Here is a 288,358-nt window from a genome sequence, read left to right on the forward strand (position 1 = left end):
ACTACACTCATCCTAGCACAAAATATGCTGTGTGCAGTCATTCTAGTCAAGCATAGGCCTAGTTGAATAACAGGTGTGTAATTATTGCAGACACCTGATAGATGATAAATATGATGAATACATCATAGACAAATGGAAACAGCGGCAAAGGACAAAGTATAAAAAGTACTTTTGTGCTGGTAGGATCGAGCCAATTTACGGTAGGCTATTATGTAGCTATAAAGCACAAGAATTCACACAAGCACAATAACTCATTTAAAAAAAGACTCCAAAAGAACAAAGTATAATATCAATTAAAGTTTAATGTGGAGTTAGGTAGTTAGACACATACTATACTGTATATATAGTATATTTTTTCATCTGAGATTGTAAAACAGTGCAGTAAAAACATAATGTGCTGATACGAAATGACAGGAGAATCTACTTCAGAAGTAGACAGACATTATCTTCTTCAACTATGTCGGGTGTCATGGTATCATGCTTGTTTGCTCTTTAATTGAGATCACCAACTAACTTGATATGCAAGACTAGAAAAGTATGCTCCTCGGAGCAGAGGTCTCCGCCAGGAAGGCAGTCTTAGCCAATTGGAATGGGATCTGAAATATCTGACTTATGCAATCAGATAATACGTACTTATACATTCATGATTTGAGGCATTTTGTTCAAAATGTGCCACTCCTGCAAACTCAGGATGGAATATGAAAAATCTGACAGATCCATCTTGATCACATGAATATAGAGTTAATATGTAGCCTACTGATTTACGTGACAAAATCTGTAGGAGTAATATTAAAAAAAAATGTTTTTCAAAAGTCGCCCTCCTGGTGGCACTATGACAGGCCGATGTGAAAGATTTGGGGCAGAGGTTTTCACTCCAGGGAGTGTGCATGCACAGTTTCATGCTGATCGGTTATTTGGTGCCGGAGATTGGCTGCACAGGGACGGACGGACAGGGGCGAAAACATATTCTGCCACGCCTTTGGCCTGGCAGAATATATGAAATGAAATCTATATTTACCCAGGGTATCTGGGCTAAGCTCAAGAACTTGTTTCCAGCCAGGGCCTGCTCATAGAACACATTTCATCGTAGTGGTTCAATGCCTTGTTCAAGGGCACTTCAGCGGTGGTAATTTTAGCGTGTCGGACGGCTGATTCGAACTAGGAACCTTCCGGTATCAAGACCGCGCCGCTATCCGTTCGGCCACCGCTGCCACAAATATAAAATCACAAACTCCAGCCATGCATAATTAGATCCTCCTCATGGCTACTTGCTTACAGATTATTTTCATAATGCGGATATGAGACTAGAGTAACGCAGTTCCTGGCAGTTGTCATCACTAGTGCAGGGGTTCCCAAACCTTTTGGGACATACAGACAGGGCCTCAAGTCCCGGTGATCATTCCACTGATCTACTCACTCAAAATAAACAGCATAGACGTTTGCCACAGCAAAGAGGGAGCTGTTCTTGAAGGTGTGTGAGGTAAAAGTGTCGTTGGACGCGTCCCACAGGCAGCGACTTCCAAAGCGCATGTTCTGATTGCAGAGCTGGCCGATGTTAATCAGAACAATTATCTTGTAGCGAGGAATCATTAGGTCCTTCACACGGGCCTTTATCACCTTGTGGAATTGAAAGAAACAGATTTCATTACAGCTTGTTTGACAGGGTCACTGCATGCTTCCACAAATTACATTTAAGACGATTACATTTTACAATTTAGGCATTCAGCAGATGCTCTTATCCAGAGCAAATGACAAGTGCGAGATCAGAGTATAGTGTGTATAGTACACCTGTACATGCGCATTGTGGAATTTAGATATTCCTTCAACATGGACTCATGGGAGATAAGCTATATATTATCACTTAATCGCTTTTGAAAAACCCATTCCTTTCTGTTTTACCTCAGATATTGTCTTTGTCATCTGGCGACACAACTCTGCTTCATACTTCTCCTCTTGTAAGTAGCTGGTGAGCACATCCTTCAGTATGTCATTGACCAGAAGGACAGGGAAACGTTTAGAGGGTCCTTTTCAAAATGAGAAAGACAGTTGTCTGTTAGGCCTATTTACTGTGTAATTGCAATGATTGTTAATGTCATCTTGGTGTTTTTCATACAGATGACACCCGTTCTCGACTGATACAGACCATAAGCTGACCCTACCTAGGATGCTTACCCATGTGGTAGGTGTTCTCCATTTGCACGGCAGGCCGAGTGTTATCATCATGGTGACCCGGCTCATCGATGTAAGAAACAGTGCTTATAGAGCTGAAAAGCAGAGGAGTAATACATTAGTTACCTCATCATAATCAGCATATTATTACTAGCAGGTTGTTTGTTGAGGTCCAGACTCCAGGGTGTAGCTAACTATCAGTCTGGTTGGTAGCAATGATAATGTGTCTTGTTGTTGTTGTTGTTGTTGTTGTTGTTAGTATTTGGTGGTGGTCTTTGCTACAGTGCACATGCCAGCTCAGTGGCCTTGTGGTTAGAGTATCTACCCTGAGACTGGGAGGTCAGGGTTCAATCCCTGGCCATGTTATACCAAAAAGTATCAAATTAGTGTGAACTGTATTTACTGTGTAATATGTGTTGACAATGGAGTAATACCTATAGAGATTTATGATGGGGTTGGTTAGGTTGAAGGTTCTAAATAGCATATGTTCCATCTACCGATCAAACTCTTTCGGAAAGCCTATAGACTATACATGTTTAAAAGAGTGGATCTTGTACTCACTCCTTTGTCTTGGCCACAGTTTCCTTAGCTCTGACTTCATGGCTTCCGAGGGAAGAGACACTGCCTCTCTTCTTCAGAAGAAGACGAACTTTCTCCTTACTCAAATCAGACATGATTGGATTGCCTGGCTCACTCCTGATGTCACAGCCACAGGATGACAGATCACTTTAAACCAGCGATTCTCAACCGCTTTTTATTTCAAGGACCCCCAGTTTGATATAGGCTACATTAGGCCACATAATGTGTTTCACTTCATTATAGCATTTTTTAATGGGCATGGTTAGTGATCAGGGGCTGGAGCCAGGCTTCTAGGACCCCATACCAAATAGCAAAATCCTCAGTTTTAATTTAACTCTGACAGTGTATAAAAATGTAGCCTACATTTATTTGTACGGCTATATGCAGACCCACAAGGGTTCATTTGGACGGTGGACCCCATGGTCAGCCCTATTTAAAGTTTAAACAACAAGCATCATTATAGGCTATCATTATTAGCAAATATACTGCATAAAGCATATTCTACATAATAACAAAGTCCTGATCAATGTTACTGAAGAAATGCTTTAAAATAAATTACATTTTAAATAAACCATATCGAAAAGGAATAAATCTTATAAAAACGTATTTTGGTTGTGCTGTGCTTCTAATGATAAAGTTAGATTGTTGTGAAAGGAATGACTCATACAATTAGATTCCTTCATAATAATAATACAAAGTTAGACGATCTTCTTACCGATTTCAGGATCTCATGAATGAAACGAGAGATAAGCTATTTTGTAGCCATTCAGAGCATTGTGTAGTCCTAGCAACAACAGAAGCTACGTCAATTTATAGGGAGGAGTTTATTAGGCTACTATGCCAGCGTTAATTTAGAATCCTATAGCTGGGAAGGATAAAAGCATTACTGCTGTTGGCGTTGTCTAGCTGAGCAATCGTTGACGCTCTTCTGTGGCCGGCCGGCCCCTTGATCCATAGGGACCATGATCACTTCCTCACGTCGGCAGTTGCCCTGACAACGATTGACTCTCTCTCTCCAGACTATGGGATCTAGACACAACTTCGACCACACTCTCTCGAAAAGGTCCCTAGTTTATCCGTCGGCACCAGATGTGCCATTTTCCTGTCTCATAATCTCTCAACTCAGGCATCAAACTCCAGTAGGCTTACTAGGCTATTAATGTTTTTATATTCTGGATGATTATCTGTCCTGTTTTTCTAACATCAGGGACAATTTTATTCATTTTAAAGGGAACATGTTTTTGTTTAAAGAAAAGTTACATTTTCACCCATGGTTCAATTTTATAGTGTAGCCTTCACTTCCGCAATTTCACTTAAATTTAAATAAATCAACCAATCACTCAATCAATCAGTTGAAATAGCTATTATCCTATAACCTGTAAATCTTTACACAAAAAGAGAGATGCATGTCCAATATTTCTCCTTCTTTATTACCAAGTAAAACACATTATATTGACTTTTTTATATATTTACTCTCAAAATCTTTGGATGGGAAATTTACATGAAATGTTTGCATATTCTGTGTCCTTTATGCAGTGAATAGAATACAGAAGTTATTTTTATAGAAAAAATAAACGTACACAAAGTATCTAATATTGCTTGAAATATGCAAACAACACATAAGGCAAAATAAATAAAACAAACAAACCCATAAGCATCATCAACAGAAACACTTTGAGCTACAGCTTCTACTCGACTGAAGAACCGTTTTGTATTTTTCTTAAATTATTTTATTTCAAACATCAGTAAGGCTTTTAAAATAAAATGTTGCAACCAGGACCAAACAGTGAGTCAAGTCAACACTATATTTATATATAGTGCATTGTATAAAATGCAATGCTCACACATATCAAGTATTACTGATATGATATCACACAAAAGTGATAATGGTTGACATAAGGCTATGTTCAGACTGGCAGCCCAAATCCAATTGTTGGCCATACAGATTGGAATCAGATTGGTTTTATCAAGTCTGAACAGTGAAAAACCGTATGAAAACAGATTTATGCTAATCAGATTCCCAGGTGGTTTGAAACGGAATTCAAATCTGATTTCTAAAACTGTGTGAGCTTGTACTGTATATCTGCTTATATTTGGCCAGCGGCACCATTGTACGATGGAGCATAAATTAAGAATTAATATTCACACTTGTGTTGTAACATCATTACCACAGCAACCAATGCAGATAGCTCGACAATGTCTGAATACACAAATCTAATCTGATCACCTGCAAATATGATCTGATCACTTGCAAATGTGTGGACAGTCAGTCCTAAAGATCAGATTTGAGAAACGACTGGGATTTGCCTGCGGTCTGAACAAAGCCTAACTGATGCCTCCATGGGATGGTGTGACTCCAAGGTGAGGTGGGATGTGTGGATTTCAAACACAGGCTGTCAAACTGCTACGTATACAGTATTACAGAGTTGCAAAACAAATGAATGCATGCCAAAGTTATGGACGGACAATGATTTCACCAGTGAAGGTGCGACAACAGCACAACAGTGAGTCAACATAAAAGTGAAGGTCTGAATGCAATAATGCATGAACATTTCCAAATGATAACATTTGCATTGTACTGGGAAAAATGAGACTAATGGAGATTTCATGCGGTTCATTATGTTGTTATTTACCACGGCTGGTTAGATTTTCTTTCTTTTTTTTTTTGGGTTGAGAAATCCACACTGAAATAATAAACGGGATGAACTGAAATTTGAATGATTTTAAAACCTAATGCATTATGGGAGTTAGCATCAATAAATTAACAGACAATCACAGACAAGTCCAAAGAGATATTTGAAACATATTTGTATGTACAATTTTTACACTTAGTTTTTAAATATTGCTATTAGAAAATGATAAAACACCTATTTACTCCACATGGTGGAAAAAAACAAGAACATAAACGAGAGGGACGTGTAATAGTGCTTGATAGACATTGAATTTCCTTACTCTGCTATGTCCATAATGCTAATCCTGACAATGACCTCTGACAAAGTTCAGGCTCAATGGCCATATTAGTCAAAGGCAACTCTTTCACTTTGGCTCTATTTGCCCTGTCCCATAAAGTTGACTGCTTTTAAACACATGTGACATGCAAGTTATTTAGTGGAAGAGTGCTAATCTGAGACGAGTTTGTTAAGTCAGGATGAATTTTCATAGTACTGTACTACTATCTATTGAAGTTTGTTTACATGGGTCCTGAATATTCCATTGCTGTCTGAGCAGAAAAATGATTTAACTTCCTACTCGGGGAGCAATAAAAGATTAGATCTATGCCACAGAAAAGTATACTTGGGGTGGCAGTGTAACTTATGTCACATGTGATCAAGGCAAACAATACCCTGGTGTGTGTGTGTGCGTGCGTGCGTGCGTGCGTGCGTGCGTGCGTGTTTGAATGGTATGAGTTCACATCCTGACCTCACCTCTTCCAGCATGAAACCCTTGCAACTCAAGTTAAAGTTATGCAGGTATATGTCAATGAGTAGTCAGCTCTAGAAACAGGAACGGTCCACATATGGCCTTTTCCACGCAATGTACTGGCTCGACTTGCCTATTTTGTTAAAAGTATCACCTAGAATCTGGTACCTGGTATGTTTTTATCACCTCTGTGGAGGTTCCAAGCGTGATCAGGTGATACCAAAAGGTGATGAGAAAATACTGCATACTACTACTGATTGGTCAGAGAGAATCATTACTACTGTCATTACATCACAAGGGACTCCCCCCCCCTGAGTACTGTTAACTGAATACTTGTAACTAACTTTAAACTAGTCGTTGTAAATGTGAAATGAATCAATATTGAGCAACTGCTTCTGACCTAATGTTACCAGAAACAGACTTTGTTGGACTGTACAGATGAAACAGAGCAGCTGCATTGATGGGGTCCTATTTGTAGTGGAAAAGTAAGCGGGTCAAGTTGAGCCGGTACCATGCAGTGGAAAAGTGCCTACAGTCTTCAACACTGGTAGACACGGGATGGGTCCATAGTCTTCTCTTCAGACAGTCAAACGCCAATGATTCTCCTGGTTTCATTCATTTGGTTCATAACAGCGTTGGTCACTAATTGTCAGCCAAATATTTACCTATAGGGGTGAATCACAAACAAGAGATAAAGACAGTAATCTGTTTAGGAAGTAATAGACGACAACACATAAACCTCAACCCTAACACATGAAGTGATGTGTTTTCGGCAGTAATTGATATACGCTAAATATATTGTTAGTTACCACTATCGCTATAACATTACAATGATTTTCATGACATTGCTCCTTACATTATGATGAAGTTATTATTACATCATGAGTATAGCTCTGAGCCTCGATGCATAGTATAAGGAGGTTCTCAAAGTAGGGTCTGGGGTTTCCCTGGGGTCCTTGAGAGGGCTCCAGGGGGTCCCCAAATAAATTATTTACAGCTAGGAACCAAATGGACCTAGCCTGGCTCCAGCCCCTGAATCGCTAGCCACGCCCATTGAAAACAATATGTTCTGGCGATTCAGAATAAAGTATAACGAAATGAAAGGCAGAGTGTCAGGCTAAAATGGACCCTTAAAGTTCTGTAACTCAGGGAGTGTACATATGGAACCAAATGGACACCTGCGTGTACATTTGTACACTCAGAGAAATGGGCGTCCATGGCCTAATGCAGGGTTCCCCAATTATTTTTCCTCAAGGGCCATATTTTGACTAGGGTACCAGGCTGGGGGCCGAGTCCGCACGCACAAGGTCGAGGTCTTCCCATGAAAATTAATTTTCAGGGCAAGACCCCATTTGAAAAGGATGCCCAGTTTGACATGCATAGGCTACTGACCCCCATTTAATGCCATTTATATCTGGGACCCCCTCAAAAAAAATGGCCCGCAGGCGCCTATTGGGGAACCCTGGCCTAATGCATAACAAACTGGGGGGGTCCTTGAAATTAAATAAAAAATTGAGAACCTCTTGTATGAGGTGAAATACTGTAGCGGTCAGACATCAATCCTACTCAAACTCACCTGCAGTGAATCTTTTCTTCACCAGTGACAGCCTGTAGCCAGTGCCCACCAGCTGGATGTCACAGCCTGACAGAGTGGTCCCCTCACTGGTGAACTGAACCGCCAGCTGGGAAGGCCTACTGGGACCCTCTGTCAACTGGAAGCGGCCCAGCAGAGCCCCTACCCCTGCAGGAGGCAGAACACATGAGCACAGTGCTGAGCTGAACAACCACCACAGTTCAATCAACCATTATGCATACTGTACATCAGCTCTTTCTACTGTCTTGTCTGTTCTCATAATCCGTTAAACTGGGAAGATCCGTTAAACTGGGAAGATGATAAATTACTAAGAAAAATACTAATCTGTCGCTAGACTTGTTAATACAACATGTGCTCCCATTCCCAAACACTGGGTCCGGGACCCACACCCATTTTTATGGGTCACGAGTAAATATCTATATTATTTTCGTTTACTACAAAACATTTTGGGTCTCGAGCTAAAAGATTTGGGAACCAGATCTCAATTTATTACATTCTGAGCTGTGTCTGTGTGCCATTTACTCTATATCCTGCTGCATCAACTGGCTGTTTCTGAGACATTAAGGTGTCTCGACCAAAATAAGGGAGGGACAGGTATTATTTAAAAATGAGAGATGTAGGCCTACCTCCATTGTCAGACCTCTGAGACAGGCTCTGTATCTTCCACAGCATTGTCTGCTGTTCAGGGTTCCTTCATGCGAAAAGAACATATTACACCAAGACACTTTTATTGCATCATCCTGGGAGGAGGGGAAACTACTTTTCTACATTCACCCAGCAGATGGCTTGCTCAGATGAGCACTCGGTGGAGAGCTGTTAGGGGTTAAGTGCCTTGCTCAGGGACGCATAGTGTCAAACCAGTGACGTTCTGATTACAATTATTCTGTACCCACTCCGCTATGGAAGCTCCCCCATTTAGTTATTGGAAATTAGGGTAAAAATTGTTGAGTAGAGCTGCATAAGACCAAGAAAATATATTTTGGATCAACCAATATTCTTTCTCTAACATGCAAGTTGATTTGTCGGCCTGAGATTCTGCACAGCACCAGAATACTGTTTATATATTGTAGTTTTCCATGACATTTTTGACATTTTATGGTTATTGTATTAGTCAAATGCAATGCCTTAGAGACTGTTGCGAACAAACTGCGATTTGGTTCAATTCCAGATTAATGAAGGCATTCTTCTTACCAGGTGGCGGGAGGGATCATGGCTTGGAGTTTGGACACGCCCCCATCTACAGGGACCAGGAAGTGGATGTTGTGTAGAGGTGCGGGGGAGGCCATGGCCTCTGTGTTGTATTTGTAGTCTATCCTAAGATCTGTGCACGTCTCGTCACCTCGCCAGCTCACTGCCAGGTTCAGAGGAGTGGACTGGATGCCCTCTGCTGACACCTGAGGAGGAAGTACAGTACACACATGCTTAGGACTCGCACAAATACAATGTAGTCATTACTATGGTTTTGCATGCAAATACTTAAACTAGCTGAAAATATGATGTATTCATTACTGTAATTTTACATGCAAATACATTACAACTATAATGTATTCATTAGTGTGGTTTTACACACGTTTGATTTATTTCTGATTATAAAGGTCAAGTCAAGTGTACATTTTAAAGCAGTGGTTTTCAACCAGTACGGGTACCGCCAGTGGTCCTTGACGGGGTTCCAGGTGGTCCCCAGCTAAATGATGGAGCGTTGGTAACCAAATGGACCCTGATAGATCTTTAACTCTTGACAACGTAAAATGAAACCAAATGGACCCTTGCGGGTGTGTTTGGTTTTTTGTTTAGCTCTCAAGAGTTAGATTATTGTTAAACATCTGCATTACTTAATTTACAAGACGTCTACATAATATTAGAGAATGTAGAAGAAGAATTTTGCCTGAGACAACACAGATATATGGATGGATATTGCAGTTCACCTGATATTTAATCATATCAACATTGTAGTAGGTGGCCTGGGGCTTCTGCTCGGCCACACTCCTCAGATGGCTCATCAGGTTCGGCATATTCACCCAGAATTCCTTGGTGTCGACATTTTCCGTTGTCAGATCGCTAGGGTGTGTGCACAGGGTGTGAGAGCTTGAATGCTTGAATTTCATGTGAATGAACATTAAAAATCCATACTGTACATGGGCTGTATATAGTGTATACACAAACTGTTAACTATATACTAAGACTAATAGACAATCTACAATCTCACACAGAGACAACCAAAGAACACCAAAAGAACTTTCTTCTAAACGTTCTTTATTTTTTATGATTGTTTATATCACATCTGCAGCTTCCAACCAACCTGAATAGTGACACGCCAACTTTGGTTCTCACTTCAGGGAAAGACTATAAAGTATAATTATTTTGGTTCCAGTTTTGAACCAATGTTTATGGATCTGATAATAATTAATTTGGTTCAAAACCAGGCGGGAAAAAAGAACGGAACCGGTTCAACCCCGGTGGAAAAGAGTTTCAAGTGAGCCTGTAGAGCTTAATCATTCTTTGCTGGTTGCAAGTTTGCTGTGAGGTTGTAGATCTGCTTCTAGATTTCTAAATTATATACAGGTATATATCTATTCTAAATATTCACCGATAGTATAATGACATGCACAAAACAGGGACGCAAGGGTATAAGTGAAAAAAAGTTTCAGCAGTGTGTGTGTGTGTGTGTGTGTGTGTGTGTGTGTGTTGGTGCATGCATGCGTGCGTGCGTGCGTGCGTGCGTGCGTGCGTGCGTGCGTGCGTGCGTGCGTGCTATTCCTACCAGCACAGCAGTTGGGGGTTTGGGAGGACCTGCTCCAGTTGGCTGTAGTTGCTGATGCAGAACGTGAGGATGGGTTGTGTGGGGTGACTGGCAAAGTGCCTGGTTATGCCCGCAGGGAAGGACAGCACCATCTCCCCCGTAATCTTCACCACACACCTGGGAGGAAAAGGAGAAACGCAGCATAAGTTTAATGAAAACGGTAGTACCCACAAATGGTCCAAATGGACAATATTTAATGACCTGGTCATGAACAGTGAGGGCATGGGGGAACGAGGAACAATAGAACATGTCTAGGAATATGTAAAGTAATAAGCAAGGTTTGATACGCATTGTCGATTTTATTTCTTTTTCTTTTTCATTGTTTGTTCAAAAAATTAATAAAAATCTAAGTGATAAAAAAGAAAACGGTAGCACCCAGAACCCCTTGCGCAGTCAAAATAATTTAAAGGTATAATAGAAAAAAGCTGCGAAAATAGGTGATCTACAAGCTCACAACATGTCCCATTGTGAGGCATTGTGAGCTTGTAGATCTGTTATTTTCACTATCTTATAATGGTTAAAATATATCCACTTGCCCCAAATAGTTTTAAGTAGTTAATCTGTCTGTGGGCTTGTGACTAAATACTGATCCATTGGGTTCCATTTCCTGAATAGGATTTGGACATATGGTTTCCCCTGACAGTGACAATATTAATCTCCTTTCAGACGGGTATCGATTAACGCAGACATTGTCACCTGGATCAACGACAGGTCTGCTCCAGGTCTGAACAGGAGGGGCGCGACAACGTCAGAGATTAAAATAGGGTGCATTTTGCATCCCAAAACGCAGTTTATAGTTAAGGGACGCAATAAAACGACGACCTCTGCATCCACGGGATGCACTACTGTACAGTACTGTTTTTTATTCTACTTTATTTTGCTAGTTTTAGTTATAATAATAATTTCTTCTTCTGTTTTCTACATGAATATAACCACATTATTACCATATAAAATTACATGGGAGTTAAATGCTGCAATTTGTAAAAATGGCAAAATATGACTCCTAACGTCGTTGAAGTGCATGGGACTCATAAAATGTCCCTGGGACTCATCTAAAAGACCATCCCTGCATCCCGGGACTCATTACATTGAAAACCTATTTACATCACTGCAACGTACGTAAAAAAAAGCTCAACAGAATCCAGGTCTAGTCACTCACGGGCGTGTGCATTAAACAAGCACTCGCGTGACAATTTCACAGGACCACACTCACGTAACTAAGCTTGCGTTGTCGACCCTAGACTTCTCCGCACATACAGAAAAAAAACGCAGGTCTCATTGAAAATGAATTACTAGGTGCGTTAATTGTTGTCCATCTGAAAGGACCTTTAGTGTGAATATGTTGACTTTACTTGCTGGGATCGGCTCCTTTGAAATATGCGTTGATGGTCTCAGTGAAGGCAGCAGCCACTGGCAGAGTGTCCTGAGGTCCCATGGTGAGTGGACTGGGGCCCCTGGAACATCCTACGCACGCACGCGCACACGCACACACACACACACACACACACACACACACACACACACACACACACACACACACACACACACACACACACACACACGTCAAAAAATGCTCTGTGGTCTTCTAAGCACAGAGTGAAATGATCAGGCTTTACAAACAGAGTCAGGGGGTAGCCAACGCAACCAAATAGAAGCTAAACTCAATGTTTCTAAGAATAAACATGAAGGGTACTCCAAACAACCACAGGTGCTAATAGGGAGCCAGGAATTGAAAAGGGCAGGAAACACATTTGAATAAAATAATCACACTCATGTGAAGTGAAGGGTGCTCTTAATATCATACATCATCACATTCCGTGCTCGGCCAATCAAATAATCACATTCCGTGGTACAATCACACACACAACACAAAGCTGTGCATAGTAGGGGTTTGGGGTTAGGTACTTGTGTGTGGTTACAAGTTACAAGTAAATAACTAGAATGCAGCATAGAGACACAACTTGCACAGTGGATGGGATGGAACACTCGCTGAATGGATCTCTGCATCCACAGTACCACACTAGACAGGACTACACTGTAACATTATAGTGCTAAAGTGCCACTTTAAAGGGGTTAAGTGATGTACGTGTTAAATAGCTCCATTTTCTGACAGCAATCATTGCTTTATCGTGTTTGTTCATTGGAGCAGGAACACTATAACATTGTAGCTGATACATTATCTATTGGGGATTATTTCTCCTGTGACACCCTGGCTTTAGCCTTTTAACAGAAAAAAGCTTACAAACAAAACCAAAACTGTTTTAGTATTCATGCTTTTCATTGTATAATGTACTCTATTTTCTGTTTGTTTTTATTTGTTTTATTTTTTTGTGAGCATCTTTGCTAAATCCAATGTATTCACATTACATTGATATGTATTGTTCATCAATATGCAGTGTCCCGTCAACAAATACAGTAAAGTTAACCCCCTTTAACTCTGGAGTGGAGTGTATAGCATACAGGGCAGCCCATGCACTGTTGTTTACTAGGGAAGAAGTGGCAGCTGGCCTTGACTCACCTTCGAAGGCTAAATAAAACCTGCCATGATCAAACCACACCAGGGGCTGTGGGCCCTCTGAAGGTTATGAGGAGAATGAAGGAGGGGTGAAGAATGAGAGGAGGAGACAAGGGGAGAAGAGAAACACACGAGAATGAGAGGAGGAGACAGGGGGAGAAGAGAAACACAGGAGAATGAGAGACACGGAGAAGAAGACGCATCACAGTATGGATGGACACACACATAGGGATGGGGGGGACAACAGGCATGGATATGGAACATCCTGGGTGGTCATTTGAGCTCGTTCAACCTTGTGTCCCTACTTTCAAAATGTTTCCAAAATGTATTAAAGCATCAATGTAACTGTCCTGGGTGATACCTCCGGTACTTCCGGTTAGGGCATGTAGTTCTCAACCTTTTCAGGCCGTGCCCCCCCCCCCCCCCCCCCCCCCACCCCCCTCCCAAAATAATCACATTTGAACTGGGGACCCTCCACCTTGACAAGCACTTGGAATGTAGGAGGCATACCATTTTGTTTGACTCGGTTTCACAGATGTGAGCTTATAGATCTTCTATTTTCAAATGATTTTGACTTCTTTCTTATATTATTCCATTTTGGACTGAGGCCGATTCTAAAAACGCCTTCTAAATCCTGCCCTAAGTTGTCTGAAAAACTTCAAATATTTATATAGCAGCATATATATATATTTTTGAATACTATACTGTACAGAACCACAAAAGGGGTTCCTGTCCAGAAGGGTTAAAACATCAAAAGTGGTTCCCGCCTAGAATTTGAGTCTCCTACCGCAGGGGTTCTCAACCCGTGGGTCGCGACCCCCCGGGGGTCGCCAAATTATTTTGAAGAGTAAAAAAAAGAAAAAAAGAAATTTAAGGACTAAAAGTCCTTAAATTATCACCTGTCAAAAAACAGGTGGAAACCCCCGACCCACAGGTTGAGAACCACCAGTTTAGGGGACTCGTAGCAGAAGGTCTCGCCCAGCATGATTGTCCACCTGTGTTGGAGACGGCGAGTCCTAAGGTGGGCGTGGAGGCAGCGCTGTGCGAGGTGACGGAGGAGATGGAGGAGGAGCTCTCTGCCCGGGCCAAAGGGGCGAAGGGCGGGGGGCTGGCTGACACCGGCGGACTGAACGGCCGAGCCTGGACCAAAGAAAGACAAAATATAATAACAAATAATTAGACCTAGCCCATATCAGTGATAAGAAAAATAATTAAAAGTTTGGAAGATTATTTTTTTTTCTCAAACGTCTTCGTGTCAAGCGTCAACAACCCTCAAAATTATATGTATTTGGCCACGGACCCCCCTAACTGAAAATGGTTTTGTGTCAGGGACGCCCAGAAGAGAACATTTGTGTTAAAAAATTCAAAATTATTCTACATTTTTCAAACACAAAAATGTAAAAATTTTAAATAAAAAGCAGATTTACACAAGAGCTTGTATATCTGTTATGTTTGCGAACTACTGTTCTAAAGTGGTACGGTATAGAGAGAGAGCGCATGGGAATACATACCAGGTCAGATATAGGTTTCCCTGGTGGTAGTTTTGGTCGCGAGGAAGGTCTTGGGGGAGGAGGCGGGGGGACGGGGCTCCCTCCTGACTGAGGCGTGGCAGAGCGAGCAGGAGAAGAGGGACCTGTTGACAATCACATACGTCTTTAACAAGTCATTTTCATAGTTAAAAAAGTTTTCAGCTGAGAATATGTCAAATTCTTCAAGCGACATGGCAAAAGGGTGTCATGCAACCGAGTAAAAACTAGCCTTACGCATTGCATCACATATCAAGTCTGTCTGGGTTTAATACATACCGGTATTTAACCAATGAATAGTATTAATAACCACTTGTGACTACATTGAATGCATCATTTTGGACATACAGTACAAGGTTTCCATCCGACAACAATATGCCAAGTATGATCCTTATCTAGCATTGTCTATAGAGCGTCGCAGTCCCGCCTCCTACCCTGGACCAGGAAATGAAACCCAATGCATTATTCTCATAGACATTTCTTAAAGTATTTATTTAAAGACGGTTACGCCGCGGACAAAGCCAACTCGAGTCGTGACAACTCATGACAACACAAACAATATTTTGGACCAAACAAATAATTACAAAGAAGAAAAACAACAAAAAAAGTGTTGTAACCTGCCGTTTTTTTCTTCTTTCTAATTATTTGTTTGGTCCAAAATATTGTTTGTGTTGTCATGAGTTGTCACAACTCGAGTTGGCTTTGTCCGCGGCGTAACCGTCTTTAAATAAATACTTTAAGAAATGTCTATGAGAATAATGCATTGGGTTTCATTTCCTGGTCCAGGGTAGGAGGCGGGACTGCGACGCTCTATTGTCCATTTCCTGTTCAACAGGTGCCCTGACCAACCTGTAGGAGTCGCTAGTGCAGTGACAGAGACCAACCCACGCAACCCAGAGCGCCTGGCCAAGGTCTTATTTTCCAAATAATTCAATCTGGGAGCAAAATGTGCTCCCAGATTAAAGTGCTGCACAACCATGGTGTATGAAGTAGTATCAGTACTCTATGCTGCATGAGTACGGCAGCAGAGAGTAACTGTCCAGGGTCTTGTCCACAGACAGCATTGTTTAAGCTCCCATGCATCTATGGTAAAGGCGGGCAGAGCACTTAAAAGCAGAAAATAGTTAAAGTTTTGACGAGTGCTGCTCCTCAATGTCACGTTTGATCCAACCGGCTGTGCCACTGACAACTACAACCTGACATTGCATCGTTACCACAACCATGAGAAGTCCATGCATATTTACTGTTGTTTCAGCTAGGCTATTTGTGCTAAAAATGATAATAAATAGTGCTAAAGATGATAACATCTTTGAGCACAGCAACGGTTGAATATTGCGGGCGTCGATAAACGCTCCATGATATCCAAATGTCGACGCATTAAAAGCTTTCTGTAGACACGGCTCCTTATGGTGTATGAAGTTGTATCAGTACTCACTGCTGCATGAGTACGGTCCTGGGGAAGACATGATGGACCTGTAGGGGAGAGGAGGTGGCGTTCCCCTGAAGCTGGAGGTCAGCTCTCTGGGCAAACCCACACAGTCTGGGAGCTCATCCCTTAGGTACACCCCCTCTGGAGTTCTCTTCCCAGTGGGCCCCAGGACCAAAGGGGACGGGACGCCCGTCCGCGGCGACCTGCGATCCGCCGGGAGGGGGGGTGGGGGGCTGGTGGGGGCCGGGGACGAGCGGCACTCGGCACGAGCGGCACAGGTACGAGGAGGTACTGCGAAACGCAGTACCTCCTCGTCAAACGCCTCATCGTCGAGGTGGAGTGGCGGCGAGATGGAGACTGGGGAGAAATCAGGGGGTAGCGGCGGTGCCGGCTCGTCCGGAGGAGGCCCCAGGACGATGGACGGCGGCGAGTCCGGTGGGGAGAAAGGGGGCGGGGAGAAAGGGGGTGGGGATCCAGGGGAGAACGGCGGAGAAGAGAACGGTGGAGGGGAGGGTGGCGGCTCATCTGGAGGCGGGCCGGCAGAAACGGGCGAGACGCAAGGGCTGGAGGGAGTGGACGATGGCGTGTCCGGGGGCGGGGACTCGGGAGGCGGGGGAGGCGCAGGCTCATCCGGCGGAGGCGGCCTCTCAAAGGTGACCCATCTGGGGGACACCTCCTCGGTGGGCCGCGAGCTGTCAAACACGTCGTCCAGGTCGGGACCGGGGGAGCGTCGGTAGGAGGGCGAGTGGACGTTCAGGTAGATGGGGGCAGAACTTCGGCCGAGTCTTCCGTTGGGTAGATCAACTGTGTGAGGAAAATCAAATGAGTTTAATTGCATCCCAATCTTATTCGGCTTGGTTAGGCCTGCAGATAACCAATACCCCAACATTTAGCAATCATAAAATTCATGTAACACAACAACATGAACACCGGCTATATGAATATTGGATGAAACTGATATACGACCAATATATCGGCGCATCCCTATGTTTCATTACATGACAGGTCTGGTGTGATGCGATGGTTTAAAAGCTGAATTTACCGGAAGTGTCTGGAGGATAGCTGTAATGACTGGCCGACTGAATGTGTTTCGGAGGAAGAGGAGGAGGAGCTAAAACAAACACATTGGCAAACATGTTAATTGCTCAACAAGTGCAAGTCACACGGTATGAAGCTAAAAAGTTACGTAAAGCTCATAAGGGATGCCTCACCTCCTGTCGGAAAGCCTCTGTTCAAAGGAGACTCGGGCCGCGGTCCTGAATCTGCCCACGTGTCTGACTCTGCAGGAACCACTGTTCAGACCGAGAAACAATGAATGTCACCTCTGTAACTTGCTTGCTCAACATAAAACCATGCCAGTCAAATGACATATGAGCACTGTCTATCGCAACTTCGCAAGTAAGTTATAATAATATAATAATTGTGGATATACTGTATGAATTACTGAGCATTATGACAGACCATCATATCTGGAGTAGTTGGTGTCTTGAGGAGCTCCAAAGAAAGTTGGTACGTGCTGGTATAATCTGTCACTGCAAGAGATAAGAGAACCAAACATCCCCAAATTACTCCATAAAGCTGCAATCCCTAATCTTTTTAGTTTTCAGTGAATAAAATGGCCTTTTAAGTAATAGTTAAATACAACAAACACATCTGTGGTGATTGGAGGTGGTCTTCCTCCCTATAATCTTCTATTGAGCAATTTAGATCCTGTAGTATAGGGTAGGACCAATGTGGTTTGACAAGAGGTATTGCTTGAAGCTGTGTAGCATCTTCCCTGTCTAAACAAACCTTCTGTCTTTCAGAGCAGCAGAATGTTTGGTAGTTGAGTGGGAGACCCGGGTTCGGATCCCGGGTAGGACAGGCTTACGGACTGCAGCTTTAAGCTTCATAAATATGTGACGGTGTCACTTCCTAACAAGAATCGATCTTCAAGCTAAGGAAGCATCGATCAGTTCTTGTTGGCAAGCCAAGTGACATAAATTGAGATTTACACATCTCCATCACAATCTACAACAGTAGCTATCAAACTGAGGTCCGGGGACCACCAGGGATTAATTAACATATCATCAAAAATCTGTTTAACCACTTTAACCCACGGCTACTGTATATAAATAAATAAAAAAAAATCACACCCGTGTGAACTGAGTGGTGTAAGGTTTTATATAGCATGATCAGCTGTGGTCTGACGTAATGTCTGACGTAATGAAATCACACCCGGATGTGATTTCACAACTGGCTTTTTTTGTGCAGAAAAAATGAGCATGGTTGCTACGGTCATCCAGTTCACCCGGGTGTGATTTAATTACGTCAGAAATTATTTTGAACATAGCAACCATGCTCATTTTTTCTGCACAAAAAAGCCAGTTGTAGGAGTGGTTTACACCACTCAAAAATGGCTGATCTACAAGCCAGAAGCCAGTGAAGCCACACCGTTATAGGACCCAGTCTTGTTTGCATGATGATAAGATAAAATGTATTCATTTTTAATTGGAAAAAAGGTATGTATAAACTTAAACTAGGCCAGGGGTCTGCAACAGGCGGCTCTAGAGCACACCCCTAGTGGCTCCCTGTAGCATTACAAAAAAATCGATGGAAATGTATAATGTTTACCCTGTAGAAAAAGAAAGATAGCAGACGAAAAACAGAGGATTTAACAGTTTGTGGACAGAGGCTTTTGCCTTCACAGCCAAAGCAGATTGGCTGCCTGTATGTTTAATCTGCAGTGAGAAGCTATCAAACAACAAAAAAAGTAACGTTGAAAGACATTTCCAGGGAAAGCATGCTAAATTCTGCTAGTTTCGTTGCAACCCGGGAGATAATAAAGCTTGGCAAGCCGCATTATAATGCGTACATTTTCTTTGCGGCTCCAGATAGATTTTGAATTTATTTTTGGTCGAAAATGGCTCTTTCAACAACTTGGGTTGCCGACCCCTGAACTAGGCTATAAATGAGGCTAAGTAGTCAATGCAATCTGACCTTTGCGTCTCAGGGACAGGGCTTGGTGTGGGGGTGGAGCGTCGGGGTCTAGCGATCTCCTCACCTATGACAAAACAGCAAAAGAATCATCAGCTTAATTAATACATCTGCATTCCAACTTCAAATTCAGTTTGTTGCATGCAAGTGTACACCAAGTACAAAAGAGTGGATGAAATTATTTTGCACAAGCTTCCCACAAATAATAAGTGAAGTTGGATCATGGGATATACTTACAAGAAAGGTTTCTTTTCATCTGTCCCTGTAACAGAAACCAAACATGAGCATGGCAAAATGTGTGCAACATGCCTGACTCAAACTTTCAACAGCCTTTTGTAAATAGTAAAACTTAAAAGCAGTGTTGTACTCTGATTTTTGTAAAAGTATCAATTCCATGATGTAGAAATACTCTGTCCGCCTAAAGTACTTCAGAAAAATGTACTTAAATGTGCAAAATTATTTTTGAAAAATGTGTGATAATTCTCTCTGGAAAAGAGCAGATCTTCAAGTTCAAGCTCACAATGCATCACATTGAGACACGTTTTGATCTTATAGATCAGCTCTGTTCGAATAGCTGACGAATAGAACAGGGGTTTTGTATAAATAATAAAACTCTCTTTGCTAGTTACTAATAAAAGTAACTAGCAACTAAAGTTTTCAAATAATTGTAGTGGAATAAAAAGTACAATATTTTCCTCTGAGGTGTAGGCTATTGGAATAGAAGTTGAAAGTATTGAAAAATAGAAGCACTCAGGTCAAATAAAGTAAAAGTACCTCAAAGTTGTACTTAAGTACTGTGTTTGAGTAAATGTACTTAGTTACTTTCCACCAAGGCATCAAAGCAAACAAGGGGCATAGACTGGGAAACAACATTTGGGGGTCGGGCTGGGCTGCAGAGATGAAAATCGCCAGCAGGTGGTGCATAAAACTCACCGGGCTGCGTCTCTGAGACCAGCAAAAAGGAAGAGAGAACAGACCTGGTCAGAGAGTGAGTGACAAATCAGTCAAGTAGACACAAACTAAAATCACACACACACACACACACACACACACACACACACACACACACACACACACACACACACACACACACACACACACACACACACACACACACACACACACACACACACACACACACACACACACACACACACACACACACACACACACACACACACACACACACACACACACACACACACACACACACACACACACACACACACACACAAAAGCTCTATATTCCAATAGCAGTCATTCCAATGGCTACTCAGTGGAGGAGCATAGGGATATTTTGTGCTAATTCGTCTAAAAGCACCACATTTTGCATAGATGTAGCCCAGGGCATGCTCTAATGATTTAGCTAGGGTGCCCGATCCGTTTTGCACGAAAAATACTCCTTGGGCTAAAAACGGCATCACAAATGCATCACATTGGGCACATTTGGGCAAGTGGCTATGGCCGAATTTAGACCAAAAATAATCATGCAAAGATAATGCTTGGAATGGATTCAGAATCGTGAAAAAACCCTAGTTTGACATGTCAAATGCTACTTAAAGCATAATGACATTTTGAAAGTTTTGCTGGCGACCTGCGCCCTAGCTAAATCATTAGAGCAGGCTCTGGGCTACATCTGTGCAATGTGGCACTTTTAGACGAATTAGCACAAAATCACCCTTAAGCTCCTCCACTATAGGCCTACTAAGTGTTTGGTCAGTAACTGGGGTCTCCCCATCACAACAAAAAACCCCAGAAAAAACAGACCCCAACAAATATTCTTAGCAACAATCGGAATATAGAGCTTTAAGTTTTTAATAAAAACATATCACTTACACCCACATTTAACTGCAAAGCCTTCATAATGCAACCCAAGCCATAACACCACCACCATAGATAGTGTAGACTAGAGAATAAGTGCTATAGTGGTGGTATCAGACATTCACTGACATCCTGATTGAAATCGGTGACGCCAAGAGTCAAATGAATATACTTTATCTGATTTGTGTTTGAGGTTTCTTTATTATAATTTACAGTCAGGTGAAAATGGTTAGAAGGTCTTGCTCTTGAGCTGAAGTCACAGAATTTGATTGGTCACCAATTTCAGGCAGAAACGGCTGCACACATCTAGTTTGCTTATGTGACATATAGGAGACCAAATGAAATCACTAAGCTTAATGTGGGTGTTATGATTACTAGTCATTATGTAATACACACACTCTGCCACTGAGGTTTAAATAAAGTAGTGTGTGTGTGTGTGTGTGTGTGGGGGGGGGGGGGGTACGAAGTACGACGGTGTCGCAGAAATAAAAACTGACCTTCAAGATAACTGATAGCTTGACGATTAGTTCTCGTCAGCAAGCGAGTATAAATTAGGCTTAAAGCTGCAATCCAGAACTCATTTCAATTAATAAAACATTATTTTAATCCATCTGTATGTAGAAGTATGTTAATACAATTTATTACACGGCTTGGTTGAATGCTTGATTCTGATGGGTGAATTCAGTGGTGTGTTATTTCTTGATAATGACCGCTCCGCTCTATAACAGACCACTGTCTAATCAAAGCCTCAGAGCACCGGGCTGCGCTGATTGGATTTTATGCTGTATCCAACATGACAGCCATGTAAACAAACACACCATGTCATTTTACAACTAAACATTGTTCTCTAGAATGTTTTTGAAAACATTTGAAACGAGAACTAGACGATGCAGTAACCGAGAATTTGATCAGACATGGTCACATTGGTCAGACACATATGGAATACTTTCAAATCATTGCCGTAAGCAAGGAAATACTCGTTTTGTTGTTACTTTGAGGTCAATTTATTAATAAAGTAGCCGTGTAATAAGCGGGATAATGTACAGTATGTTCGTCTCTGTGTTTAAACATCCTGTCGGTCATTATTTTTCAACAACTACAGCCGCGTCATACATTATCCCTTGCCTACATGTAGCACGTTTGCAGTGGTTGGAGGTAATCTGCCTATATTACATTGAGAGATCTTGACCCTAGTGGTTCTCAACCTGTGGGTGGGGAGTTGCGACCCCATGATTTTGGGGGGTCCTCAGATGACAGTCAAATGACAATTTAAGGACTTTTAAGACCTTTTTAATACCTCAAAAAGTTGCCAAATTTTCAAAGAATATAAGAAAGAGGCAAATATTGTGAAAATAGCAGATCTACAAGCTCACAGCGCCTCACATTGTGTGGCGTTGTCAAACAAAATGTAATGCCTCAATGCCCCCAACTGTTGGGGGTCGTGGCCACTGAGGTAGGACACCTACTGGTTCACAAGTAGCCCTGCCTGAAGCTCATAGTGTACAGAATGTGTCACTCGCCACTGGCGAAGTTGAGGTTGCCTCTTGGATGAGTGGTAGAAAGTTGGGAGACCCTGGCTCGAACCCCGGATAAAACATAAAGGTTATGGATTGCAGCTTCAATGGGTGGTCTTTGTCAGAAAAGCATACGTTCTGTGGGAAGGGAGAGACATAACATGCAGAGAAAGGGCTACATCTAAATACTCTTTATGTATAAACTAGCACCGAAAGGCCAAACCATCAAACATGTATTCTACCAGGTGAATCCATGCAGTGACATGTGAATTTATACTCCATCCAGTGTCACACTCTGAAAATAGACGTTCTATAAACTCATAGAGCTTGTAGATCTGGTCTTTTTAGAGCATGCGACACAATCGTACAACGAAGTATAAAAGAATGTGATAGACTTACCGGGCTTCGCTTCTACAAGATGAACAACATAGAAAAGAACAAAGAAAAGATGTGAACAAGGAAGCAAAAGGCAGAGATAAAAGATATGTCTGAGAGGAAGTGAGAGAATGACAAAGAAATTACAGATTCAATATACATCAATTTAATGAATGAAGAAAAAAAAGAACATACTTAAGCTGAGGGGAGAGCATACATTGGTGTAAGTATTGCTTTCGTTTCTGTTTTATTTATTTGTAACACAACAGGAGGAGGAATGACTGAGAACACTCACCAGAGAGGGAGACAGAGCCAGGCCTCCTACCGAGGCCTTTAGCTCGTCCATGCTCGGGACGACACATTTGGTATTATCAGACACCAGCGGCTTGATTTTGATTTTAAACTTTTTCCTGCTGTCTTCGTCGTCCTCAGAGTCGCTGGAGGAGAAAAACTGTTTCCCTTTGGAAGCTGGTGAAGATTTGTCAAGGAGGACACATGGCCGTCGTGTTGAGATGATATGTTCAGAAAGGTAAGCGATAAGCGTGTGCCAGACAAACATACACAGGCAAGGAATAAGGTAATGATAATAATGTATTGACTTGGGGCCTTTGGACAAGACATGCATTTTGTGAGCTGTCAAACAACAACACTACATCTTACTAATCTAACTCATCTCTAGCACACCCAAGAAATACACCCAAGTGAGACCTTCGTTCTGTCTCAACCTACTGTGTCCCAGAACAAGACACACCGTTTCATCTCTGCCATATCTTCTTCCAGCTCAGGGTGGAGGAGCACTCTCAGATCACATTACGCTTCTGGTGTGGCATTTCTACTGTAGTTTCCTGGTAACTGCAGAATCAAAACTCAAAGAATGTGCAATCTCAAATGCTCCTGTTTATTGTCTTTCTACTATTACCAGAACATAATGTCCAGGAATCCCTCTTCAGTTCTTCAATATAATGATTTAATTTGTTTACTGTGTTTACTACTGTACTATGTACAGTAGGCTGTTGCGGGCCATGTAAACTGAATTCCAGAGAGTAAGGCTTGATTTGTAATGTGTTGCATTGTGACACATTGAGCTTGTAAATTGCCTATTTTTGTCTACACCAGTGATTCTCAAAGTGAAGTACCCCCAGGAGCAAATGGACCCTAAGGGTAAATCTCTGAGTTACTGACCCATATGGCCCGGGTCCATTTGGAGCCCTGGAGCTGACGGTGGTCCCCTGACCAGACATTGAGAAACAGTACCTTACAACAGCGACTTGTATAGGCGCCAACAATGGCCGGCCGGTGCAATGGTCACATGAGGCAAACACGTTTTGGCACATGTCAATGTCAGAACTTCATACAATTTTACCAAGGCGTTTACTCTTACAATAGTCATCCCAGAATGCAATGTGAGTCTGTCTTGCTGACCTTCACTTCCTGTCATGATCCTCTGCTCCCATGGCAGGAGTGCTCATGTGTAATGTGGTCAATGGAGGGGGTCGGGGGATTCTATTGATTTGCCCTATTTAATGAGAATCACTCGTATGATGTGTCGCTCAGCCAAACAGGCCAACAGCTTTACAGGCAGGGTCCTGAGACTAGACCAGTGGTTCTCAAACGTTTAGACTGCTGCCGCCGGTCTCACAGAAAAGGATATCATCGGCCTCTTCACCCCCGGGCCTGAGACTGAAGCCTTCCTCATCCACATCAGGAGAGGCCTGCAAAAAATGACCCCAAAACACACGTCAGAGGGTCTTCATTCATCTCTAGCCTATCACATATCCAGTGGTGGACAAGTTTAGGTCAAATACACCGGTCCATAGCTCAACTACTGGTAGAAAGTTGCTATGTCAAATGTGTAGCCTACTTGAAGTAGCTACTGGAGTTGCTTTTATATGTATGTAATGTAATGTATGTATTGTAATTTAAATAATAATGCAAAAAAAACCTCACAATGTATGTAGATCTATACTGTTTTTAAATGGATAATGTATTATTTGTGTACGTTTATTCATAATGTATTATTTGTGTACGTTTGGGTCCAAGGGTTGCTTCCTACTAGAAACATAGTCGAATAAAAAGCACAATATTTGTCCTTGTAGTGGAGTGAAAGTCACTCAAGTAAAGTACAGATATTCCAAAAATGTTACTTAAAGGGATAGTTCAGATTGTACTTAACTTAACTTAACTTAAGCTGTATGAAATACTTGCCATTAATATAGTGGTTGCAACTGTATTAATTGATTGCCCGAGTCCCGTGGTGGGAGTTCTGCTCTGGTTTTGGTGAAATATTAAGTAGTTCGGGTCATTTTGTGGGGGGCACAGGGAGCCACGCATTAAAAGTAAATAAATCCACAAAACTAACGTAATTTGTATTGTTGACCTATTTCTAAAATATTAGTGCAACTTTCATTCATTTTTTACCCCTCTATCACACGGAACTATGTTTTTTGTGTCCATATCACTACGCCCAAAAATAGTTCCATGTGATAGAGGGGTCAAAGTTGAACGAAAGTTGCGCTAATATTTTAGAAATAGGTCAACAATACAAATGACATTAGTTTTGTGGATTTATTTACTTTTAATGCGTGGCCCCCTGTGCCCCCCACAATATTTCACCAAAACCAGAGCAGAACTCCCACCACGGGACTCGGGCAATCAATTAATACAGTTGCAACCACTATATTAATGGCAAGTATTTCATACAGCTTAAGTTAAAAAAAAGTCTGAACTATCCCTTTAAGTACAGTACTCAAGTAAATTCGTCAGTGTCGGCCACTGTCTATCACATCACATGTTTCAAAATCACACCCGTGTGAACTGAGTGGTGCAAGGTCTTATATAGTCTGATCAGCTATGTCAGTGACGTCACACACTAACCATAGCAACCATGCTCACCTGTGCACGGACACGTATACAGGTACACAAACATACAGACAAAGCTGGTTGTTGGAGTGGTTTGCACCACTCAAAAACACACTTCACTGAACCCCCTTCTCATTTCTGCAAAATCTGCTTATAAAACACAGATCAAATTCCGCCCAGACATGTTGGATGAGAGGGTTAGCTTGCTGATTAAAAAAGCATGCTGACTCATAGCATATAATGTGCAACTGTCATTCGGTTCTCACAGATTGCCATTTTGAAGCCAGGTGGCGCATAATTCGGTCTCACATTCGGTCAGAAACACTAATAAAGGGAGGTATGTTGTGGATACTCACATATCTGTCCCAGTCGATCTCCCCGTAGAAGCCATTGGGTGCCCCGTTGGCCTTTTTCTGTCAAGACAGGATAGAGAGGCGTGGTTCTGAAACATTTCCATGTCAAATTGATATATGTATTTGGCCAACCGCAGACCCCCATTTGAAAAGATGTTATGCCAGAGACCCAAGAGAAGTTCTGTCGACATTTGTACAACATGTCACAAGGCGACAATTTGTGAGCTTGCAGCCAGAGTACCTATCCTGTCCTTTCTCTACTGTCTGCCAGAACAATTAAGTCGATTTTAAGATTTTCTCATTTGTTTATAAAGCTCAAACTGAGTTGGCCCCTTCTGGTATTTTAACCCCTCCTTCTATGTCCAGGTCCCTCAGGTCGTCCGAGTTGGGGGTCCAGTTGTCCCACGAATCCAACTCATTGGGTTCAGGCTCAGCAGCCTTTGCTGTCCCAGCCACTAGCCTGCAGAACAGCATTCACCTCCCTGGCATATCTGCCCCCTCCACTGAAAAGGACCAGACTCAAGACTCTCTTTTATTCACTAGCATTTGAATCCGCCTGATGTACTTACTTACTTACGCCTGACACCCCTACTGGGGTATAGGCCGTCGACAAGGGTCCTCCAGAGTTCTCGGTCACTGGCATTCTTTTCTATCTGCGACCAGGTGCATCCCAGCCTCTTGGTGTCTGCCTGGAGATCCCGCCGCCAGCTGTTTTTGGGCCGGCCTCTTTTTCTCTTTCCCTGAGGGTTCCAAGTCAGAGCCTGTCTGGTGGTGTTTGATACTGGCTTGCGCAGTGTGTGCCCGATCCATCTCCGTCCAATTTCCTCTGTTGCAGGGAGTTGTTTCGTTTTCCTCCAGAGATCGTTGTTACTTATCTTTTCCGGCCAGTGAATTTTCAGGATTCTCCTCAGACATCTGTTTATGAATGTTTGCACTTTGTTTATTGTGGTCTTTGTAATTCTCCATGTCTCTGCCCCATAGAGCAGGACGGATTTAACATTGGAGTTGAATATTCTGATTTGAGTTTTTTGCTGTATCTCCCTAGAGCGCCAGATGTTCTTGAGAAGTATAAACGCTGTTCTTGCCTTGCCTATTCTCGCCTGTACGTCTGCATCCGTACCACCCTGGTGGCTGATAATACTTCCCAAGTAGGTGAAGGACTCTACCTCTCCTATCGTGGTGTCGCCTAGTGTGATTGGTTCTGCACTGGTCGTATTTATCCTCATGTTTTTGGTTTTTCCTTGATGGATGTTAAGTCCTACTTGTGCGGAAGTCTCTGCAAGTGTTTTGGTCTTTTCTTGCATCTGATGGTGGGTATGTGACAGTAGTGCCAGGTCGTCTGCAAAATCTAAGTCATCCAGCTGTGTCCATAATGTCCACCTGATTCCATTCTTCCTGTTTTCTGTTGTTGTTCTCATAATCCAGTCAATGACTAGTAAAAACAGGAATGGGGATAAGAGACAACCCTGTCTGACCCCGGTCTTGATTTCAAACTGGTTTGTGAGCTGTCCGTCGTGTATTACTCTACAGGTCATTCCCGAATAACTGTTTTTAATGATCCGCCTGATGTGACAGATCTTTATAGTTTTTTGTTTTTATTGTTTTCTTTTTAGCTATGATTGTTTATTTGTGTTTTTATTGGTGATTGTTCATTTGAGCCTTTGAGCTGTATGTCTTTGTTGTTTATGTCTATGGCTTTTGTATTTGTGATTTTAGCTACATCCTGGTCTGACAGCACTTTGGTCTACCAGAGTTGTTTTTAAATGTGCTTTAAAAAGACATTTTACTTTACATGACTTGATAATCATCTTTAGGATTTCTACAAACAACATCTGCCCTTTCCACTACCATGAATTTCAATGTAAAATGTGTGCAACAAGTTTGTGAGAAATGTTTGAAAGGAGAAACTGAAAAATGTACGGTACATACGCTTCTTTTCTTTCCACTTCCAGACCCCTCTTTGTCAGGTGAGCTACTGTTTGTTGGGGGAAACAAAGAAAGTCAGTCAACGCCATCAAATTGTATTCAAATGTGTAAAAGACTTTTCTCACTGCCGGCTCAGGTCTTAATCCTGCAAATTTGATACAGTATGTCACATGCTGTTATCAAAGTTGCATAGCAGTTACATTTTGCATCACTGCTGATGGGCAGAAACCTTGTATGCCCAAACTTCTTGTTAATACTTTCATTGGCAAAATTGCTATTTTGTGCGACAAGCATACATTAGGGCGTTCATAAATGAAAAGACAAAAAAGTAGAAATAGGAAAAATGGTTTCTGCCCCACAATAACAATATGTAATGGCCATTGACAATGAATTGAGCATACTCACGTTGAATCCGTGTCCTTGTCTTTTCTCCGTAAACCCAAGGCCTTTCTGGTGCGGTTTTTCAGTCCTAGCACAGTAGGAGAGAGAGATACCGTATACAGTGGATGAGTAAACAGACAGAGAGAGAGAGAGACAGAGAAAGAGAGATACCGTATACAGTGGATGAGTAAACAGACAGAGAGAGAGAGAGACAGAGAGAGAGAGAGAGATACCGTATACAGTGGATGAGTAAACAGACAGAGAGAGAGAGAGACAGAGAGAGAGAGATACCGTATACAGTGGATGAGTAAACAGACAGACAGAGAGAGAGAGAGAGAGAGAGAGAGATACCGTATACAGTGGATGAGTAAACAGACAGAGAGAGAGAGAGAGAGATACCGTATACAGTGGATGAGTAAACAGACAGAGAGAGAGAGAGAGAGAGATACCGTATACAGTGGATGAGTAAACAGACAGAGAGAGAGAGAGAGAGATACCGTATACAGTGGATGAGTAAACAGACAGAGAGAGAGAGATACCGTATACAGTGGATGAGTAAACAGACAGAGAGAGAGAGACAGAGATATACAGTGGATGAATAAACAGACAGAGAGAGAGAGAGAGACAGAAACAAAATAAAGTGAGGTAAGAAAGGGATACAATTGTACAGTGGAGGGGTGAAAAGAGAGAGGGAGAGATGGAGAGAGATCAGCAGTTTTGGCGTTCAGTATGAGGTGGACTGTCTTGGCAGTGCGTAAAACGTAGTATTGACTGACTCCAGACCGCACAGCAGAGAGGGGACCTGAGGTCAACACTTCCTGGACGTAATACACTAATACTCATAACATCATCCACTACAAAATCTAACAGAGGTTTAAAAAAAACTGGATCACAAAGTACGTCATTTGCAAAGGCAATCTCCTAAAGTGTTGGAAGGATAAATGTACTAAATGGAGGGGGGGGGGGGGGGAGCCAAGGGTGATGAATATGCACACTTCATTAAACAGATTCTGGGAAGGGTGGGGAGTCCACGATGGCCCGGTCTGCCAAACCCCTACAGGGTCGACAGTTGGCACCATGCTGTGCGGTAATCAGGGCAACTGGAAAAACCAACAGTCAGACACTTTTGAGTCTTTTGCTCAGCACCGTGAGGCTTCCTGAGGCGTCCTGTGTTTAGCAAGCCTTGACTTCAGGAAGATTAAATGTAATTCTACGTCACTCCCCTCTAGCGCTGCTTTAAGGGTAGCAGTGGAGTGTATTGGCTCATAGTCTCTCAAGACAGAAAGAGGGCGCTGTTTTTCCTATGTTTTGACAATGGGTGACACAATCAATGGAGTAGCAGAATGCCTTAGTTAATGCAGGACACAGAAGCAGAGACTGTAGTTGAAACTGAGGCAACAAAAGTTTGATTAATTTCCTGTACCTTTGTCACATGGTTGCCTACCTGCCCCTTTAGGAGACAAGAAGCAGGTCATTCAAGTCCATTCATTCCAATGGAGAAGTGACCATTAGCAGCAGCACATATTATGAAGGACTATTTCGCCCCACAGTCACTGAAGTAAACATTGGACCCATTCTTCACTAGACACATATGTTCCTAATATTCTGACACAAATCTTTACAGATAGACAAATCAAGAAACAATGATCTTTGTTCGAAACCCGTCTCTGGGGGTGGCGGTGGCTCAGGGGTAGAGTGGCTAGATGGTAACCGCAAGGTCGCCAGTTCGAACCTGGGCTCCCCCAGAGTTGTCAAAGTGTCCTTGAGCAAGACACTGACCCTAATTGCTCCTGATGTGCTGGTTGGTGCCTTGCATGGTTTCTGCCGCCATCTGTGTATGAATGTGTGTGTGAATGGGTGAATGTAATGCACAATCTCTGTAAAGCGCCTTGGATAAAGGCGCTATATAAATGCACCATTTACCATTTGTAAGCAACACATTCTCACAAGATCTAGCAACACTGATCACAGGACAGTCACAAGATCTGACAAACGACATTCACGTGGGGTGACAGTAAATAGCCAGCAGCCTGCAGATTAAATCAGGGTTTCTAATCATTCACGCACCAATCACAGCCCATTCTCCCAACAAGGAGGGGGACAACATCTCTGCTGATACAGTATGTAAAGGGTTTTGAGACAATTTGAAAAAGGCTCCCTCCTACACTGATCCCTGCTAACAATGACATCTGATTCTGTCACACCAGCTGCAGCTGGCAAAAAGCCTCCTCCACCTTTCTAGTTTTGAGTCCCTTCATGAATCAAAGGAAGGGCTGGGTAAAACCGAAAAGAGTCATCTTGTCTACATGTACTGTAGGTTAATTGAATTATTCGAGAAGCTGTTATTTTTTTTAAATAATAAAAAAAATTATAACGAATCGACACAATTTGATTGATATAAGATCAGAACGAAAATACATCGCATGGATGCAACTGGGACGTATCCTCAGTGATGTATCCCAAGGTCATCTGGGTTTCGGGTCTCGCGAACATCATACCTCTCACTCGGGTGAACCAGCCGGGGTGATCAAGTCCCGACTTACGTCCCAGTAGCTACCTTCGATCAGACCCACTAGGGAAAGACCAGGGCCGCACAATCCGTTGTAACCACTCCGGAACTACTATGCCGGGACTGAGAGGTACTATTCTGGCATGTGGAGGGACTAGGCTCTGTGGGTTGACTCCTGTCCGGGCCCCTCCTACGTCTCACCAGGTCCACTCCTGCTCTCACCAGGAGTACAGCCAGGACCTGTGCGTTGCACCAGACTCCCAGCACCAGACACTTCATTCAGGACTCCTGAATCAGGAGTGGTTATATATTATCGATATCGATATCGATTATATATTGATCGGTATAACAGTTTCTTTTATAATCAACTAAATCGACAATTAGTCTAATTAAACATTATTGTTAATTCATTATTATGAAAACCTGCAAAACCTGTCAGTCAGTCAGTCAGTCCGTCCGTCCGTCCGTCACGCCACCATATATGGCCGTCAGTCTGTCACGCCTCGTGACACGCTCCATATATGGCCATCTCGATATATGAAGATCACAACACTGACCTCATCAAACCCTGGATATCCATACATCTGACCTCAAACCTCAAACCCTTATATCTCCATATATGGAGCTGACCTGTTCTGACATTCCATATGTTGATCCTTCATCACCCGTCCTTCCTCTTCAATGTCTCAATTTTGACTGATACCTGTCCATTCAAACTCTAGACGGGCCCACCCCAAAGTTATTAGCGCAGCCACGCCCGGCAGCCGGTGAAAACTAGAGTTCTTAACAGGCCCGAAAATTAAGGCCTGGCCCTAACTGGGCCCTAACTGGGCTGGCCCGAGGCCACGCCTGGCCTTACTAATTAGCACACATTAGTACATTAGAAAGAAATCAATAAAAAATAAAAAGGTCCATATATATGGGCAGTCTCAGACCTGTTGTCTCTTGCCCTCAGGGTGTTTTACTGGTATATTTGTTGTAGCCTGGGTACCAGCCTGATTTGCTGCGTTCCGCGGATCTGAAAATGTCACTTCGCAACTCACTGCTTCGAGTGACAATTCAGAATCACGGAACACATGCAGCGATTCAGGCTGGAACCCAGGCTATATTTGTTGTACAATTGTGGTGTGTATGAATTGTGTCAATAGCCGATCTACAAGCTCACAAGGTGTCTCTTCACGGCACATTGTGTGCTTGTAGATCTGTTATTAAACACCATTATCGAAATCAATATCACCCAGCCCTATTCAAAAGGTCCCCGGGAGTGTTCTGCATTGTGCGTGCCCCCTGTCAATTTATGATGTAGGCAGTTAGCAGACGCTCTTATCCAACCTACAGTAGCACCTGACTAAAGTAAACAACATTTAAAGCACTTGTGGTCAAGTAAATTGTGTATCTAAAATAAGACGGTGGTACTACTACTACTACTAACTAATATATAATAAGAGGGTTCTACTACTACTACTAATAATAATAATAAGCAGCGGGGGCAGTGTCTTGAATGTACAGGGTTAGGCACAATATATGGGGGCTTTCCCTATGTATGGGGATGATGATGTCATAGTGATGTCACGAGACCTGGGCACAATATATGGGGGCTTTCCCCATGTCTCGGGATTTTGAGTGACAAAAATGTATGGGGATTTTGAGTGACAAAGAACGCAATATTTCATAGTTAACATATGGGCTTAATCAAGGATCTCCATATATGGGCTTAATTGCGACAGCAAGTCGCATTTACTATGATATGATCCCTGATTTACTATAATCCCCGATGATGTCATAGTGATGTCACAAGACCTGGGTACAATATATTGGGCCCAGGATTGTGAGTGACAGATTGAGTGACGATTGTGAGTGACGTGACGCGACGTGACGTGCCTGATAGCTACAGTAAACTGTAGAGTAGATGGAGTTGATCCAGGGAGCCTTTTAATCAGCGCCAAGAATAACTGTATTTATTTCCCATTTGTTGCAATACATGGTTAAATCTATGACAAGTGTTCCTGACTGAGACTCTCTTGGGTGCTGAAGGACATGCCCAGGCTTGTTGTGATGTATTAGTTAGCTGGGCTGCTCAATGACAAAAGTTATCTGTGAACAGCTCTGCATCAGAAGAGGCCGTCGCCTGGTGCCAGCACCAGCTCTGCATCAGAAGAGGCCGTCGCCTGGTGCCAGCACTGATCTAACTTTTTCATATCAACGACCTCCAGAATGCACAGATGCACCTTTAACCACTTAAGACCTATTTTACACTTTGGAAATCTGGAAGCCCCACAAGGCATTGCATTTCGACGTGCTGAGGTTGTAGATAGCCTATGTGCCATTTTGATTTTGGAAAACATTGAAAAAATCTAAATCTCTTTTGAAATATGTTAAAATAAATAACATTTTCACAATTTTATTGTACCATCTATCAGTAGGCAGCGATTCTCAAAGTGTGGCACCGAGAAACCTCAGGGGAGTTCCAGGGGGTCCCCAACATAGCATAAAAATGTGTTTATACTGTATATATAACATTGGCTATTGGAATCCTAGGCATAAAATCTTTTCAGATACATATTAATTTGTTGGTCCCTGACATGGAAAAAGTCTGAGAACCACTGCTATAGAAACCCTATTTTGGTCATGTAACTATAGGTGAAAAGTTCAAAAAAGATACGTTGTGAGCTTGTAGTGTGCTATTTTTATCATTCTTGCACGACACTGCGATGAAGTATAAGATGATGCTTAAGTCGTTGATTGATTCAATTGATTCAACTGAATCCCTAGACTCCTTCAAAACCGCTCTCAAAGAGCAATTTGAAACTGGCCCCAGTAAAAAAGTAAAAGTCCCCCCCTCTATTTTTCTATACTGTACACATTTTCCCTTTTTTCTAACTGTGTATTTGATGATTTATTTTTTGCATAGATGTGTATATTTGTATTTTGATTAATTGAAAATGGGAGGACCCTGATGTAAACAAGTCTTAGTGCTATTTCTGGTTTTATCCTCTTTTGTTTTTGTATTGACCATGTACTTTCCTTGAACTGTACCCAATACCCATTCTGCAAAGTGTTTTCAAATCAACAACTTTCAATCAATCAATTAATCAAACCACAGAAAATGTTACCAAGAGAGACAGACAACACTCATATTTTCAGGTGGGACACCAATTTAATCCAATCAGGAGAGAAATCCAGCTTCAATTTTTACAGTATTCCAGTTCCAATTTTTATGTGTCATCATGTATCCAGTATGAGTTCCCTTTCTTGACTGGATGAAACGGGTATCCCGAACTGATTAAAGAGCTGGAGAGACAGGGAGATCCCCCCGTCTCTACAGAAGGTTAAAAGCTAAATACACGGTAAAGCTAAAACATAGAGACACCAGCAAAACCACACAGTAAAAAAAGAACACATAACAACGAAGCCAAAGAAACACACAGAACTCTCAAACGGAATTAAAAGCCAAGGTGTAAAGGTGGGTCTTAAGGCGAGATTTAAAAGTCTCAATGGTGGGGGCCAGTTTCACATGGGAGGGGAGCTCATTCCACAGTTTGGGGGCTATGACAGAAAAGGCTCGGTCACCTCTGGTCTTTAAATGTGCCTGTTTTTGTGACCTTGAGATTCACAGAGATACTGACGTGCAAGACCGTTCAGTGATTTAAAGACAAACAATAAAATCTTAAAATCAACTCTAAAACGAACGGGGAGCCAGTGAAGAGAGGCAAGGTGAGGCCAGAACAGGTAATATAGTCACGCCTACGGGTTCCAGTTAGGAGACGCGCCACAGAATGTTGGACCAGTTGTAGACGTGCCATGGAGGGGAGGCCTGGTTTAAGCCAACATACAAAGCATCACAGTAGTCCAAACAAGTGGAGATAAAAGCATGAATCGTGAAAAGAAAGCACAGACTTGATTTTGGCAAGCAGCCTCAGGTGATAAAAGCTGGAACTGACCAAAGCATTTACCTGTTTGTCCAGTTTGAGTGCATTATCCAATTTGACGCCTCTGTCAGTGAACAAACACCCAATAACAATGACTATAGTATATTGTGCGAATATGCTATATACTGTAGGTATAGGTAAATCATGGCCATTTAATGCCCAGATTCATATCGCTCTCTTCACAAAGAAATATGAATGGTTCCAATTTGAGAGCTTCTGAGCCTATGTTCATTCATATAATAGGAGGAAGTCATATTAGTGAATCATTATGGTTATCGTTATCTGGTGTAAAGTACCATATCTTTATTTTTTTTCAAAATGTCCTAATGGTTGGGGCTTAAATAAAGATAGGGTGACCCCTTTTACAAAACATTTGTTGCCTCAAACCTGGCATGCAACTATAATGTTTTCCCCTGGGAAACTACGCAGATGTTACATTATCGATAGTGTACATTCAAATGGGATCAATAATTGAGCCTGTACAGTACATGATGGAGGTTAGTAGTCTGCACAATGTGGATAGATTAGATTAGAGTGTCGGGGTTTGGAACTATGAAAATGGGATCCATTGTCTTTCTGCTTGGCACTCAGCATCAAGGGTTGGATTGGTGTAACTCCCTGGCTCCCTGCGACATACTAACAGCGCCATGTACTTGCCTCACGCTACAGAAACAGGAGATAGGCTCCTGCCCTATGGGCCACATGGCTCTGCAAGGCTTGCTTACTTACTTAGGTGCTGTCTAGACGAGGACGTATTCTGCATTAATCGCACAAGTATTTAGCCGATCTGCCCTTTCTGCCACACGGAGGAAGCGTTTAAAGGGGACCGGTCCTTTTTGAAACCGGCTCCCAGAGTGGCAAACTTCGGAGACGCTACTTTGTCGTCTCCATGTGTACAGCGAATGCCGCCTATTTGCTGAAACGGTGACGCCAAAGTCCCCTCTCCCCCTCCAAACTAACCTCACGTCAACAGGCTTTCCACCTCCAAAACAACTGATGCAGGTTTATGACGAGCCTTTCATAACCGCCAGCTCACGGTATCAATTGCTTAATTGTTATTTATTAATGTTTATATTGTATGTGAATGAATGGTGTTGTTTGACCTGTAAAGGGAAGCCTTTAATATTGTTTGTGCATTTGTTCATGAAGTGCTAATGGTTTATTTCACCATAACCACTTACATCACAGCTATTTTATATTTGTCTATAAATCTCTTCTCCGAAAATAGCCGATCTGCAGCCTGTGGGCTTGTAGATGAGACAGATTTAAATTATCGTCGGTTTAATAATAGTCGGTTTACACCCACACAGATGTATAATAAACGTAATAATAATAAACGTGGGCCATGAGATATGTCTGCAGATTTTCACTATGGAAGCATTACATGTATAATATTTTCTCTGACTCAACAAAGCCATTGATTCACCTTCAACTATACCATCGATCTCTGCTGCATATCAAGACAACTCCACTGTCATGTCATCTCCATTGTCTTTCATGTCATGTTGTGTGAAATGCATATTTTACAATATAGGCTACATCAACATTCCCCAGCAAGCAGGACCTGGACGAATTAGTGACGTCTCGATTGGGGCCAGATCAAGTCAAATCAAGACTAGTCAGATCTGGCCCAGAATTTCAACCAACAATTTCTGCCCACTAAGTTGGATGTCCCTGGATGAATCAGAGAGTGTCCGATCGAGGACAGATCAACTTAAGTCATATCATAACTAGTCAGATCTGGCCCAGAATAAGCTTTATTACTTCAACCGGTGAAGACGTCCTGGAAATGACGTAAAGATCATCCCCATATGGGCTGTGATCTGGCCTAGTCCTGAACGTCACCGGAGTCACCGGACGTCGTCGCCATAACGTCATCATGACGTCATTTGGCTTGCTGGGACATGTCTATTCTAATATAGCCTACACTACTACAGCTTTCTCTGATATCCGGAGTGCTACCCCTCTCGTCTGGACTACATAATTAACATAATAACCGCAATGTGGACGCTCAAAACTTTAATGCCGGCTACAAAACTTGTGCGGTTAACAGCCCGAGCCGTTTACAATCTTACTTACAATGTGGGTAGAGGTACCGCAGGACTGTCACGTTCATCACTTTGTCATACAAAAAACATAATTTGCGATTAACGATTTAATTGTTTTTGGCATTGAACATTTGAACATATAAAAAGCTTTTTAGGCTTTGTAAACAAAAGCCTAAAAAAACAAGGCACAGTATAACAAATAACTGAAATATACACAGAAATGACTGACAATGACTGGTAAGTACCAATAATACTATGGTCAAAACAGGACATGCATTTAATAATTGTATACTTTCAAATATTCCTGAAAATCGTTAAATAGCCAATCTACAACCAAACAACAGCGCCACTTTTGCCCCTACTGGTACTCATAGTGACACAGTCACAGTCACATAGGTTAACACGTTGCTGTTCCTTGGAGTGGTTGCACCACTCAAAAACGCCTGGCATCACAAAACATTGTAATCGTGTAGATTGGCTACTTTCCCTAGTTTAACAGATTCATACAGATGAATGGATACAATTCTGACGATTGTGCCAAATGAGATGAAGACTCAATTAATAAGTGATTACAATCAGACAATTATGTAATAACTGTGACAAGGCCTAGATTGAGGTTGTCTTGATGAGCATGGGTGTGCACCTGAGTGGATGTGTGCTGCTTCCAGTAGCTTCCTGGAATGGGTGAGGTTAAGTGTAATAGCAGGTCAAGCATGACTGTGGGGCCTTTTGCTAATAATAGCAGACTTCCATCGCCATGCTTGTCTTTAATGAATGGTTAAAGCCTTTAGTGTTCTTCTCAGAGAGTTGGTCTCTATGATACAGAGCATCTAACATCTTTCTTTGGCTGACGTTTTGGAAAGAAGCCATCTGATAATGGGTCCTAAACAATCTTGTCATTTATACTTAATTTCCTACTTCATCACCTACCATTACTGTGATGTTATGGCTCGGTTTTTGGGAGGTTTTCAAATGAATGCAATACAATGGGATATGGGTGCAAATTATAGCAAGACATGTGTGAATACTGTAAGCCTTATTTACAATTCCAGATGACAGTTTGACTGTAGTTTAAGGCTTTAACAAGGCTGCTGTTTGATTTAGATGAGATCACATTCCCCAGCTTTTCAAAACTCTCCACAACTACACATTTATAGGACACAGCCTCCGAATATAACCTTGAGACAGCACCAGAAACCACACACACACACACACACACACACACACACACACACACACACACACACACACACACACACACACACACACACACACACACACACACACACTCTCACAAAACAACAGCATGTCATTCTACACCATAGTGAGCATCAATCAATCTACATGACACGTTTAAAACAAGCTCTCTTTCTCTGTGACTCGTCATCTCTCTCTCTCTCTCTCACACACACACACACACACACACACACACACACACACACACACACACACACACACACACACACACACACACACACACACACACACACACACACACACACACACACACACACACACACACACACACACACACACACGACACGAACACATGATGAGAGCTTCGTCATCTCTTAATGCATGTATGCACCATGCTCTAATGTAGCCCACTACCCAGAAAAACACAGGGGCTCTGCTCCTCGCACATCACCAGATTCACTCCCACAAACAGCATCACAGAAGAGGGGGCTACTGGGGGTGGATGACAGAAAAGGAGTTCAAAGAAAGGCAACAGAGGAAAGCACCAATCATTTGCTACATTATTACCTTGCATCATGGCTGCAGCTTCTCATTCCTGTGTTTCCCCCACACGCACGGCAGGAGACAGACCGAAAGACAGACAGAAATCAACCAATCCACTTGGTTTCAGAGGATGCAGCTTGGGTAGGGCATAGCTAATTTCACACCGCTCCCCGGCGAAGCAGTGTCGATCCCCCCCTCCTCTACCCCTGCTTCCAGACACCGGCACAGGAGGTGAGGGGAGGGGTGCTGCAGGGAGCTGAGACGCGGTAGAAGGGAGAGATGGAGCCAAGAGAATCCCAAGGAGGACGAAGCACAATCGGGGGAAGGGCCCTCTCTCCGCCTGCTTTAGGCCCCGGACGCCCTCGCAGCACCGACACACGCCATCTCCTACAGAGGGATGCTGCTGAGAAAAGGAGAAAGAGGAGAGAGAGAGAGAGAGAGAGAGAGAGAGAGAGAGAGAGCGTGAGAGAGGGAGGGAGGGAGGGAGGGAGGGGAGGCTTGCTGATGTCACATCTGCACTAAACCAATCCCTGCAATCATAGTCACATGGCTGTCCCTTGATCCTTTAGCAGCCCTTGGCTTGCCTGCAGCAGCCAGACTCTCACAGCAAACAGTGATTCCCAATCTGTGGGCCGGGGCCCACTGGTGGGACGCAAGGGTGTTGCAAGTGGGTCCACATAAGGGTAAAACACTACGATTTCAATATTATGATAATATAACATTGATATTGATATAAAAGATACTGTTTCAACACCATGAAAATGTTTCATAGTGATACCAAGAAATAAGAGCTTATGTTGGTTCCATTGATCCAAGCTAAAACACAATCGATTGATTGATCATTAAAATAAACATGCTCTGAAAATGCACAGCCCACCCATCTGACCACCGTGTTAAGTGGTCAGTTAAGTGGTCAGATGCAATGTTTCACATGAAAAAAGGGACAAAGTATAGGCCTACTGAGAAATGCCATTTTAAATGTAATTGTAAAGAAAGAAATCATGAACATTCCTTGATTTCTATCCACTGGCTAGATTTGTGTTTGTATCTATACTTGTGTGCATGTGTAACATTTGTATTTAAATAATGAATGACATTTATCAAGATGACAATGTGGTCAGTACACCATGAGGGCATGCTGTCAACAACAATCATAACATACAGCTACTCGGGGGCTGTGCACACGTGCACGCACGCACACTAGGGCTTTAAGCAACTTAGTCGACTATTCAACTAGTCGACTAGTAAATCCACTAGTTTACCTTGTTGGTACTAGTTGACTAGTTGATAAGAAAAAAAGGGGGGGGGGGGGGTCCCATTTTTGTAGGCAGCTAGATTATAGTTATAGTCACCAATGTACACAGTTTTTAAATGTACAAATATTATTTAAAATAATAGTAATAATAATAATATTTTTTGACATAATATGTAGTTAAACAACTAGTCGACTAGTAAACTAGGCAACTATAGTCAACTAGTAAAAATCAGTAAAAGTGAAAGCCCGCCCGCCCGCACGCACGCACACACGCACGCACGCACGCACGCACGCACGCACGCACAATTTACAATTTAGGCATTTAGCAGACGCTCTTAATCCAGAGCGACTTACATTAAGCAATAACAAAAGCATGGCATACATCACATATATAAAAACTAAAAAGTAGTTATCATGAATCATGCGTAAACTAAGAACGTAACAGTGGAGTATCTATGTAAACTATACATACTATACTATATAATATATTATACATGTGTACTATAAAGTGCTACGCACGCACGCATGCACGCACACACGCACACACGCACACACACACACACACACGTGCATGTGCGCACACAGACATAGAAAAGACAGAAAGGGACAGAGGGTAGAGCAACAAACCTCAGAAGAAAAGATGAAAAGTTGAGATAAATTAGTTACACACTCCTTTATGCATGAAAGCAATATTATTCCACTGTCATCATGAATATTATATGGCATCTCTGCATTGTTAACACGCCGTAGACGTAGACAGATATAGAAGAGTGTATATTGTTTCCAGTCACTTCACGGTCAGATGATAACAACTTTTCTATCAATCTTTGTTCCACTAGACAGAGCTTCTGTCAAATACGCTAACAGACACGACCCGCACCTTTTTCTCGGCTGAGCAGGCATGACAGATGGCTGGCTTTACAGCAAATACAGAAGAAGGAACGACAGTATTGCTCAGACAGATTGAAGGCAGTCGTGATGGGAGATAGGTGGGGATGGAGCTTGCCTGGGACTCTGTGTGTGTGTGTGTGTGTGTGTGTGTGTGTGTGTGTGTGTGTGTGTGTGTGTGTGTGTGTGTGTGTGTGTGTGTGTGTGTGTGTGTGTGTGTGTGTGTGTGTGTGTGTGTGTGTGTGTGTCCGATTGTTTGTATTAGTTGTATTTTGTCGTATGGCAATAAAATAACGCATCACACCTTTTGCTTGAAAGTCTGTTATTTTGTGCAAGCAACACCGATCCGATAGTATAAAAACTAACATGACCCGCACAGTATTTTTAAGGTTTCATTTACATGGAATAGATTTTTAGAGTTAATGAATGCACCAATGAATGCATTAAATCTGTTTTTAACATTCCCTAAAGGGAATAAGTCAACTGTTTGCCAAACTCTGATGAAAGTGGACTGTTACCACTGATAACAGATCAAATGAGTAGTCTACTTGCCCGAATGTGAACCCGGACATTTTGAGTACCCTAAGGTTCTAATAGAAATGTTGAGTATGGGTTCCCCAGCATTTTGAAACTGCCGGATGCTATAACTTGCATAATTTATTTTCATAATTAGCATAATAAGCTATATAAGACAGCAATATTTTCAAAGTTTCATTATGCTTTAAGTAGCATGTGACGGGTCAAACTAGGGGTTTTCCATGATTCTGAATCCATTGCAAGCATTAGTTTTGCACAAAAGAACACTCCTTGGGCTAAATTCGGCCATAGCCACTTGCCCAGATGTGCTGACCTCGATCATCACATTTCTGATGATGGCTATGAAAATTGCCCAACATATGCAAGTAAGCATCCAGCAGTTTCTACATGCTGGGGACCCATACCCAAAATGTCCGGGTTCACAATGGGGCTCTATGGGCTGGCAAGACTAATGTCCAATAACTGGTACAAGCTTCATAGCAAAAGCCTCAAGTGTTCATTTATGCATGTGTACACTCAGTTAAAGGCAGCTCTGGAAAGTAACTAGGTACACTTACTTATACTGTACTTAACCCATTTTGACCTGAGATCAGATTCTAAAAATGTCTTCTACATCCTGACAGTTTTCTGAAAAAATAGCAGACCTACAAGCTCGTAGCGCGCCACTTGGTGGCGCGCTATGAGCTTGTAGATCTGCTATTTTTCAATAGCTAAAGCATAACATAATGCTAACACCAAAAGGGGTTCCCGCCCAAAATGGGTTAAGTACAATTTTGAGGTATTTTTTACTTTACTTGAGTATTTCCAATTTCCAGTACTTTTACTTCTGCTCCACTACTGAGAGGCAAATATTGTACGTTTACGCCACTACATTAAATTGAAAACTTACTTTGAAGATTGTGATTATTATTACAAAACAGACAGTAACCCCTTCAGCCCTATACATTTGGGCCATTTGAAAATAGGCGAATGAGACGCATTGTGTGCTTGTAGATCTGCTATTTTCATATTCGTGGCAGCGGTGGCCGAACGGATTGCGGAGCGGTCTTGATACCGGAAGGTCGCCAGTTCGAATCAGCGGTCCGACACGTTAAAATTACCACCGCTGAAGTGCCCTTGAACAAAGCATTGAACCACTTCGATGAAATGTTCTATGAGCAGGGCCTGGCTGGAAACAAGTTCTTGAGCTTAGCCCAGATACCCTGGGTAAATATAGTAATCATTTCATTTCATAATCATATTTTCAAGATTTTTATACATTTGAAAACTTCAAATGAAACATTCTGCATAATGAGTACTTTTATTTTTGGTACTTTAAGTACAGTATTTCCACAATGCTGTATTGATAGTAATTAAGTAAAACATTTGAGTACTTTTTCCACCACTGGTTAAAGGATCGCTGCAGGCTTTTACCGTGTGGGATTTGCACAAACTGAGACATGTCACCTGTTTACACCACACCATGCTCAGTCCACAGATTACAATGAGAGTTGTGTGTGTGTGTGTGTGTGTGTGCGTGTGCGTGTGCATGTGTGTGTGCGTGTGTGTGTGTGCAGTGTTTGTTTCACAGAGTGAAACTGTTAATAAGCTTACTTAATCTGACATAGGAGAACCCTGCGCTTTTCTTAACCAGCCAGTTACATAAGAGGCTATCCCCGGGTCACAGAGCAGAGCCACCTGGACAAGAAAGGACTCCGGTAGAGTAAAAACATATCAGAGAGAGAGAGAGAGAGAGAGAGAGAGAGAGAGAGAGGAGAGAGACTGTTGTTTAACCACTTTCAACCCGGTGTCCCTATTTCAGGCATATCAGCATTATCAACGTTCTTCATAATAATACAACTTTTGAAAATAGCCTATTTACAAGCCCCCAAAGCGTTGTGATGCGATGCATTGTGAGCCTGTAGATCTACCCAAATGGTTAAAGTATAAAATAGAGCGGAGTTAATTTGCGGCCTAAAGGTTAGAGGAGCGTGTTCGTGACCGAAAGGTTCCTGGTTCAATTTCCCAGAGTGGCAGTAAAGATTTTGATGGGTGCAGTTCCTGTGCTTTGTGTGTGAAGCAGGGCGTTGCTGAAAAAGAGCTCTTGTGCTCAGCATACCTACCCTGGGTAAATAATAGTAAAACAAAATAAAAAATAATACTGCCAATACAGTTTACCATTCCTTTTCAGTGGTAGATGAAAGAGGTTTTATTGATTAGATAGTTAAGAGACATTTCTTTAGATGTCATTCAAATACTGTGAGCTCAGCAGGCAACATTCCCAGGGGAGTAATACTGCAGAACTACAGTAAAGCCAAATTAGCTTTGACTAGTGTTGACTACTTGGCCTGTTAATTCTATTAAAGGCAAAAGCAGTAGCCTACACAAATATATACAAATATACTGGGTCTCACTGAAGACATTAAGGATTTCATCTTGTGGCAAACATTGGTTGCCACAGTGGCAACATTATATTCTGCAAATTGAATCTTTTTGCTTTAATTAGCACAACACTGCCATCTAGTGATTTAAGGGTAAATCAACACAGGTTTATGCAAATTTAGAAGGCTCTGTGAAAACTAGTTCCTAGTTATTTGAACCTGATCCAAGCTCATTTTTGGTAGACAGTTGGTAGACATAAACAGTTCCTGTTCCAGGTCAATTTCTCATACAGTAGCTTCATCTGATTGGCTTAGCAGCAGATATTTAACATTTGAACCAGAAACTCATATGAAGGTGTTGTTGTGTGTTTCCGGTGGGCAAGAGAATCAGCAACCGATTTGGTGTAGAGGTGGGGGAATGGACTGGGGCCAAGTACTGATCCCTGGAGGACTCACTCCAGTCATTGGAGTATATAGGTTTAAGTGGTTAATGTTGGACAATAAAGAGAGAAGCTGATAAACAGCCAAAAGACATGCACATCCCAGAACTAGGCTGGGTTCCTGGATCAAAAAACAGTAACAGTATTTGAGAATAAAATATCCACACCAATATTGCTGCTCCCAAATGCACTTTACTTGTGTAACGTTTGAGGTCCTGGCCTTCTGAGGTCTGAGTGAGGAGGAGCCTGGTGCTTGAAATGTTACACAAGTAAACATGCAATATTGGTGTCAGAGGCGTAATTTCAGAAAGAAATAGGGGGTGGCAAAAGAAGAAGTTACCACTTAAGCCCCAAATACTGGATCTACAACTCTCAACGTGTCACCAAGCAATGCCTTGAGACAAGAGCTTGTAGATCAACTATTTTTTGTTTGTCTCGTTAGAGCCTGCTGCAGTGGTACTGGTGTCCGATCCAAACTTAACCGAGATGCTGAAACCTCCAACACAATGCCATCTGGGTTGCCCAGCTAGATATCGCTGAGGACATTTGGGTTGTAAGGCCAAACATCCTGTCTCGTACGTAAGGTTAATGGAGTTTCTCGCGAGGAGCGTAGCAAATACTGCTAGCCCCAAAACTCTTCGGATTCTTCTTATATATGGTTCACTAGATGCATATCACCATGACCATGCCAGGCGTGCATATCCATATGTGAGGTTTCTACAGTAGTCTGATGTCAGCGCTGGATATCGCTGTTGTCTCCATACATGGAGCTAAAGGTTGTCTCCATATATGGAGCTCTAGGTGAAAGCCTTCGTAACAGGGGGCATCGGGCGAAAAGAGAAAATGTTTGAAAATGTTCGCCTATAATGATAATTCCCAAACTAGGGATGCCACGTTGCATACTGATAACCGGTAAGACGCCTGAGGACGAGAAGCGACCTCGCCCTTTAGGGCGTGCACGCATCCGCCTGGGTAACAGCAGACTGCTGGGCGAGCGCTGGCGCTTTTGCATGGGGGGTCAGATCAACATATGGAATGAATTATGTACTGGCCATATATGGAGTGTGTCTTGAGTGTACAGGGTTTTATGAGGTCAGATCAACATATGGAATGTCAGAACAGGTCAGCTCCATATATGGAGATCTAAGGGTGGCAGCGGGGGAAGTATCTTGAGTGTACAGGGTTTGATGAGGGCCCAGGTAGGGCCGGGCCTTAATTTTCGGGCCTGTTCACCGGCTGCCAGGCGAGGCTGCACTAATACCGTTGGGTCAAAAGGGAGACATCGAAGAGGAAGGATGGATGGGGAAGGATCAACATATGGAATCATGTCAGAACAGGTTCTGACATATATCCATATATGGAGATCTAAGGGTTTGAGGTTTGAGGTCAGATGTAGAGTTGCTGGCCAATATTGATGACATCAGGTATCTCCATATATGGGCTTAATTGCGACAGCAGGTCACAAACATTTGTGACAACATATTAACATTTACATCTGCTATTGTACTCACTGCGTTGTTTATATTGTTTGCACAGCTTTATCTAGATTCCGGATCGATTAATATAAGGCCCAGCCCTACTTGGGCCCTAACTGGGCTAATTTGCACACATTTTACGCCCTTCCCGGCCCGAAACGTCAATTAAAAAAGAAGAAAACAACAACAACAGGTCCATATATGGGCATTCCCAGACCTGTTGTTTCAGCGCAACCTCGCCCTCAGGGCGTCTTACTCGGGTTAGGGTTTAGAGTTCTGCATATCCTGCAGTTCATAAACCAAGAGGTTGTTTTGGTGGCTTAATTTTCCCAATTTCTGGTTGAAATAAATATATTGATAATATATAATATAATCACACCTGTTGGTGTGCTATCTAACACAGTTAGAATTTTACAAAGCAGCAATATGTAGTTTGGGTATCAGCTGTCACTTTGGACACAAATCTTGGGTAATGAAGCCAATGTCTCTGGCTTCATTACCCAAGAGTCTCTGCAAGCATGTCCGGCGAAGCCGTGCATGTTGAGAACCAATGGTACAAAATGAAAACACTATCTATATCAAACTATCATGAGAAATAAATAATTGTCTCACCATTGCCAGATTTCATTGAAGAGAAGGATCACAGGGCGATCTAAAAGTATCCCCATGGTCACCAAAACCTCCTTTAGGATGCTGTACACCGACACAATCACCAATTTACCTCCATCAAATTGAAGACTGAAAATGTTACCAAACTTCTCTGCCAGCGAAACAGAAACAATTGTAGAAAGGTAAGCATCTACTGGATAGCTACATTTGATTTGATATAACATGTAGACAGCTTTGTGAGCATATCAAATATCTAACTTAAAGCATGGGGATGCACAGCAGCGTACAGACTCATCTAACCATGACACATCCACTGAAGAGGTTCTATCACATTCAGAAGAAGAATGTATTGCTGCATGCCTCCTTTGCAAAAAAAAATACAGTTTTCATATAAATCACTTGTTCAAAACCTGTTACACTTGTTGCACCCATATGCTTGACTGTGTAGCATGAATTGTGTCACCGTACCTCGTTCATGGCATGATGATCAAACCCAGAAAACACATTCCCAAGGAAGGCCAAAGGTCAAGGCTGGTGTGGGAAGTTAGGAGGTCTCCTGTGCTTCCTTGCAGATCAAACAGATTAGGAGTGCAAATTAATCGAACCAATCAATTTAATCTATTATAAAATAAAAATAGATAATTTAATAAAATAACCAATTAATAATCAATCCAATATGTGGGCATGTCATTAGGCAAAAAGTAAAGAATAATTAGTTAAAATATCCGCTCTACAAGCTCACAACATGTCGCATCACAGCGCGTTGTGAGCTTGTAGATTGGCTAATTGAGTGACAAATAAAACACAATAAAAATGTATTTGTTGATATTACAAAATTACAAAAGATACGCACATCTCTAATATTCAATTAATTTAAAAAAAAGTAATCAATATAACAATTGCTAAGCCCTAAAACAGAATGAGGAAAACAACAAGAGAGTTTGACATGGAGCCAGAGATACAGTGCAGAGACGAGCAGCATGGCTGCACACGGACGTTGGATGAGATCATATGGACAACATCCCAAAGTTCAATTGCTGCCAAAATCATGTTCCTGTTCCAGCAGCAGTGTGTGCCAGGATTGTGACTGGGATGTATTCATTCATTCATTAATTTATTCCCATGCAGACATGTCTGAGGCATCTCCTAATGCCCATTTAGGCTCTGTCGTACAACGGTGTCGCAACGCCAATCCATAGCTTATAGCCAATCTAAATTATAATCTCCTTGCTTATACGGCACCGTTGTACAACAAAGTATAAAGCAGGCATAACCTGATATGTCCAAGCCTAGGCTAGAGATTGTTTTCACAACAGAAGTGACTCTGAGACCCTCCCACCCCCCTATCTATGCAGCAGTGCTGTGCCATAGCCGTACAATCCCCCTGGTTAGCTTCAAATCACTTGACTAGAGTCTGGTGAAACCGGACACCTAGTGGGATGGGCGCCAGCTATTCAGGAGTTCCACCTATTATGTAAGGGCCTCTAAACAAATGACCCAGGGAGACAAGAAGCAATAAGGCCAGAGGGGCCCCTGGGAGGGTTGCTCCAACTCAGCTGTTTTCCCGAGAAATCTATAAGAATATGACAAGTAAAGTAAAAGTAAAACAAAATGATATAAAGAGAAAAGATACATTTTTAGAAGAGACATAAGTAATCACAAACTATGGGTTTATTTTCAAGGCACACTTCCACTGTAGTCAGTTGAACTTGAATGCATGTTACTGAAACTCAATACCCTGCCCTTAACAATGTATTACAGCAGGGTATTCTGTTTGTTTTTATCGCCTTTTGTTAGTGTGTTTTAATTTTTGGCAAGATAACTTGCTGCCCTGAAGAGATAGTTCACATTTAGGTCAACAATGTCAAAGGTTACAAGCGAAGTCAAAGCCCAAACCGTATTTTCTGGGGGCGTATTTTCATCATAATTGAGGGAAATTATCTGTAGGCTTCCCCAAAGAGATAAAGTTTTGGGTCAAAATGGTTGGTGCGAAGATTGCCGTTGTGGCTTTATGATACAGGATAGCGAAACGTACATTGTAAACAATGTAAATCAGCTCGATGTTCTGCACTTTTTGTCACGATAGATGCCAGAGACCTTACAACCATCAGAGATCTGGATTGGTGAATGTAACTGCGGGTTAATTAAAACACCATGAAACATCCCCAGATCCTAACCACTAGATGGCATCAGTACATACAACATCCTATCTCCTCAAAGCCTGAACAGGGTGAAAATGAAAGCACAGCACTTTCTCATTATTATTGTCTGTGCATTTTCCCCAATGAATCACTTAAGCACTATTACTTTGTCACACGACAACAAGCAAAAATAGAGAGATCTATAGATCTAGATATGGCTTTTTCACAATGCATTTTAACATTAAATGTTTAACAAATTGTGAAAAAGGCATACATTTGATGCCTGTAATGATATGCCCAAAATATGTACAGGTTGGAAAATGTCATGCTTGATGAATACAGTAGGCCTACAGTAGGTGACGTGCAAGTCAATAATTAGCATTCTATGCCCAACAAAACTGGCATATAGATGGTATGCAAGCCGGCATTGCTTCAGAATGGTAGCGGACCTCAAGCAGAAGCTGCCATTGACAGAAAAACCTTCCATTATCAGATCTGGGAGACACAAAACTCTCTGATAGTAGCATCAATGTGGACCAGAAGGTGGCAGTGTGACACTCAAATGAATTATCCAATTGTCTCTGGGCAGAAAAAGCTGAACAGAGAAATGTGGTAAGAAGGAAGAAAAAAAAGAATCAGAGAATGAGGTAATTCTTTAAAGAGACAGTCACAGAATGTAATTTACAACAGACAGACTGCAGAGGCAGTGAGGTGACAACAATATAGACTGTGTGTGTGTGTGTGTGTGTGTGTGTGTGTGTGTGTGTGTGTGTGTGTGTGTGTGTGTGTGTGTGTGTGTGTGTGTGTGTGTGTGTGTGTGTGTGTGTGTGTGTGTGTGTGTGTGTGTGTGCGTGCGTGCGTGCGTGCGGGCGGGCGGGCGGGCGGGCGGGCGTGCGTGCGTGCGTGCGTGCGTGCGTGCGTTTTGCCGTCGATGTGTGGTAGCCCACATGCATGTGTTCAGATGTACTGTAGATCAGTGGTACTGGGTCCAGGACCCTCGATCTTTCCTTGAGGGGGTTCCAAATGGACCCTTGTTGGTCTGTAACCATTATAGGTCTGCACTCTGCACATATGGAACCAACCATCATTTGGTTCCATTTGAGCACTCCTTGAAATTTAAATGTCAGAGGACCTGAGTCTCTGGCTCTGGGGCGACTGTGGCTCAAGAGGTAGAGCAGGTTGTCCAATGATCCATGGGTCGGCGGTTCGAATCCCGGCTCCTCCTGTCTACATGTCGAAGTGTCCTTGGGCAAGACACTGAACCCCAAATTGCTCCCGATGTGCTGGTTGGTACCTTGCATGGCTTCCGCTGCAATCGGTGTATGAATGTGTGTTTGAATGGGTGAATGTAATGCACAATCTATGTAAAGCGCCTTGGATAAAGGCGCTATATAAATGCACCATTTACCATTTACCATTTACTGAAAACAGACGGAGAAAGAAATAGAGAGGCAACTCCTGCAGAATAACGACAGGGTGGCTGCTGTAGGTCAAGAATCAAACATCTTCTATAAGCCATGGCCTAGGAGGCTCTGCCTTGTTTGCATATGACCTCAGCTCCAACGCCTTAGGCTAAACAGAAACACCATCCATTATGAGGAGTGGTTAACCAGCTCTCTCCCAAATTACAGTGACTCTGGGCTCCCATTTTACTGATTTAGTGGTTGTGTGGTTCCCCCTCTCATGTTACTGACTGTTATAGTCAAAATGTACTCACGCAGGCTTTCCTGTGCTTGTAAAGAAAACTCGACACACAGCGTGTTTGCTGTCCCGCACTGGAACAGTGTGAAGGAATTGTTAAGAAAGCAGCGATTGCCATGCAGATGATGTTCATTAAGTGCTTTAGAACAGGGAGATAGAGTTTTCAACCTCTGCCAGCTGCACCAAAGCTGGAACACTGTATCTCTGTTTCTTCCCCCCTCTTTCTTTTTTCGCCCTAAATCATAGTGAAGCTTAATTATATATGAATTGACCAGTGACACAGCATCATTACCTCTGTGATGAGAAGCCTGGTGAATACACGCTCAGGCTCCTCTGTCAGGGTTAAATCATAGAGGGAGAGCTCTCATTCTGACTGAGAGACTAATTTGTTCTCCTGGAAGAGTTTAAGCCAGTGTTTCTCAAACATTTTCATGTCGAGGACGATTTGTCAACATTAATCAACATTTATCAAAACCTGCCAAGATTATTTTATTTATTATACTCACAACAAATTGCATCTCGATGAGCTGTGAACTTATAGATTTAAGTCTTTAAACTGTTCCTCATTTTGCTGTGGACCCCCTGGCTGAAACCCCTTCAAGGACCCCTGGGGGTCCCTAAATCCCACTGTTAAGAACCAGTGAGTTATGTTCAGATTGGCAGCCCAAATCAGTTTTTTGGCCTATCCAGATTGGAATCAGATCAAGCCTGAACAGTGAAAAAACACATTGAAACTGACTTTAGCTAATCCGATTTGAACCGCATTCAGATTTCTAAAGATGTTTCTCAGTCAGGATGCTCCGACACCGAAGCCTGATTTATACTTTGTCGTACAATGGTGTCGCTCACCGACAACAGTTTGATGAAAATACCTCAGTGAAAATAGCTAAACTAAATAGCAAATCAGCAAATCAGGCTCACAACAACATCACATTGTAATGAATTGTGAACTTGTACATCAGCCATTTTTGTTAGCGAATGACACATTCATTCTGTCATACAACAAAGCATAAATTAAGCATTACTCACGCCTATGTTGTTACATTGTCCCCACTGGCACAGCAACCAATGCAGATAGTTCAACGATGTCTGAATAAAAAAAGAAAAAATCACACCCGTGTGAAGTGAGGGGCGCTCTTATTACAACATCGAGGAGGGAATTCAATGATTCAATGATTAGGTGATGTAATGATGATGTAAAACAAACGGGTGTCAAAACAAACATTAAATTCTCTTTATTGTTAATGGCATTTAATGTTGTCAATGGCGTTTTTAAAACAAACATTGAACTAAACACAAACATTAAACCTGTATATAGGAGGGGCTACTGCCCCTCAAAAAAGGATCTGACCACTTGCAGCAGTGTGGATAGTCAGTCCCAAAGATCAGATTTGAGAAACGAATCAGATTTGCCTGCAGTCCGAACAAAGACCATTGTCTCCCTCTGTTTTGCCCTCTCGCTTTCTGTCTCCACCAGCTCCCTATTTAAAGCCGTCTCAGGGTCAAGGGTCCTGGCTGTGGCGGGATGGTGATTGATTGGCAGCTGTGCAGAGGTGTCCCGATAACCCTAACCCTAACCCTCAGTCCTAGTTCTGACCCCCCGCTGTTAACCTTGCCAGCACATCCGCTGTCTTCACCCCATGCCCCATCACTCTCCAGTCCAGCTCCAAGCCAACGCTCTTCACCCCATGCCCCATCACTCTCCAGTCCAGCTCCAAGCCAACGCTCTTCACCCCATGCCCCATCACTCTCCAGTCCAGCTCCAAGCCAACGCTCTTCACCCCATGCCCCATCACTCTCCCGTCCAGCTCCAAGCCAACGCTCCCAGCCTGACCATAACACAGCGTCTTGGTGGTAGTAGTAACTAAAGTAACTAAGTACCAGTGGTGGAAGAAGTAAAAGTATCAATACTGCAATGTAGAAATACTCTGTCGCAAGTAGTCCAGAATTCAAAATACAGTTAGTACAAAAGTAAAAGTACTCATTATGCAGAATGCCCAGTTTCACAAGTTTTCAAATGTATAAAATGTATGCAAATCTTTTGAATTTTTCACAATGAGTCGCATTGTGAGCTTGTCGATCGGCTATTTTTAAACGGCCGAAATGTATATGGCTTAAGTGGGAAATAAATCTACAAAGTAACTAGTAGTGACTAAAGTTTTCAAATAATTGTAGTGGAGTAAAAATGTTATATTTGCCTGAGATGTAGTGGAGTACAAGTAAAAGTACAGAAAATGGAGTACTTGATTAAATGTACTTTACACCACTGAAAGTACATTTATTCAAGTACATTTTTGAGTTATTTTTACTTTAGTCAATACTTCATAAATATACTCGCAAATATTTACTATTTAATCTACTACAGTTGTTTGCCAACTTTAGTTACAAGTTGCTTTGCAGATTTCGATTATTATTACAAAACATACATTAACCAATTAAGCCCGACATTATACTATTCGAATAAGCTCACAACATTGTGATTTTAATTTCAACTTTTTTAAACCTTGTTTAATTTTTTTGAAATGTTTGAAAACTGCAGAATGAGTACTATTACTTTAGGTACTTTATATGGATATTTCTTTTTAATGCCAATATCTTTGAACTTTTACTCTAGTAATATATTGAACACGTGACTTTTACTTGTAAAAAGAGTATTTCTACACTGGGATTTTACTACTTTTACTTTAGTAAAGAATCTGCGTACTTCTTCCAGAGGAGAGGCCTTGCATGCCTCTCCTCTGCTCCAAGATCCTCACAGACATCTGTCCCTCTTGTAAAAGTGACCCTTGACCCCTGCAGGCTAAAGATAAGTTAACCCCTAATGCCATGCCACCAAACCATCCAACACATGTGTCCATTTTGTCAACACAACCTCTCAGAGCACGTTAGACATCATAAATTAAAAAAGAGAAACTTTGGCATAAAGGTACAGTCGCTTTCTACACCGTTTTTCACGGTGTAGAAAACAGATTTTTCTGTTTAATAAAGAGCTGGAGAGACATGACTGAACAAACACTCTATATAGTCTGATATTACTCATTGCTATAGAGTCTATAGCAATGAGTAATATCAGACTATATAAGTTCCACAACAAAAATCACTTACTTTTAAGTGGCTAACAGACTTGTGAGGAACGGGATGGGTGAATTTAATGTATGTTTTGTTTTTCATTTTGGGGATCTGGAGTCGAGTGGTTTGCCGATTGGATATTTGGGTTCTGGTGAGGAGCAGCCAAGTTCTGAAGGGGGAATCAATAAGGCCCAGTGCAGAATCTCTACACCCACTGTGCTTTTTCTCTCTTGAAGGGTGGGTAGTGACAGGGTTTGGAGTGCATCTTGAAAATCAAAACAAGCTTGATTTAGACAGTGAGGTGCATGAAGGGTTTGTCAACATGCTGTCTTGGTTTAGGAAACATGTCTCTTCGTGTGGAGATGTCCTGGTCTGAAGTGCGGCCAGGTTATGACATTCGCTCTCCCACCCTCCTCCTCCACCTCCTCCCCCAGCACTAATCGAGGGATTTTCCTTCCCACCGTCTCCTGCTTGGAATCCTATTTCCGGATTGTGTCGTTCGTTTACTTGGTTTTTGCAAAGCAGCCGGGAATGAGAGGCCATGGAAAAGCGAGTGTGGCAATGTGGCTATGGTGGTAGAGAGGCCGAGAGAGAGAGAGAGAGAGAGAGAGAGAGAGAGAGAGAGAGAGAGAGAGTTTGGGGGAGAGAGAGAGTTAGTGATGGAGAGTGGAGACTGAGAGTGAGAGAGTTGGATCAAGTCCCTAACCGGTAGGGACAAGCCCAAGCGGCAGCCTTTACAGAAATAGCCCAGGCAAGCATCCTTGTGGGGAACATGAATTTGAGCGTGATGGGTGTAATCATACTGAAAGGGGTTAGACACGAAACATAAACTATCCTCATGAGCATGCAATGAGGTCGAGGATTCCTTCGTCACTACTGTTGTGTGTTGTCTGCCTCCCTGAGTGCCTGTCTGTCTCCCCGAGTGCCTGTCTGTCTCCCCGAGTGCCTGTCTGTCTCCCCGAGTGCCTGTCTGTCTCCCCGAGTGCCTGTCTGTCTCCCCGAGTGCCTGTCGGTCTCCCCGAGTGCCTGTCGGTCTCCCCGAGTGCCTCCCCGAGTGCCTGTCTGTCTGTCTGTCTGTCTGCTCATCAGCCTGCCAGTCTCTTTCATTCTCCGTCTCTCCCCCGTCTTGTCTCTTTCCGTCTCATGGATCAACCTATTACGTTACAACTTCCCAGCATTTACGGCAGACGTAGGCCGGCAAGCGTTTACCTGGGGACATATCCCGTGTTGACAAAGGCTAACGTTCTCTGACGCACATTGTGAAAGAAAGAGGTGGTCATACAGGCTTAACAAGCCGTTGACCTATAGCCACATAATGCACTCCATCGTCCAGGGTGGGGCGACTCATCAGGTGCCGGGAGGAAGGAATGAACATCTAGAATCTAGATCAGAGGTGCAGCAGTGCGCACACATATTCAGAAATTACTTCAAAATAGAGATCCATAATGTCTCATAAGCCAGTGATAATCAGTTGACAATAAATAAAGAAAATTGGGGTTGTGACTGTGATTAGTTGTTAATTCTTAAAAGCTAAGAAATAAAAAAGGGAAAAAGAATTTGGACAACTTAAGCCAAAAAAGGCTTAAAGGTACACGTAACATGTAAGGCATGTAACACATACCAATAAATAACATGCACTGTAATTCAGTCAGGACAACTCAAGAATGGATATATTAAATATAAATGATATGTTTATTATGGTTTGGCGATGAATTGGATCTGATTTTTAGGTACTAAGATCAAGCGCATCAGTCTCATAGGTAGATCAACAGTAGATCCAAAAATGACAGGTGGTAGCTGGGGTGGAGGAGGGTGAACAGCAAGATTTGTATACAGCAGCGCAGCAGATATAGCAGCAGCAGGCAAGCAAGCAGGAGGAAGAGTGCAAACCTTCCAGTTTATGTAGCCGGTATGAAGATGGAGTGTGTGTGTGTTTGGCGTGAATCATGTGGATGAGAGCGTGATGCTGAGGCGGCCCAATTAACGGCCGGCAGCGACTGCACTGAGGTTTCCTGACTGAACTTGTTCTGCGCATGTCTGTGACAGGCGCGATGCTCATTTATACAATTCTGTTTAAAAACATAGAAATGATCCATTGCAGTATGTTGTTTAATTGCATTGCCATTCTGATCTGCTGTAAAATATTCTGCGACCCAATACAGATCTCAAAGTCTGGGTCCCAACCCAGAGATTAATCGTGCACCAACGTGGGGTTCAGGGAACCCCCACGTTTCCTTGAGAGGGTTCAGGTGCATTTAGTTCCCTTTGAATCACTCCCAGCGATAAAATAACACTGAGGATTTTACCGTAGAGATTGGGGTCCCAAAGATGAACATCTTATCAGTCTGTGGCCCTAATAATGCAAACCAGTCCTTGAAATTAAAAAGGTTACACAACCGGTATCTAGATAACATTGATCAGAGGCTGCAGGAAAAAAGGGGGTAATTTTTGCCAAGTTCTCCAAATCTGGGATGATCGCCTTGATGAACGGATTAATGTGAGACTCTCATGCTACCCAAAAAGACATAAAACACTTCTTCCATGAAATAGCTACAGGCATAATGATTACCATAGGTCACGACGATCAAATGAGATACATTAGGTATGTCCATCATATTCTGGGGTCAATCTGACAGTTTCCATACATTTGCCATCAGCACTTTTATGATATACTAATCTCTCAAAAGAATTACTGGCACCCAAAATTGACGCCATAGTGAAATGGTAAAAGTGGTCTGTGGGGAAAAAGGCAGTTATTTTTGCTTCAGGCATTATGCCAATGGATGCAATCTCTATTTTGGAACATGCTGGATCAGTACAAGATATAATAATAAATGCCATGCAATTTTGCTGTCATAAATCACAGGCAATTTCATGCACACAATTGTGAAGGTTAGAGATTTCCACATACAGGGTAGAGCAGTGTGTCTCTTGATTATTTAAATTTATATTTAGCTCAGGAATGTCAGATAATGTTTGTTAGGTTTTCATAATCCGTTTAGAGTAACCTATATAGGGAGATAGGTAGGCAGGAACACCCTCAAAATAGCGACTAAGAGTATAATAATTTTGTAAAAGTATAATTACATACTAATTTATTATCAAAGTTGTGTCCCTTCAAAGTGGGTTCCGGGAACACGGGTCCTTGAGGAGATTCAAAATCAGTTAAGATAGCATCAAAATATGTTTAACCACTTTAACCCTATACATTGGATTTGTAAAATAGCTCACAACATCTATAGAATATGCAAACTCCACACAGAAAGGCCACACACACATTTTGACAACACAAATCTTGTGTGGTGGTCCCTGGCAGAACATTATTTTCAAATGCATATTCATTTGGGGGTCCTTGACATGAAAAGGTTTGAGGACCATTGTCCTAACCCAAGGCCAAGTTAATGCAACAAACTAAAGCTCACGTCATGGTGCAGATAATGCTCTCCAGACTGCTCAAGGTTGAATCACGAATCTCTTGATTGAACCTTGGCGGGTTTAGTTAGCATCATTATCTGCAGCATGACGTGAGCTTTACTTTGGTGTATTAAGGAGTAGATGTGGGTTGATGGATGGACAGTAACAGAGTACTGCACTTGGTTAAGTACAATTATTGAGTATTTTCAGGACTTTCACTCTATAACATTTCAAAGACAAATTGTACTTTTGACTCCACAACATTTCTAGTAAGGGAAAAAAGTAGATACATTTTTTTAACTATAATATTATGTAAATAATATATTAATATATATTTTGGGGAAATTTGTGTGAAAATAGTCACATTTCTCAATTTAGCAACGCATTGATATTAAAAGGAAAATGTACTTTGTAATTTGGACATTTGAATACTTTGTAAATCGCTCTGGATTAAGAGCGGCCTACAGTACGCCTACAGTAGGCCTAGGCCTACTACTGTAGGCCTACTGTAGGCCTACTGTAGGCCTACTCCAGACTAAGTACACATTTGAAAGAGCAACTTTCACTTGCAGTTGAGCAATATTTGACCAGGAGTATCTATACTTTGACTCAAGTACTGGGTTTGAGTACACTGGGGTTAGGAAGTGGCACAGGGAAGTCTGATAATAAATTAGTATGTAATTAGTATGTGATTATACATAATAGATCCTATCCGAACTGCCTAGGGTTCACCTAACCGCTCAGGATTGTCTTCACACAGGTCACCGAAGCCGCCATTGTTTGTGCTGGAGTTGTGTAATCCTAGATTCCTTTTGTGCAATCCTCTTATTGTTATGGCAGCTCGCTGGCTGCCTCACACATGCTGGACTAACTTCCTTAAGACCTCTGTAAGCAAATACCACTTATAGTATTTGTGTGTGTGTGTGTGTGTGTGTGTGTGTGTGTGTGTGTGTGTGTGTGTGTGTGTGTGTGTGTGTGTGTGTGTGTGTGTGTGTGTGTGTGTGTGTGCGTGTGTGGGTGAGGGTGTGTGTGCGGGAGGGGAGGGGGGGTGTGTGTGTGTGTGTGGGGGGGGGGGGGGGGGGGGGGCGGGGGTTCATGAGTGGTTTATTTTGTCAGCAAAATGTCAATCTGTCTTTGCAAGGTTATCCCACAGGATCTGCCTAAATGCACAGGGCTTGGTCCTCCATCTGGATGGCAGTTGAGCAGTCCCCTCCCCAGAAACCCCATCACACCACCCACTCTAATGTCTCCCACCTCCCACGGAGACGATATCCACGCTGTTGGACGGGAAACCTTGTATGTCCAAAACTGTTACTTTCCAGGAAATGGGGAAAGTGAATCAGTCAAGCTCTTGTTAATACTTTTTATTGATTGTTCAATATTTATATTTATAAAACCCACAGACAGACTTAACCACTTTCACTTTCACATATTTTTCACGTCGTGATGCGACAGGTTGTGAGCTTATAGATCGGCTATTTTTGCTACTTGTGTGAGACTGTGTATTATGTCCACAGGGCATTCATTTACGTAAGTTAAAATATGGAGATACAAGGTTTCTGCCCGACAGCGAGGATATGAAAAGACTAACACAGCTTTCCATTCTGTCTTTTACTGTTGAATCTCTGGATCAGAGTGTAATCCACAGTGGACAAAACACATGTACAGTATTTCAGTTGCGCCTCATTAGTCGCCCGTTTGACTCCCTAATAACTCTTCTCTAGTGCGATGGCTTTTATTGGGGAGGAGATTGCATGAGGATTTGGCGCATGAGAGTTAGAGAGCCGCAGTCTCATTATGTGCCTGCATATACAGTGCACATGCATGCATGTGCATTGTGCACACAGATGTATGTGCACATGGCTGCAGATTCACACATACTATATATGACACACACACACACACACACACACACACACACACACACACACACACACACACACACACACACACACACACACACACACACACACACACACACACACACACACACACACACACACACACACACACACACACACACACACACACACAACTAGGAAGCCTGCCAAGCAACCACCCAAGGTCCTCTAAAAGTCCATAAAGACGGATCCGTATCCTATCCAAACTGCCTTGGGTTCCCCTTAGCCATTCAGCGTGTGCAAATGAAAGATGTTTCTTGGAACAGCGCAAGCCTCTAGGCAGAGCAGAACCGACCCAAGCACACAGACACACACACAGCAGCCCTCTGGACAAGTTTGGCACCAGTGCCGGCAACTGTGGGCCAAAACTCATGTTGCGTGCTAAGTCTTTCCCTCCCCCCATCCCCTCATGCTATCCCGCTCTGCAATTATGTGCTGCGCTCCCACCCAAACATGCAAGAATAGGCCTTCTCAGTCAACAGACAAACCGTGTCATTCTGTCCTCAAACCATGACATCATGACCATTTGACTTCAGCGTGAAATTCAAGCTTAATTTAACTTTGTCAGGGGAAAACGGGTGCGTGTCACACTCGCAGGGTGATTCGATGGCGTGAAACGGTAACCCCATACAACGCAGAGGTGGCAAAAACCACATTTATCCTCTCGACTGTCATGATCACGAAAGAAAAAATGTCACATGCTGGACTGACTCATATCTGTGCTGTAAGAAAAGTAGAGAAAAATGGTGTAATTGGAGCTGTGCCTGTTGAGAAGAATGCCTCGGACCCTTGGTTAGTGGAAGTTTCAAAGGTGGTGGTGGCGGTGGTGGTGGTGGTGTGGGGGGGGGGGGGGGGGTATTGAGATGCATCTATCAAACTGCTGACAGCTATTGTGCGGAGCACACCTCATTTTCAAAATCTGCCTCGCAACAGAGTGCTCTTCACCGTCCTCCCAGCTCTGGGAAGGGTACTTAATAGTGTGTGTGCGTGCGTGTGCACGAATGCATGCGTGTATGCACACACACACACACACACACACACACACACAGGGGCACACACACACACACACACACACACACACACACACACACACACACACACACACACACACACACACACACACACACACACACACACACACACACACACACACACACACACACACACACACACACACACACACACACACACACACACACACACACACACACGTGTGCACACAAATGTACATAAAGTACACATATACATTACATACACACACAGAATAAAATGAGACAGAACCAAAACCTATGCCAGGCACCTCGGCCCAGCCTGGCTTGGCCTGGCCGTTCTCTGCTGAACAAAGCCTGGTGGGTTTCTCCCACACACTCATAAATAAGTGCACACAGTCTCTGGCCTGGCCAGGGGGGAGAAAGCAGAGAGAAAAGGCTCATTTAGGGAAGCTACACTCCTCTCATGCCTTCCAACTGACCTTTTCAAAGGGTCAGTCAGTCCAACCGCCCCTCACCGCCACCCCCCCACCCTCTCACCACCCCCCACCACCCTCACCCTCACCCTCCCTCTCTCGGTTTCCCAACACTAATCTGAATAAGGGTGCAACAGTTTTTGCACCCCGTCAGATTTATTAGATTTTTATTTTTAAGAAAACGATAATTTAATTGAATAACCTATTGACAATCAATGAACAGCACGATGCCCACAACACGTGTTGTGGGCTTGTAGATCTGCTATTGTCCTTGCGACAAATTAACGCATAGGGCTTAAGTTGATTCATATCCTATTACATTGCGACGTGTTGTGGGCTTATATGTACTTATATCTTCAGTTTTTCACAATGTATAAACAAAACAAAGTATGGCTTAAGTGCTTAATCGATTTGTTGCTATATGTATACGCAATTACGCATATACATACACTTTTTAACATGCTCCTTGATTATTCAATTCATCGAAAAAGTAATTGACAGAATAATCGCTAAGAAAATAATGGATAGTTGCAGCTGTAAACGTGACTCATCCCCACACACCGGCCAAGGCGGCAGAGAGAAGCCACTTAGCACCGCTCTCTGGGTCAGTGTAGAGGAGGGTTTAGGACCTGAAGGAAAAGACACAGAGCCTCGCATGTTTCCCCGGAGCGTGTGAGATGGCAGCCGGGGTCAGAGGTGAAGGTCACAACATGGGAGGAGGGGCATAAATCCTGTAGCATGGCCCACAAAGGCTGCTATCCTGGCTGACAATGGTGCCATTGTGGGATACGGGTTGCCTAGTGTGTCCTGGAGCTGTGCCTAATAGAGTTATAGTGCTGATGTGATAGCCGCGGAGCAACGCACACAGCATTGTGCCTTTATATTATGGACGGGTAAGAATTTAAGAAGGGGTCTTGGCTTCTCCATTTTTCTCTGTGTGAAAGCCTGGGATTGTGTGTGTGTGTGTGTGTGTGTGTGTGTGTGTGTGTGTGTGTGTGTGTGTGTGTGTGTGTGTGTGTCTGAGCAGATGTGCCTGTTGATTCACATTGCATGGGCATTTACTATATCAGTATCAGTGGTTCTCAAACATTTTCACGTTGTGGACCCCCAAAGGCCGCATGCCCCCCATATGCCAGGGACCCTCATAAAAGAGGTTCCACATTTATGCTTAAAAAATGGCAGATTTTTAATAGCATCGGCTGTAACACATTGTGAGATTGTAGATCAACTATTTTAGAATAAGTGAAGTATAAACAGGGTCAAAGTGGTTAAACTGTTCCTCATGTTGCTGTATGGGGACAGCCTGGAACAACCTCAAGGACCCCTGGGAGTCTCCGGACCCCAGTTTGAAAACCTGTACTACTATAGGATGAACAGACATGCAGTTAGTGGCTTAACCACTTTCCCTGGTGGGAACATTCGCCCAAAAATAGCAGATCCACAAGCTCACAGCGCATTGCATTGCCACGGTAGATCTGCTAGTTGGGGCAATTCTTTGGTGTGTGTAGAGTGATAAAAGAGCGTGCCAAGTACAGTTGCAACTCAGGTCCGTTTCACTGAGAATAAGAGGGTTTAAGTGGTTGAATCCACTGAACTGGGAGCCACACGGAGCCTTTGCCCCGTGCCTCACATGACTCCTCTCTGTAAAATACCCATAGTGCACCACCAGTTACATCACACAGTATCAGCTGATTCCGATGTGCAGGTTGGCTGCATGATTTCAACATGAGTGTGTTCACCTTTTCCATAATGTAAGCCTATTCGGTCATACCACCACCGAGAAGAACTATTAGCTCTCTCTACATTAATGCTCATGTTATTACGATTAAGTGAGCACATGAATATTCACTTGTGACTTGTTTCCATTTATGGGGGTTGGGTGAGGGGGGGATTTTTGGTGTTCAAATTACAGATAAATCATGAATGTGCTGAACAACTATACGATCTGAATATATCTAATAAATATACTGTATATAACATATCTCATATGTGCATACTGCATACATACAGTACTGATTATACTGCACATACTATAGAGGGTATGCGTGTGACATCATCATCAAACCCGGAAGTTATGCATCCAAACAGAAAAGTCCTATCTGATTGCATAAACAACATTAAACAATGTTAAACTTACTTTGCCTGTTGCTTTGCCACGCGATGTGCCATTCACTTGCCCTCTATACTGTACACAGGTATATCTTTTCAGCTTTACTCAGCGGAGAGCAGGGCAGGCCTCTTGAGAAACAGAGGCCATTGACACCACTGGATCATCCTCTTCAGCATAACTTAAGACACTCGTCTGGTAAATGTTATGGGGGCAGCATGCCACGACTGCCTCACTTGTCACCCCTGTAAAGTTAGATAAGGCCCCGGCAGGATGGGGTGACACACGATGAGTGCTGGACTGGGTGGGGGTGGGGGGGGGGGGGGGGGGGGGGGGGGGCTGCTGAGTGATGACCCGGGACAGAGAGACAGGGGTAGAAACCAAATAAGTATATTATTATAACTATATTTCTGAAGCACTTGTACACTTTACTTGAGTATGCCAATTTTTCAGTACTTTATGCTTACTACTCCACTACATCTCAGAGGGAAATTCTACTCCACTGCAATTATTTGACAACTTTAGTTACAAGTTACTTTGTGGATGTGGTTATTACAAAAAGCTACAAGCTCACAACGTGATGCTACTTTCAAAAGATTTTGATATTATCGAAAACCTTTGAAAAAACGTAAGGCCGTTACAGGGTTTGTTTGGAACTTAATTCTCCAATTAACAGATTGGAGAATTACAGTACATTTCAAGCACAACTCAATACAAAACTGTTAACTGTGGACGACATCATAAAGTATTACACTTGTTTACAATAGGGACCACCATGTTCAATTCATCATAACAATTAGAGACGTACAAATATACTCTTATATATAGCCAAAAACAGGAAATCATAAAAGGGGAAAAAAACTAACATTTACACTTACAGTGAGGGGAAAAAGGGGTGGGTGGGGGAACTCCCTAGACCCCACTTTGAAAACTACTGATCTAGATTACTGGTTCTTAAAGTGGGGTCTTGGGACCCCCAGGGGTCCTTGAGAGGGTTCCAGGGGGTCTCCTGGCTAAATGATTGATAGTGATGGATGGAGCCCTTATGGGTCTGTAACTCTGAGAGTACAAATGAGACTACAAATGGACCCTTACGGGTGGATTCGGTTCCATTTGTACACTCTTAGAGTTAAAATAACACAGAGAACCACGGGACTGAGGCAAGCGGAGAAAGTGGAGCATTTGCGTGAACGATATGTTGCTTTTGCTGATGTCTATAGTTACAGTAGCCTCCAATTTGACATTCCCTCCACCAAACATCGGTTTTCCGCTTTCTCCCTCTTTTTGGCTCCTCCGTGACCTCCTTAAAAGAACAAGCTATGTTTCCCAGGGCCCAGCTATTTGAAGCTCATAGTTTTGGTCATCCAAGGTTCTCTGTTCCAACTCAGGGCCGTTCAGACGCTGTCCCCACTTACATATCCACAATAGCAGGGTCCTGGGGGCCAGACCATAGCCGTCCTACACTCTGCCCGCAGTCGAGTTGCCTCTGGCAGGACCGTTGCATGCTTTGTGTGCTGGTTCTGGCCGCCGATCAGGGAAACCCCACAGTCTGTCTATGGTGAATGCTGGGTTCCCTGCCAAGACCATTATGCATCTCTTCAATGGCTGCGAATAGCAGCATGCTGCAGTACAGCAGATTTGAGAGACGTGAGTCTCCAACATAGCCCCCCACCTCCCCTCCCCTACCCCACCCCCCGGGCTTTAAGATGCAAGATGATGACACAGACACCAACGTTTAGTTGGCAAAGTCACCTAATCTCTGCCGCGATTTCACTATGTACGTCATTTTCTAATCAAATCTCTTCTTTCAAAAACAAAAACGGGCACTACACAGGCACAGGAAGAATTGGAGTACCGCCCAATTGATAAAAGCCGTTCCTTCACACTGATATCAAAGAAAGCCTAAGCAAATACTAGACCGGAACTTCAGAAGGAGATTTCTTTTTCTGCAGAATCAAATATTGATTGTCAGTATTTAGATCAACTACACTTAAGTCCTATTTAGAAAAATGTTCAAACCTGTTTGCAAACAGCCGGTCTACAAGCTCATTGTGACTCTTTGTGTGCTTGTAGAGTGACTATTTTTGAAAAAATATGTTCTAACATTTTTTTAAATGTTTTGGAAATTGACATTGTCCCAAAATAGGTACACAAGGGTTACAGTGGTTAAACAACAACAGGAAGACCAGTATAATTGTTTACAATGTAGTTGGAGCTGGGACTGTATTGCTGTACAGATTGCTCAAACCGATATTGCACAATATACAAATGCATCTGTATACATGGTTATGCCTTATTGCGCATTCTATAAATCCAGACACTAAGCTCCCCACCCACCCTTATTGCTGCTATAGAAATTCCTCATGGGGCTTATTTATCTTTGTCTTTTTATTATATCTTTATCTTTATTATTGTTATGTTGCTGACATTACCACACTTGCATGTTGCTGCTTAATTCTAGAAGAAAGGGAAAGTCCCACACTGTCTTCACTTACAAATATGTATTGGTAAAAATACAACGTTTCGGTCGAAACATCCCCTTTCTTCTACCAGTTCATTACCTGTCCTTCTCTGTAGGTGTGCAAAAGTACTTAATTCTTAATTCTAAAGGGTTTTACTTGGCAAATGTGTCTTTTTTAACAAGGACATAGGCCTACTAGACTTCACATGGAATAGTGACACCGATTGACTCATTTGAACCCGCTCAACTTATCTTGACACAGTAATCCATAGTGTAAACATTACCTAGTTTCAGCTGGGATCAACATGCCTGCGGATTTGAAATGTATACCCGCCAATTTTCACTGCTTGTCCTAACATACAGTGCAGCACTGTAGGGGTGCAACAGTTAATGGAACTACTCAAATTAACCGATTACACAAAATAATCTTTAATCAATAATGTAATACAATGACCTTTTAATAATCAAACCGTATTTTGGGAATGTCTTTTAAAAAAAGAAAATTGTTAAGGCAACCAATCTACAAGCTCTCAACTTGTAGCATAATATTTTTGCATGACACCGTTGTATGTCTAAGTATTTAATAACGCTTACATGTTTAATCACATGTGAGCTTGTGGATCTGCTATTTTGGGCGAATGTTCCCCCCCAGGGATTCAAGTGGTTAAGCTACTAACAGCATGTCTGTTTATCATATAGTAGTACATGGGGCTCTCAAAGTGGAACCCCACTAGAGGGGGTTCCAGGGGGTCAGCAGCAAAACAGTTTAACCACTTTAACCCTATTTTATGCTTCAGCTATAGTTAAAATAGTTAATGTGTTGCAACGGATGCAACTCATCGTGAGCCTGAAAAACGAGGGTGCCTGGCATAATGGGGGTCTCTGTGGCCTATAATACATATACATTTAGACGTCCACGCCATGAAAATGCTTGAGAACCACTGATATAGATGCTTATGACAATGTGGATCAACAGGCAAATCTGCGCACATGCTCCGACACACAAGCAAACACACACACGATCCCAGGATTTCATGAAAATGGAGAAGCCAAGACCCTGTTAAAAATGTTAACTTCACCCATTTTCAACCGTATCTTTATATAATTGGTCCTCACTAATGCTCATTTGAAGATGACACAATTTCCGTCTACTCACTGTCGTCTCGTTGGTGGGCTAAGTAAAGTTCTGAAACCTCCATAACAATGTTGCCACTACTGTTGGAGCAGCCATAAATTACACAGGTTCATCCCGATGTTCTGGCCATCTTTGTAAAGTTAGTGTTAGTAAAAACCAGGTAAAAGAGTAACGTTTGAGCAGACTAACATCAGTCACTCTACCATTCAATGTAGTAGAAGACCTGCAAGTTTACACCGCAGATATGTCGTCTCCGCCTACAGGAAATGCGTTCGCTGCGACCAGGAGACCCGTTTCTGAATCGGTCTATAGACGGAACTGGTGACATCTTATAATGGGCGTTAGTAAGGACCAATTATATGGAGATAGGTTGAAAATGTGTGAAGTGCTCATTTAATCGAAAACATAGTCTATGGAATAATCGCTAAGGAAATAATCGATAGTTGCAGCAGCCCTACAGAAGTGTGTGTGGTTCTTCTTGCAGTGGATATCGGGATGAGTCACGTCAGCTACTATAGCAGGCAGCTGGTGGGCTTGCAGTATCAGGCCATGCCATTAATCCCACGATTAGCCTTCGCTGATCCCATCAGGGCTGCCTCGATCTGGGGAGCAGAGCCTAAAGGTTTATCCTGCCAGTCAACCCTCTCACACCCTGACCATCACACACGCACTCACGCACGCACATGTCCGCACATACACACACACACACACACACGTGCAAATAACGGTGTAGTCAGGGTAGGAGGACACTGGTTGACAAAGTCAAGAATGTTATTTGAAACAGACGGCGCATTAGATGCACTATAATCTTTATTGTAGTTCAGACATCGTTGGATACCTCTCTCCTGCGGGTACATGCAACCCTGAGACTAAGGCCCATGCACATTACAACAAAAGGCTAGTTTATACCAGTGATTCTCAAACTTTTCAATATCAAGATCCCCAAGTGAGCTATGCATTAGGGCCTAATGCATGGCACAATTCGGGTCCCTATCAAATGGGGGACTGTCGCTTAGGCGACAGTCCCCCATTTGATAGGGACCCGAATCAATCCCTACAGGTCCATTTGGGTAAATTTTTACACTCTGAGAATTACAGACCCATAAGGGTCCATTTGGTTCGTCCTAAGAGCAACTCCATTCACTTCATGGGGCCAGTCCAATGGCGGCTCTTCTACATAGACTTCTATTGGCGAATAGGGGCACCGGAAGTTTACAGAATGTATTGGAGTCTATGGGCTTGTGAGAGTACACAACCACGTGACCGGGCTGTTTTCTGCCCCCTCAATGTCGCAACTCTGTCTATACTCTGTGGCTCTGCTCCTAACTATCAATCATTTACCTGAGGACTCCCTGGGATCCCCGCCATGACCCCTGGGGTCTCCTCACGTTGCAAACCAGTACTAAGAACGACGTATTTTCAACTCAGTCGTGCAACACCCACACTTAAAGAGTCCTGACACCGTTGTGTTGGCAGAGGGTGGTGGCAGTGAACAGTGTCCCAGGGGTCAGACACAGAGGTCAAGGGGGCACATTCTGTGCACTTACTGACACCATGGGGGATGGGCAGCAGCCAGTTGACATGCCCTGACAGGCTGGAAGGCTTCTACGAGCAGGAGCCCATTAAAAGCATGCAGGGGCTCATTCGCACATGGCATTACGTGCATTTGCCAGCATGTGTTCACAAGCGCGCGCGCGCGCGCGCGCGCGCGCGCGCACGCACGCACGCACGCACGCACGCACGCACGCACGCACGCACGCACACACACACACACACACACACACACACACACACACACACACACACACACACACACACACACACACACACACACACACACACACACACACACACACACACACACACACACACACACACACACACACACACACACACACACACACACACACACACACACACACACACACACACACACCTGTCTCATGCTCAGGCCACCATTTCCATGCCATTTATCCTTCCCTTGGTGAAGTTCCACAAGTTGGTGGTCATTTGCAGAAGAGATGAAGAACATTTAGTTCTATAGGAGAAAGAGAGCCACACTTCAACACTAAATGACAAAATGTGTGTCATCTGTGTGTGTCTGCAGACCTCATACTGACAAATCTGGGAAGAGGATAACCGCCTAACCCACATCATTGCTGATTCACACCTGACAAGTGACAGTAGATAGAAAAGAGTTGAGTGCTGAGAGTATAGGGATCGAGGACATGCAACTTTAGGTCCAGTCAGAATCGAGCCAGGGGCCTTGTGATTATGTGGTTGGTTGATGTCTGGTTGTTGTGTGCCCCATTTGTTTCTCCAACAATGCTAGACTCATACAAGTCTAAACGCTTCACTCACATAGAGAAACAGTACAATCTTCCAGCTGTTGTTTGTCAACTGTGTGGAAACAATTAAGAGTAAAAAGCAACTGTATTGCAGAACCAATCCAAAGTTTTTAGGCGGTCCTTCATATTGGGGTGGTGACAGGATTGGTTTCCAGAGCAGTGGGCATAATGGAGGCAGGATCAATAGGCCTATCTCACAGCCCGTTTTTCACGCCCACTTCCGGTAAATAGTGGTGACTTTAACATGAGCATTTACACGTTTTTTTCTCTGGAGAATCTAAGTACATTTTCTAATGTAAAAATGTGACAGACCAATATTATTATGAAGCAAACAATATGGTAAATCAGCTCGAACAGATAGAACAAACCTTACCTTGAGAAAACAAAAGTTGTAGACTTCTTAAATTACCTCTGTTAACATGAAGCGTCTATGGAGTGACGTCACGCTATCACCACTAACCCCGAAAGGGGGCGTATTAAGGGGGGTGGGGAAATTCTGTGAGATAGGCTTATTTGCTGGGGAAATGGGAGAAACTCCATGCCTCTGCTTACGATATCTCCCACTCTGCTCATTCACTTTTATCAGCCCCAGGAATGTTTTATTCCTTATTCTGGTCAGACTGAATTAATGATTTACATGCATTTCTTTATTTATGTTAGATAATATCACAATTTAAATAAAATGTTTTTATGTATACCACATTGGCATCCCTATTTTGTGAACATTTGTCAAAAGTTATTTTAAATTCAAAAACAGTAAAAATTGCAAAATAGCAACTACCTATTTTGATGTCCCGTGTGTATCGTAGGCAGAGATCGCAGTGTGTCTGCAAATGCAGGACAACCACAATGCCAATAGTTGCAAAGTAAGTAAGTACAGTAGAGTATTTTTAGACATTACGTTGGCCCATATTCTATTACAATTTAGGCATTTAGCAGACGCTCTTAATCCAGAGCGATTTACAGTAAGCAAGAACAGCACATCAAATGCATAGAAATAGTCATCTTGGATCAGTAAATCAAGAACCTATCAACCGTCTAACAGTAGAATATCCGTATATTGAAACTATAAATTATAATTATAAATGAATTCCAGATTAACAATGACCTGGCATCTGCCTACATAACATGCCATCTAATATTTTAGCCTTTGCATACGCCTGCAAGGTCGTCAAGGCTAGGGCTAAGGTGGAGTCTGAAGAGGTGAGTTCTATGTACTGCATACTGTAAATCAGGTTTTATGTATACTAAAATGCTAGATACATCCTTGAACATACTGTACGTACTGTACAAAGGATTGAACCTTGATCTCCCAGTCTCAGGGATGAACACTGGAACCACAAGGCCACTGAGCTTTTATACTATACTAGGTTGTTAACGTATTCATCCTTCTGTTGCATGAATGTACTGTATCTTTGGTCACTAATTTATTCAACTTTTATTTTCTGTATATTCAACCCTATTATAAACTTTTTTATTCACATCGTTTCTTTTCTCTGTATAGTCTGCATCATTTCCTAAAATATCCTGCCTCAGTAACAAGGGAGGCACAATTACAAATTGTATACGAGATGTGCATCTGATAGGCTTTTATAGACCCTTATGGGTCTATAACTCTAAGCAGTGATTCTTAAAGTGGGGTCCTGGTGTGGGGACCCTGCAGGGGTTCCATGCTCTGTTGAGACTGCCACTTCAGACAGTTCCTTTTTAGGCCCTGGCTGGACAGAGCGAAGAGTCATCTTACTGATGGGAAAAAGGAATGCTGGAGGCAATTATGTCCCTGCCTCGGCGTGCCTTGCTGTCCACGGGTCAAATGTATGTGTGTGTGTGTGTGTGTGTGTGTGTGTGTGTGTGTGTGTGTGTGTGGTGGGGGTGGTCCATAAACGCCTGGACACCAACAGAGAGGGACCTCTGACCATGCAGGCCTTGTTTCACTCTTCCCGCATGCAGACCCTAACCTCAGCTGGAGGAAGGGACCGTGGCTGTTTAAACTACAACACAATGCAGTTCTGTGTCTAGACTGGAAAACAGCATGTGCGTTAGTCCATCCCTATAAAAGCCTCGGTACCCAGGCTTTTATTTCAGCTCAAAGTCCATCCCTAACCGTATGAAGATAATTGTAATGGCTGTATGAGTAGGAGACTAAGGAGAGACATGATGACTCATCTTAGATTCAGCGTTTCGTTGTTCTCCTATATAACACACCTGCCGTTGACACTTGACAGAATCCTCAGGAGCAGTGGTTCTAAAAGTAGGGTCCAAGGACTGAGGTTTAACAATACCTATCTTATACTTATACTAGATTTGATTTGATTTATTTATTAGATCCCCATTAGCTTGCTGTACATGACAGCAGCTATACTCTTCCTGGTGTTAGCCCAGACTGCCTAGTGAGGTTTCATTCTCCCCATTGTAATCTCCCCACCTAATACAGAGAGTTGTAGAATTATGTTAACAAAAATATTCTCTTATGTCAGACTCTCTTAAAAAGTATTTTCAAATTGGGGTCCATGACACGTATCAAATGGTGGTCCTTGACAGGAAAATGTTTGAGAACCACTGCTCATGTGGGAGACGTCAGACCGAATCTGTGTGGCGCTCAATCAGGCATTTTTGCAGTTGAACATGTCTGACAAGCTCAACAAGAACAACACATGCTTGCCAAATACATGCCAAATATATGAGACTGTTCACACCCTGTCCACAGTGGCAAAACTCTAGAATCATTCTCTCAGCCTATATATTGTATCATTATTGTTACTTCAATTTTTGCCATATACTACCTTATTGCTACTATGTATTATGCTATTATAATTGTTACTGTATGGCACTTGGTTGCTTTACAAAAAAAAACACTACCTGCCATGGTATTTTAATGCTTTACTAGTGCCTGCACACTGTCGTCACTTACTGTATGCAAATGCTATTTATAGAACAATGTTTCGGTTAACAGACCTTCATCAGGTATCTATCTAGCTAGATAGACTACATTACAGATAGAACAGCTATATATGGATCTGCCTATCTAGTTGATTAAGATTATGTTATCTTATTGTGATATTCACAGCACAGTAATACAAGGCAGATATACAGTGGCAGAGAATACTTTGGCTACTTATTAGTAAGTATAGTAGCCTTGGAACCAACGGTTCCCCTGCAGCCTATGTTCCGTTTCTGTATAGCGTGAAGCAGCTTGATGTACAAGCACATCCCCTGGCCATGATGTGTAGAAGCACATCCCCTGGCCATGATGTGTAGAAGCACATCCCCTGGACATGATGTGATGTGTAGAAGTACACCCCCTGGACATGACGCAGACAGGGACCTATCCCCCGACCCCAATCCAACCCTTGATTCCATGCAAGCAGGAAGGCATTGGGTTGGGTACCTTTTTTATAGACTTTGGTGATATGACTCAGCCGGGGATTGAACCCTGGCCTCCACACAGTCTCAGAACGGACAATCTAACCACAATACTGAACAGGACACTGAACTATTCATGTAGGCCTGCATGGGTATCAGAAAAGCAATACTTTTAAACAAATAAAAAACACCCTTTCGTGCTATTCAGATTAGAATTACATATTCGACGTTTATAGATGATAATTTAGAAAGAAAGGTTGTTTTTATATTTGGCTTGAGTATTTCCATTCATACAATAGTTTCTTAGCAGTTACAGTGCAGTGTGAAGCTTGAGGAGAGAGCTGAATGAAACGACCTGGAATGTACCATTACATTTTAGGGGGGAGGACTACTAAAGTAACTAATACTCTAAGTAAGTATCTGTTAAATGGAAATGTATACCATACGACGTGTTGTACAGTACAGTTATTACATAAATGTGACGTTGCATTGTCATTTAAATGTTTAACCGCATCCTGACTCCTATACATATCTCAAGGGGAAAAGCCCCGTGTCTGACGGTAGGTTGGATCTGCCCCAGATCGGACAGCCCTTTAAAGTCTGTGTGCACTTCCTAGATGAAGTGAAGTAGAGCTTCGTCGCACGGGCCGTGCACAGTCTGACACGGCACGGCACGGCACGGGACGGCAAGGAACGGAATGACAATCTTTTCCACTTAGAACAATTTAGCCCCAAGTTATGTTGAGAGCACACGCTTGGAGTTTGGGACGTTTTCTCAAAGCCAAATCAATGCGTTTTTCTTGCCATCAAAGTCTATTGTTGTACTACTGGCGTATAGCCCACAGTACGTGGCGTCTCCGATCGTATTAAAATACGTCTATTCTTTTTTTCTCTTTTTGTGTGCAAAAGAACGACGGCTCTGCATCGAAACGCTGGAGGACAACGAATCTTGGGAATATTATCTTGTTTAGTTCTTTAGTTTTTATTTTATTTTTTTATAACGGAATGTTTAATCCTCCCGAAGTTTTATTCTCCTACGTCGAAATGGATCAAGCAGCCCCAGGTAGGACTATAGTCAGAGTCTGCAGCCATTGTCTGGTGAGCTGTGTGTGCACCGTGCAACAAGACAAAATAACTAAATGTGTGTTGTTGTTTTTGCTTTCAAACATTTCTTTTTCTTATTTTTGCATGATCACATTTAATGTAATGTGGTTGACACGTGCCATAATGTTGCACAGGTGTGTGTATAACGGGGTTATAACAGCCTGCCTTGGTCTTTTGCCGGTGGTGGCATTGCATTGCCCAGGCATGCATAGCGCAATTCACTTGCCGATTACGTAATACCCTTCAGGACGAAGGAAGGCGCAGTGGTCTTGAGAGCCGAATTTATACTCCAGCCGTACGGCGGTGTCGCTCGCCGAAAAAAAAGGAGGAAAAAAAAGAACAGATCTGCAAACTAACAACGCGTCGCATCGCGACGCGTTGTTAGCTTGTAGATCTGTTCTTTTTCCTCGCTTTTTTTCTCCCCTGGACGAGCGACACTCTTGTACGATCGGACTAAACCACACGATTCGATTCGAAGCTTTGCGCTGTTTCTTTGTGCCGTCATCATATCTGTGACTGTGTGAAACTTATGGGAAACAACACAGACAGTGCATCTTTTCTTTCTTACAAAACAATCGAGTCTAACATCATGACTTCGAGCTAGTATTCGAAATAACGCTGCTCTTTTGCGTAGACGGTTGTTAATTAGTGTTGGGGAGTTGCATTAATACGATGCCGCAATGAAACGACTGCTTTGTTCTCCGCTTGCCTGCAGCCGACCCGACCGTGGCTCATTTGCTTTGAAAGTAGGCTACAGGCAAAACTGGACCAGACAGCCCTGTGTCTCATGACTTAAATCTGATATTTTATCACATTTATGTGCAGTTGACATCGACAACTTCGCCATTTTCATACAACGTAAACGCAAGAGAAATATTAACAGGCCCATTATAATATAGCTATACCAACATGTCTTTACGAGGCATTCCTCTTTCTTCACCATTTTCATGCAACAATGTAGGCTGACACTGACACATGCATTTTATTATATATAACGTTAATGTGTCTTGACCATTTGCACCGTAGCCTAAATTTCTTCACAATTCTCATGCAACAAATAGCACAGTGCATGCACTTTAGATAGTGATGTCCCTTCACCATTCCTCTTCACACAGCAGTCAATGCATTGAGATATTATAACATCTCCATTCAGCACTTGGATAGGGGGCCCTGGACTGGTATTGTAGGCTAATGTCCAATATATTAGGATAGCCTAATTGTCCAATTTCGCCATATACCATTGGCCATATACCATTTATGATGAATTGAACATGGTGGACCCTATTGTAAACAAGTGTAATGCTTTATGGTGTCATCCACAGTTAACAGTTTTGTATTGAGTTGTGCTTGAAATGTACGTAGGCTACTGCAATCTGTTAATAAATCTTTCAATCAATCAAACCACCAGTCCAGGACCTATAGGCTATAGCTATTGGTCATTTGGCCATATGGCCTGCTGTATGTTCTTCAAAGCACCCACAGTAAAAGTGGACTAGGCCTACTGTAGGCCTACTGTACTGTATGATTGATCCTTTAGAAAAAAGTTGTGATCCCGACCCAGCCAGCCAGCCAGCAGTATTATGGCTCTTTTCTGTGTCCAGGTGCGAGCAGCTTTCATGTGCATGTGGGTTTTGGCCCCCGGTGTGGTTTTCTTTGGGCAGCACTCAGGAAGGATAGGTGTGCAGATGGAATTTTTTTGCTGAGTTTAGTAGTCCGCTGGCTTTCGTTTTATGCGCTTCCACGGTGCCGTTGCACCTGCCTTTTGTTTATTTTAAGGTCAGAAAAAAGGAAAGAGCGGACGGACGGAGAAACCCACATTTTCTCCTCTCTGAGGCTGCTCCTGTGTTCTGCTAACGGCCCCATGAAAGGCACTTTTGTCCTGCAGTGAAATATATCGGCCCGCTCACCTCCTCTTGATGCGGTTTGGCCTCTTTCATTTTTGGAAAACGCCAAAGCCCGATTCATCCCGCTTTATTATGCTTCCTCGTACGACGGTGTCGCGTACCCATAACAATATAGTTTGTAGATCAGATTTTTTTTTCTCGGCGCGTGACACCGTCATACATGGGAGCATAGGCCTACATTATAATACTGATACTCCGTGGTGGTACGACTGTGTCGCTTGCCGGCTAGAAGTGGTTTGCTTAGTGGTTGAAGCATATTCTAGGGCTAGGCTACGTCTTTTGGAGTCAGCACTTTTTGTTTTACTTGGAGTCAGCACTTTTAGTTTTGTTTTAAAGGTTAATCGAAAAACTATGAGGATTTTGGAATTGTGAGTTGAGTTATGACTGAGGATATATATTTTTTAAATGAGGGGTCTAAATGTGTTTTTCAAAAGCTTAGAGATAGGGATTTATAATGTGACATTTATATATTGAAATAGACTATTGCATATGAATTAGCTAGTTGATTCGGTGGCAAACATGCAAGAGTTACTTAGAGTTACTGTATAGGCCTACTGTCACAGCTAGCTGCACTTGACTGATACAGTACATACATGCATGATCTTGATAATGATTTGGTCAGTGACATCAGTTGGAGACATGCCCGGGCTTGTCAGGAGATTGTGACAAGCCTCATCAAGCAAGGGGTGTGTGTGTGTGTGTGTGTGTATATGCACATGGGCTCCTGAGAAAGCAAAGGGATGGAATAGAACACACACACACACACACACACACACACACACACACACACACACACACACACACACACACACACACACACGCACACACACAGTCCCAGCAAAGTAAGGGCTCATGCAGAACTTCACTTGAGCAATCTCAAGCAGATCAATATATTTCAGTTAAGGGTGGACCTCTTTCTTAGAAACGGCCATAATGATCCTTTTGCCTTTCTTTCCTTATCTCTCTTCCACCTCTCTCCTGCTTTCCCTATCTCTAAACCTCAGCTCTCCCTCCTCGGTCAACAAAGCCAGTGTCTTCCAACATGAACAACAACTGCCTTCCTCCACCCGTGTATTCACTGCAGGACGCCGAGTGGTACTGGGGAGATATAACCAGGTAAGGAATCTAACCACACCAGTCTTCCTCGACAAACAGTGGCGGCCGCTGCTGACTCAGTGTTTGCCTTTGTTTTGTTTCGTCGGGTTATCTCGCCAGTGGTCTGTGTTTGATTTGTAACAGCCTTTTGTTATTTTTACCTTTAAAGGGATGAAGTCAACGAGAAGCTCCGCGACACGCCTGATGGCTCATTCCTGGTACGTGAAGCCTCCACGAAGACGCAAGGGGACTTCACGCTGACATTACGGTAAGAACCGGGTCCTCTAGCTACCACACAGCTCAACCATTAACCAATTCATATATACTTATTCTTGTGTTAACGCATAATGTTAGATTATAATACTTTTCCGCCTATAATGACATGCCCAAAATAGGGACATCAGGTTGAAAGTTGTTAAGTGTCTATCTCACTTGCCGTTGCATGAACTCTCGTGTTTTTTCACCTTCTCAGGAAAGATGGCCACAACAAGCTCATTAAGATTTACCACCGCGAGACCAAGTATGGCTTCTCCGACCCCCTGACGTTTGGCTCTGTGGTGGAGCTCATCTGGCACTACCAGCATCATCCCTTGGTGGAGTACAACGCCACACTAGACCTGATGCTCACCCACCCTGTTTCACGCTTCCGACAGGTTAGTAAATATAAACCTGCAACAAACAAAATAAATAACATCAATATGAATTTAAGCAAAAAGAGGGACTAACACAATTTCGATAGGTGAGATTGAATGGGGTGTTTTTGTTTTTGTCAGGATGAACTGGTGAAGGAGGACAGTGTCGATGTCGCAGGACGTAAACTGAAGGAGTACCACTGTCAGTATCAAGATAAATCAAAGGAGTTTGACCGTCTTTATGAAGCCTTCACAAAGACCTCACAGGTAAACAAAAATAAAAGCTTCCATTAGCTCTGTTTTGGAGATGCCGAATCCTAGCATGTTAATCCAATCCAAGCTATCCACGAGGATCTTGAGGAAAGCTATTATTACCATCTGGGCCATCCACGAGAAACACGAGATTTGATTAAAAAATATTATTGGTACCTTTTTTCGCTTCCATTAGCTTCCGTTGCTAGCCTCCACAGGCCTCCCATTGTAGAAACAGCCTACATGATAATCCGCGGTACCCGTGCATGCGGTCATTAGTGTTTTTTCTGCTCAAAATGGGATGAAACATTAATCCGAGCTCGCGCTAAGGAAATTAATTTGGTGCACAGCCTAGAGTGAGGCTAGACTACAGATATGGAGGGCTATCACTTCCGGGTCGGGCGTTTGGGGCTCTTATTCTTTGCTTATGACACACATTTCACTGGCACTAGCCTCACAATTCCGCCTATGGTAACAGCATGGAATCGGTTAATTAGATATAAGGCGAAGAGTGGGGAGATCTCTGATGGTTATTCATTGTGACGCAGGAGATTCAGATGAAGAGAACAGCAATCGAGGCATTCAACGAGACAATGATGATCTTTGAGGAGCAGTGTCGTGAGCAGGAGCGTTACGGAGAGGAGTTTGAGAGGAACAATCAATCTGAGGGAGCAGAGAAGGACCTCGAGAGGTACTGTTTCTGTCACGCTCCACGTTAATTTCCCCATCTAATTGTAGACACATTTTAAAAAGTAGTTCAATCGAGGGACATGTGCAGCTAGACATAATTCTACCACGTCGCCAAGAGTTAAACCCGTACCCTAACCCCTATGGTGACCTCTGCTCTTTAACCCCCTCCTTTAGTTTCCTGATTAACTACGAGAAGCTGAAGTGTCGTCTTGGGGAGATCTATGACAGTAAAGTCCATCTGGAGGAGGACCTGAGGTCCCAGGTAGAGGACTACAGAGAGACGGACAGGAAGATAAACAGCCTGCGTCCTGACCTCATGGAGCTACGTAACATCAGAGACCAATATCTCAAGTGAGTCCTGCCAGCAGGAAATGATGTGGGATCGTGGGATTGGAAGATAATGCTCAGGAAGATTCAAAGATTTAAAAAAAATATGTTTTATTGTCTATCACAAAATGATAGAAAATCATCTTAGGTTAAGGGGCTCATAAAAACATACACCCACGAATGACGCAAATGCAATTACATTAAAACAGACAATTTATTTTAATATCCGAGACTTCCTGTCTTGGTGTTTGTGGTAATTATCTGTTCATAATATTATAAGCTCATAAAAAGAGTTTAGTTATATTCCCTTAAAACTTACAATGTTCTTCCTTTCCCTTTGTAACTTTATTGGATTTTAGCTGGCTGAATCACAAAGGCGTACGGCAGAAACGCATAAATGACTGGTTGGGGATACCGCACGACAGTCTAGATGAGTAAGTCATCACTTAATACCATCTACTGTAGAAGTCACAACCAAAGTGTGTCATTGCAAATGGAATACGAAATCATTTAAAGGCATTTTTTTCAAGAATATCCTGGTTGTCTTTGCAGCACCTACGTGCTGAAGGGAGATGAAGAGAAGCTGCCGCACCACGACGAGGCAAGCTGGTTTGTCGGTGAACTGAGCCGGACACAGGCAGAGGAGATGCTCCAGGGAAAAGCTTGTGGAACCTTCTTGATCCGTGAGAGCAGCAAACAGGGATGCTACGCCTGCTCTGTTGTGTGAGTAGTAGAGTTTAACAAATTGTGTTAATTTGATTAATGAGCTGATAGACATTTCATGGCTGGCCTTCTTAAAGTCGAGATTAAATGAAAAATGACTGCTAAATTACATGCCTGGTCATATTGTTTTTCAGAAACCTGTTAGGATTTAGAAGACATTTTGAGAAATGTCCTCGGGTCTTAATGGGTTAATAATAATGTATGCCAAATAAAATACAAAAATGAAACTTTGTAGTCATACTGTATGCTAAAGTGCGATCATGTTTGCTTACTCAGGCCAATCAATCACTTTCAACCTGGTGTCCTTATTTTGGGCAGTCACTAGGCAACAATTGGCAAATTGCAAATTTACAAGCTCACAACCTGTGGCTTTGTGACATATTGTGAGCTTGTAGATTGGCCTTTTCCGCACAACAACTTCATACGTATGGGTTAAAGTGGTTAAAAACGCTGACACTAACCGACAAGTTTGTTTTTTCTTTTCAGTGTGAAGGACGAAGTGAAGCATTGTATGATTTATAGCACGCCACATGGATATGGCTTCGCAGAGCCATATGACGTCCACTGCTCGCTGAAAGACGTCGTCCTGCATTATCGGCTGAACTCCCTAGCACAACACAACGAAGCCCTGGACGTACGACTGTCGCACCCAGTACACGCCAGCGTCCCGGCAACCTCCTTGCACCAGCGTGCAGAGGAACACAAACTCTTACAGACTCAAAAACACACAGCGGGGCTCCCGCCAGCTGCTCCAGAAATGTAGTCAAGACGGACAGACAAAAGGACATGTTTACTGTATCCTACGAGCGCTACTGCATCGATGGGGCATTGTCGGTCGGCTGAGAGGAATGTGTGAAATTTGCACTAGAGTGATTCCAGCGGGGTTTTGTGAATGTGATTTCACAAGATTGAAGCAGGGACCAGAACTTGAATGTCAGCTTGAATTTCTTTCCTTTTTTTTCCCTCCATTCAATGAGACGGTCTTCTTACGAGATATTTTTTACTCCATAAACCATTTGTTTTAATGGACGTCTTCGCAACGGGGATGTTAAAAACTAAACACACATGAAAATATGCTGACTCATGTCGGGTGCTACGCTTTCTTTTGACTTCCACTTTTTACATTTGGATGGCTCAAAAGTACTGACATCGCTGACATCGTTGCAGATGACCCCACCCCGTCCTTGGCCCTGGATAGATTATATTAGATTGTGAGAAATTTGAATGTGTCATGTATATATTGGGTTGCTGAAGAATTTGTGTGTCCATGAGATAAAATGGTGCTGTAAAGAACATGATTCTGTCATACAGGTTTGACAGACTAAACCATTTTGGGGGCAAAAAGGCCACACGTGAACACGTGTATGGCTGTGGTGGCGCTTGGCCACATTGCCACTTTCTTCACAGTCACACACAGTGGATTATTATGTAGCATTAACATCCTGTAGAATACCATTGTGAAAGCATACTCAATATTATACCCATTGACCAAAGCACTTTTTAGTGAACAAAAGTACATCCCTGTTTCGACCCTTAACCACTTTAATCCTGACGTCACTATTTTGGGCATGTCATTATAGAAGAAAAAAAATCCAACCATTTTTTTTAAATAGCAAAAATGGTCAATCTACAAAGCTCACAACGTTGTGAGCTTGTAAATCAGCTATTGGCGTTATTCGTCATATGACGAAGCATATAGGGCTCAAGTGGTTAATTATGTTTGGGTGAAGAGGGGCAATTTGTGTACACCTGCTGATGTGCTGATCAAACCATAATCTGAAGTACTGTACTGTATGGTATATTCTGTTACTCAAAGAAGTATAAGCTTTTTGTATTCTATATATATTTTTTCTATAAACAGGCCACAGAAGATGAAAGCTTGAAGAAAGTGCAATCCAACAGTATTTCTCTTGTTGCAGCGTTTGATGATTATGATGATGGTGGTGGTGGTTGACGGTGATGCTGTTATGAGAGGTTGACATTCGCCACAAAAATGCACTCTCTTTGGTGGCGTCGGTATGATGTGACCTCTTAAGCCTAATTTTATACTTTGTCGCTCGGCGGTGGCCACCGTAGAACATAACTGATTTTCAAGCGAAGAATCACTTGACAACCAAGTTATTTTTGCCGATCGACACCATCGTGCAGCAAAGTAAGAAAGAGGCTTCCTGTTTGTGTGAACTGCCAGAGGTCCGGGAGTATCCTGCCTCCATTACTTGAACTGTGGCATTGCTCGAGCTATGAATGTTTTTCATGACATGCAGCCTTTGAACCCTAGCGCCCCTATTCTGGCCATATCATAATTGGTGAACATTCGGCAAAAATGGCAGATCTACAAGCTCATACATCGACACATTGTGAGCTTGTAGATCTGCTATTTTCACTATTTGACGTACAACAAAGCATATAGGGTTTAGGTGGTTAAGAGGAAATGAATCCATGTTGATCTTGGCACATTCTTCAAGTTTGAGGACAATAGATACTCTGTATGGAGAAACTGTAAAACTCGCTTTTGTGGTTGTTTGACGGAAGGTGTTTTAACCTCTCTTATGAAAAACTCCACTAGAGGATTGAGGAAACTCCTTGGGTGAAGCTAAGCAATGTGAGATTCTGACCTTTTCTTGCCGAAAGACAATAAACTGATGAGGGTTTTGTCAACTTAATAGTATGTGTTTCCGGGTTGTTGTTTTTTTAATATGAGCTATGTATTGCGCACAGCCAGTTTTGGCTTGTGTAAGACATTGTCCGAGTACGTTACTTATGTGCAACACGTTTTACAAAAAATCTTTTGTGGGCTGTCCCCCCGCCCCCCCCCCCCTCCTCGATTAATTGTTTGAATGGTCGACAGTTGAATAGGCATTTCTTTAGTCGAGGGCAGCACTAGAAGTTAACTCAATTTAATTTAGACCAAATTATTTCTAGCTACAGAGCACTGAAATGCAAGTTTATTAATGCACGGGAATAAAAACAATATACTGTATACAGTATATTGTATACAAATTCACTTATCACATTATACTCTCAAGCCAATTAAGAGTTAGATGACAATGTATTGATATTGTGATATGATACTAGACATTGTCTGGGATTTTTGGATGTAACAATATGGCACAAGTATTGTATTGTATTGTATTGTACTTTTCTGATGCCATTTTATCATTTGCCTTACCTACATAGGCATAATATCTTTGTTTAAAATATTTGTGTAAGGACCAATAGTCCTTACTCAAAATAACATTGTCACAACATCAATATTGAAGTATTTAGTGCAAAATATTGGTGATTCTTTTCCATATTGCCCAGCCGTAGATGACAAGACATAATTACACTGATTACAATGGGAGGTACAATGGGAGGCAACTGATCATGCGTGAGTGCACAGATAATTTTAGACAAAGCTGGAGAACTAATCACTACCAGATAACTAACCCATATTAAAATTGTGTGCGATGAGGCCGCTGTCATCTAGTGGGCTTAGCTTTGGGTTGGTGGTGATAATCCTGTCGATGAGATGAGCCGAGTGAGTGCTCCCAGACTCATACTGTGGACAGATGGCAGAGAAAGGAATTGAGAAGGAGAACAGCTGGACAGAACATCACAAACTTGGTTTGACACCATTGGTCCGATAATGAAAAGTTTCTATTGTATTCTATAATGGAAAAATAATATGTAACCATCCCATATACAACATGCAACAAGCAGCTCACATTTACTTCGGTTCTTGCCCACTAACGTCATTCAAAAAACATTGGTCTGTTCTATTGTTACACAACTTTTATGTTTTTACGATGTGGCTCAGCAGGAGTCTAGCTGAGGGTCTGCACGTGTGTCTGTCTGTCTTTGTGTCTGGAGATAATCTTGCAAACCACTGGACCGATCAGCGACAGATTTCCTCTGCATACTGCCAGTAGGCCACATATATTTTATACTTTAAAAAATATATATTTAAAGCGGGATCTCAACTCGGAGCTATCGTGAAGGGTGAGGTTCCAAATGGGGCTATAGTCAAATAACATACATGCAATAAAGTTGAAAAAGAATACAAGATTTCTAATGGACATAGAGAATTACACATCAGTTGAATGAACAGCAGGCCTTTCATATGGAGCCAGAGTGTGACACTTTTTTCTAATAAATGACTGACATGACATCAGATCTATGCTGGCCACATGCATCCACAAAACACTACTCTCTGGGATACTTTCTGGCCTTGACAGCACATCCAAACAGAAAAGTCCTATCTGATTGCATTAAACTACGTTAAACTCACTTTGCCACTCGATTTTCCATTCACTTTATGCATGTGCATGTGCATACCCTCTATAGGGTCCACCGCCTGTTTTCGACCAGCACCTGCCCCTCTAGACCAGAAATCACACAGCCTGGGGGAGGCTAGCATTAGATTAGACCATGGCTATGAGAGTGTACAAATGGAACTAAAATGGACCTGTTTTCTACCGGGGATTGGAGAGGAGGAAGGGGCAGCGCTCAGGTCGGTGAAACAATAGGATCCACCGCCTGTTTTCGACCAGCACCTGCCCCTCTAGACCAGAAATCACACAGCCTGGGCCAGGCTAGCATTAGATTAGACCATGGCTATGAGAGTGTACAAATGGAACCAAATGGACCTGTAAGGGTCTTGGTTCCGTTTGTACACTCTCAGAGTTACGGACCAGTAAGTGTTCATTTGGTTCCAATCTATCATTTAGCTGGGGACCCCCTGGGGCCTCGACCCCCTCGAGAACCCCTGGGAATCCCCGGACCCCACTTTGAGAACCACCGTTCTACTAACAATTGTTGTCGAAAATCTGTAATTTTACAAAGAAGTGTGTTATAAATTAGGTTTAACAGAACCATCACATAAGGTCAGCACTAGGGCAGGGATTAATGAAGTGCGGAAAGGGATGTTCTACAGAACAGTCTCAGGATTACCCCTCTAAACTGTGTCAGCAGAGAGTGTCCGCCCACAGCATGCATCATGCATGCATGCTTGGATGGACCAGATGTATTGGAGATAGGACAGACTGTACTGGCACTGAGTCACCCTCGGGCTGTGTGTGTGTGTGTGTGTGTGTGTGTGTGTGTGTGTGTGTGTGTGTGTGTGTGTGTGTGAGAGATAATGGGGGATGGAGACGGAGACCAACATGTAGCCTAGACAAAAAGGAGAGAGAGGGGGCTCTTGGATGTTCATGCTCCAAACTCTTGCACGAGAGGCTGTCAACAAAAGGGAGACAGCCCAATTGGCTGAAGAGAACAGTCTGGAAAGGTCACACATTAGACCTGCACCGCAATTAATTAACTTTTAACACTAAAACCACCTTAACCCTTGCTGAGCATTGAGTGTTAAAGTACGGTAATTAAAATGTACTTTTTTTCTTTTCCACAAATAGCAGATGTATGTTGATGATACAAGCTATTTTCACTATTTGTGGCACACTTGCATATCATGCTGAATCCAAAGGCTCTTTAGCTCAAACCCATCTCAGCTTGGAAGGAACCTGCAGCCATGGGTTCTACAGCTCTCTCTGTGCCCTCAAGTAAAGTTGTAACGTGCAACACACACACACACACACACACACACACACACACACACACACACACACACACACACACACACACACACACACACACACACACACACACACACACACACACACACACACACACACACACACACACACACACACACACACACACACACACACACAATAAGTCACTCATTTATATTCATAGACATTTCCTTGCCGTTATTCTGTCTCTCCAATTCAAATAACTACGAGCTAGGGGCGGTGAGGGATAAATTACCTTTATAGTCACGCCTAAAATACCCCATCAACTGTCTCCCACCACACATCCATGTCTCCCAGGCTTTGGAAAATGAGGTTTTCGCTTTCAGTTTTGACGCAGCCAATCACATCCCACCTTCCCTCTGTCTCCATCTGCCTCCACTCTCTTCACACTAGCTGGCCAGCCAATAGGATGGCGTGGACTCGTCCTCCCTCATCCAATCATCAAGCAGTTGCTATGTTGGAGGCAGAATTATCTTCGAGGGATTCTCTCTCTCTCTCTCTCTCCACCCCTTTTACTAGCTCACATGTCATAGTAAAGCCGTGTGTGTGTGTGTGTGTGTGTGTGTGTGTGTGTGTGTGTGTGTGTGTGTGTGTGTGTGCGTGTGTGGGGTAGGCGCACAAGAGAAACTGTTCCTCATGATTCTGTTGCCTGCCAAGCAACATCATTTTCTTGGAGGCCAACAGTTAAGACATGAACATTATGCTTCCAGCTACAGCTTCATGGTGTCCAACTGTCCATATCTAAAGACACTTCATGGATACCAGTACGGCGGTACCTCCCTTAGTATAGCACCAAAGCGAGTATATTTATTATTGGTTATATATTACCTATATATTTAGGCTACATTCCCATTGTCAAATAGTTTAGTTTTTGTTGGAATAGTCACATGCCCATTTTTGGTTGATTACTGGAAGTGCATCATGTCTACGGTCTCAGATGTCGTTACTGGGTGATGTTAAGCTGATCAATACAAATCGCCTGTACAACTGTTATGAGTTGTCCATGTACATCTAAGAAAGTCTGTGTACTTGAACTTGAGATACAGTGTACTTGATATGTGATAGTACTGCCTGCATTGTACTTTATAGATACGAGACATCTTTTAGTTAGCGCCAGTAAGATCAGCCTTGCTGCCTTGTCATTATCATGTCACGTTTCTATGTCTCATATCTTGTTGTCACGTCACTATGATCCAGCACTATATATGTTCCCTGTTTGTGTAATAAACTTTGTGAACCTTTAGCGTGATACTGTCTCGTGTCGCGTTATTGTTTCTCCCGGGCCCACCGCCGCAGCCGCCGTACCAGAGGAATACTTCAACTGGATTATCATCACACACCACCCAGCCTGCACACACTACCAGCCTGTCAGAACCAGACCGAGGGTCCGGTTCACGAAGAAGATTATTCTGGTAAATAATCTGAAAAGTCACCGTCACAGAGACACTGGACAATGAGACAATGAACTTTCATCATACTATACTCCAGAAAAGATACTGTACAATGTAAGGAGAAAACCTGCTACTGCTAATCTGGGGTAGGTTCTTTGAGGTTCTACCTTCAATATCTCCTCTGGGTTGATTTGACTATCTACTGTAAATTGTTGTTGTCGAAGGACAATATGGAGTGTGGTTTACCTTTCTGGTGCAGGGGTGGGGGGTCTTTATTTTTTCTAGTTTTGTTTTTAGTGTGGCTTGTCTTGTTTAAAAAAAAAAGAGATTCTGTAAAGTACATTGCCAAACAAATCTTAAAAAAAAGAAAAAAAGGAATAGTGATCTTGGGCACAGAAACAGTAATTATACCACTAACATTTCATGGACCAGTTTCAAAGGTCATGAAAACCCTGGAAAATAAACCATGTACGTTTAAGAAATATATTTTCTATACCTGGAATGGTTATAGGAAATAGGGAGTTCTAAACATTTTAAACATATCAGATGAGAATTTAAGCAATTTATTTACCCCCAAATTGTCAAGTAAAAGGCTGCTAAATGCTGGCTGCTTTTGGCGACAAAGTTTAACGACAAACTGCCTGTTTACTTCAGTCATACTTAATAATTTCGTAGTCGTGGAACATTCAATCCAGAAAACCCCCTGCATTGGACAATTAATGACTAATATTGGTCAATGCCAATTGTTCCATGTCATAGAATATGAAGTTATGAAATAAATAAAGTTTTTACTGAAGAAATCTTAAGGAACTCGGCGTGTTGGTGTGCAGTTGATTCTACATATTGTGTTTATATAGATGTCCTGGAATAAAGTTTATAGATTGTCTCCACCAGGCCGAAGGCATGGGGAGAGAGTATGTTTTGCACTCCGTCCATGTGTCCGTCCGTCTAATTTCAGCTAATTTCCGGCACCGTTAACCCAGTCGGTGCCGAAATGTTGCATGCACACTCCCTAGAGGCCTGCACTTTCAATTTAAAATTTCTGAATGTATTAATTTTAAATCTAATTGATGGACCACTCACTCCATACATACATGTCTTAAATCTAATAATTTCAACCTGAATGGCAAAACTGACTGACCCTAGATTATTTGTTTCTTTGATAAAAGTTGATACCCTCCAGGGATATATCTTTGTGTCCTTAATCTACCTCTCACTGCAAGTTTTCAGTCCTCTCAGGCCCTAATCCGACAGTCCCAGAAATCCGTATTACAAGAATAATCAATAGTTCTCACCTCTGGGTCAGTGGTGCAGAAGGAGTGTGTGTGTGTGTGTGTGTGTGTGTGTGTGTGTGTGTGTGTGTGTGTGTGTGTGTGTGTTTTGAAGACACAGTGTCCCATTATTCATACCTTCACTTACTATTGAATATTTAAATATAAGGCTACTAGGTGAATAAGATGTGGAGAGAAGATGTTGTTTTGTCTCCACTTGCACAACCTCACAGCGTTCGCAATTTATCATGATACTAATTCATGCATATGTATGGGGGTGCCATTTATCTATTGACCGTTTTTTTGTTTTTGTTTGTTGGTTTCTGTTCGCAGCGATTGAGTTAATGGGGTAATGAGATCAGCCTGGTGTGAGAGGTGACATTGAGTCGATAACCCCACACCGTTTGCTGACAAAACATCCAGGAAGTCATGCCAGGCCAGTCCAGGCCCAAAACCAATCTTTGTGGATGGTCATTTTGGGAGATTCGTGGAAGTATAGTGCAGCTCTAGGACAGCACTAATGAGTGTTTTAGAGAAGGAGACTACCTTTAAACTTCTCTGGGCTACACCTGCAGCACAACACCCTCTCTAATACATGTGCAATTCCAGTGGTTCTTGACCTGGGGTCTGGGGGCCACCAGGTGTCTTTCAGGGGGATCCGGGGTAGCCTGGTTAATAAACCAGACCGAATCAGCCGTTGGCAAAAAGAAATTGCCTACCAGCGGATTACGGTCTGGCGAGGCTCAGTAGCACGCCTCTTTCCTACAACCGAGAACAGGTCGGACCAATCGGGACACGGTATGCAATATGGGCGGGCTTTGGTACAGTGACGTTCAATGCTTGGTAAATGGTAAATGGTGCATTTATATAGCGCCTTTATCCAAGGCGCTTTACATAGATTGTGCATTACATTCACCCATTCACACACACATTCATACACCGATGGCGACGGAAGCCATGCAAGGTACCAGCCAGCACATCGGGAGCAATTTGGGGTTCAGTGTCTTGCCCAAGGACGCTTCGACATGTAGACAGGAGGAGCCGGGATTCGAACCGCCGACCCACGGATCATCGGACGACCTGCTCTACCCCCTGAGCCACAGTCGCCCACTTTGCTTGAGACTTTTGACTGACAGTAGCTCTGACCAATTGCGTCAAAGAGAAAATGTTTGAACCCGCCCCCCGGGAAATGAAATCCAAGTGGAGCCAGCCCAGACTAATATACCGCGACAGTGTTGTGTGATATTAGTCTGGCTTATTAGCCAGGCTAGATCCGGGGGTCACCAGCTAAATGGATGATGTTGGCCTTTTGCCTGGGTGCTTAGTTTTTGATTTTATCTCTTCACAATTTTTACACATACTTGTAAATACCACTAGAGAATACTGTTATACCAAAGTACAGTACTAGACAATAAAATAATTCAGGACCAAATGACAGACCACATCAAATCATGTTGAAAAATAAAAATGTTCTTAAATTGGGGTGCCAGAGATAAGAATCGTATCAAATGGGGGTCCATGCATATCATATTGGGAATCCTTGAAATTAAGGTTAAGAATCTCTGTGCTAGCCTCGAAACACAGAACTAATTTGACCTCAAGGTTTTATGGCAATCTAAAAAGATTTAAAAAGCACCCAGGCAAAACGCCCAACAAAGCAATGTAGTATAGGATTTAGGGTCATCAGCATCCAGTGCAGATGTCACGAAGCCATCAGGAGAGGCTAATCACAAAACGTGTAATGCGTAGATTTGGAGGTCAGCTAAGAACAGAGTTAAGTAGTTCATGGGTTTTCCCCAAGACTGAGGAGGATGGCCACTGCAAAATTAGTACCCTAGAGGCAAGACACTGGCAACTTGTCTTCAAATATATTCTTCATCTATGTAAACAAATGTTTGAAAATAGCGTGGCATCACAGTATGCACAAATTACTTTCATAATTTCAGCTAATTTAGCTCTCCATGTAATTTTGACCTTTACAGGACCTTCTGTTTTCATAGCAGAATGAATACCTCCTCTAATAAGGAATTTACATGGCATATCATTTAGAAACCACTGTGGGTGACCGATCATGTCCATTTACTGGTAAGGGAAATACTAGACCAGTGTTTGGTCAAAGTGGAAATAGTATATAGCATGTTTAAAAAAAGGAAAAAAGGGAAATACCAACAAAAACTCCCTCCATGGTAAAGGTCTCCGTTGCTCCCGTCTCATGTACAATGTTTTTTTTCTGACATGGTAGGGCAATTCATTTGAAAGGGTTGGGGGAATTCTATACGACTCAAACAACTTATCTCAGTATTCACTCAAATCCCATGATGCTTTTCTTACTTTTCTTACTGGCAGCGGTGGCGAACGGTTTGCGGAGCGGTCTTGATACCGGAAGGTCGCCAGTTCGTATCCCCGGAACCGGCACGTTAAAATTACCACCGCTGAAGTGCCCTTGAGCAAGGCATTGAACCACTACCATGAAATGTTCTATGAGCAGGGCCTGGCTGTAAACAAGTATCTGATGCTTAGTCCAGTTACCCTGGGTAAATACAGTAACTTTGCTTTGCTTTGGGCACCCCACCAAGGTGATTACAGAGAATCATAAGTTCATAACAAACTTCAACTTGCCCCTCTTGAACATGTGTTCTTTGAGATGTAAACAAACAAACAAAGAAGCTCCACACCATTGTAGACATGCACTGGTAGTAAGTTAACTAAAGTCTGTATGTCTGCAGTTCTACATTTACATTCATTTTACCACCTACCTACTTATTAAAACCTGTTTTACAAGAGGCACCTGTCTAGACAGACGGCAGCACAGGGAACAAATCCAAAGTAAAAACGGATATGCCTACTTTCAGTGACACCAAATGCGATGACAAACCTATGACAATTTGTTTTAATCGCTTAACATTAACTTGTTCCCAAAAAACTAAAAAAAAGTCCAGACAGAAAGAGTCCAGGCATGTCAGGGAGGTTGCTCTGTATCTTTTATGATATTTAGTTATATTTGATATAGTCTGTGATTAAGACAGGCTTTTATTTTCAGCCTCTTTGAATTAATTACTTTACTGGCGTCAGTTTATGCTTGGCAACCATGTTAGTAAAATGGACTCATTTTTACTTAGATGTTTTTAAACACAATTAAGTGAATTTTGGTTAAGGGATGTTTGGTTTTCGGTACTCTATATGCAGTTAATATGTTCTTCTTTTTGAGAGATAAAAGTAGTGGAACCATGGGTTGATGCCAAACCAATCTTGACTCAAATCAGTAAATTGAATCAATGTTCTGACTAATATTCTGGGCTCACACACAGGAAATGGCTATTGTCCCACTTGAACGAGGCACTATTAATAAGGTTCCTGAATTACTAAGCAAGAAATTATATGGTTAACGCATAACTCCTGTGTCTTAGCACCTATTTTGAAAAGTCTGTTGAAAGTCCATTCATGTGTCACAACTGGGACAAATATTCTTCACCAACTACATTACAGACTACATTGATGGCTGAGAGTCTATGCTGTGTTATTTAGATGCCAATGTTACATAAAATGTTTCTTCAAACTTTAAAATTTTAAATACAATTGATTGTTTAAAGGTGAATATGGATCAATTGCATTCCATCCAATGTGCATTTAAAAGTTTTCAAAAGTTGTTTAATTTGTATATCAGCACAGATCAAATAAAGTAGGCCTATAGTTATATTGAAGTGAACAATCACTCCAAACTCCATAAAAAAGATACCAGAGTGCCCATGTAATGTAAAGTAGCTAGAATAATGCATTTGGAACATGTGAAGTCTATTACAAAGAGATAATTAGTTCAAGCTCAGAAAGACATTCTGTTCCAAACAACCAATAAATAAATGTATGAATTAATTTGTCAACCGAGTTCCAGGCTGTACATCATGATCAAAGTCTTGGTTCTTTGGTTTCCAGGTTTGGGAGGGCCCTACTTATAATCACAATTTGCTGGATTTTCCTATAGGGATGACATAAATTATGATTTAACCGTCTTAGGGAGATCCCCAAGATGGTTTGCTGAGCCTGAAACAGTTGTGATAAAATAATGTTTTATGATTGTCATTATTTGTCAGAGCTCATTGAGTTGACTCTCAGCTCAGAGCCCCAGAGCTTAACTTTCTATTGGCTTACTTATTTGGATTCCATTTTAATTGTGACCAATAAGCTCATTGCTTGGCCCAGATAACGGCCTGATGAAGGTCCTCTCAGGAGAAAGAGAATTCAGGAGGAGGGCAACCAGGGAGAAATAAGTAACCAGGTCTATGAAAACAAGCTATAGGCAACATGAGCACTTTAACTGATATGCATCAGTTTTTTGAAAATAGTCAATCTACAAGCTCTACTTGAAAAAAGGTCAATATTTGGAATATTTTCAAAACATTTTAACACAAATCTTTATATATTCAGATGGGAATCAGAGGACAAATACATATTTTATTTTTTTATTTAACCTTTATTTAACCAGTAAAAAACATTGAGACTGAAGTATTTTACGTCTGAACAGGCCAAGAGAAGAGGCAAAATAAGTGACACAGCTCTGCCAGTAACAATAAATACAAGACAATAACAGGACAAACTCATAAATACAGTACCCACTACCGAAGAAGCTCAAAGGGAGAACAGGAACGTCTAATAACGCAACCAATAAAGGCTAATCAACGAGAATTAAGCAACGATATTAGCTAATAAACTAAAAAGCAAGATAACCAAAATTTGTATCACTAGGGGAATCACAGAAGCCAGTTTGAGTCTGGTCTGTAGGTCATTCCAAGACCAGGGTCCAAAAAAAGCAAGGCTTTTTTTTCCCCAGCCTCAGATTTTGTTGGGGGCACAACATAGCGCAGCCAAGCATTTGATCTGAGGTTGAGAGAGTTTTGGACGAGTTCAAATTTAGAACAAATGTAAAGTGGGAGATTACCAGGAATGGCTTTATAGGTGAGAAATATCAATGTGGTGTTTGAAGTTTAACTTCAACAAAATCCCAAGATATTTATACAACTCAACCCATTCAATGGATACTCCATCCAGAGTGGTGATGTTTGGGGGGACATTTATATTCTGCTATTTGGAGAAAATAGCATGGCCTTGCTTTTGTGGCCATTTAGTAGCAGTTTGCTATTTAGCAATTCATGCTGCAATGAGAAAGTCAGAGGCTACGTTTGACACTGCCACATCAAGTGAGGGGGTACAGGAATACAGAATTGTATCATCAGCATACATATGATACCTACAATACTTGGATCTTATTATTAAAAAATAAAAATAAAAAAATCTTCCAGGGGCCACAAGGGGGGTGCTCCGCATTTGGCCTGCGGGCCGCCAGTTGAATACAACTTAGAATCTTATGTTCATCAAGAAAGAGTTTAACCTGAGTCGATACTTGGCCCTCCAGAATCTTAGCCAAGGCTGAGAGTTTAGAGATAGGCCTGTAGTTATTGACGTCACAGAGGTCGCCAGCCGTGAGAATTTAGGGGTCCTTGACTTAAAAACAGGTTCCCTCCGCTAGTGGAAGCAGCATGTATGCTCGTTTGGGTGCTAAACCTAAATCAACTGTATCCAGCGTGGCTTCGGCTACAATTAGCAAACCGCCTGCTAGCCAACAGGCTTTGGGCTCTCGAGACACCGTTGAACCAGCATCTCTCCAGGAGGAACCATATTGGCCTCCGGCTTCCCTGGCCCGCTCATGGGGTGGTGCCATGGACAATGAGGAGCCCCTCGAAGAACTCCCTTCCTACCAGGAAGACCAGTTTGAGGCTGGAGGCTCTGACTTTCCGATGGAGAAGGGGAGCTCCACGAGCACTTCGAAATGTTGGTCGACGATGCACCACAGCACGCAAAGACCCCAATGTCGAGGTTCTCCCGCTGATCACAGTCCTCAACGAGGAAGCCGCCCCACCAGCAGCCGCAGACGATGTGGCTCTCAGGGCTATCCAGGCCGCTGCTCCAATACAGCTAGCACAGCACGAGGACGAGCTCCTGGACATGTTCATGAAAGCGGCGCTCAGGTGCAACCACGAATGGCCGCAGGCCCCACCAGCCAGACCTCAGGGTCTCCAGTGGCAGGGACTCGAACAACAGGCGGCCCCCCAGGGCAACAAAACCATTCTACCCTACGTCCAGGGTTTCATGGAATTTTTTACTCATCAGAACAGCTACAGAAACCCTGGGCAAGGCCATGACACTCTGCATCATCCAGGAGAGAACTAGATGGCTGGACGTCCTCCCCATGACAGGGATAATCCGCTCCACCCTTCTGGATCGTCCCATTGCCCCCGAGACGGCCATGGCCCCAGCAGACCTCTTCCATGGAGGCATGGCTGAACTCATTGCTTCAGGTGAGCAGAGTAGACGCAACGCCAATGTGGTTAGTCAGCACCAAGAGCCACCACCACCGCCACAACGTCAAGCTGCGGCGCGCCAGGCCACCAAAGGTGCCAAACGTGTCAAACTGGAAGTTCCGCTCCGAGTGTGGACAAGGACAGACACAGAACAGGACTCCTCCACCCGCGGGGTGTTTCAAAATGGTGACAGCAACATCCTTACTGAATTATCTCCGCCAGGGCGACTGGTTCACCAGTATCGACCTGAACGATGCTTACTTCCACGTGCCGATTTATCCACCCCACAGGAAATTCCTGAGGTTGGGCTTCGAGGGGAAGGTCGACGAATATCTAGTCCTTCCATTTGGACTGTCCCTCTCCCCGAGGGGATTTGTGAAGTGCACAGACGCAGCTATTGACCCCCTGCGCATGCGTCTACATTTCTGGACTGGTTAGTCTGTGCAGCGTCGCCAACAGAAGCGGCGCTGCACACAACCCAGGTAGTGGACCTATTGTCCTCCCTGGGCTTCTCTCTGAACCACATGAAAAGCGTCCTGGTCCCAGCCCAATTGATAACCTACGTCCTACGACATCGTCTTGGACTCCAGGTCTGACAGGCTGACCTCATTTGAGCGGTGCATGTCCCACTTCAGAGAAGGACGCCGGGTTCCTTTCAAGGTGTGCCAACGCATGGCAGGCCTCATGGCCTCAGCCATTGCCTTGGTCCGCCTAGCCAGACTCAACATGAGACCCTTCCAGATTTGGATGAAATCCTTGAGGGTCCCCTGCACTCAAGCACACCGCAAGGTGCTGGTTACACAAGTGTGTCAACGCACTGCGGTGGTGGGGATCACAGAACGTTCTTACGGAAGGGGTCCCAACAGGGAGAGTCCTCTCCAGGAAAATCCTCACAACAGACGCAAGTCTGTCAGGCTGGGGCGCCACGCTTCAAGGCATGGCGGCCAGCGGCGAGTGGGACGAGTATCACAAGGTTTTCCACATGATCATCAACTATCTGGAATTGATGGCGGTGTTCCTAGCGTTACACCACTTCAAACAAAACGTCAAAGGTTCCCACATGCTTGACACAACTAAAGTGTGTTACATCAACAAGCAGGGGGGACTCAGGTCCCCAACCCTGCACTCGCTGGCACGACAGTTGACGTTGTGGTGCGGCGCGCATCTCCTCTCAGTCAGAGCCTGCCACGTCCCAGGACTGCTGAATACAGGAGCAGATCTGCTATCCAGGAGGCCACTCCGTTACATGGACTGGTCCCTCCATCCGCAGGTAGCGGCTCAGATATGGGACAGGTTCGGGGTTCCCGAAGTGGACCTCTTCGCCTCGGAGGAGGACAGGAAGTGTCACCTGTTTTTCTCACCGTCAGGAACCGCAACACTGGGCGTGGACGCCCTAGCTCATGAGTGGCCCAGAGGGCTGCTGTATGCGTTTCCTCCCCACAAACTGATCAAGCCCACCCTGGACAGGGTGAGTACTCGTCAGTTGTCTCTAATTCTCGTGGTCCCCGCCTGGGGGTCGTGGAGGTCGGAGATTACTCCTCTCCTGTACGACTGACCGTGTCAGCTTCCCCTCAGACGGGACCTGCTCACGCAGGCGGGGTTAGAGAAATTCCACCCAGACCTGAGGGTCCTGGACCTGTGGGTCTGGCTTGTGAGAGGTTGAACTTCCATGATGAAGGGCTGCCCGCGAATGTGATTGCCACAATCCAGGGTGCTAGGGCCCTGACATCGCATGGAAGGTGTTCGAGCGGTGGTGCGCCGAACGGCCTGGTCAAGTGGTACCTTTCCAGGCCTCTAAGAAGGAGGTTTTAACCTTCGTACAGGGGCTCTGGATCAAGGTAAATCCTTGTCCTCACTAAAGGTGAACCTGGCCGCCATATCGGCATGCCACATTGGAATCGACAATAAGGCTCTGAGCGAGGACCCCCTCAGTTTATGAAGGGTGTGCGGAAACTGTGCCTGGTGACCCGGTCTCTGGTCCCGCCTTGGGACCTGTCCCTGGTTCTGGGGGCTTTTTCAGAAACCCCATTTGAACCACTAGAGACGGTAGGTCTCAAGGCCTTGTCTTTGAAGGTCATTCCGTTAGTGGCCCTCATGACGGCGAAAAGAGTCAGCGACATACAGGCTCTCTCTGTAAGCCCAGACTGCACAGTTTTAACTGGTTCAGTCCACCCGACATGTCATAAGCAATCCAATCGACGGGTTGCAATGACGTGTGTACACGTCCTAGCGCATCTTCAATGATATCAAACGAGAGAAGAATATTCTGAATTTTTTCCTTTTTTTAATTGAGTTGGACTCTAAGGCCACCGTACGCTTCGCTCTTTGTTCATGCGTGGTCACGCTCTCCGTGGTTTTGATCAGATGGATATACTAAGCTCTTCATTTCTGACTTCTCAACTGCCTCTCGTTCAAAATATGAACGTGATGGAGTATTTGTCTTTTTTCCGGAACAGAAGGGGGGGGGGGGGGGGGGGGGGGGGGGAATCCCGGTGCTGGTTGTGTTAATGTAGACAAGACTAGGGTCATGGTCAAACCTAACCCAGCCTAAGCAGCCTTTGTCCCTAAGAACTCTAATGCCACGATTATGCCATTACACTCACTATGCCCGGGCAGGGCTATACGTGTGTACATGGCCAGAACAGGTTCCTTCAGGAAAGGAAGCCAGTTGTTTGTGGCATGGGGAACGAAGGCCAAAGGGAAGCCTGTGACAAAGGTCAGGCTGTCCCAATGGATTGTAGAGGCCATTCAGTTGGCCTACTCCAGTAAAAGGGTTTGCCACCTGTAGGTTTGAGGGCACACTCTACCAGCATCCTGGGCACTCTACAAGGGTATTTCAGTACAGGATGTGTGTACGGCGGCGAACTGGTCTTCGCCTTCGACCTTTGCTAGGTTTTACAACTTGGACGTCAATGAGCCATCGGTGGCTCATGCAGTCCTACAGGTTGCTGAGGAGTGCAGGGATCGCTCTTAAATTCCGCCCTGTGGTCTAGGGAATTTAGGCCCGAATAGGTGGGCCTGGAGCATATAAGGTAGCCTAAGTCTGTCGGGTCCATACATAAGAATGAGGCCATTGGGTCAGGGACCCGGTGGACCTCGACCTTTCGCCTTAACTCCACTGGGCCGGTGGCCTGGTGGCATGTTTATGGTCCCGTATGGGGCGTAGTTACCGTCTGTGACGTGTGCAGCCCCGGGATCTCTGGTAATAATGAAGGGACTGGTAGTGTATGGATTCTCCTATAGCAAGCAAATGGGAGCGTCGCACTATTCTCACATAACTGGAGGTATTGGCAGAAGGAAAGTATCAGAATGAGCGTGCGTGCACAGAGGGCGCTTTATACCCGGAGGCCGGGTGCGTCCTGACACACAAGACCCATTCCTATATATAAATATTAGTGAGTTTATAAAGATGTTTTTTCTGTCGATAGCCTCAGGAGATGCTATCCCATAGCAAGCAAATGCTCGCTTGCACTATTTACATAACCACGGTTATTGCATAACCTCCAGTTTTCTACAGTCACCCAGATTTGACCAGAAACGAACAATGAACAATATAACACAAACACATTCCCTTCACAAAAAGTTGTCAACATTATTATTTTGTGTTATGAGATTAACTTGCGTGGAAGACATCATGATGAAAACATGTGGCAACCTTAGAGTATTGGCAACCAGTTCAAAATCACATTTTAAAGTTGGAAAATCGGTCAGATTTGATTGCAAGGGGTTAACTCAAAGGCGACACTGCCATCTAGCGTTGTATGACGTGCATTGCTATAAATAAATCATTAGTAAAACACCAAGAAACATCGAAATAAACACGTCAACGTGTGTATTTTATTATTATATTTTTGTTTTACAAATTTATCATCTCAATTTATCCTTTTCATAAGAGACAACCAGGCATATAACGACAAAGATCAACATATCGACTAAAGGCAAATTTGAACTTGTATTGATTATTTTGATTATGCCTAGTATTGGGACACCTTAGTTGCCAGGCAGTTGTAGTCATTTCAGATAAGTCGATTGACAGTCCCGTCAACGGCATAGAGGTCTACACTACAGTCAGTACAGTGCATACGGAAGTTGCCTGCAGCCTCGTAAACTTAACCAGTCCTCAACGCACGCTGTCGAAGGTTAGTCATTCATTTCAAAACGTTCTGACAGTCTGGCCAGGGATATTTTGAGCGTGTTTGATTGTCATCTAACCTAACCATGAATTGAATGCACTGGGAGGCTGGGAGCACAGAGGAGGCAGAGCATCCATCCTGGCTAGCAGTTAGCTCAGCTGGCGTACATGGCTAACAGGGGGTCGGCTGTGTGTACAATAGAGCTACTAGTACTGATCTCTGTCTCTCAGTGAAAACCAATGATGAGGCATTAATGCAAAAAAGCTGCACCTGCATGGCTGCAAGCCGGTGTCAGTGTCAGTCATTCAATTTGCATCAATGTGGATCATATAATATTAGTGGCAGATGTCTGTCCTGGATGGGCAGCTAGCCCCACAGCAACACTATATCCTAAATTAATAATGCATAGTCACAGATGCCCTCCTGGGTCGATGAGTCACCGCGGCTGATTAAAGGCGTTCCGTTTTTGTACTCACCAATTTTGCTGCGAGCCTGCGACTTCAGTTGGAGTCAACTATTGCAGTAGTTGACATGTCCTCTAGTTTCATATCCATTTGAAAGTTCTGGCAGAAAACGTGTATTTGGTCGAATCTCTCCACTTTACCACAAGTTTCCGACGGACCGCATTTACTCCAGTGAGCACTACACATCAACATGGGGCACACAAATCGACAGGTGTCATTAATTACCCAGGCCCGCACCAACCGAACGGACCCTATAGCTGTCTAACTTTTACTTATCAAGATGCTTACTTATTAATTTACTTTCTACTCCACTGCATCTGAGAGGCGTATAGTATACAATTGTACTTTACACTCCACAATTTGACAGCTTTAGTTACTTTGCCAATTTAGATCATGATTATAAAACAAATTTACCACTTACCTTACTTAACTGTTTAACATGTAAATCGGCGAAAACCAAGAATCTTCTTCACCAATGTGTTTGTAAAGGTAACATCCCACATTGGTTTCTATTCAACCACCCTAGGGGAATTTTTGACAGCTGCTGAAAGTTGGGGTACCACTACCATTAGGCCTATAAGGCAAAATGTTCTACATTTCATTATGCTTTAAGTAGCATGTGCCATGTCAAACTAGGGGGTTTTCATGATTCTGAATCCATTCCAAGCATTCGTTTTGCATGAAAAACACTCCTCGGGCTAAAAACGGCCATAGCCGTCATCACAAATGTGATGAGGTCAACACATTTGGATTTGGGCATATTTGGACAAGTGGCTATTGGCCAAACTAGGGGGTCTATGGACAAACTATGGGTCAAACTAGGGGTTTTTCATGATTGTGAACCCATTCCAAGCATTCGTTTTGCACGAAAAACACTTATTAATATCCTCTGACTACTAGTGTTCATTACTGCTGTGCTACTCACTCTGTCTCTGTTTCTTTGCCCTAGGGTCAAGTCATGTGTTCCCTGGAACTATCTTGTGCTATGAAGCAACCCTCGGTGTAACTGAACCACTGGCCCAATCCCCCATGTCCTCTCTTGGTGGCCCGTGGAGTTCCGCTGCCTCCACCTCCATCCCAGCAGCCAGTGGTTTTGGTGATGCAGCTGCCATGTCCACAAGCCAGTGCCCCAAGCAGGCCACCTTGGCCTCGGACCGCTATGCTAGAATCATCCTGGCCCAGATGAACAAGATGCGGCTTCGGACGGACTTCTGCGACGTTGCACTCAGGATCGGGGAGCGAGTCTTCAGGGTTCACAGGCTGGTGCTCGCAGCCAGCAGCCCCTATTTCTCTGCTTTGTTCTCTGGGGGAATGAGTGAGGTTGACAAGGAAGAGGTGCAGATCCTGGGGGTAGAGGCGGAGGTCTTTGAGGTGCTGTTGGACTTCATATATACAGGTCCACACTTTATGTCATTGTAAATGTCTTTGCCTGCAAAGTACCATGTTCATCCATTAATCATAGTTTTAATGTGATACATAAAATCTCAGTGTTCCAGTGTAATGCACTTGTTTTATGCTATGATGATGAAACACTGACTCATGACGCCTCCATCCATAGGTCATGCTTTTCCTTTAACTTGCCACCCGCTTGTATATGCCAATTCCAAACAAAGAAAAAAAAATGGATGGTGTTTTGTGGATTTTTTTTATTACCCTATAAGACGTTTTTTTTTTCAAATGGAAATATCCTAAAAAACGGGGTCGTATTATAATCGAGGACTAGACTATTTGACATTCAATGTGATTTTCCCACAAATTAGTCTTGAAAAATGGGGGTCGTCTTATAATCAGAATCGTCTTATATTCGGGACAATACGGTATTACTGAATCAGCTTTTTCCATTCAGGTATGATCAGTGTGACAGTGGAGAACGTACAGGAGATGATGGTAGCAGCAGACATGCTGCAGCTGAGTGAAGTGGTGTCCATCTGCGGAGAGTTCCTCAAAGGTCACATGGACCCCTCTAACTGTGTGGGCATCTACCAGTTCCTGGAGCAAATTGGCTGCATGGACATGCTGGAGTTCTCTGAGAACTACATCTGCGTTAACTTCCTGGAGGTACGGAAGTATGTTGGTTCTCCAACTTATTGCTAGTTCAGATCTCTTTGCTGTGTTTTTGCGCTGTGCTGTCGCTTTGGTATGTACAGTAATCTAGATTAAAGCTTGATGCCGGTCAATAGAGACCTATGTTCAGCAAGTAGTGCTGAAGTGTCCTTGTGTGCTCCACCACTAGTTGATATTAGCTCTGTGTTGCATGTCGGCAGTGACTCCTAGGAGGTAGGGCAGCAGCAGCAGCCGTCTGGAAAGGTTCTCGGTTGGATACTCGGCTCTTTGTGTTGAGCTGTCCTTGAGCAAAACACTGAACCCCTAATAACTGCTTCCGGTTGGTGACTTGCATTGTTGCCACTTGCCTTGTGTGAATGTGGATGTCATTGGATGAAATTGAATGTAGCACTTTTTGTAAAGTGCTTTGAATAAAGGCACTATAGAAATGCAGACCCATTTCCATCACCATTCACCAGTCCTCTCTCTAGAGGCGTTAGCCCCCCCAGCTTTTATCCCCACACGTCTCAATATTTGCCACTGACAATGAAAGAAATTAGGTAAAATGTCCGCCAAATATGACGTAAATCTTGTCCCTACTGCTCCCCACACTCCCAAATCTTGTCCCCACACGTCTCAATATTTGCCATTGACAATGAAAGGAGTAATTAGGTCAAATGTCCGCCAAATAGGACGTAAATCTTGTCTCCACACGTCTCATATTTGCCATTGACAATGAAAGGAGAAATTAGGTCAAATGTCCGCCAAATATGACATAAATCTTGTCCCCACACATCTCATATTTGCTATTGACAAAGGAGAAATTAGGTCAAATGTCTGTAAATATGATGTAAATTTAACCAACCAATGAACCAATCACATACATTCAGTTGTTCATGAGATGATGTATAATGAAAGGGCGCCCCTCACTTCACACGGGTGTGATTTTTTTTTGAGGATTCACTGAGTTTGAAAGTGATGAAAGGTGCAATAGATCATATTCGCATGACTGATATTTTGGCACTTTGCACTAAACAAGCAGGGTGGCAACGGGGTGGCATTTCATTAACTTAATGGCAAGATGGCCGCCATGTGAATATTGTCTATGTCTGCCCCATGTTCTTACTGAAAGCCTGTCGGCTGGCCTCTCCTAGGTGTGCGTTACTGATGAGTTCCGGGGCCTCTCAAAGGACCAGCTGGTTAAGTTGCTCTTCAGCGAGGAGCTCAGGATTGAAGACGAGTACCAGGTCTTCACAGCCGCCATGGACTGGGTTCTCCATGATGTGACCAAGAGGAAGAAACATATGGTGGAAGTATTGGAGCCAGTCCGTTTCCTCCTGCTGTCCCCACAGAGGCTCTTCAAGTACATAGAAGGTGAGAAGAACGTGAGCATGTGAGCACCGTGAGTTGTGAATTGGGCTATATAAATAAAGTGGATTGGATGTTTATAAATGGTAAATGGTGATTTTCTAGTTTATTGTTTATAGAAACCTTGTATCTCCATATTTCAACTTTTTATGTCCCCCCCTCCCCGCAAATGAATGCCCTACTTTGTCATATTATATTGAGTTAAATAAATTAATAGTATTAACAAGAGCTTGTGATTAAATAATAACTACATTTGATCACAGTTTTACCCAACATGACGTGTTGTAAGCAATAAGAATATTGAATTCACTGTACTCTCTTTTGCTCAAATACAAAGGCGTTATGGACTTCAGCCTCCGGGTGGCTCTGCAGACTCTGCTCAAAGAATACACCGAATTCAACAAAGATCCCAAGGAAAATAAGATGTTTGGGATGTTTCAGCCGACCAAGATGAGACCCAGGAGGAAAGCCAGAAAGTTCCTTTACGCCATTGGTACTGTGGCCTAAGCATCTCGCCTTAACTTCTATAAGTGAGCTGTTCAGGTTAACTGAATACAAATTTATATTAACCACTTAAGCTGTATTTTATGCTTCGGCGTACAGCAAATTTCCAATGGCAAAAATAGCAGATCTACGAGCTCACAACGCGTCACATCGTGACGCGCTGTGAGCTAGTAGATCGACTAATGTTAACATTCAAAATAAAAGTTATTGAACTTTTCTGCCCTCACTTTTAGCTCCAATATGTACTTTGCTACAGTCAAATCAGCCAGTCACCACTATGGGGTAATGATCAGCCAATCACAAGCCCATGTTTGTGTTCACACAAACACGGAAAACTGGGCATAGGAGGGGCTTGCGTCCCTCAAAACCATCTGTAAGACCCACTCTATGAGATGGCTAACTATATATTGTAAAACACATGATCTATTGCTTATTTATTACGTGGTAAATAAACTACATAACGCACTACACAAACTCAAACGGTTGTGTGGTTTTCCCGTATGGCAGGAGGCTACACGCGACTGCAAGGCGGCCGGTGGAGTGACAGCCGGGCTTTGAGCTGTGTGGAACGCTTTGACTCCTTCACCCAGTACTGGACCACCGTGTCCTCCCTGCACCAGGCCCGCAGCGGGCTGGGGGTCGCCGTACTGGAGGGGATGATCTACGTGGTGGGAGGTGAGGTTCTACCAAGTTTGACCACTTTTTTTAAAAAGATATTTTTTTGGGCTTTGCTGCCGTTATTGGATAGGACAGTTGAGAATGACAGGAAACAGGGAGAGAGATGGGGAGTGACACTGACATGCAGCAAAGGTCGTCAGGCTCGGGAATCGAACCCGCAAGTTGCTGTCAGGCTGCATTGGAGCCCATTATGTGGTTTGCACCTTGACCGCATTGCCGCCCACAGTTTAACCATGAGCGCTTCATACCACATTAATGAGGCTTGAGTGCTTGAGTAGTGAGTACTCTAGTTCAAATCCAACCTGAGGCACTTTACTGCATGCAATTTGCCATCTCTGTCTGTTGTTCACTGTCCTATCTGAATAAAGCATAAAATGGCCAAAATAAATTAAATAGATTGAATTAATTTTTTTCTTTTTTTTCACCAGGGGAGAAAGACTCAATGATTTTTGACTGCACTGAGAGATATGACCCGGTGACGAAGCAGTGGGCGGCTGTGGCGTCTTTGAATTTCCCCCGTTGTGGGGTGGGCGTGTGTCCCTGCCACGGAGCTCTTTATGCACTGGGTAAACAGTGATGCCATGTTTGTCTACTGTGCTTGATGTAGTACTAGTGATGTCCCTTCTCTTTGAAGAACTAAGACCATCTCTACAGGTTCTGTAGGTCCTGCAGGCAGCTGTAATGAAATGTCAACTCATTCTCCCTCTGTAGGTGGTTGGATCGGGTCAGAAATTGGGAAGACGATGGAACGTTATGACCCAGAGGAGAATAAGTGGGAGGTGATAGGTAACATGGCAGTTCCCCGCTATTACTTTGGCTGCTGTGAGCTACAAGGTATATATTTTTCTGGTGAATATCAATTTGTAATATTTGTACAACTTCGGTTAATAGGGCAACATTTTATGCTGGCAAATGGTGATGTATAGACATAGAAATGGTGATGTAGACATAGATAATGTCAACTTCTCAGAACAACAGATAGAAAAGTCTATAAGCGTCTATGTATATACTTAGTCTACAAAAACAAAAAATATATATAGCCATCTTATCTATAGTGAATGTAAAGTGTAAGCATGTTATATCTAAAATCCATTTATGTAACCAATGAGGCCAAAATGCATTGCCACCTACCTACCTAGCACTGACTATTAACCTGGGTGTCCCTATTTTTATGAAACAAAATTCACAATTTGTCACAACTGTTTACAATTGTGAGCTCTTAGAAGTATAGAATGTGGCTTAAGTTGTTAACTGCAGTTGTTTGTGGTTAAAAATAACACTTGTCGCCTCCCAGGGTTCATTTACGTGATCGGTGGAATCAGCGATGAGGGAATGGAGCTCCGCTCGGCAGAGGAGTACGACCCCATCTCCCGCCGATGGAGAGCTCTGCCCGTCATGGTGACACGCAGAGCCTACGTGGGCGTGGCCTGCCTCAACAACTGCATCTACGCCGTGGGTGGCTGGAACGAGGCACTGGGGTCACTGGAGACAGTGGAGAAGTACTGCCCTGAGGAGGTAAGAGGTAGCCTGGCTAATAATCTGCCGGCAGGCAATTATTATTATTTTTTTGGCAATGGCTGATTCGCGTCTGGCTTTAGCCAGGCTAGGTAAGAGGGCCACGTCATGATGCTGCCCACTGGTGGGCCCCCAAGTAATTCCACCATGGCTTTGAACCCAGAGAACGTCCTATCAAGTCACATTCCTTGTCGCCGTACAGTATGTGTCGACACATTCTGCCAAGAAACAACTTCCAATTCTGATTTCTAATTCAGATTCAGCTCACCAGATGGTTTATAGAGTTGCTGTTTTTCTCATCATCTTGTGTTGTGTAGGAGAAGTGGGTGGAGGTGGCACCGATGGCTACGCCGCGAGCAGGGGTCTCTGTGTCGGCGGTCAACGGGCTGCTGTATGCCATCGGGGGCAGAGCATCCAGCAGGGACTTCTCGGCACCAGTGACGGTGGACTCTGTGGAGATCTACGACCCTCACCTGGACACATGGTCCGAAATTGGCAACATGATCACTAGCCGCTGTGACGGCGGCTTGGCTGTTCTCTGACACTAGGGCTGGGTCATATGGACAAAATAAAATATCAACATTTTTGATATTGAGATGGTATCATCATCAACCAGTGACGACTCCAGACAATTGTGCTTGGGGGGACTATGGGGGTGCTGGCTATTTAGAGCGGTGGGGGGGGTGACAAGTGTCCATCAGAGTGTGTCCACCCCCTAGCCCCCGCAGCCCCTGCCCCCCATGGAGCTGTCCCTGTCTGCAATGCGTTGTGATATTGTAAATCTGCTATTTTCACTATTTAAAAAGTGATCTTTGAAAGTATAAAATAAGGCTTTAAGTGATTAAAGCCAGACAACAGACAACACTTATGCCATGTGACGATATTACAACATCCAAAATCTCAGATGAAAAACAATCTCATATGATATTGATATATTGCCCAAACACATTATAGAGCCTGCAAACTAGTGATAATCTACCAAGATATGTTGATGCCAGAATCTCTCCCTATTTGACTTAAGCAGGTCAAATCAGCAAGATGATACTGGGCCCTATAATACGTAAACTGATGATGACATTGTGGTTCCTTGAGCCAAATGAATGAATCATCCCTTTCTCTTTTTGTCACTTTTTGCTGCTTTATGAGGGACCATGTTTACCAGCAGTGGTTCAATCTAAAAAATAGCAGATATACAAGCTCACAGCACGTAACTCAGTGTCGCACTGTGAGCTTGTTTTCAGATTGGGGGGTCCATCACGTCCATGGCCAAATATCAGTTTGGGGGTCCTTGGTATGAACATGTTTGAGAGAAGGCATTTGGTCTAAATGCAGTGGTTCTCAAAAATGTTCATGTCAATGACTTGACCAAATTTGATGTTTGGTCATTGACACAAACCCCCGTTTGAAAAGATTGTGTGACAGACTCCCATAAGAGATTTGTTAAAAAAGAATCTACAATCTCACAACGCACACTTTGCACCAAGAGGCCACTTTGTAGTACCAGCATGCACACTGAACCTGCACAATTAGTGGATCTACAAGCTCACAACGCATCACAAGCTTGTAGATAAGCTATTTTCAAATAGGAAAATACCTGTTCCTCATCTTGCTGCGGAAGCCCTGGAAACCCCTCGAGAAGCACTGGCTTGAAGGTATAACAAGTAGAATTGTCACTAGTGTATAGACTATATAAAACTAAGCCCTATCAATCATTACACAAGAAATGTGTGGCAGTGTCTGTATCTGCAGAGATCATTCCCTCTGCCTGTATTTTCTTATTTTCGTTTTTTTTTTTAGATGTTTCTGGGTGTCAACCTTTGGATAGTAGGGGTGTGCGCTCTGGATAAGGTGCAGCACCTCACAAAACGGTCTGTTTTTGTGGTATATACCGGCAGACTGAGCAACTGTTTTTCAACTCCTGACTTGTATTTATTGTAAAATAAAGAATATTTTAAAAAGTGCCTTTTAGTGGCTACCCAACACTTCAAACAAGGGAAGCTTGTTTTATCAACTCTGTCAACTCATTAGAGGCACTAGACCTAACACTAGAACTTTCCACTTCCACTCTCGAGCTTAATGGAGAAATGACAGCGGACATATTTAGAATCAGTTTTCCTTGTTTTTTTTTTTATTAATGTTGGCCTTTTAAAACATCTCTTGTATCCTTGTTGGATCATGCAGCTAATCAAATTAACAGCAGTACCTCTTATCAAGTATGATTAATCACTGTCAGATAGTGACATGAGAGCACCCTAATAATTGTATCTTTTTTTTTTTTAAAGCACAGTATTGTCTCTGCTGATTAAAACAAGCCAGCAACCATTTTCTCAAGTGAATGTCATGGTCTAGAGTTCAGTACCCCAAAAAAACTATTTAAATTTCACATTCAATCTCAAAAGAAAACATGTGTTATTGAAGGGTAAGTTGAACACATAAGATATACAGAACTTTACCTTGGGATAATATACTATTTAATCATAGTATTTCAATCACTGCAGTCACCAGTTCACCATGGAGAGACTGGAGCATTTAACATAAACAAAGCTTGTGGCCTTGATACTTCATGACACAAGTCTAGCATTGAGCTTTTGTCTAGACAGCAAATGATACATTATCAACCATTTGTAACATGAGTCACTTTTGTGATAAGTTTAGTCCAATGTGTACTTTTTTGTTCCAAGAACGCTAGCGGAGTCAAATTTTGATTCGCTTTTTACCCCAATTTAGTCATGCCAATTAATTCCTCCCAAGCCTAAGATCTACTTTTCCTGCCCAATACACCCTACTGATAGGTGACGCCCCAGCCCATAGCATTACATGCAGCGACAATTATCACCAGGCTTCTTTCCCCCAAACATGGGCCAATTGTGTTCGTACAGACCAGGGGTGCCCACACCTTTTTGAATTGGGAGTTACTTTCAAAATGACCAGCTCAACAAGATCAACCCACCAAAAAAAACACACTCTTGAAAACAAAGTATTGCATTGTGGGTTTGAGCCGACGGGCCCTTTTTATGTCAACTTAAATCAAGTGGCAGTTTTTAATATATTTTGTTTTATATTTAGATATATTTTTCAGAGGCATGTCATGTGATGCACAGCCTTTGTGATCTACTGGTAGATTGCAATCTACCTTTTGGGCACCACACTTGATGTACCATGGTGGATTTTAACCCATGACCTCCATGGTGGGGGGCAGGTACTTTACCACTGCACCATCCAAACGCAGCCGAGTCTTTTCAACTGCTCCGATATACCTTTTCCATCCATCTGTAAGTAAATTAGGGCTTGGGCAATATTTGTATATGCAAATACAGTATTGAATGGTCTCGATGATCTACTTTACAGCATTCACTGTACAGTTCATGAGTAAAAAATAGTGTGCTATTGGGAGACAAATCTAAACTCAATAAAATCTTAGCCTAGCCTAGGATAGTTTAGCATTTTAACAATCTTAAGCCATATTCAAAGTTAAACATGTTCTAAAATAGCCAATCTACAAGCTCACAACACATCGCATCACAACGCATTGTGAGCTTGTACATCTACTATTCATTTTCTTTGGGGGGAAACCTTCGCGTATACAGGCATGTCATAAAATAGGGATGCTAGGGGTAAAGTGACTAATTCTGAAGCTCCTTAATCTGTTTCTCAGTGCAGAGCTTCTTCAGTGTCAGTGTAGCCACCAGCGAGAAAGTGGCAACCAGCGTGAGGACAGTCCGCATGGCTTTGAACCAGCCTGGGTAGCCCGGTAACAGGGTCAAGTCATAATGCAGGGACAGTCCCAGTCCCATGAGAACCACCAGGGCTCCCTCTGTGACATCGTCCCTGCAGAGCAACGCCAGCCAGGCCAGAAGAGACGGCACCACACTGTTTCCCAGATTCTTCCAGTCAGGCTGGGCAGGGCTACCCTCAGGAATGGCAAACCCCCAGCGAGCCCCTCCTAGGAAGGAGACGATGGAGGCTCCATAAGCCACCTGTGCGAAAGCCACCTCTGGGTAGAAGGCCTGTGTGGCAGCCATCAGTAACGGGGCTGCGAGGAAGGGGAGGAGGCCACCGAACCCCAGGTATAAAGCTGGTTTGGGAGCTTGAGCAAGGACCCTCATGTTGAAACTCTCCTTGGCAGGTACCCTGTCCCCTCCCTTGGGGGCACTCGGTTGGTTTGTATGGCAGAGACGCGACGTGAGGCAGCTCATCAAAGGCTTCACACTCAACCTGTTGGTGCATGCTAGTCTGGAGACTGTGGAGAGCTGTGATATAGAGGCAATTTTAATGGCCATGGTGGAAGTGACATAATGTTCCTGAGCCTTCATTAATAAGCAGTTTGGAGGTCTGACTAGAGGCTGAATGCATCTCCATGCTTGACCCTGGAAACATAAATCAAAACGAAATGGCAGAAGAGACCAATGAGAAGTTACACACTGAGAACTGGAAACTTAATTAGCCTATATCAACAATGCGTTGAATTAAGTTTAAAATGATGCTTGATAAAAGGAATTAATTAGGCTCCATCTTCTTACCCTGGGAATAAAGTGCCGTCTCAATGCAAATGAAATCATTTTCGATCTGGAAAAGAAAACAAACGATTCGGTTAATAACGGGTGAAGCTAAAGCCAGTAAGCTACCTAAATATGATGCCTAACTACAGCGTAGCTAACATTAAAGATTGCTGACCACCACATTAGTCTTCTAAGGAATCAAGGTTTCCATCTCATTGTTAACCTTGGGTTTTTATTCTTGAACGTTGAATTAACGCGCAAAGAAGTCAACGGGCTCAGCTACACGTGTTAAGTAGTAGTTGTTGTGGTCGTGGTAGAAGGTCGTTTCGTTTGCCGTCCGTGTCTACCATTCATTCCGTTCTGTGATCGATTGATTTGTTTAGTTCCCCTTTCAACAAATCCGTTCTGATATCGATTGGTTTTCCTGACAGAATTGGGGGAGGTAGCGAGTTGCATTCAGGATCAAAACACAACATATTTAAATATGATTATGTATAAAGGTAGTAAATAAAATTACATTCGCCAAGTTTCTAATTTCATTATAAGGTCAACGCAATATACATAAGACAAAATGTGGCAACTTTAAAACAAATTTAAAAAAAAAAATCATAATATAATAAATAGACTATCTACAAACTTTGCCACTCGTTGTGAGCTTGTAGATCTGCTATTGGCGTTAAATAAATAAATAGATCAATTTCAAACTTTCTGAAATAAAAAGGTTTGGCCTTTAACGGTTTATTTGATAGTAGTAGTAGAGGTACATGGCTGCGTAATTAGACCGTCTTGAACGCAGCCTGAGTTTAGAAAGCTACTCCAACCCGTCAGTGCCAGCGCCACACTGCTCTTTAAAACCCAAACAAACATCAAAGCCCAATCTTATCAACAGGTAAATAGTTGCGAGAGCGTCTTATCCGTCTGTGAATGAGTAACAGATCAGGTATAAGTCTGGTATCATAATTAATTTGGGTTAATCTCGTTGAAGAGAAAGGCAGATGGAATCATGATGAAATAATACAACAGCTAGCTATTTTAGCTGGTTAGCTTAGCGGGCTGATGGATGTGTGCTGATGCCTGGTAGAATTACAATACAAACACCAAGGATGGATCAGTGACGTCACAATCACATGTCGAGAGTGAAGTGCTTTGCTGTTTGATTTCCGTTCACTTGATTTTTACGAGTGTATAAGTATTTTTTTAAGAATTAAACTAGTGGTAAATGTAGTTGATTTAGAAAAGGTTGAATACAATAATGCATTACATCAGATAATAATGTGGGGGGGGGAAACGACAACAAAGACGTTTTCACCTTACATGCAATTCTATTTAATTTAAGTTAGTTCGTTTTAGTTTGCTTTTAATTTCCTTTATTTGTGTATACATTATTATTATTTTCAGTTGACAGTTGATTTGTTTTAATCATCTGTCTTTTACCTAGAATAGAATAACGTCGCGCATGTGACGTCACTGACAACTCCTTGCTGTCTTTATCCCAGGCTGCTGCTATGGTAGCCATTTTGAAACTGTGTTGTTCCAACGGTAGAAAGAAGCCAGGTATGTTTACTTCTTATTGCAGAAATATGACGGCGGCGTGCGGGAGCAGCTGTGGCCACGGGAGGCTCCTTGCGTCGTGTTTTTAAGTTGATAAACTCTCATTTCTGCTCGGTTGGTCTCAGCTAGCTTTCAGTTTTCACGTGTTTTTAAATTGCAACAACGCTGCTTCCCACAACGCTAGCTAATTGGCTAACAAGTGCTATGCTAACGTTAACTAAGCGGGGGTTGGTTTAGCTAGCTGCTGCTAGAAGAGTTTGATCTGATAACGTTGCTGGGAGAGAGGTTTTCAATGGGACTTGATCGATAGTTGCTGTTTGTTCAAAATCGATCGTGCTGATCACTTGGTTAGGTAATAACACGTTCATGAAATTTAGACCTGGTGTTTGCTCTGCAGTGTTTTGACTTGATCATTGACTTGATCATTTGTTGTTAATGTGGCACCCATATCTATCTGTTCCAAACAAACACCACCACTTCTACAATCCAGTATTGTTACCCAAGATGTGCAGAATCAATACATTTTATTAAGCTATGCTTTCATTTAAGTTGTGTTTTATTATGCAAAAACGCAACTGTCAGGCGTCCCGTTTTGTAAACTGTTCTTCTTGAGCTGTTATGTAATACACATGAAATGAAATGAAATGAAATGAAATGAAATCTATATTTACCCAGGGTATCTGGGCTAAGCTCAAGAACTTGTTTCCAGCCAGGCCCTGCTCATAGAACACATTTCATCGTAGTGGTTGATGCCTTGTTCAAGGGCATTTCAGCGGTGGTAATTTTAACGTGTCGGACGGCTGATTCGAACTGGGAACCTTCCGGTATCTAGACCGCGCCGCTATCCGTTCGGCCACCGCTGCCACACCGCTGCCACATCAGTAGGAGTTAAATTGTCCCAAGAGGTGTTGGGTTGTGTGATTCAGAAAGGATTCATAGACTCATAGTGTTGGTGTGTAGATTAACTCCTTTATTGTTTGAAATGATTTAATTAATTACTCCTATGGCTATCTAACATTACTGATACAGAGGAGAAAGCTGCGTGTGTTTTGATAAAGTGCAGCCAGGGCTGCTTTGTGATTGTCACTCCTCCTAGGGCGACTGCATGGTCCATTTGGTTCCATTTGTATACTCTCAGATGGAGAACCCCTGTAAGGTTCCACATGTACACTGTTTTGAGTTAAATGAACACCCAGCATTTTACCCTGTATCCTATTTAAATGTGCAGCAGAGGAGGAGTGAGGAAGAACGTGTGTTCGTGTCCAAGTTATTTTTGTACTGGTGGGAATATTTATTATTTAAAATGCTGGCACAATTTTATAAAAGCAAAGGAGTCCTCCCCATCGCATGTTTGTCTGTGACTGTGACTGCCTGTAAAGTCCCTGAGTCATGATGTTCAGTGAAGTCCATTCTCTTTAGACATGGTGTCAAAAGCGTCAAAAGCTTTTTAAGAAGTATTGGCTGTCTTAAGTCAGAGGCTGCTCCTGGTTTTAGATGCAGTCTATGAATCAAGACTGTGTTGTGTGTTGTCTTACTCTGCGATTTGAACTCGCTTCAACCAAACACCTACTGCTCATCTAACAGGGAATCCTTGCTTCAGGCAGGGCTACTTGTTAAGTTGTTAACCATTACATGTCCTACAAATGTAGGACCTATACTGTTGACTCGCATCAACATATTTGGTGATGGGTTCTCAGATTGGGTAGGACCTACCTGACACCAGGGCCTACATTTGTAATAGTTTATATTTCATTGACAAGACATACTCTACCATACATATTTGTTGAAATAAATCACATTTGAAATTGTCTCTTACACCCATGAGTGACACTGGTGTGCTCACTATGAGTACAATTATAATCCTAATATTGTAATTACTTATTAATCACAATTTTTTTTTTCTTATTTGGAAAGATTATTTTATATAATCTTAATATCTATGGGGAGATTGGCTTGTACAATGTTCTGGTTATTAACCCTTAGTTAATGAGGAGACAAGGGCAAAGTGCAACAACCGACTGAATAACATGTTTGAATGAATTGTGAAACCTAAATAGGTGTTCTTTCACTTTGGATGAATTGTGCAGCCATATAGCTACATTTTGTGCATGCATGTGTAACTTTTGGTATGTGTGTGTCGGGAGGCTGCAGAGTGAATTTGTCATTATAGCCTCATTGTCTTTTTTTAATACAGGTCCTGTCTCTTGTTTTTTACACAGGTCCTGTCTGTGTCTGCGCAGATACCCATAAAGATACAAGTGAGCAGAAAATCTGTGGCTGGACAACACAATCTGGATCTGGAAGCAAAGGAAAGATCATATTGACAGATATCGTGCCCATGCTATGTGTCAGCCCCTTCTAAGCCTAAGGAAAACAAAGTCGGTTGCATTCTGTTTTTCAAGGCTTCCCCGTTTATGGGAAAGTTTATTTTTGCCCTTTGACAAAGGAGTCCCAGGTATTTTATGACACGGAAGACGGCTCACAGGAGATTGCTGCCATGATCTATGAAATCTGAACTACTGCCCTTGCTGCTTCAGTCAGATTTCAGCTTCAAACAAATCAACTGGCATTTAACCGATGTGAATGTAAAATACGCAAAGACAAAAACCTTGTTATAATGCATTGTCCCACAGTATCCCATTAACCAAGACTCAAGATGACCGCAATGTAACATAGGGTTTCACTTCCTTCATTGTCATGTGACTTTGAGATCTACAGCTTTATTTTTCTTCCAACTCAGACAGTCTTTTCACCAGTTTAATGAGGTGAGTGGTGGTTTTCAGTGACTTCCCCTTCCTATTGGAAATAAAAGACTGTCTCTGAACTTATTTCTTTTTCGGTGTGTATTTCGAGTAGAGCTTACAATGATACGGTAAAAGGCACGTTGCAGTGAAAACGAGCTGGCACACAGTGTGGCAGGAGAAGACCTCGGAACTGCTTCTCTCCCCATTTGATGTCCCAGCAGAACTGTTGCACGTATTGCTCAGCAGCTTCCACAGACTGCTTCCTCATATCAATACTAGACAACCTGCCCCTGCCTCACCCTTTGGACAAATCACCTGTCAATCGTTTACTTTGCCAATCTAATAACCTTCAGCAAATTATTAAAAAATAAGTTTGTGAATAATTCATTGTGGGACAAGTTGAGGGAGGAACTAGGGAACGGCAAGGCTGATAAAACACACGAATAACCTCACCTGCCTGGAGGCAGATTTGGAATCTAGTTCACAAAGGAATATCAGCCTCCCCCTCCCTCCCCCAGAACCTCTGGTTCTCTGCTTCCAAGCCAGTACTCCGACCTGGTCAGCCAGTTCTCTGGATCACCATTCCAGATCATTCCTGAAACCCTTTTGACACCTTGTCTCCCCAAACGTTTCACCCTGGACAACGGGGTCCGCCTCTGGGGAAAGGAGCTGTGCTGTCCTGGAGGAGACGGACGCGGGCTCAGCAGCGTGCTGCTACCCATCTGTCATTGCACACATTTGGTGAACAGCGTCGGCGGGCCTGAGGAAGCGAGCCCAGACGCACGGCGAGGAGAGGAGGCAGAGGACTTCAGAGCCACAGACTCTGGGGTAATCACTGCTCATCCTCAGTTCAGACAGACAAGCACACAACATTCTCATATCGTTGCTGTCGGGCAGAAACCTTGTAACTCGTAAATCTTTTTATTCATTTATTTTCTTCATAAATGAATGCCCTATTAATGCATACTACGTTTAATCTGCTACTAAATAGCAGATGTATTCAGAACGGTGTGTTACAGATGTGGCACATTGTGAGCTTGTATATAGGCTATTTGTAAAAAAGTTTGACTACAATGATATGCCAAAAATAGGAATGCTGGGTTGAAAGTGGTTTAGTCTGTCTGTGGGTTCTATAAATATTTGACCAATAAAGTAGCTCGAGCGCTTGTGACAATAATAACTACTGTAGATCCATTGGTTTTCATTATTCATTTTTTTCTTTTCCTGAAAAGTAACAGTTTTTGGACTTACAAGGTTTCCGCCTGGCAGTGACATCAGCTGGCAATGGAGTGTATACTTGATGTGTTATATTGTTACATCGACTACTAGTACTAAACATAGTAAGCTAACCTTTTGATAGTGTTAATCACACACACACACACACACACACACACACACACACACACACACACAGCAATGTAATTTAATGTTTCTCCATCATGCTATTGCTTTCTTAGACCCTAGTTGCTACTTGGCAAACAAGTGATGTATTTGTACTATTGTAGGATGAATTAGCCTAGGACAGTATCTCTGTTAGCAATGCTTTTAAGCCCCTTTTATAGAGAGAATATTGCCATAAACAGGATCCGTCATCATGCTGAGCTGTACTCGAGCCTTGCACAGCTGGTCCTGTACTTTGGATTGACAATGAGAATCTATTATACAGTATATGCAACACTTAACATGAGCAGTGCATAGAAAATACTGATCTTGTTCCTACCAAAGCTGTCATGCATCCATAAACTCGGAGGCACAGCTGCAGCAAGTTGATCTTTGTTGTTTCTGCTAAGAATAGGATACCTTTTAGTTCATTTTGTGGGAGACTTTGAAACACACCCTTTTTAAATAAGTGACAGAAAAAGAAAAAAAAGATTCTGTCTTACGACCCTACTAGGTGCATTGTACAACACGAAGGGAAGAAAACACTTGATTTGTTGCACCTGTGTTTGTGCATGAAAGCCCCATAGAAATAGAATATGTGAATATGTAATATGTCATTCGTGTTCCTGAATTCTGTTGTCAGATCCTGGCCATGAGGTTTGAAGCCTCGATTCACTGACCGGAAACACTGGACCTAAATGGCGCAGCATGACTTTGTCCCTGCCTGGCTTAACTTCTCCACGCCCCAGCCTGCCAAGGTATGTGTGTGCAAAACTCTGGTTACCTATTCTTGTGTGCTTCCGTACATGTTGATGTCTTAACGTATGTGTGTGAGCGTGTGCACTTGCTCTCGTCACATCAGGAACATGTCATCGTCGGTTCAGGGGAAGGTCGCAGACATTGTGTGTCCTGTTGAGAAAGACTGATAGTGGAGAGAAATTGACTTCTAAGTGGCATCATGTAATTACCCAAGTCAATGGTGTCAAGGCATTTACATATTTGGGGTGAGAGTCTTTGCCTCTTTTTTTGGGAAAATTTGAATTGAATGCTGTTTTATTCTTCCTACGGTAACAATTGAAATAGGGAATATATATATGGACAAATTGGACATAAAAGAAGCAATATGAGTTGAGGTGTGAAGTATGATAATGGTAAATAAAGGTCAAGTCAACATCAAAACCAATTGGTGTTGATGTTGACTTGATTTAAGAATGCGTTTGTCAGCTTGGCTGTCCAGTTAAATGAGATCAGTCATTGTGTATCCTGGCTAGAGCTCTGTATAAGGGGTTGGTCTCTAAATCATGAGTCAAAGCTAAGACTCAAATGGCATTGTCATCTCAGCGCTGACAAATGCCTTCACTTCAGGTCAACAGGGTTTTGTCATACTGTGGTCAAGCTTAGGGCCATGTTAAGTTGCCCCTAGTCTTTTGTGTCACACCAGCAGTTTTGCAATTGAAAGAAAAAGAAAGTGATGTTTAAGGACAGGCTGGAGGACAGCATGCAGGCTTAATATTTTAACTTAAATTTAGATGAGCACTTGAGTCTGGAATCCAGACTGATTTTAATTATGTTACCCATTTAATAATGTGTGCTTGCATGTGTGAAATCATATGCCACCTGTGTCAAAAGAGAGAGGCTATAGATAAGATGCGAATAGTGTTTTCTGAGAGTTAAGATTACAGGGTTTGTTGCCGGCATGAGTGCAACTCCCTTTCCTGCAATTTACAGCAGTCCTACATATACAGTAGAACATTAAGAAAAAGACTGTATATTTCTTATCGGTTGTCTCTTTCCGCTTACTGCAGTGCCGGTCCCCACAAGGATGCATGCACAAATTGCTGTTTCCACTCCATCTTTTGTAGTTCTCTGAGGTATTAAGATGAAGCAGTTACAGAATAGCAGATAAGAGTATATGGAGGATGTAAGATTTATTCAGATTGCTTCAGATTTGCCAGGCTAAAACAAAAGTATCTTCTCATAAGACAGAATTGTTAACTGACAGGGTAGGAAACCAACTTTTTACGCCATGGCTCTACAGTATGAGGGTCTGTACGTGTGTGTGTGTGTGTGTGCTTGTCTGTGTCCGGAGCTAATTTAGCAGACTGGTGGACCGATCAGTGTCAAACATCTTGAGCAAACTGATCACCAATAGGCCACAAAACCTCCACTTTTGTTTTATATTTTGGGAAATATTTAACTACATTTTATAATGGAAGTCAATGGGGCGCTGATATCGCTGGCTTTGAGTCATAGAGAGATACAGTATAATAATATAATACCAGTAAGACGCCTGAGGGCGAGTGCACTCATCCGCCTGGGTGACAGCAGACTGCTGGGCAAGCGCTGGCGCTTTGGCATGGGGGGTCAAATCAACATATGGAATGAATTATGTACTGGCCATATATGGAGCGTGTCTTGAGTGTACAGGGTTTGATGAGGTCAGATCAACATATGGAATGTCAGAACAGGAGAACATCGGCTGGGAGAAACTACACGCAGCTGCATGACATGAGACTAATTAATTAGCGACGGAGAGAGAGGAGTGTGTGTGTGTGTGTGTGTCTACGTGTGTGCGACTGCATCAATTTAACAATGGTGCAGACGATCAGAAATCAGCAGAGTGAGCGACGTTTGCGCTACTGTATGCCGAATTGAAGTGGACCCCCAGACTTTTTTCTCCCTGGAAATAAAAACATCTGGGTTTTCAAGGCTAGTGGGTTACTGCCTGACTGACGGGAAATGCACGATTTCATAGTAAATGCGACCTGCAGTCGGAATGATAAACTATAATGTCCCGAAGGATATTCGTCTTCACCGGTCTGTTCAAAACACCCACAACAAAAAACACATGGCACAGATAAACACATCACCAAGACAATACATAAGGTCCCCACTGTGCACAGAACCATCCACGCTAAGGTTCTGTATCTTTGTCCAGATGGTATGAGGTTGTAAAAGGTTGATCAGTGTGATTTGATATCAAAATCAATGTGATGGTCTTATTGTTCTATCAGAGTGTAAATGATAATTTATGTCATGATCATTTTATCACCAGTCAAAGTGAATGTTTGGTAGTAACCTTCTAGTCCAGATTCTGTGTTGTACACAGGTGTGACATAGTATTTAAGCCCTTAACCACTTAAAACCTGATGTCTCTGTTTTTGGCATGTAATTATAGGCATAAATAAACTGTATTTATTTTTGTATTTATTTTGGGGCTTTTATTGATACAACAGTAGGCTGACAGGATGTGTGTGTGTGTGTGTGTGTGTGTGTGTGTGTGTGTGTGTGTGTGTGTGTGTGTGTGTGTGTGTGTGTGTGTGTGTGTGTGTGTGTGTGTGTGTGTGTGTGTGTGTGTGTGTGTGTGTGTGTGTGTGTGTGTGTGTGTGTGTGTGTGTGTGTGTGTGTGTGTGTGTGTGTGTGTGTGTGTGTGTGTGTGTGTGTGTGTGTGTGTGTGTCCAAAATGACGATGGCAGGTTGAAAGTGGTTATACTGTCCCTCAATCCCCCTTTTCTAACCTTCACAATAAATAGATGGATAATAACTAATAATCCCTCAGATTTATATAACTGATTTATGCTGCCTCTCCTCCCGCAGTCCCCTGCAGCCAACCTTGAGAAGCATGGTGACCCCCAACACCACCGAGACAGCAGGACTGCTGTGAGCCGACGCAGACACAATTCATCAGATGGCTTCTTCAACAACGGGCCCCTGCGAGCTTCAGCAGGTAAGCAACCACCCCACACACCTCACCTCTTCCCCCGGGTCACAAGTCTTTTCCACCTGTCTATTTTACAAGAAATTATTTTATTGATTGTAACGTTCGAATCAACCCAGCCGTGATTGAGATATTGGATTAAGGGTTTCCTGGACATTCCTGAAAAACCTGAAAGAAGCCATGGAATCGCATTGGAAAACAAGTTGTAACGTCATGGCAAGCTGTAAACGTTGTCAGTTCTTTTCACCAGTTAAGTCACCAGAAATAAGAATTTAGAACCATGTTTTGTTCTCTTTCGGGATCCTCATGGAAATGCCTCCAATGTGCATCGGGCAAAACTTTGGTAATTGGCATCGGACCCCAACAATCTAATTATGGCACTGTATGTGTATTTAAAATTGAAGGATGTGTAAAACATAGTGGCATTTAACCTTTTGTTTCTAGCCGACCATTATTGGAAAGGCAGATCGCTCAGTGGCTTGTTTCTTATAAGATGCATAGAAACAACAATTTTAAATTTTTCGGCAAAAATCTTCTTGTCACCCTTTTCACCCCTGGTCTGTTTGCATGCCTGATGAAGGTGTTTGTCCTCTTCTCAAGGTGATGGATGGCAGCAGCCCTCTCTCCTCTTGAGGCATGACTCTGTGGACTCTGGTGTGGCAAAAGGGGGACATGGCGGGCTGGCAGGGGGTTCATGTTGGAAGGAAGTGCCCAGCTGGCACGGAGCTCCGCGGGGGGCGCAAGATGGTCACCACCACCACCAGGGACGCCACCCCAAACGCATAGCTGGTGACAGGGACAGGCAGGGGGTACACCGGCAGCGCAATGGTAACTTCCATCCACGCAAGGGCACCCCGTACCAGGACAAGTTCCCCAATGAGGAACGCAAGGACAGCAAGGAGGACAAGCTGAAGTTTGTGGAAGAGGACTTTGTGAGTACTACCCCCCTCTCCATGTCACAGAATATGTCCCAAGCATGCCGCTACTGACATTGACATAATTCTTGAAATAGCATACCTGGAGTTGGTGGTATTTTATGGTAATATTGAGTGTTAAATTAAATAGTTTTTAGCTTTTTTCTCTCAGAATATTAAGTTAAGTTATATTTGACATCAAAAGATGGACAGAACAAACTGTTAATTGTAGACTCAGTTGTCCAACTAGTTAACAGTAAAGGCCCTTACACACAGGGAGCGTGACAATTAAACAATGTGAAAATGTGTCACAAAAATTCCAAACTATTAATCTGCTGAATGGCAATGCCTCATTATTACAGGTTGATGCTTCTATTCACAAAAAAAAGACAATTGTGTCGCTTGAACACCTTGTTATATTTGTTCTGTGTGGATTTCCTCATGTCAAAACAGAAGTTTAAATGAATGCGGAACAATCGCCACCCCCTAGTAGACAGTGTCACACAGCTTGGAACTTACTCAGCTTAAATGTAAAGATGGTGACTTGACTTCAATGTTTCCCTAGCCCTCCCTCAACCCTGAAACAACTGGAAAACCTGGGACTCAGATGCGAGCAGTGGCTCCCCATGCTGGAGTATGGGGTAAGGATTTGATCTCATTAGGGGATGCCTCCTACAATCCCTGGTCCCAGTTGGCTGCCCTACCCTCCCTGTAACCTTGCCTGACCAGTCGCTGTGTTTATGTTCCAGAAAACCCCCCTAGTGGCAAGCAGATGGTGTCTAAAATGCTGGTCATCAAGAAGGTTTCCAAGGAGGACTCAAGCACCGCTTTTTCTGCGGGGTTTGCCACTGCTGGTATGCTGTCCAACGGCAACAAAGTTCCCATATTGGGCTCCAGTGTCTACAAGAACCTGTTACCTAAACCTGCTCTGCCCCCCACAAAGGTACTAGTCAATGTTAATCAGCTTCTGTCTTGCACCCCCTCGCTTTATTCCACGTGAAATCAAAAGGTTGATTCGATGAAGGGCAACATGGCGATGAACATAAATGTTTTACCTTTTTGCAACTTTCATGACATTTCCTGGTTTAACACTGACCACAACACTGTGCCCCATTTGCTAGTGACAGTGATATGATATATGCCCTTACAGCAGAGTAACTTTTCAAGGTGGAAAACATAAAACTGTGCCCGTGGAGTATTATTTTGTTTATATCATCCCAAATACATATCATTTCCAAATGCCCAGTCTTGGCAAGTTTTATACCTCTCTCGCGTGAGTAAGCATTACTGTAGCCGTTATATTCATCTAATGTGGGAACTGACACCATACAGACATTCTCCATGAAGGAGGCCAATGTGTGGATGACTATCAACTCCCGTTGGTGGGTAATCTTTAGCTAATGTTTTGGATTCCACGTGGGAGAGCAGCTGTAGTAATACTTTAATAATAAAGCTACCTGAAATGGATTTCTGAGGGAAAATAAAAATCACTGCAGGTTCCAAAAAGCAGCAATCAGTGGTGTGATACATTTTCCAATAACTCGTACACTGGCAAAATGCTACTAGAAGGTTTGCAAATGTTCTGTTTGGTTTGGTTGCACCATTTTGTATTCCATCAGAAAGACATGGTGTGATCTTGTGTTTCAGAGCACCCAATGGAAGCCTGGTCTTAGGGAGGTCAACAAGCCTGGCCTCCACATGCCAGGCCGAGACTCAGTCTTCACCAGCCCCATCTCTGCAGCCAAACCCAGTAACCCGGCCAGCGCACCACCGCACAGCACCACGAAAGAGGTAAAGGCTTTTTCTATTTTTATTTGCCCTACAACCTCTCTGTCTCTTTCTCTGATTTCTACTTCTCAATACCATGTCAACCTACCAATGTCTTCCTGACGCCTGTCTTCTCCCTGCTTTCATGTCTACATCACAGCACCCCTCCAGCACGACCCCGCCCATAGACATCGCCCCGTCAAGGCTGAAGCTGATGCGCCGCGGTCCGGACCGCAAGAGCGAGTTCCTGCGAACCCTGAAGGACGAGGGCACTGGAGAACTGACCACAAGCAGCAGCCCAGGAACGTCAGGAGAGGTAGCTACCCTAATGAGACACACATCCATAACCCTGCATACAGTACAGGAGAAATGTGAGCAGGGCAATTTACCGGTGATCATTTATATCGAAACCGATATTTAGAACCAATAATATAATCGAGATTTTTAATATAACTTTGTTAATTTATACTGGTATATCAAGCAGACTTAATCGATTAGTCTGATTAACCATGTATGTAACACTGTTTTATAAATTTTGAAAATAGCCGATCTACAAGCTGTGTTATTGTGACATGTGAACTTGTAGATCTGATATTTACATTATAAGACAAAAACGTTAATCTCAATCAAGCCAAAAGTTTGGAATAATCGTGAGAATTATATGATTTTTAAGTCGTATCATCAAGCCCTAGGAGAAAATAAAGATGTCAAGAGGAGAAATGTGGACACCCAACACTGTTTTGATGCACTTGTTATTGGTGTATAAAGATGGCCATTTCTGTCCAAAGGAGACAGACCGTCACCACACTAGTTAACATGCTCACAAGCTGCTAGGTTGTCAGTTCAGGGAAGGGTTGTGCAAAACAATTAAGACACCACCGAGTATATCACAGGGTTCCCATGGTCATGAAAACCATTTCTTTGTTTTCTTCTTTTGTATTCTATACGTTTAAATGGATTGGAAGTAGGTTATTTTACCGTTTAATTTCTATACCTTTTGTACCAAACTGTGTTTCTTGTGTTTCCAGTTTATTTTTTTATTTTTCTTTGGAGAACAGATTATAAATTGTTACACAAACATTATGACATGAAATACGTTTTTCTTTTATAGAAAAAAAAAAAGGAAAGAAAAAAAAGAAAGAAAACCCTCAACCCTCCCACCCATACTGCTCCGTGACACTGCATACTATAGAATAAAATAGTAAGATGATGAAATGCTCATGGAAAACATCTGAAAAGAAAATGGCGTACAGTCAACCATATCAGTGGTATCCTATCTATTAATTGTTTCTACTCAAGTAATGGACAAGGGGCAGCCAAACCTTATCAAATTGTCTCTCTTTGTTTCTCAGGAAATGCCTTATTCTCTCAAGATGAAGTGTACTAGTCAATTCATTTAGCCAATGCTTAAATGCAGGAGCCTCCTTTTTCCAATGTGTCAAAATTAGTTAAGCTGTGAAGAAGATTTGCATCTATTGCATTACATTTGTCATTTGTGCGAAGAAATATCTGTGAATATGTTATGTCATTTTTGAGTGGTGTAAACCACTCCAACAACTGGCTTTGTACCCGTGTACCCGTGTTCGTACCAAAAAAATGAGCATGGTTACTATGGTCACTGACATTACGTCAGACCACAGCTGATCAGGCTATATAAGACCTTGCACCACTCAGTTCACACGGGTGTGATTTTTATTTGGAATAATGGAGTATGTATGTTTTTGTTGTTTTTATCGTAGTCTGATTATGGATGGAAATGTGCATTATTGCTAAATCCTGTGTATTTACATTACATAATGCATGTATTGTTAATTAATATGCACTCACTGTCCTGTCTAAATAAACAAATTAAAGTGTCTTGTTTTCCCCAGGGTGAGAGCAGCACCCCAGAGCCCAAGGCCTACAGTGAGGAGGTGTGCCACGAGAATGGCCTGTCCCACTCCCTCAGTGACTCAGATACTGAACACCTCTCCAGCTCACTGGAGGCAGAGCACAGGTGAGACACTGCCAACAACCAGCCATTAATTTGAGGGTCCTTGACATGAAAAAGTTTGAGAACCACTGTTAAAACACATTTTGTGCCCAAGACGTCTCTGGACGTCTTTGGTATTACCGCACGTGCAGTGCCCAAGATGTCTGTGGACGTCTTTGAAAAAATAAATAAATATATATATATATATATATATTTTTTAATTTCTTTTAAACAAAAAAAATCATAACAATGTTTTTTTTTTAATACGTGGTGCCAAAGTTTGTGTTTTCGCCATTGAGAATGCATTGGGCATTTAAATTAAATAACTCAGAAACTATAAAACATTTCAAAGTAAAACGTTCCAGCATGTGTCTCCACAGTCAGCTGAATTAAAAACAAATTAATGGATTTTCTAGGTGAAAGTGATTTTCACCCACTTTTGCGTGGGCGCACAGTGTTTTTAATATATATTAAAGACGCCACAAAAGTCCACACAAGCTTATTTGTACACAAACATACACGGACACATAACATAGCCGCCATTAATCTGCCATGCCCTTTCAGGTTGCTGAAGGCCATGGGCTGGCAGGAACACCCAGAAAATGACGACAACTTCCTGCCACTGACAGAGGACGAACTGAGAGAGTTCCAGACAAAAACTGAGCAGGTGAGTTCAGGTCAGGCTTTACAAGATGTTATGTTGACAGAAGCATGTGTGAAACTCTGAGGGCTCTGATACGATAGTACTTTTCTTGCCTGCTAGTTTGTGTGCTCAAGTTTGAAAATGTGTAGAGATTTCACTGGTGGTTTCAGAAATGTTAGAATTTAAGATTACACATAAACTGACTGATGTGGTGTTCCTCAACTTATTTTCTAGCAACTTGAAATCTAAACATCAAAATATTTTGACCCACCACTCCTGGGCAGGTGTAGCTACATCTTGGCCATAACAATATTAAATATATCTCATATGTTTTACTTTAAACATCCTTAACCACTATAGGCTTAGCATCCCTATTCTGTGGTAACTGCAGATCTACACGTGAGCTTCAGAACTTGTAGATCGGCTATTTTCAGCAAAGAGATTTGGTGTAGAGGGGGAAAAAAGCTGCTGACCAAGTATAGAGTCCCTGTATCAACAAAGTAGATACAGTAGATTCTATTTGGTTAAGGTTAACTACCGGTACTCAATTCATCAATATATAGTAGTACCTCCATGTTTTCCATTTACACTTGAAAGACTGGATAAATAAAGAAATCAGAATAATGCAATTATGAGTGACTCGGGTGAATTTGTGCTGCTGCTAATACATACAATACTTTTCTTTTTTTATATATATATTTCTGCTCAGCTGAAGCAGAACGGCATGCAGAGAAACGGCGTTTTGCCGAGGGCACGGGGCGTAACCCTCCACTTCACCCCCTGGAGGAGCGTGGCGACGGAGGTGCACGCCGAGGAGGGCTCCGAGTCAGAGACCAGTAGCAGCAGCAGCCAGACCTCGGACGACGACTGCATCAAATCCTAAAAACAAAAAAGAACTTGTATAAAAAAAAACACCTGAAAAAACGTGGCTTTTACGGAACAAAAAATGACAACAAACCGAACCCACCGACACAAACAGACAAACCCACCGCCCAGCAAGCGAATTTTCTCTCCTCCTTCTCATCTTCGTTTTTAGAGCACCATTTTGACTTTTTTGTTTTTGTTTTGTTCTGTTTTGTTGTACTTGCACAAGGGAAAAACCAATCATATCCCAGTGAAGGGGGAGATTCCTGCTCCGCCAGACGTCTTTTTCCCTGCGTTTCCTCCTTCACTGCAGTACCCCAATCCCCCCAACCTCCTACCACAACCTTGCCACCTCTCAGTCGATCCCCCAACCCTACCTACACACCATCCTCCCTTCCCTTTTCTTCCTCGCTTTGTGGAACTGAAGTGTACATCGAGAAAAGAAGGGCAATGAATGCACACACGATTTCTGCTTTAAACAGACTAACTCATTTCATTGATGATGCTGATGACACATTAATGATATTAATAAAAATTGGTTCCTGACAAGCTGAGATGTTTCAATATTAAATGAGACTCCAGTCGTGTGTTTTTTCCCTGCTGTTGTGATGTTTTGTGATCATGTAAACATTTGGTTACGACTTCACCCATCTTCATATAAATGCTCCTGATAATATGGTGCCTTTTTTTTCCTACTCTCTGTGGACACTAGTGACATCATCGTTAGGCAGATTATCTTTTTTTTTAACGAGATTTCAAATTTTGCATTTAGATTTTGTGTGGCTTCCATCAGAGCATGGTAACTTAGTTTCCAGGAATAGAAATCCTGCAGTTTCTATTAGCTTGGATTCCCTGCTGTCACCTGTAGGTGGGTTTCAGAACTGTCCAGTGTTCACAACCCTCAGACAGAGGGAAAAGACAAAACAAAAAATTGTCATGACCATTAGTGAGGAGGACCAATTGTATGAAAATGGGTGAAGTCTTCCTTTTTGTTAACATACTTCTAATAAGGGAAACTTAGTGAAATGTGTGGCAAATCTGCAAAAAAAATGCTTACCACTAGCTTTCTTCACAAATGTGTTCATAAAGGTGTCTACAATCACATGTGTTCCAATCCAACTCCCTTGGGACACTTTGTGACAGCTGCTGCTGATAAGGCAAAAACTTCCAAATTTCATTATACTTTAAGTAGCATGTGATGTATCAAACTAGGGGATTCTGAATCGATTGCAAGCTAGTTTTACACACAAACACTCCTTCGCCTAAAAATGGCTATAGCCGTCATCACAAATGTGATGAGGTCAGCACATTTGGGCCACAAGTGGCTATGGCCGAATTTATCCCAAGGAGTGTTTTCGTGCAAAACTAATGCTTGGAATGGATTCAGCATCATGAAACCCCCCTAGTTTGACACGTCACATGCTACTTAAACTTAAAGCATTCCCAATTTTTGGGAATTTTGCCTTATTGGTTGTTAATGGTACCCCAACTTTCAGCAGCTGTCACAAAGTTTCCCAAGGGAGTTGGGTTGGAACAAATGTATGTTATAGTAGACACCTTTATGAACACATTTGTGAAGAAAGCTAGTGGTAAGCATTTTCTTTTGCCGATTTGCCACACATTTTGCCGCAAATTTTCTCTAAGTATAAGGCAGGAATTCAGTCACTGTACCTAACGAGGCAGTGTAATGGACATTTCATCTAGCTGTTGTGACTATTGTCTCATCCTTATCACTGCTTTGTGGTGCCAGTGTGTAATAGAACAACCCTAATGTGCAGGGAACAGTGAATCACAATTTTGTGATTTCAGGGAAACAAGCAGGTAATCATAATCTGATGAGCTACGACCAGTTTTCTTGACAATTTAGCTTGAAAGCTATAGTACAATCTGTAGATTTCATATGTCTCCTGGCAGAGATATTTCAAAACGACAATAAAATGTGGGAATTTGTGGCACAGCACAGCCACATCTAGTGTCCAATCCAGTGTGTGCCATGGCCCATGCTTCAAATAACTTGATATTGTCAACCACCTGTCCTACTTGACAAAGTTGAAATTCCTCAAAGAAAGAGTGCCTCCAACTACTAATGTTATAACTTAATCTGTAATTGTACTCTACAGATTCATTAAAATGGATTATTCACTTCAGACTGTAGCTGTAAACATTACAATGCCGGTAGTCAGTGGTTGAGTTTAGTATCCACATGTAGTACATTAAAATTTAGACTTGATTGTCTTAAACACTGAAGTTCACTTGCTACTAGACACATTTAGGGTTGCTAACAATTGCTAGTAGGCCTATACATTTTTATATAAATATTTTTATTGACAAAATCAATTGAACCACTTGAGTATAATTTTCTTCAGTCAGTGTTGACACTTTTTTTTTCTTTTTACAAACACTTATCAGCTCACCTTCCTCAGGGCCACTCAAAATGAAAGCTGCAACCAGGAGCTTATTTCAGTAAAACATTTTAACCAGTCTGAATGGTAGAGTATGTTCATGTTGCCTATGGGCTATGGTGGTCTCCCTACTCTTCCATTAGGAGGACACCTACTGGTTGACAAGTAGCACTGCTCAAGCACACTCAATTGAATTCAATTCAATTCAATTCAATTCAATTCAATTCAATTCAATTCAAATGGCTTTATTGGCATGAGAAAACATACAGCATACAACATACAACAATACAGCAATACAATCAAAACAAAAAATATGTACATTTGAACGTCAGAATCTTCAATAGATCAATTTTGATATTGTACCAAGATCACTGGATGCAAGTATAGTGCAGGAATATACACAATGATTAGTCTTTAGGGTGGTTGTGTTCCGTTTGATATCCTTCTCCTATCACAGCAACTCACGAATCTTGCTGCTGTGTTTGCACATTGTTGTACTTCGCCCAGCAGATATGGGAGTTTTTTGTCATTGGTCATGTTATCAAAATCTCCGTGTGTGGGAAACACACACACACACACACACACACACACACACACACACAATTTAACTCTATGACAGATACACGCACGTCTGTCTGTCTGTCGGTCTATCTTCTTGATTTCTGTTTTTGTTGTTCACAGACATATATATGTATATATATATCTATATATATATGGTTATCCTGATGTTGTTTTCCCCTAGCTGTTATGTACTGTAACTTTAAGGTCGCTGATTTATTCACCCGGAAACAGATCGGAGGAGATGACATAATTTCGCGCCAAGTTGAAACCCTTTTATATACTCTATGGTTGAAACAAACGAGTACAGCACTCTGTCTGAAGCGGTGGGGCAGAAACATCAGAGGAACAGCGCTTCAACTTTTAATCATTATTTATCTGCACACTGAACTTAGGTAAGTAAACACTTGTTCGATCAGTAGCTTGTTATTTTAGTAACATGTTACATATATACACACAACTCGTAGTACAACTTCAAATGTGTTACTTTTACGACTTTTACATTCTGAAAACGCCATGTCGGCATGTGAAAGAAAGCATCGGTCGTGAAACTGAAATCATATATCATAACTTGTGTTCCCAATTCCCATTCAGCTCGACATGGAAGAAGCAAGCAAGCTGATCGGTGCTGGCAAGAAGCACCTGGTCATGGGAAAAGTACCGGAGGCTGTCAATGCCCTGCAAGAAGCCTGCCGTGTGCTGTGAGTTTTAAACGCGTCCTCATATGACCTACATTCAGCACGTCCTCGAGTCATGACCTAGTACCGTGGGAAAGGGCTTAACTATGACCTACATTTAAAATGGGAGATGCAGTTGTCTTCACTTATGCTACAATGTTCCCCCAAATGATGAAACTCCTTGCCTAAACGGATTAGCTCTATGAAATCTTTGAAACGTCTGAAAACAAACCTAGCCTTTTTGAGTAAATTGTATTTCATTTTTACTTATTGATTGTGTGTAAATATGATTTAGTTTTAATGCAAAGGCCTCAGTCTGTTCTCTTTGAAACTTAAAAGAGAAATACTGTTAAACCGTTTCATGTTGAAGGGTGCTACAGTATACAAAAAAAAGGTTGTTGGAATGTTGATGGTAAAGGTTAAGTGTGTACGTTTTTCTGTTTCCTTAAGTGCTAAAACATTTGGAGACACTGCAGATGAGTGTGGAGAGGCATTCTTCTTGTGTGGAAAAAGTCTGCTGGACCTAGCAAGGTGGGCATATTCATGAAGAAATGTAATTATCATGTTCACAAAACAATGAACCGAAATGGACAGTGTATACGTACACTACACTTTTCCAGTGTGGTTTTGTAGAATTGCTGGCACATTTTAAAATGGAGGTAGTTTTCAAAATGGCTGCTTTGTGCCTGGTAGAGTAGATCAACTAAAAGTGCCCAGTCAAAATCTATCTGCACACATCTGGTGTGTGTGTGTGTGTGATTTGATTTCTTTGCACTGGGAAAAAATAAACTGTTCTGTAGGTTGTTTGCTTTGGTCATTTTCATGGTCTTCTTACAGAATGGAGAACACAGTCCTGGGTAACGCTCTGACGGGAGTTCCTGAGGAGGAAGAGGACGGGGAAGATGAACCCAAAGACTCAAACATTGAGAGTACAGAAAACATTGACGGTGAGGAATATTTTACAGTCTTGACATGGTCAGTTACTCATGTTTGAATACAAACAAAGCTTGCCACATACAGTATCTGTATGTTAGGATTTGAGGTCTCTTGTGTGGCCAAGCTCACAACATGTCGACAAACAGCATAAATCAGGCTTTATTTGTGTGCTACTGCATAGTGCCAGGGACCATCAAACCATACAGTAAAATATTTGACTCTGAATGTGTAAACAAATTTTACTGTTACTACAGTGTCTAAAATAAAATAAATCTCTGCAGAGAAAACCAGGGATGAGCTGAGGGTTCAGGTCTACGACGCCATGGCAGAGAAGGAGAATAAAACCGCAGATGCAGAAAAGGATGGAGAGAAGAAAAAGGACCTGGAGAATGGTGGCAATTCGGATAAACCGGCTGTCGATGCCACAAAGACCTCGGCTAAGGACAGCGGAGAGGACAAGGGCCAGACAAGTGGTGATGCGGAGGGTGACAAAAAGAAAGGGGATGAAGTTGAAGAAAAAATGGAGGAAGCTGTACAAAAGAAAGGGGAAGAAGATAAAGTAAAAGAAGGTGGGGAGGAAGAAACGGATGTCGAGAAGAAATGTGAGGAAGAAAAAGTGAAGGAAGGTGACGAGATTAAGAAGGGGGACGAGGAAAAAGTGAAGGTGGACAAGGAAAAAGTGAAGAAAGGCGAAGAAGGGAAGGAAGGTGATGAGATTAAGAAAGGGGACAAACAAGAAGTGAAGGAAGGTGACGAGGTTAAGAAAGGGGACAAACAAGAAGTGAAGGAAGGTGACGAGATTAAGAAAGGGGACAAACAAGAAGTGAAGGAAGGTGACGAGATTAAGAAAGGGGACAAACAAGAAGTGAAGGAAGGCGACGAGATTAAGAAAGGGGACAAACAAGAAGTGAAGGAAGGTGACGAGATTAACAAAGGGGACAAACAAGAAGTGAAGGAAGGTGACGAGATTAAGAAAGGGGCCAAACAAGAAGTGAAGGAAGGTGACGAGATTAAGAAAGGGGACAAACAAGAAGTGAAGGAAGGTGACGAGATTAAGAAAGGGGATGAACAAGTGAAAGGGGAGGAAGAAAAAGTGAAGGAAGCCGAAGAAAAAATGGAGGAAGGTGAAGAAGAGAAAGTTGGTGTGGCAAAGGGGAAGAAAGGTGACCTAGAAAAAGAGAAGGTTGCTGAAGAAAAAGAATGCAAAGAGGAGACCGCCAAAGTTCCGAAGGAGTCAACCGATGCAGAAGAGGAACCGTCAGAGGAAATGAAAGGTTATTATAATCTTGGCAAACATTGAAACTTCTGGTGAATTATATTATGGCTCAGTCCTGAGAGCTGTACAAATGATGAGAGGTGTTAATGCTGAAGGCTAATAATTGGCAGTATTTTTTTTTAAGGTTGACTTACCGTACATTCATATAATTGCCATTGGTTCTCACTAATGCGGTACCATTGTCTACTCGGTCTGTGTCTTTGATTATCTAAAAATTAACAACGGGACCATGCACAAAAGATGTTATACTGATGTGCATGTTTTTAAAACTTTTGCATATACTCAATTTTTCCCTCTGGGAAATGTGGGCAGATGAGGCAGATGAGGAGGAAGAGGGGGAAGATGATGATGACGTAGAGATGGAAGGTGATGCAGAAGGACAAGGGGATGAAGGAGACGCTACAGCTGATAAGGTACTCGTCCAATCAACTCCAGTATCCGCCAAAATGACATGGCTTTGAGTTGCACTTCATTCATCTTTCACCTTCTTCAGGGCAGTGACGATGAGGAAGTTGGCAACCTGCAGCTGGCGTGGGAGATGCTGGAGGTGGCTAAAGTCATCTTTAAAAGGTGTGGTGATATTTGGTAATAGTCTTTCGCTGGTAGTGATTAGCCGTAACTCGGGAATGTTACAATTTAGGCATCTAGCAGGTATTATCCAGACTCGGAATGACTTCACGTGAGATCAGAGCAAGCATGAACGCTAGTCTGCGACAGGGTAAATGGTTTAATAGGTAGAATGCAAAGGGTGCAATGTATTGGGTTTGATTACCTGGTATCCAATTTCTTTTCCACATGTTTTATAATGTGCATTTGTCACTGCATTTCTAGGAAGGAAAGCAAGGAGGATCAACTCATGGCAGCTCAATCTTACCTGAAGTTGGGTGAAGTCTCGTCCGAATCAGGTATACTGTCAGGCTTTTCTGAGAGCAGACACTAACTGATATATATATATATATATATATATATTTTTTTTTTTCTAAATTAATATAATTGTCATAAATTAGTTGACCACTTTCAACCTGGCATCACAGGTACATTATTGTACAACTGTTAACAAAGGATTGCCTTGTTTGATGTGAAAATGAATTTCTTAGGGAACTACACTCAGGCCTTGGAGGACTTTCAGGAGTGCCTGAAGATCCAGTTGAAGCACCTGGATGCTGACTGCCGTCTTCTGGCTGAGACTCACTACCAAGTGGGATTGACTCATGACTGCCTCTTCCAATACAACCAGGCCATCGAGCAGTTCAACAGCTCCATCTCGGTCATTAACAGCAGGCTGGGTAAGCAAATGATACTAATTTTCTAAATGCATTAAGCATGGAATAAAAATGTCCTAGTCTGCTTCCATGGATCTTTACAAAAGTGGAGTTGGATATAAGTGACAGGTTTGACTGCTTGTAACCTAGTAGCAGGAAGGAGACTGACATTTAGAGGCTAGCACCAGGAAGAAAACTGACATTCTTCATCTAGTAGCAGGAAGGAGACTGACATTTAGAGTCTAGCACCAGGAAGAAAACTGACATTCTTCATCTAGTAGCAGGAAGGAGACTGACATTTAGAGTCTAGCACCAGGAAGAAAACTGACATTCTTCATCTAGTAGCAGGAAGAAGACTGATATTTTGGATCTAGTAGCAGGAAGGAGACTTTCTGCATTTGTACCAGTAATTTAAAGTATTGACAGTCTGCAAACCAGAACATTAATTGCTACATGTCAGCAGTGATGAGTTGTACTGTAACTATGTCGATGCCATTTAAAGTGAAGGCTTTCCCAGTACGTTGAGCCACTTTGCAGTTGTCTCTTGTGTGGACAGCTTATCCTTAAACTAATCTTTTCTGTCCCAAGCCAAACTGAAGGAGATACTGGACAAAGCAGAGGGGCCTGAGTCTTTGCCAGAGGAGAGGAAGGAGATGGAGGAGTTACAGGTGCTGCTGCCAGAGATCCAGGAAAAGGTGGAGGATGCTGCACAGGCTGAGAAAGAGGTACAACGATTTATTTTAACAATACTATCGGTTTTATTAATCTATATACCTACTATCTATGGGCATGTCATTATAGGCAAAGAAATGCAATTCAAAGAAAGGTGGGGGGGGAGTGGTTCAAATATCTGTTCAAGCTCAAGAGCTTGTTGATTTTCTATGTCTAGAAATGTATTGTATTGATGGATATATCTAGAGTAATCAATGGTTTCAGCCCTACGGCTACTGGTGAGGTTCAGCCATGTGGCCCAAATTCAAGTAGGGGCGGTTGTTTCATTTTATTGTCAGTTTGGCAGGTGATACAGTTATGTAAATTCTTGACTTCTGTGAAAATGTAGGTCAGAGATAAAAATCGAATTTTTACTGATAAATAAATATTGCTTTTTCAGAACGGCGGCCCCTCCGTTTCAGCTACCATCGGACGAAATGGCATGGACTCTCCAGCTTCCACAGTAAGCCGCACTGTTTGGAGACTAGTTATTCATGCTGCACGGATGAGAAGTTTGAAGATGTTTAGGAATATTGTACATAAACAAAGACCAGTCTACTACAGACTCTAAATTGAGATTATTGCTTTCCGTTTTGGGCCTCCTCTGTGGTTCACTAAATAACAGCAACCTTAATGGTGCTGCTGTTTAAAACAAAGTAAATAAACATAGCCATAACCTGGAAATTAACCCTGGTATGCTACCAGTACTAAATTAAAGATTTTGTTTATAAAAGACATTTCTACATTTTCAGATACTTAGTTAGGAAGGTTAAGTATAAACATCCATGTCTTAACCACAATGTTTAGCTAGCAATGACTAAAACATTACAAAACGTACCAGAAAACTTTCAATTCAATTGGAGAGAAAACGGTCCATTAACGTTACTGTAGGATTTACAGCTGAAACTGAATAGATGGTGACATGTATTGATGTCGATATGGTTATTTTTGTTTCAATGTGTATCCTCCAGATTTCTCCGAAGTCACCCGCTAAAGAAGAGGCTTCTAAGACTCCTGTGTCTAACATCTCCCACCTTGTCAGAAAGAAGGTGAGGGAAGTCAAATGAAACTACTTAAAGCTCTTGTCCATAGTGTTAGGCGTTCTTAACGCTATGGTACTTTCGATCCTTTCCCCACGGTGGCATAACGGCCACAGCCTCATCTTTTAAAGAATGGAACACTTCGCTACTCTCCAAAACAAAGCTGGGTTTAAGTGTTTGCATACTTTACTTAGTGGGAACACTCAAAGCCCCCCACCTCATGTCCAAGATTTCAGCCGAGGGATTTTTTTTAAATTGCTCCACTAAAGTTTTCCTTCTGCTGGTAAATTGTATTCTCTGGCCAAGTCTAGTTTAGATGGGGGGGGGGGGGGGGCGCTGGCTGGGGCGCTGGCTGGGGTTTCAGTGTTCCCAGAAAGTAGGCTTTGTTTTTGTCTCCCAAAGCCCCATAGTCCACAGTGCCCCTCTGAGGCACATAAGTTGAATGAAGTGTACCCGGGTGTGCTGTTAAATCTCGGCCAATGTGAATCATGGCCAGTGGGGACAAGGCAACCGTATTCGGGAACGGTTCGAATCAAACGGACTCTGTCCGTCTCAGTGTGAATCCCCTATAAAACTATATTTACTGTCTAAGCCTGAGTAAGTGACTATGCAAAACTTTCTGTGATAAATGAGTACATGGCTTCTACAATGTTGAACCATACAAATATCACGGTTTGAATGAACCCATATGATTTCAGAGGAAGCCGGAGGAGGAGAGTCCAGTGAAGGAGGGATTGGCCAAAAAGGTGAAGCAGAGTGAGGATGAGAAGGTCCACACCAATGGAGAACAGGAGAAGCCTCACACTAACGGAGATGCTGTGGCCTCTAGTGCCAACAAGATGGAGGTGGAGAGGTATGAACCTTATCATATTTTTTTTCCCCTTTATTCTACTGCTTTTAAAGTCTACTACAAGTAGATCCCTAAACCCATAAACATGGCTGCTGGAGTGTTCCTAGATTTCACTGCTGTAGAAATAGTATCTATGTAATGGCAATTGTGCCTCAGTGGGTCTCAACCACTGTAGTCTGTTATGATGAACTATTCTGTGTGCAGATACAGCAACTGTCCTGGAACTTTAAATCAAGTGAAACCATTTACACATTTTTAAGTCGTGCCCTCTGCAGGAGGCTGGCAATCTAAGAGTCGGTCCAGAGCTAAACGGCTGGCCACGAGTACCTCCACCAACTGTCTGCCATGTTTTCTGATTAAGATGTATATTATCATGGAAGTCACTGGGGCTCATATCGGGCTGAGAGCCACATGATCGGCCTGTCGTCATTAATAAGTTCTTGCTATTCTTGCTGCATTACTGACTGTGTTTTTCTTGCAGCCAGTGAAGCTGAGATCCCTTCTAGTTCTTTGTCTCCAAGACTCCATCCAAGCACAGACTCAATGCAACATGACAAGCTGTGAAATGTGAATGAATGTCTCGAGCAGTTGTAAGCTCTTAAATGTTGAGCGGTTGTAAGCTCTTAATGTGCAGTTGTAAGCTCTTAAATATGCAGTTGTAAGCGCTGGAATGTTCTTGTAAATATGTGTTCTTTATATGTAACTCACATTTTGTAAAGTCAATAAAGATTACTGTTTGAAATATAGTTTGATTTGTTTTGTGCTGTTCTGATGATGGGTCATTATGGAGAAGTAGAACGGATTAGAAATTGAATGTCAAACTAGTCACTTTGAGATAAAGTAGGGATGGGCAATTAATCGGTCTTCACATCGGTATCGGCCAATATGGCCTTAAAATCTATATCAAATCAAAATGGGATTTAGCAGTTATTTTATGTTGAAAGATAAAGGCCTTTTGCGACAGGCTGCAATCAGTGTTATGGGGAAGCTTTACAAAGAGGAACATGCATTAAAAAAATACATTCAAACTTTTGTTGGGATATGGGCCAACATTTCAATAATGGTGCATCCCTAGTTTGGAATAAAGGGCCATTGCTTTTTTTTTCAAATTCATTGTATAAGCCTGCACAATTTATAATACAGAATGAGAGCATATAGACATTGGTTATATCGTCTAACAGCAATTCATTATTGATCGGCCAAAATGTCTCTACTTCTAAAGCTGTGGATTTGCGAATCCAGTTGTCGAACCTTGACTCCTTTCTGTACATAAACCTAAATGCTGAGTTTGTGTACTTCCAAATCAATGTATTGGACCTATTAAACTACAATCCAGAATTCAAACCTGTGTGGTCTCAATCCCTGCATGGCTAGTGAGATATTGTGCTTGTGAGCTTGAGCGGATGCGTAGCAGGTGTGGGAGAGAATCATTGAGAAAACAGTGCTCATGTCATGTCCTGCTGTGAGGGGACAGTAGTTTCTGAGGCCCTCCTGCTGAGTCTACTGTTGTTGACCTTTCAAGTCAAGCCTGTACTTGACATCCAATCAGGCTCACACTGAGTCAGTCTTTATTCCTTTCTCCCCCCCCCCCCCCCCCCCTAGAAAGTGTGTGTGTGATATTTCATTAGTCACTGAAAAACACCACACCACCATGGACCTGCTCTGCTATCCTAGACTAGTTTACTGCAGTGGGATTGTCAGTTACACTCTGGGTAGATTTATAAATTAAGGAGAAACGTTTGTGTGTGTGTGTATAGCACATTTCAACAAGGCAATTCAATGTGCTTTACACAGCATTAAGCATTGAGACAAAACAGCATTACTGCACATTATAAACGGGCATTTTATTTGAAAAAAGCAATTGCATAGCAAAAGGGGAAGCAGTGCATTTGTAGCTTTTAAAGGAAAAAAGAATACCCCACAGGCATTTGCAAAAAAAGAACTGGTGATGAACAAGAGTGCCCTTCAAACACCCAGTTGCTTTTGAATTAATGGTGGAGCAGATGTGCCTAATTATCAACCTATTGTGGGCTGAGAGGTGTGCTTGGGCCAACGTTTGATCGCTAGCTTGCAACTGTGTTTCTAATAAGGAGGTTTTTGTCCATCCGCTGTTATCGGGCCCTTCATCCCGTGTCCATGGAAACAACATTGAAGACATGGCTCCGTGATAGAGGAGAGAAGTGGCCTTCTGTTTGTACACCTTATGAGATGTCTGCCTATAGCAGCAAATGTGCCCCTGGCAACAGAACTACAGTTTTATTGTGCAATTTTGTCTATCAAATCACAAGTGTTATTGCCCACAATATGACACAAATATGTGTCAATGTCTTTGTTTAACATTTATTTTAAACTTTCTTTGCATTCTTTTTCTTTGTCCATGTTTTGGTAACGGCAACATTCACAAATATGTAATTACTTCTGTGATTCCTGTGGATATAATTACATGTAGCCCAGTGGTTTTCATATCATATTTTCATATCAAGGCCCATTATTTATTTGAATTTGAGCCACAGACCTGATGAGATTTAGCCTCTCAGACGCAAAACTAAAGAATATTTTGTTGTCGTTGTATAATATTTTGTCCACTATCCATGCTGTATCCATGCGGTGGATTGTGCAGTCTGGGTAGGGAATTAGGCATTACCCCAGTTAAGTATCTCGGGGTCTTGTTCACGAGTGAGGGGAGGATAGAGAAGGAGATCAGCCGGAGAATTGGAGCGGCAGGGGCGGTATTGCAGTCGCTGTACCGCACTGTTGTGACGAAATGAGAGTTGAGTCAGAAGGCAGAGCTCTCTGTCTACCGAGAAATCTTCGTTCCTACTCTCACCTATGGTCATGAAGTGTGGGTCATGACCGAAAGACTAAGGTCGCGAATACAAGCGGCTGAAATGAGTTTTCTTCGACGGGTAGCTGGCATCTCCCTTACTTAGAGATAGGGTGAGAAGTTCAGTCACACGAGAGAGACTCGGAGTAGAGTCGCTGCTTCTTCGCCTGGAAAGGAGCCAGCTTAGGTGGTTCGGGCATCTAGTTAGGATGCCTCTCGGGCGTCTCCCTGGTTAGGTCTTCGAGGCATGTCCCACTGGGAGGAGACCCTGGGGCAGACCATGGCGCAGTAGGAGGAAACACATCGACTCACTGGCCTTGGAACGTCTCGGGTCCCCCAGGAGGAAGTCACTAATGTTGCTCTGGAGAGGGAAGTCTGGAGCTCTCTGGTGGAGCTGTTGCCCCCGCAACCCGACTAGGGATAAGCGGTTGAAGATGGATGGATGGATATCCATGCTGTATTGATGTTGCTACCATTAGCTGAGAGATAACAGGCAAACAATTCTTAACTACATTCTGTAATTGTGCAGAGCTGTAGACTGCTTGTAAATTAAGTAATACAGATGTTTTAACAATAATGTATAACTCTTGAGTGAAATGAAACCAAATGGACCCTTACTGCCTGGGGACCACCTGGAACCTCCCCAAGGACCACTGGTGGTCACCGGACCACTGGTTGAAAACCACTGATGTAGCCTACAAGCAGTCCATGTTGACACCAAGAACTTGACCATTTATGAAATAAAAACAAATCAATTCAAATGTTAATTTCCACCATGACATTTTCAAAACAATTTGTAACTTTCTGCATAACATTTCTAGGCCTAGAATAACATTAGCCCTGGACTAAACAGAGAGCAAAGTATGCATGGTTTGGTTGATTTATTTTTTTCAGGAGTGATGACTGGTACTGTGCAACATATAGAGCAAGGGTGTATTTAACTAAGGCTAAAGCCTCTGTCATTATGCAAACATACAGTACATACTGTAGCAGCAGTAAAGAATGTGCAGGAAGTGAGACCCGCTCACTGTACTGCAGTGAACAAAACAGTGTTTCCACAACCCACCACTATCCTTTATAGTAATGCCAACCGGCCGATGGCACAATTTAGCAACGCAGAAGCAGTCCTTTGAAGACATTCAAAGGAAGATAGAACAGTGCATGATCATTTCCTTGTGTGTGTTCCTCAAATATAGTTTGTCTTAAGATTTTCAGATCAACCATACTGATGGATTTGATTTTATAGAGCTTTTATATAGTCTGTAATCAAATTTTCCATTATCTGTTGGTACAGTAATCTTGGTAGAGAGAAAAATACCCAGCCACACAGTTTTGTTTTCTGTGTAAGTTATTTCTCAATTCATACTTACACAGTTTTTTGTTTCTGCTTTATTTATTATGTTTTACTGTGATGTTCAATCCTTTCTGTCTGAAGAAACATATCTGACTCCCCCTGGGGTATATAAAGAGAAAGAGAAAAGAGAAAAATGTCAGAAGTTGTGGGAGTACAATTTAGTAGTTTGAACCACATATTTAACAAGCAGCGCTGCTTAAAAAATCTGCAAAATGTGAAGCTGCAAAATGTGAAGGTGACTGGTCACCTCCCCCCTGTAGCAGGCCGACTCATCGCCGCCAGAGACAAGTCCCATGTTACTTGTTTTATGTTTTTGTGTTTTTAAACTTGCTGCAACACAAAAAGCCAATCTGGGGACAAATAAACATTGACCTTGTGATAAAAAAACAACAATAATACAAATATGGTAGGGGTATGGGGGTGGCATTCTCCTAATTTGTATATTAGCTGACTGAAATTATTAAAACGGACCAAACATGTTTTTGCACGCAAGAAATGTGTTCATGACAGGTGTGTAGGAATAAAGCCTTTGTGTCAATGTAAAAGAGAACATAATTCACGCATAGGCTACTGTAGTAGGCCTATATTTCATAAGGCAAGACTAGCTCTGGTCCATAGCCCTAATGCCCTTGCTGCCGTTGCATTATGGACCAGAGCTAAGCCAAGACAACTTGCTACACTACAGTACAAGTGAAGACAGGTTGTACATGCTGAATAAGAACACACACACACACACACACACACACACACACACACACACACACACACACACACACACACACACACACACACACACACACACACACACACACACACACACACACACACACACACACTATTTCCGGCTTAATTAAGTCCTCCTGCTCTGAGGAATCTTGTTACATTTCAAACCAAATATGCTACATTTCCATAAACTGGCCATTGCTATAGCAGTTGTTTGATGACAAATACCTGTTGTTTACCTACCAAGATAATCGTGGTGATAATGACATGAAATTAAAGTCTTGTAGTTGTAATGATCTTCTCCAGGAGTATGGACTTAGTGCACTGCAAATACATGCTGTGTGCAGTAGGGCAGCTTGAGGGCAGCTTCATTACAACAAACAAGTATGAGATAAGAAGATAGTAGTAGAAGTAATAAGTGTGAATCTGTAGTGGGTTGACTGCAGTAATTGGAAATTTCAAAAATCTGTTGCATGTAAAAGATTTTTCAAAAGTTTATATTTTTGAATGCATGATAAATTGTTCATAGCCAATGAAACAATAATAAACAAAAAATGCAAACTTTTTGGAGTACGCAGCCTAAAGTACCCCTAGATCAGGGTACGAAATTTGAGAAACACTGTTGTGGGATGGTTAGACTTTCAGTTCCACAGAGCAGTTGGGAACTGTCATCAAAGTGCCCTTGAGCAAGGCACTCTCTAAATGATGTTAAATGCATTTAATATAAATAGTGTTACCTTATAGCAGTGATTCTCAAAGTGGGATATATATGGGGACCACCAGGCGTCATTGGGATGGTTACAGGGGTTTGCAGCTAAATGAACAACTGTTGCTATTATTTCACCAGCTAGATATTTATTCGTCATGTAGAATGACTTTATTTTCATATCAAGGCCCTTTATTTATTCAGCATTTGAGCCACGGACCACCATTTGATGACATTTAGCCTCTCAGACCCAAAACCTAAAAATATTTTGTTGTCGTTGGATAAGATTTTGTGCAATTCCATGCTGTATTGATTTAGCACCATTAGAACAAACAGGCAAACGTTGATCAAATTAACAATTCTGCGACATTCTCTCTAGTCTAAATATTTAGACTTCTTGTAAATTAAGTAATGCAGATGTTTAACAATATAATTTAATTCTCAAGAGCATAAAATGAAACCATTTGATGCTCTCAAGAGGTTGAACAATTAGTGAACATAAGAGCTCCGTTGTAGAATTCTGTAGGCCTACTAAATGTATGTGTAACAACAAAAATCTTCTCTAATGGTGGTCCCAGGCACAACATATGTAAACATTGTATTTGTGGGGGGCTTCATGTAACCTGACTCCGACAGATGGCTTCATGTGCTATAACATGAAAATGTTTGAGAACCATGCAGTAGCCTGCCCTATAGGCCTACTATAGACCTTATTATGGTATGGGATGGGAGAGAGGAGAGGAGCAATCACATGATGAAATCTCATGACTGTGTGTGCTCATGCTGCGTTAACATGGATTATTAGATAAAATATGTAAAATAAATGTTGCTCTTTGGGCTTCTCATGAATTTAATAGTAGCCTAAGATATGACAAATAACACCTTTTTGAACAAGCAAGTTCTGTATAAGATAGATGGGGCATTTTTGCATTTATGTCCTTCTTCATCCTTATTTATCATCATAAAAGTGGTTTCACAATAAGGAGATCATGTAAAATTCCCATCAGGCTAGAGGCAGAAATGTGCAAAGTCATGCTCTATCATTGCGGTAGACAAACTAGTCTGGGATTGTCTGAGGGGGATCGACTCAACCAAGCCTGTAATTGATATTCCGTAGTACGACGGTGTCGCTGGCCAAAAACAAGTGATCTACAAGCTAACAGGCGTCGCAATCCGTCGCGTTGATATCTTGTAGATCGGTTCTTTTTGGCGAGGTCCATATGGTTGGCTAAACGTCATTTACTATCGCGAGAATTGAACTGGCGTATATAGTCTCAAGCGATCTTGGCACATTTGCATTCCTCATTCAGACTGCCGAGGTGATCAAAGCTGAGGTATGTATTATATTATGTATTCAACCAATTTGAACCAGATACATATATGTTATGCTATGTAATGTTGTGTAGTCTTTACTAGTCTAATGATATGTTTACCCTATTGGCGTATACCTGGTAACTTTATTTCTTTTTTCAGTGCTCATAGTCTAATTCAAACTTATTCATTGAACATATAATTTATTTAAACCAAACCACTTATTTATATTTAGATACGTGGTGTAAATAAGTATGTAGTAGGTAGCCATTTGTATGTGTAGGCTATTATGTAATAATTAATTTTGATGAATTCCTGTTCTGTCTATAGAAGTGTCTATTTGTACGTCTCTAAATGTTTTGATGATTTGAACATGGTGGACCCTGTTGGAAACAAGTGTAATGCTTAATTGGGTCGTCCACTCACAGTTAACAGCCTTTGTATTGAGTTTGTGCTTGAAATGTACTGTAATTCTGCAAACTGTTAATAAATTCTTCAATCAATCAATCAATCAATGAATGTAAGATTGCATAGATAAACGGACCGTACGGACGGGCACTTGTTTGATTTTCACATACTGACTGTACTATAGTGAAACTGAAAGTCTGAAACATTTACGGTAATTTCGATGCACTTATGCTTGTCGGTGGACTATTAGTTGTATAGGCGTATTTATTTGACAGTTTATTAGGTCAAATTCCAAAGTACACTCAAGCGAAATAATTTCACCTTGACCACTGTGAACTCAGGAAGATCGATCATCGTCGAAGTAAGCTAATCGACTGGAGCTTTGAAGCCTACAGCAGGCTTTTGTTTAGCAGATGCTTTGGTTGTAGGCATTCGGAACTGTGGATTTGCCAATGGGGACATTTAAGTATGCAATTATTTTCCATTCAATGGGTGATTCATAGTAGCAAAATAAGCCTATTACTATAGTAGGCAATAAGACGGAGTCACCAAATGTCAATACCTTCTGAGAATAAATCCTTGCAGTTGCAATGCAAACTAAAAGTGTATTGCTTTCAAATCTGATCACATACTCATTAGTCTGTAGGATAATAACTGCACATGTGATGATTTGGTGTCTGTCTGTCTGTCTGTCTGTAAAAATTGGGTTGAGACAATTTCTCATTCCTGTCTTGTAGTATAGCGGTAGCCTTAACAAAACCCCATCAAAAACTAAACTTTCGTCCTTTCACATAGTCCTACTGAAGATGGCTGCAGGCAAGGCACAAATTGGGAAACTGGCCCCGGACTTCACAGCCACAGCGGTGATGCCAGATGGACAGTTCAAGGACATCAAGCTGTCAGACTACAGAGGTAACGCAACATCACTGAACCGAGGAAATGCTTTGATCCTGCTTCTGAATCCATGCTTTGGGATCCTCTTGTGGATTGGAATTGAATAGGTCACATTTACACAACTAAGGATAACACATGGATTAAAGCGAAATAGAATCTCACAGCTGAAAATGTTTGTATGACCAAGTCCTATTATGTGATTTGTGAAACAGTGTGAAAGGAGCCCCCACACACACCAGTGCTGTTCCCTAAACAATTAACACAATATGTAACATTATGTTTTACTTATATTCTTCCTGCTGTTCTACATACTGCCAAGTGCCAACCAGGTGAAGAAACCACAGATTGATGCTTTAACCTTTTGCTTTCATATGAAATATCAGAGACCGTCAGGGTTTCATGGAAGATTCTTCTGAATATATTGCTAGTTTGACAACTTTATGCTCTAATCTTATAATAATAACGAAAATAGCTAATCTACAAGCATTGAGCTTGTAGATCGGCTACAATCTGGAAAACTAATCCATTATAACGTAAAAGACTAGGGAATCTGTTTTATTAGCATCCCTATTTTAGGCTTAGCTTGTGTCACATCACATTTGCCATTGACAATGAAAGGAGAATTTATGTCATATGTGTCTGAACAATTCAGCGTGGACGAGCAAATCGACTATTTTGTCCTAAGACAAACATTAAATGCCGTTGACAATGAATGGAGAATTTACCTCATATGTGGTTGAGCAAATCGGCTTTTCTAAACACAGTTTTCATTCAGCTCGAGGCTTATATATATATATATATATATATATATATCACATAAATTCAGTTGTCATCTTACATGATCATGGTGAAAAGATGAGTTTTCTTAAACATTGTATCATCATGGTTAAAATATAATAACATATGTTGACAAATTAATTCATGATGAAGAAGTATATTAATTCTTTGAGTGGTGCAACCACTCCTATACGGAGCGTTGTGTGTCTCTGGGTCCCTGCCTGGGTCCCTGGCTGGCTGCCTGGGTCCGTCCATCTGAGCCTGAAAATTGCGTTTGGTTGGTTTTCACCACCAAGTGTCACTGTTGTGCAGCCTAACACACACACACACACACACACACACACACACACACACACACACACACACACACACACACACACACACACACATTAACTGTATATATATGATGATTTCGGGTGTGACAGTACAGTACAGTGACAGTAGGCCTACAGTACAGTAGAGGGACCCCCTGGGGACCCCCACACTGTAACTCTGTCATTTCTCAACCGTTTCGGACGCGGGGCGGCTCACCGGAACGCGTCTAGATGTTCCGGGGACCCCCACGCGGTAACTATGTCATTTCTTGAACGTTTCGGACGCAGCTTGGCCTCGTTCCTGTGGGTCTGGAAGTTCCGGGGACCCCCACACAGAGTTGCACCACTGTGTGATTTTTTTGGATGCCCTCACATCTTGAGCTCACACTCGCACCACCAATGTCCATACTGTATATCTCTGTATGTCAGTCCCTTTATGCCCATATATGGAGATTGCTGAGGTCATCAGTATATGGGCATGCCCCCTTTTGTACACATAAATGGAGCTGACTAATCTGTTTGAGCCTGTGATGCCATGACGACTCATTGGGTTAGACAACACACTATATTTGTGCTTAGCTGCATTGGGAACTCCTTACTGACTGTATATGGTTAAGGCTGAGTCATAGTGACATGAGTGTGACGATGTTCATTGTAGGAATTCAGCTATCCAGTCAAACCCTATAGTGGAGGAGCTTATAGGGATATTTCGTGCAGATTTGTCTAAAAGCGCCAAATTTTGCACAGATGTAGCCATATGGCCACCATGAACACCCTATATAAGGCCTGCACACCATTCTTTTGGTAAATAATTACTTTGTTGAATTAACAAATGACAATGTTTAACGTTGTCATTTGTTAATTCAACAAAGTAATTATTTACCAAAAGAATGGTGTGCGGGCCCTACCTGAGCTACCTCCTTCCATAATTGTCTTATTGGCCCTGCTGCACCCACCGTGTAAAATTGTAAATAGGTATGCTCAACCTATATATATAAGGCAACATTTTCTAAATTTCATTATGCTTTAAGTAGCATGTGATGTGTCAAACTAGGGGGTTTTCATGAGTCTGAATACATTCTTAGCATTACTTTGCACAAAAAACACTCCTTGGGCTAAAAACTCTGGCCATATGGATTTGGCCGCTGTGGCAACCCAATCAAGGCAGGACTGTGTATGCCTTGATCCCGCCTCTAGCTGCCGCTGATTGGCCAGGCAGTTTGGTGGCCGGAGCATCAAGTCTGCCTGAGAGTTCCCAGATGGGAGCAGGAGGGGGGAACCCAGTGTACTCTCTGCTGCCCCATCTGGCGGAGTCAGGTTAGCCCTGGGCTACATCTGTGCAACATTTGGCGTTTTTAGACAAATTAGCGCAAAATCACCCTTATCTCTCCCTAAGCTCCTCCGCTACTAGTCAAACACACAGGCTACATTATTTTTCTGGTGCTACTGTTATCTACTACATATACTATTAACATTTCCAGCAGTGAAATGTCCCTTTAATAGTGTCTTCTTCCCTTATAGGGAAGTATGTTGTATTTTTCTTCTATCCTCTGGACTTCACCTTTGTGTGTCCAACTGAGATCATCGCTTTCAGTGACGCAGCAGAGGAGTTCGGGAAGATCGACTGTGAGGTCATCGGCGCCTCCGTTGACTCCCACTTCTCCCATTTTGCATGGTACAAATTGGTGACAGTGATAGCAAACACCCACTTTTCTAGTGTTTCACTGTACATGTTACTCCTACAAACTCATGTTTCATTTCTGCGTGTCCATGTTCCTACAGGATCAACACACCTCGTAAGCAGGGCGGTCTGGGTCCAATGAAGATTCCGCTGGTGGCTGACACACGGCGCTCCATCTCCACCGACTATGGAGTGCTGAAAGAGGACGAGGGTATCGCCTACAGGTGGGAATGACAATATCATGTGGCCATCACTGAAGCTTCATCGCATGCTGCAAATAAAGCTTTCCCCCCTCGAAAATCAGTTATTTGTAGATCGTAACAGACAGACAGACAGACCTTTATTGATCCTACGGGAAATTCTGTTGTCGTGGCAGCACTGCAGTATCCTTACTGCAGTGCTGCCACGACAACAAAGATTCATACAGTTATGGTTAAAAGAGAATAAGTAGAGAATAAATGGTAGGGTAACGCTAATTAAAATAGGTAGAAAAATATAAAAGACCACTTAACATCCAACCTGGCCATCTGGTCTGGTGCAGTGTGCATAATGATTAATGAATAAGATCCAGCAGGTAGAAATAGAGGCATAGGTATCGTGTGCATGCAATCGCCAATAAAAACGGCATATAAATAAACTTGAAGGCCTACAATAAAGACTGACCTAGCTGTCTGCACTTGTACTGACCGGGTTAGCATAGGGTATCATTGCAGAGTATAAATGTAGACATTGTGACAAATGACACCATCATGTTGACAAAGTATGAATTAGGCTTTTGATTCCCGCAGTCCACTTCCCTAAACATTAGGAACAACTAGGTCACTGAGTCTAATCATTCCCTGTGTTTATTGTGTCAGCCTGGTTAGCCTGGTGTATTGAAACATTATTCAATGCACCTCCCTAGGGCGGCCAGACAGCTCAACCAGTTATGTCGACAGATCACCTCCATGTACTGGATTTATTTCAGACCTCGGGACCTGGGATGTGCATGATGCACATCTGCCCTCACTTTGTTTTCCCTCCTGAATAAAGTAGAAAATGTTACACTGAAAGTGTAAAGATTTACCCATAATGACTTTGCTTTGTACCTGGGTTTATTTATCCCCATCACAACATCAACCAGTCACCAATCTATATGGGGGAAAAGACGATTTTGCCATTGTGTGCTATAATTTATGTATCCTACCCATTTAATAATCTTTTGTGAATCTGTGTACAATCATTTTTAAACAAGCAAAACAAAAAAATATATTGTGATCCATGTGATTTCAGAGGGCTGTTCGTCATTGATGACAAGGGCATATTGAGACAGATCACCATTAATGACCTTCCGGTGGGACGCTCTGTCGATGAGACCCTGCGTTTGGTCCAGGCCTTTCAGTTCACAGACAAGCATGGAGAAGGTATTGTGCTACTGCCATTAACTGATCTCTCCACACACTGTGGCAATACGAAAAGAAAACCTAATCACAGCCATCTTATCCCAGCAAGCCAAATTACGTCATGATAACGTTATGATAACGTCCTCCGGTGACGTTCAAGATGTTCAGGACTAGGTCGGATCACAGCCCTTATGGGGATGATCTTTACGTCATTTCCACGACGTCTTCACCAGTTGAAATAATATAGCATATTCTGGGCCAGGTCTGACTAGTTATGATATGACTTAAGTTGATCTGGCCTCGATCGGACTCTTTCTGATTCTTCCAGGACATCGGTTTTAGTGGGCAGAATTTATGTTGGTTGAAATCAGGTGATATTCTGGGCCAGATCTGACTAGTCTTGGTTTGACCTGATCTGGCCCCAATCGAGACGTCACTAATCCGTCCAGGTCCTGACCGTGCTTGCTGGGATGTTTTATGTGGCCTGAAGACAAGAATGTGTTTAAAGTGGACTCCCAAGCAAAGAAAAGAGAGACATTGTAATAATAGTAGTGCCAGCTATTAGTAAGCCACACCTCGCCTACACTGCTCTGCAACTTGTTGCACCATCCACATGACCTGACCTCTGTGAGTATGCTGGTAATTTCATTCTTGTACAGCTTATTTTCCTTCATACGGTGCCAAAGTATCTCAGACAGGCTGCTCACAGAGAGTTAATGCCATCTTGATGGGGGCAAAGACCATACGTATATGCTTGCCCAGGTTCAAAGGCTGATGCACTTATCAGGGTTAAAATTCACCTTTCATTTTCTTGTGTAGGCTACTATACAGTACAAACAACATCCTTTCGGAAAAGGGTGATTGCTTGACCCTTGGAAGTGCTGTTAAAAAAAAGACTTAAGTAATTGCTAAGAAGATAATAGATAGTTACAGCACTACTCTTGTGTTCAGCAATACACCTGCCAGTGTGAAGTTGATCGCTGAATGTTTTCAACAATTGAGACAGACAGACAGACAGACAGACAGACAGACAGACAGACAGACAGACAGACAGACAGACAGACAGACAGACAGACAGACAGACAGACAGACAGACAGACAGACAGACAGACAGACAGACAGACAGGACAGCAATAATAATGAAATAACATAATATTTATTTATCTTTTCAGTGTGCCCAGCTGGCTGGAAACCAGGAAGTGATACCATCAAGCCTGATGTCAAGAAGAGCAAAGAATTCTTCTCCAAGCAGTAATAATGCCACAACCACAGTGTGCAGCCTACTGTAGGAGACTATAGAGATTACAAATCCAATATTGGACAATATTGAAGTCAGTCAATGAACCACTGTGCCTGAGGAAAAAGGGGTAAAGGAGACAATTTCAAGCCAACACAACACAACACAACACAACCATATGAGTTTATAGTGGGTATTTTTTTTTAAGAAACTGTGTTAAATGTATAATTGTGTTTACACTATCATTTGTGTTTGTAGTGTACTAAATATAGATCTTACTTCATTCCTTGCTAATGTAAGACCCAAGGTCTGAAGGTCAGTAGATTAAAGCTTTTCATAGTAAGGAGGTGACAAATATTTTTTCTTTTTTTATACAGTGGATGACTGAAATGTCCTTCCATTTAAATAAAGAATATAAAATAAAATACACAGCACTGTGTCCCCTGCTATTACACATAAAACATGTATTGCATATTTAATATGAATGGTGATTTAGCCAATTTATTTGAGATTAGATGTGTCATCATGGGGCAGCACAATCAAGTTTTCTTTACAAGAAATCTCTAAGAAGAGACTACCAGCACTCACGGATATGTCATTTAAGGCACAGCACACAATGTACGTGTTTCGGCTTGGAGCCTTCGTCAGCGTTGCATACTATAAATAACAGGAAGTGTCACTTTTATAGTGTCCGGGGGTACTTCCCTTGTTTCCGGATCTTCCCTTGTCCGTGTAAAATACAAATACACATTAATACGAGAAACTATGAAAATTAATGCGAGCATTTCATGTCAGTCTCTGAGTCCCGAGCCAATAATTATGAAGGTACAGATAATCAAAGATTCAATATGCAAAATGGGCATAAATGGGGGGGTGGGGGGGTTGACAAGACAGGTTGAGCAACAAACCAAAATTAGAAAACACTTTAGTTGACTAATACAACTAGCACAATCAAGGACCTTGCACACACACACACGATCAGCGTCATCTATTGGCACAAATTACATAAGTTAAGTAACCCTGTGACCCTGAAGTTGAATTATTTGTTGGTCACTCACTCTCCTCAATCCGCAATCCTGTTGATGGTCCTGGCTCCTGGGCCGTAGTTAGCCAGGTTCGAGTTGGGTTATGCTTATGCATATGCATTACTTTATGGGATGGTTTGTCCAACCTGTTTAAGACGCAGGCATGTTACAGACCTGTGAGGTGATTCAGACAGAATGGCTTGAGACAACATCAGGGGAGAGCTGCCAGGGCCTCGTGGATGGAAGGCATAGCCTGTTAGCACTAGCAGTATCTCAAGTTCCTGATTTGTTGTTTTTCAAGTTTAGTTTTCAATTGTTTGGACCTTGGTGGTAAATGGGGACAGGTAAATGAAATGCCCCAAAATGTACTTGTGGACCTGTCCACTTTGTGGAGCCTTGTCACCCAGCCTTTCCACAAGATGCATTTGAAATAAATTGATAGTTAAAATAAAATGTATGTTTCGTACACATTCAAGAGGACAGCTCTAAAGTTAGGACCTAACTTAGAGCTGTCCTGACTCCTAACTGCTAGGTCCTCTTGGGAGGAAGGACATGGCTTTTGTGTGACTCAAAGGCTGTGCTTGTTTAATAAGGAGCTTGTTACATGTTACATATGTACTGTAGTTACAGAGTATGTATTTGTATAACGCATTGGTTCTGGACGGGAACAGAGCCATAGAGTATAGACAAAGTTGCGACATTGGGGGGGCAGAAAACATAGACTAGAAGAGCCGCCACTGGACTGGACTGGCCCCATGCATGAAGTGAACGGATTTGTCGTAACTGTCTTACTTTATGGCTCTGGACGGGAGTAGTACAGTTTCAGCCAATCAGCGTATAAAAACAAGTGACGTCATCTCAACGCGCTGTTAGTGTTCACTTTCCTCTCCAGCAAGGACCAGCATGCTCGCTGGCGTATTCCAGTCAAGATTTCAGACCAGTTCCACTTAATACTTAGCAACCAAGTAGCAACAACATTAGCAACTACAAGAAAAGTAAACTACAAAGTATTATGGCTGAATCAGCTATAAACGATTTTTGCCGTCTCTGCAAAGAGAATTGTCGGAAAGGCGGTCGTTTAACGAACACCAAGAAGATTTACGAACGTGAAGGACCTGACATCAAAAGCGTTTATCAGCGTCTCTTTGCAGTGGGTCTACAGCTGAAGCCACAGGACGACAAATCATTTCGTATTTGCAGCAAGTGCTGCAGGATGATTAAAACAATAGAGGAGGTGTTCTTCACACTCAGGAAATGGAAAATTTCCGAAGACACCGTCGATGAACTAGAAGAGACCGCCATTAAACAAGAAAATGAACTTTCCAAAGAGACCGTCGTTAAACTAGAAGAGACCGCTGTTAAGCTAGAAGAGACCACTGTTAAACTAGAACAGACTACCGTTAAACTAGAACAGACTACCGTTAAACAAGAAGAAGAAGAAAAAGAACTTTCCGAAGAAACTGGTCCCGAACCCGCTAGTAGCCAACCCGCAACTACACCCCCAAATACACCACGCCAAACAGAGAAAAGGATGAGAGAATCGCCTTCTAAAACACCACTGGCAGTGAAAAGACAAAGGCACATTCCCCCAACACCGAATCCCAAGTCAACGCCACTCAGTCATGGTTTCACAAGACGAAGTGAGATAGAGGTAAGATTAAGAAGTTCACAATCACAACGATGTAGGTCTACTACCTTATTATTCGTCTGTTGCTAAATCGAAATCCAATCAACTGAGTCAAGCAAGTTAACATTGAGAGAGAGATAAGGTTTTCACTTAGACTTTTAATAAGTTTTACTTTGCCATTCCATATTCTCTTTGGTCTACAATGCTCTCCATACCACGTTGTTCAAAATATAGTGTAAATTGTTTTGTTGGATTGTCTTTATGATTAAAGATTGGAAATGTACAGCTCAAAACCATTACAAAATCATTACATGTTTGTTGATAACAGAAACTGTAGCCTATATTATTATTTAGTCAACAATACTTTAAGTAGTAATGCACTCTGTTTAATATTTCAGGTGAAGATTCATTACCCTTTATCTAAACCAACCACCCTGAAATGCCCCACATCTGCAGCAGGGATCGTGGAGAATATTGCAAAGGGAAGATGGTCAACTGCTGTTAACCTCATCATGAAACATGACAAAATGCTGAACAAAATCCGAGAATCTGTGCTCATTCTCCTAGATGCTGAATGCAAGAGACTTTGCCATCCTAAACAAGATTTCATGCTCTTTCGTTGTTCTCCCAACGACTTGAAGGCCTTCTCATTTGCCAAGATGGAGTCAGATCTCCAGCGTCTGGCTCCATTTCTGTTCTCACTGTTGTCCACCATCACAAACGAGTCTCCACTTAAAACCTGTGCTGCTGCAGCTATACTCCTCAGAGGAAGAAATAACAAACTCCCATCTGCCTTTGCATATTACATAAACAGTGTTCTACAGTGTGGTGGTGCAAAAAAGGCTGTGTTTCAAAGACTTTGCATGTTAGGGATTTCAACCACCCATATTTCAGCAGTCAAGAAGCAACGTTCACTGGCAAACAACTGTGGTGATGCAGAAATTGTTCCTCAACCCCCAGTTGACAAACAATTGCTTGCAAATATGATATAATATAGAACATTTTGAATCCCAAACTTGTAATTGTAGCAGAGTATATGTGAGTACTTCTACCACTGGTACATACTACATACCTGTAATTCCTGTACAGCTATGATGCTGCTCCTGGAACTGCACAGAGATGACCTGTAGTTTTTGTACATCCTCTTCACTAGCTTGCTGTTGGAACTATTCAGGAGCTTGGTGAGGTCCTAATGGTAATGGTCCTCCTGCAGCTTATAGAACAGAACATGCTCTGGATTGTACAGGGATATATTTTAGCTTAGCAAAGCTCTGAATTGTAGGATAACCATTTGTCCTTTCCATTTATTATTCTGTTTGTATATACCGGTATGTAAATGTTGATTTTGTTATTAGTTTATTTTTACAACATTATTTATTTGTAAATAAAATGCTTGCAACACCAACTTGGCATTTCTGTTCCAGACATACAATGCATCATACCCATGTTTAGAATAGATCAGTTGGATATCTAATGTAGTGTGCCATCTAGTGGCTATTCGGGGAGCTACAGCATAAACGATTGCTGATACTTGTGTCATACACACTGCCCAGCCAGCCCATAGCTAATGCCACACAGACTGAAATTAAAATTGAATCGATGTATATCATTTATTTACAATGATAATAGTCTACTAATAATAAAATAAGCTATGGTTTTTTGTCTTCATTTGTATACCATACAGGGTTGGGGGGGGCACATCAAATCCACGTCATGTAATTTACTTTGGGCGGGAATTCCGAAAATCGCAGTTCTACAAGCTCACAACCTGTAGCTTCCTTTGTGCGCCGTGGGCTTGCATATCTACTGCTTTTGGCGCGCGGCGCCGTCGTACGGCGAATTGTTACTTGGGTGGGCTTTACAACTTCATACACACCACTCACCCTCCCACCGCCAGAAAATACCTGTGAAGTAAGTTATCCTATAAACAACTGTTTAATGTCACACTTTAAATAGGCCTTTAACATAAAACCTATCCTATATATTATCTCATATTTGTCGGACAAACACACACGATAATGATTTATCATGTCATGACTAAGTTTATTCACATTTTCAAGCTAGCTGTTGAATGAGACTGAGAGACGATGGCAGGATCAAAGATGTGCGTCAGACCAAAACAGCAAGCAGCTGAGGTATGGAAATGATGAATACCGTAAACCTTTGTGACAATACGTGTTTCGGTGAATTAAAACAATGGCCTAATACTTCATTGTTGTAGGCTTGTAGCATTCATTAAAATATTGCAATGCTTAATTGTAAACCGCGGGCCTACGTTTGTGTTGACACTTGTAGGCCTATGGAGGTTATGTTTCTTGTTTTCTCTGAACACGTCGAAGGTTCAACTCCAAAATTCCAAATCAACTATAAAGTTGATTATTACGATGCTGAATGTTGAACTTGAACTGTTATTTATTTATTTAACATGGTGAGTTAGGGATTTGTTTAGCTGTTTTCACACCGTCAGTTGCCGGGCGCCATCTTGTGGCCCTGTACAACAATGTGGTGCTTAGGCCAAGATACATCTCAAGTCTGTGTATCAAGTGGTTGAGTTTTTTTTATTGTTCATCACCAAACACAAGTTTAATACAATCTCAGCTCCTAAAGAGAATGTAGAATACCATCTAAATCTCGTGACGGTGCATTTAGTCACACTGGTCCGAGTCAATGCAAAATAACCTGCATCAGCATGGAAAGCAAAGGAAACAACAGAACTTTCAACTATAGGAGCAGAAACATGGTATTACATAGTTAGTACTTACATCCAGTCTCCAGTGCATCAAGGCATCCCATCATCCTGGAAGAGAATATTAATTTATTTCAGTAGACTAGACAGAACTAAAGTCAAATTGCAACTATTTTGTATTATACAGTAATACGTTTTTTTAGCAGTGCCTCCACTATTACACAGCTTTGTGTATGTATGCATAGTTTGCATACGTGTATGTATGCGTACGTACGTGTATGTGTAACGTACTGTACGTGTCCCAGCACGGACACCCCCACACTCTAAAGTGGCCAGTAGAGTACATAATAGTACAGCACAGCGTAAAGTGGCACAGAGTACACTACAGTACGAGCCATGGGCACCTTCGTTCCGGGGACCACCCCCTCGAAGACCCCCACGCGGTAACTGTCATTTCTCCACCGTTTCAGACACGGGGAGGCTCGCCGGAACCGGGCCAGCACCCTGGGCGCGTTCATGGGGGTCCTGGGCATGTTCGTTCCGGGGACCCCCACACGGTAACTCATTTCTCCACCGTTTGAGGCTCGCCGGCACCCTGGCCAGCTATGAGTGCAATCTATAACTTTTATGCCCTCTTGGGATTTTTTTTATTTTTTTTGGAGGGACAGACAGTAGGCTGACAGGAAATGGGGAGAGAGATGGGGGAGTGACATGCAGTAAAGGCCGTCAGGATCGGGAGTCGAACCCGCGGCACACTGCCAGACTGTGTTACCAGCCAAGGTGCCTGGACCGCTGAGCCACGGCCCAGGCCACCCTCCTGGGATTTCTACCTGGGTATCTTGCATGACAGACCAAACATCTACTGCTTACAGGATCCTCCTTTGGCCAGGAGGAGAGATATTGATATTGAGCTTCAGGGAGTAGTACTGCTTGTCAATCAGTACTAGGTGACCCTGACACCAGGGTGTGTCACTGCAGATGTGCTGGTTATATTGTATTAACATACCATACTGTACTGTACATCTGGTTAAAATATGTGTTGGGATGGATGAGGGTTCTATGCTGTATTTTGAGAATATTGAGTTTACTGTGTGTAAAATGTGCTATACAAATTAACTGCACTTGTTTACAGTTTGCACTTGTTTTTGTCTCATAATGTAGTGGACCAACTTATTCCAAAGCGACCTGAAAACGGAGCAAGAGTCCCTTGTCTTCGTTAAGAGGATGGTGGCTGTGGCAGTGTCCAACATCACCTACCTGAGAGGGATATTCCCAGAGGACGCCTACAGGTCTAGATATCTGGAAGGTAAACGTAAATGAACACTTCTTTTATAGTCACAGAATAAATGTCTATCATTTCTGACTGTAAATGTCCTCCCTCTCACTTTACTTGATCAGATCAGTGTGTCAAAATCTTGCGAGAGGACTGCAGCACACCTGGACCCGGCAAAATTGTAAAATGGTACAAACTAAAGAAAACTATCATACTGTAGCACTATATAATCAATTATTTGCACATTTGACTTTAGTTCTGTCTACTGAAAGAAATTACTATTCTTTTCCAGGATGATGGGATGCTTTGATGCACTGGAAAGACGATATGTAAGTAGTACAGTAAGTTGTAAGTTTCTGCTCCTTTAGTTGAAATTTCTGTTGCTTCCTTGGAGATAATATTGATTATTGCTTTCGATGTGGTTTGCATTTTTTAACAGCTTGAGCTTGTGTCCATTGGGGTAAGTACGGCCATTGCAAACAACTATTACATACATGTAACACAACAAGAAAAACAAAGAAGACTTATATTAACTTTGTAAAGGCAGCACACTTCTGATGACCACTCTTCTTGTTTATAGTTGTATGTACTGTAGTTAACTGACTCCTGACTGCAACACAAAAAGCTTTTGGCGGATATAGAATATTTACTGTGGTATAACAAGTGTGATTTTACATTTTAGGTTTACAGCAACTCAGGTGACCCCAATGTAAGTTCTCCTCCGAAAACGGAATAAAAACAAATGATGTGTGATGATTCCAAACTAGTCTGGTGACAGCATAATCTCTATTATCCCTGGCCTTGCCTCTACTTAACATGCCATGTTCTCCTCTCTTTGCAGTGCATGATCGAATCCTACCAGTTCAAATTCAAATACACAGACAAAGGACCACAGATGGATATACTGAGGTGAGTACTGTATACTACATACTGTATATCTAACAATCTTCTACAACATGTGAATGTAGACTGATAAAGGTTATTCTATGGTGTTGTGCTTCCCATTTCAGTAATGAAACCTCAGGGGAATTCATGGTGAAGTTCTCTAGGCAGCACTTTTATCTTCTTGAAGCTTTACAGAACAAATATTGCCATGATATTTCTGTGCAGAATAACAACGCTGTCAATGAATGTGATCCCATCCTAAAACAAAGCTGTACTGTTCTAAGTTCCAAACTAAACTCCTTAACTACAGGAACAAGAACGTAGAGATGCAGGTGACAATGGAGAACACCAAAAAGGCATCTGTGCTGCTGATTAGGAAGCTTTTCCTTCTCATGCAGAACCTGGGTGCTCTCCCCAATGATGTCGCCCTCACCATGAAACTGTTCTATTACGATGACGGTGAGATACGTTTTTGTTAATTACAATCATCAAGTAGTTTGGATTCCATTCATTACATACTGTATGAATTACAATTTGGATAACCTAACCATCTCCTCCCTGTCCTTTGATCAAAATACAGTCACGCCCGCCAATTATGAACCGCCGGGCTTCAAGGAGGGCGTATGCGACAGCCTTTGGTTCGAGGGCATGGCCGTGCATTTCAGAGTGGGTGAGGTGCAGACACCCTTCCACACCATGAAGGTACGTGTGGCGGCAGGGGAGAGCCGTTCAGAGAAGCTCCGGGAAGGCATGCAGGTCTCTGTGGAAGGTCTGAGCCATCTCTCCGAGCTGAGAGAAACCCCGGTGAGTTCCACAGGGAGGAGAGAATAGAATTCTAAAAAAAAATCTAATAGTGTTAGTTTGCACTCCTAAAACCTGGAAGTTTGCAATTGGCTCCCTCGTCACATTTCCAATGCATTTACCCCCCATTTGGTTTTCGAGTTATGCAGAAGATAAGTTTTATTCTCTGAGATAAATTGCACAATAATATAATTGTGAAATTTAAGCTGTTGTGAGCATTTCTCATACCATATACTATTATACTTATTAATTGTGTTTGGTTAAATAAATTGGTTTATTTTCTTAAATCCATTCTGGGTTCGCCATCACCTTCACAGTGCACACACGCTTGTAATTCTAATTGTAGGACATGTTCTTTTCTGAACTTCCTCTACACAGGACAGAAATTGGATTAGTGACCTGTAATGTTATCAGTAGTCTTTTAAATATGGTTGTCTGTGTCCATGCATGTACAGGATCCTCATGCCTGTGTGGTGAACAATGAAGTTGTACCTTCTGAAGAGCTTAATGGTAAGCCTCATGCAGCCTGCCATGTTTTTATCATGCTGTAATTTTTTACCTGAACCAGAAAACAAGCTAGAAATTCAACATAGGATTTCATCATAATCCTTTAATGCTTGCTTCGCCTTCTACATTATAGAGTCTGCAGAATTCAAGAAACCCCAGAGGCCTGCGAGAAAGGTATAATCTAGATATGTATAATTGTAGTTTTGGTTCGTTAAAATAAAGGTAGTTCCTTTCAATACATTTTGGGGGGGGGAGGGATGCATGATTATATCTCATCTGTTTTTCCTTCACAGAGACAGGTTGCCACCATAACTGAACCCAAGAAGAAGAGAATGTAGTCACTATGATCAACTATTGTAGGTGAATGCTTTGTGAAGCATATGCCAGATTTCATAATTTAAGTTAAAATAAAGCAATTATATGTGCTAATATTGATTTCGTAATTGTATTGCAGACAAAATGTACATTTTCACTGTAATTTGTAGAATAAACCATTGTGTGTTGTATATCTTTGTTTATTTTTGCCTAAACCTTACAAAAATCTTGTACCATAGTAAAAAATACGTTTGAAATGCATATATTTGTATGAGTAGTAAAATAAGTATGGCAAATCAGGAGTAGTGCAATATTTATACATCACTATGACACTTTTGTATCAAACAAATACTATGGAAAAAAGTAAGACCCTGGTATGTCCCTGGTTTGAACCATTTGGCATATACAATATGACAATGTTTTTGTTAATACTGTAGAGCTCCATGTAGAAATCCAAACAGATTCTCTTCTATGTTCCAGACATACAGTACAGTACATGTTTAGAATTAGATGTCTAAAAAAACCTTCCTTCAGTTTCCATCAGTATTTAAGCAGCAGAAAAGATTGGGCCCAAATTCACAGTGTGTTAATTAAGACGACCTGAACAGTCATCCTAGTTTGGTACTCAGAAATTGCAGGATACACCAGATGTGTCAATGCCTAATTTATGCTGTTGTATGACGGTGTTGCATACCAAAAATAGCAGGTCTGACTATTTTTGGCATGTGACACCGTCGTACGATGGATCATAAATTTGGCTTTAGAATTTACTTCAGTCTTACTCAAGAGTTATCAGACTCAGTCTGTGTGCCATTATTCCAATTATCTCCAAAGATGTGCGTTTCTAAAAGAGGCTGTCCACATCTCCCATCTCTACGAAGACCGTCTTCAGTTGGGAGTAGAACTCAATTGTCACCTGGCCATTCTCTCGTCCTATACCTGGTAAATATAAGACAAGGTTAACAACACAGTAACACAAAGTTATGGTGCTGAGTCATAGGTGTTTGTGTTTCACAAGTGGGACAGAGATCTGAAAGGAACTTTTATTTGATGATAATGTCTTGGTGTGCAGCCTAGGTTTCTCTTCAGTACAGTTCCACTTCCTGGAGTCAAACAGGAGTCACATCGCATTAGCAGGCAATCTTTAGCACTTGCTTTAGCCTGCTTTTGGTTTTCCCAATCCCTACCAGGCTACAAGGTGTGCTGGGAAGTCCTGGTGTGAACGCGCCTTACCAATCTGGTACTTAAAGTATGTTAAACAAAGACAGGTGTACAGTAACTGACAAAGTAAACAAGACTGTACCTGACATTTTAAATCCCCCAAAAGGCACCTCCACAGGGGTGATGTTATAGTTGTTGATAAAACAGGAGCCAGCTTTTAGGTGCTCAACCACACGGTGGGCTCGCTTCACATCCCTACAGAAAGACACACAGGTAATAAGATTGGGAAATAATTCTGGCCTGTGCTGTTTTAGTACATTTATGTCACAACAGTCATTATACATGTAGCATTTGCCATGAAGCTGTAGCATGTGGCTTTACTTTACCAGCTGAAAAATCGCCATCTGAAACTTTTCTTAGAATGTTACCTGCACTAGACTCCATTGCATTGCTCTCAACAGGCCAACATTTTCAGTAAACGCATCCGGTGTAGCCCATCTCCTGAAATAACTAATGGGCTAGCAATAATCTATTACACAATGGAATCTATAATTAACAGCATTATGGGCCCCTCAAAGGGCCAGCTCTCATAAACTGTTCACCCCTGTTGGGTGGCAAATTGCAATGTGAATAACCTTGTGAAGACACCTGCAGCCAGACCCATGGTGGTGTCATTGGCCCTCTGTAATACTTCCTCTTCTGTATCGAAAGACAACACAGACATGACAGGGCCAAAGATCTCCTCCTTTACACAGGTCATCTCATCTGTGCAGTTTCCTAGAGGAGAGTTACATAGAAAGACAGAGGGAGAAGAGGAAAGGGGGGGGGGGGGGTTAGGATAAGACCAAAAGCTATCAAGTGGTGCTTTTGAAGTCCTCCACTAAATTTGTGTTGAAGTATGGAAGTACAAGGCTTACCCAGCACACATGGAGTCATGTAGTAACCGCCCCTGAGTTTGGGATCCGCTGGGACAAAAGGCATCCCTCCGCACATCACAGTGGCTCCCTGGAATCAAATCAACATTTATTTAAGTGGAAAATGCCAGTTATTGTTAACGTGATCTGAGAGTTCATCATTTCTGTTCAGTACTACCTCTGTCTTTGCCTGATCCACACACCCTAGGACCTTGTCTCGGTGTGGCCGGCTGACCAGTGCACCCATGCGAGTTGCCTCCAGGAATGGGTCTCCTATCTCAATGGCCTGGGTCCTCCTCACCACCTCCCCCAGGAACTCAGGTAGAATGTTTCTCTGAACAAATACTCTTGTACCATTGCTGCAAACCTGGGAGGGAGTTCCATGTCTACAGGATTACCATGTAGCATGATCATGATCATGATCTAGATTTAACCCATTTAGGCCTGACCTCAAAATTTAAAAAAAATCTTCTAAATCCTCCAGTTTTCTGAAATAAATATTTTCACGATTTTTCAAAAATAGCAGACCTACAAGCTCGTAATGCGCCACTCGGTGGCGCGCTATGAGCTTGTAGATCTGCTATTTTTCAATAGCTAAATTATAACAATGTTTAAAACACCAAAAGGGGTTCCCGCCCAAAATGGGTTAATTCTGTGATAGTGTAGAGCAGTGGTTTTCAACCCCTTTCACATCAAGGTCCATTATTTATTCGGCATTTGAGCCACGGACCACCATTTGATGAGATTCAGCCTCGCAGATACAAAAGACACACTATTTTGTCGTCGTTGGATAAGATTTTGTACACATTTCCATGCTGTATTGTCGATGTTGGTACCATTAGGAGAGATAACAGGCAAACGTTGATCAAAATAACAATTCTTCTACATTCTCTAATTGTGTATAGACATCTTGTAAATTAAGTAATGCAGATGTTCAGGTCCATTTGGTTTCATTTTACACTCTCAAGAGTTAAAGGTCTAATAAGGGTCCATTTGGTTACCAACTCTCCATATTTAGCTGGGGACCACCTGGAACCCCCTCAAGGACCACTGGTGGTCCCTGGCCCTGGACCACTGGTTGAAAACCACTGGTGTAAAGTAACGCATACAATGAGAACACATACAGTATGCATGTTTTGGCTCATTTATTATGTTCCCTTTTAGTCTAGTAGCCAAAAAGTGAACCCGGACATGTTGAGTACACCAAGGTTTTATGTTAGAAATGTTTAGTATGGGTCAGCATGTAGAAACTGCCGGATGCTAACTTGCATATGTTGAGCAATTTTCATAATTGGCATCATATGTGACCATACCAATTACAACCTATAGAAGGCAAAATATTCAAAATGTCATCATGCTTTATGTAGCATGTGATGTGTCAAACTAGGGGTTTTTTATGATGCTGAATCCATTCCAAGCATTAGTTTTGCAAAAAAACACTCATTGGGCTTAAAACGGCCATGCTCAAATGTGCTGACATCATCATTTTGTGATGACGGCATTGGCCGTTTTTAGCCCAATGAGTGTTTTTTTGCAAAACTAATGTTTGAAATGGATTCAGCATCATGAAAACCCCCTAGTTTGACACATCACATGCATGATGACATTTTGAATATTTTGCCTTCTATAGGTTGTAATTGGTATGGTCACATTATGCCAATTATGAAAATTGCTCAACATATGCAAGTTAGCATCCGGCAGTTTCTACATGCTGGGGACCCATACTAAACATTTCTAACATAAAACCTTGGTGTACTCAACATGTCCGGGTTCACAATGGGGCTCTATGGGCTGGCTACTAGACTATTTAGGTACAATTTACATTTGCATGTGTCTTAAGCAATACATCCACTAGAGGGCAGAACATGGTCAAAAGATTTCTGACAACAATTCACATTCAATTGTTATGTTCTGTTCTGTAATGGGTGTTTGTCACTGTGCCCAGGCAAAGTGATAAGAGGGCAGGAGTGACTCAGGAGGTAGAGCGAAGGTCCTGGTTCAATCCAAGGCTATCTATAGCCTGGCATGCGCCATTGATAATTGGTTCAGGAAAATAAAAGACAACATTGTTTTCTGATCTCTTGTTTTTCATTGTGCACTCTATAGAATTTTATTCAGGTGCACAAGCGAAGGTTTCTGGCTGGGCAGTATGGACTTTAGTTGTAGGAATTAGTTTACATGTTGTCAATCATTGACAGTTTCGCAATAATTAACAGCTCTGTCTGTATCTGTATTTAACAATACATTGAGTATAAATATCATAGTGATAATGATGTGATCATCAGATGCTAAAAACCAGATGCTATCATGTTACATACTGTATCTGATGTTACAAATCAGATGCTACAAAAAGATAGATCCATAGCTTACCTGGCCTTGAGACAGGAAGTTGGCCATGAGAGCTCCCTTCACAGCGTTCTCTAGGTCACTGTCCTCAAAGATGAGTAGAGGAGATTTCCCCCCGAGTTCCAAAGTCACAGGCTTCACCCCCTTGGATGCCATTTCCATAATCTGTGCACCAGGACAAGTCAGAGGAACAGTGATATGGATATCTCTATCAATAACTCTGATACAACATAATATGAAAGTGGTTCTCAAAGTGGGGTCCAGCCAGGTACCCTCAGGGTTCCTCATTGGACCCTTACAGGTGCGTGATTTTTTTCTACGTCCGATTTTAGACAGAGACCCACCCTTGGTGACGCCCTGTGCGGCCCGCCTGCCTCTGATTGTCCGTGAACCCTCTTATTGGCTAGCTATGCTGCTGCTGTCAGAAGTAGAGTAGAGGAAGTAGGGAGAAGCTTAGCGATAATAATATTAAAACGTTAGCGATAATAATATTAAAACGCCAAAATGTATCTGTCGCCGTCCCCGATAAAATGTAAGCCTTGTAACTGTATGAAGTAAGTAGGCTTAGTAATTGTCTCGTGAACACTTCTTTTTGTTGTAGTTTACACAGAACGAAAAGCCGCGGAAGCATAATAATAAATAATAATATTAAAACGCCAACATTTATCTGTCGCCGCATGACATAATCATGACATGATTCATGACGGTGAACTTATGTTATGAGTCTTTATGAAAAAGTCAATAACAGTATCCATAAGAAAGCACGCTAGAGATCCTTTCGAATACTACGACATTCTGTCCCATTCTGTTCATTTTACAAATTTACACTGAAAGTTAGAAAGTAACGCTGCGCGTGTATCTGTCATCATCTGTCACAGGGCGCCGCCATCTCTGACATTGACAACAACGAGCTCTGGCCAATCAGACGCACGGGGCGTCACCAAGGGCGGGTCTCTGTCTAAAATCGGACGTAGAAAGAAATCACGCCTTACAGGTATGTAACTCTGAGATCTTACAAATGGAACCATATGGACATTTATGGGTCCATTTGTACACTCTCTGCATTATTATGGGGGTCCGTGAAATTGAACATAACAACACCCTTCCTTCCACAGGCAACAGTCATTGTTGTTTTGCCATACTATCGAACATGTATGGTGTGGTGGCATTGTGTCAATATTGGACTGTCAAATATTGATTTATCATTTCATGATTGTATGGTACATGCTGGCACAAAAATCACATGTGTACAGAGTAGAGTCAATGTCAAAATAGCACATTTTTAAAACTTTTGTACTCCACAATATACCAGCTATACTTACAACTAGAAAGGTCGCAATTTTAAAAAATTGCAAAGTGTGGTTGCCGCAATGGCTTACATATGCCCCTCCCACTGATATTGCCAGCCAATTACAATGTCACGTCACCCCTGCGATCAAGCGTAAGTAATTCGGAGGGGATTTATCCCCCAAAAATCATGTTTTTGCACCATACGGTTACATTTTTGGCATTTGCGGTGCCCCCTATGGATGAAAATAGAATTGCTTTTGGAACTTGGTTGATTGGCGTTTTTTGTAAAGTCGGCCCCTCCCACTAACTTCGGAAGCCGTTGGTATTTATCGGAAAAAAAGACTTAAGTACAATTAATAATGTTATGTATTGTTTCATATACAAATAATAAAGTGGTGAAAGAACATAACCAGCTGATCAGTCAGTCTATCATATGATTCTAAAGTAAAGGGCCCCAGCACGAAAAGCTACTATAGTGTACCCGCATACGGCCTGTTTTGAAACCGAATATACAAAAGATATTTTGACACTACTTTTCTTTCACTTAAAGGAGGAAACTGATGACAAAAAGATACAAAAAGAGAGAACTATGACTCATTTCGACTTCATGTTGACATATCCGTGGTGCAGTAGATCATATCATGGAGATGCGGTCCGGTACGCTCTTAAAACTGTGGGAGGAGTAGTAGTCTGAAGTTTAGGGTTACTCTAGAAATAATAATAAAGTGTTACGATTACAATAGTCTGGTTGCCCTGTTAGGGCAACCACACTAAAAAGCATTTAACATAAAACATGCGTAAGCTAAGAACGTAACTAGAACATATCTATATAATGACACTATACATATAAACTATACATATACTATACTATGCTATACATATGTACTATGAGGTGCTATGACTACATACAATGCAATTATTGTGCTGTCTACATGACATGCTATAAGTCTGTTTCAAATGCTATCTAAGTCTAAAAAGTGCTATCTAAGGGGGTAGGATAAGTGCTATGGCCCATGATGGAGTCTGAAAAGGTGGGTTTTCAGACTACGGCGGAAGATCGGGAGTGATGCTGCAGTTCTGATTGCAACGGGGAGTGCATTCCACAGTTTTGGGGCCAGAAGGGAGAAGAGTTTGGGACGTGTGGAGCGTTGTCCCGGCGTTTTTAGTGAGGGTACTTCCAGCTTTCCTGTGTTGGCTGATCTGAGTGAGCGGGAGGGTTTGTAGGGTTCAATCATGTTTGCAAGATATGGGGGAGCCATACCTTTGGTTGCTTTGAATGGCAACATCAGAGTTTTCAAAGCAGCCAAAGGTATGGCTCCCCCATATCTCGCAAGCATGATTGAACCCATACTTGTGGTGCCGTCATAGTAATGCAAAAAAAGAAAACGCCAGGTGGCATATCATGGCAATTAGAATATTGCTGAAACTCCCAAGATGGACCACTAGTGCAAGTGAAATGTTTGTGACCAGTAATGGAATTATATGGCCTTAACAGGGATCACACAGAATACAAGGTATTCCTCATGCTTCTGGAAACACTGGAGGCAATGTTTATACGTTTTTAACTGAGCTGGGCTTTACGGAGTGAAATCAGTCTGGTAGTCAGGCTATCTCTGTGTTGTATCTGTTCTTTTTTTATATGGACCTATTGTGTTTGAAATAAAGTTTATCTACGGGCGCAATCACCGTATATTTCATTATTCCATTTATCTTGTTTTATCTGATGCTCTGTGTTTGAGCCCAAGGCTGGGGCAGCATTCACTCTTTTTGTTAAGACAAAGGTGTTGGTTCTTTTGTTGAGGAGATCAAAGAATTTGTCACTTTTGTGTGAATTCCTGGCTTTATGGCAACACCTTCTTCCTGTATAAATGGGTGAACTATTACCCCGTTTTCACATAACATCTTTTGAAGAATGGGCTGATGAGAGATAAGATATGCTGTGGTTTTGCTAGGAGAAGATGCAGTCTGCTTGTTTGATGCTCTTCTGAGATATGCATTCACATTTTCACGGACATATATGATTATTTACACTTGAGGCGCTCTCACCTTCTTGCCTGTGGACACACTCCCTGTGAAAGAGACCTTAGCCACGCCAGGGTGATGACAAAGCAAGCTGCCCGTCTCCTGCCCACCCTGCACCACGTTAATAAGGCCCTCTGGAGCCCCGGCCTTGGCATAGATTTCAGCTAGCAGCACGGCGGTTACAGGAGTCACTGGTGACGGCTTAAACACCATGGAGTTACCTGATTTAAGAAGATAAATTCAAGTGCATACGTGGACATATTATGTTCTTTTGAACGATTCATCTAATAAATGACTTTTAATTTAATGATTCCATAGTTTAGTTTATATTTGCCTCTAATCAAAAACTACAGTATGTTGGAAACAGCAAAAACCTTTTGCCAAAATGTTTTGACCAGTTTCAGTGGTGGTATGAACATTTTCGTTAAATAAGTGTTAAATAGTTCTATATTCCATAGTAATGTTTGCTATAGTGTTTGTTCAGTAACAGTAGGCTCCCAGCTTTTTGGTAAAAAGAACATAAATGTTCAGGTCAGGTCACCAATATCCAGCTATACTATGAGAGAGAATTCATACAGCGGAAAAAAGGGGTAAAAAAAGAAAAAAGAAAAAGGGTGATGAAAAAAAAACAACGAGCAGACAAATTGGAACTGGAAAGCTATAAACCTGAAGCTGATAAATGTGTTTTCTTCTGATTGGATTAAATTGGTATCCAAACCTATTTACTCAAGAGCTAGAAAGATCAGAAGACCCTGTTACTGAACAAATGCTTCATGCAGTGATTATAATTGGAAAGTAGAGCTTTTTTAGATATATTTTTGGGGGCTTTTTCTGCCTTTATTGATAGGTTGAAAGTAGATCACTTACACCACTTAATGTATATAAATACCGGTAAATAAATAGTTAGCGAGTTGGAAGAGTTGTATACCACAGGCCAGGGCAGGTGCTGACTTCCAGGCAGCTATCTGGAATGGGTAATTCCAAGCACCAATCCCCACACACACTCCGAGAGGCTCTCTCCGTGTGTAGGCAAACGAACCCCCAGGTAACTGGACATGCTGGCCTTGACAGGATGAGAAAGGTTCACTGAAATTAATTTAGTGTAGATAAAGTTTTAAGCTTAACTTGGTTTTATAATAATAATAATATTATATTATATATATATAATATTATTATTATTATGTTGTATTTATAAAATGAAAATTTCTGGGTAAAAGATCTTTGACTTTAGCAGTGTTACAGTTGTGCATAACAAAGACCTCATATTATAGGCTTACTGGCTGGCAATGTGTTACAGTTGCACATAACAGAGACCTCATATTATAGTTTTAGTGGCAATGTGTGATTCATTCAAACGCAATACAGGGAGCAGCAATTAGCCTGCCATATGATCTATTATTTTTGTAGGAGGTTTTTGCATCATTTTCACTGGTCGCTTCACATGACACCACTGTATTTTTAGGTACGGTACGTGCCCCACTCATTCATAAGACAAGTACCCAAATGGCTACTTTGCACAACAGGTTTACAAGTGAGTGTGCAAATGCATCCTCACTCCTCACATAGGCTACCCAGCAAACAACCCAGTATTTTGGCTTCAGTAGCCATTGCTGCCAGTATCCTATCTGCACGCAACAATAGAGCATAGCAGTGGGCGTGGTTTTCTGAACCCACTGAGAAATCGGCATAGATATTTACAAAAATATTAATATCAATTATTTCCAGCCATCCAGGATCCTGGTGAATCATGACCATAAAACCTTTGATTATGTGAAAAGATTATGATATACTACCTTTAATAAATACCCTTTGTGGTTTTCAGTTTTCTTTCTTCACCGAATCAAAGGTGTTATGGTCATGATTCACCAGGATTCTGGAAGGCTAGGCTTAAAATAATTAATATATTTTTGTAAATCTCTATGGGAAAAATGAATGGCCGATTTATCAGTGGGTCCAGAATACCACGCCCACTGCTATGCTCTATTCCTCAGCCACTGTTGATTTGTCAAAGAAGAGAAAGATACTCGTTCAAAGCAAACTTTTAGTTTCAGCTTCTATAATTCAAGGTCCCCCCCCCCCTCTATCTCCTCCTCCTCCCTTTGGTTGTGTAGGTGCCACAGAACGTGTTGTGATTTGACAATTTAATGGAATTGAAAATGGAATGTGTGACTGCCGTGCCTGATGTCATTAAAATAGCATTCCGCCAATAAAGAAATCACAGGAAGAGACAGGAAGCTGAGGTCAGAGAGGGGGAAGAAGTGACTCAAGTGAGTGTAACATATGAATCTAGAATTTACAGAAAATAACTCAACATTTTCCTGTGTGCACCAACCTGCCAGAGTGCAGGCCAGTCCTGCGTAGTACTCTATGCATAGTCTGGCAGAGTCTACGTCAAGACGAGCCTCTGTGATTGATTTTCCATTGTTGACCACCTCCAACTCTGCTATCTCTTCTCTCTTGTTCTGATCATAACCAGAGGAACAGAGAATCAATGTGAAGGAGACAGTCAAAAAGAATGTCAAGACGTAGATGGTCAAATCAGACTGTGAAAACTGCCGGAGCTCATTATAGTTTATGTATAATGGCATTACATACATTGTATTTATAATGGAGATAACTCACTGCACATACAAATTCTCAGTTTAACAACTTTAGACCTGTCGTTCTTATTTTGGGCACGAACATTTTCAAAACAATATAATAACAATATATAAAAAAATCTGACATTTTCTAAACTAATTCACACCCATGTGAAGTGAGGGGCGCTCTTATTATCATACAGCTTATTCCGGCCAATCAAAATTCCCGTCCTCACTTTTCTGCCCTCGCTTTTTATCCTCGTACTTTGCTCAGCCAATCAAATCATCTCAATTCCATGATCAGCCAAACACACAAAGCTGGGCATATATTTAGCTGGTGCCATAGCAACCAGCTAGAGTAGTAAAATTCCTGTTTTAATAAATTCACAGATTGTTTTTAGTAATACTGTGCATGATCATGACACTAGAGGTTCCCGTAATGTGTTGCATTTACAGTAAATTAACGTTTGTTTGTTTTTTTAAGTACTTTGTTACAAAGTAAGCTAAAGGTGGACAACAGTGCATGTGGAGATTGTGGACATTGTGCATGTGCTTTCTGGGTGACTATTGATGCTTAGTCAATTGATCCGCCAGATCAATCAGATCAAGGGTACAAACAATACCTCAATGATGCGAGCGGCCTCTATCATGACCCTGGCCCGCTCCATCCCAGACATCTTGCTCCAGTAGCTGAAGGCTGACTGGGCACTCTTTATGGCCTCATCCACCTCCACTGTACCACATGGTTCCAAATGACACAGGATGCGCCCTGTTGAATGAAAACCCAAATTAACTGCATAACATAAAAGTATGTAGAATAACAAACAAAACGTGTAGGTGACTTACCATACACAATACATTTGACAACTTTACCTCTTATTATAGCATGTGTGTGTGTGTTCACCTGACCCTTGCTGCATATTAGTCATTTCAGTAGCCTACTCTCTAGCTGACAGTAGCTGTGCCCCAATTCAGGCCGAGGTCCCTGTCATTCATTGATTGATTGAAGAATTTATTAACAGTTTGCAGAATTACAGTACATTTCAAGCACAAACTCAATACAAAGGCTGTTAACTGTGAGTGGACGACCCAATTAAGCATTACACTTGTTTCCAATAGGGTCCACCATGTTCAAATCATCAAAACATTTAGAGACGTACAAATAGACACTTCTATAGACAGAACAGGAATTCATCATAAAGGAGGTAAAAAGGGAAAAGAAACATATACAGTGAGGGGAAAAAAAGGGGTGGGCGGTGGGGGGGGATTCACGTTCAGCTCCGTTAATTAGTTTGTTTTCCTTGGAGGAGCTGCTTTGGGTCCCCAAGTCGGCTCCGTGGCCGTACCTTGAGTTGGCTGTGTGGCCGTGACCGTCTCTTGTGTTGTCCTTGCGTTGGGTCCCCAAGTTGGCTCAGTGGCCATACCTTGAGTTGGCTGTGTGGCCGCGACCGTCTCTTGTGTTGTCCTTGCGTTCGTGTTTGAGGGATTCCGATTTTACAGGGGCCAGTTTCGAATTGCAGCCGTCCGTAGGTGCAGTTTGAGAGCGGTTTTGAAAGAGTCAAGGGATTCGCATGTCTTAATGACAGTTGGTAGGGCGTTCCACATTTTGGTGGCATAGGAGCGAAAATAATTTAGTCCCTTGTTTGTGCCGAATCTGGGTTGTACATGGTTCGTTGCACTCCCTCTGGTGTTGTGGGTGTGGACTTCGTTAACATTAAGGAAGTATCTAGACAGGTACATGGGTATCTTGGTGGTGTATCGAATCTTGTGGACCAGACCCATTGCAAGATGCTGTACTCTGTCGTCGACCCTAAGCCATTCCAGCCTGTCGAAGTGGGCAGGGGTGAGGTGGGTTCGGGGGGCTAGGTCAAGTAGGAGTCTGACCAGTTTGTTTTGGGAAGTCTGGAGCCTGGTTTTAAGGGCCTTTGAGGTGCTGTGGTACCAGGAGGTGCATGCATAGTCAAAGAAACCCTGTACAAGGGCTCCTGTTAAGGTCTTCAAGGTGTTTTTGTTGACCAGTGAGGAGATCCTGTAAAGGAATCTTGTTCTATGGTTGACCTTTTTGATTACGTTGGTGGCCATTTTATCACCGGAAAGATTAGCCTCCAGGATGGAACCTAGGTAGGTAATTTCATCTTTACGTGTGATAACATTGTCACCCACTCTAACCAAGAAGACATTTGCCTTGCCTTGCCATTTGCCTTGCATTCGAAGGATACAGCCCACAAAGGTTATGTACTACGTAGTAGGATGCAGCATTTAGCTGGGGATCCCCTGGAACCCCCAAAAGACCAGTGCCCGGACCCCAACTTTTAGAACTACTGCTCTCAGTCAAGACAGATTCACACAGAGCTGCAAATTAAAAAAAAGATTTTTATTTTGTTTGCCGATGGGTTCCCACCGTTCCCACAACATCCCAGCTTGCACTACCACTGACTCTACTCACCTAACAATTTACATTACTGTTTTGACTATTAACTGATTATATTCAGTTTAAATCGTGATTTTGTGATTGGTCTGAATGTCTCCATTTTCTGTCACTCTGAAAGTCTGTACTAGGCGGTTGTGAACTTGTGACAGGTCATAGAGTTGTCTGGAGTTCAGTGGAGTAGGCTACTGCAGGTCAAAGTCCAACATTGTTGTCAGATAAATAGTAAAATATGACCCATACGACTGAATGTACCTGTAGCGGGTTCATATACCGGTTCACTGCTAGATGTCTCGTTGATCCTTCTTCTCTCTCCCCCCCAGAAGTTCAGCGGGACTTTGATATCCAGGGTCCCCGAAGAGGCGCATCGTATAACGGCCAGAGACACAGAAGTGGGTCGCAGCAGGCGCAGCGACAGAGCAAGCCTCTGGATCATAACAACTTGAAAGATACCTGGGGGGATGCACTATTTTAGACTGTTGATGTGATGAATTAATAAATACACCAACAACATGTCAACAACTTCTTCGCAAAGCACGCCATTCTTTGTACAAAGACTGTCAGACACTTTCTAATTATGTCAGACACTCACAGTGAGTGAGCGGGTGTCGTAGTAGTAGACAGTACTTACAAGAACACCAGCCTGGCAGCCTTATAAATAACACACTGAACGTCTCTTAGAATGATGATGACAAATACAAATCTACATATATCTCTTCTTCGGGAAGTTCGGGTGCGCTGGGTGTTAGATCTGTTGTTGCATTGCAGCTGCGTATTGGACAGTTGGGGGTGGGACAAATAGACACGACTACAACCTCATTGCTTCCCACTCCGGTGCAGTAGGTGGCGGATTGCGCCTCGAAATCAACGGCCGGCATAAAAACCAGAGAAGCGTCATGTAGCATCTGTAGCAGCAGCTGAGCTCACTGAGTAAAAGCTCGAGCGGCACAGCCACATTCACATTGCAAGCATGGCCGGCGACACTGAAACACATCTGCGGGACCGCGGCGACAACGACAGTGTTATTCGACAGCCTTTCCTCATCGGCGTGTCCGGAGGCACGGCCAGCGGCAAGGTCGGTGTCACGTGTGGTTGTTTTGACGTTTTCCGCGCAGTGTCATTTGTAGGTTTTTGTGTAAAACTGATGCGGAGAAGTGGCTCGTTTTCGTTGGCCGCGTGGCTGGCTGGCTGTGTGAAGCATAACGGAGGGCTCAACAGCACCCTCTCTGTTTGTTCGCCTTAATTATTATAAACCACCATTTGTAACCCCGTTTTACTTTAAATAAAACACGTTTTCGTGTTGTTGGGTCGCATTTTCTATACGATTTATTTAGTGGCAGCCTTGTTTTTTTTTACCAAAAAAAATACATTTGTCAGTTCTGTATTCTTAAACCGTCTGGCTCGGTCCATCTAGATTCCATCAGACAAAGCCCGTTAACCCTGAATGGTTACAGTTAGCTTAGCATGCTAGGCTAGTAGGACACAATGATTGGTAAACAATCACATTAACCCTCGTTTTACGGGCCACTAATTGTGAAATTCTACGCTTTACGTCATTTCACTTTCGTGGTAGAGATGTTATGTATGAACGGTAACCGGGGCGACAGCGGGAAAGCACCGCTTGAATCAAAAGGGATGTGATTTCTCTTTTTCTTTTGTTCTAATTATTCATCATGGTGATAACTCTAAAACTCAGAATATTCATGAATTCGTTCTGGTCACTGGGTCGTTTTCCGACACGCTGCGTACCCATTCCCATTGATGTCTGTCTGTTTTTCTTTTATATAATAAAACAAACTGTTTTAGATTTGATTAGAACGTTAACCTACATTCCCCCGGCGCTTACGTGTGTAGCGGGAAGTAGGGTTGCCAGGTCTTGAGTCTTGACCTAGTTTTTCCACTCGGTGGTTCAAAACTCGCATAATGTAAACTTTGCCCTAGTCAGCTATTCTAACATTGTAGATCTACACGGAAAGCTTGTAGATCAGCTATTTTTGACGACGTATATTCATAACAGCCTACGTTTCCGTCTGTGATGACATGCCCACATAATGACGTGTTAGCGCCGGCCGCGTGTTTTTATTTATAGACTCTCATGACTCTGATTTCAAATATGTAGTAGTTAAGCCCACCAACCTGGCAACCTGCAGGAAGCCACGGTCACTTCTTCCTTTACCGGTCACGAATAAAGTGACTTCAATACAGTGGTGACGTAGACAAACAAATGGGGACTTTCTGAGGCCACGTGGATGTTGTACTCCAACCACATTACAATCAATATTCTGACCAAGGAGTTGATTCAGCTTTACACGTTGAGTGGGTGAAATGATTTTCCCAGTGACTTGATAAATACATAATATAGGCCTAATATGCATAGTATTACTTAAATCAACTCTTTAAATGATAACACTAAAGAGCCTGGATCCTGCTCAACTATTTGCTACTATCCTTTCCCCCTTTTACTTGGCATTTAGGTAACTAATCCTTAAAAGCCCCTTATTGTAAATTGTAAATTGTATTGTAAGGGGCCCCAATTCCAAAGGGATTGCTACTGTAGTGTTTTTCTTAGATAGTGGAGGTGTTGCCAGGAAGTTTGCTTCCTCTTCCCGTTTACGGGTTGGGTCTCCCAGTGATCATAGAATGACGGATATACTATATTTAGCCTTCGTGATGAAGTTGTAGCTCCACGCCTGTGCAGCAGGGCTTGCAACATGGATTGACATTTGTGTTCTCACGTGCCATAACCGTTTTGAACCTGCAGGCCCTATTTCAGGAATGTCAGTGGCAAGTGTCAAAATTGCAGATTGATCATTATCATTTGCCGTACAACAAAGTCTATACTATAGGTTTAGTGGTTAGCACTAGTGAGGTTTTTATTGGAGGGGAGGAGATCAGATTGCAGATGTGAGTTTTGTTCAGTGTTTGAGTACTGAGTTGTACTGGCAACTGGGGGGGCTGTCTGATGTGATCCCAAGTACATATCCTCTTGACTCTGGGCTTAGCATTTGGGTGTATGCTGCTGACATATCCTCCTAGCTCCTGAGTGTGGGCGCTCCGATTTCATTGTGACACATTGCATGGACACAAAAGAGCCTTAGTCTGGGACTGCTGGAGAATGTCCAGTCAGCACTGGCAGGAGATCCATTTAGTGTGGTGGGGGTCAATGAGGACAAAGTTGATGGTGGGCCCGCCCGGCCGCAGGGCATGTCACCTGAGTAGGGCTCAATCTAGTACATCAGGGTGGGTAATCGCCACCAGGCAATGCTGATAAACCGTGGCTGTTGCAGTAACGTTTTCCCACCCATGTAGACAGGAAGCCATCGTTATTGTTTTAATGAATACATGCATACTAGTAGTGTAAATGTTTTGTATACCACATGAACAGATATGCAGCCTACCCCCTTTTTTTTTTTTCAGCAAGTTTCTTTTTTTACTTGACACAGTGGGCATTCACAACAGGTTTATCTAGCTTTTTTACATACTGTGAAATATGTGCTATTTCAGCTCCCCTGCACAGTCACGGACAAAATGTTTTCCTTCTGTGCCTTTGTATAACAGACAGTGTGATTTTCTGGCCTGTTGTGTTTTTCATGTACAGTCTTCTGTATGCGGGAAAATCATGGAGCTGCTGGGACAGAACAAGATCGACCACCACCAGAGGCAGGTGGCCATCCTCAGCCAGGACAGCTTCTATAGGGAGCTCACCCCGGAGCAGAAAGCCAAGGCACTCAAGGGGCAGTTCAACTTTGATCACCCAGGTGAGTACTCAAACACATTTGAAAATAAGTGGTATGGCCTAGATGCCACATGCACCAGGTTTTATTTATCATCTTCAGTTAGACATAACGTCTTTCGGTGCCCTCGGCTTCCACCTCAAGCTATGCTCAGGTTACCTCAGGAAACTGTGGTACAAACTTGCTTGTTTTCTCTTATCTACTGAACGATGTGTGCACTTGTGCAAGCATTTAACCATTTAAACCCTCCATCCTTGACAGCCCCAGGGCTCTGTACTTGGCCCCTCCTGTTTTTGTTGTGCACTAATTATCTTCACCAAAAAGCTCAAGTTTGTTAGCTTTTAGATCGTTTATTTTTGCTGAATGTATTGTACACCCTAGAACGTGGTGATAGGGTTCAAGTGGTTAAATGTTCTTGGCTTTGAGAAACTGAGTCTGTAGAGAAGTAGTGCAGTGTGGAATTAAATGTAATATCAGCTTAGATTCAGGTTGATATTCATGATTTAGTCTTCCCACTCAAAGGCTGACTTATTGGCATAATTTGCAATGGGAGAATTTTGATTTATATAACAGTCTGTCATTCTTGAGGCCTACTGTTCTTTGAATCTTGGTTTAATGTTTGCTAAATTCCACCTACCAAATACATTAAGCTTAATTTATACTTTCTTCATACTACATATAGTACGAATTATGGTTTAGATGCTCAGGAGCACCATGTGTTGCTGCCGTGTTGCATTTTCCTGAGCACGTTTTGGCAGACGTGTACCTGATCCATTTTTGGACAGACGTTGGCTCCCTCTCACTCCTGACTTCCTTACTCGGTTGAGACGACAAATCGTCCCTAGTCAGCAGGCCTTTCTCAGAGGCAGCTGTTGGGAGACTGAACCCGGCAGCTGTTTAGAAGGCAGGAATTCCTACATTACAAATTACGGTAGGTGGTGTGCTCCACATTATGTGAGCAGCATCGTGTCCACATGAGCACGGGGTACACAGAGGTTAGGATATTTTTCAAAGAATAGCAGAGGAGTTAACTCGGCATCACATGGCAATCCAAAGTACAAAACATGTTTCTGTGTCTGGCCCACAGATGCCTTTGACAACGAGCTGATCACAAAGACGCTCAGACAGATAATGCAGGGAGAGACTGTCCAGATCCCTGTCTACGATTTTGTCAGCCATTCCAGGTAAGTACCAGCCTCTGGCCACAGCCCCTTGCTTTAATAATTATTTGAGCACATAACCACTTATACAGTGAAAATGGCAATTATACTTGAAGATGTGCCATTTGTGAAAGTGTTTTGAAATGTATGACCTGCCCAAAATAGGGATGGCAAGTTGAAAGTGGTTAAGATGTGATTGTATAACGTTTAAGATACTTATATATTATTATACTTGTGTTCCAGGAAGGAGGAATTTGTGACTGTGTACCCGGCGGACGTGGTGTTGTTCGAAGGAATCTTGATGTTCTACTCGCAGGAAATTCGGGACCTATTCCAGATGAAGTTGTTTGTAGACACGGACGCAGACACACGGCTCTCACGCAGAGGTGTGTATTTTTTCTAAAATGTGGGAGTGGTGTCAGATGTTTGCTGTTTAGATTCCCTGTACTTGCATGCAACATGCATTACATATGTTTTCTATGTATCATTCCAGTACTAAGGGACATCAGTGAGCGAGGCAGAGACCTGGAGCAGGTGCTGTCACAATACATAACCTTTGTTAAACCAGCCTTTGAGGAGTTCTGTTTACCTGTAAGTTTCTTAGGCTTTCCTGATCACCATCTGTAATTGCATGGCTCTGCCGGTCTAGTCTTTGTGCAAATAGTTGATGTTCTTTGTCATTTTACTTTTTATTTGAATAATATCCTTCATTTATATTGTGCCTTTCGCAATTACAGCATGCTTGTGTGGTTAAGAAAAAACAAACGATAATGTTGGTAACTGAGTTTCTTTGTCTCCTCCAGACAAAGAAGTATGCAGACGTGATCATTCCACGAGGAGCAGATAACCTGGGTAAAATGGCTGAATTGATAGTCCTGTCCCATTATTATACTCTGTTTTTGGTCCGCTTGTGCATAAGTACTTTATATAAATACAGCCATGCAAACTGGTCACTGGGGACGTCAGATATTCTGGCCCATGGCCTGCCTGTTGCCTACCAGTGCCACTGACATGTGTTTTGTGCAGATCTGATGAGGCAACTTGTGGAGGTGATACTCAATGCAAAAGACTGATGCATGCCTACTCAAAGTGAAAAGTCATGACTCATGTGTCATGCCGACTCGGTACTGCTGTAGCTAGTCATGGCTGAAATTTAGGATCAAGAGCATAAATTTCCTCTTATGTGATGTTGGCATTAAGAAAAAATGAAAAGTGAATTTTCTGCCACAAAGAAATAAACTATGCAAACAAGGGCAGCCATACTTTGCTGGCCCATTGCAAAATCAACATGCACAGCAAGAACAGCAATATATAATTGTCTACCCAGAGAGGATGTTTTCCCCCTGCTACTATCCTTCTCTTTTGTCACACCTAACCATTTTGCATGCCTGTACATGAGTATTATGAGGGCAAGGGCAACTGTTATCTGTACTGTATTTCTGCCTAATAGAGCCATTTACTTGTGTCCTGTCTTTTTTTTTTAACTTAATTTCTTCCCCCTCCCCACCCCTCTTGTCCTCCAGTGGCCATCAACTTGATAGTACAACACATCCAAGACATTCTAAACGGTGGCCTCAGCAAGCGCCACAACGGCTGCATGAATGGCCACAGTACTCCAGCACGCCAGCGGCGGGCATCGGAATCCAGCAGCCGCCCACATTGACCACACCACACTCTCTTCGTCTCAGAAGAGAGAGGGGGTAGATGGGTTAGCGCTGTAAATAATGCCCTTTGGCATCACTGTATTTATGAAAGAGGAGAGAGATGGGGCTGGGGGGGAGAAGAACAAGAAATGCAGAAGGAATTGCAATGCCTTTATTCTATTTTGACTGCTCTTGTTACAGTTACTTTTTATTGTAATTGAGGGACTTGATTTAGATTTGTCGGGTGGGTCAAAGATAGCCTTCTTTTTTTCTGTGATGAGACCATGGGGTTTAACACTTGACCCCTTTTTACAGTTCTTTTCTCTTTTTTTTTTTTTTTTTTTTTGGAACATTTTGTTTGTAAATACCCCCGCTGCTTTCTGGAAATTCTTGCAGACACTGAATAAAAGAGGGGTAACTTTTTTCTTCCAAAATGTCTGATGAAACTTGAACCCCTGCTCACAGGGTAATGTGATCATGTGTGGATGAGCCTGACATGATCTTGATTGCAAGTTGAGATGTAACATCCAGGATTGCACTCTTTTGAGATTCTGTCTGTGACAGCCTTGAACAAGAGTTTCCTACCTATTCTGTTTGTTTTGGCATCCTTTAATGTGTTGTAATGTACAGTGCCAGAGTTCTGGGTGTATGCTTTGCTACACTCAAACTTGCTTAACCACACGAACCCTGGTGTCCCTATTTTGGCCATGTCATAGGAAAATATTCAGAGAATTCTTAATGTAAATGGCTGATCTTGTAGATAGTATAACCTAGGGTTTAAGTGGTTAACCATGCTTAACAGCCACACCAGCTCAACACTACACATTTCCTTTCTGGTTGCCACATTTAAAATGTGTGCTGATGTGGTTTACAATAGCCAAAGTACATGCGATGATGTATTCATTCACTTGACAGTGTTATGGTCGCTGTTACGTTTTTTTTCTTCTACCTGGTGGGATTATGATTTTACAGCTTGGTTGTATTCTCGGTTCTGAATTCTGCTTTGTGATCGACTTCACATTAAAGCTCCCTGTCCCAGTGTCAAAATTATTTAAATATATTTGCATACAATGCATATAGTTGTGTTCCCTAACTTATACTAAATTTAAGTGACTATCTGCAACCATAAAGAATGAACAATAGTCCCCCAGCTAAATGAGCATTAAGGGGTCTCCTTTATTCTCAGGTTCATGCACCGCCATTATAAATACAGATGTACTGTAAGTTGGTGTGTAAATGAAGGATACTTCAGCAATACCAACCATGCCAGGCATGTGGTCATGAACCACTAACAAACTGCCACTACTGCTAAATTGCCTCAGGTTCAAATGTAAGTATTTGCATTATAAACTTTATTCCATTACCAAATTAATGTCTCTGTCAAATAGCTTTTTGTTTTTATATATGCAATGTACTGTATTTGTTGTGTATAATGCAATTGAGTAAATGATTTGTACTGTAAAAATTGTAGAGAATGAGTGGAATTGGCTAGAGGCAGGTTTATGTTTTAAAAAAATGCACAGTTCTTGGTTGCTTGGTAGCCAATAAATTGTTGGAAATGAGTCATGCTGTGTCGTCTCATGTGTTTACTGGAAATTAAATTGCTATTCAGAAACTGTCCACTAGAGGACTATACAGAGTACTTCGGATTGGTGCATTTCATGAGCTTAGACAGTTTCAATTATGTTTTCATTCCAAGTTTCTGTTGGTAAAAGATGCGTTAGATATAGCCTGCCCTTGGACCAAGACTATCATATGTATTTGATCGAGTCTGACCTTTTCATTCGTATCTATATGTGTAGTGCGTTGAGCTTCACTGGCTGGTTGCCCCTAGCAACGTAATCCCTCAGTCTTCATCACCACCAGGCTAAGGATCGGTGCGTGGCCGCTGGCACTAGTTTCCCTGGTTGTGTTGCGTGCGGGAGCGTTTCGTTCTTAAGGTACCGGTCATTATGCGCCTAGGTGTGTTCAAATGTTTTATCACTGTTTAGCTACTGTCCTTCCTGACCCTGCAGACTCTCGCTGCTCGCTTGCTCAGATAAACTTATATTCAACTACAACTAGAGTAGACCTACACGTATATCTAATCACATCACACATTTTCAGGTGAAAGAGCTGGAAATGTATTTCCCCTAAAAGCTCCCTCGATTTTGTTTAAAGTGCAATCACTTTAAACAAAATCATAGCAGGGCATAAGAAAAAGAGAATGTAAAATAACAAATAATACAGGAAGGGTGGGAATTAGGCCTATAGTAGCCTCGGTACCCAGGCTTTTATTTTCGTTCGTATTCTGCTCAAAATATGAAAAGGCCTATAGAAATCTAGGCACCATTTGGGGGAAGAGTGGGCACCGAACCTATGGCACAAAGTCTTAGACTGTGCACTAGGGAATGTGCTCAATGTGGGCACCAATACAGAGTGGGCACCAAAAAATAAATCATGTCATTGTAGTTGCATTCCTGTAATAAGCATGCCAGACTTTAAAGTATTCCCGTTTTGGTGCATGGATTTCCCCTAGTGGTGGCTTGTTATTTGACTTCTGTGCTAGTCATGGACTGACCATAACAAACACCATGTTCAAGCACAAGGATGCTCATAAGTGTACTTGGTACCAGACTACCAGAGCACCTTAGGCCAAAGATCAATGTGAGGCCGTATGTTTTGGACACTGGGTGAAGAGAGGGGCTGAACTGTCAACTGATCACCATCTGGTGGTGAGTTGGTTCAGATGGCGGGGGAAACCTCTGGACAGACCTGGCAAACCCAAGTGTGTAGTGCGGGTGAACTGGGAACGTTTGGAGGAGACCTCTGTCCGGAAGGACTTCAACTCCCACCTCTGGTGGGACTTCTCTGGCATCCCTGTGGAGGTTGGGGACATTGAACAGGAATGGGCAATGTTCAAAGCCTCTATTGCTGAAGCTGCAGCTGTGATCTGTGGCCAGAAGGTCATAGGTGCCTCAAGGGGCGGTAACCCTCAAACTCCCTGGTGGACAGCGGAGGTCAGGGAAGCCGTCCGACTGAAGAAGGAGGCCTACTGGGATATGTTATCCCGGGGGACTCCAGAGGCAGTTGCAGGGTACCGACAGGCTCGAAGGGCAGCAGCCGCCACTGTGACTGAGGCAAAGCAGCGGGTGTGGGAGGAGTTCGGGGAATCCATGGAGAAGGACTTTCGGGCGGCACCAAAGTTATTCTGGAGGACCGTACGACACCTCAGGAGGGGAAAGCGGGGAACCATCCAAGCCGTGCATGGTAAGGAAGGGACTCTGCTGACTTCAAACGCCCTACGTTGGAGTGTTCCATCCAACGTAGGGCGTTGGATGGAACACTTTGAGGAACTCCTAAACCCAATAACATCAGACCCACCCTCCCTGACAGGAGCAGAGCCTGAGGATGATGGGGGATCGTCGTAAATCTCCCGGAAGGAAGTCACTGAGGTAGTTAAGCAGCTCCACAGTGGCAAAGCCCCGGGGTTTGATGAGATTCGTCCAAAAATGCTGAAGGCTCTGGGTGTTGATTGGGTGTGTCTGGGTCTTGGTTGATACGCCTTTTCAACATTGCGTGGAAGTCTGGGGCAGTGCAGAGGGAGTGGCAGACCGGGGTGGTGGTCCCACTGTTTAAAAATGGGGATCAGTGGGTGTGTGCCAATTACAGAGGTATCACATTACTCAGCCTCCCGGGGAAAGTCTACGCCAAGGTGCTGGAAAGGCCGATAGCCGAACCTCAGATTCAGGAGGAGCAATGTGGATTCCGTCCTGGCCGTGGAACAACTGACCAGACCAGGAATCCTGGAGAAGGCCTGGGAGTATGCATATCCGGTCTACATGTGTTTTGTGTTTTGGTGCACACGTTTCCCTAGTGCCCACTAATCTGAGGTCTGGTGCCCACTCTGTTTTGGTGACCAAATTTCTCTAGTTTCTGTACCATAACAAATCACCAACATCAATTATAGCTAGGGTGGGTTTTAACCACTTTTTAAAACATGGTGTCCCTATTTTGGTGGAAACATTTAAGGTGTATTTCAATTTCAAACATTTCTGGGGTCACAACAACGACCTCAAACGGCAACAGATGTGTCTTTAGATTATAGATCTGTGAGGCTTGCCTTAATGTGAGATGGGCGATTTTTACAAAGTTGAGGTGCAGAAACATAAAAGGTAAAAAGGCCCTCAACTTTGGCTTCGAGGCATTTTTAGGGGAACTGAAAGGAGTTTATGATCTGACTACCGGAGACAGGAAGAGGGGTTAGCACTTCTCCTGCCTTTCTTCTGGTGTATGGCCTTTCTTCTGGTGTATGGCCTTTCTTCTGGTGTATGGCCTTTCTTCTGGTGTATGGTGTATTTGACAAATACTGACTGAGTCATCCATGTATGTCCTCTCCTCCACAGCTCTGTACCACCAGCTTGACAAGTTAAAAGAAAACCGACTGTCTCCCTCTCGCACCCTCACCCTTACACCCTTTCACTCCCTCCCTCCCAGTGTTCATGTGACACTGACAGACAGTATAGTTCCCTTTGTCTTGTTAGACAGACTGCCATGTATGTAGTTGTAAGGTGTGTGAATTTGTGTATGTCATAAAATGTGTGTGTTATAGGCTATAGCTTTTATAGGTGTCTGTGTGTGCGTACTGTATGGTCCCTAGTTCATCTAACCTCCATGTAGAGTAGAAATTAACACAATATTATCATGGTCCTGAAGCTGGTATTCCAACTTCCCCACAAGCTCCCAGTCTGCTTCATTGACGAGCACCAGAATGCCAGGTCTCACCGTGTCTCCTTGAACAAAGAGTTCTGAACGTTCTTTCAGCAAGTTTTGTCGAATCCAAACTAGCAGCTGCTTCATGTCCCATGGCTCTGATTGGCTTGTCAGTGTCACATCATGCTCTTTGACACCATCAAAGAGTAGCTCAGCCCCTCCTCCAAACTCCAAGTGAAGTGCTACGGATACTGCCATATTTCTGCCAAACAGGAGTAGGCGCATACAGAAAATTGTTCAAATCAAATCAAATAGTTTCAACTTGCTAAAATTATAGGAAGAGAACAGGGATCAGTCATGCAGAATATTCAAAACAATGTCAAACATTGTGGCTCTTTCTATACGGTTCCTTTACAGTGCCATTCAGCTATTTTCTGATTATAGATATTTAACAGTGTAGCTCAGTGATTCACTGCAATCACTATATGCCCATTTATGGACTGGATATGCTAGACGTCGGTGCAAATCGACAAATATGCCCAATATTAATTATCGTGAAGCCCATTGTGGCTGCCAGATGATGTCACTGCCTGCGTGAAGCCCATTGTGGCTGCCAGATGATGTCACTGCCTGCGTAAAGCAATTCCATAGACTTGGCTGGGGTCCTGTTTTTTGGGGAGCATAAAGTCCATAACTTGGCTGCCACATGACGTCATTTCTGAAAGCCAGACGTTGGAGGGGCTAGTGCCCCTCAAAAATAATATTTTGTATTGTGAAATTTACTTGTATTGTTGGATCTGGGCAGAGTTACGCAAACTCTGTTCACTTCATGGGGCCAGTCCAATGGCGGCTCTTCTACATAGACTTCTATTGAGCATGGGGATAACCGGAAGTTTACGGAATGCATTGGAGTCTATGGGCTCGCGCGAGTACATGAACCACGTGACTGGGCTGTTTTCTGCCCCCTCAATATCGCAACTCCTCTGGATCTGGGTTAACCCTTGCCCAAATATGGAGTCATATGTCATAGATATTTCACAGGTTGGATTTCAGCCAATCCCTGAACGCACTTTAAAGTATTCATTGTATATTTATAGTTTAATTTACATAATTACGTACATCATGATGTTTGATTACCTGTGCAGGCCTAGTTCTACATTATATATGTCCTGTTCTCGACCGGGCATAAACATTAAACAAGCCTATAAACATTCCCTGTTCTCTTACTACAATTTCAGGAAGTTTAGACTACTTTTAATTTCCTTATTTTTCTGTGAGTTAAAGGAATTTGGCATGGGTTATTTAGAACTGTTCTCTTCCACCTTCAGACTTCCTTAATGATCTCCATCAGTGACAGGTTTGCACTGCAGCTACTGTTTAAGAAACAGCTGTTAGATCACCCTTATGGCTATCAGAACAATCAGAGCAGAGAGCTCTGACAACAGAAAGTGCAGCCATGGAGGAAGTGAGAGTATTTCCACTGACCTGTGCTGTTCAGAACTTTGCATGGGGGAAGGTTGGGCTCGACAGTCAGGTAGCCAAACTGGTTGTTGGTGGAGACCCTCTGGCTGTCATAGAAGATGGCAAACCCTACGCAGAGCTGTGGATGGGTGCTCACCCTAACGGTGATGCCCAGATCAAAGACATCAGAATATCCCAGAGGACCCTTGGAGAGTGGATTACCCAGAACCCTGCCTGCCTGGGGTCAAAGGTCAAAGACACCTTTCAGGGCAAGCTTCCTTTCCTTTTGAAGGCGCTGTCCATCAACACATCCCTGTCCATACAGGCACATCCCAATAGGGAGCTGGCTGCTCGGCTCCATGCTCAATTTCCAGAACATTACCCAGACAACAACCACAAACCAGAAATGGTCATCGCTCTCACCCACTTCCAGGGGCTCTGTGGCTTCAGGCCTGTAGAGGAGATCCTGGGTTTCCTGACATCTGTCCCAGAGTTTTGTGCGCTGGTGGGGAGTAAGATGGCGGAGGAGCTGCAGTGCAGTGTGGGCTATGCGGTCCGTATGGGCGGAGCCCTGAAGAAGTGCTTCACGAGGATGATGAACTGTGAGGAAAAAGTGCTCGTCGACCAACTGAACATGCTGGTGAAGAGAGTCACCGAGGACTCCGCAGCGGGACGCAATACATCCAGTAGCAATGGAGAGCTTTTGCTCCGTCTCCATGCCCAGTTTCCCGGTGACATCGGATGTTTCTCCATCTACTTCCTGAATCACATAGTGCTGGAACCTGGCCAGGCCATGTTCCTCGGAGCCAATGAACCCCATGCCTACCTGTGTGGTGACTGTATAGAGTGTATGGCCTGTTCAGACAACACAGTCCGAGCTGGCCTGACGCCCAAGTATAGGGACGTCAACACGCTGTGTGAGATGTTGAACTACACTCCTGCTCCAGCCAGTTCCAAGATCTTCCCCTCTGCTCAGGATCCCTCTGACCCCTGTGTGACCATCTATGACCCCCCCATACCAGACTTCACTGTCATGAAGATACAGGTGCCAGCGTCGGTCAAGAGGTACACTGTCGCCCCACTGGACTGCGCCGGGATCCTCCTGGTCATCGAGGGTAACGCCACAGCAACCTTAGCCGCAGGCCACTCTGACATCACTCTATGGCGAGGCACTGTCCTATTTGTGTCGGCCAATGAAAGCGTCTCCCTGCATGTTACTTCCCAGTCAGGGATGACCATGTTCCGAGCATGCTGCCTCTTGTAGAGAAATGTCAAGATGTTCAATCATAAGTGAATGTCTCTCATATATTATTATGCCTGCTGATGATGGTGACGAAGATGTATCCACTAAAATGCATGTATTTAAATGTATATTAACAATCATCTCCATCATACCACATAACCGATGGTAACCGGAAGCTCTTTAAACAGGCGTGTGCTGTGTATAAAACTTGACATGGTTTATGCCCCAGGCATCAGTACAAGCTAGGGCCGTCACCAGAGGGGATTGTGAGTGAGGTGTAGTCTAGAGTCTCTCTCTCTCTCTCTCTGAAAAGGAATTTTACGTAAAGGTTGTGTATCTAGACTCCAGACGCACAGCCTTTGCACAAAAATCCTTTTATATCCTTTAAGGTCCAATTAAAAGGATGGATCATGGACAATCAAACATTTTTAAATAGGCTAACTAAAATGTAGGTTTTTCTAGTTTTCTTGAGTATCTTGTCAAAACTAGGCCCTTTTGCTGTTATTTTCTCTTTTGTTTGTACACTTAATAATATGTATAAGTGCTTTGTGTTCTTTTTTGTAATGTTGCTTGTTTTCTGTATGGGGACTACAGATGGAATTTAGCATTCTTGCTAAATCTGGTGTATTTACACACCATTTTATGTGTGGTGTTCATGAATATGCGCTGTTCCGTCTAAATAAACGTTTATTATTGAGGGCAGCTTTGTGTGTTTGTGTGTACCACATGGTGATGATTTGATTGGCTGAGCATGGAATGTGATGTATGATGATGTATGATGATGACAGTGCCCCTGCATTTCTGCTATTGGTAAAGACAAATGCTGTTTGTCCCCTTTATGCCCATATATGGAGATATCTGTATCTGTCAGTCCTTATCCCTTTTATGCCCATATATGGAGTATCCTGATGTCATCAGTGCCCATACAGTTGGAATGCGCATATATGGGAATTTTGGGCCAGAGGTTCTGGACAACTGTAATAACTGACTTCAAACTCGACGTGCGCATTGCCATCGGCCGCCGTTTGAAGTCGGACGGTCCCATGTACAGTATGCACATGAGCATATTATTATGCAGAGATCAATAACCGTTTCCAACTTCCGGCAAATCTTTTGCATGTGTAGCATTGGGCGGAAGCGGGGATTGAACCCGGGGCTCCCACTCGCCAGACCAACGCGCAACCCGTCGTGCCAATAGGGCTGAGCCCGATTGGCAGAGCTGTTGCGGGCTGGGTCTTGGCTGGGGGCTACACATGCAAAACATCTTTGAACAAAGGTATCTTCAAATACATTTCACTCTCGTCTCCATGAGGTTTAATAGCTACAGTACATATCGGGCTCCAATTCAAGATGGATACATTTGCAATGCAACATTGTACCCAGATCAGGGAGTAGATAAACAAGTTTTGAGGGTAAAGTTGGGGGCTGATCATACACACTCTGCATTACCGATTGAGAAGATGTTCTATAAGGAGCAGGCTGAAATATATGGACTGAAATGAAGAGGCTGGCACATTCTGGGCTGACATCATAGACACCATGGAACTATAGGTAACACATAAACTCCATATATGGTTAAGTGAGGTTGTGGTGACAAAGTGTTGTGGAACATATGGCTGGCTGCATGGTAACCCACATGCAGTACATGTTAAGGCAAAGATGATTTAGCTTTCAGTAATGCATGTTCTACATGTAATATAATTCAAACAGACCCAGGGCCGAGATGATAACAGAAACAGCACACTGTTTAAAATCAGCGGCTCCGTTGTTGTCTCAAACAACAGCACTCAACGATTTGAGACTCCTCTCACATGGTGGGACAAGTCGGCGACACTTCAAAGTCACTGGCCAACTGTCAGCCAAGGTTCCTCCTCGACCAAAACCCAGGGAGAGAGTCGAGATTCCAGGACTGGAGAAGATAACTTGGGGGGAAAAGATGCACTATGCCCTGGGACTCGCTAAGCCCGTTTACCCTAAATGGGAGAGAGACTATAAGGACCCACGTCATTACAATTCACCCCCGCTTCAAGAGATGCCACTTTATAAAGAACAAACATGCTACGTCTTCAACGAGAGGTCTAGCGTACTGGAAGGTGTGCGTCAGGCTTTGTGGTTGACCAAGGCCAGGCTCACCGCTGGTCTGCCCCCTCAACTCCTGTCGTTGGCCCAAGATCCAGCAAATCAGATCCCTGATCAGGATGAGCGTGTGCAGGATGTCATCAGACATGCTCGTTTCTGGGACACAACAGAGAGAAGGCCGAGGAAACACAAATATTGCTACACCCTGCTCAATAACCTGCTCCATCTGTGTGGTGTAGTACAATCCAGACACCCAGCCCTGGGCAAGAGGATGCTAGCAGAGAATTACACACTCTGTGCTACATGGGAAAGAGGTGAAGATTTGTTCCAGGTGAGGGGTAGGAATGCTGTGCTGCTGAACAGCATGGCTCCTCTCCCAGCACTTGCTGGGAAACAGGAAGTTCAGAGCACAACAGATCATGTTCTAGAAACGTTCTACCCCATCTCTCCAGCTATCGATTTACAGAAAATACATGCGTATAAGAGAGAGAATTACACAGGTTTCAAAGATGATTACCCTTACCCTCATGCCCATACTCTTTACTTCCTGGAGACGGGGGAGGTTATACCTAGGTTGCATCCACCACAGCTCAGAGCCAAGATGATCATGTTCGCCTATGGAAACGCTTTGGCACGTGCAGACAAATTGTATGGGCCTCAGCCTCAGAGCATACTGGACCATCCTATAACCGTGCAGGCTGTCGGGACCAACGGTAGACAATTCGAATTTGTCATCTTCCAGCTGAACACCACTGATCTCCGTGACGACCAGGGTGTTAAGAACCAGGTGTGGCTGGATGAGAACAATCTGCTCTATGACTATGCAAAGGTGCGACCACTCATCAGGAAGAAAAAGGTGAAGGTTCCAGCTGGCCTATCAGGATACCATCCTGAAACATTCAGCAAATTCTTAGCTCTCTACCTCCATGGAGCTGTTGAAGACTGCATCATACATGACTGATTGTGTATGTATGTACTGCATCATGGGTGTGTAGCAGCCGGTCATACTGTAGGAGTGTAGGATACTGTATGAGCAATCTGTGATCATATTTATTTAGCGATGACAGTGACTGCTTTCAACCTCCCAGGTCTTTTTCTTTTAGTTCAGAATGTATCCATAACTTTCTTCATTGCTTACTAAACGTACACAGTGATCCGAAAAGAGCCAGGTGTGACTGGCCAGTGACATGGCTATTGTGCCCTGGTGGTGTTCTATTGTAGAAAAGAGGGGTCTCAGGAAGCTCTGGGGTGTAAGCTTGGTCAACATGATTGATTGATTGATTGATTGATTGATTGAATGAATACTTTATTAACAGTTTACTATTCAAAAATAGTGCTGTGCTGTTAGCTTGTATATCTGCTATAGTGCTATTTCTTCATTCAGGATGTCAGGGCATACATTTAATAATGACTGTCACGGGGCAGCCCGTGCCCTATAGACTAAAGAGGAACAAACCAGCATACACTACTACACAGCTGCTTCTATTTAACAGCAAGCCGGCTTGGAGGACTGTGTGACTGGACATTAGTGTTGCATGTTGTTCTTATTTTATTATTTGTACAAACATGAATTATAAACGGACACAAAGATGGTGCATGGGTTTTAACAGCATTTCTGTTGATTGGGAATTGTGTTGTTAATGATTGTGTGGCACCTGGCTCTCCTGCAGTTGTACTGGTGATCCTCTTGATTGAGTGGGGGAAGGTACCAAGTGCTATAGAGCAGGAGGGGTGTCTGTCTTATGTTTCTTATGTTTTCAAAGAGCTCTTGTGTTATATGTTCTCTTATGTTAATGATGCAGTGCCTGAAATGTATTTGGAATAGGTTTAGTAAAACCGTATATAATAAATTGTGTAAACCAACTCATGGGCCATGGTTTGCCTTAGTTGAGTTAAGTGGTTACCAATTAATTCTGTGTTCTTGGTATGGTCTCACCCAGTATAAAAGGGAGGCTGCAGGATGCCGAGGTTCAGTGGTGGCTTGGGCAACAAGCAGGTAACACCCAGGGAGAGCTGCTAGGGGTCCCCTTTTTGGAAGGGTTTATAGCCTAATACAGTTTCTCACGTTCTGGGTTTTTGTTTCCTAATTTGCTTCCAAGCTAAGTTTCATCTGTCTTTTTGTGAGTTGAGTAGTCTTCAGTGGTTTTTTGTTTGTTAGGCCTTCCACTGTAAATACTGCTGCAGCGGGGAAAAATAAAACTCTAAATGGTATTGCTGGATTCTGTCACTTTTTGGAGCCTTGGCCACTCGGCCAACTTTACAATGACGTACATACATTTTCTGCGAGGAGATAAGACAATAGCAATAATATATCGACATACTGTACATCTATATTATAGCATCACTGTAATTACAGGACAAGTAGTATATAGTCCATTGTTTTAAATAATAGGCACCTTCTGATTTCCAAAGGTTCTCTCAACTGTCTCTCTAAGCCACTAAGCCAGGTATCACTTGGATGAGGAGTTATAGGGAGAATGGGAGATGATGTCTTATGTCTTACCTCTATCCCTTCAAAGTGACTGAACAGCATTGCTTGTGTATTCTGGGCTGATGTCTGATCTGAACATTTGATGCTACCATAACTTACGCTGACTGCCAGGAAAACAGCCACTTGCCCCTGAAAAATCATCAGTAAATATGTAGGATAAGGATAAGGAAAACTTTATTGTCCATTAAATTGACATAAAATGGAAATTTGTCTTTGGCACACCGGCAGTCAGTTACAACAATAAAACATTACATAAAATACACAGATGCATTAAAATACTATATAAAATGCATTCACATAAACACAGCAACAGTGATCATGAACAGTGGGTGTTAGGTGAACTATTTAAACATTTTCTTATTTAAAATGTTCACAGCAGTTGGCACAAACAAAGTTTTGTAACCCTTCTTTTTAGCTAGTTTTGCCTCCAAGTTAACAAGTTAAATTCAGAGCGAAGAGGGGTAGAATCATTGTAAATCTGGATTGCTTTTTTGGTTATGGTGCGGTTGTATATGTCCTGAAGTTGCAATTGTTTGTCTCCAATGATCTTACTTGCCTGGTTGACTATATGGGTGAGTTTGTTTTTATCTCTAACTGAGAGATTCCCAAACCAGAACACGATGTTAAACGTGAGAACACTCTCAGTGAGTGATCTATAGACCATGGTCAGGGTGTGTTTACTAGCATTAAAACGTCTCAGTTTCCTGAGAAGATAAAGCCGCTGCCTTGCCTTTTTGTAGATGTTATCTGCATTGGTCCTCCCCACTCATAGTAACAGGCCTAAAGATGGACCCTGAGCCCTCTGCTCTTGACCCCCGGGGGTCCCAAACACAGCTCCTTGGTCTTAGTGGAGGTCAAGGTCAAGGAAGCTGCTGTCAAACCAGGTGGCAATACGATCATGTCAATGCCCGTCAATGGGGCCCCCAGTACCAACTCTAGGGTTAGCTTTTGCATCATTATTGTCTCCACCAGGCCGAAGGCATGGGGAGAGAGTATGTCCGTGTGTGAGTCCACGTGTGTGTGCGTCCGTCCGTCTGTCTTCCGTCCGTTACCAGCTAATCTCCGGCACCGGTCGGAAATGCCTCAAATCATCCAATTGCCATCCAAGGCGTAAGAAATGGCACCCATTTCACTTATTTTTTATTTCGGATCTTGGTGAATTTTCCCTTAGTTCAGATACTGCAGTCTATTTTGTAGACATTACCTCATATATCATGTCATATACTGTATGAGGTAATGTATCATTAACAGGTAATTTATGATCATTACAGTGTCCCAGAATTTCATGCATTTTTGGCTGTTTGCGTTTCAAAACGTCATCATGGTTTTTTTCACAATATGTTTATTGTTACATTTCTTTACTTACAAAGACAACAACACACTCATATACATACATACCGCTCCCTTCCCCCAACAGATACTCATATACAAGAAAATATAGGCTACCTACCAAAAATAACAAAAACACTGCACAGATTAGACTATACACATGTTTGACATTGCATATTAAATTCACATTGTCTTTCCTGCCCCATCTTTATGTCCACGGGCATAGTCTTTTGCCCCCAGTCTGGATTTTACACACAGTGTGTTTTCACAGTTTATTTTATTTTATTAACATTTTCAATCAGCCGGTCGGGTGCTTGCGTTTCAAAATGACAAGGAATATTCCTCCTGTCAGAATGGAGATATCTGTTGAAGAATGCATCAAGCGTTTTCAGAGCACAGGGAGTCATTAGTGCCTCAGCTGATTTGCATCTCTGATCCTGCAGAGCACGGCTGTGATGAGCGCTGCTCCCTTCCCACTGCCATCCTCTGAGTGCAGCAGGGTGACCTCGCACTGTGGTGCCAATTTCCCAACCGTCTCCTGCATGATGCTGGAAAAATGCGGGTGTAGTTTGTAGAGGGTTCCGTCCACCCCCACAGTGATGCGGAGCCGCTCCAAGTGACGGTTCTGCCGGATCTTGTCCATGACAGCAGCGAGGCCTGCGCCACACAGCTGGGCAGCACGCCGTGACACCACACTGCACACCTCCTTCACCAGAATGCTGTCATCACAGGTGGTTTCTTCAAGGCCCAAGTGTTTTAGGATGGAGCGTACCTGCCGCAGTGCCAGTCGGTCACTTTCAATCTGTGACAGGAACTTGGTCTCAAAGATGCCTGGAGTATTGAGGCGCTCAGGCACTCCTCTGAATAGCAGTCCTTTGGCAGTGAACTCCAGCAGCACGTTCCTGACGATCTCCCCCAGGTACATCCCGCTGATCATCTTCTCATACCTCTGTATCCCCGGGTGGGTCGAGGTGTTGTCCACGGCGTGGTCGAACTTTGTACGGAAGTCATCAAGCTCCCCATGGTCTCCAAATGCCCCCCACTCCATGTTGACACACATTTTCCCCTCCTCACCTTCCACCAACTCTACATTCTCCATCTCTTCCATGTAACAGGTGTTGGTGCCTGTTCCTACAATGAGTCCCACTTCACACAGAGGATCCTCAAAGGCGCAAGTCATCATTGTCCCCACCGTGTCATTCACCAATGCCACTACATCCAATCTAAGCTCACATGTGCGTTGGATGGCATCCTTCAACAGTGTCACTACATCCTCCCCCTCACAGCCACTAGCTCTGAAACCCTTTGTCCATTTCAGCAAAATGCCCTGATCCAGTTCATTTTGTTGACAGGGGAAAGAGAATACAAAGCCAAGAGGTAAGGATCTGCCTTTCATTCCCATATATGCCAGAAAGTCATCAATGCATTGTACAATGTGGTCGAAGAGATCCTCTCCTGGGCCCTGCATGATTTCTTGCGGGATGGCGTAGATCTTTTTGTGCATCTCTACATTACGCCTCTTGCCACTTCGCACGTGCACCAGGAGCACACGGAAGTTGGTGCCACCAAGGTCCAGAGCCAAGAAGTCACCACTTTCTGTTCCATCTGGTGTGGCCCGGACATAGGTGGGCAGCATCTTGACACTGGCTACCTTGTGGGTTTCCTTGGCCAGACCCTGCACCATCTCTTCACCCATCCTCCTCTTCACATCTAGCAGCTGCTCGTCACTAAGTCGTAACTCGTCAAGGATGCGCTGACGCTCTGCATGTTGCTTGGCCAGGCGATAGGCCACTGCTGTCACCATGGCTGCTCCCTTCCCACTGCCATCCTCTGAACGTAGGAAGCACACGCTGCAGCCTGGCGTCAGCTGCCGCACCATCTTGCTGAGCCTTTTTGCAAAGTGTGGATGGCTTTTGTAGACAGACCCATCGACACCGATGGTGGTGCGGAGCTTCTCTTCTCCCCTGTTGTCCTTGATTTGCTGTAACACAGCTGCCACTGTGGCAGCGCAGAGGTGGGCGGCCCTTGTCGACACAATCTGGCACACCTTCTGGGTGGCTAGGCAATCCTCAGATGATGGCTCCAGTCCCAGGCCGCGGAGCACTGTCTGAGCACTCGCCAGACCCTCTTTGTCCTTGTCCTTCTCAATGGCTGAGACATAGCTGGTGTGGAATTGTGCAGTGGTGAGGAGGTCTGGTGTTATCTGTCCTTGGAATAGCAGCTTGTCCCTAGCCAGCTTCACCAGGATCAGTCGCACGAGCTCCCCCATGTATAGACCACTGATCATCTTCTCAAACAGCTGATGGCCAGGGTTTAGGGATCCGGCATCCAACTCCCGGTCAAAATCAGTGCGCATGAACTCTAGGGTCCCATCATCTCCAAAAGCTCCCCATTCCATGTTGACGCACATCCTCCCCTCATCACCCTCCACCATCTTCAAGTTGCGCATTTCCTCCATATAGCAGGCATTGGTGCCTGTTCCTACAATCAGGCCAATCTCACACTGATGGTCTTCATAGCCACAAGTCATCATTGTGCCCACTGTGTCGTTAACGACAGCCACTATGTCAACGTCAAAGTCCCCTCGTTTCTTGATAGCTTTCCTCAGGAGACTGACCACATCCTTCCCTTCAACTCCACTCGCCTTGAAGCCTTTGGTCCATGCTACCAGAATACTCTCATCCAACTTGCTCTGCTGGCAAGGGAAAGAGAAGGTCAAACCCAGTGGAAGTTTTTTCTGTTTTATGCCCATCTTATCCAGGAACTGAGACAAGCAATCAGCTATGTGGTCGAACAACTCTGAGCCGCAGCCTCTCTTAAGGTGTTCTGGAATATCGTAGATCTGATTTTCCATTTCCACCTTCTGCTTGCCATTTGACAACACTTTGACCAGCAGCACACGGAAGTTACTCCCGCCAAGGTCCAGGGCCAAGAAATCACCGTTCTCCGTTCCATCGGGAATTGAGCGCACATATGTGGGCAGCATCTTGACAGCTGCAATAGAGTTGTTGTCACAGCGCAGGCCCTTATTCATCTCTAGTCGAAACTTCGACGAGATGTCCATCAGGGTCTCATCAGACAGCCGCAAGTGGTACAGATATTTGTCCACTTTTTGTATTTGGTCTTGATTACGTTGTGTGAAGAGGTACGACAGCAGATGTGCGGCTATCATTTTCTCGTGTGATGAGTCCCTCTCAAGCAGTCAAGGATGATGTTGCAGGTCTGTATTTCTTATATATGAAGAGCAATGCAATGATAAACAATGAAAAAAGTCACTGCGCCTACCCTTTTTATAAAGCGAGATGTCTGTGTCATCCTGCTGATGTCACGATGACTCAGCCATCAACCGCATATAGAGTTCTCACTACAGCTACTCCCAAATACGTTGTATGTCATCATCTAATCTAACTGTCAGTATGATGTCAGACTCAAATGACACAGCTGGCTCCATATATGGAGCCGCAAGTCAATCATCTCCATATATGGAGTTCTGGGTCGTTTATTGGGAAATATGACTATATATTTATGTTTAAGGTAATTTAACTATTTCATTAAGAGTGATTATTATGTTAACCACATGAACCCCTTTTTATTATTTTTAAAAAGTCAATGTACAAGTGTTTGTAGATCGGCTATTTGTCATATGAAGAAGTTATAGGCCTAGAACCTAAGTGGTTAAAGTACGACTTCACCTCATATAGGGCTGTAGACAGTTCAGAAACCTACCAGTGACATCATCATTAGACTTTTTTTCATCAACATGAAAACTAATGAAAACTAAAACTGAAAAACTAACCCTAACACTAACCCGTTTCTGAACGGTTCACAGCCCTCCTCTGAGACACAGACAAAAATTGTACCATATTATAATGAGCATTATTGAGGACTAATTATATGAAGGCCTTCCACTGTAAATACTGCTGCAGCGGGGAAAAATAAAACTCTAAATGGTATTGCTGGATTCTGTCACTTTTTGGAGCCTTGGCCACTCGGCCAACTTTACAATGACGTACATACATTTTCTGCGAGGAGATAAGACAATAGCAATAATATATCGACATACTGTACATCTATATTATAGCATCACTGTAATTGTTGAAGCCATTTGTAGACTTGCTTTATAATTTATGATTATTATTTATTTTCTATGAATTATGCCTGAGATATGAAATATTATGAAATGTTGAGTTATTTTGTTTGCTATTGCTGCTATTATTTATACGATCTTCTGATTGTTATGGTAATGTGATGACGTTGGACGTTGGACGTTGACTAATGGGTGTCACTCTGTGATGAGGCGGGTGACGGCAGGTGATCAGAAACCAGAGCGGCAGGGACAAACATTTCAACCACACACATAGCATAGCACATTGTATAGAAGCAACGGAATATACGAATCTATACGAATTCTTTATTGTTTTGTTTAAGCGAAAGTCGGGCTGTTGTCCAATAAATGAACCTACAGAATACGGAATGTTGTGCGTTGTTATTAATCCGAAGCCGCTCTAACAAAGTTGAAATGACCCTAAAGTAAACAACAGCCAGATCGCAGACAACATCGACATTCTGAATGAAAAGCACCTGAATTCCCACGCAATGATGTTCTTGGAGAGGACTTTGGACAGCTGCCAAAAACACTTCATGGTCCGTACTCCGTATCGTAAGTAGCCTAAACAATAGTAGCGCAAGTGCGCTCTGCTGCGATCCGTTGATCCACTCAATCGATTCATTTCCAAACTGTCAATAAAGGATACAAAATAAAACTAAAGTGCCTGGCTATCATACGAAATAAATAACATGATCGTGAACTGTGAACTGTGATGCATATGAACGTGGCTAAGACCACACAAGAGGGAATTCAAATGAACAATGAACTGTGCTGCGCTGTCACTGTTGTGCGTTATACGGATGGGAAAACTAAATGAATGATCAAAGGGATATTCAAATGAATGAACTAAACTAATCGAAACTGTCAATTAATGAAACTGATGTCTATGAAATAAACTGTGACAATGACGGAAAATATGGAACTTGTGGAGGCTGAAATGGCCGCTGAAATTAATCCAAAATAAATGAGTTCAGAATTTAAAGTCCTCAGCGCGACGCGCAAGGGCAAACTTGGGCACTGCACTCGCAAAATGAACGAAATTGAACAAATGATGGATGCGGGTGTTGATACTGACAGTGTACGTCATTGTGTTGCTGAATTCATAAAGGTTCTGGATGAATTTAAAATGCAGCATGTGACTGTTCAGGAATTACTCACTGAGGATGTGAGAAATGATGAGAATGTAAACTGGTATGAACCAAAAATGGCCAATTACAATGCATTTATGGGTGAAGTGGAAAAATGGTTAAAAGGTGCGCAGCCAGAGCCTGACCCACAAACTCTGGTGGAAACAATTGACAGTGTGTCTGTGTCAGGGGTCTCAGTGTCAAGTTCAAAAGCATCAAGAACTAGCTCTATTTCCTCAGAGCGCATGAAAGTTGCAGCAGACAAAGCTGCTTTAATGGCCAGAGCTGAGGGTCTAAAAAGAAAACATGCACTGGAAATGGAGAAAATGAAATTGAATGCACAACTGGAATCACTGGCTATGGAATCAGATATTGCTGCAAGTGATGCAAAATTGAAAACTCTGGAACGTTTTGAGAATATGGAGCAAAATGCAAATCATGGAGAAAATGGAACGGAATCATATCAAAATGAAAAGGTGGAGAAAAGGTCCCCTGACCCAGATCAACTAGGGGCGGCACGATCTGCTGTGTATAGCACAGATTTAAGCCTGTCACATGTGGACCTTATCCTTCATGGCCTTGGAGCCATACCTAAAACACCATTACAGAACCTTATGCAGGCTCCATCAGGCCCACCACAAGCCAACAGAAGGCCTATGATGAAAGGTTATGCTATGACAGCAGCAGCAGCAGCTGCAGCAGAAGCTACAGCAGCAGCAACAAAACCCCGTGCCTCTAAAGTTTTCGTGTCTGATGCAGGACGAGACGGGTCCCAAAGGCAAGACAGGTCCACTCCTAGGAGTGAAATGCATGCGAGGCCTGATAAACGTGACCTCACAGCTATTCTGCAAAGACAGACAGACCTGGCTGATTTGTTTATGGCACAGCAGAGGCTGGCCTCACTGCCAGGAAGAGCGGTCCCGGTGTTTGATGGGGATCCCCTTGCCTACCGACCATTTATGCAAGCCTTTAAGCATAATATTGAGAACAAAACTGAAAGTAATGAGGATCGACTGTACTTCCTGGAACAGTATACAGTCGGACAGCCAAAGGAATTGGTACGAAGCTGTTTGCATTTGAGTGCTGCAACAGGCTATCCAGAGGCCAAGCAGCTGCTTAAACATCACTTTGGCGATGATTTCAAAATAACCACTGCATACATTGAAAAGGCCTTAACCTGGAATCCAATAAAATCAGATGATGGAAAGGCCCTAAACAGCTATGCGCTTTACCTAAGGAGCTGTGGTAATGCAGTCAGAGATCTTCCATACATGACAGAGCTTGACTTGCCATCTAATATGAAGCAACTTGTCTCAAAACTCCCCTATAAGCTGAGAGAGAAGTGGAGATCTACTGTATGTGACATCGTTGATGAAACCCAGCAAAGACCTAGGTTCTATGACCTGATTGAGTTTATTGAAAAACAGGCCAAGATCATTCTGGATCCTGTCTTTGGAGAAATTAAAGATGATGCTGGAAGTACGAGGGCAAGAAACCCCAAAATAGACTTGCCGTATACGAAGTCCAGCAGCAAGAAAAGTTTTGTGACTGCGGTTACGCCTGTTGTGGAAAAGACAGAAACTGACATGATCTCCAATGAAAAAGGAAACAGAATAACGGACACCACAACGATGAACAGGGCTTTTGTCAAGCCTTGTGTATTCTGTAAAGGGAATCATGCGATGGAATCATGTCAAACCATGTCAAAGGTTCCTCACAAAGACAAGATTGAATTTCTAAAGAAACAGGGATTCTGTTTTGCCTGCCTGATGAGAGGACATATGACGGCTACATGCAGGAAACGTCTCACTTGTCACCTTTGTGAGAAGAAACACCCTACTGTCTTGCACATCGAGAATTTCTCTCCAGCAGACATGACAGCCAAGAAGGATGCCAACTACAAGAGCAACCCTGTCACCAGCGCTATGGTGTCTACGGAGCGTACGGGGGCCGGAACTACAGACTACAAGTTGGCAGTTGTACCTGTGAAGGTAAAAGCTAATAAGGGAAGCTGTGTTATTGAAACATATGCGTTTCTGGATCCCGGAAGCAACGCAACCTTTTGTACGGAGAAACTAATGGAACAGTTGTCTATTAGAGGAAGAAGAACAGAGATCCTTCTTAAAACAATGGGTCAAGAGAAACCAGTGAAAACCTATACTATGACTGGACTGGAAGTATGCAGCCTAGATGGAAGCAGCTTCATTGAACTCCCAGAGGTCTTCACTCAGAATTCCATACCTGTCAGTCAGGAAAACATCCCCATACAAGCGGACTTGGAGGCGTGGCCTTACCTGAAGGACGTCCAACTGAACTCCATCAGAGCAGAAGTAGCTCTATTGATTGGAGCAAATGTCCCGAAGGCAATCGAGCCGTTGAGAGTCATTAACAGTCAAAGTGACGGGCCCTATGCAGTTCTGACACGCCTGGGCTGGACTGTAAATGGACCTCTTGGCAGTACCACTCCAGCAGATGAGCATGGTCGACCACGGATAACTTCAAACAGAATTTCTGTAGCCAAACTTGAAGAGCTTCTTGTTAAACAATATAATCAGGACTTTTCAGAGCTGGCTTACAATGAGAAGCAAGAGCACTCATTTGAAGACAAGAAGTTCCTAAAAGTGGTCAATGACTCCATCACGATGAAAGAAGGTCACTATGTCATACGACTCCCCTTCCGTCAAGACAACATCTGCGTGCCGAACAACAGGAAGGTGGCAGAGCAAAGAACCACAAGTCTCAGGCAGAGATTTAAGAAAGACGAGGCCTTTCGCAACGATTACGTCACCTTCATGAACGACGTCCTGATGAAAGGACATGCAGAAAGAGTCCCAGAAGAACAGCTCCTCCGGAATGATGGAAGATTGTGGTACATTCCCCACCATGGGGTCTATCACAAAAGGAAAAAGACAATCCGGGTGGTATTTGACTGTACTTCGTCCTTTCAGGGGACTTCTTTGAATGCCGAACTGCTGCAAGGTCCTGACCTTACGAACACCTTGTTGGGTGTACTCCTTCGATTCCGACAGGAACCAGTGGCAGTAATGGCGGACATCGAAGGAATGTTCCATCAAGTAAAAATACCCGAGAATGATGTGGACTTCCTAAGATTCCTGTGGTGGCCTGGAGGTAACACCAATGAGCCACTGGCAGAGTACCGAATGACCTCCCATCTCTTCGGAGCAGTATCGTCACCTAGCTGTGCCAATTTCGCACTGAAACAGACGGCTGATGATAATGAAGGAAAGTATGGCACCGAAGTTCTTAACACTATTCGACAGAACTTCTATGTGGATGACTGTCTCAAATCAGTCTCAAATGAGAAACGAGCGATCTGTCTGGTAAAGGAGTTGAAAGCAGTATGTGCTACTGGTGGATTCAGACTCACCAAATGGACCAGTAACAGTCGTTCTGTCCTCACCTCTGTACCAGCAGAAGAAAGGGCTAAGGAAGTGAAAAACCTAGACCTCGACACGGACAAACTGCCTGTAGAGAGAGCACTAGGCATGCGATGGGACATAGAGACTGACACATTCTTCTTTATGATCACTCCGAAACAACAGTCACTCACCCGCAGAAGTATCCTGTCAGTGCTGAACTCTGTTTACGACCCTCTTGGGTTACTAGCACCAGTCATGCTGACAGGGAAAGCGATACTACAAGAGCTCTGCAAACTGAACTGCGGCTGGGATGAGGAGATTCCAAGTGCTTTCGCAGAGAAATGGAAAGACTGGCTTAAAGAGCTTGACCTGATTTCGGACCTTAGAGTCCAGAGATGCCTTAAGCCACCAAACTTCGAAACCTCTAGCGCACAACTGCACCACTTCTGTGATGCGAGTGAGCGGGGCTACGGCACGGTCAGTTACCTTAAACTGACCAGCAACAGCGGACTAACTCACATTGCTTTTGTCATAGGGAAAGCAAGAGTTGCACCTCTGAAAGTGGTGACTATACCGAGGCTCGAACTTGCAGGTGCTGTCCTTGCTGCACGGATGGACAGGATGCTGAGGAGAGAGCTCGAGGTGACCCTAACCGATTCTGTCTTCTGGACAGACAGCACCTCGGTCCTGAAGTACATCTTAAACGACACCCGGAGATTTCAGACCTATGTGGCTAACCGAGTATCAACTATTCGAGACCTATCACACAAATCCCAGTGGCGCCACATAAAGACGGCAATCAATCCGGCAGACAGTGCATCAAGAGGTATGCGAGCAAACGCTTTCCTTAGGGATGGATGCTGGCTGAAAGGACCAGACTTCATGATGCAACCTGAATCAGAATGGCCGACACTTTCTGAAGTACCACTAGTACTCTCCGACAGTGACCCAGAGATCAAGAAAACGGCTGTGACTTTCGCTACATCGGCTCTACAGAATCAATGTCCTTTGAGTCGCTTTATTGAGCACTTCTCATCATGGGACAGATTAATCCGATCAGCAGCCTGGCTCTTGAAATTCAAAACGACTCTGAGACACTTGTGCCTTCAGAAGAAAGCTGCAGGTTACACTCTGCACACATCAAGCCAATCAGAACAACTGTCTGTGAAAGATCTTGCTGAGGCTGAAGAGTCACTCATATCCTACATCCAACTACGATCATTCCGAGATGAGATGACTTCCTTGGAAAAAGGCCAAACAGTGAAAAGGAGCAGTAGGATCTACAAACTTGACCCTGTCCTCCAAAATGGAATCCTGAGGGTTGGAGGCAGGTTAAGTAAGTTGGCGATGCCAGAGGCTACGAAACATCCGGCTATCCTACCCAATGACCATCACTTCTCAAAACTACTGTTGAACCACATTCACATCTTGGTGGGTCATTGTGGTAGAAATCAGATGCTCTCCAAACTCCGAACCAAGTACTGGATCATCAAAGCCAATTCTGCTGCAAGAAAGATAACCCGTGAGTGTGTGCTCTGCAGGCGATGGCATGGCACTGCTCTACAACAAAAGATGGCAGACTTGCCTTTAAATCGAATAACACCTGACCTGCCCCCCTTTACCCACACTGGCTTGGACTATTTTGGTCCTATCGAAGTCAAGAGGGGCCGGAGTAAAGTGAAGAGGTATGGAGCTCTGTTTACGTGTCTTGCCAGTAGAGCCATACATCTGGAGATGGCCTACACCTTGGATACAGACTCCTGTATTTCTGCACTCCGAAGGTTTATCTGCAGAAGAGGCCAAGTGAGAGAAATTGTTTCGGACAACGGAACTAATTTCGTTGGAGCCGAACGAGAACTTCGAGAGGCATTCGACCACCTAAACCTTCAAAAGATCCAGCATTCGGTTCAAGCTGAAGGTATAAAGTGGACATTCAACCCACCCTACGGTCCTCATCATGGAGGCGTATGGGAGCGCCTCATCCGCGTCATCAAAAAGATCCTCTACTCAATCACAAAGGAACAAACCCTGGACGATGAGTGCCTCCAAACGGCTTTATGCGAGGTGGAGGCCATCATGAACGATCGCCCTATAACGACTGTATCCGAGGATGCAAAAGACCCCGAGCCATTAACACCTAACCACCTGCTTCAAATTAAAGGAATGCCCATTCTTCCACCTGGACTGTTCGGGAAGCATGACAGCTATTCCAGACGAAGATGGAAACAGGTCCAATATATAGCAGACCTCTTCTGGAAACGTTGGACACGTGAATACCTTCCTTTGATGCAGGAGAGACAAAAGTGGAACGAGGTGAAGGGAAATCTAAAGCCTGGAGACTTAGTGCTCATCATCGATGAAAACTCACCTCGCAACTCCTGGCCCATGGGCCGCATCATGGAAACCTTTCCCGACAAAGAGGGACATGTACGCCGTGTCAAAGTGAAGACACAGAATGGATCATTGGAGAGGCCCATTACCAAGCTGTGTCTCCTGAAAGACATGATCTGACAAGCATGGGATATTAAGGCCCCCCCCCCCCCGGACGGCCTACCGAACCCGTACCGGTGCAGTTGATGTTCATAGACGGAACTGCCACCCTTGATTCTATGGGGACTGCTGACTGCCACGACACATCGTGGTCGAAGACCCCCCCCCCCCCCCCCCTTTACACACAAACACACACACACACACACACACACACGGACCTACCCTTTTTCTTCAAAGAAGATGAACTTGGATTTTGTTTTCCATTTGGAGATGAACATTTGGCAATCTTTGTATATTGTCACCAAGGACTTGAGCTTACTGTATGGCTTCTTATGATTTGAATTGAATTGCCCTTTAATGGTCAATTAGGGGCCGGTATGTTGAAGCCATTTGTAGACTTGCTTTATAATTTATGATTATTATTTATTTTCTATGAATTATGCCTGAGATATGAAATATTATGAAATGTTGAGTTATTTTGTTTGCTATTGCTGCTATTATTTATACGATCTTCTGATTGTTATGGTAATGTGATGACGTTGGACGTTGACTAATGGGTGTCACTCTGTGATGAGGCGGGTGACGGCAGGTGATCAGAAACCAGAGCGGCAGGGACAAACATTTCAACCACACACATAGCATAGCACATTGTATAGAAGCAACGGAATATACGAATCTATACGAATTCTTTATTGTTTTGTTTAAGCGAAAGTCGGGCTGTTGTCCAATAAATGAACCTACAGAATACGGAATGTTGTGCGTTGTTATTAATCCGAAGCCGCTCTAACAGTAATTACAGGACAAGTAGTATATAGTCCATTGTTTTAAATAATAGGCACCTTCTGATTTCCAAAGGTTCTCTCAACTGTCTCTCTAAGCCACTAAGCCAGGTATCACTTGGATGAGGAGTTATAGGGAGAATGGGAGATGATGTCTTATGTCTTACCTCTATCCCTTCAAAGTGACTGAACAGCATTGCTTGTGTATTCTGGGCTGATGTCTGATCTGAACATTTGATGCTACCATAACTTACGCTGACTGCCAGGAAAACAGCCACTTGCCCCTGAAAAATCATCAGTAAATATGTAGGATAAGGATAAGGAAAACTTTATTGTCCATTAAATTGACATAAAATGGAAATTTGTCTTTGGCACACCGGCAGTCAGTTACAACAATAAAACATTACATAAAATACACAGATGCATTAAAATACTATATAAAATGCATTCACATAAACACAGCAACAGTGATCATGAACAGTGGGTGTTAGGTGAACTATTTAAACATTTTCTTATTTAAAATGTTCACAGCAGTTGGCACAAACAAAGTTTTGTAACCCTTCTTTTTAGCTAGTTTTGCCTCCAAGTTAACAAGTTAAATTCAGAGCGAAGAGGGGTAGAATCATTGTAAATCTGGATTGCTTTTTTGGTTATGGTGCGGTTGTATATGTCCTGAAGTTGCAATTGTTTGTCTCCAATGATCTTACTTGCCTGGTTGACTATATGGGTGAGTTTGTTTTTATCTCTAACTGAGAGATTCCCAAACCAGAACACGATGTTAAACGTGAGAACACTCTCAGTGAGTGATCTATAGACCATGGTCAGGGTGTGTTTACTAGCATTAAAACGTCTCAGTTTCCTGAGAAGATAAAGCCGCTGCCTTGCCTTTTTGTAGATGTTATCTGCATTGGTCCTCCCCACTCATAGTAACAGGCCTAAAGATGGACCCTGAGCCCTCTGCTCTTGACCCCCGGGGGTCCCAAACACAGCTCCTTGGTCTTAGTGGAGGTCAAGGTCAAGGAAGCTGCTGTCAAACCAGGTGGCAATACGATCATGTCAATGCCCGTCAATGGGGCCCCCAGTACCAACTCTAGGGTTAGCTTTTGCATCATTATTGTCTCCACCAGGCCGAAGGCATGGGGAGAGAGTATGTCCGTGTGTGAGTCCACGTGTGTGTGCGTCCGTCCGTCTGTCTTCCGTCCGTTACCAGCTAATCTCCGGCACCGGTCGGAAATGCCTCAAATCATCCAATTGCCATCCAAGGCGTAAGAAATGGCACCCATTTCACTTATTTTTTATTTCGGATCTTGGTGAATTTTCCCTTAGTTCAGATACTGCAGTCTATTTTGTAGACATTACCTCATATATCATGTCATATACTGTATGAGGTAATGTATCATTAACAGGTAATTTATGATCATTACAGTGTCCCAGAATTTCATGCATTTTTGGCTGTTTGCGTTTCAAAACGTCATCATGGTTTTTTTCACAATATGTTTATTGTTACATTTCTTTACTTACAAAGACAACAACACACTCATATACATACATACCGCTCCCTTCCCCCAACAGATACTCATATACAAGAAAATATAGGCTACCTACCAAAAATAACAAAAACACTGCACAGATTAGACTATACACATGTTTGACATTGCATATTAAATTCACATTGTCTTTCCTGCCCCATCTTTATGTCCACGGGCATAGTCTTTTGCCCCCAGTCTGGATTTTACACACAGTGTGTTTTCACAGTTTATTTTATTTTATTAACATTTTCAATCAGCCGGTCGGGTGCTTGCGTTTCAAAATGACAAGGAATATTCCTCCTGTCAGAATGGAGATATCTGTTGAAGAATGCATCAAGCGTTTTCAGAGCACAGGGAGTCATTAGTGCCTCAGCTGATTTGCATCTCTGATCCTGCAGAGCACGGCTGTGATGAGCGCTGCTCCCTTCCCACTGCCATCCTCTGAGTGCAGCAGGGTGACCTCGCACTGTGGTGCCAATTTCCCAACCGTCTCCTGCATGATGCTGGAAAAATGCGGGTGTAGTTTGTAGAGGGTTCCGTCCACCCCCACAGTGATGCGGAGCCGCTCCAAGTGACGGTTCTGCCGGATCTTGTCCATGACAGCAGCGAGGCCTGCGCCACACAGCTGGGCAGCACGCCGTGACACCACACTGCACACCTCCTTCACCAGAATGCTGTCATCACAGGTGGTTTCTTCAAGGCCCAAGTGTTTTAGGATGGAGCGTACCTGCCGCAGTGCCAGTCGGTCACTTTCAATCTGTGACAGGAACTTGGTCTCAAAGATGCCTGGAGTATTGAGGCGCTCAGGCACTCCTCTGAATAGCAGTCCTTTGGCAGTGAACTCCAGCAGCACGTTCCTGACGATCTCCCCCAGGTACATCCCGCTGATCATCTTCTCATACCTCTGTATCCCCGGGTGGGTCGAGGTGTTGTCCACGGCGTGGTCGAACTTTGTACGGAAGTCATCAAGCTCCCCATGGTCTCCAAATGCCCCCCACAGGAGCACACGGAAGTTGGTGCCACCAAGGTCCAGAGCCAAGAAGTCACCACTTTCTGTTCCATCTGGTGTGGCCCGGACATAGGTGGGCAGCATCTTGACACTGGCTACCTTGTGGGTTTCCTTGGCCAGACCCTGCACCATCTCTTCACCCATCCTCCTCTTCACATCTAGCAGCTGCTCGTCACTAAGTCGTAACTCGTCAAGGATGCGCTGACGCTCTGCATGTTGCTTGGCCAGGCGATAGGCCACTGCTGTCACCATGGCTGCTCCCTTCCCACTGCCATCCTCTGAACGTAGGAAGCACACGCTGCAGCCTGGCGTCAGCTGCCGCACCATCTTGCTGAGCCTTTTTGCAAAGTGTGGATGGCTTTTGTAGACAGACCCATCGACACCGATGGTGGTGCGGAGCTTCTCTTCTCCCCTGTTGTCCTTGATTTGCTGTAACACAGCTGCCATTGTGGCAGCGCAGAGGTGGGCGGCCCTTGTCGACACAATCTGGCACACCTTCTGGGTGGCTAGGCAATCCTCAGATGATGGCTCCAGTCCCAGGCCGCGGAGCACTGTCTGAGCACTCGCCAGACCCTCTTTGTCCTTGTCCTTCTCAATGGCTGAGACATAGCTGGTGTGGAATTGTGCAGTGGTGAGGAGGTCTGGTGTTATCTGTCCTTGGAATAGCAGCTTGTCCCTAGCCAGCTTCACCAGGATCAGTCGCACGAGCTCCCCCATGTATAGACCACTGATCATCTTCTCAAACAGCTGATGGCCAGGGTTTAGGGATCCGGCATCCAACTCCCGGTCAAAATCAGTGCGCATGAACTCTAGGGTCCCATCATCTCCAAAAGCTCCCCATTCCATGTTGACGCACATCCTCCCCTCATCACCCTCCACCATCTTCAAGTTGCGCATTTCCTCCATATAGCAGGCATTGGTGCCTGTTCCTACAATCAGGCCAATCTCACACTGATGGTCTTCATAGCCACAAGTCATCATTGTGCCCACTGTGTCGTTAACGACAGCCACTATGTCAACGTCAAAGTCCCCTCGTTTCTTGATAGCTTTCCTCAGGAGACTGACCACATCCTTCCCTTCAACTCCACTCGCCTTGAAGCCTTTGGTCCATGCTACCAGAATACTCTCATCCAACTTGCTCTGCTGGCAAGGGAAAGAGAAGGTCAAACCCAGTGGAAGTTTTTTCTGTTTTATGCCCATCTTATCCAGGAACTGAGACAAGCAATCAGCTATGTGGTCGAACAACTCTGAGCCGCAGCCTCTCTTAAGGTGTTCTGGAATATCGTAGATCTGATTTTCCATTTCCACCTTCTGCTTGCCATTTGACAACACTTTGACCAGCAGCACACGGAAGTTACTCCCGCCAAGGTCCAGGGCCAAGAAATCACCGTTCTCCGTTCCATCGGGAATTGAGCGCACATATGTGGGCAGCATCTTGACAGCTGCAATAGAGTTGTTGTCACAGCGCAGGCCCTTATTCATCTCTAGTCGAAACTTCGACGAGATGTCCATCAGGGTCTCATCAGACAGCCGCAAGTGGTACAGATATTTGTCCACTTTTTGTATTTGGTCTTGATTACGTTGTGTGAAGAGGTACGACAGCAGATGTGCGGCTATCATTTTCTCGTGTGATGAGTCCCTCTCAAGCAGTCAAGGATGATGTTGCAGGTCTGTATTTCTTATATATGAAGAGCAATGCAATGATAAACAATGAAAAAAGTCACTGCGCCTACCCTTTTTATAAAGCGAGATGTCTGTGTCATCCTGCTGATGTCACGATGACTCAGCCATCAACCGCATATAGAGTTCTCACTACAGCTACTCCCAAATACGTTGTATGTCATCATCTAATCTAACTGTCAGTATGATGTCAGACTCAAATGACACAGCTGGCTCCATATATGGAGCCGCAAGTCAATCATCTCCATATATGGAGTTCTGGGTCGTTTATTGGGAAATATGACTATATATTTATGTTTAAGGTAATTTAACTATTTCATTAAGAGTGATTATTATGTTAACCACATGAACCCCTTTTTATTATTTTTAAAAAGTCAATGTACAAGTGTTTGTAGATCGGCTATTTGTCATATGAAGAAGTTATAGGCCTAGAACCTAAGTGGTTAAAGTACGACTTCACCTCATATAGGGCTGTAGACAGTTCAGAAACCTACCAGTGACATCATCATTAGACTTTTTTTCATCAACATGAAAACTAATGAAAACTAAAACTGAAAAACTAACCCTAACACTAACCCGTTTCTGAACGGTTCACAGCCCTCCTCTGAGACACAGACAAAAATTGTACCATATTATAATGAGCATTATTGAGGACTAATTATATGAAGATGGGTTGAAAATGGGTGAAGTCATCCTTTTACAAATCGATCGCTATAGCTAGAAGGCACTAACACACTTGTATATCTATAATTTTCAAAATATAGGACTACATGTGATGCAATGTTTTCTTTTGAATGTTTCTCTGAACTTAATGAGTGCTGAAGGTGAGACCATTCTCATTCACAGAGCGGATTGTTGCTGTTCATGCTGCACTCCTGGGTCTTTGACCAGCATGTTCTGTCTGTCTACTGGGTGAGACAGCTAGCCTTACAGTATCAGGGTGAACCTTAGGGTTGAACCCCCTGTGTTGTTTCAACCTCCAGGCTGCACAAGGTGAACTCTGGTGTGTGGACTGGGACAATGGGACAGTTGTTTGATTGATTAATTGATTTAATTAACTTTATTAGTTAATTACTTCACAGTGACATAAGGCTAAAATGTAAAGGAGACACCTCCTTTTGGGTATGTACATTTTCCAAGCCAATTTTGAAAGAAACCAGTGATTCACATCTTTTAATGGATGGTTGGGGTGAAAAGATTGATTCATGATTTTTTTTAAAGCGTCTAGGCCTACAATAAAAAGTGTCTAGACATTTTGTAGACTGGCATGGCCAGACTAATATCACTGCATATCCCCAGGGATCTTTTCCCCCTGTGGCAGACATTTTGAGAATCTTTAATCTTCTGTTCTGTAAGCAAAGTTAAATACAATATTGTAATCTGTAATTACAGTCAGCTGTTTGCTGCCACCACGTGGTCTTTTTTGAACATTGTATCGTCTCTTGGTTTCCCGTAACCATGGTAACCATACACACTGAAGAACGAACTGCAATGCATTGAGTCCGTGACCGTGTGAAAAAAGTTTAACAAATTACAGTTAATTTCATTGGAGCTCTACAACGGTGAACAAGGTTTGTTTCTCGGTAGGCATAGGCAGCGGCCTACATGTCATGCACCACCAAGCCTGTATTTGAACGTGTTGACGTGTGCTTGCTATCATTTAATTAGTGTTGACTTTAGTTGTGAAGTTGTGCCCAGTGTGTCTGTGCTGCTGTCTGTAGTGTCACTGTCAACTCACTCAAATGACGGCCACTGTGCTCGCCCAGTCCAACTTCATCTTCGGTTTGCGGACAGGTGTAACTAATAATCTGTGTTTCTTCGACGAGCAAACGGTGGTCTTCCCCTGTGGGAACAATTGTGTGCGCTACAACATCGACCAGAGATGGCAGACATTTATTCCAGGTAGGTCTAGCCACTTGTTCTCTAACATCCTCACCTGGCTTAGCTCTGGTCCATGGCTCTAATGCCTTCAACGACAGCAAAGGGCATTAGGGCTATGGACCAGAGCTACACCTGGATCAAGATCTATGCTAATGCTATAATAGCAACCATGAGTTTTGAAGTTCATTATTATTATTAATCAGAATCAGAATCAACTGTATTGTCTTATCACAGCTTTACAAGTAAAACAGTGGGTGAAATTCGTTTTTATGCAGTTCGTGTTGGGGAGGGGGGGGGGGGGGGGGGACATGTAATGAAATTAATATGAAATATCTAAATGTTGAGTCAACCATTACACATCTATAGCCACAGTGATTTGCAAACCTCAATCCCTCAGGATTTAAAATATCTTGTCCTTGAGGCTTTTTGTTTTCATGGTGTTCTTTCCAGGCACAGAGAAGAGCCAGGGCATGGATGCCCTCGCCATCAGCGCCAACCGGCGTTACCTGGCCGTGTCAGAGCGTGGCGAGAGAGCCACCATCACCGTGTACGACCTGCAGCACGAACAGGGCAGAAAGAGGAAGGTGCTGACCGGAGGAGACCTTCCCATGGAAGAGTTTGTGTGCATGGCTTTCTCCCCCGACTCCAAGTACCTGATCGGCCAGGCGGGGGGCCCAGAGTGGACACTCATCCTTTGGCTGTGGGAGAAACAGAGAGTCGTGGCAACAGTCAAGACCACCAGCTCCATCTGTCCTGTAACACAGGTATATGGATGGCAGGTGTCCAAACGTACAGGAATACACTCTCGCATGTTGCACGCACGCACGCACGCACGCACGCACGCACGCACGCACGCACACACACACACACACACACACACACACACACAAAGGCATTTCTATGCTTGTTATGGTTTATCAGTTCAATGTGCAAAGGAGTCAAGCATACAATCAATGTATGCATGTGTTTCAATGTTGTACATGAATGTTGTATGTGTTGTACACTATTGAAATACAAAATACATAATGGACATCAATATGGAAATAATATACCGTACTCCTACTGAAAGTATTAATACATACACCACTTTAATCATATTGATGTCAGGTCAGCTTCAATCCGTATGACAACACTCAGCTTTGTGTGAGCGGCAGTGGCGTGTTCAAGTTGTTCCGCCACACCGAGGGCGCTCTGAAGCAGGGGAACTTCCCCAAGGTGGACGCCATCAACTTCCTGTGCCACGCCTGGACGACGGTGGAGCAGGTGATCGCCGGCACCGACACGGGCAGGCTGCTGGTGTTTGAGTCCGGTGACCCGCGCTGGGAGATTGACGTCACTGGCAAGCAACAGGAATCTGACAGGTTCGGGAGTCGGGTCATGTCACGGTCGTGTATCTCGTACTTAGTTCCTGTCCACCAGTGGTGGAAGTTTATACAGGAGAAGAAGACTGCTTCCACATGAATGAATCTCTTACCTCACTACACAGGCAAAGAGAGAGGAAGAAGATAATGGAAACCAAGGTGGAGGGCAGTGCCGCCGCACCCCGGGTCACTGCCATCCTGTCCTACTCCAAGGGCTTTGCCTGCTCTGCTGGTCCCGGCACCGTCTGTCTGTTTGAGAAGACTGAAGATAAGGACAACTACAGAAAGACCAGAGTGATCAGGGTAAACATCTGTCTGTTTTCTAATGAGGCATGAAGGACTAACTTATAGTTATACAGTGGTATAAAGATACTTGTGGTTCAAATATTACTTAACTACAGGTGACAGTTGCTGCCACTCACTCAAGTATTCAAAAGTACAGATTACAAAGTACATTTTCTTTTAAATATCAATGCTTTGAAATAGGCCTATAGAAATTATCCATAGTTTTATTTGGGTCCCATGGGAGTTCCTTCTTAGGAATGTAGTGGAAGAGAAGTACAATATTTTGTCTTTGAAATGTGGTGGAGTAAAAGTCATAAGCTTCCAAAAATAAAAGCATACTCAAGATAAGTACAGATATAGTTTGATTTGTTACTACGCACCACTGTGTGTCAGATCCCAGAAGACCCTTGCAGCAGTGAGCCGTGGCGTGCGGTGGACCAGATGGTCGCTACCATGTGCATCAGCCCCTCAGAGGAGACCCTGGCCATCAGCACAGAGCGAGGTCAGCTCTACAGCGTCACGCTGTCCTCTGCTGAGATAAGCAAGGTAGAGACCTGAAACTGTCTGCCGCCACACAACCAGAAATACATAACCACCACACCAACATTTCTGCTGTCTCTCCTAGTCTCCTCCATAGCAAAATGAATGTCTCCAGGTGATGTCAGATCATGTCACTAGTCTAAACTTCACCCCGATTTCAGTCATTCACTTGGCTTCCTTCCCTACTCGTTCCACACCTTTGTACCATCCTTTTGTAACATCCATCATTTCCCTTTGTCTTTGCTTCCTGAATTCTTTGTTGTTTCCTTCCTTCGTTAGGTGTGTTGTGTATGTGCCAAGATTTCTGGTTGAGCTCAGTGTTTTTGTAAGAGCTGACTTTCGCTACTCCTCAAAGTGTCTCTTTATTAGCCAAGATTCTGCAAATTCTGAGTTTTCTTTTTCCCTGACTTGCACCTGTGAACATTGTCCACTAGGGGGAGCAAGCACATTTTGAGTTCCTGTCCCACTCCTTTCACTCCAAGCCCATCACTGGCTTGTCCATCTGTATCCGTAAACCCCTCATGGCCACCTGCTCCCTGGACCGCTCCGTGCGAATATGGAACTTTGAGACCAAGTAAGAACCGGCACAAACCTTTTTGGTTCATTGGCAGTGGTGGACGAAGTACTCAAATGTTTTACTTAAAGGATCACTACACCGCTTTTCAACCTATCTTCATATAATTGATCCTCACTAATGTTCAAATAAAATGTAAAAAAAAAGTAAAAGCATCAATGCCACAATGCAGGAATAGGCCTACTCTGTTACAAGTAAAAGTCCAGTATTCAAAATGTACTTATACTTTAAGTACAAAAAGTAAAAGTTTAAAATGTATACAAATATTTTGAAAATAGCAATGCAATGCATTGTGATTGGATCTGCTATTGTTTGCTATTTTCAAATGGCCAACATATAGGGCTGAAGTGGTTAGTGTGTTTTGTAATAATAATAATAATAATAATAATAATAATAATAAAATCTACAAATTATCTAGAAAACTAAAGTTTTCATATTGTAGCGGAGCTCTGTTCCTCTGAGTGGGGTAAAAGTATTGAAAATTGTAAATACTGAAGAAAGTAAAAATACCTTAAAATTGTACTTAAGTACAATATTACATGTATTTAATTACTTTACACCACTGCCCATTTGTGGGTCATGGCCCCATCTTTATGGGTCACGACTCACAACGAGTAAATATCCATGGGTCTACCAGGGGCATCATTTGGGGTCTCCGGGGATGGCAGTTGCCATGCCCTAATGTTCACATTTAACCTCAAATTCAGTTATTTTATGCATATTCTCCCCAACTGAATCCGTGCCCGTCCATCTGCGTGTCATGTGACACATGTTATAGATGTGCGTGTTCTTGTCCATTCCGTACAGTACATTTATTAACCACTTGACAACCTAACCAAGATAACCTGACACCCTTATTTTGGGCAGGTCATTATAAGCAAACATTTTCAAACATTTTCTTTTCTCACCCTCCAAAGAAATAGCGAAATTAGTGGATCTACAGTCTCACAACTCATTGCGTTACGATCCACAATTTCTTCTATTTGGAATTGCGTCTTTAGGTTAGGTGATCTAACTCTGAGGTTCACTGTGCGTTGTGTTTGTGATGATCAGTGTGTTGAAGCTCTGTTAATAGTTCCAGGAAGACGCCTTATACTAGTGGTTTTCAAAGTGGGGTCTGGGGTTCGGGGACCCCCAGGGTTCCTTGAGGGAGTTCCAGGGAGTACCCAGCTAAACGATAGTTAGTAACCAAATGGGCTGTAACTCAAAGAGTGTACAAATGGACCCAAATGGACCCTAACAGGTAAATTATCCATTTGTACACTCTGAGTTAAATTTACGTTGATTTTACAATATAAATTGGGGTCCCAGAGATGCCATTAAATGGGGGTCTGTACTCCGTAGCCTAATGCAAGTCAAACTAGGGATCCCTGAAAATAAAATGGTTGAGAGTCACTGCTAGAGCTGTAAAAATCTTCAAGTGTCAATTTGGGGGTCCTTGACATGAAAAAGTTTGAGAACCAATGCCTTATACAGTGTGTTGCGTCTGTGGTCAGTGTGTTGGAGCTGTATAAAGAGTTCCAGGAGGAGGCGTACAGCGTGGCCATGCACCCCAGCGGCCTGCACATCCTGGTGGGTTTCTCTGACAAGCTCAGGCTGATGAACCTCCTCATCGATGACATCCAGCCCTTCAAGGAGTTCACTGTGCGCGGCTGTCGAGAGGTACCGTATAAGAGCGCCAGAGGTGTGTGAGTAAGGCTGGAATCTCTAATCCTTAATCATACTCAAGGGCATTTGGAGAGAATGCCCCTCTCTCTCTCTCTCTCTCGCTCTGTCTCCCATTCACTCACTCACTCACTCACTCACTCACTCACTCACTCACTCACTCACTCACTCACTCTCACCTTTATTTATACTCGGAAATACAGTTGAGGGCAAGCCCTCATTTTCAACGTAGCCGAGGTTACAATACACAAAAATACAGTCACAGTCTGGGTCTGAGGAACCTTGAGCCTTAAGAAATCACTAGAGCAGTGAACTCACTCACTCACTCACTCACTCACTCACTCACACACTCACTCACTCACACACACTCACTCACTCACTCACTCACTCACTCACTCACTCACTCACTCACTCACTCACTCACTCACTCACTCAGCATGCATGCTCTCTCTCTCTCTGGGCTTTATTGGAATGAGAGAACATAGTTTACATTGCCAACACTGTGGTTTGTCCATCTCTCACTCACACGCACACACACTCTCTCTCTCTCTCTCTCTCTGTCTCCCACTCACTCACACGAACGCACGCATGCTCTCTCTCTCTGTCTCCCACTCACGCATGCACGCACGCACGCACGCTCACATGCACGCACGCTCACATGCACGCTCTCTCTCTCTCTCTCTCTCTCTCTCTCTCTCTCTCTCTCTCTCTGAGCTTTATTGGCATGAGAAAAAATAGTTTACATTGCCATTGGTTTGTCCATCTCTCCTCCAGTGTGCTTTTAGTCATGGTGGTCACATGTTTGCCGCTGTCAATGGAAATGTCATCCACATCTACTCTGTCACCACCTTCATGAACATCCTCAATCTGAAGGGCCATAATGGGAAGGTGAGCATTCACATCGCATATAGATCTGCTTGACCCAGTGTGCAACACTCATCTACATAAGCATATTGATATCCCTGATACGATGACCATCACCTGCTTTATCTGAGAGACTGAACGTCCATGCGCAATGATATGAGATGATGCACCCGCTTCGAATGTTATCAGCCTATAATCAAGAATATGTCCGTGATCAGAAGCTTGGAATAGAGCCAATATGTGATAATCAGACAAACTAGGAAACGCGGAAGTGAAACTACTGACACGTTAGGGAGCGATTGTTTTTTGTGACCCTGACCATGACGGAGGCACGCCGTCTCTGGTGGTCTTGAGCCACGTGAGGCACCACCGAACGAGGCGCTAGCCTAATCCACACGTTTGTCAATACAAAAGTCAATACGAGACAACATTTCACTCCAGTTTTAGCATCGTTACACACTATCAAACAGTGCCATTGAGCCCAATTGTTTGCTCTGTTGACCGGCGGCAGGTGCGGTCTGTGGTGTGGAGCCTGGACGACAGCCGCCTGGTGTCGTGCGGCATGGACGGCGCAGTGTACGAGTGGAACACGCTGAGCGGCAAGCGCGAGTCGGAGAGCGTCCTCAAGACCTGCAGCTACACGGGCGTGGCCGTGTCTTCGGACGCCAAGAGCATCTTCGCCGTGGGGACGGACCTCACCCTGAAGGAGATCCACAACAGTCAGGTGGGACCCAGGATGTCTCCCTTGTCTGTCCCTCGCTTAAGGCCTATTCAGACTCCAGTTTTAGGTGATAAGGTGACCACCGGTGGTTAGTAAAAACAGAGAGATGTGTTTGTGTGAGCAGTGACCACCGCGGCGTGACGTTATGTTGTAGTTTTTGGTGAGTATATGAATAGGCCTTTAGTGTTATTAAAGACGCTAAAGGCTTTACCTCTCCCAGTCATTCTGAACGCTTCCTGGTTAGTGTTCATTAAACCAGGTTAAGCCCCTATACTTGGTCCTATCGCAAATAGCAAAAATAGCTGACCTACAAGGGTCAACAATGCGACATGTAGTGCGCTCATACAGTACATGTGGAAAATGTTCCAATTGTTTGAGTATTCATTTGAGTAAAGGTGTCTGCACACTGCTGCGTTTAGAGTGTACTGTAAGTTCTGTTCCTCTTTATTAGAGAGAAACTCAAGTTGAAGTTAATTTCATTGGCCATACATTCAGCTATATCTTTAAATGTCTCGATGAATTACAGGGACCTAATGGAAAGAAGCCCTGAGAGCTTATTTGGGTTATCCTTTTAGCATTATTTTGTATAAATCGGTGCCACCGTGGCTCTTTTTTCAAACTGTTAATAAAGTATTTATTAACAGTTTTTAATTTATTAAGACAACACACTGACACAACTGACTTCAGCAAAGTAGTGAAAGCCAACAAACATACCGTGCACGTAATGCATGTGCTGTACGTGTAGTACGTGCTGTATGCGGAGGATATGCACATATAGTACAACACATACTGTATGTATAATACACAATACATAATGTACTTATAATACAGGTTGAAAATGACACAGTCCCACTATTCTCCATTCACAGATAGTGAGGGAGGTTCCTGGGGACGAGGTTGCCCACACCACCATAACCATGTCCCGCTCCGGCAGGGCTATCTTCACAGGGACCTCCAGCGGCACCGTCAGGGCCATCACCAACCCTGTACCTCTCCAGAAGAGCTGGGTGGAGTACCAGGCCCACTGTGGGGCCATTACCAAGGTGGGAACCCTTTAAGACCTGAAACCAGATTCTACAAAATGTCTTCTAAATCCTGACAGTTTTCTGAAAAACGTATCAGTGGTGCTCAAACGTTTTCATGCTAAGGACCCCCAGAATTATCTGTATTTGGCCGTGGACCCACATCTGAAAATATTTCGTTCCAGGGACCCCCCAGAAGCAAATATTTGAGCTAAAAACGTTCGCTGTGAAAGAACATATTATTCAAAGATTTGCACACATTTTCATGATTTTTCAAAAATAGCAGATCTATGAGCTCGTATGAACTTCTATATCTGCTATTTTTCAACAGCTAGTTTAAAATAGGGATGTGCCGATGAGATATTTTGGCCGATATCGATATCCGATATAATTAATTGCTATTATGGCCGATAACCGATATTACCGATGTCGATATGATCTCATTCTGTATTAAAAAATTATAATAATTTTGTCCATTCTGAAAAATATACGTGTAACAGCGTATCTGCACTGCAGGCTTAGGCAAGTCAGATTTAACTTTAATACCTTTTATATTTAATATTGTGAGCTTGTAGATCTGTTCAAGCTGTTACTTTGGGCTTGTTTATCAGTAAAGACAGACCGAATAATCGGACCGATTAATTAATCGGTCTGATTGATTAATCGAACCGATGCCGATTAATCTAAAAACAACTAGGATCGGCCGATACCGATGTGTTTGCCGATTAATCTCCCATCACTAGTTCTCCCATCACCAGGTCTTAATTAGTAAATAGTGTCTGCATAGTGAAATCCTCAGTGTTCATTTAAAGTGTGTCTACATATCATTACTGTCAGGCAGAAACCTCTTATTTCCATATTCTAACTGTTTGTGTTTTTTCATAACGCGTGTATTTTTCTCCCCCCAGATGGCGATCACATTTGACGACCAGTTCCTTCTCACGGCATCGGAAGACGGCTGCCTGCTGGTGTGGAAGATCATGGACAAGGAGGCTCGCAGCCTCCGGAGAGACAAGGAGCTTGTCTACACCGAGGAGATCCTCATCACCAAGTCTGACCTGGAGGAGAAGGTCTGTCTGTCTGTCTGTCCGTCCGTCCGTCCGTCCGTCCGTCCGTCCGTCCGTCCGTCCGTCCGTCTGTCTGTCTCAGGGTTTCTGTGGATCTTTAAAAAGTTTTTAAATACATGTGTGTAAAAATAAGGTAGTTGAAACTATCTCCTCGACGTCTGACGCCTGTCCGTGTCCGTGTCACTCTGCCAGAACCAAAACATGCTGGAGTTGAACACGCGTGTGGAGGAGCTGAGGATGGAGAATGAATACCAGCTACGCCTGAAGGACATGAACCACAAGGAGAAGATCAAGGAACTCTCTGAGAAGTTCATTCAGGAGATGGAGTCGCTCAAGGCCAAGAATCAGGTGCACTGAGCTTGTAGATTGGTGTTTTGGCTAAGATATTTGATGTAGAGGGCAAAAAGGAGGTGGCCTAGTATAGTCCATCGGGGACTCCGGTCAGTAGTGCTGAAGTGGTTAATCAGACTAATCAGTTTAGTCAATTTGGTAAAAATCTATTCCCGACTGCCTTTGCCGCGTGTCATCACCCCATCTCTCCCCGTTTCCTGTCAGTCTACTTTCAACCTATTAATAAAAGGTAGAAAAAGCAAAAAATAAATAAATAAATCTCTAAGAAAATAATCAATACAGCCCTACAGATACTGAACATATCCACCCCCGCTGTGGCTTTTAGCAGTACAGTGATGATTCAAGCTCCCAAAGCACTTAGGTACAGTTACCTTTGGGGAGGATTTCATGACGCAGTGGCATAGGCATAGTTTTCGATTTCACTCACTGCAAATGGTAAATGGTGCATTTATATAGCGCCTTTATCCAAGGCACTTTACATAGATTGTGCATTACATTCACCCATTCACACACACATTCATACACCGATGACGTCGGAAACCTGCCGAATTGCCGAAATGAAAAAAATATATGAAAGCACTATTTTGTATGCTTCTTCTATTATATCACTCTAGTCCCTGAAGACTGAGAGGGAAAAGCGGGATCTGACTCACCAGGCAGCCCTCCAAGACCTAATGGAGAAATTCTCAAGAGAGATGCGGGATTTAGGCAAGAGAAACCTTTTTGCACTCAAATCATTGGTACACCTTGAAAAGAAAAAATCACACCCGTGTGAAGTGAGGGGTGCTCTTCTTATCATCATACATCACCATGACGTAAAATAGACACTAGGCCTATTTGCTCAGACACTATGACGTAAAATTCTCCATTCATTGTCAATGGGAATTTAATGTTTGTTTAAGACGAGGTTTGTGGACGGTAACCAAAAGCTGGATGTAGGAGGGGCTAGCGTCCCTCAAAAAAAAATGACAAAATTTGACAATTCACTACAGTATAGCATAGCATGTTTCAAGCTAAACAAAAAATTGGCCAAACAAATGGGTGAAAATGAACATTTTCAATACATTTTCATAAATATATTTTATTTTTGATATATTTCAAAACGTCCCTCTTAATACGCCTGATTCATGCTTTGTCGCATGAGACGTGACGAAAATAGCAGACCTACAAGCTCACAGTTTGTAGCAAAGCTTGCAGCAAACAAGCTCAGAGCTTGTAGGCCTGCTATTTTCAGTGTGTGATGTTTTATTCTCAAACTCTCTCTCTCTCTCTCTCTCTCTCTCTCTCTCTCTCTCTTTCTCTCTTTCTCTCTCTCTCTCACACACACACACACACACACACACACACACACACACACACACACACACACACACACACACACACACACACACACACACACACACACACACACACACACACTATCTATGTATTTATCCCTTGATGCGCGTCTCTTAGAGTCATCTAACGACCAGAAGCTCCTGCTGGAGTATGAGAAGAGCCACGAGCTGCGACAGAAGAGTCAGAACATGCAGGACGACTACCAGAGGCAGCTGGCAGCCATGGCAGAGAGCCGGGAGCGAGCCCTGGAGGAGCTGACGCTGTTCTACCAAGCCAAGCTGCAGGAGAAAGAGCTGCTCCTGGGACAGGTAGGTCTACCAGGGAATATGTCAGTGTGTGAAGTGGAATGCCTCATTTATACTCGTTCGTTGTTTTGTAATAATAATACCGTCTAAATAAGTAAATATACGTAAGTAACTAAAAATGTCAAATAAGTTAAAAAGTTAACGCAACTATATCACGCCTCTGTGATCATTGAAAAATGGACAAAGGCAATTACAGGATAAATGTGCCCTTGTACTTAAGTGTTAGTACTTGAGTAAAGGATGCTATAGTTACTTTCCACCACTGATCTGCTGCGCCTCTTTGCAGGGCCAAGACGAGGCGAGGCAGCAAACGCGTGAGTTTGAGGAGATGAAGAAGCAGGCGGAGGAGGACGCCGACCGGGAGATTCACGACATGCGCGTGGCATATGAGAAGAGGCTCCACGCCGAGGAGGAGACCAACCTGAACCTCCGTGGAGAGAAGGGCATCATTACCAAAAAGGTGAGGATGATGAGAGCTCTCCTCATTCACAATGAATCATCTAGCATCCATATTCTGGCGGGAACAGCCAAAAACAGCACAACTACAAGCTCACAACGTGTCGCGTCGGCTGTTTTTGACAAATTGATTTGGGATCAGTGGACATTGTATACAAAAGACTTGTGCAAAGCCAACTCGGGTCCAATTTACCAGGTCTAGACTTTAGAGGGGTTTAAGTTGATATGTAAGCATGAAGGAAAATACCAGATCTACAAGCTCATTCAAGTACTAAACAGAAATCAAAGCGCTCGGGTGGCACAGTGGTCCCTGCCCACCGCCACAAAGGTTGTGGGTTCAAATCTACCGTGCTGCAAATCCCTGGCTTTATCTAGCGTCTACACGAACACAATTGGCAATTGGTGTTGGAGGGTGGGAGGTAAGGTTATATTGGTCATTGCACGTACTCCTACGGGCCTGTCAGCGGGGAGTGTCCTGGTGGGGGCTTCTCACTGGCAGGTGAGTCCGTCCGTAGGATACAACAGTATTGACAACACAGAAATGTGTGTGGGGAGGAATCGATTAGCTGCATAATGACTAAATTGGGGAGAAAAAGTTGTAAAAAGAATTTGGCTACTGTAAGAAAAGAAAATAAGAGAAGAGGAAATAAACAGAAATCCAAAATAGTGATATTAAGTTAACACTCAGTGAGTGGCTCAGTGAGTTTAAAAAAATAATTAACTCAACTAGAAAATACTAGCCTTGCTGTGTTGGTAGTAGTTAAGAATCAACCATTCATTGTCATGGAAAATATGGAAACCCCTGACCTATAACCTACTGACCCTTCTCTCTATCTCTGTCTCTCCTGAACACCCCACCCCATCTCCACTTAATCTTCTGGGTCTGTGTGTGTGGTGGGACATATATGTACCACTGGGTGGTGACCACAGCTGGCCAGCTTGCAGAAGGAGATAGACGACAGGTGCTCTGATATTGTCAAGCTAAAACACGAGCAGAAGAAGCTCCACGACCTGATCCACTCCCTGGAGAGAGACATCCAGGGCCTCAAGAAGGAGATCTCTGAGAGAGACGAGGCTATTCAGGACAAGGTGGGCTCACCGCAGCATGACTCTGTGATCATTGTCTGTCTGTCTGTCTGTCTGTCTGTCTGTCTGTCTGTCTGTCTGTCTGTCTGTCTGTCTGTCTGTCTGTCGTCATGTTCATACAATTGGAAGGTTAACTGTGGAGCAAAGTGAAGTGTGTCATTATACCGCCAGTTTGAAGGAGCAATCAAATACGCACAAACCATAGTATCATGTTTGCTCCCCAGTCTGCTTTTCACCCGAAGCGAGCATGCGAGGTGGAGAATTCCACATCTGTCTCTCTTTCTCTCTCCTCAAATAGTATATACTATAAATTTGGATCTTTGCAACAACTAAGAAGAGCTAATGAACATTTGCAGCTGCTGGGGTTTACTGCTAAAAATGTACAGAGATAGAGAGAAACAGAGATGTAGGGCCAAGTGGTTAGGGCGCATACCACATGGCTGATCAGTGAGTCCCAGGTTCGATACCCAGCAGGACTGTCCATTTGCTGAATGTCAGAACAGAGAAGCAAATGTATATTAAAACAATCGTAACTACGTTTTAGTCCTTACTTCCATTCCTTCCATCGGCCCAATTACTACAGGAGCAGAGAATCTACGAGCTGAAGAAGAGGAACCAGGAGCTGGAGAAATTCAAATTTGTCCTCGACTACAAGATCAGCGAGCTCAAGAAGAAGATAGAACCTCGTGAACAGGAAATAAAAGAGCGCAAGGAGCAGATCCACGAGGTGTGTGTGACGTGTACAGTAACAACCACCAGTGCTAGTTTGAAACCATATCGACCTGTATCGGTTCAATCTATGCGTTTTAATGCATTTTGAGAGCATTCTCTATCGCTTCTCACACCGTTCCCATGTGGATCCATAATTTGATTTTGAACACGATACAATGTTTAGTATGACTTAGAAATTATGTAGAAATGTGTCAGTGTTGTAATGTGACATTATAAAACCACACTGACATGAAAGCAGCATTTGATTCACAAAATCATGAGTTAGCCAGTATTAGTATTCATTATTAATAATGGTCAGTTATAATTACCATGCAAGAACGAAGGAAAGAATAATACATAATAGATATAATATAAATTATACAATATAAATATAAATAGTAGAAATGACAGTCACAAGTTTTTATTGTTTATAACACCTCCTACTTGGTCTTAACGTCGTCAGTGGGGTGGCAGTGGCTCAGGGGTAGAGTGACCGGATGGGTCCCAGTTCGAACCCGGGCTCCCCCAGAGTTTGTGTCGAAGTGTCTTTGAGCACGTTGACCATGAAGTGAAAAGTGCATGTTGGTTGTTGACCCTGGAAGTGCATGCGCATATAGGCACGAAACCATATAGGGCCTAGTTGCTCGACGCAGGTCTTTATCAGATGATTTTTAAAGTCATCAGTTTTAAAGTCATCCTTTAAACTTAAAGTTTAAAGGACCTGATAACACTGTTAACTGTTAACTGATAACTGTCCTTGAGGATGAGCTGATCCTTTTTCCTTTTCCTTTCATCTCATAGCACCTTGGCCTTGGTAACACATTTGATATAATTCTTCTTGGAAAATGACAGATCTATTGATGTCGGTGGCCTTGTGTGATGTTGTTCGTCATACATTTGGTCAAAAAGCTTGGCTGCAAATAATAATGTAATTGTACACACGATTAGTATACCAAGACACACCATGGTGTGTATCGTCAAGGTCTCCCTGCCTCATAAGAGCAGAAGTGTGCTCTAGCTCAGTGGTTCTCAACCTGTGGGTCGGGACCCCTAGGGGGGGCTCCACATGGTTTTGGGGGGTTCCCAGATGCAAGTGAAATGACAATTTAAGGTTTTTAATACCTATAAATAAAAGTAAAGAAAAAAGAAAGGGCGCTGGGGGGAGTAGTCTCTCCTCCGTGTCATCAGTGCCCATATACCAAGGGCCTTTCTGTGTGGAGTTTGCATGTTCTCCCCGTGTCCCCTAGGGCAGGGGTTCTCAACCCGTGGGTCACGACCCCTCGGGGGGTCCCCAAATTATTTTGGGGGGTCCCCAAATTATTTTAAATTTTTTGAGTGGTGTAAACCACTCCTACAACTGGCTTTGTTAGTGCGCAAAAAATGAGCATGGTTGCTATGGTCACCCGGGTGAACAGGGTTTTTTTTCTGTGCAGAAAAAATTAGCATGGTTGCTATGTTCACCCTGTTCACCCGGGTGTGATTTCATTACGTCAGACATGATTTCATTACGTCAGACAGGCTATATAAGACCTTACACCACTCAGTTCACACGGGTGTGATTTCTTTTTTGCAACTGAATGGCTGGAAAGTGGAAATGAAGAGTTTACATATAGTACACATAGTACGTGCATACATGTACTATGTGTATATCTGGTTTCAGTATTTATTTATGGTGTATTGTCACTATTATTAAGGTTATTGTAGCAGTCAATTTATATTGGGGGTCGGGAGGGGGCGGGGCGGGGCGGGGGTCCCGAGACATTGCCAAAGCATTTCGGGGGTCCCCGGCCAAAAACGTTGAGAACCCCTGCCATAGGGTAGGTAGTACCCTCACAAAAAACTTGCAGTAATCCTGGTCTCTAAACTATCTCCCCCTGGCCAGCCGGGGCGCCTGATGGAGGGGAAAGGAACTGGTCGGAATAACGTTCTAATAGTGTAGGGGATGGTGTTCCATAGCCTAGGGCAGGGGTATTCAACTAGATTAGGTCGGGGGCCACAACTGTAGAATGATTGTGTGTGGAGGGCCGCACAGCGTGCGCGCAAAGCGCAAATGTTTTTGGATTCTACAAATGCATTTTGTGTTCAAAGTTCAAACACAAAGATAGGCTAATACATTTGTGCACAGTATGAGCACAGGGTGATATATGTCTATACAAGTATATGCTATAACCTTAGAATAGACCTATTTGACAGAACGAGCGTCAACGAGCACTAGCTGAAAATACACACACACACACACACACACACTGCACACACACACACACACACACACACACACACACACACACACATACACACACACACACACACACACACACACACACACACACACACACACACACACACACACACACACACACACACACACACACACACACTGCAGGAGTCTAATTTCTCTCCAAAAGCCCTTGAATATGATAGAATATAATTTAGGATTACTGTCATTATGATAATCTAGCACTTTATATATCGCACACATCATACCTGTAACTTTCTCTCTTTAAAAGAAGAGGGGCTGTGACAGAGAAGGCCCTGGCCTAGGGGCTGCGACAGGTCATTTACCAGGTCAGAGATGTAGGCGGGGGCTAGTCCGTTCAGGGCTTTGTAAACAAATAAAAGTGTTTTAAAATTCTAAATCGCACCGGCAACCAGTGGAGGTTTTATGTTTTACATTTTGGAAATGATGGAGCATGTACTTCGTCGTCGATGGAACTGTGATGTGTAAAAAAGAAGTTTGAGATGAAAGATGTTGCTGCTGTAGATCAAATGATTTGAGTTCAAACCCACATGATCATACGAGGTGGGTTTTGGTTTGTGTGTCAGATGGAGGCGGAGCTGGAAGACTTCCATAAGAAGAACACGCAGCTGGAGCTGACCGTGTCTGAGCTGCGACTCCGACTCAGCACCACCGACAAGGAGATGCGCAAGGAGATGCAGAGGGTGAGTACACCACCCTCAAGGAGATGCAGAGGGTGAGTACACCACCCTCAAGGAGATGCAGAGGGTGAGAAGAATCTCTGGTTCTCCAAACACTTTTAGGCACCAGAATAATTTCTGACGGCCGGCAGGTAGTGTTCTGTAGACCAGTGATTCTCAATGTTTTTGAGAACCACCCAAATTGATATGTTTTTGACTCAAACTCTTCAAACTCCAAAAAAATCACACCCGTGTGAAGTTCTTATCATCGTAGATCATCATGACGTAAAATAGACACTATATAGTACAGTATTATGCGTGTCTTAAGTACCAGGTCTTATTACTTAACTTAAGACCTGGAGGCGTGATCAATGCCATTTGGCTATTCTGAGTGGCCAAACAGCATTGACTACTTAAGACACGCATAATACTGCCCATGTCTATTTGCTCAGACACTATGACGTAAGATTCTCCTTTCATTGTCAATGGGAATTTAATGTTTGTGTAGGACAAAGTTTGTGGACACACATCAAAAGCTGGATATTGGATGGGCTAGCGCCCCTCAAAAAGCAGATGTACAAGGGCACGAAGTGACATGCTGCTTATATATTTAAGCAATAAGCCACGAGAGGTCTCAGGTTACCGGGTATTTTACAATGGCTGGGGGCGTAGGCAGACCCGAGGCGCAGCCGAGGGTCTTCTACCCTCCCAGCCATTTTAAAATACCCGGTAAGCTGGGGCCTCGAGTAGCTACGCTTTGCGCCACCAGAGCGAGCCACATCACTTTGTTCCTTGTTGTGCTCGGCAAGTAGGATATGTGACCGGAGAATAGCGCTTGATGTCTTTACGGGGCTGCCTGGAGCCACACATTCACAGTCATATGAGCCGGGCGGTGCTTAGACGCCCGCACGGAAATGAAATGAAATGAAATCTATATTTACCCAGGGTATCTGGGCTAAGCTCAAGAACTTGTTTCCAGCCAGGCCCTGCTCATAGAACACATTTCATCGTAGTGGTTCAATGCCTTGTTCAAGGGCACTTCAGCGGTGGTAATTTTAACGTGTCGGACGGCTGATTCGAACTAGGAACCTTCCGGTATCAAGACCGCGCCGCTATCCGTTCGGCCACCGCTGCCACAATACGGCATGGGTTTGTAAGGCAATCAAGCGCTCACCTTCCCCAGTACAGCTACAGAGATGCGGAATCAGCTGCGAATGATATAAAGTGATTGAAGGTGTGGGTTATCGGTGAAATTTACACCGGTCACGTGACGGTAACCAGCCAATCAGAATCAAGTATTGGGACTAAGTTTTAGAACTGCTATTTTTGAATAGCCAACGTATAAATGGATGAAGTGGTTAAAATGATTGTACATCCGCCAAAGTGATGTTCACACCTTTACCGGTGGTTCAAATTAGTTTTTATTAAAAAGTATAACGCAATAGCTGCAAAGACAACAAAACCAACAAACAAACCCACATCAAATACATTCCTTAGACAGAAATAGCAGTGGGCTGAATGCTGCTGCTCATGACATAAGTATTAATCATAAGATCCCTTTCTCTACACGATCCATACAATATGTTTTATGCGACATAAAGGGGCACGTTAGTCTGAATGCCTTAGCCTTCAGTCTTTGTATTAATCATTCATCATATTGCTCATTCACATCTCTATTCATGTGTGTGTTCCATTCTCTGCCGCAGTTGAAGGAAATGGAGGCCTACATGATGCTCCTGAAAAAATATTTTTTTTCAGGAAATGAAAAATATATGTTATTAAGGAAATTCATAAAATATTTTTAAACGATGCAATACTGCCTCTTCAAAGTTGGTGCCAAATCAAATCAAATCAAACTTTATTTATGAAGCACATTTAAAACAAGCAAGATTGACCAAAGTGCAAAGTACAGGGTGAGACAAAAACATCAACAATTAATACCACAATAACAAAAACAAAAACATCAATAATGAATGCCACAATAACAAGAGTGCAATAAACAAAACATAAACATTAGGTGCGTTTAAAAGCCAAAGAATAGAGCGTCGCAGTCCCGCCTCCTACCCTGGACCAGGAAATGAAACCCAATGCATTTTCCTCATAGACATTTCTTAAAGTATTTATTTAAAGACGGTTACGCCGCGGACAAAGCCAACTCGAGTCGTGACAACTCATGACAACACAAACAATATTTTGGACCAAACAAATAATTAGAAAGAAGAAAAAAACGGCAGGTTACAACACTTTTTTGTTGTTTTTCTTCTTTGTAATTATTTGTTTGGTCCAAAATATTGTTTGTGTTGTCATGAGTTGTCACGACTCGAGTTGGCTTTGTCCGCGGCGTAACCGTCTTTAAATAAATACTTTAAGAAATGTCTATGGGAAAAATGCATTGGGTTTCATTTCCTGGTCCAGGGTAGGAGGCGGGACTGCGACGCTCTATAGAAGTGTGTTTTAAGAAGTGACTTAAAAGACTCAACAGAGTTTGCATTTTTTATAATAAAGGGCAGACTATTCCAGAGCCTAGGAGCAGCAGCAGCAAAGGCACGGTCGCCCCTACTCCTTAGGTTCATCTTGTGAGCCTCCAGGAGCAGCTTGTCTGCTGACCTCAGCGCCCTTTGTGGAGTGTAAGGGACCAAAAGTTCTGTTAAATATGAAGGGGCCAGGCCATGCAGGGATTTATAAGTAAATAAAAGAATCTTAAAATCTATTCTAAAAGTAACAGGGAGCCAGTGCAGTTTTTTTGTGCCGGTGAGGAGGCGAGCAGCTGCATTTTGCACCAACTGCAGGCGCTTGAGTTCATGATGCCTGCAGGCCCGCGGGAAGTACTTTACACTCGCAGGGGCTGAGCGTCTAGTAGGGGGTGCGCGCGCGCAGTGCGCGCCGCAAAAATGCGCGTGCACGCGCATCATGCACGCGCATTTTAGCGCATTTTCACTCGCAAACGTGGCCTTTACTTTCCCTCTCCACACGCAAGTTATATGAACGAACTGACACAGGCAATTCACCAGGATAAGGTGCCAATACTGTGATACAGCATATTTATTTATCTTTTTTTTTTCTTCCCCTCCTGTTCGAGGGGGGGCTGTGCCTGGGGGGAGGGGGTGCTACAGCCCCCCCAGCACCCCTACTTCCCTCAGCCATGGATGCCTGGTCAATGCCGGAGAAGAGGGAGTTACAATAGTCCAGTCTGGATGATATAAAAGCGTGTATTGCCATCTCCAGCTGAAGGTGGAAGATATGGTTTGACCTTGGCCAACAGTAATTGAAAATAGTTGCTTTTCACTACGGAGCTAATGTGTTTATTGAGTATGAAGGTACTACTACTGTCGAGCCCTTTGTCCCTGTTAAGTGTTGACTTGATGCCATATGTATAGTCCTGAAGAAAGGATGTTACAGAGACACTGGAGAATCCTGGGAACTGCATTTGTGTCCTATGTATACATAGAAATGCTGTTATTGTACTGCTTTTTCCAAGCTGAGGGTGAATGGAATGGAGTTATTTTTGTATGGTGTATTGTCAAGGCTAAAGAATAATATATATTATTTGAATTCAGGTTTAAAAGGTTTATGTCCATCCAAGTAATACTATTCATGTGTGTCCCCCATTCTCTGCTCAGTTGAAGGACACAGAGGCCTATGTTGGCCGGTTCAAGGCAGAGCTCCACAACTGTATAGCCTTCATACAGGAACCAAAGAAACTCAAGGGCAGTATATGGGAGCTCCACGAACGGCACGTGCAGCAGAGTGACGGGGTGCGTGTTAACCCATTGACACAAATGTCTTCTAAATCATGACAGTTTTCTGAATAACCTATGTTTCTTAAGGTTACAAATGTTGATGTCCTCACAAGTAGTTGTAGTAGTAGTAGTAGTAGTAGTAGTAATTGATTGATTGTTTGAATACATTCAGAGGTATTTAGAAATGTAAACAGCAACAGAGTACAGTCAAACACTTGGTCAAAAAATGACCATACGCTATTTGTACAGAGTGAAATATAATTGTGTGTGTGTGTGGGTGTGTGTGTGTGTGTGTGTGTGTGTGTGTGTGTGTGTGTGTGTGGGGGTGTGTGTGGGTGTGTGCGTGTGCATGTGTCTTTCTCAACCTTTTCCCAGGTTGAGAAAGTGGCCGTAGACACAGATGTCCAGATGGAGGGGTCTCGTCAGCGGGAGCACCTGGAAAGGAACTTGGCCTCTCTGAAGGCGAAGCTAGCCAAAGACTCTGAGGTCCAGCGCAAAGACAAAGTTAAACTCATGAAGGTACGGCACAGCCAAATATTCTACGTCCATTTAAGCCATAGAAGATACAGAAGCATTTTGGAATGGATGACGGAAGATTTCTTACGATGGCTACCATTGTATATGAAGTGATCATCTTTAAGCACCTCACCCCGTCTGGGTGAAACTATTCTAAGAAAAGGTTTAACATTACAGAGGTAAATGGTGCATTTATATAGCGCCTTTATCCAAGGTGCTTTACATAGATTGACGATTGTGCATTACATTCACCCATACATGGCGGAGGAAACCATGCAAGGCACCAACCAACACATCAGGAGCAATTAGGGGTTCAGTGTCTTGCTCAAGGACACTTCGACACTAACTCTGGGGGAGCTGGGTTCGAACTGGCAGCATTGCGGTTACCATCCAGCCACTCTACCCCTGAGCCATGCATGTCTCTGTCTCCCAAACTACAATAAAACTGGTAATCCAGTGCACTGATCTGTTTAATTGTATTGGCATTGTAATGAATAATAATAAGCAGTAGCTGTCCTACCCGACACCAGGGTCTACATTTAATAATAATAACCAGTAGCTGTCCTCCCCGACACCAGGGTCTACATTTAATAATAATAACCAGTAGCTGTCCTCCCCGACACCAGGGTCTACATTTAATAATAATAACCAGTAGCTGTCCTCCCCGACACCAGGGTCTACATTTAATAATAATAACCAGTAGCTGTCCTACCCGACACCAGGGTCTACATTTAATAATAATAACCAGTAGCTGTCCTCCCCGACACCAGGGTCTACATTTAATAATAATAACCAGTAGCTGTCCTCCCCGACACCAGGGTCTACATTTAATAATAATAACCAGTAGCTGTCCTCCCCGACACCAGGGTCTACATTTAATAATAATAACCAGTAGCTGTCCTCCCCGACACCGGGGTCTACATTTAATAATAATAACCAGTAGCTGTCCTCCCCGACACCGGGGTCTACATTTAATAATAATAACCAGTAGCTGTCCTCCCCGACACCGGGGTCTACGTTTAATAATAATAACCAGTAGCTGTCCTCCCCGACACCAGGGTCTACGTTTAATAATAATAACCAGTAGCTGTCCTCCCCGACACCAGGGTCTACGTTTAATAATAATAACCAGTAGCTGTCCTACCCGACACCAGGGTCTACGTTTAATAATAATAACCAGTAGCTGTCCTACCCGACACCAGGGTCTACGTTTAATAATAATAACCAGTAGCTGTCCTACCCGACACCAGGGTCCACATTTAATAATAATAACCAGTAGCTGTCCTACCCGACACCAGGGTCCACATTTAATAATAATAACCAGTAGCTGTCCTACCCGACACCAGGGTCCACATTTAATAATAATAACCAGTAGCTGTCCTACCCGACACCAGGGTCCACATTTAATAATAATAACCAGTAGCTGTCCTACCCGACACCAGGGTCCACATTTAATAATAATAACCAGTAGCTGTCCTCCCCGACACCAGGGTCCACATTTAATAATAATAACCAGTAGCTGTCCTCCCCGACACCAGGGTCCACATTTAATAATAATAACCAGTAGCTGTCCTACCCGACACCAGGGTCCACATTTAATAATAATAACCAGTAGCTGTCCTACCCGACACCAGGGTCTACATTTAATAATAATAACCAGTAGCTGTCCTACCCGACACCAGGGTCTACATTTAATAATAATAACCAGTAGCTGTCCTCCCCGACACCAGGGTCTACATTTAATAATAATAACCAGTAGCTGTCCTCCCCGACACCAGGGTCTACATTTAATAATAATAACCAGTAGCTGTCCTCCCCGACACCAGGGTCCACATTTAATAATAATAACCAGTAGCTGTCCTACCCGACACCAGGGTCCACATTTAATAATAATAACCAGTAGCTGTCCTCCCCGACACCAGGGTCTACATTTAATAATAATAACCAGTAGCTGTCCTCCCCGACACCAGGGTCTACATTTAATAATAATAACCAGTAGCTGTCCTACCCGACACCAGGGTCTACATTTAATAATAATAACCAGTAGCTGTCCTACCCGACACCAGGGTCTACATTTAATAATAATAACCAGTAGCTGTCCTCCCCGACACCAGGGTCTACATTTAATAATAATAACCAGTAGCTGTCCTACCCGACACCAGGGTCTACATTTAATAATAATAACCAGTAGCTGTCCTACCCGACACCAGGGTCTACATTTAATAATAATAACCAGTAGCTGTCCTACCCGACACGAGGGTCTACATTTAATAATAATAACCAGTAGCTGTCCTACCCGACACCAGGGTCTACATTTAATAATAATAACCAGTAGCTGTCCTCCCCGACACCAGGGTCTACATTTAATAATAATAACCAGTAGCTGTCCTCCCCGACACCAGGGTCCACATTTAATAATAATAACCAGTAGCTGTCCTACCCGACACCAGGGTCCACATTTAATAATAATAACAACCAGTAGCTGTCCTCCCGACACCAGGGTCTACATTTAATAATAATAACCAGTAGCTGTCCTACCCGACACCAGGGTCTACATTTAATAACTAGAAAAAGTGCCCTTCTGGGCACAGGTCTCCACCAGGAGGATAGGAGTGTGTGTGTGTGATGTTTGGCAAAATGTTTAGGAGCAATATAAACGTGTGTGTGTGTTGTGTGTGTGTGTGTGTGTCGCGGCTTGGCCTGTTGTAGCGCCACCATGAGGCTGATTTGAAAACGGTCAAGTGGCATTTCTTCCAAATCCTAGTGGGAATATGCATGCACAGTTTCAGCACAATCGGACGCTGCGTTGAGTAGTTGTGGCGATTTGTACAAAACGGGTACAAAGCGGGCTACTCCTGAAAAGTTTAGGAGCCAATCGTAGCCAATGAGGGTGGATTATGAGAAATCAAACAAACCCGTCTTGATCACATGACTATGGAGAGCATGTGTACCGATTTGCGTGAAATTTGGATACAATCTGAAGGAGTAATATTAGAAAATGTGTTTTACATATGTCGGCCTCCTGGTGGCGCTATAAAGAGCAGATGTGAAACATTCCAGGCAAAGGTTTTTCCTTGGCCTCTAGGGAGTTGGCATACAAAGTTATTCACAGATCCGTGCAGTTAGAGGTAAAAACACTTTTCGGCCAGTTATAGCGCCACCATGAGGCTGAGTTGAAAATGTTCATGGGGCATTTCTACCTCTGCCTAGTGGGAATGTGCGTGCACAATTTCACGGAAATGACATGATGTGTTCATGATTTGCAGCATTTTGTTTGAAACCGAGCACTCCTGCAAACTTTGGAAGCCAATCTTAGCCAATCAGGATGGAGTCTGAGAAATCTGAAAGACACGTTTCGTTGAATGGCTCTAGAGAGACTGTGTACCAATTTGCGTGATGTTTGGACAAAATATGTAGGTGTACTGTCCAAAAACTTGTTTTGCACAAAGCGGCCTCCTGGTGGCGCTATAACAGGCCATTCTGGAAATTTTGGGGCAGAGGTTCATCGTTGGCATCCAGGGAGTGTGTGTGCAAAATTTGGCATCGACCGGGTTAACGGTGCCGGAGATTAGCTGTTCACAGACGGACGGACACACGGACGGACGGACACACGGACACACGGACACACGGACGGACGGACGGAGTGCAAAACATACTCTCTCCCCATGCCTTCGGCCTGGTGGAGACAATAATAACCAGTAGCTGTCCTACCCGACACCAGGGTCTACATTTAATAATAATAACCAGTAGCTGTCCTACCCGACACCAGGGTCTACATTTAATAATAATAACCAGTAGCTGTCCTCCCCGACACCAGGGTCTACATTTAATAATAATAACCAGTAGCTGTCCTCCCCGACACCAGGGTCCACATTTAATAATAATAACCAGTAGCTGTCCTACCCGACACCAGGGTCTACATTTAATAATAATAACCAGTAGCTGTCCTCCCCGACACCAGGGTCTACATTTAATAATAATAACCAGTAGCTGTCCTACCCGACACCAGGGTCTACATTTAATAACTAGAAAAAGTGCCCTTCTGGGCACAGGTCTCCACCAGGAGGATAGGAGTGTGTGTGTGTGATGTTTGGCAAAATGTTTAGGAGCAATATAAACGTGTGTGTGTGTTGTGTGTGTGTGTGTGTGTCGCGGCTTGGCCTGTTGTAGCGCCACCATGAGGCTGATTTGAAAACGGTCAAGTGGCATTTCTTCCAAAGCCTAGTGGGAATATGCATGCACAGTTTCAGCACAATCGGACGCTGCGTTGAGTAGTTGTGGCGATTTGTACAAAACGGGTACAAAGCGGGCTACTCCTGAAAGGTTTAGGAGCCAATCGTAGCCAATGAGGGTGGATTATGAGAAATCAAACAAACCCGTCTTGATCACATGACTATGGAGAGCATGTGTACCGATTTGCGTGAAATTTGGATACAATCTGAAGGAGTAATATTAGAAAATGTGTTTTACATATGTCGGCCTCCTGGTGGCGCTATAAAGAGCAGATGTGAAACATTCCAGGCAAAGGTTTTTCCTTGGCCTCTAGGGAGTTGGCATACAAAGTTATTCACAGATCCGTGCAGTTAGAGGTAAAAACACTTTTCGGCCAGTTATAGCGCCACCATGAGGCTGAGTTGAAAATGTTCATGGGGCATTTCTACCTCTGCCTAGTGGGAATGTGCGTGCACAATTTCACGGAAATGACATGATGTGTTCATGATTTGCAGCATTTTGTTTGAAACTGAGCACTCCTGCAAACTTTGGAAGCCAATCTTAGCCAATCAGGATGGAGTCTGAGAAATCTGAAAGACCCGTTTCGTTGAATGGCTCTAGAGAGACTGTGTACCAATTTGCGTGATGTTTGGACAAAATATGTAGGTGTACTGTCCAAAAACTTGTTTTGCACAAAGCGGCCTCCTGGTGGCGCTATAACAGGCCATTCTGGACATTTTGGGGCAGAGGTTCATCGTTGGCATCCAGGGAGTGTGTGTGCAAAATTTGGCATCGACCGGGTTAACGGTGCCGGAGATTAGCTGTTCACAGACGGACGGACACACGGACGGACGGACACACGGACACACGGACGGACGGACGGACGGAGTGCAAAACATACTCTCTCCCCATGCCTTCGGCCTGGTGGAGACAATAATAACCAGTAGCTGTCCTACCCGACACCAGGGTCTACATTTAATAATAATAACCAGTAGCTGTCCTCCCCGACACCAGGGTCTACATTTAATAATAATAACCAGTAGCTGTCCTACCCGACACCAGGGTCTACATTTAATAATAATAACCAGTAGCTGTCCTCCCCGACACCAGGGTCTACATTTAATAATAATAACCAGTAGCTGTCCTCCCCGACACCAGGGTCCACATTTAATAATAATAACCAGTAGCTGTCCTACCCGACACCAGGGTCTACATTTAATAATAATAACCAGTAGCTGTCCTCCCCGACACCAGGGTCTACATTTAATAATAATAACCAGTAGCTGTCCTACCCGACACCAGGGTCTACATTTAATAATAATAACCAGTAGCTGTCCTCCCCGACACCAGGGTCTACATTTAATAATAATAACCAGTAGCTGTCCTACCCGACACCAGGGTCTACATTTAATAATAATAACCAGTAGCTGTCCTACCCGACACCAGGGTCTACATTTAATAATAATAACCAGTAGCTGTCCTCCCCGACACCAGGGTCTACATTTAATAATAATAACCAGTAGCTGTCCTACCCGACACCAGGGTCTACATTTAATAATAATAACCAGTAGCTGTCCTACCCGACACCAGGGTCTACATTTAATAATAATAACCAGTAGCTGTCCTACCCGACACCAGGGTCTACATTTAATAATAATAACCAGTAGCTGTCCTACCCGACACCAGGGTCTACATTTAATAATAATAACCAGTAGCTGTCCTCCCCGACACCAGGGTCTACATTTAATAATAATAACCAGTAGCTGTCCTCCCCGACACCAGGGTCTATATTTAATAATAATAACCAGTAGCTGTCCTCCCCGACACCAGGGTCTATATTTAATAATAATAACCAGTAGCTGTCCTCCCCGACACCAGGGTCTACATTTCTAAATGGAAGAGTAGGGAGACCACCTCCAACCACTGCAGATGTACTCGTTATTAGCATACCTTTAATTACCCATTTGTGGGTCGAGTAAAAATCCCATTTTCTTTTCCTACAAAAGAAATAAAAAGTATTTCCCTCATTGTATTTTTACATTTTATACATTTTAAAACAAGCAAACACATTCCATAAATTCCATAAATGAAAATTTGAAATGAAAAAAAAGTTATTATTAAGATTTAGTGAAAATAGCCGATCTAAAGCTCGCAACGCGGCGTGAAGCGACGCATTGTGTGCTTGTAGATCTGGTCTCGACCTGAAAAGTTTGGAAACCACTGCTCTATACCAACTCACTGGGAGGTCAGGGTTTTAATCCCCAGCCGAGTCCTAACAAAGACTGTCAAAATGGTACCCAGTGACTCCCAGCTTGGCACTCAGCATCAAGGGTTAGATTGGGGATTAAATCCCTGCGACATACTAGCGTCATTATTCAGGGGGTGTACTTGTACAGTACATGACTTCAGTCCGCTTCATGTTAAGGCAATGGGAGATTCCTGACCTATGGGCCAGAGGCTACTTAATTGCTACAGTACCATGCATAATGTTCATTATGAGTCCTGTTCTGTTGCTTTAAAACATAATAACTGTCGCCCTCTCCGCACAGGAGAATGTGTCCCTGATTCACGAAATCAACGAACTGCGCAAGGAGCTGCGTATGGCACGGACCCAAGTCCACGAATATGAGAGCCAAACAAAAGTCACCAAGAAGCCCAAAAAACTCAACTCCACTGAAGTCATAGGTGAGCTTTTACTTTGACTTTACTCAAATGACACATGTCTGTTGCAATTCACAACTCGGACTGATCTCCGTGAATAACCAGTACTGTGAATTATACAGTCATTGATCCGGCTCTCTTGATGGTCCTCATTCACTCCAGTCATTTGTGTCTTAGAAAGTATCTTACTTTGAGTGCAGAAAAGGTGCACACGCAAAATTACCACCAGATTCAAGATATTTGTGAGCAACAGTCTGTTAATGCTGTGAATACAATTGGAGCATTTTAAAAGTGAGTTGCCTTATTTGCAGTTTGGCTCAGCACGTTATTTTTGTCTTGGAATTTGATAAATATTGAACCAAATTATAAGTATTTACAAGAGCTTGTGACAAAATAATATCCATTATTGGATGCTTCTGATCTGTATACAGCACTTTGGTCAATGCACTGGAGCATTTCCTGAAAAAAAGTAACGGTTTGGGACATACTGTACGTAGGTGTCCAGCAGACAGTGGCGATGACTCTAATCTGTATGGGTCACACAGGCACGGCCTCCAAGGAGCTGGAGGGAAACGTGGTGGTGCGTCTGGACTTTGAGCAGGAGGCAGAGCGGATCATTCAGCTGCAGCGCTCCGAGATACAGAGGCTGCGGCAGGAGATGCACAACCACAGCCTCATGGTCAGGCCTCACACCTCCTCGTCCTCCTCCATCACTAAGCTGCCTGCTCTAACTGGGTGAGACCACCACTGGTTCCCAACCTGTGGGTCGGGAGCCATGATTTTTATTATCTAAAAAAAAAAGGAAGAAAAAAGAAAGGAAAAGACTATTACTGCATCAAAAGTAATCAACAAACTATACCATAAAAATCACACCCGTGTGAAGTGAGGGGCGCTCTTATCATCTTACAACATCAATTACAACATAATGTTTGTTTAAGCAACGGGTGTTAATGTTTTTGTTTGTTTTAGTCCTCAAAACAATCTATGGCGTTTTCTTAAACAAGCATCGTTGAAAGACAAACATTAAAGCTGTATATAGGAGGAGCTAGCGCCCCTCAAAAATCACACCTGTGTGAAGTGAGGGGCGCTCATGTCATCATACAAGATTTATGTCATATTTGGTAGACATTTGACCCAATTTCTCCTTTCATTGTCAATGGCAAATATTGAGACGTGTGGGGACAAAAGCTGTGAAAATAGTTGATCTGCAAGCTCTGTAAATCGGCTATTTTCACAATATTTATCTGTGGAACCGGGGCAAACTAAATGTCTCAACTCCTACAACTCTAAGGCCCTCATTTATCAATTGAGTGTAAAATCTTCCCCAAATTCGAGTGTAGGTTTCGTAGTACACCCACGTCGCCACGGCATTTATAAAGTGATCGCAAACAGCTGATCCTTCCTTAATTTCGTTCCGACGTTAATAAATGTTACGGCTGAAATCTACCTGGCACGCCCTATGAAATCAAGCCTCGCCCTCGTTTTTGCAACATGAACAACTGCAATACGACCTGGAAACCATGGTTACAGGAAAAAAAAGGTTTCGCCTCACCCCCCTCTCTCATACACACACACACACAGACGCACGCACGAACACCTGCATGAATTAAATAAAGCTGTAGGCCTACCTCGCTTGCCTTGCTGTCATGTCCACGCACGCACGCACGCACCTCAAGGCTACATGACACATCGCATCGCCATGAATGGAATACGTTTGTAGGCTACGACATCTCCCGACCTGACGTGATTTTTGTCCTGGGTACCAAGTTCAAGGTTTTGCGGAAATGGTATCAAATGGTTGATAAATGAGGGCCTAAGTGCTTTTTGGAAGGTTGAGAGCCACTACACTTCAGTACAGAGGGACTGACTCATCCATTCCATGGTCACGGAAGTAATTGTGGTTGTTGAATGCGTCATAATTTCTAAATGAATGTATGGCTGGTTCTCGGTCTTGATATTAAAGTGGTTATTGCAAGTTATGGTTTATTTGATTCGCAAACTTCATACACACATGCATTTAACAAAATGCATTTAAAAGACAAAATAAAGAAAGAACACTAGTGGAATGGAATAAACGACCTTGGGGGTATTGACTTACTGAGTGTTAACAAACACTCAAGTATTTTCACAAACAAAGGGCCAGCAGCAAGAGAGCATCCATTGTGGTTGACCCCAGAGGCCTGCTTTAGAGTGTGCGAGTGACGCTATCCTCGGGGGTCACAGAGAGACCATTCTCCGGGCGCAGTGACATCACGCTGCCCTCCACGTCGGTACGGCAGTGCACCCCACAGCCACTCACACATACCAGCAGCGCCAGTCACGTGTTTGTCGGACGCCCCATTGTCCGTCTACGCGGTTATGACTCCTCACTGCTAGGCTCAGGACAATGCCCTTAGCCCGGTAGCCCCGGGGGGGCCCTGACCAAACAATTCTGTTCTCTCTTGGATTTTCCCCATGCACATCACAAGACAATATGGTGTTCCCGTACGATGACATGAGATGGGTGTCTTCCACAGTTTTTGCCTGTCAGTTCGTGACACAATGTGAGGGAGGGTCCAGGGTGCCAGGGAGGGAATCGGTGATGCCAGTTTGGACAGTCACTGCGGTGATGGAGGCACGGTGTCATCAGGCTTGTGGGGTGGGCAAAGCACACAGCATTCTACCAGCCGGTCCTCACGCTACCAGCTTCATTCGTCATCACAGCCACTCGTGACCATTGTTATACCAAAGGGACTCCCGTTTTCTGTATGTTTACTTTTGCAAAAAAGAAAAAGCAAGCGAGAAAGAAAGTATACTCAAGATCGAGCGGATACTGCTACCTGCTGTGCTGAAGAGCAATTCATCTCTAGGGTCACCCAGAGGGAGTTTATTGTATTTCAATTTTTGGGACGCATTTTGGCCAAAAGTTGGGACTACACAGAATGCCTTTTCTGGCCTGCTGATGGTCTATTGTACTCTAAGATATCTTGGAACACCTTGTTAGGATGATGAGCAGACATGTCATAATGCCTTGACCATAGACGGCTGCATGATGGTCAACAGGCACTGGCACTGAGTGAGTAACCTGCATTCACATAGTAACCTGCATTCACATAGTAACCTGCATTCACATAGTAACCTGCATTCACATAGTAACCTGCATTCACATAGTAACCTGCATTCACATAGTAACCTGCATTCACATAGTAACCTGCATTCACATAGTAACCTGCATTCACATAGTAACCTGCATTCACATAGTAACCTGCATTCACATAGTAACCTGCATTCACATAGTAATGTGCATTTAACATAGAGTAACCTGCATCCAACATAGAGTCAGGAACCTGCTTTCACAGATAGGGAGTAATGTACTTTCAACATAGAGTAACCTACATTTAACATAGAGTAACTTGCATTCAACATAGAGAAACCTGCATTTAACAGTGCGTAATGTAGATTCAACAGAGTAACCTGAATTTAACATAGTGAGTACGCTACATTCAATATAGAGTCAGTAATGTGCATTCAACATAGAGTGAGAGGGTGTGTGTGAATATGAATTACAGGAGTATCATGCTGTCCAGCCCAAACTGTTTGCAGTCTTGTCAGGTGTCTGGCTCCTTCTAAGCTGACTGATCTGTGAGGAGAGTCCAGGCAGCCGGCACCACCATGCCTGAGATGGAAGTCTTCCATCCGCATCGCCACATCATCCGAAGGCCCCCGGGCCTGCGACTGGATCCGTTGATCCGCCGGCACCTGCTGGAGGAACAGGTGGAGCTTTGGTGGTTCCGAGAGCCTCGCCGCTCCCTGCTGTGCTACCTGGCCTCGGTGGCTCTGATCCTGGGCCTGGGCCTGGGCGGCGTGGGCATCCTGGCCACCGCCACCAGCCTGTCCGGGGAGTGGCGCCTCGGGGTGGGCACGGCGCTCTGCCTGCTGGCCTTGGCCGTCCTGCTCAAACAGCTCCTGAGCTCCGCCGTGCAGGACATGAACTGCGTGCACAGCCGGCAGCGCATCGAGCAGCTGAAGAGTGGCGGGAGTGCAGATCCCGTGCTCATGGCGGTGGTCGGACTGGCACTGTTGCTGTGTGGGGTCGTGCTGCTCTACGTGTCCACCACCAGCACGCGGCGTGGCGGCCAAGACCAGGACAGGGACAGGAAGGACATGTTTCTGTCCGGCCTGGTGCTGATGGCCGTGGGGGGAGGCATGTCCATGGCCATATCGGGCTACACGGCACTGCTCTGCCTTCAGAGGAGGAGGAGGAGGGAGGAGGAGAGGCAGAGGTGGATGAGAAGGAGGAGGCAGAGGGATGCGAGGAGGATGGAGAGCAGAGCGGTCCGGGTGTTCAGCGTTTCAGGAGGACAGGGGGACCAGGCGCGGCGGGACGCTTCCTCCAGCAGAACCAGCCTCATCTGAAATCATTGGAATTGAGCAAAGCTCAACCAAACAAACAGCGGGCAGCCTATCCAATGAAAAAGTAACTCGGGAGCTGATGTAGAGAAAAGAAAACAAACAGGCAAAAAAAGGAGTATAAAAGACGACGAGAGAGAGATGAGATGAATAAGATGCTGTACTATCTCCTGTCATATATCGTTACAGCTTGTATAACAAATCATTTGTCTTCGTTCAAATCAATCATTGTGGACACCTTGGGTAAAAGGATATAACCAAGAGAACACTGGACAGAAAGTGTTTCTGTTTCCAGTCCTCCTGAATCACTACAGCTCATAGTATCATTTTCTCTATAGTGTCAGTGAACTGAGCAGTGGTATCTGTGGGAAGTAGCAGGCTACACCCATGGTGTCACAGCAAGCTCATATTGCTTTTCTCTCTACAGTTGTGTGATTGTTGTCAACTCAGAGAACAGTACACCACACATACTGTACCAATTAAGAGATGTCATCTGAAAAATCCATTTCACACCTTGGTTTTCCTTTTATGTGACTGTGTGTGTGTGTGTGTGTGTGTGTGTGTGTGTGTGTGTGTGTGTGTGTGTGTGTGTGTGTGTGTGTGTGTGTGTGTGTGTGTGTGTGTGTGTGTGTGTGTGTGTGTGTGTGTGTGTGTGTGTGTGTGTGTGTGTGTGTGTGTGTGTGTGTGTGTGTGTGTGTGTGTGTGTGTGTGTGTGTGTGTGTGTGTGTGTGTGTGTGTGTGTGTGCTTGTGTAAAGAAATAAAACTGACAGAAGATGGTGTAAACGCTACTTAACTTTATGGGGATGAAGATATTACAGAGAGTATACGTAAATGTATTATTAAAGTACCAGCATTGTGATCAGTATATTTTCTGAAATACAAATCCACATATAGTGTTAAAAAACGTTTAGTTTTCAAAAGCATTAGGCAATGCCTATATTCAGAATTCACACTGCCACACAATAGATTAGCTCTAAATAAATTTATTTCAGAAGCACCGAATGTCAAACTTCATAGTTGTCATCCAGCTTCAATTGTCTGATTGCTGATTGCTGATTGATCATTGTCTGATTGCTGAATGATTATTTGGAAAACAGTCTGTCTCCTTTTTTGACAATTGTGGCTCGTTCAGTTCACATTGATGTTGACATTTCACTGCTCACTCTCTAACTTTCAAACATGCCCCCCAATGCTCCCATTGTAATAAGCAAATTCTAATCATAAACAAACAGTCTTTGGGGGTGGGGGCACATATCCCTGATATCATCCTATGGTAAACTGAAGATCATCATCACTGTCCATTATGTCCTCCTCTGCCTCTATGGCTCTCTCTGCTCTCTCTCTATCACGGGTTGGGATGTAGTTATCCTCGATAAAGCCGTCATCGTCATCGTCCATCTGAGTGTGGTTCCTGCCACCTCCGACCACCACCGTCTGAGGGAAGGATGTCCCGTCGTGGCCGTACTGGCTGACCCCGTCGGACTCCATGAGCAGGGAGTGCCGGTAGCTCGCCAGGAAGTGATGGAAGAGGCGAAACTTAACAGCCACGACAACGGAAACGGAGACGGTGAGGGCCGTGGCCACGCCTGCGATCCAATACAGTGACTGGGAGGGGTTTGGGTTTCCTCCTGTGCTAGGACCTGCTGTGGACGGGAAATTGGATAGTTTGGGAATTAATGACACTCAGGAAAGTAATAACAAACTATATTAACAATGTAGATGTGCATCAGGACATTGTCGTTTCAAGTGTTTCCTGTAAACGAAATGTTATGAGGTTCAAAGTGGCACCTATAAGCCTTACTGAAGATCATAAAATGCTGTTAAATAACAACCCCAGGCCTTACACCTGCACTCAACTGAACATTACTTACCCTCCATTCTGGTTCCGTTTTGGTCAAGATCCGTGTCTTCCAGGAGCTTTCTGTGAGGGCCACTGCTTCCTCTCAGGGCAGATACATGAGGAGAAGCATGTGCTTCCGAGATGAGGGCTGCGCAAAGACAGAACACCACAACTGCAATGCAGCTCAAGTGCCCCATGTTTCTCCGGGGTATATGTTTCCTGCAATAAAGCCAATAATTACACTTAATTGGGGTCCTCTTAATATTCACTGAAGAAGAGGCACTGCAGTTTAATATGTCACTGATAATTCATTTCATGGCCAGCATTGGCCGCATTGGCCGGTAAGCTTACTAACCAATCTCCCTCTCCTGTGCCGTGTATTATTTTTTAATCTCCATGTTATATCTTATTAAAAAAATGTTCACAGTTGAGGAATAATCCTGTGTAGCCTATTCAAAAACAAAACAGAAAACATCACATGATAGTGAACTACGTTATGCTCCTCCCGAATCTTGACCAATGTTCACGTCCTTATTATGTTGTGATAGGTCATTCAGTCCTGAATGACCTATCACTCTACAACATAATAATATGTGCATACAGTAAGTGACTTGTGCTTACACAAACACATCAAGACGTATGTTCTTTTCGTCCATACAGCTATAACACATAAGATAGCCACAATATGCAGGGCTACTACAAATGAGCTGACGGACCATGATGAGCAACACTCAGCAGCAGTCATATGACTATGACACACTTTCTATTTGACTTAAATACACTTTTCCTACTTTCACATTAGCTTTATCCACTCCAAATACAGTGAAATAAAGTGACTTACTTGATAGAAACGGATGGCTTAAATTGGCAGGTGTATCTTTCCCAGTTTTGTTTCTTAAAAGGTGATTTTGTCTTCTTGCTGTGCTTCGCTGCAAAACGCCAAGAGGCTTGCTGGGCAAAGGTTGCAGTATCACATTCAGGAGCACCGTTCCCTCAAGAAAGAAGTGTTAATGAGTAACTTTAGCAAGTTTAAGGCCTATCCTCCTCTGTCAATTAGCCTGTTAATCACTATTTCTTTTTTCAGGCTACTACATTGCTACTACATTGCTACTACACTTGCTTCTACATTCTGAGATTCTGTTTATGAGTCTGAGTCAGAATCTGAGTCCTGAGTCTTAAAAATATTTAAATACCGTACTTGACACCATTGTGTCATGCTGACAGACTTCTGATTCATTTATATTATAGCTGATTTTATGTGATATTGTGTGCATGCATGCCTTTTTATTATTTCATTTAGAGTTTCAGTGTTTTGGAAGCCAGTCTATGGTGGCAGTGACAGCATTGATGACTCCAATTAGACAAGTAAATTGAACAGGTGCAGGGCATGCCGTTATTTCAAGCTGCTATTGGTGCTGGGCTGGAAGGCAATCCCTATAAGGGCCACTGTTGGAGAATGAGGCAGTTTTGCCCTAGACATGGTCGGTGACGCACAGGCAAAGCTTCAGCAACCTTGACAGAGGAGGAATGAAGGACTTTAATCTGCTGTATTGGATTTTAATCGTTGGAACTTGTGTCATTTTAATGACATTAACTCGAGTCGAAAGTGGAAACACTTCTTTGACACATTGGCTCTGTAGTCTGTATCATAGAAACAGTGGCTTCACTGTGCACTGCAGACACACAACGATGATGGATTCTTGGCACTGTAGCCTACTTTCTATGACGCTCATTGTTTACAGAAGAGAACTGTTACAGTTATAGTATACTTCTATATACGCCCCTAGGGGGTCATCAGAGTTGCTACAGGGGGGCCGCCAAATCTTTGTGTGATATGGATTTCTTTTAACCACTTCAACCCTAGACTCCATGTTCTGAGCCAGGGGAACATTAGCTAAAGATATCAGATCTACAAGCTCACAATGCCTTGCACTGCAAGGCGTTGTGTAAATCAGTAGACTACACATAAGATTAAGGCATATATAGCAGAGATGGACATGGTACATAAACGTCTATTTATGTACTTCTTTTTGCATATAAATTATATGCATTGGGTGTACGCATGATTGCATATTTTCTTGGTTAGTTTCATGATGAATTCTGACTTAATTATTGTGTTCATTTCTGTCGAACTAAGTTCTTTATTTATTTTTTTGCTTGGTGTCTCTTGAGTATCTTTTTGATTTGTGAAGCACAGTGATTATATTCATTAGTAGAGAAACAAGCCCGACCTATATTTTTAGTTTTTGGTGCATTAAATAAAAGATCAGAGCGCAATGTGTTATTGGCACGTTGTATGGCTTTCTGAATATAATTGGAAGAATATGGGCTTTAGACTGTGAGCAAATACTCCCACCTGCCAAATAGGAGAAACATCTTTTTCGATGTTATTATTGACATGACATTTTAATTGTACAGTAAATCCCAGATTCTATTGTTTCTCATTATTTCCATACCATCAGGACTTTGCAAAGCAAATGGCATGAGCTACTGTACTGTGTACTCTTTGCAACACACATTTCAATATATTTTTGTATTAACATACTCTACCATACAGATTGGACAAAATTATACACTTTATTCGTTACATAGTGTAGTGCATGTTCATGTAATCCAGACATTTGACAAAAACAAACTGTCCACCCAATGAAAACAATCAATTATGATTTCGTTTTTTTAGGTTAACATCCTGTGCTTTACAAAATGCTTACGATATATGAACAATCAACATAATAGGATTGTCTGACACAAAATACCTTTGTGTGCTATTAGGTACCGTGTCTGTAGCACAGTGGCTTGGACAAAATAATACAATTGTGAATGCAAAAATAAATTTAACTAAACCAATACATCATGAAAAAAAACACATACATTTGATTAGTGGACATTATTTGATTAGTGGAGGAACTGAGCCCAAAGTCTTGAAGGTGATAAATGTGTACAATGATATACCTTCAATAGTAACAAAAAACAAGGGCAGACATGAAATGTGAGGAATAAATGGCTGTACGGTACCAGCATGTTCAAACAACGTATTAATGCAAGACTTTAAAGCAGTACATTAGTTTAATAATGCAAAATAAACTTTAATACAAAGTTATCATACAGGACACGGACACCACATTTTGTGGCTCACATTGTGGCATATTTGTCTTGAATTTGTGCATAAAAGCAAAAGTGACAATTCTATATTATGCAACAAAAAAACAGGCTTAATTTACAAATACTTCCAGATGAATATCTCTATCTTGACACTGACACATCTATGCTGAGTTTGGAGTCCTTTTAAATGAGCCCTGCCTAAACTGGTTGTCAAGGGTCTCCAATTTGGCAATATATGGGCTTGTGCATCAGGCATGTGCATACTGTATATGGGCATATTTGACCAGACAGACAGACAGACAGACAGACAGACAGACATACAGACCCGAGCACACACACACACACACACACACACACACACACACACACATTCAGGTTTTGTTTATTCTCGTGTTTTTACCGGTAACTCATTTTCAGTGTCGTCGAGTAATACAATATCATAGAAAGAAAACAAAAAACATCACAATACATCAGAAGATCAGGAAAAGAAAAACAAAAGATATACATATTACATAGGTTTACAAATAAAAAGCTAAGACTCTAAGATCTAAAAACAGTTACATATACTGTATTGTGGTGGTCTGTAAAGGTTTTAAAATGACTCAAGGGTACCAATGTGGTCAGTTTCAATGTTGTTTGCAGGTCATTCCATGTATTAGGGCCACAGAAGCCAAAAGCAGATCTACCAAGTTCAGAGCTAACTTTTGGCACACACACACACACACACACACACACACACACACACACACACACACACACACACACACACACACACACACACACACACACACGATGATCATATGCAGTTGGGAGAACTTTACAACCAAGCTTCTCAGGAATATCCCCTACCTACCACTAGCTATACCCCATACCATATAGCATTGTTTCATATGGACTTCCTCTCGTGGTCATCAAGGTTTTAGTGCAGTCTAGCTGCCTATTGTCTGGAGCACTGGTCCTATTGTGCAGGAGATTCATTCCCTGGCAGCTTATGAGGGACCCTCCACTTTTACAGTGGTGACGGTGGCAATGAAACACCGCTGGAAAAGAAGTTCAGGGTCTGGCGGCTGGTTGTCACAGTCCAGTTTCCTGCTCATGAAGTGTTTCCTGAAGCCCTGTGGACCTGCCGCTGGCTCTGCTCCCGAATGGATCTGCACCGCTCTTGGATCTGATGCTGAGGAGTATAGAATAATAATAATAATAATAAAGCTTTATTTCTATAGCACCTTTCAAAACAACGTTACAAAGTGCTTTACAAAAGTAAACATCACACAGCCTTCAGTGTGTGTGTGTGTGTGTGTGTGTGTGTGTGTGTGTGTGTGTGTGTGTGTGTGTGTGTGTGTGTGTGTGTGTGTGTGTGTGTGTGTGTGTGAAGATCAATTACCTGGTGATCTCAAAGGGAGGCCGTTGTCAAGACGACTGGGCTTTGTGGCGATGAAGAGATAACAGAGGACGCACACAGTGATGAGGAAGGCCAGTAGGACCACCGCTGCGATGGACAGACCAACCAGAGCCCCCACACTGAGCATATAGGCAGTGTGTAGAGACCATGAGGACAGAAGCAACGGAGAGGAGAGTGTGTGTGTGTGTGTGTGGGGGGGGGGGGGGGGTGGAGACCAGAGGACAGAATCATGGGAGAGGAGAGATGGTAAAAAGAAATGGTTAAGACTATAGTTACATTGCGTGTGGTTATACATGCATATACAGCCCTTCTAAAGAACAAAACATTTCTGTTGAGCCATTTGTCACAATCTATTATCTCCAAAATATTTGAGACCTAATTGTACAGTCAATTCGTCTACACTGGGCCCTGAGCGGAGCTGTCCATGGTACTGGAATGAAAATGTATAGCTATACTATTGTTTTTAATCGTGTTTATTATTGTGATATTTTATTTTTTATTTTTTATGTGAAGCACTTTGGGCTGCGTTCGAAATGTGCTATAGCCTACAAATAGTTTATTATTAAAGTGATTATGTTTAACAGTTTGAAACAGCCTACAACTTTTGAAATGAATGAGTGTAGGCTATTCAAAAACAGAACATATGTTTATAGCTTACTTACCTTACTAGTTGAATATAGACTAAAACAAGTGTTCCATCCTAATTGAAAGGGGCGGGGTGTGCAACTCCGTGTTTAGTGTTTAATAGTCCGGCAAGGAATTGCTATCCGAGATTTAATTTAGGCTAGATTTATCCGAGCCCATGGAGTTTATGTTGGTTTCAGTTTTTTGTATGATTGGGATTTGACTTCGCAGCAATTGTTGTAAAGTAGCCCGATGTGAGTACTGGAGACTCTCCCATGTGTAATTCAATTAGCCATCAGCCGCTACCATCGCATGAGTAATGAAGACACGTGTGGCTGCTACCAAAAGACAGCTAAGGTATGTTACAAGTTACAACAGTAGCCGAGACGTGAAGAAATTGGGAACCTGATGACAATAAATATCGGTGAACAATGAACATACTGAAAACCCAACACAACCAAATATATGTCAGAACTCCTAAACTAAAGTAGTGTCCTTAAAATTGACCATAAATTGTTGTCGCCTTACAAAGATTTGAAATAATTAGGCTCAACATAGGCATGTATCTACATTTGATGAAATAAAGCAATTAAAAAAGTGATTTGACAATGAGGGAAACAATCAAAATGACCAATTTAACATTTCAAATAATTGTTAAGATCTTTCCTTACCTCAGCCACCACATATATCCATATTCGTATGGGAAGAAGCTGTTGGAATCGTCACAACAATACTTAATGTCATTAAAACCGCAACAGAAGACTGCGGTGCCATCGTTTCCAGGCTTGGGGCACGAGAAGCCGCGGACAAACAAGCCCTCGGCGCTGTTGTAACTGGTGCATTCAGCGCCTTGAATGCTCATATTCATACTAATTAGAACGTTAAGTGGAGCAAAGTGAAGTGAATCATACCGCCACTTTGAAGGAGCTATCCACACAAACAATGGTATGAATGACGTTCAGACTACTCCCGAGTTCCCGCATGCAAGATGGAAAACTCCACATCTGGAGATTTATGAAAACTCTCTCTCTCTCTCTCTCGACGCACCCCCCCTACGCGCGCGCGCGCGCGCACACACACACACACACACACACACACACACACACACACACACACACACTAGTACTACCACTGAATTAACTGAATATAGGCATCCATAGATTTGCGTGTTGGCCTATAAGCTATTATTGTCTCGACTCCACCAGTCCGAAGACATGGGGAGAGAGTAGCCCAAACATTTAGACTCGTAGAGGTTTTTTTCGATTCTGACGAAGATTCGTCAGAATCGAAAAAAACCTCTACGAGAGTCTAAATGTTTGGGCTAGGGAGAGAGTATGTTTTGCACTCCGTCCGTCCGTGTGTCCGTGTGTCGGTCCGCATGGCTGAGGGAAGTAGGGCTGCTGCGGGGGCTGAAGCACCCCCTCCCCCCAGGCACAGCCCCCCCTCGAACAGGAGGAGGAAAAAAATAATAATAATAATAATAGAAATATGTCACATTGTCACGTTATTATTTATATAAATAAAAAGTGGACTGGTTGGAGGATAAAATAAATAGTATTCTTAAACTACACTTGTGACTTTTTTGGTTTGTTTTTATATTTATCATCGTCTCTGCTGCTGACGCTATTTCCGGTTACCTTTACGCACGGGGCGCACGGATTTGAATTTCTCCGGTTAGCCTGACTGTGTGTGTTGTTGTTGTCAACATGGCTCAGAAGAGAATGAGTGATTTCTTTGGTGGGTCCAAGCCCAAATCAAGTCTAGTTCACAAACCCTTCATGAGCACCAGCAGCAGTGTTCAGCAGGGGACGAGTGCTAACGTTGAAGAGGACATTGTCGGAGGAGGAGGACAATAATAAAAACAACAGCAGCAGCAGCTGCAGCAGTGTTCAGCCATGCACCTGCAGCCATGAGCCAGGCGACTACCGTTATTAGTATTACCCTCACGTACATAATTACATTCTGGACACGTAACACACGTTGGATATACAGTAAAGGCCATGATGAGGGAATTAACCACCCCGGAGCGCAAGAGCACATTTGGGGTTTAAGGTAAAGCATTTACTATTTAACTATATTATTTCTCTAATAGTCACTATTGCAGTGAGAAATAATATAGTATTTACTAATTACTATGGCCGCCGTGCCAACTGAATTGCTGAATGCTGCTGCAATTTAATGTTAGATATTAGATTCTGACGGGGAGGGATCTATGATGAATGATGACGATACAACACCCGGGTCGCCGAGCCCAAGCGTGCTGCGCTGTCAGCTCGTCTGTTGTATAATAGGGCTATAATTTATATGTTTTGTTTAGATATCGGCGCCTTGCCAATGTCATGTGTAGCCTAAATAGGCCTATGCCTTTTTATGATGCATTTTGTCAGTTTGTTCATATAACTTGCGTGTGGAGAGGGAAAGTAAAAGCCACTTTTCCATGTGAAAATGCGCGAAAACGCGCGCGCACGAGGCACATGCACGCGCATTTTTGCGGCGCGCACCCCCTACTAGACGCTCAGCCCCTGCTAGTATAAAGTACTTCCCGCGGGCCTGTCCGTCCGTCCGTCTGTGAACAGCTAATCTCCGGCACCGTTAACCCAGTCGATGCCAAGTTTTGCACACACTCCCTGGATGCCAATGATGAACCTCTGCCCCAAAATTTCCAGAACGCAAATCGGTACACATGCTCTCCATAGTCATGTGATCAAGACGGGTTTGTTTGATTTCTCATAATCCACCTTCATTGCCTACGATTGGCTTCTAAACTTTTCAGGAGTAGCCCGCTTTGTACCCGTTTTGTACAAATTGCCACAACTACTCAACGCAGCGTACGATTGTTGTGAAACTGTGCATGCATATTCCCACTAGGCTGAGGAAGATGCCACTTGACAGTTTTCAAATCAGCCTCATGGTGGCGCTACAACAGGCCAAGCCGCGTCTCACACACACACACACACACACACACACACGCACACACACACACACACACACACACACACACACACACACACACACTCACACACGTTTATATTGCTCCTAAACATTTTGCCAAACATCACACACACACACTCCTATCCTCCTGGTGGAGACCTGTGCCCAGAAGGGCACTTTTTCTAGTCTGTAATTATTATTTACAGTCAACTAGACTGGTGCCCGGCTGTAGAGCACTGAGTCATAACATGGAACTCCAACGATCCATGCCCCACCCTACCCATCTGTTTGTGTCCCTTTTATGCCCATGTGGAGATTTCTGCATGGATCTGTCTCTCTGTGTCCCTTTTGTCCTATATATGGAGCTTTGTCAGGTATGCCCAAATAATTTATGTGTTGTGATGTCAGAACAGGCTATAGAAAAGAATACCAGCACTCACGTTGTATCCTGGAAGGATTAAAGCTTTATTTTGTTTCCCCCCAGCAGCAAACAACAGTAAGGACTTTTCGGCCCGAGAGCCTTCTTCAGCGTAAATCTAGAGAACACTGTGTAGGTGTCACTTATAAAGAGGACCTATAGGTGTCACGCACATAGCGGGTGCACCTCGAGTTATCTCAGTTTACCTCATACAAGGCAGTTACATCATCATTTTGCTGTTACATAGTTTTTGAGTGGTGCAAACCACTCCAACAACCAGCTTTGTCTGTATCTATGTTTGTGTCTATGTATGTGTGTACCTGTACGTGTGTGTACCTTTTTACCAAAAAAATGAGCATGGTTACTATGGTCACCGACATTACGTCAGACCACAGCTGATCAGGCTATATAAGACCTTGCACCACTCAGTTCACACGGGAGTGATTTTTTTCTACTACAAGAAACATGGTATTTATTAGACAAGAAACAGTAAACAAAAAAATAACACAAAAATAACAGTACCAATATAGTTTGTATATTAAGTATGCGAGATCCATCTGGATCTAAACATTAAAGACAAAACCTGACCTGTGCAGGTCTCTAGGACCCCTCTATAAAGACAGACTCAGATTTTTAAGAAAGATAATAGAAAAAGTTAATAAAGCACACATAGCTGCTCATTAAACCCTATCGGGTGTTCAATTTACAAGGTCAGTGTAGCCTATGGAGTGTTCTATAAAAGCCCCTTTGACCTTGTTGTATAAATGAATGGAGGAGACCAGGCATGCCCTTATTTCTGTATCATTTTATTAAAGACAAAAGCTTAGTCACCAAATTCATGTTCAGTCCACTCCAGCAGTGCTAGTCATCCTGCCGAGCTGAACCTCACACCAGCCGTGCTGTCCCCCAGTGCCCGATCTTGATCTCTGCCTGCTCCCTGTCTCTCTCTAGCTCTTTCTCTAGCTCTGAAATCCAAGCTTATGTATGGGTTTGCGTAGCCTATGTGCATGTATCGTACAAAACAGTGCGCATGGTGTGTGAACTGAACAGGTGACCATTTCTAATTTCTATAGGATGTCAACACAATGTCCCATTGATCACTATGGCCCTGCACGTGGTGTCTCACCAGACACAAGTCACAAGTCCAGAGTACCATGCAGTCACCTGCATGCAGTCATCACTATGCACAGTATACTGCATACTGCAACAGTATATATAAACATTAAACAATATGGAATATTACGTGATGTGGTTCCAATACACAACATCAGTAACCGGTTAATTCTTTCACGATCCCCATCTCTTTTTAAGGGCTGAACAGCCTCACTACCCAGGAACCTCAGAAAGCACACTTTAAGTCCCACCTCATTAGAAAGTCTAGACTGTTTCTAATATGACTCTTTATTTTTAATTCTCTTTTGGCTTTATAAACCTCAGTCTTTACAGGTAATATTGCTATAGACGTCACCAGCAAGTAAAGTTACAGAATAGAAAAGCACACAAATAGTACGTGGCAAATAGTAATAAAAATAAGGTAAATCTGACGTAAAGTAGGACATAACCATCTGCTCTCACTGAACACGTGCCCCACATAGGGATCTCTCAATCATCTGCTCTCACTGAACACGTGCCCCACACAGGGATCTCTCACTGAACACGTGCCCCACACAGGGATCTCTCACTGAACACGTGCCCCACACAGGGATCTCTCACTGAACACGTTCCCCACAAAGGGATCTCTCAATCATATATATACACACCAAGGCTTTTTTTCACGATAGTTTAATTCTTAGCTAAGTTAGCCAAAGCTTGTTTCTCTTGAGTTAGAATACACATAACACTACGTAAAACAGAAAAACAGAAGCACCATTAAGTTCAAGTCTGCAAACAGTGGCTACGGAGTAAAAGCAGGAGGAAACAACAACTCATCGGTCTCACGGTTTCTGTAAATTCAGAACACACAGGTTCTTGTCATAGTGTAGGAAGTAGTCCATTAAAAGTCTTCAGAGCCTCTTAAATAAAAAGGCTCCCAACATCACAGACCTGAACAATTATCTTGTTTGAAACGAGTCAGCGTTTTTGAAAGGAACAAAAAGTCGCCTTTAGAAAGAATGGACGTCTCGTATTCCGTCAAAGTTCCGTTGGATATGTAGATTCAAATCTCCCCCTGCCCCCCCCCTGCCCCCCTCCTGGATCCTCTGGCATCTCGCACCACCTTCTGGGGATGGGGATCGTGAAAGAATTAACCGGTTACTGACCTTATAAATTGAACACCCGATAGGGTTTAATGAGCAGCTACTTTGATGTGTGCTTTATTAACTTTTTCTATTATCTTTCTTAGTCCTAGAGACCTGCACAGGTCAGGTTTTGTCTTTAATGTTTAGATCCAGATGGATCCCACATACTTAATATACAAACTATATTGGTACTGTTATTTGTCTAATAAATACCATGCTTCTTGTAGTAAAAAAAATCACACCCGTGTGAACTGAGTGGTGTAAGGTCTTATATAGACTGATCAGCTGTGGTCTGACGTAATGTCTGATGTAATGAAATCACACCCGTGTGAACTGGGTGACCATAGCAACCATGCTCATTTTTTGGTACGAACAGACAGACAGACAGACAGACAGACAGACAGACAGACAGACAGACACGTAAACTAACAAAGCCAGTTGTAGGAGTGGTTTACACCACTCAAAAAACACACCCGTGTGAACTGAGTGGTGTAAGGTCTTATATAGACTGATCAGCTGTGGTCTGACGTAATGTCTGACGTAATGAAATCACACCCGTGTGAACTGGGTGACCATAGCAACCATGCTCATTTTTTGGTACGAACAGACAGACAGACAAACAGACAGACACGTAAACTAACAAAGCCAGTTGTAGGAGTGGTTTACACCACTCAAAAAACTATGTAACAGCAAAATTATGATGTATGAGGTAAACTGAGATAACTCGAGGGGCACCCGGACCGCTATGTGCGTGACACCTAGGTCCTCTTTATAAGTGACACCTACACAGTGTTCTCTAGATTTACGCTGAAGAAGGCTCTCGGGCAGAAACGTCCTTACTGTTGTTTGCTGCTGGGGGGAAACAAAATAAAGCTTTAATCCTTCCAGGATACAACGTGAGTGCTGGTATTCTTTTCTATAGCCTGTATCTTCCAGAACCTTGCACCCGTGACAATATGACGTGGAAATACTCAACCGAGTGCTTGCTTTTGCTTTCTTCTTGATGTCAGAACAGGCCAGATCCATATATGGACCCTGCGGGGCTCTGTCCAGAGCCCGGGCAGAGGCCTTTTGTGGCGGTTCTGCACAACTGTGGTGACACCGGGCACTGCACTCCTTGTGGGGGTGTGGAACGCGTGTGTCGAATTTGAAGTCGGTGGGGCGAACAGTTCTCGAGTTACGTGGATTACAGCCGTACGTACAGTACGTACAGACAGACATGGTGCATTTATAGATAGACTAGACCTGTACGTGCCCGTCGCAGTCGGCCACCGGCCTACTTGGGAACGATGCCGTTTTAACTGTCAGCCGGTGTCCCACATGGAGATCTGTGTATGTGCCTGTGTGTGAAGACTGCAAACTGAAAAGTGTACTTGGCAATCAATTCGGCCCACTGGCAGAGCCTGATTGGTTTAGCCTCAATTGGCTGAGGCAGAGGCTGGAAATGGCACAGGTGAAAGGAGTTGGCCTCCTTAGGCCCACTGGCAGAGCCTGGCCTAGGTGAAAGGAGTTGGCCTCATTAGGCCCACTGGCAGAGCCTGAACTGTGGGTCCGACCGACTCAATACCTGGCACTGCACTCCCTGTGGGGGTGTGGAACGCGTGTGTCGAATGTGACGGTGGGTCAAACGGTGGTTTGACCCACCGTTTGACGCGTGGGTCAAACGGTTCTCGAGTTACGTGCATTACAACCGTACACACACGTACGCACACAGACGTGGCGCATTATATACAGTAGTAGATTACACTGGGCCCGGTGCTGCGCTGTCCATGGTGCTGAAAATACAATGGATAGCTTGACAGAGAGGAGTGCACATTTTCGTCTCATTTAGTAGCCTATACACTCCAATGGGTCAAGACTCAAGCAAGATGAGTGATTGATTTGTTAAAGGTCGGGTCCCTGGTCGAATCTTGCAGGCATTCCACTTTGCAATGGAAAACAAGCAGAGAGTATTTCAGGTCCTCTTGAACACTCAGTACTCAATAAATGTCCTTTTCATATGTGAAAAGGATTTTTCTTTATTATTTCTGGCTGTTTTCTTTATGAACACATTTGTGAACAAAGCTAGTGGTAAGCATTTCTTTTGCAGATTTGCCACACATTTCGCTAATTTTCTCTAACTAGTAGCCCATAAAACATCATTGATATTCACATCCACCCCTCTGTTCATATTGTGCTCCAAGCTCTACAGGCTAAATCGATAAATGTAATCATCCTGCATGACGATCACTGCCTCGGAAACCCAGGCGTTTTTACTCACTGACAGAAAGACACCCTTTACTTAGAACACACAAATAATCACAGTTTCCATGGAACCAGTAGAAAGAAATCTGCATTTACAGCCTTGACAAAGAACAACCAGTTGCTCACTTGTTAATGGGATTTAATATTTGTGTTAGGGACAAAACAAACATTAATTTCTCTTCATTGTCAATGGCGTTTTTAAAACAAACATTGAACTAAACACAAACATTAAACCTGTAGGCCTATATAGGAGGGACTAGCGGTTTGGAAACTTTCGACCTGGTGGTTGCACAGCACACTGGACGCGTTTTCTGGATTTTTAGCTGCGTTTTTCCGTCCAAATCAGTTTTTTATAATTGTTTTATTGTTTCCACCAGGCCGAAGACATGGGGAGAGAGTCTTTTTTGCACTCCGTCCGTGTGTGTGTGTGTGTGTGTGTGTGTGTGTGTGTGTGTGTGTGTGTGTGTGTGTGTGTGTGTGTGTGTGTGTGTGTGTGTGTGTGTGTGTGTGTGTGTGTGTGTGTGTGTGTGTGTGTGTGCGCGCGCAATTTACGTGAATTGTGAGGCTGAACGCCTGTGCTAGTGTGCTGCCACAAGATCATTACAGACTCGGAAAGAGTTTTTCCCTCAAGCTGTCAGAGCTCTGAACAAGGATACAAGTTTACAACAGTATGTAATGTACCAGTATTTCTCATTCACCAACAGAGCACACTCACCATACAGTATTATTATTTTTCAACAATGTATTTATTTTCCTTTTTTACACACAAATGACAATACAAATATACAAAAAAACAACAACAATGAACAGTACAAGACAATTACTGATATAAAGAAAGCAAAACAATAACCAAAAAAACAAAAACAAAACAAAAGAAAACAACAACAACAGCACTACTCCTCTTCAGCTCCCATACAGTATTATTTAATGTTTTGTTGACAGTCTATTTGCACAACTTTATATCAAACTCACGATAATAGCCATTGTTCAACACATAATATTTTCTGTTATTTGCTATATGTACTGTAATATACTTTGGTTACTAACTTGATTCATTGTGCTGCTGCAAGTATGAGGAAGCGTGATTGAATCCACGTTATCAGTCTGGCCAATGCCAGGCTATCAGCAAGTTTCACCATGACAGAGTTTGGACTCTACCAACTGCTTGCTTTTCTCGATCATCTGACTTCCAGAGTCAGTGACACTGATCAATTTCCAAGACAGGTCATCTCGCCCTTCTGGGCCCCAGTGAAGCCATGCACAGACAGAGTTGGCACTGATCTTCGGGCCAGCAGCTGCTGGATGGCTCTTTCTTCATTTCCCCTTTGGCTTTCTTCTTGGCGGCCAGCATGGGTTCTCCAGAATCTTAGGAAGAAGTCCCATCCTCACAGACTTCCTGACAAACAGTCACAAGTAGAAATTACTCCTGATGTGCTGGTGTTGGTTTCCGCTGCCATCGGTGTATGAATGTGTGGGTGAATGTAATGCACAATCTATGTAAAGTGCCTTGGATAAAGGCGCTATATAAATGCACCATTACAGTATATTCTTCTGTGACAGCTCATCAAAGTAAGGTCATCCAATCCAATCCAATCCACTTTATTTATAAAGCACATTTTTATACAACAAGGTTGAAACAAAGTGCTGTACACAAAGAAATACAAAAAATATCAGGGAAAAAAGCAACAACAACAACAGTACATAAACAGGGCAACATAAGGACAATGCAGTGGAAGCAGCAACTCTTAATCGGTATGTTCAAATGCCAAGGAGTACAAGTGAGTTTTCAGACGTGATTTAAACACAGACAAGGATTGCGAAGCTCTGACATGAGGTGGAAGTTCATTCCACAGTGTGGGTGCTACAACAGAAAATGACCCCCCGGGATTTCAGCTTTGATTTAGGGATCTTGAGAAGTGACTGGTCAGTCGACCTCAGGGCCCTTGTCGATACTTTGGGAGCTACAAGTTCCGATATATAGACTGGTGCCAACCCATTTACAGACTTAAAAGCAAATATTAAGATCTTAAACTGGATCCTGTAACGCACAGGAAGCCAGTGTAGGGAGGCAAGGATCGGGGAGATGTGGTCATACTTCCGTGCCCCTGTTAAGAGGCGAGCGGCCGCGTTTTGGACTAACTGTAGTCGTGACAGACAGGCTTGGGTAACACCAACATACAGTGCATTACAGTAGTCAAGTCGGGTTGAAATAAAAGCATGAATAAAACGTTCAAAATCATTAAAAGTTACAGCAGACTTGACTTTCGCTAAAAGCCTCAACTGATCCCGCCACATGCTACAATGTTCTTAAGCGGTCTCAAGTGGACTAAACTGCTGTGCAATTAACAGTATGAAGTTGTTCCATGGTTACATTGAACAAAATCCCTCTTTGCCTCTCCTCTCAGGTCAACAGGTGAAGATGGCAATCTGTAATCACAATACAATGTATGTTCCCACAGAGTAGACAGTAATAATGTATGCTTTGAAGTTTGAACGACAAACGACACATTTCAGTGTCTGTGACTTGCCCACAGTGTTGCCACAAAATGTAAGAAAATAAGTGAAAGTAGTCGTGTGCATCTCTATGGTAAGAGTTTACTTTGTCTTCCCAACCAATCTGAGTTTGCGTCATCTTTATGAAGGCATCTGCAACCATTTGTTTTCCATGAGATATGTGGTACCGTCTGCGAAGACCCATTTTGACCCATTTTCACTTTCAACACTAGTATGTACGTAAAGCATAATCTGGCATATTATTCCCATTGGACCATCCTCGCTGTTATCAACGGCATGCTGTATAGTGGTGAACCAAGGAGCAGGAGAGAAATATGCCTCGGGGGAGCAGCTGCTCGCCTCCTCACCGGCACAAAAAAACGAGAACTTATAACCCCAGTTTTAGCTGAACTGCACTGGCTCCCTGTTACTTTTAGAATAGATTTTAAGATTATTTTATTTACTTATAAATCCCTGCATGGCCTGGCCCCTTCATATTTAACAGAACTTTTGGTCCCTTACACTCCACAAAGGGCGCTGAGGTCAGCAGACAAGCTGCTCCTGGAGGCTCACAAGACGAACCTAAGGAGTAGGGGCGACCGTGCCTTTGCTGCTGCTGCTCCCAGGCTCTGGAATAGTCTGCCCTTTAATATAAAAAATGCAAACTCTGTTGAGTCTTTTAAGTCACTTCTTAAAACACACTTCTATTCTTTGGCTTTTAATCGCACCTAAGGTTTGTGTTTTGTTTATTGCACTCTTGTTATTGTGGCATTAATTGTTGATGTTTGTTTGTCAATTTCGATTGTTTTAAATGTGCTCTATAAATAAAGTTTGATTTAATTTAATTTAATTTAATTTAATTTAATTTAATTTAATTTAATTTAATTTAATTTAATTTAATTTAATTTAATTTAATTTAATTTAATTTAATTTAATTTAATTTAATTTAATTTAATTTAATTTAATTTAATTTAATTTAATTTAATTTATTTGATTTGATGAATGAGAATGATGGGGGGGACCGTATGGAGCTGTATGGAAGCCTCCCCAGGGAAGGTGAGAGTGTCAGCCCAGTGACACTTAGTGGCGTACCTGGGGAGGTCAGGGGCCATGTGCTCCACGTCTTCCTTCAGAGTGCATTCCAGTTCTGCGTGGACAGAGTTCTTGGCTTGGAGAACTCCTCTCTCTTTGATCATCCGGACCATGTCCTCCCTGGGCAGCATCATGTACTGGTTACTGTTACAGACGTTACAGCGGCTGAATATGTCACTGGGAGTGGGCTGAATGTTGAAGAGTCTGAGGACCCTCATGGCCTGGGCTATCGCATTCTCTGAACAGCTGAGAGCCAAACAGCGACCCTCACCTACCTGGGACCGCAACGTGTGGTATGGCAGTCCACTGGTGAGTATAGTACGGTCCTCTGCTCGAGCCAACTCAGCTGCAACTCTGTGGTCATCGTTGTTTTTCAATATAGCAACGTCTACCCCGAAACAGCGCAGGTATCTCCCCAGTCCCTCAGCATGTTGTCACACACTACCCGTAACTGTTGGGGAGTCCTATGAGGGCCCTCTGATGCCTTCTCATCACACAGGAGGCCCTTTTCCTGACCATCGGATGACCAATTCCCTGGTCCCTGTGATGTTCCATTTGTCCACTGGCCTTGGTGTGGACTGTGGAGGTCCTGTTTCGTCTTTGACTTCCTTATTTGGCCAGAGCAGATAGACCTGGGATGGAAATTGGCGGGCAGCCCAAAGGACGCTGGGTTGCTGGCAAGGGCAAAGTAGACCTCCAGCAGACAGTAAGCATCCAATGCTGCATATTTAATTTGGCTGATGCGTAGCGGGTGATTCTCCCACATGGAGAGCTGCTCTGATTTGTCTAGGGGCTTTCCCAGGATCTGCTTTACCATCAGGCCTCTATGTTTGCATGATAACGTAGCACACCGAATCTGTTCATGTATTGTCTTCAGATCTAGAACTCCCTCCACTTTCAATGGCTCCTGTAACAACTGAGGCCATGTAGACTCTAAGCATTTCAAGTCTTCAGTTATATCGTAAGCCAGTTTAAGAACATTGCTTTCAAAGAACGTCCTGATGAAGCAAAGGGTTTCTAAATATGGGCGTAAACCACCGTCAGACAGGTCTAATAGGAAAACCTGGTTGGAAACAGCAAGCTGTATCACAGCAACACGTGCCACTGAGATAGTGAGTGGAGCCCACCACTCCATGTCGAATCCAACTACAGCCCCTTCCTTGAAGACAGTGTCTTGGCATTTCTTAAGTCCTTCCAGTGTGTCCAGGAAGTAAACCTTGTCCCTGGAGAGTGACAGCTGGTGGTACTCTTCACGGTTAGACATGGGTGAGATCCACTCCACACTCTGAACAGAATTTATATGTTTGAGATCATCTGCTAGACTCTGTTGTTTGTCCCAAACACAAAGAGGCAGTCTGTTTCTGGGGATGCTGCTCTATTTCTTTATTAGTCGAACCACATGTTTGCTGAGTATAGGATGGATATTGTGTTTGGAGAGATCAAGGTGTGGGAACTGCTTGCATATGTTTCTCATGCTGAAGTCAGGAAGGCACCAGGAGTCTAGGAGTGTGACTAGGTGTTGCTCCAGTGCATGGTGGCCTGTGACAAAGGATTCTGCTATAGACAGCCTGCCATGCAGAATCAGTGGTACCGTACCGTTTGAGGCCTTGAAGCGTTGATATGCTCAATCGGAGCACGCTTGGGTTCAGAGATTGGGGTTGGTATATGTCCAGCAATATGTCCATAGAAGCAGGGTGCAAGGTCAGTGGAAACTTTATCAGCAGTCCTAAGACTTGATGCTTTAGTGCTACTGCCTGCTCCTCTGAGACTGAATCAAGGGACACCTGTGGCTGATTCTTTCGCCATTCTTTAAACTCTTCCAGGACATAGCGGATTAGGTTGTTCATGTTAAAGTGTAATTTCTCCATAAAGCCCTTGTGGTAACAAATCCCTTGATGTGTGTGTGTCGTCTCGGACGAACAGCAGGAGAAAGAACAAAGGAAGAACGTGTGATGGTGTTCTCAGGACATCAGCATTTATTTGGTAAACACAGATAATCAGGTCGTTACAAAGCAGCATGTAAAAAGGTACACGCAATTGTCTGTCTCTACCAGCCTTCGTGTCCAAAATGAGACTAGATCGATTCAGCCCCGTGAGAATGAAATCCAAGCTCTTATATACACACAAGATTTGCTTTGCCCCGAAGTCCCTCCCCTCACCGGGCATGAACACTTCCTGACTTTTAACCAATGAGGTCTGAGTCAGGCTTCCGGTTAGAGGTGCGCGTTCTAGACAAAAGCATGTCTCCTCTTAATTTGGTTATATCTTTTACAGAGTTAACTTTGGAATAAAACCACAATGATGAATTAAAGATACAATGAAAACGTACATAGTTAAACATAATTAAAGTATATAACTGAACAGACTATATTTAAAGGAGCATTCAGTGATTTGGGTGAAAACCACCCAGTCCGCCCCGGTAACAAAATGTGCACATGCACGCAGTGCACAGTGGGGGGAAGTGGGGGGAAGTGCAACAGGCCAACAGCATGTGCACCAAGGCCCGCCCCCACTCGATCATGATTGGAGGAAGGCCCCTCTCATCCTGATTGGATGAAGGTTTTGCCACCCGCCACCAAAACTGAAACTAGGGTTTTTTGACCCCAGGGGCTTACTGGGGACAGTAGTCACTGGGGACTCCTTATATGGTCAGCACACTCTATAGTAGGGAGGATTATCCAGAAAAAAAAGAAAAAATAAGTGATATTTGAATTAAGTCAAATCACTGAATATACCTTTAAGAAATTAATGAACTGTTTAACTCGGTACATAAAACTATATTCCTGAAATACCCTATGTTAAGAGTACATTTTAAATCAGTACAAACTGCACTCACTTTAGTAACCAGTCTATGTATTAGTTTCCTAGCGTTTCTCATTCTAGAATGACAGAAGAGTTTAAGACATTTTAAGCAAGTAAATATTGAAACCTTAACTCAGTTAAGAAAGACAAAAGTCTCTCTCTCCCAAATTGTCACCGGAGAATTCTAGATTCACACCACAGGAGAACAAGCTTCAAAGAGGTACAGAACAAAAGGATTGCATGATTCTACCCTTGTGAGGTGTTGCTAGCTCAGACATTGACAATAACCCCTTTGGTCCCGCTCGTTGAAGTGTAAACATGCTTTACTATGGTAATGAAATCTCCACACTTTGCCTCAGAGAAACCTTTGTAGCAGTCTAATTTTAACATTGTATATTCAAGTAGTTATGGAATATGCTTATATGATTCATAATACACCACACCCTCTAGGATTGTCAAGAGGTCTTCTAGTGGTTTAGTCAGCTCTGAAAAGCCCTGGTAGGCCATCATACGCATCCTCATTCCATTTCTGCTGACTTTCACAAGTTGGTCTACAAGCGCAGCAGGGTCAACACCCGGTGTAGTTTGATTCATTCTCTTTGCAGGCGGTCAAGTCTTTGTGATAGGCACTGTGCACCATAAGAGCACAGTTAGGCCTGTATCCTTGTAAAATACGGAAAAAGAACGAAAGGGATTGGGACCCGCTGCTCAGAACCTAACCGGCGATGTCTGAGTGTGATTCTAAGGGTGTCTAACAGCAGAATATGGTGCTTCCAGAATAGGGGTCTGTTTCAGGTTCATATAGAGAGGGTACTGTTAAAGCCCTGTAGGATGTAGGATATGCTTCACTGATGGGAGTCCCATGTGAATCCCAGACTTCATGTGGCCAGTCTATGACATCAATTATCTATGATGTCAATACTATATGGTACCGGTCTTCTCCATATTTGGGAAAAGTGCCAAATCCGACATCCGTTGACTTCCATCCATTATAAAATTACACAGAGAGACACAGAGATGGAAATTGGTTTATTTGAACGAGGAGGGGGGGTACTAATGTAATCTTTCTCAGAATATTTGATTTGTCAGAGTTTGCCTACAGTATGTCAGCTATAGCTATCTATTCTATGGGGTGGCCATAGCCACTTAGTAGGTACAGAGACTGTCTGGTAATCTGAAGGTCACTGGTTCACCTCCAGGTCATAGTCATGTGTTGACGTGTCCCGACTCCCTAGCCCCTCACTGCCCCCGTCCTATCAAGCAGAAAAGTGAATTTCCCCTGAAGGACTAACTAGAAAAGTGTGCTCCCTGACAGCCCCCCAAGGGAAAAGAGAGTCAAACTAGAAAAAGTGCCCTTCTGGGCACTGGTCTTTTTTTTGTTTGTTTGTTTCTTGCAACAATTTTCTTCATTTTGTTGAGGAAATGCAGAGCCAGATCACTCATAGCATCTCTGAGGATAGAATTCTGGATGAGCAGGACATGTGCAGCATTTTGAACGAAACGGGCCACTCCTGAAAACTTTGGAAGGCAATGTTAGCCAATCAGTGTAGAATCTGAGAAATCCAACAGACTCGTCTTGATCACATGACTACAGAGATCATGTGTACCGATTTGAGTGAGATTTGGATGAAATCTGTACGACTAACAATTAGTGGCATGTCGTCCTCGTCCTAGTGGAAATGTGCGTGTATAATTTCACGGAAATTGCACACTGTGTTTGTGATTTGTGGCATTTTGTTCAAAACGGACCAATCATGTGAATTTTGGAAGCCAATCAGGATGGAAGATGGGAAATGGTGCAGATCCGTGTTGATCACATTACTATGGAGATAGTGTATACCGAATTGTGTGATGTATGGATATGTGTAATCTACAGAAATGTGTTTTGCCTCAATTGGCCTCATGGTGGCGCTATAACAGGCTGTTTGGGGCAAAGGTTCGTTGTTGGCATCCAGGGAGTGTGTGTCTTAGAGTATATATGAATAGAGACGGCACCCGGAGGAAACCCTGAGGCGCAATGGATATAGTGGCCGAATTTGGTATTGCAGCGCTGGGCCAAGAACATGAACGCGCTGGTCCGTTGACTATCATTGCGCACGTTCATGATGACACGTGAACACGGTTTCAGTGCAATGGCAGCGCGTTCATGTCTTTGGCCCAATCAATCCCAGAATGCACTCTGTTCCTAACCGGAAGGAGGAGTGAAATCGCCTCATGCGCTTCTGAGCAACTTTATGCAAGTGGATGGAAGGAGAACTCGGGTGCCGTCTCTATTCATATATACTCTAAGGTGTGTGTGCAAAGTTTGGCATGGATCGGGCCAACGGTGGCGGAGATTAGCTGGTAACGGACGGACGGACGGAAGGAAGGACGGACGGACACACACACGGACGGAGTGCAAAACATACTCTCTCCCCATGCCTTCGGCCTGGTGGAGACAATAATAATAGTAGGCTAATAATATAATACTACATGCAATTTCTATAGCGCTTTTCTAGATACCCAAAATCGCTATACAAAAGAACAAAAAAACTATTTACATTCAAATAAATATATAGTACAGAAAACACAAAATATCTTCAAATGGAGGTCCATTGCCAAATATGATATACGGTGTATACAGTACATTGGATCTCGACATGAACATCTTTAGAACCACTACACATCCGTCCCCGACTCCTGACAGGAAGCAGACATTGCTTATAATAGTGAGATTAACGTCCCAAAACACTGACATCTGTTACATTCATTTAGGCTGAGATGGTGCATAATGGAATATGTTGGGCTGACAGCAGATCACCATAGATAGAAGTCAATTGTGTCTGTCAGTCTAAATGAATGAGGTACACAACAGGCCTATAACTGCTTGCCCTAATCCCAGATTATCTCTGCCAGTTCAATCCAGAAACAGGAGAAAAAATTGACAAGAAAAAGGATTAATTGTACTGTGGTGGTGGTGACGGGGGGGAGAACGGCAGTCAAGTCACACACCTACTCGTGAACACGAGACAGACAACACACACACACACACAAATTGTCACAAAGAGGTTTTTGAGCGGTGCTGACAGCTCCATGTGGCTTTGTGATATGTGTCGCCCTTTACAGAATATGTGGTGTGCATGTCTATTTACTTATTGTCATGGTCATGGTCATGTCTATCTACATTCATGGTCTGGAGAGGGCAGTTTTTTGAGAGGCGCTAGCTTCATCACCCCATAGCGATGATTTCATTGGCTGAGCAAAGTATATATTGAGGATAAAAGTTTATACAGGAGGGCAGAAAAGTGAAGACACCAAAAGTGATTGGCCGGAATGACATTTGTGATGATTTGATTGGCTGAGCACGGAATGTGATGTATGACGATGTATGACGAGTGGTTTACACCACTCAACAACTGGCTTTGTACCCGTGTCTGTTCGTACCAAAAAAAATGTACCCGTGTCTGTTCGTACCAAAAAAAATGACTGGCAGGGGCTGAAGCCCCCTTTGATGTCTGTTAGTGTGCACATGCCTGCAGCAGATTAACTCATCAAAGGCACCAATCACATTTTTGTATATGTGATATTTGACATATCTCCCTCTTCTCCTGCCACCTTGTACGGTGCCTTCCAGGATGGTCTTTGCAAGGCAGCAAGGCCTGTCTATACATTGTACTTTAATAGGTACCTGTCATGGTCTGGCACTCTGTTTCTCTCCTTCTGTATCTCTCCCTCTGCCCAGTTCTGTCTGACTGCATCCAGACAGTAGATTCATGTTTTTAAACAGCTGGTGGATGGAAATGAAGCCCCACCCATGCTGCAACTTGCAGCGTCGGCCAGAAAACTGGAAACGCTTGCCTCCGCGGCAAGTGGAAGCCGCGCGCGAGCTTCATTTTCCATCCACCATTTTCCATCCATTTAAAAGGAAGAGACGCCTGCAGCTCGCAGCATTTGGCATCTTCAGAAATCTACTGTCTTCCTGTCTTCCTGGTTCCACTCTCATCAGCCCAGCCCATTACAAACCTGTGAACACTGCTACAATCAACCCACCACCTATAAATACTGGACTCATTGCACACACACACTGTCACACATAATTGTCTGGTGCTCAACTTTGTTGTCCCTGGGCTCTCTTAAGTTTCTGGTTCCTTGCTTTGCTCTAGTGTTTGGCAGTTTTGGACTTTACTGCATGGATGCTTTTGAGAGGTTTACATTTTTGGACTTTGACTTTGTGCTTTTGAAGAGTTTCATTTTTTGGCATTCCTGATTTTTTCATTCCTGATTTTTCTGCATGCAGAGCACTGCTAACTTTTGTTGTTAACTTGTTTGATTTAATAAATCAGTTAATTTGAACACTCCTGCTCTCTGCCTCTGCATTTGGGTCTAGTCATTCTGCTACCGTGACAGTACCTCCTTTTTGATGAGTGTGATTCTTTTCCTTCTAGTCCTATTATGAAATGTTGGCGTGCACAGATAGACACTAGGTGGTGCTAGGGGACCTGCCCTTTGCCTTCTGGACAGCAATGTGCCCTTTTGTTTTATTAATATCTTGTATATTATTTAAACGTATATATATTTATTTATTTATTTAAACTTTTTATTTATTGCTTTTGACAAAGTGAAGTACAAACAAGTACAATATAGCCCAATTCAGTAGCCATAGGTTGTCAAAAGTAATTTTTTTCTTACCTTTGTGCCCTTACAACTTCCCCCCACCCTTGGTCCAACATACAACGTGCAACATACGACAAAAATAGTTTTTATTTTTATTATTTAGAGCTTGTCAACCTGTGGAGCTGATTGTAGTCTCCTGTAGCGTCTTTAGTTCAGTTATATGTTTAATCATAGGGCCCCATACCTGGTCAAATTATCCTGGTGTTCCCCTCAAATTGAATTGAATTTCTTCAAATTTAGATACCATATCATGAGGTCTTTAAACCATACAGATGCTTTAAGGGCCAGTGCTGATTTCCACTGCAATAGAATCCTTCTTCTTGCTAATAAAGTGATAAAAGCAAGATTTTGTTTTATACCCCTACCAATAGGATGGTGACCTGGTACAACCCCAAACAACACCATCGCTGCACATGGTGACAACTTTAAACACCTTCGGCAAGGTGTTTAAAGATAGCCGTCCAATAACCTTTTAAGGTAACGAAAATATATTTAAACGTTAATTATAAAGTGCACAACCTGTGCACAGCCACTGTAATGTCAGTAGACCTACCAAAGTCACACTCATGGAGTTTCAAAACCAAGTTTCAACTTTTTAAAACCTACTGCAGAAGAGTTTCAGGCTTTCAAAAACTTTTCTCTTGGGAATTGTGGCATTGATGTATGGGTATTGTTGCTAGTCATCAACATTAGATAGCTAAATAGAATTATTCTGAGACCAATAAACACGACAGGTGCCGCATTAGGCAGACGTATTGCTACTATAAAATCTGTACAATGAACAAAAAAACCTCACAGATATGTCTTTTTAGCGTGTGTATAAAGGGGTGCAGCATATGGGCGAACAGCTGCTGTGGATGAATGCCATCCTGGAGCCCAATCACATATTACAGGCGCTTTTGAAGATGGCGGACGCAGATGCTGCTGCTGCAAACAAACCTCGAACAAAACCTGACATTACACAACAGTTGATGGCAAAACTATTGTGGAGGATGAATTCCTAAACGTCCTCGTTGTTAAAATGAAGACTGTGAACCAGGATGACATTGTCCAAATGGCTGTGAATCACTTTGGGTCTGAATGGATCGAAGGCTCAAAGAAAGTCCTGTTTGATCTCTGCCCAGGTACTACACAGCAGTGTGTGGCTCACACAGAAAGATGCAAATAACGTCAAGAGTTGTATGAAACTACTCAACGAGGTTGGTGAAAACATTCCTCGCTTTGTGTCTCATCATTTAGATTTGCGACGAAATTCTCACCTGACTTAGACACAGAGACACTGGCTAGTTATCTGAAAGACAAACTATCTAGAGACGTGACTTGTCTAAAGATAGCCACTGACCAAACCAGGTACAGCTCATTCAAAATAACCGCTGAATGCAAAGAGGTTGGCGAGATGTATGAGCCGCAGCTATGGCCAGAAGGAACGTATGTGCGGCGGTTTTACGAGCCGCGTTAAGGCTCATACATAGTCTGGATTTTCGGTGGTTAGGTGACCACCGAACTACAACATGACGGCACGAGCCGCGGTGAAGAGCAAACCACCGCCACCGTCCCAGCCCTTCTCTCTGTTTTTACTCACCACCGCTCAACGTTATTTCAGCTCCGGTGGTCACCTCACCACCGAAAATCCAGACTATGAATGAGCCTTAAGCCAAGGGCTGCTGCTGCCGCGGCGGGTGTAAAGCTACCTGAGAGCAACAGCCGGACGGGGGTCCAGGGCGATTCAACATAAATGAACATACATGTCGTGTCATACAATGCGCGCGGATTGCATGTTGGGCATAGTGAAGCAGATAAATCACGCCGTCTTGTGGTGGACAAACTATTGGAGACTCAGACTAGTGATGTATTATGTGTTCAAGAGACATTTTTACCTAAGCAGGACCTGGAGAGACTAAATTCCCTGCATAATGACTTCTATGGGGCAGGGGAATCCACCACTACTGACCTGAGCAATAACATTGTTCGTGGCAGAATACCTGGAGGAGTTGCCATTTTATGGAATAAAAAGTATGATCAGTTAGTTAACGTGGTGAGAATGGATGTTGACTGGGCCATAGGAATTGAATTAAACTGTGGTGGTAAAAAATTTTTTTTTGAATATATACACACTAGGGCTGACCTTCGATCACGCTTTTGATGATCGACGCTTCGAAACGAATAGCGATCGATCGTCGACGCTTCGTCATCCGACGGGGGGGGGGGGGGGGGGGGGGGTTGCGCGGCGAGCAGTGACGCACAATGAATTAACGCCAGGGCTCCACCGGACGCGGTGCGTCTCCGTCGCGTAGGTCAAAAAACGCACCGGTTCAATTTTAATGCACGCGTTAATGTCACGCAACGCGGGCAGTGGAGCCACCCTTCATTGATTAAAAAGGGAACATTCCCTGTCGGTGACGGAGACGCGACGCTGACGCGCCCGGTGGAGCCCCGGTGTAAAATAAATAAAACAACGATATAGCAGAGAGAAACGCATGCTTGGATTGGTCTCAATTATTTTATTTAACAATAAGCAACAATTGTTGCTTTGACCCAATAAACATCCGACCGTAACAAGTCAACATTAAATAAAACTGCCTGACACAGGCATTACCTCTCAAATAAAAAATATATAATCCAAAGCAGCACAGGACGAACAGCATTTTCCATTTATAACTGAAATAAACTCTTGGAAGTTTAGCTGTTCGTGGAAACAGCACACGCAAGTGTAAAGGAAAGGCATTTTCCTGATCTTGCCGTAAAATTAAGTGAAATAAAGCGTCATTTAATCGAGGCTTTATGACAGCAGCGAGGTGCTGCCAAAAGCCAGTCAGTTGCGCAAATATAGGTCAGATCAATTAGCCAAGCGGAGCAGCTTCTCACTGACCAGCTCTTCTTAAAGTTTACTTAGCCTACTTTAATAATATGACATAGTGTTGGATCTCCATCCTCCAGACAAACAAACCTTGGATTATAATTGGATTATGCCTATAATTCTTCTTTCTTCAAACCAGGACGAGCCACAACAAGGTAAGAAACTATATAATGATTCACTGTTCGCACAGCACCCAGGCAGGTATTCTTAATCGCGTCGCATTCCCATCAAAGTAGCACACTAACTTTGTGATCAACCTTCTTCATTTGCTTATTGTATTTGTAAAAAGCAACACTGTATTAAGACATGGCAGTATAATATTGGTAGAGAGAGAGAGAGAGAGGAGCCGTTCCATTTCAACTAATACAAAAATGCCGTCTGCGACTCCGTGAGGCCCTGCAGTGCGGCCGCAACTAACAAACAAACTTCGGGAGAGAACGCACTTTTCATGGCCACGGACAATAAAACTAACGAGAGCACTCAGCACAGAGCAGCAGTCTATTGCGGAGGGAGGAAAATGACAAAACCAAATGAGAGCTGTTTCGGTTTGTGACATGACGTGCTGCGAGCTCGCAGATCTACGCTTCATGCAACAAATGCACCGTACGTTCGTTCTATTAAAGGGTAGATCGCTACCGTTTAGGGGCTGGGAGCAGCCCCCAAACGGGAGCGGATCTACCGTTTATAGAACGAACGTACCGATATGCTGTGAGCTTAGCCTGTTGCTTACGTGACCCCCCTCCTCTCTCTCTCTCTCTCTCTGCATCTCTCTCTCTCTGCCTCTCTCTCTCTAACGCAACGCATCTCTCTCTCTCTCTCTCTCTCTCTCTCTCTGCCTCTCTCTCTCTCTCTCTCTCTGCCTCTCTCTCTCTCTCTCTCTGCCTCTCTCTCTCTCTCTCTCTCTCTCTCTGCCTCTCTCTCTCTCTCTCTCTGCCTCTCTCTCTCTCTCTGCCTCTCTCTCTCTCTCTCTGCCTCTCCCTCTCTCTCTGCAACGCATCTCTCTCTCTCTCTCCTCTCTCTCTCTCTCTCTCTCTCCCGTTGAAGTTGCAATAGTTGGATCACTGCAGTGCATTTAGCTCCCCTCTTGTATTTTAAAATGTAACCAAACTTTTCCACCCGTTCCACCCACGGCGCAAATTTATGTTAGTCGCAAACTACAGCAAGCCGCCTTTGTTTTAAATTGTCCCCCATTCGCACGTCGGCAAAGCCGTTCACACCTATGGCTGGAGATGCGCGTTTTCAATACCGGCGGCCCCGTCTCACCGTGCTGCGCGCATCACGTGATTAAATAAAAGGTGCGGGGCGTACTTGAGTGAGGGGGGAGAGGGGAGGAGGCGTTGCGAGGTCTGCGAGGCGCCAGCATGCAGTATGGCTCGCGGACCAAATGGGGCCGGCTCGCGGACCAAAAGCGGCCGCTTTTTTTTTTTAATGACTATTCGATTTTTTATTTCAAGATCGATTCCCGTGCATATCGATCGATCGTCGATTAATCGATTTTTTTGGGTCAGCCCTAATACACACCATATGAAAGTTCACATAATGAGGATGAATATCTGAACAGATTGGCCTGTGTTTTGTCTTTTATTGAGGACAATGCCTCCACATGCATATACGTGGTGGGAGATATGAATGCAGATTCTCATCATTTGCTAAACACTTAAAGTAGTTCTGCTCTGACAGTGGCTTGATTCTTTCCAGTAAGTTGTTGCCTGATGACAGTTACACCTACATCAGTGAGGCGTGCATGGTCCCTTATTTGAACTATAAACACACAGCAGGCGCGTAGCGTTGATCAAATGATTGACTGGGCAAATTAACCTTGGGGGGGGGGGGGGGGGGGGGGGTAGCGCGGCCGATAGGTGTGAAGTGTGAACGGTTTGGGGGACCATTTAAAACAAAGGCGGCTTGCATGCTGTGGTTTACTAACCAGAAATTTGCATGCACAAGGCTCGACTAGAACGGCATGTTCTCCAAGGAGACATGGATGGATTTTTCTTAGTTTGGGGCCTAGTTGTGGAATACAGAAATATTATCAAGAGGTTTTGCAAATTAAGGAACCATTCCTGTTAAGTACAAAGGTTTTATGATTTCGAAGACTACATGAATATATAAGTAGTAAGAAGAAGATGATGTATGGACGTATGTATGTATAATGTATGTAGGTATGTCTGTGTTAGTCTGTCTATGTATATGTGAGTCATGTATCAGTTTGTGCAAAAATGAAAAATAAAATGATTGAAAGAGAGACTGCTGCTTAAAGTGCCACGGTGCAGCTGTGCAAGCAAAATGTTTGTCAGCATCGGCGTACCCACCTGCTCAGCTGTGCTGAGGAACCTTATGTACAAATGTATGTGTAGGCTGTCGGATTCTGTCAACAGCATTAGTGTTATTCTGAATAACCCTTTATTGAGTTCAGTCAGGTTTGTAACTGTGGAACCATTGGCGTGTAAGCCTGTATAGTATGCATTTGTGATTTTATGTAGACAATGTCTGCCTTTTGTTTGTCTCTGTATTTGTATGTTTTTTTTATGTCACTATGGACCTTGTGTCTTTAATAAAGTTTGATTGATTACACATTGACCATACAGCAGCTGTGCCACGTGGGATTATAATTAGAATAATATCATCCATCATGTGAAAGCTTGTTATCCTACAGTTAACATAATAGGAAAGCCCCTCGGTCTGTCGCTCGTGAGGCACGTGGGTGCCCTGTGCGGTGCATAGCTTTGTTACTGGGCTGCGTAATGGAAATTAAATCAGCTGTCTGTTTGACTTTTCATTCTAATCAAAATAATGGAGGCTGGGGATGTACAGTAGGGACCCAAGGATTATACATCCCAGGAGTTTGATGGTGAATTGGTGAAACCAACCAGTAGGTCGGAGTGGCTTATTGTGTATCGGTGGAGAGCGAGTGTGTCTATCCCTTTTTTAACATGCTAGACCCTGGGAGATGGATTACTGAGGTGCATGAAGCACCACACCTACCATCAGCTCTCAGTACAGCTATACTAGCCTACTCATACACTGAGTTGGCGGTGCCCAGGTGAGATCTCTACCAACGGAGCCACCTGGACACGTTAAAAAACAGTAGATAGAAGCTATACACAATGTAGGGTAGGCTATACACAACTTCACAAATATATTATTCGCCATGCCTGCTTCCAACATGCAAACTCTGACAATGAACACAGTTTTAATGTAATCCAACAATCCATATACTGTAACTCTAACTTTTACAAAAATAACTGAATCCTGTCTCGTGCTTTGGCCTAGCTGCGCTTTGCCCCAGGAAAGACCCATCTCCTTCAGCTCCATGTCATCACTGTCCTTCTTCAGGTGTTCTTTGGTATGCCCCTCTTTCTTTTCCAAATTAGGGTCCACAAGGCAACTTTGGGTAACCTTTCATTGGGCATCCTCAATACGTGAACGAGCCATCTTTTTTTTCAAGTTTTTTATTGATTTTACAATAAAGCATACAAAATTCACATGACTTACACAAAAGAAAAAGACAAGAAAAAACAAACAAAAAACACCCCTCCACATTCTGTTGTTGACAATAGTGATTATATCATCTGTAATGTATTACCAATTACAAATTGTTAATGCAACCATCCTTTAATATACAAATAAAAGTAGTCCCATATTTCATGGAACTTTCCTTTGACATTGTTCCTCCTGGCAATTGAGTATTCGAAAGATGCAGTTTCAGTCATAAGTTGGGTCCATGACCGAGCCATCTAATGCCACATAATGCAAGCTGCCCGTCTTCTTATAAAGTTCCTCATTTAAGATTTCATTCGCTCAAAATAACGTTGCAGATTTTACATAAGCAGCTATTATGGAAGACGTCAATCGTTATCATATCCTGGCTGTTTTGTTACTCTCCACTATTGTGATCAAGGGCAGGTAGTATAGTATTTTTCTATAGTATAATTCACTGTTGGTTTCACCAGGTATAGTTAAAGAGGGAGTGCCACAATCTTTGTATTTTTCCAGTTTTTCATGTGTCTAGACACCCTGGAGTCGTTTTTATGTGCAATGGTGTATTAACTTTGTATTTAGGGTTTCTTCCTGGAGGCTGAACCCTTGACAGTCAAACGGCCAAAGAAATAAACAGTAATATAGTGTCATCACACTATCAGCCCCTCCCCTAACCCCTCCCCCTTTATCATACAACTACAGCTGTGGGTGTAGCTTCAGTTCAGGTGGATCACCACCCATCACCACCCACCAGGCAAACCAGGCATACTTAACTCAACCCTGGACTCCTTTAACGTCTTTTTAATGAGATCCCACTCCACCAACGACGCCTTTAACGTGTTAATTAGCGCTCTAATTAATGATAAAACTATTAAGTTGGCTTACCGCTAATCAAAGCTCCCCCTCGAGCAATAGCTCCGTGTTCCATTGCTTCCCCTTCAGCCTCAATGCATTGGAAAAAGTGCAAGGTAGTGGATGAGGCCTTTCTAGGCCTTTTTAAGTTTTCCATTTCAAATCGCGCTGGATAAATACAGCGCGATATTAATACAACAGTGATCATGTTTTAGGGTGGAAAGAAATCACGGCAGTCCATCTTCTTTTTTTTTCTTTTTTTCATAAATTTTATTCAAAGAGTATGACATCATATGCAAGTTTCACAGAAAGAAAATACAACTCTTTGTTTTTATATTTTCTCCCACAACTCCTTTCCCAATCCTCCCCACCCACCCACCATCTGGCACTCCATCTTTAAGCAGTTCCTCACACTGTATTTTTGTTTTGAGTTAGGTAAAAGTATAGCGTAGGCAGATAGTTAGGTTTTCTTTTTGCCAACCTGGCAAGCAATGGATGAGGAGAGGTTCAGCACTGTGGACAGCGCCGGGCCCTAGGTCAGCTTATCGCAGAAGTATGTCTCTCTTTTTTATATAGGGCTACATATACAGTATACAAATCTTCATCAAGTGTCACACAAAGGTATTGAACATAGCAGATCTATAAGCTCAGTAAGCTCACAATGCATCGCAATCCATCGTGAGCTTGTAGATCGGTTAGTTTAAGTATTTAAAATGCTTTTAAAAAGATAATATCACACTTGTGTGAAGTGAGGGGCGCCTTTGTTTGCTTTTGTAGGTCACGGGGGGCATGCTTAAAAAGATAAAAAGTCCATAGACTTGGCTGCCACGTGACATGACGTCACAGGGGGCATGCAGAGTTTTGGGGGGCGTGCTGATTTTTGGGGGAGCATGAATAAGACAAACATTAAGTCCATAGACTTGGCTGCCACATGATGTCATGTCTGAAAGCCAGACGTTGGAGGGGCTAGCGCCCCTCAAAAAGGAATGGCTTTGGACATACAAGGTTTCTGTCCGACATCGACAACATGCTTTTGAGGGCTGCACTTTGATAGGAGTGTATCACCTCGATCGCTAGCCAGCACCGTGTGAAATAAACACTTCTGCCTTCCCCTTAGGGTTGTACCAATTACATAAAGTCGTATCTAAATGTTAAGGTCTTACTTGCACGCACACACACTCAAGACTCTGACATCAGACTCTCGAGACCAATAACACTCAATACTCTGCATGTATGTGCTGTTTCAAAAGGTCTAGCTACATAGAGAGCTCTGTCCAAAGTTATATCTTCCTCCTGCAATAATTTCTCCATTAGTCACACGCTTTTCCACCTTTTGATCTCTCAGCATGTCATCTTCAAGTGCGCCAAATTCACATGTCTATGCTAGTTCTCTCAAGGCATCAACAAACAATTTACAATTTACAATTTAGGCATTTAGCAGACGCTCTTAATCCAGAGCGATTTACATTAAGCAAGAACAAAAATGCATGGGAATACATCACATATATAAAAATGCATTTATCAAATGAAACATGCATAAGCTAAGAACGTAACTATAGAACATATCTATATAATGACACTATACATATAAACTATACATATATGCTATACTATGCTATACATATGTCCTATGAAGTGCTATGACTACATACAATGCAATTATTGTTCTGTCTACATGACATGCTATAAGTCTGTTTCAAATGCTATCTAAGGGGGTAGGGTAAGTGCTATGGGCCATGATGGAGTCTGAAAAGGTGGGTTTTCAGACTACGGTGGAAGATTGGGAGTGATGCTGCAGTTCTGATTGCAACGGGAAGTGCATTCCACAGTTTTGGGGCCAGAAAGGAGAAGAGTTTGGGACGTGTGGAGCGTTGTCCCGGCGTTTTTAGTGAGGGCACTTCCAGCTTTCCTGCGTTGGCTGATCTGAGTGCGCGGGAGGGTTTGTAGGGTTCAATCATGCTTGCAAGATATGGGGGAGCCATACCTTTGGTTGCTTTGAATGCCAGCAACAGAGTTTTGTACTCTGTGCGGGCAGCGACCGGGAGCCAGTGCAGGGAGCGGAGCAGGGGGGAGACATGTGAGAATTTTGGCTAGTTGAAGACCAAGCGAGCTGCGGCATTTTTGATCAGTTGGAGAGGCTTAAGTGCACATGCCGGTAGGCCAGTAAGGAGGGAGTTACAATAGTCCCTCCTTCAATAGATTCCTCCGGGCATTGAGCTTACTGTTCTTCTGTGTCTGTGTTGTTGGGCAATTTCAAGTCGACAGCTTGTATTCCGTGTACAGAGCCGATGCTTCCAAGTTCAATGGAGGAGGTGGCATGCTGAACATAATGCCATAATTCCCTTTTCATCCTTGTCGCCAATGTACTGTAGTCATTCAATGAAGAAACACTTCTTAGTTTTTAGTTGTTTTTTTGGACAAAATAGCTCTTCCATACAGTTTGCGGATTTGTACTCAGCCATTTCTTACTTCCTGCTTCCTAGTCTCGCGACCCATGCACTCTCGCTGTACATTCCTCTCTTTGCGTTTACTTTAAGCAATACCAATATGGTTGCCTTGCCTTGAAGACCAGAAACACAATATCTCCCTCAGCAGGAGGAAGGGATCAGTAGATGGCTCAGTAGATGTTTCATGGTTCAAATCCAAGGGGTTACATTTGCATATTCTGATGCAGAGTTGCAAGTTTGAATGCATCCATTTGTTTAGTACTGTATATATATCTGCTTTTCCCTCCATGTGCCAGTACATAGTTAACGACTTAAGCCCGTTGCATGCTGATGCACAGGCCACCAGCTTGTCTGTCAGTGGGATAATTGAAAAAGACAGTCTCCCTTCCTCTCCATCTCTCTCCCAGGCTTTACAGCCAGTGTTATGTCTGCAGGTGAACAGGTGTGCCCTGCTGCCCTCGCAAGCTCGTTCATTAAGGTTGCACGGGATAAAGATTAAAAGGTATCTCAGTGTGTCACGCCAATCTCTCTAGGTCAGCCTACGCGTGCTCTGCCAGAGATCATAGGGTTGTTCTTTGGCCTCTTTGGTGTGTGCGTGAGTGTGTGTGTGAAGTGAACGGGAGGCAATTAATCTACCTGTATATACTGTAGGCCTTACCATGCGGTGTCATATTAGCAACCTGTGCCTACCTCCATGTGTGCCAAAGATGGCGACTTAAAGGTGTTCTGATCACGACACTATACTGTAGGTCAAGCATACAGCTTACAGTTGACACACTGTGTGCACGCATACTGTACTGTACGCATACTGTACTGACCCTTACTGTACTGACCCTTACTGTACTGACCCTTACTGTACTGACCCTTACTTAACTCATGGAATAGTTTAATCAATGTTTATTCTCCCCCTTCAGATCCAATGCATGCTTTCCACCCTTACTAAGAAACACATCATTAAAAACATTTAGTCACATGAAAATAATGCTCCTTTTGAGCATGAACAATGAGAAAACATGAGAATGTCGTGTGTGTGTGTGATTGAGTGGTTTGTAGAATACGCATGCTGTGTGTGCATGTGGTTTGTAGAATGTGTGTGTGTGTGTGTGTGTGCGTGCGTGCGTGCGTGCGTACATTCACACCTTGTGCATGCTCACTCCACATGTGATTTCTGTAACCAGCATGTGCTCAGCATGGATCAATTTAGTTGAAGAATAACTCATTGCAAAAGTCATTCTACCACTCCTCAGGCTCCGCACAGTGCAGTTCAGCCCAGTGTTTCTTGTGCCATTGTTGTCGTTTTTTTCTTTCTTTTCGTAACAATCTGCCATCCAATTGTTCAGAGAGCTCTCTAATCCAGCCTTCAGTCCTACAGTACGGCCTAATAGGATCGGTAGTATTAACCCTGATGACAATATCGCCAGCTGTCGCAGAGCCCCCTATTGGCCGCACACGGAAATGAGATGGTGGTGGGGGATGAGGGTGGGGTTGAGAGAGAGAGGGAGGGGACATGCAGAGTAAGAGTGTCTGGAGCGTTCAGTTCTCTTAGGGGGATCAGGGGAAGCAGCTCACTGCATGGAGCAACGCAGAAACTACTAAAGTGCTTTATCACTGGACGAATACCTTCGGATTTATCACCCCCACCATTAACCGACTTTGATTCCCGCTCATTAACTTATTTTTCATGTATTTATAGTTTTTCTGTTCATCTTTTCCTTGACTGAGTTCCTCGGCCTCATCTAATTTCCTGTTTGTCCTACTTTCTCCCTCATTCTCGGGTCAGTTCAGCTCGTACAACCATCCATCTTATCCTTCCCGACACCACTGCTGCCCCCTGCGTTCAGTCTCCCTGCATGCACTGGCCGTGCCTGACTGTGCCTCTCTCTATGGCTAAGTAAGAGGGGTCAGAGAGGAGGGGGGGGGCTGTTTTTTGGGGCGCAGGGTTCACATTCAGGACCTGCAAGACCTGCAAGCAAGACCAGGAGGCAGAGGTGGTGGTGGAGGAGGAGGAGGAGGATGACTTTTAAAGAAGTATGGGCCCGTGTGAAGAATGTCTGCAAGCAGAACGGACTGCTCATTCTGTCCGTGTTGGCCGTGGTCATCGGCTGCTTGCTGGGATTCCACCTGAGAGGCAAGCAGCTCTCCGAGCAGGTCAGTTCTGGTTGGAACACCCTGTCCCCCTGGCTCTCCCTCTGTTACCTAGCTTCATCCATACTCCCCCCCCCCCCCCCCCCCCCCTGGGTCCTTCAGGGGATTCCAGGGGGTGAGATAAAATAAGACCTTTATGGGGGGGGGGGGCAGCAAGACATGTTTATCATCATAAATAAGATTGCAGCATATAATATACTGTACAACACTACACACATCAGCAGTGCTACCATAGTTCAACAGTACAGAGAACACGCAGAAGCATACCGTACTGGACTTAAACACTCAAGCCCTATTTTATTTTGGTCTATTTGAAAATAGCCAATCTACAATATGATATGAAATGTGACAAACACTGATGTACAGTACTTTATGAGTTTCTCATTCTGAACCCACTGGCACCGGAGTGAAAAGCCATCACGCTGCCATTAAGAAGCAGTGACCTTACTGTTCTTAGATTTCCAGAGAAAGTTCCTTACAGCTCAGGTTTGGAAAGTGTATTTAGAAAGATATGTAGGAGCGGTCATGCTTGGCTGGTACTAGTCATATAGCAAGAGCAACACCTGGGATGTTTTCACAACATTGAAAACATTACATTGAGAACTGAAGCTGGTGGAAAGGTTTGGGCTTCCCGCTTGAAACTGAACTTAAAACCATTGTGAGACTCTTTGGAAAGATACAAAGAGCATAAAACATGTTCCATGTGAGGGCCGCAGTGGGGCGTTACGCAGATTGACCTTCGGTTATTCTCAATGCATCCGCAGTAAGAGATTGCTGGTGGAGAGAGATTAGTTGTCAACCACTCACAGCAGGCTTCAATTCAACAACGCCGTGCTCATGTTGGTGATGTTATATAATTCACACAAGACAGTTCAGCGGAATTAAATAGCTGGACTTTATTCCAGTGTAACCTTTTCAGGTTAAATCAGAAATGATTTTGGCACATTACAGCATTCAGAATGTGTGAAAAGTGTAACTAGGTAAAATAATCTATCTATCTATCTATCTATCTATCTATCTATCTATCTATCTATCTATCTATCTATCTATCTATCTATCTATCTATCTATCTATCTATCTATCTATCTATCTATGCAGTTACATCTATGATGTAAGTGAAATAAGTAAATTCATCTACACAACATATCCTTTGTTTGTAATGGATTCTGTTGGTGATGTAGGGGTAGATTTAATGGATTCTGTTGGTGATGTAGGGGTAGATTTAATGGATTCTGTTGGTGATGTAGGGGTAGATTTAATGGATTCTGTTGGTGATGTAGGGGTAGATTTAATGGATTCTGTTGGTGATGTAGGGGTAGATTTAATGGATTCTGTTGGTGATGTAGGGGTAGATTTAATGGATTCTGTTGGTGATGTAGGGGTAGATTTAGTGTTCTGTTGGTGATGTAGGGGTAGATTTAGTGACAGCGTGTAGAATGAACAATAACGAGACATACAGTATGTCATTGCACAATGAAGAGAGGCCGAATATCTGGAAAGACAGAATGTAGAACGAGCGCACTGCCTCACAACAATGGCCACAAACCGTGTCGATGGCTTGATTTAGATTTGATTTGAGCTGTTTTCTTCTTATATTGAACAGAAACAGTTTAAACAAATAAGCCTTATTTTGTTTTTGACTATTTGAAATCTTATCTCTGGTACTTAACCATTTCCAGGAGCATGGCTGTCGTGGAAATCTGTCAGCACAACCTCAGAAACAAACACACACAAGCATAATATCTTAAAGCATGAATGATTTGTATTATATTGATTTCTGCCTGTCTTAGCCTTTGACCAAATCCTCAGCACCTATACTACAGCAGCTGACATCCCATGTGACAACACATTATTTCTCAATATGGCTTCATTCTATTTGTGTACCGGCTAAATTATCTGTTCTGACACCTATTTGCATTGACAAGGACACGTGTACAGTATGTACACGTCAAAAGAAACGGAGGAATTCAAATATCTTGGATCATACTGTATGTAGTCCGTATGAGAAAGGACATCCTGACAAGGAAAGGACAGGCCTGGAACCCTTGCAATAAGCTACATCCTATATGGCAGTCAGACATCTCAAGAGCTACCAAGATCAACCTGTTCATAGCCTGTGTGGAAAGTATCCTTCTGTATGGTGCCGAAACATGGACAATGAATAAGGAGTTTCGGGATCGTCTTGACGGAACATGCAAGACTCCTCATGCTTGTCCAATGTCCAGAGCCTTTCGTGGAGGAACCATTCAACTACAGCTCAGATTTATGGAGGCATCCCTCACATTTCAGTTGTTGTGGCAGAAAGAAGACCCCGCTTTGCTGGACACTGCCACAGAGCAAAAGACCAGGTCATTTCGGATATTCTTCTGTGGAGACTACCCTGCCCATCAAGACTAAGAAGACCACTCAACATTTCCAGATGTTCTGAATAGGGACACAGGACTGACTGTGAATGAACGTGGTGTGGCAATGAGCAACAGAGACCAGTGGGAGCAGCTTGTGTCGCAGACCTCGAGGGCACTCGAATGATTATGACCCTCACCCGAGACAGGTGTAATGCACTTATGCACGTGTCGCAGATCTCGAGGGCACTCGAATGATGATGACCCTCACCCGAGACAGGTGTAATACACGCACAATGTGTAATGCACAAAATGAGTGTGAATGTGTGCAAATTGATTGAATAGTAATAGTTCATTAGACAGAAATGTAAAAAAAAAAAAAGCAACAGAGTACAGTCAATACACTTGGTCTAAAAGGGGATAGCACAAATGCAATCAATTCATAACATGAAAAATAACAAATTCGATCATTTCCTCTCCCTTGGGCCAGCTGAAAGGTGGATTTTCAGGCCTGGGGCTGTTTTAAAGGATGCCAGTGATCTGCACATGCATGTATGATGTGCACATGCATGTCTGTGTGTGGGTGTGTGTGCATGGATGGCCCCACCAGGGAGTTCTCTAATATTGTTATTCACCATATAAACAACAGCAGTACTTAAGCTCAACTTCAGCTTTATTTTGGTACTGTATACCGATGTTTGTGAAAGTGGCTGATATCTTATTAACTATGCTGTTGCATGAGGTATCACACTGTTTTATGAGTTACCATTGAGATAAACATTTTGTTTGTATTACGTTTTTAACTGTATGTAATGTTCTTGTGTGGACCCCAGGTCCTTGGAAGAGTAGGCTGCTGCTGATGTAGTAGTTAACGGGGGTCCAAGATTCTCCTTCATCAGTACAAAATTATAAACAGCAGCTCTGTCGTGGGCTGCTACTGCTGCCCCATCCATAGTCTTTAGAGACAGACTGTTGACCTGTGTTGACCAGAGCTGATTTTCTTAAGCTTGTCCATTTGTTAAGGGTCCATTTGTTAACTAAATGGAGCCTTATAGATCTTTAACTCTTGAGTGTAAAATGCTTCATGTTTCATTTTACACTCTCAAGAGTTAAATTATTATTATTGTTATTTTGATCAACGTTTGCCTGTTATCTTCTATGGTACCAACATCAATACAGCATGGAAATGTGGACATATTCTTTAGTTTTGGGTCTGCAAGGCTAAATCTCATCAAATGGTGGTCCGTGGATCAAATGCAGAAAAAATAATGGACCTTAATATGAAAACCACTGTATTAAATGACGATAAACTCACCAATATTGCACCTTGTATGGACAGCTTGGGTTATACTTTGTCTCTGTAAAGACTGTTTCACAAGAATGCACAGTTGACATGTTATGAGCAAGTGTCTATCACTAAACCTGTGTGCTCAATATTGCCAGGAATGTGAGCTAAGTGGTACTCGGAGCCGGGAGCACGCTCTTTTTAAATCACTCAACAATCTCAGACTGCATTATTCTACCACCTGTATCAAACTGACACAATGCAGGGTTTACACATGAACAAAAAGTTACAAATGAACACAAATTTTACTGAGGGACTGCCATTGGATTTTTTTAAATTTTATTATAGTGTAATGTCTTGCAGAAAACAGCGAGTTGAGAAAACAGGCTTGAAAGGTTCACTTCTGTGGTCTCCAACATTACACCTAGCTACATGTTTAAGCATTTATTTCATATTTGCATGTCGATTTCAGCTCTGACACTTATTTCAGACATGTATGTGAAGAGTCTGCCTGTGATATTAACTCATTTTGGGAAAAAAGAAAAGAAAATGTTTTCTCCTCTGGTGAAAAGCTGGAATTTGCGCGATGGCAGGCTCTCAATCAAATATGGTCACAAATGGCAAGACATCCTTGGAAAACAAGCCTTTGTGCTTTTATTCTTTGATTCTCAAGTGCTCAATCATTTAATCAACAATGGAACCCAGGGGTGAAAATATGACTGAGTGGAACAACTAAAAACATCTCTCGCTATACTAGCCTCCCACCCTCCCGTCTCTTACTCTGGCAGGGGGTTTAAATTGAGTTTCTAAGTATAAAGAGCAGTAGTGTTGGATTAGGGTAGACTCCGTTCTCACAGCAGCTGGCAGGGTGAAGTTAAGGATAGATGTGTGGGGAGTGGGGACAGTCTGGCCCGCCACTGCATCCATGCATAGATGCCGTGGTGAACAAAGTATTCCACACCAGTACTTGAGTCAAAGGATAACCCTGGTAAAATAGTACTCAGATTATTAAAAAGTACATATTACCAAGTACGTTTTATTTTTAATGTCAATGTATTGCTGTATCAACATGTTGACATTTTACCCCCAAATTCATGCATTTCCTTTTAGGAAATGTGGACTGATATGTTTGATATTATTTTGTTTGATAATACAATTTAATAATTTAATGACAAATGTATGTTTTTAACAAATTGCACTGGTAGGTGCTTCCGGGTCGCAAGATGGAGTAGACGCGCTTTGCCATGCCGAAGCTCCCGAAATTTTCTAATTTACGATATAAGCCTCATTTTATACACTCAGGCTATCCAGACTGCATTGAATCGTTTCCTTATAAATGGTAAATGGTGCATTTATATAGCGCCTTTATCCAAGGCGCTTTACATAGATTGTGCATCAATTCACCCATTCACACACACATTCATACACTGATGGCGGCAGAAACCATGCAAGGCACTAGCCAGCACATCGGGAGCAATTTGGGGTTCAGTGTCTTGCTCAAGGACACTTCGACACTAACTCTGGGGGAGCCCGGGTTCGAACAGGCAACCTTGCGGTTACCATCCAGCCACTCTACCCCTGAGCCACCGCCGCCCATATTTGCATTTTTGTTTCTGGCTGAACGAGCCAAAATGTCTACAAGAAGTAAGGACAAGAGGGAAGACTCTGTAGCTGCCACCGAAATGGCTACTCTTCCTAAGCTAATTGATGAGATGAAAGCTTCTCTTACCCTCGAGTTCAGAACCGGCTTTTCCTCGCTTGAGTCCAAACTCGACAACCTTCAGATAACCGTTGCTGACCAGGGTCAGCGTCTGACCTCGTTGGAAGATGGCTTAAACCAATATAGCGACAAGCGCTGGAGGAGGTTGAAGCCAGATGTGTGGCAATGGAGGAGAGCTATGCTAAGCTAAAGTCACAAATGATAGATTTATCCTCGCGTAGCCGTAGAAATAACATAAGAATTCTTGGGCTCGACGAATCAATCCAAAGTGACCAGCCCACTTAGCCTGGTTAATAAACCAGACCGAATCAGCCGTTGGCAAAAAAAATTGCCTACCAGCGGATTACGGTCTGGCGAGGCTCAGTAGCACGCCTCTTTCCTACAACCGAGAACAGGTCGGACCAATCGGGACACGGTATGCAATATGGGCGGGCTTTGGTACAGTGACGTTCAATGCTTGAGACTTTTGACTGACAGTAGCTCTGACCAATTGCGTCAAAGAGAAAATGTTTGAACCCGCCCCCCGGGAAATGAAATCCAAGTGGAGCCAGCCCAGACTAATATACCGCGACAGTGTTGTGTGATATTAGTCTGGCTTATTAGCCAGGCTACAGCCCACTGACTTCTTTGCAGAGGTTCTGGTGGAAATTTTGGGCAAAGACGCCTGAATTGGATCGCTGTCACCGAGTGCTGACCGCTAAGCCAACCCGCGGATCCAGGCCTAGAGCAGTGATTGCTCGTCTACACCGCTACAGAATAAAAGAGGCTATAATCTGGGAGGCTAAAAAGAGAGGACAGCTGTCCTACAAAGGCACAAAGGTCCTGATCTTCAAAGACTACCCTCCCAAGGTTATGGAACAATGTTCTGGCTATCGAGATGTCATGGGCGCTTTATATCAGCAAGGATTCAGGCCCTCGCTCCTCTACCCATCACGGCTCTTCATCCAGACCAAAGACGGCAAAAGAAAGCTTCTTGCATCACCTAAGGACGCTACGGACTTCTTGAAGGCCTACTTCAAAGACGCCGCAGCCTCGAGCGAAGTCGAAGGCGGACGCCGTGGCGGACACCGAGGCCAACGCCGACACCGACTGATGGTAGTATCCTTACTATGGTTAGCTTATTGCTAACACTCGAACGTCATGTCTACCTCTTCGTTTAATTAAAGATTTCGGTTCATAAGGGTGAGACTGTGAAGTTGGGTTATAGGCTATTCGAACACTTAGGTATCTAATTTTGTTTATATGCCCTTTTTTAAATTTATGATGACTCCGGTTTTCGCATGTGTTTCATACTAGTAGGCGAGGTGCTGCCTCTCGTTTTTCTCTTCTTTTTATTTTTATTTTCTTAAAACTTCACATGTTCTGTTCTATGAGTGATATTGTAAGGTTTTATTAATCTCTAGATGACTGTGTATTTTTGTTGAATGCCGAGATGTTTTTGTTTATGTTTTATGTAACTGGGGGGGTTTAGTTTTTATTATTAGCCATGTTGTTAGCCGCTCTGGCTGGCTGCGTGACGTCATCGTCCGGTCCAAGGGGCCAGTGAGGCTCTTCAACGTTGAAGCACTGGGCCCTAGTGGTAAGAGGAGGGACTACAGGCGGACCCGTGGATTCATGACCGGGAAACCCTGTCATGAATGTTAAAGCTGGGCTGGGTTGCCGCCTCGAAGTGGAGTATACATGGGTCTACTCTCACTGTAATGATTTGGTGCCTATGATGACTGTATTGTCTGTCTTTTTAATATATTCAGTATGTATGCATTTCCTGAATGGGAGTCTATCAATAGCCACTTATTGCCATTATGGTTCATTGTTCTTGCCATGTCTTTGTTTGTTTTCTTTTCTTGTTGTGTAATGTCTGTGTTTATTGTCCTTAATTTTGTTAAAACCAATAAATATACTTTATTAAAAAAAAGAAGAAAGAAAATTGCACTCTGCAACAGTAGGCCATGATATGGCACTGGATGTAATCATGTACAGGTACAGTAGTGTGTGTGTCTGCATGTCTGTATAGTGTTAGTACATATCATTTGTTAATACGCATTAATGCGGCCACGAAGGCTGGTCACAATTCATTTTCTGTCACTCTGTCCAGTGTGAGACAAATGTGCGTTTTCTGCATGTACATTGTACATACAGTAACTAGGTAATTGAAGAGATAGAATATGTATAATATAATATATGATTAGTTACGTATATGCACTCTGTATACATTAATGCCCGCAGGCTTGAACAGCGCCAACTCCAATTGCTAATGCTAACAGAGAGAACACTGAATATGGACTGTTCTTGTGCAACAGCATCAACTGAACCACCTCTGCATTTAAACGTTTTACATTGTTTTCATAAATGAATGCCCTGCTTTGTCATACTACACTGCACTGCAGTGTGTCACACAAAAGTAGCGAACATTGCCGATTTTTTTGAAAAGGTGAACGTGGTCTATCTGTGTATTTTATAAATATCGAACCAATGTAAGGTATTAAGAATATTATTAAGAGCTTGTGACTAAATAATGACTACATTGAATCCATAGGAACATATAGGTTAATTCTGAGTGGTGCCTCCCCTCCATTACGCAGCTACTGTATGTGTGTCCCTATGTCTGGCCCTATGTGTACGTGTCTGTTCGAGCACAGACAGCTGCAACACCTAAAGTGGCCAGTAGAGTACAGCACAGAGTAAAGTGGCATAGAGCAGTACACGGGAGGCATCCTTTGGTTAGACATAGCATTGGTTAGACATAACAATAACGTTGGTGAGGGGTGCGTTAAGACGACCGGATTAAGGTTGGTGAGGGGTGCGTTAAGGGTTGGGAGAGGGTTAAGGTTAGGGTCTGGCTCTGGTTAGGGTAACGCATTTGGACATACAAGGAATTTCCACCCGAGAGTGACGTTATGCTAGTTAGAGTAGAATATATAATCATTTTAGCTGAACCACATCCTCCATCATACTATATCGAGTCCCAAATAAAAGTGATTAAGGCTCAACCGAGACACTCAATAAGATCTTAGGGTAACAGCAAGATCTTTCACAGTTCATATAAATTACTATTAAATTCAAAACTGGCGCTGTGTTCACCTTTTAACATCTGAGTGAATGATTCTGAATATGGTAATAGAATGTGTGTGTGTGTGTGTGTGTGTGTGTGTGTGTGTGTGTGTGTGTGTGTGTGTGTGTGTGTGTGTGTGTGTGTGTGTGTGTGTGTGTGTGTGTGTGTGTGTGTGTGTGTGTGTGTGTGTGTGTGTGTGTGCGTGCGTGCGTGCGTGCGTGCGTGCGTGCGTGCGTGCGTACACTACTGTAAACTGTATTTGAATCACACACACACACACACACACCACCACCAACAACAACTTTCATAAAACAAATGTTGCAAACTCACCATGTTTCCCTGCAGGATGCTTCGTGCAATGATTTGAATTACTTACAATGTTACAATGCAATGGCAGAGACTGCGTGGCAAGTTAATCCCACCTCACCAGCCCCCAGTCCACCTACACACCTCATACATACACTATGCTGTGCAGAGCCAGCTATAGGAAGCAGAGGAGCACATCATACCGTGCATGCACAAGTGGCTATAAGCTACAATGCACTCTAGCTGTGACTGCAATTATATAATTATACTCCAAAAATCCCTCCCACACCCACGACCACCCATTAATTACATTTTCCATGGTTAAAATGTGAGTGTACTTGCATGAATAGACTAGAGTGTGTGGCAAGTGCAACTCCTTGATCTCTCTCACACACAGACGTGCATATGTGTTTATTTAGACATACCAACAACAGTCAGACACAACATTAGTCAGACACCACCAGCTGGCGGAGTCAGGTTAAACCCAGAGCCATAGAGTAAGACAGAGTTACGCAAACTCCGTTCACTTCATGGGGCCAGTCCAATGGCGGCTCTTCTACATAGACTTCTATTGAGCATGGGGATAACCGGAAGTTTACGGAATGCATTGGAGTCTATGGGCTCGCACGAGTCATGAACCACGTGACCGGGCTGTTTTCTGCCCCCTCAATATCGTAACTCTTCTAGATGGCTCTGGTTAACCCTAACCCTAATCTCACAGGAAGCCACAGGTGATTTTTAACCTGTAGCACAGATTAGTTTTAAACCGCCATGCATGTCGGGAGCCACGGGTGATTTTTAACACGCAGCATGGGTTTGTCTGACTAATGACTGTAGGACTGTTGGCAACTTTGGCAAGTTTAACCACGGTATGCACCCCGTGTGCATGCACGTCTCTCTCATTCTCCTCTCTATCTCTATCTCTCTATTTGTCTTTTTCATGTTGTCTTCCTGCCTGTCATACAGACAAGTCTTTAGTTACGCCCATTACATTCTAACAACTGAATGTAAATTCATGCTGAGATGAGCCATTTTCTCTTAAAAATTATCTCTCAATATCCTGTGTCATATGGGCTTCCTTATGAATCAATCCATTTTTAAAATGCCATTTATTTTCAAGTTTTGAGGGGTGCTAGCCCCTCCTATATTCAGCTATTAGTGTAGATATTCAGCTATTATAGTGTAGATGAGTGTAGTGTAGCTATATGTTTGTGTAGATCGTCTTACACAAACATTAAAATCCCATTGACAATGAATGGATAATTTCACGTCATAGTGTCTGAGCAAATAGGCTAGTGTCTATTTTACCTCACACAGGTGTTATTTTTTCATTTTCATAGTATTGTAGAAAGAGATGGGCAGTATTTGAAATACATACAATTTGAAATACTTTTTTTGTATTTAAAACACATTGTAAATGTATTTTCAAATACAGAAAAATGTTCTACATGTAGGCCTATTTCAAATACTGCCCATCTCTGACTGTAGATACAGCAGGGTAAAGGCCTATTCATTTTTTACTTTTCAAAGAAAAGTGGTGTTAGCGCCCGCCGCAAAATGCACGTGCACGCGCCTCGTGCACGCGCATTTTCACGCATTTTCACGCAGAAAAGTGGCTTTTAAAGTGGCCTCTCCCCACGCATGAGCAAACTGACACAGGCAATTAACCAGGTTAAGGCGCCGATACTGTGACAGCATATTTATTAGTCCATTAACAGAAATCTGTTTTGATTAAAATTATTATTATTTTCCCCCTCCTGTCCGAGGGGGGGGGGGCTGTGCCTGGGCGGAGTGGGTGCTCCAGCACCCCTACTTCCCTCAGCCATGAGTAGGTGTCACAGTTAATGCTGTGTGTGGCCTTACTTGCATCCCCAGAGGAACAGAACGCGCTAGGCCTATGCTGTTACGTGTTACCACCAGCGTAGGGTCCATTGGGCCACGCAGGTCTGTGGCCCAGTCAGTTTAGAGCTGGCTCAGATAATTTCGAAGAGAGGGGGCGAAAAAATAACAAAAACAACAAAAGATAGCCTACTTTGGTAGCCCTTGCATGCAAACTTCTGTTAGTAGCAAACTACAGCATGCAAGTCGCCTTTGTTTTAAATGGTCCCCTATTAGCACGTTGGCAAAACCGTTCACTGTTCACACCTATTGGCCGGAGATGCGCTATTCCTCCCCCCCATGCTAATTTGCCCAGTCAATCATTGAATCCACGCTACGCGCCTGGCTGTTACAGGGTACAATGAATAAGCTGCCATTCACGCACTGTAATGAACAGTTACTTTGGGGCTGATTCACAAGCCATGAATACAAATGACATAAGGGACTAACAATTATATTCTCTACTGTACCATATAGTACAGTCCTCCGTTATCTTACTCAAGGCCTATGCAGAATTATCTGACCTGTAATAACTAGGCTACTTAACTGGCAAAAGAAAGTGGCATTATGTTTAACCACTTAAACCCCATATGGTTGAGCGGAGTCCCCCAGGGCTCCATCTTGTCTTTTCTGTTTTGCACTCTACAGTACATTAAATATCTTGAATGTATAGGCTTGTAGATCTGCTATTTTCCTGCGAAGGCTTTCCCCAGAATATGCTGGGGTGGTTAAGAACCTTTAGCATTCTTGGGCCTGTCATAATAGACAAACATTCAGCAACAATAGGCAAAATAGTCGAACATTCACCTAACATTATAGATCTTCTTGTGAACTAACATTATACAGTAGATCGCTTTGTCGGTGACCTTCAGTGAAGTGATTTGGTGTAGAGGGAAAAAAAGTGTAGACGCCTGCATGGAGACTCCAACCCCACCAACAAAGTCTGAGGTTTTATGTGTTTAAATTAAACCGTCAGCTTAGCTACTCATGTGGTAGCCTATGACTTATTTTACTAATCTCTCTCTCTCTCTCTCTCTCTCTCTCTCTCTCTCTCTCTTTATCTCATTTTTCATCCTTTGAAGGAGGTGAAATACTTCCAGTTCCCCGGAGAGCTTCTGATGAGGATGTTGAAGATGTTAATTTTACCACTCGTCGTATCCAGGTAAGTGCAGCGCTCGTCATGCCATACAGTTATGGGTAGACATGCTGTGCTGAGTTCAGTCAAATTCTGTAAACAAAATTACATCACATTATACATCCAAGCGGATAAAGCAATGAAACAGCCTGGTGTTTGTCACTTTCTGCCTGCAGGCCGTAGGCGGCAGTGAGTGCACCATGTCTCGCCATTAGGCGAGATGATAATAATTCCTGGAAAATGTGCAGGTGCAGACTTATTATTATAATTTTTTCTCTCTGTCCATACTGTCCATCACATTCGGATGGTTGGGAGTATGCGTAATGTGTCTAAGTACATCATATTTTGTGGAAAAGAGAAGAAATTCAAATGAACAGCAAATGGTCGTGTTGACTTTGTGAATACGTAACAGTAAAGTATGCAGCTTTGATTGAATATTAAATTAACAGAGGCTTTCTTCACCCTCCCAATGACTGATTGTGGGGGTTAGCAGAGATGGAGTACTTGTAGAGAGGCTGGGGAATTGGGAATTGGCTTTACTAAATTGGGACTTGAAGGGGAGAAAATGTTTTTCTTGTATCTTGAAGGGGCATGTTTTGCACAATAACAGTCTTTTCATTATGTCTGCCCACGATCTCTGTGATTCATACAGTAGGCTACGTTTGTTTACCTCAGTCACTGATACTAAAATCTGATATTTTATTTTTATTTTTCCTATGAACCTGTGACTTGACACCCATACTGTTATAAAACGGAAATAAAAAGATTTTGAAAAGAAAAGAATATTAAATTAACAATTTACCATTGTGATCCTATATATTTAAAGGTAGTGATGGATTTATAATTAAGATAAAACCCATTAGTTGCATATAAAATGCAAAAGGGACAATTAATGATTCCAAGGATATAAAAGGACTGTATTATACTGAATTACTGAGCTTCACAGGGCTAACTATAAAAAAATACTCTTAAGGAAGTACTCAAAAGTACTGAGAAATACTCAGCACCACAACTAGGCAGAGAGCCTATGACCAAGTTAACAATTAGTTTTAACAGGAGTACTTTAAGCAGGAAATACTCTTTTAGAAAAATACCTTTTACCCAATTAAAAGATGAAACCACCAGGAAGAAGGATTGTCCAGTCAGCAGTATATGATTAATGTCTATTCATTTTCAGATCAGAGAGACAGGACAGATCCACACACAGCCAAATTACACTCTCCCCTGTACCACCAAAAGGGCACAGGGTAGTCTCTCTGCCGGACACAATCATGTGCCAGGCATTAATACTGTAAAATACAATTGTTGATACACATTTCATTGGCGGACTACTCAGTTAATTTCCACTTTGCCACGCTGGCACTAGGTGTCGAACGCTCATTGGACCAGCACATAGATGATGAGACGGATATTGTGACAGCTTCCTTAATTCCGTCATTGAGAGCCATAGACCGGGAAAGCGTGGACGCTGGCGTTGCTATGGCAACCTGTTGATAACATTCTTTCCCTGTTAGCTGTAAACTCGTAACAGAGAAATGCCTGGCTATCTACTTTCTCACTAGGCATCAAGGCCACACTGATATCGAAGCAGCTGCATGTAAACTAAATCAAAACAGCACACTACAGTATGGTGACTTTTGGTGGCTACAGGCAGACAGTAAAACTTAACTTGGCGTCAGGCAACCCAGAGTAAGCAGGCCGTAGGCTGGTGATAAAACTGATGGTCAAAGGGCAAGATGACAAAATATGAACACTTGACACATGTCCACAAAAAATACCAAAGTAGCAGATCTACCAGATCCATCAACTCCATCACGTTTTGTGGATGAAGTGTCAAATGTGATCAATAATCAATACTCAATCTTCAGGGAATTAAATTAAAATAATATAAGGGTCAATTGGGAGATGAGAAATAAAATTAACTCTATACTAAGGATCAGGAGGGGACTAGAACCAGATTGGAAACAGGAACCCTGAAAAATAAAAAATAGTTTTGACTTAAGACTAGGCAAACAATCACTCCTTAATTAGATGGTATGGTG

General features: G+C 43.1%; 20 protein-coding genes across 28 annotated transcripts in view; 12 read left to right on the top strand and 8 right to left on the bottom strand.

Annotated features, from left to right (window-relative positions):
• Positions 1–1,329: 1,329 nt before the first annotated feature.
• dynlt5 (dynein light chain Tctex-type family member 5) lies at positions 1,330–3,510 on the bottom strand. Its single transcript, XM_079529660.1, has 5 exons — positions 3,464–3,510; positions 2,731–2,865; positions 2,173–2,264; positions 1,900–2,024; positions 1,330–1,617 (listed from the first exon to the last, which is right to left on the bottom strand). Exons 2-5 carry the CDS (start codon positions 2,841–2,843, stop codon positions 1,414–1,416), a joined length of 534 nt encoding a protein of 177 aa, XP_079385786.1. The 5' UTR covers positions 2,844–2,865; positions 3,464–3,510; the 3' UTR covers positions 1,330–1,413.
• A 701-nt stretch (positions 3,511–4,211) lies between these two features.
• sgip1b (SH3GL interacting endocytic adaptor 1b) lies at positions 4,212–97,168 on the bottom strand. Its single transcript, XM_079529800.1, has 24 exons — positions 97,054–97,168; positions 38,488–38,866; positions 28,262–28,325; positions 27,860–27,905; positions 25,934–25,990; positions 24,370–24,430; positions 23,014–23,189; positions 22,743–22,754; positions 19,942–19,953; positions 19,246–19,270; positions 19,012–19,075; positions 17,494–17,564; positions 17,244–17,324; positions 17,075–17,143; positions 16,039–16,836; positions 14,589–14,710; positions 14,073–14,217; positions 11,915–12,026; positions 10,524–10,679; positions 9,688–9,820; positions 8,954–9,156; positions 8,389–8,453; positions 7,745–7,909; positions 4,212–6,833 (listed from the first exon to the last, which is right to left on the bottom strand). Exons 2-24 carry the CDS (start codon positions 38,495–38,497, stop codon positions 6,811–6,813), a joined length of 2,670 nt encoding a protein of 889 aa, XP_079385926.1. The 5' UTR covers positions 38,498–38,866; positions 97,054–97,168; the 3' UTR covers positions 4,212–6,810.
• Positions 71,790–80,522, top strand: LOC306943384 (phosphatidylinositol 3-kinase regulatory subunit gamma-like). The gene is made up of 10 exons (XM_079529672.1): positions 71,790–72,195; positions 75,145–75,256; positions 75,405–75,503; positions 75,708–75,888; positions 76,009–76,134; positions 76,668–76,810; positions 76,984–77,160; positions 77,496–77,570; positions 77,689–77,859; positions 78,346–80,522. Exons 1-10 carry the CDS (start codon positions 72,138–72,140, stop codon positions 78,620–78,622), a joined length of 1,419 nt encoding a protein of 472 aa, XP_079385798.1. The 5' UTR covers positions 71,790–72,137; the 3' UTR covers positions 78,623–80,522.
• Positions 96,449–105,473, top strand: ipp (intracisternal A particle-promoted polypeptide). Of its 3 annotated transcripts, none has more exons than XM_079529789.1 (10): positions 96,449–96,583; positions 97,991–98,437; positions 98,888–99,099; positions 100,239–100,458; positions 100,790–100,945; positions 101,464–101,631; positions 102,063–102,200; positions 102,346–102,468; positions 102,929–103,149; positions 103,467–105,473. In XM_079529789.1, exons 2-10 carry the CDS (start codon positions 98,071–98,073, stop codon positions 103,689–103,691), a joined length of 1,830 nt encoding a protein of 609 aa, XP_079385915.1. In that variant the 5' UTR covers positions 96,449–96,583; positions 97,991–98,070; the 3' UTR covers positions 103,692–105,473. The 3 variants fall into 3 exon arrangements, with proteins under 3 accessions (XP_079385915.1, XP_079385916.1, XP_079385917.1); XM_079529790.1 differs by lacking the exon at positions 96,449–96,583 and adding an exon at positions 97,079–97,212; XM_079529791.1 differs by lacking the exon at positions 96,449–96,583 and adding an exon at positions 97,325–97,530.
• A 213-nt stretch (positions 105,474–105,686) lies between these two features.
• LOC306943446 (transmembrane protein 69-like) lies at positions 105,687–109,930 on the bottom strand. 3 transcript variants are annotated; one of them, XM_079529799.1, is made up of 3 exons: positions 109,871–109,930; positions 107,670–107,715; positions 105,687–107,516 (listed from the first exon to the last, which is right to left on the bottom strand). In XM_079529799.1, exons 2-3 carry the CDS (start codon positions 107,706–107,708, stop codon positions 106,773–106,775), a joined length of 783 nt encoding a protein of 260 aa, XP_079385925.1. In that variant the 5' UTR covers positions 107,709–107,715; positions 109,871–109,930; the 3' UTR covers positions 105,687–106,772. The 3 variants fall into 3 exon arrangements, with proteins under 3 accessions (XP_079385925.1, XP_079385923.1, XP_079385924.1); XM_079529797.1 differs by lacking the exon at positions 109,871–109,930 and adding an exon at positions 107,872–108,000; XM_079529798.1 differs by lacking the exon at positions 109,871–109,930 and adding an exon at positions 107,824–107,990.
• Positions 108,385–123,772, top strand: gpbp1l1 (GC-rich promoter binding protein 1-like 1). 4 transcript variants are annotated; one of them, XM_079529792.1, is made up of 12 exons: positions 108,385–108,537; positions 111,419–112,771; positions 113,967–114,081; positions 116,921–117,050; positions 117,642–117,973; positions 118,521–118,596; positions 118,705–118,898; positions 119,603–119,746; positions 119,883–120,038; positions 121,594–121,718; positions 122,259–122,361; positions 123,047–123,772. In XM_079529792.1, exons 3-12 carry the CDS (start codon positions 114,022–114,024, stop codon positions 123,218–123,220), a joined length of 1,494 nt encoding a protein of 497 aa, XP_079385918.1. In that variant the 5' UTR covers positions 108,385–108,537; positions 111,419–112,771; positions 113,967–114,021; the 3' UTR covers positions 123,221–123,772. The 4 variants fall into 4 exon arrangements, with proteins under 4 accessions (XP_079385918.1, XP_079385919.1, XP_079385921.1 ...); XM_079529793.1 differs by lacking the exon at positions 108,385–108,537 and adding an exon at positions 109,092–109,202; XM_079529795.1 differs by lacking the exon at positions 108,385–108,537 and adding an exon at positions 109,233–109,313.
• A 2,632-nt stretch (positions 123,773–126,404) lies between these two features.
• LOC306942949 (nuclear autoantigenic sperm protein-like) lies at positions 126,405–133,659 on the top strand. Its single transcript, XM_079529144.1, has 14 exons — positions 126,405–126,556; positions 126,756–126,862; positions 127,289–127,369; positions 127,676–127,785; positions 128,056–129,048; positions 129,363–129,463; positions 129,544–129,620; positions 129,882–129,955; positions 130,148–130,336; positions 130,901–131,037; positions 131,424–131,486; positions 131,995–132,072; positions 132,762–132,916; positions 133,395–133,659. The coding sequence occupies exons 2-14, from the start codon at positions 126,762–126,764 to the stop codon at positions 133,399–133,401; spliced, it is 2,166 nt and encodes a 721-aa protein (XP_079385270.1). The 5' UTR covers positions 126,405–126,556; positions 126,756–126,761; the 3' UTR covers positions 133,402–133,659.
• A 6,148-nt stretch (positions 133,660–139,807) lies between these two features.
• prdx1 (peroxiredoxin 1) lies at positions 139,808–146,956 on the top strand. Its single transcript, XM_079530060.1, has 6 exons — positions 139,808–139,854; positions 141,035–141,151; positions 143,746–143,899; positions 144,007–144,129; positions 145,178–145,308; positions 146,460–146,956. Exons 2-6 carry the CDS (start codon positions 141,046–141,048, stop codon positions 146,540–146,542), a joined length of 597 nt encoding a protein of 198 aa, XP_079386186.1. The 5' UTR covers positions 139,808–139,854; positions 141,035–141,045; the 3' UTR covers positions 146,543–146,956.
• Positions 146,957–151,022: 4,066 nt separating this feature from the next.
• zte38 (zebrafish testis-expressed 38) lies at positions 151,023–155,707 on the top strand. Its single transcript, XM_079530451.1, has 13 exons — positions 151,023–151,087; positions 151,241–151,311; positions 153,024–153,168; positions 153,261–153,324; positions 153,428–153,464; positions 153,575–153,595; positions 153,818–153,844; positions 153,977–154,044; positions 154,331–154,479; positions 154,601–154,824; positions 155,277–155,331; positions 155,462–155,502; positions 155,622–155,707. Exons 2-13 carry the CDS (start codon positions 151,264–151,266, stop codon positions 155,664–155,666), a joined length of 924 nt encoding a protein of 307 aa, XP_079386577.1. The 5' UTR covers positions 151,023–151,087; positions 151,241–151,263; the 3' UTR covers positions 155,667–155,707.
• Positions 155,708–155,837: 130 nt separating this feature from the next.
• On the bottom strand, positions 155,838–169,149 carry aldh9a1b (aldehyde dehydrogenase 9 family, member A1b). Its single transcript, XM_079530450.1, has 12 exons — positions 169,015–169,149; positions 168,639–168,836; positions 166,579–166,724; positions 165,709–165,838; positions 164,305–164,439; positions 163,401–163,597; positions 160,089–160,229; positions 157,897–158,085; positions 157,722–157,809; positions 157,440–157,581; positions 156,947–157,059; positions 155,838–156,582 (listed from the first exon to the last, which is right to left on the bottom strand). Exons 2-12 carry the CDS (start codon positions 168,817–168,819, stop codon positions 156,488–156,490), a joined length of 1,557 nt encoding a protein of 518 aa, XP_079386576.1. The 5' UTR covers positions 168,820–168,836; positions 169,015–169,149; the 3' UTR covers positions 155,838–156,487.
• A 149-nt stretch (positions 169,150–169,298) lies between these two features.
• Positions 169,299–176,482, top strand: uck2b (uridine-cytidine kinase 2b). The gene is made up of 7 exons (XM_079530452.1): positions 169,299–169,458; positions 171,982–172,141; positions 173,205–173,301; positions 173,521–173,663; positions 173,771–173,868; positions 174,081–174,129; positions 174,801–176,482. The coding sequence occupies exons 1-7, from the start codon at positions 169,354–169,356 to the stop codon at positions 174,938–174,940; spliced, it is 792 nt and encodes a 263-aa protein (XP_079386578.1). The 5' UTR covers positions 169,299–169,353; the 3' UTR covers positions 174,941–176,482.
• Positions 176,483–179,564: 3,082 nt separating this feature from the next.
• On the bottom strand, positions 179,565–179,870 carry LOC306943432 (ubiquitin-related modifier 1-like; the record flags this gene model as incomplete). The annotated part of the gene is made up of 1 exon (XM_079529750.1): positions 179,565–179,870. The coding sequence occupies one exon, from the start codon at positions 179,868–179,870 to the stop codon at positions 179,565–179,567; it is 306 nt and encodes a 101-aa protein (XP_079385876.1).
• A 1,198-nt stretch (positions 179,871–181,068) lies between these two features.
• LOC306943185 (mannose-6-phosphate isomerase-like) lies at positions 181,069–182,337 on the top strand (the record flags this gene model as incomplete). The annotated part of the gene is made up of 1 exon (XM_079529391.1): positions 181,069–182,337. One exon carries the CDS (start codon positions 181,069–181,071, stop codon positions 182,335–182,337), a length of 1,269 nt encoding a protein of 422 aa, XP_079385517.1.
• Positions 182,338–184,118: 1,781 nt separating this feature from the next.
• On the top strand, positions 184,119–185,356 carry LOC306943719 (large ribosomal subunit protein mL37-like; the record flags this gene model as incomplete). The annotated part of the gene is made up of 1 exon (XM_079530247.1): positions 184,119–185,356. Exon 1 carries the CDS (start codon positions 184,253–184,255, stop codon positions 185,354–185,356), a length of 1,104 nt encoding a protein of 367 aa, XP_079386373.1. The 5' UTR covers positions 184,119–184,252.
• Positions 185,357–188,621: 3,265 nt separating this feature from the next.
• On the bottom strand, positions 188,622–191,387 carry LOC306943720 (hexokinase-2-like; the record flags this gene model as incomplete). The annotated part of the gene is made up of 1 exon (XM_079530248.1): positions 188,622–191,387. The coding sequence occupies one exon, from the start codon at positions 191,385–191,387 to the stop codon at positions 188,622–188,624; it is 2,766 nt and encodes a 921-aa protein (XP_079386374.1).
• Positions 191,388–201,989: 10,602 nt separating this feature from the next.
• Positions 201,990–204,257, bottom strand: LOC306943722 (hexokinase-2-like; the record flags this gene model as incomplete). Its single annotated transcript, XM_079530250.1, has 1 exon — positions 201,990–204,257. The coding sequence occupies one exon, from the start codon at positions 204,255–204,257 to the stop codon at positions 201,990–201,992; it is 2,268 nt and encodes a 755-aa protein (XP_079386376.1).
• Positions 204,258–206,059: 1,802 nt separating this feature from the next.
• On the top strand, positions 206,060–233,328 carry cfap57 (cilia and flagella associated protein 57; the record flags this gene model as incomplete). The annotated part of the gene is made up of 22 exons (XM_079530251.1): positions 206,060–206,219; positions 206,649–206,962; positions 207,306–207,559; positions 207,685–207,862; positions 208,238–208,390; positions 208,819–208,958; positions 210,455–210,620; positions 211,398–211,511; positions 211,999–212,211; positions 213,078–213,251; positions 214,139–214,300; positions 214,490–214,645; positions 215,263–215,356; positions 216,104–216,294; positions 216,578–216,751; positions 217,678–217,836; positions 218,417–218,560; positions 221,368–221,484; positions 225,081–225,215; positions 225,576–225,719; positions 232,478–232,613; positions 233,135–233,328. 22 exons carry the CDS (start codon positions 206,060–206,062, stop codon positions 233,326–233,328), a joined length of 3,672 nt encoding a protein of 1,223 aa, XP_079386377.1.
• A 2,912-nt stretch (positions 233,329–236,240) lies between these two features.
• Positions 236,241–236,984, top strand: tmem125b (transmembrane protein 125b; the record flags this gene model as incomplete). The annotated part of the gene is made up of 1 exon (XM_079530252.1): positions 236,241–236,984. The coding sequence occupies one exon, from the start codon at positions 236,241–236,243 to the stop codon at positions 236,982–236,984; it is 744 nt and encodes a 247-aa protein (XP_079386378.1).
• Positions 236,985–242,910: 5,926 nt separating this feature from the next.
• On the bottom strand, positions 242,911–244,809 carry LOC306943725 (protein shisa-like-2A; the record flags this gene model as incomplete). Its single annotated transcript, XM_079530253.1, has 3 exons — positions 242,911–243,095; positions 243,306–243,442; positions 244,619–244,809. The coding sequence occupies 3 exons, from the start codon at positions 244,807–244,809 to the stop codon at positions 242,911–242,913; spliced, it is 513 nt and encodes a 170-aa protein (XP_079386379.1).
• Positions 244,810–245,721: 912 nt separating this feature from the next.
• slc1a7a (solute carrier family 1 member 7a) overlaps positions 245,722–288,358 on the top strand; it is a gene marked incomplete at its 5' end in the record, with an annotated part of 94,667 nt that continues 52,030 nt past the window's right edge. The window contains 2 exons of one of the 2 annotated variants that reach the window (XM_079530447.1): positions 245,722–245,999; positions 286,264–286,343. In XM_079530447.1, the coding sequence (XP_079386573.1) occupies positions 286,300–286,343 (44 nt within the window). Of the gene's footprint in view, positions 246,000–274,466; positions 274,602–286,263; positions 286,344–288,358 lie in introns of those variants that run through there. The other variant, XM_079530446.1, reaches the window with a different exon arrangement.

Source organism: Electrona antarctica (assembly GCF_951216825.1).
Source record: "Electrona antarctica genome assembly, chromosome: 19".
Lineage (NCBI taxonomy): Eukaryota > Metazoa > Chordata > Actinopteri > Myctophiformes > Myctophidae > Electrona > Electrona antarctica.

What these genes read in the sequence shown, in the direction of transcription:
- dynlt5 (XM_079529660.1), bottom strand. Translation starts at nt 2,843, where the DNA reads ATGTCTGATTTGAGTAAGGAGAAAGTTCGTCTTCTTCTGAAGAAGAGA. An exon ending in ACTGTGGCCAAGACAAAGGA is followed by an intron (nt 2,265 to 2,730) that starts GTGAGTACAAGA and finishes TCTGCTTTTCAG; the next exon opens with CTCTATAAGCACTGTTTCTT. An exon ending in GGAGAACACCTACCACATGG is followed by an intron (nt 2,025 to 2,172) that starts GTAAGCATCCTA and finishes CATTTTGAAAAG; the next exon opens with GACCCTCTAAACGTTTCCCT.
- sgip1b (XM_079529800.1), bottom strand. An exon ending in GATGAAAAGAAACCTTTCTT is followed by an intron (nt 19,076 to 19,245) that starts GTAAGTATATCC and finishes GTTTTGTCATAG; the next exon opens with GTGAGGAGATCGCTAGACCC. An exon ending in CAGAGGCTTTCCGACAGGAG is followed by an intron (nt 17,144 to 17,243) that starts GTGAGGCATCCC and finishes TGTTTGTTTTAG; the next exon opens with CTCCTCCTCCTCTTCCTCCG.
- LOC306943384 (XM_079529672.1), top strand. Translation starts at nt 72,138, where the DNA reads ATGTTTAATCCTCCCGAAGTTTTATTCTCCTACGTCGAAATGGATCAA. An exon ending in GACTTCACGCTGACATTACG is followed by an intron (nt 75,504 to 75,707) that starts GTAAGAACCGGG and finishes TCACCTTCTCAG; the next exon opens with GAAAGATGGCCACAACAAGC. An exon ending in TGCTACGCCTGCTCTGTTGT is followed by an intron (nt 77,860 to 78,345) that starts GTGAGTAGTAGA and finishes TTTTCTTTTCAG; the next exon opens with TGTGAAGGACGAAGTGAAGC.
- ipp (XM_079529789.1), top strand. Translation starts at nt 98,071, where the DNA reads ATGTCCTCTCTTGGTGGCCCGTGGAGTTCCGCTGCCTCCACCTCCATC. An exon ending in GCTCTTCAAGTACATAGAAG is followed by an intron (nt 100,459 to 100,789) that starts GTGAGAAGAACG and finishes TCAAATACAAAG; the next exon opens with GCGTTATGGACTTCAGCCTC. An exon ending in GATGATCTACGTGGTGGGAG is followed by an intron (nt 101,632 to 102,062) that starts GTGAGGTTCTAC and finishes TTTTTTCACCAG; the next exon opens with GGGAGAAAGACTCAATGATT.
- LOC306943446 (XM_079529799.1), bottom strand. Translation starts at nt 107,708, where the DNA reads ATGATTTCATTTGCATTGAGACGGCACTTTATTCCCAGG. An exon ending in GACGGCACTTTATTCCCAGG is followed by an intron (nt 107,517 to 107,669) that starts GTAAGAAGATGG and finishes TTATGTTTCCAG; the next exon opens with GGTCAAGCATGGAGATGCAT.
- gpbp1l1 (XM_079529792.1), top strand. Translation starts at nt 114,022, where the DNA reads ATGGCGCAGCATGACTTTGTCCCTGCCTGGCTTAACTTCTCCACGCCC. An exon ending in GCCCCTGCGAGCTTCAGCAG is followed by an intron (nt 117,051 to 117,641) that starts GTAAGCAACCAC and finishes CCTCTTCTCAAG; the next exon opens with GTGATGGATGGCAGCAGCCC. An exon ending in AGTTTGTGGAAGAGGACTTT is followed by an intron (nt 117,974 to 118,520) that starts GTGAGTACTACC and finishes ATGTTTCCCTAG; the next exon opens with CCCTCCCTCAACCCTGAAAC.
- LOC306942949 (XM_079529144.1), top strand. Translation starts at nt 126,762, where the DNA reads ATGGAAGAAGCAAGCAAGCTGATCGGTGCTGGCAAGAAGCACCTGGTC. An exon ending in ACCGTCAGAGGAAATGAAAG is followed by an intron (nt 129,049 to 129,362) that starts GTTATTATAATC and finishes AAATGTGGGCAG; the next exon opens with ATGAGGCAGATGAGGAGGAA. An exon ending in CCCACCTTGTCAGAAAGAAG is followed by an intron (nt 132,073 to 132,761) that starts GTGAGGGAAGTC and finishes ATATGATTTCAG; the next exon opens with AGGAAGCCGGAGGAGGAGAG.
- prdx1 (XM_079530060.1), top strand. Translation starts at nt 141,046, where the DNA reads ATGGCTGCAGGCAAGGCACAAATTGGGAAACTGGCCCCGGACTTCACA. An exon ending in CACTTCTCCCATTTTGCATG is followed by an intron (nt 143,900 to 144,006) that starts GTACAAATTGGT and finishes ATGTTCCTACAG; the next exon opens with GATCAACACACCTCGTAAGC. An exon ending in GACGAGGGTATCGCCTACAG is followed by an intron (nt 144,130 to 145,177) that starts GTGGGAATGACA and finishes ATGTGATTTCAG; the next exon opens with AGGGCTGTTCGTCATTGATG.
- zte38 (XM_079530451.1), top strand. Translation starts at nt 151,264, where the DNA reads ATGGCAGGATCAAAGATGTGCGTCAGACCAAAACAGCAAGCAGCTGAG. An exon ending in ACTGTTCTATTACGATGACG is followed by an intron (nt 154,480 to 154,600) that starts GTGAGATACGTT and finishes ATCAAAATACAG; the next exon opens with TCACGCCCGCCAATTATGAA. An exon ending in CCGAGCTGAGAGAAACCCCG is followed by an intron (nt 154,825 to 155,276) that starts GTGAGTTCCACA and finishes ATGCATGTACAG; the next exon opens with GATCCTCATGCCTGTGTGGT.
- aldh9a1b (XM_079530450.1), bottom strand. Translation starts at nt 168,819, where the DNA reads ATGATCCAGAGGCTTGCTCTGTCGCTGCGCCTGCTGCGACCCACTTCT. An exon ending in GGTATATGAACCCGCTACAG is followed by an intron (nt 166,725 to 168,638) that starts GTACATTCAGTC and finishes TTCATTCAACAG; the next exon opens with GGCGCATCCTGTGTCATTTG. An exon ending in ACTGGCCTGCACTCTGGCAG is followed by an intron (nt 164,440 to 165,708) that starts GTTGGTGCACAC and finishes CATCCTGTCAAG; the next exon opens with GCCAGCATGTCCAGTTACCT.
- uck2b (XM_079530452.1), top strand. Translation starts at nt 169,354, where the DNA reads ATGGCCGGCGACACTGAAACACATCTGCGGGACCGCGGCGACAACGAC. An exon ending in CACACGGCTCTCACGCAGAG is followed by an intron (nt 173,664 to 173,770) that starts GTGTGTATTTTT and finishes GTATCATTCCAG; the next exon opens with TACTAAGGGACATCAGTGAG. An exon ending in ACGAGGAGCAGATAACCTGG is followed by an intron (nt 174,130 to 174,800) that starts GTAAAATGGCTG and finishes CTTGTCCTCCAG; the next exon opens with TGGCCATCAACTTGATAGTA.